This window comes from Capra hircus, chromosome 11 (assembly GCF_001704415.2).
Source record: "Capra hircus breed San Clemente chromosome 11, ASM170441v1, whole genome shotgun sequence".
Classification (NCBI taxonomy): domain Eukaryota; kingdom Metazoa; phylum Chordata; class Mammalia; order Artiodactyla; family Bovidae; genus Capra; species Capra hircus.
In genome coordinates this window covers 15,024,965-15,305,724 of record NC_030818.1, presented here as the reverse complement: position 1 = coordinate 15,305,724, position 280,760 = coordinate 15,024,965, and the positions used below count along the sequence as shown (strand labels likewise).

At 41.0% G+C, this 280,760-nt stretch overlaps 1 protein-coding gene, 1 long non-coding RNA gene and 1 pseudogene across 6 annotated transcripts; 1 reads left to right on the top strand and 2 right to left on the bottom strand.

Annotated features, from left to right (window-relative positions):
* On the top strand, positions 69,423-70,369 carry LOC102190326 (annotated as a pseudogene).
* TTC27 (tetratricopeptide repeat domain 27) lies at positions 86,186-264,301 on the bottom strand. Of its 5 annotated transcripts, none has more exons than XM_005686400.3 (20): positions 264,013-264,300; positions 262,214-262,394; positions 259,411-259,540; positions 252,657-252,797; positions 247,205-247,307; positions 232,544-232,708; positions 230,261-230,394; positions 223,162-223,274; positions 218,200-218,266; positions 193,308-193,421; positions 178,679-178,774; positions 175,555-175,677; positions 147,394-147,621; positions 127,174-127,272; positions 123,423-123,475; positions 113,587-113,752; positions 95,649-95,846; positions 94,283-94,394; positions 90,191-90,291; positions 86,186-86,425 (listed from the first exon to the last, which is right to left on the bottom strand). In XM_005686400.3, the coding sequence occupies exons 1-20, from the start codon at positions 264,110-264,112 to the stop codon at positions 86,303-86,305; spliced, it is 2,547 nt and encodes an 848-aa protein (XP_005686457.1). In that variant the 5' UTR covers positions 264,113-264,300; the 3' UTR covers positions 86,186-86,302. The 5 variants fall into 5 exon arrangements, with proteins under 5 accessions (XP_005686457.1, XP_017910586.1, XP_017910588.1 ...); XM_018055097.1 differs by having other exon boundaries at positions 86,188-86,425; positions 259,387-259,540; XM_018055099.1 differs by lacking the exon at positions 90,191-90,291 and having other exon boundaries at positions 86,188-86,425; positions 259,387-259,540; positions 264,013-264,301.
* On the bottom strand, positions 273,269-274,208 carry LOC108637104. Its single transcript, XR_001918747.1, has 2 exons — positions 273,880-274,208; positions 273,269-273,640 (listed from the first exon to the last, which is right to left on the bottom strand). It is a non-coding gene; the product is annotated as an uncharacterized LOC108637104 (long non-coding RNA).

Here is a 280,760-nt window from a genome sequence, read left to right as displayed (position 1 = left end):
TTTTTTTAAGGAATCTCCACACTGTTCTCCATAGTGGCTGTACTAGTTTACATTCGCATCAACAGTGTAAAAGTGTTCCCTTTTCTCCACACCTTCTCCAGCATTTATTGCTTGTAGACTTTTGGATAGCAGCCATTCTGACTGGCATATAATGGTACCTCATTGCGGTTTTGATTTGCATTTCTCTGATAATGAGTGATGTTGAGCATCTTTTCATGTGTTTGTTAGCCATCTGTATGTCTCCTTTGAAATGTCTGTTTAGTTCTTTGGCTCATTTTTTGATTGGGTCGTTTACTTTTCTGGAATTGAGCTGCAGGAGTTGCTTGTATATTTTTGAGATTAATTCTTTGTCAGTTGCTTCATTTGTTATTATTTTCTCCCATTCTGAAGGCTGTCTTTTCACCTTGCTTATAGTTTCCTTTGTTGTGCAGAAGCTTTTAATTTTAATTAGATCCCATTTGTTTATTTTTGCTTTTATTTCCAGTATTCTGGGAGGTGAGTCATAGAGGATCCTGCTGTAATTTATGTCAGAGCATGTTTTGCCTATGTTCTCCTCTAGGAGTTTTATAGTTTCTGGTCTTACATTTAGATCTTTAATCTATTTTGAGTTTATTTTTGTGTATGGTGTTAGAAAGTGTTATAGTCATGTATACTATCATGTAAGAATTGAATCGCCAGTCTATGTCTGACGCAGGATACAGCATGCTTGGGGCTGGTGCATGGGGATGACCCACAGAGATGTTATGGGGAGGGAGGTGGGAGGGGGGTTCATGTTTGGGAACACATGTAAGAATTAAAGATTTTAAAATTTAAAAAATAAAAAAATAAATGAAAGTGTTATAGTTTCATTCTTTTACAAGCGGTTGGCCAGTTTTCCCAGCACCACTTGTTATAGAGATTGTCTTTTCTCCATTGTATATTCTTGCCTCCTTTGTCAAAGATAAGGTGTCCATATGTGTGTGGATTTATCTCTGGGCTTTCTATTTTGTTCCATTGATCTATATTTCTGTCTTTGTGCCAGTACCATACTGTCTTGATGACTGTGGCTTTGTAGTAGAGCCTGAAGTCAGGCAGGCTGATTCCTCCAGTTCCATTCTTCTTTCTCAAGATTGCTTTGGCCATTCGAGGTTTTTTGTATTTCCATACAAATTGTAAAATTATTTGTTCTAGCTCTGTGAAAAGTACCATTGGTAGCTTGATAGGGATTGCATTGAATCTATAGATTGCTTTGTGTAGTATACTCATTTTCACTATATTGATTCTTCTAATCCATGAACACGGTATATTTCTCCATTTATTAGTGTCCTCTTTGATTACTTTCACCAGTGTTTTATAGTTTTCTATATATAGGTCTTTTGTTTCTTTAGGTAGCTATATTCCTAAGTATTTTGTTATTTTATACTGGTGAATGGAATTGTTTCCTTAATTTCTCTATTTTCTCATTATTAGTGTATAGGAATGCAAGGGATTTCTGTGTGTTGATTTTATATCCTGCAACTTTACTATATTCATTGATTAGTTCTAGTAATTTTCTGGTGGAGTCTTTATGGTTTTCTACGTAGAGGATCATGTCATCTGCAAACAGTGAGAGTTTTACTTCTTTTCCGATTTGGATTCCTTTTATTTCTCTTACTGCTCTGATTGCTGTGGTCAGAACTTCCAAAACTATGTTGAATAGTAGTGGTGAAAGTGGGCAGCTTTGTCTTGTTCATGACTTTAGGGAAAATGCTTTCAATTTTTCACCATTGAGGATAATGTTTGCTGTGGGTTTGTCTAAATAGCTTTTATTATGTTGTCTATTCCTGCTTTCTGGAGAGTTTTTATCATAAATGGATGTTGAATTTTGTCAAAGGCTTTCTCTGCATCTATTCAGATAATCATATGGCTTTTATTTTTCAATTTGTTATTATGGCATATTACATTGATTTGTGGATATTGAAGAATCCTTGCATCCCTGGGATAAAGCCCACTTGGTCATGATGCATGATCTTTTTAATGCGTTGTTGGATTCTGATTGCTAGAATTTTGTTAAGGATATTTGCATCCATGTTCATCAGTGATATTGGCCTGTAGTTTTCTTTTTTTGTGGCATCTTTGTCTGGTTTTGGTATTAGGGTGATGGTGGCCTCATAGAATGAATTTGGAAGTTTACCTTCCTCTGCAATTTTCTGGAAGAGTTTGAGTAGGATAGGTGTTAGCTCTTCTCTAAAGTTTTGGTAGAACTCAGCTGTGAAGCCATCTGGACCTGGGCTTTTGTTTGCTGGAAGATTTCTGATTACAGTTTCAATTTCCATGCTTGTGATAGGTCTGTTAAGATTTTCTATTTCTTCCTGGTTCAGTTTTGGAAAGTTGTACTTTTCTAAGAATTTGTCCATTTCTTCCAAGTTGTCCATTTTATTGGCATACAACTGCTGATAGTAGTCTCTTATGATCCTTTTTAGTTCTGTGTTGTCTGCTGTGATCTCTCCATTTTCATTTCTAATTTTATTGATTTGATTTTTCTCCCTTTTTTTCTTGATGAGTCTGGCTAATGGTTTGTCAATTTTATTTATCCTCTCAAAGAACCAGCTATTAGCTTTGTTGATTTTTGCTATGGTCTCTTTTGTTTCTTTTACATTTATTTCTGCCCTAATTTTTAAGATTTCTTTCCTCCTACTAACCATGGGCTTCTTCATTTCTTCCTTTTCTAGTTGCTTTAGGTATAGAGTTAGGTTATTTATTTGACTTTTTTCTTGTTTCTTGAGGTATGCCCGTATTACTATGAACCTTCCCCTTAGCACTGCTTTTACAGTGTCCTGCATGTTTTGGGTTGTTGTGTTTTCATTTTCATTTGTTTCTATGCATTTTTTAATTTCTTTTTTTATTTCTTCTGTGATTTGTTGGTTATTCAGCAGCGTGTTGTTGAGCCTCCATATGCTGGAATTTTTAATAGTTTTTCTCCTGTAATTGAGATCCAATCTTACTGTATTGTGGTCAGAAAAGATGCTTAGAATGATTTCTCTTTTTTTGAATTTACCAAGGCTAGATTTATGGCCCAAGATGTGATCTATCCTGGAGAAGGTTGTGTGTGTGCTTGAGAAAAAGGTGAAATTCATTGTTTGGGGGTGAAATGTCCTATAGATATCAATTAGGCCTAACTGGTCTATTGCATCATTTAAAGTTTGTGTTTCCTTGTTAATTTTCTGTTTAGTTGATCTATCCATAGGTGTGAGTGCAGTATTAAAGTCTCCCACTATTATTGTGTTATTAATTTCCGCTTTTATACTTGTTAGCATTTGTCTTATATATTGTGGTGCTCCTATGTTGGGTGCATATATATTTAAAATTGTTATATCTTCTTCTTGGATTGATCCTTTGATCATTATGTAGTGGCCTTCTTTGTCTCTTTTCACAGCCTTTGTTTTAAAGTCTATTTTATCTGATATGAGTATTGCTACTCCTGCTTTCTTTTGGTCTCTATTTGCGTGGTATATCTTTTTTCAGCCCTTCACTTTCAGTCTGTATGTGCCCCTTGTTTTGAGGTGGGTCTCTTGTAGACAGCATATATAGGGGTCTTGTTTTTGTATCCATTCAGCTAGTCTTTGCCTTTTAGTTGGGGCATTCAACCCATTTACGTTTAATGTAATTATTGATATGTATGATCCCGTTGCCATTTACTTTATTGTTTTGGGTTCGAGTTTATACACCCTTTTTGTGTTTCTTGTCTAGAGAAGATCCTTTAGCATTTGTTGGAGAACTGGCTTGGTGGTGCTGAATTCTCTCAGCTTTTGCTTGTCTGTAAAGCTTTTGATTTCTCCTTCATATTTGAATGAGATCCTTGCTGGGTACAGTAATCTGGGCTGTAGATTATTTTCTCTCATCACTTTAAGTATGTCCTCCTATTCCCTGCTGGCCTGAAGAGTTTCTATTGAAAGATCAGCTGTTATCCTTATGGGAATCCCCTTGTGTGTTATTTGTTGTTTTTCACTTGCTGCTTTTAATATTTTTTCTTTGGGTTTGATCTTTGTTAATTTGATTAACATGTGTCTTAGGGTATTTCACCTTGGGTTTATCCTGTTTGGAACTCTCTGGGTTTCTTGGACTTGGGTGATTATTTCCTTCCCCATTTTAGGGAATTTTTCAACTATTATCTCCTCAAGTATTTTCTCATGGTCTTTCTTTTTGTCTTCTTCTTTTGGGACTCCTATGATTAGAATGTTGGGGCATTTAACATTATCCCAGAGGTCTCTGAGATTGTTCTCATTTCTTTTAATTCATTTTTCTTTTTTCCCCTCTGATTCATTTATTTCTACCACTCTATCTTCTACCTCACTAATCCTATCTTCTGCCTCCCTTATGCTACTATTTGTTCCCTCCAGAGTGTTTTTTATATCACTTATTGTATTATTCATTATATAATGACTCTTTTTTATTTCTTCTAGGTCTTTGTTAAACCTTTCTTGCATCTTCTCAACCCTTGTCTCCAGGCTATTTATCTGTGATTCCATTTTGTTTTCAAGATTTTGGATAATTTTCACTATCATTATTCAGAAGTCTTTATCAGGTAGATTCCCTATCTCTTCCTCTTTTTTTTGGTTTGGTGGGCATTTATCCTGTTCCTTTACCTGCGGGTATTCCTCTGTCTCTTCATCTTGTTTATATTGCTGTGTTTGGGGTGGCCTTTCTGTATTCTGGCAGCTTGTGGCTCCTCTTTATTGTGGAGTTTCCTCGCTGTGGGTGAGGATGGACCGATGACTTGTCAAGATTTCCTGGTTAGGGAAGCTTGTGTCACTGTTCTGGTGGGTGGAACTGGATTTCTTCTCTCTGGAGTGCAATGAAGTGTCCAGTAATGAGTTATGAGATGTTGATGGGTTCGGAGTGACTTTGGGCAGCCTGTATATTGAAGCTCAGGGCAATGTTCCTGAGTTGCTGGAGAATTTGCATGGTATGTCTTGCTCTGGAATTTGTTGGCCCTTGGGTGGTGCTTGGTTTCAGGTATGGAGGCGTTTGATGAGCTCCTGTCAATTAATGATCCCTGGAGTCAGGAGTCCTCTGGTGTTCTCAGGATTTGGACTTAAGCCTCTGGCTTCTGGTTTTCAGTCTTATTTTTACAGTAGCCTCAAGACTTCTCCATCCATACAACACCATTGATAAAACATCTTTAATCATCACCTCGCACCCTGTATTCACCGAGAGACACACGGAGGACCGAGGAGACCATGGACTCTGCCACCTGGGCCCACCTCGGCAGTCACCCACATTCAGTGGATGTACGAATGGATGACAAGCCCCTCAGGACAGGGCTGAGAATAGCCTCCGCAATGTCCAGCTCCTCAACGCGCAGTCAGGCAGCCCAGAGGCGGCCTCCAGTTCAGGCCAGTGACGTCCTGCAAAGCATTTTTAATAGAAATAAAATATTGAATAACAATAATCCACAAGCTTAAAGAGTTAAAGCCCTCTAAGTTTTAGTAAGAGAAGAGCTTCCCAGGTGGTGCAGTGGTAAACAATCTGCCTGCCACAGTAGGAGACTCCAGAGACATGGATTTGATCCTTGGCTTTGGAAGATCCCCTGGAGTAGGAAATGGCAACCCACTCCAGTATTCTTGCCTGGAGAATCCCCATGGACAGAAGAGCCTGGCTGGCTGCAGTCCATGGGGTCACAAACAGTTGGACAAAACTGAACTACTAAGCACAGCATAGTTTGGGTCAAATTTCTTAAAAATGGAGTTTACAAAACAATCAGTTACCACTTCAAAACAGCCTGAATTTTGAGACAAAAGATGGTGAAATCACTTTTCATTATATTAATGAGACATTGTTCATTTAAATATAAGGAATCTAGGGGGAAATATACAATAAATCATTTTGAAGTACAAGTGGATTTGAATAGATGGGGAAAAAATTATGTATAAATGTGGATATATATATGAAGGATAAAAAATTATGTATTTTAATTGCTGCATTAAAATGGAGAAATATTAGAAAGAACCTAAATGAACAACACAAGAATGGGTAAAGTATGACACTCATGTAGAATGAAATGTTTTTATAGCTACTTAGTGACATGGGGAAATATCTATGATATAATTAGTAAACAATGTACAAAACTGTAAATACAAAATGATCACAAAAAATTACTAATGTAGTAAAATGTGTCTAGAAACAGGATTAGGAAGAAAAAAGAATATTAAGTGATAGGAAAATGAATAATTTGTATTTTATACTTTATATTCTATTTCCAAGTTTTTATAATGAGCACTTTTGTAATCAGATAATAGACTAATTTTATTTTAAAGCTTCAATATTTTGTCAGCATATATATATATATATATATATATATACACATTATGTCCCAGAATCTCTGAATGAAATAGCACAGGAAAAATGACTTCTGGAAAAAGACAACATGGCAAGCCTTTAAGAGAATGTTTTAAAGAAACAGGAGTGTTGCTGTATTTCTAATTAGCGTGTAACTTGATATAAAGTAACTTCCTCACTTAAAAGTATTATGAATGTGCAACAAAGCCTCACCCAGAGGTTGCTGCGGCTACCAAGGTAAACCTGATTAGGCTGGCGTTCATTCTGTTTCCAGGTGAGGCAGGAGAAAAGAATGGGGGGTTCTTAGAGGCACTGGGAAGGAGACATATCTCCCCTCTGGGCCTCTGTCTTGTCTCCTCTCCCACCTGTCTCTCTTTCCTCCCCCACCTCTCTCCACTATCATCTTCCCTCTTTGTTTCCCAGCCTTAGTGCAGTCAACACCATCAGACCCCCTCTGCTGCTCTTCCTAACCCCGTGCCTTACTGGGCCTCCAAGGGATGCTGCACTTTTCTAAGCACTTCCCTCACCATAAGCTCTGGGAGGCAGCATTTGTTTCCCACTGGAACCTTGATGCCTAAGACCTGTCCATGGTGGATGCCCAATAAATATTTGTTGATTGCATGAATAAATGGAGGCTCATTCTCAGTGTTTATTGTGGGTTCCTCTTCATCTGCTCATCCTTAAATATGGTCATTCTTCATGATTCCATGCTCAGTTGCTTTTTCTTTCCTTTCTTAAGGTTTCTGTGAGATGATCTCTCCCCTTCTTTGTTTTAGCTAACATTCATATGAAAATGAGCCCAACTTTTCAATTCAACTTCATCTTTTTTCCTCATCTGTATTTCCAACTGCTTTCAGTTAGATCTATAGATCCTCCTTATTCTCATCCATAACTCATCATCTTCCTCCCAGTCATCTTTCCTCCTTGAACTCCAACTCACTTAACATCACCATCCCTTCAACATTCCCAGATGGAAGCTCAGAGAAGCCTTTTATTTTCCTCCAACCCTCCCTGATGAGAGTGGAATTGTGTCCCTCTTTTCTCCTCCATTCCCACTGCCCTTGTTCCATATCTCACCAAGATCATCACCAAACACTGTGGGTTTCCTTACTTCTCCATCTCCCATGGCTGCTGTTGGATTTATTTTCCAAACTATGGAACTCATCATGTTTCCATCTTGCTCAAAAACCCTAGTGTTTCCCATTGCCTTCAGAGTAAAACCCAAGCGTGCAAGACTCCTCCCCATCTTCATGGGAGATGAAGTCACATCACTTCCACGACTGCTCACATTTCTCCATCTGCCTGGATAGTATTTTCCCACAACTCTGCCTGTCAACTGGCTCAGCCCCCTGCAAAGCCCACATCAAGCACCATCTCCTGAGAAGCCTTTTCCCAAAGCTTCAGTCATGATTAAGTGTGCTCTCCTTGGTGGTTGGATAACCTCTTGATAATAACTCTGTTACAGCAGAGGTCAAGGCTCTGGGCTGCAGGTGGGCGGACAGAGGAAAACGTAAAGAGCCATTGAGAATGCGAGCATGAGGGATGAAGATTTCTCCCCTAGAGTGACCTCAGGTACACTCCTTCCACTTTACCACAATTAAATAATTCATGCCCTATCTCATCTCCTCACTAAGCAAGATGTGGTCCATTTTCAACCTTTAAAAAGAGCAGAGTTAAATCCTGGTCCATTCATCCTTCTTCCCTTCTCCTCCCATGTGTGGTTATTTGGCAGAACCATGAAACAAAAGGGAGGTTCACACACTTTTAAGAAAAAGTCACTGCCATAGGCAGCTAAAGCAACAGAATATTTTCTTTATAAAAATAACTTTGGCAGAAGCTGGTTGTTTTCTGCAGACATTGTGAGCAACCAAAATAAGTTTGAGACTGTACTTCCAAACAAGTGAAAGCTGCCTCTGTTAGCGCATGTTTCCCCCTACTCTCTAGGAAGTGGAAAATTTACAACAGAAGTCATTCCCTTCATCTTTCCATCCTCTTCACAATGCAACCCCTGACCTTTGGAGCCTCCACCTCCAGCCAGAGGTAGATGACTAAATGGGGGGCGGGGGGAATGCAAACCTTAGGAAATAAAGAATGTGTCATACAAAGCATTACGTTCAAGTCATTGTCTTGAATGTTTTGGATAACTCTCATCTTTAGTTTAGGGACGAAAATCTGAAACAGAGCAATTACATCACAAATGGAACATTCATGTAGTCACCGGGATAACAAAACATTCGGTGAAGGAAAAGGCTATATAATTTCAATGAGATCCAGGTGGAATATCCCTCTCAGCAAATGTCTACACATCAGCCCATAAAAATGATAGAAAAGGCACAAGACAAGAATAAAAGCAAGAGTGCCAGGGGCTCATCCACCTAAACCCACATCCTCTCTGAGCTTGTCCTCTCCAACTACTCCTGCCATCCATTCTTCCTTCCTCCCAAGGGCCTGGATCTCTCTCATGCCTCCTGGGGTCTTCTGCTCATTGGCTTCCTTCCTTCTCTCACTGGGCAACCAAACTCTCTCCTGACCCACAGTTGGGGATGGCAAGAGGGAGAACAAAATGACCAGTGCAACTAGTAAGAATGACAACAGCTTCAGAAGCCCTTGCTAAGCGTCAAGTACTGGGTTGGTTGCTTTACATGGATTATCTCATTTAATCATGACAACCCTAAGTTCTATAATTGTTTACATTTTATAGTTGGGGAAAATGAGGTTTAGAAAGGTTAAGTATCTTGTCCAACATCACACAGCTGTTAGTATGGCAGAACCAGCTCTCAAATTAAATCTGACTCCAAAGTTAATCACTCTAACCAAAAGAGTTCTTAGAGGAACACATTTCCATATACAAGATAATTAGCAAAGGAAAAAAGATAAGTATATTAGGAAGGATGAAGCACTAGGAAGTCAGAGGGAAAGCCTTATAAAGAGATGGAGGAGAATGGGAGTCAAGGGTGAGGAGAATGGGACAGTCTGGAGAAATGGCTGGACCACTACAGGTAGTTGCTGTTTAAATCACTCAGTTGTGTATGACTCTTTGCGACCCCATAGACTGTAGCTTGCCACTCTCTTCTGTCCATGGCATTTCCCAGGCAAGAATACTGAAGTGGGCTACCATTTCCTTCTCCAGGGGATCTTCCTGACCCAGGGATCAAACCTGCATCTCCTGTACTGGCAGGTGGATTCTTTACCACCTAAGCCACCACAGAAGCCCACTACAGGTGATACGTGCATGTGTGCTAAGTCACTAAAGTCGTATCCGACTCTTTGCGACCCCATGGACTGTAGCCCTCCAGGTTCCTCTGTCCATGGGATTCTCCAGGCAAGAATACGGGAGTGGGTTGCCATGCCCTCCTCCAGGGGATCTTCTGGACTCAGGGATTGAACCTGCATCTCCTGCAACTCCTGCATTGCAAGCCGATTCTTTACCGCTGAATCACTGGGGAAGCCCCACTACAGGTGGTAACTCATACCTAATCCTTAGTTGAAAACGAGAGAAACATCAGGAGAAACCCTTATGTACTAAAAGATTTCTGACTTTGATTCACAAAGGATGGGATTCAAAGAAAGAGAACTTGGGATGTTAACATAAGCATGGCCATTCTCACACAGGTGAGATGAGGCATCTGCCTGAAATGCAGGAGGAGAAGGAAACAGTAGGTTCAAAAGAAGCAGGAAGACACAGACTTGTGCATGAAAAAGAGATGCCAAAGATGCCATTGTCCTATACAGAGAAACACTCAGGAAGAGTGGAAGCAGGATGGAATTACAGGGGAAATACAGATGGGTGCTTCTGAGACGAGCCTTTACCACGAATGGTCCGGACAAGGATGAGGCTTTCTGAAGGCAGACTGCATAACTACAAGTGAGCGATCACAGGAAGGGGGACTTAAACTATCCCTATGTCTGTTGGAATTCACAGTTTGCTAAAATAGAGTTGCGTATAAAAATTTTCAACATTCCTAGCTAACAAGTTCAGCTCAGATTAGAAGGAGAAACTGTCATTCTGGATATAATTTTAACCAATGAGAAAGAACTAGTTTCTGTACAGGAATTACAGGGACCTTGGGAGAACATGTCTTTTGGGAGTCTATAATAGCAAGGAAAGGGAGCATTACATACATTCTAAGGCAATGTAATAATGAAGAATTCCAGTGAAAAGGAAAAAGATAAGTAAACTATTAAGCTAGCGTGATCACACAGAAAACTTTCTCATGAACTCATAGTTTTCAAAGAACCAATTCAAGAGAGATTATGAGGGACATACAGTCAAAAACCAACACACAAAAATGATGATTTTCAGGAAGACTAAAGACTTAGTCGATTCCCTGGTGGCTCAGACAGTAAAGTGTCTGCCTGCAATGCAGGAGACCTGGGTTCGATCCCTGGGTTGGGAAAACGACCTGGAGAAGGAAATGGCAACCCACTCCAGTACTCTTGCCTAGAAGATTCCATGGACAGAGAAGCCTGGTGGGCTACAGTCCATGGTGTCACAAAGAGCCGAACACGACTGAGTGACTTCACGACACAACAAAAGACTTAACTAGTAGGAAATCCAAGAGACATGAGTGATTTAAAAGGTCTTCTGTGACAAATTCAGAGAGAGAGAATGAGGTGGGAGAGATGGAAGAAAGGAAGGGAAGGAAGGAGGGATAGAGGGAAAGGTGGAAAGGAGAAAAGGAGAGAGGTAAGAACAGAAGATAAAAGAACACAAAGGTAAAAGAAAGGAAGAAGAAGGACGGAGATGAAGAAGAGGATGAGGAAGAGGAGAAGAACAAGGAAGTGACAGGTTCAGAAAGAGAGTGTCATGTTATCAAGCAACTAAATGCCCAAAATGCTAAATACTCAAATTCCATCTTCTAGAGCAAGGAGAACAGATTTTGAATTCAAATTATGCAGCAAAGGAGACTATGAAAAGAATAAATTGGGGCCAAAATATGTTACAGAATAAGAAAAATCTAGGCATATAGATTATTTCAAACCTCCAGATTCAGGCAAATTACATTACAAAGTGCAAAAAGAATTTGCACATATAATCTCAGAGCCACTGGCAGTGAGTTTGAGAAATCATAAAGAATGGTAAAGATGCCAGAAACCTTGGGAAATGTTCTATTTTGCAATATCCTGAAAACTAAAGATCCATAAGCTGGACACAATTCTCAAAGAGGGTGAGCCCTGCTGGACCCTGTGGGGATCAGAACACACCTGCTTTGCCAATGAGGTTTGTTGTGAAACTAGAATCTTCCAACAAAGAATGAACACTGTGATGAGAAAGTTGAAAGGCATGCTGAACAAGGGAAGGCTCAGTGGTATGTACAGCACAGAAATCAGATGACTAAGAAGGGTATCAGTGATTTGAAATGTTTGTATAAGAAGCCATAGGATCATTTTATGTTGCCTTCAAAACCAGAACTAGAACCAACAGTAGAAACTTTAAATAGGCAGATTTTTCCTTAACATTTGAAAGTATTTTCTGTTCATTCAACAGGTATTTACTGAGCACCTACTTTGCACCAAATACTATGCTAAGCACTGAGGAATACATGATAAATACAGTTCTCACCTTCATTCAACTTAGTCCTGTGAAGGAAAACAATAACTAAGTAAGCAAGGAACATAACACAGATTACAGCAAAGCCATGAGGGAAAGAATGGGGAAAGATGGAGAATAACAGTGAGGATCCATATAAAGATGATTTTAGGGAAAACTCTGAGGAGGCGCCATTTATGCTGAGACCTATACAAGGGTACAGCTGGATGAACACTGGGAGGCAGAGAGAGTTAGCAGGTGCAACAGCCCTGAGACTGGAGGGAACTTCACTTGTTCCCAGAACCGGAAGGAGCCAGGAAAGTAACCTCAGTGAGCAAGGCAGAGGAAAACAGGAGATTGTGAGATACGGTTGGAGAGAGAGGCAGGAATCAGGGAATAAGATGTTGCCATCCTAAGGAATGTAGGATGTGTTCCAAGAGATACGGGGAGCTGTTGAACGTTTTGAGCAGGAGTCACACGACCTGACTGATGTGTGTGTTTTAATGGTTATTCCAGATGCTCTGTGGTAAACGGATCTGTGTGGACTGGGGGCAGGGGCGGGGAGGGGGATGCAGGGAGAGCATTTAGGAGACTACCGTAGCGTTTAGATGAGGCAAAGTGTGAACTGAGGGTGTGCAGTCAGGTTGGAGAGAAGTTCATTTGGATTTTTTTTAAGTAACATACACAGAGTTAACTGATGAACTGAATATGGGGTTTGAGGGAAAGGAAGAAAAATGACTGGAATGATACAAAACTGGACTTAGGTGGCAGGATCTGAGGGACTGCCTGAGCAGATACTGCAAAATGGGACCAGGAACTGGGCTGGCAGGATGGAGTGGAAAGATTGAGGTGGCACTTGATTCAGTGATGACAACAGAACTCAAGTTCCTACTTCATGCTGTGGGTCTACTAAAAGCTCCAGAAAACAGGCTTTTGGTTTGGCACAATTCTTAAACTGCAACTGGTTATAAACTTTATCACAAGCACGTTTCTAGGGAAACTCACAGTGCTCCCGGTGAAAACATGAAGAAAATTAGCAAAGTTGCATGTATACTTTCCTATATTATGTAAACATTTTATATTATTATATGTGCTATATATTGTATACACATATGGCTTATAAAAGTGTAGTCCTTTGCTCAAAGTTTAAAATACAGAAGGCATTCATGCTTGCAATGCCCATAATAAACATTAATAACCAACAGACACAAATGCTGCAAATTTTGCTAAAGACAGCATAACATTCTCATCTTGTTACGTCATCAGGAGAATCTCTCTTGAAAAGAGGAGTTTTTGAAATTTAAGACTTGAGCCTTTCTCATATCAGAAGAGATCCCCCAAATGAGTCTTCTCATTCCTACTTCACTCCCAATAATCTCATTGTCCATTACAAAAAAAATTCCTACCTTCAAGTATCATAAATATTGGGTGCTAACAGCCGTGCACATAAGAATGTAACTGCGGCAAGAATTCTTTGCTGGAATATATCAGTCTTTAAAAGATAACCAGGCCTAAACCACAGATAACCGTTGAGACTAGATCTGTTGTCCTGTCAACCATCTATGTCACAGCCTTCTGGCATCAATCAAACATTACGGTTTAAATTCCAGATCACGAATAGCGTGACCTCAGCCACACCACTCAAGCTATCCATAGTTAGGCCACCTAAAATATCACTGATGGAAAGAAGTTTATGTGGGAACCTAACCCGGGGTCCTTTTCTCAACATTAAATTCATCTGACATTTCATGTTCTTTGTTGTAAGGGAAAAAGAGAGAGAGGAGGGAAACGAGGCACAGTGTTGGCCAGCAGGTGTGATTCTGCACGTTTCTCATGCAGGGGTCTAGGCTGCGGTTTCAGCTCCAATGGGGTGTTTTGTCTAACTGTCTGGGCGTAACGTGTGTTGTCCCACAAACAATTTGTCACACCACGAGAGTCACACATCTGGGGACAGAGACAGCTCATGCCATATGGCAAAAAGCACAACTCTTGTCAATTATCATCTTTGGTGGCAGGTAATTTCTTCAACTGCACGTCATGATTTTGTCAGAACTTTGTGTCTTTTGAGTGCTGGGGGATAACCTCAACCAGGCAAAGTCAGTCAGGAAGACACGGCTGTTATAATTTTAAAAAACCACAACCTACAAACGGCTAAAGGACTTTCTCACAGTAGCAACCTTTGGAGGGTTCTTTGGAGAAAAACAATGTTTGAAAGAGACAGATTTTACTACCAGATGCCAGTTTTGGCATAGACAACCTTAATGAGGTTAAGGACAGGTCTTACAAATATCTACTTCTGAATTTTTTTTTTCCATTTGACATTTGTTTTATCCAGCTGTACTGGTGAAACATCTTTATAGAAAAATACACAGTTTAAGAGGTAACAGAGTCAGCCAGTTGAATAAAACTTCACAAGATGATGCAGAGTCAATTAAGCACACTCCCCTAAGAAGGATTCAATGTAGTCAGGAATGGACATTTGGGGGAGCTTCTCTTTTTGAAAACCATCCTTCTGGCTTTCTGCTTGTTTTTATCCACAACAGGAAAAAAATACTTTTGAGCTTTTGCGCAAATGGGAAAGAGGAGCCCAGGCAGAAATCTGGACCAACAACACAGAGAAGCAGCAGAAGGCAGCAAAGAGAAAGGCAGAGGATGGAGCGGCAAGTTGAGAAAACTCTGAAAAATAATCAAAAAGAGATTTAGAGAACAGCAATAGGGAAGGATTGAAGAAAAACATCTTGGGCTCCTCTGGGAACTCTCTCTTCCCAAGTCTTAAAACCCTCTGGTTTCCCCTTGGTCTGAAATCACTGTCCACAATGCTAGAAACAGTATGTTCTTAAGTTTTCTGTTTTGAAAAGACAAATAACCATAGAAACAGTTTTAGATTTTAGTATAGAGGAGAGAAAATTCTCTTTGCACCAAGTTAATTAGGGGAAAAGGGACAAACGTTCCCAGGAATTCCACCCCACGACTGGCTTTCAGTCACGGCCGCCAATGCACCAGCCTTAGGGAAGAGTCCTAAAGAATGGGGCTGCTTTAGAGCTGATTCCGTTGAGCAGATCTGTATCGAATATTTATGACAGTCTTCCTGCAGATTCAGAGAACTACGTGGCCTAGGCAGATTTTCTAAGGCAGTGCCGACACTTTGATCTTCTAGGGGCTCTGACATCTGTTCTTGTCATCTGCACATTTGTATGTTCCTAGTGAAGTTCAGAGCAAGACCATAGAACAGAAATCTGAGGCCCCAAAACTAGTCCAAAACCAACAGAGTGGAGATTTACACTTATTGAGATAATAGCATTGCACTAATGCAAGCCAAGAGGCCATCAGCCCATTTGGAGTATAAAATATTCTATGTGCTACAGAACAGAGAATATTGTTTTAGAAATGAATCCTAAGTTTCCCCAGGCGTGCTGGCCCTTGAGCACAGTATTATGGCCCAAGTTATGATGGCTCTTAGCCACCTTATGGAACTTGAGCCATCACCTCCTTAAAGATGAATAAAGCGGTGTGGGGTAGCAGGGCACATGACTCAGGAGAAGCCCACCCTCGCTCACTGGTTCCAGTTTCAAACCAGTGTGAGGAGCTGGTGCTCCTGAAGATAGCCCACCCTGCAAGGTCTGGCGCTCTATGATGACATCTCTGAGCCCTCAGGATGTCAGAGCTAGCCCCTGGACCATGGGGGCTAGCATGGCCCACGTGCCAAAACTTTTAGGCTGAGTCAAGAAGCCACCTGTTGCTTGACTCTAAACTCCCAGACTCTTTCATGAACACAACTCCTGCAGCTCCTGCCCTGAGCACCTTCATGAGGGCTGTACGTCCCAGCTTGCCAGCTCACCTACTTTGCTCTCTCCCAGGGCCCTCGACCTTTCATAGGGTTTCCCACTTGTGAGCCCTTCATTAAACCAAGGGATGGGCTTGGGACTACAGGTACCACAGCAAGTTACTGAGAAGGGGATGGTTTGGAGGAGGTAGGGGAAGCCTATTCCCCTCTCAGATCCCACTCTGGGAGGAATCTTCTTCTCCATGGGAGTACTTCCCTCCCAGATTCTTGCAAGACTGATGTCTCACTCTGGTAAGACGCATTGGCTTCATGTGGATAAGCATCATTTGTTGAAAAACCTATTTTCCCCCACTGAATCGTCTTGACACTCAGGTTGGAAAAAACTAGCCATAAATGTATGAGCTTTTTTCCCCAGGACTCCTTGGATTCCATTGGTCCACATGTTTATCCTACACCTGTACTACATTGTCTTTATTAATTACTGCAGCTTTGTAGTAAGTTTTGAAACGGCAGGGACTTCCCTGTGGTCCAACGTCTAAGACTCTCTGCTCCCAGGGCAGGGGGCCCAAGTTCAATCCTTGCTCGGGGAGCTGGATTCCACATGCTGCATCTAAAGATCCCACAGACTGCAACTAAAGACCTGGCACAGCCAAATAAATAAATATATTTTTAAATAAATTAAAAATAAATTGCGATTGTTTATTTTTAAAATTGAAAGGGAAAATATGAGTCTCTAACTTTGTTCTTTTTCAAGGTTGTTTCCACTATTCTAGATTAAAAGCTTTACTACACCTTCCGTCCAAGTTGTGAAGCTGTGTTCTCTCTCTGAGATGCCTCATATAGGAGGTAAAGAGCAAACAATGTCAAAATAGCTTTACCTTTGTACTCCCTTTTCTCTGATTTGGTTATACTACTTCATTTTAAAAATACAATAAAATATTTCTCCTTCTCTCTCTACATTTTACTTCATTATCCCTGTGGACTTGTACAGTATTTCTTTATTTGTAAAACTCAAAATCCATGTTCATATAAACATGAGCAAAGGTACCTATATTCCCTTTCTGCCAATATCATACTTCCTGGACAAATTCTGTGATGATCCTAAAAGACTAGAATCCCTTAGAGTTTTGTATTTCCCATAAAGAACAAGTTTAGTTTAGGGGCCAATTATTTCTATCTGAGGTTAATGTCATTAAAACATTTAATTCTTTCTAGCGAATGATAACAAATTGCATACAGTGTTACAAAGTGAGAAAACAAGAAGAAAATCTGTTGTTTTTTTTTTTTTTAAATAGAAAATCTGTTTTAAGAGTCAGAGGCAATGTACGTTTCTGAGAAAAAAAAAATGTGGTCTCTCATACTTAAAATTGAGCAGAAATTAAGGTCTTAACCTAGCTACACGTCACAGATAAAATATGGTGTGGTCATAGGTCCTGGAAACAATTGTGTATTTGAATTGGGTGCTTGGCAGAATATGAAAATAAAGAAATATGTGTTTCTCTCTGAAAACTGATTTTGCCGTCAATACTCAAGTGTTTTTTGTCTCTGATACATTTCACTAAACCCTGATAGCTCAGCCTGCGCACTGCAATGAAGAGTTGGCGCTCTGCTTGCTGCAGCTAGAGAAACGCCCTCACAGCAACAAAGACCCATAGCTCCTGCAATGCGGGAGACCTGGGTTCGATCCCTGGGTTGGGAAGATCCCCTGGAGAAGGGAAAGGCTACCCACTCCAGTATTCTGGGCTAGAGAATTCCATGGACTGTATAGTCTACAGGGTTGCAGAGAGTCGGACACGACTGAGCGACTTTCACTCACTCACTCAAGTGTTTTTTGTCTCTGATACATTTCACTAAACCAAGTCTAACAAGGGTTTTCAAGAAGTCTACAGAAACTCATCAGGCAGAATCGACGGGCTGCTAGAGGGGCACAAGAAGCACTGGCAAGGCTTCCCTGGTGGCTCAGTGGTAAAGAGTCTTCCTGCCAATGCAGGAGTCACAGGTTTGATCCCTGGTCCAGGAAGACCACGCGTGCTGGGGAACAACTAAGCCTGTGCACCGCAACTACTGAGCCTGTGCTCGAGAGCCTGGGAGTCGCAACTACTGAGCCCAGGTGCCAGGATACTGAAGCCTGAACGCCCCAGAGCCCAGGCGCTGCTGCAAGAGAGGCCGCTGCAGTGAGAAGCCTGCGCCCTGCAGCGAAGAGTTGGCTCTCTGCTTGCTGCAGCTAGAGAAACGCCCTCACAGCAACAAAGACCCAGCACGGTCAAAAATAAAATTACATATATATATATATATACACATATACACACACAGAGAGAAGCAGCACTGGCAGCTCGCTGAAACGTTCTAAGTTTAGCAGCTATACTGGGAGCAACAGAGTTGGTTCTAAGGGCCTTTTCTGCTTTAATGGGCCTTCTTAGAATGTGCCAGAAGCCTCTCAGCAGCCACTCCTGAGCAAAGCACAAGCCCAGGGAAACCTGCCACTTCAACTGCTCCTGAATCCTTCAATCCTTGACAGGAGGACTTCTCCATAAAAGGAAGAAATCAACTCTGGAGGCAAGACCTGTATTTAAAGAGGTGTGGACTCTGGGCAGCTGTGAATCCTTTATCCCTTTTATCCTTCACCACAGAAACAGCTCTGGAGAGATTCTCAGATGAAAATAACTTCAGCTGAGGAACTTCAGCTGGGAGTGACTGGATGTGTCCAGCTTGACAGAAAACATTATGAGATACAGCGAGGCTAGAAGCCCAGGACTGCATGGGATATCTGCATGAGCTAAAAAGTAGCACAGTTTTAATTTAGAAATATATTCTTCAAATACCAAGCCAAGTACAAATAGCAGAGACTAGCATGAGATGGGGAGTTTAGTATTATACCCTAATCCTTGAAAGTGAAAGAATAAAGTAAGCAACAATATTATAGTAGCCACCTCAGTTGTAAAGTTAGGGTTGATTTAGAGGGCGAAAAAGTACATTTTTGGATTCTGTTTAATAGGATATTTAATAATACGGCAAATGTTGGGATCAAATTTGATGACAATGCTGGCCGTGAGAAGCAGCAGGTGGTGTGATGCTAAACATGTCTGGGGTGTGGCTGATTACTAAAATATTATGGGATAGCCAAGAGAGGTGAGTAGAGGTACTGACCATGTGCTGTTTCATAGTAACTGTGTAGAGCTTGGATTTGCTGATCTGTGTCCACGTAAACTTTTCTGCCTGACTTTTTTTTTTTCAACCCTCTTTCTTCCTCTGAACTTTGACCACACCACAGGGCTTCCTTCTAGTGTGGGGGTGGATTTCCCTCAGAGATGGGAGTTTCTCCATCTTAATGTCTGCTCCCCTCCGAAGCTTCCCCTTTGGACCTTGGCCCATGAATATTTTCCTCTGCATCCTGCCTTTCCTCATTCTTTAGAAAATTACACTCCTGAAGACAAGGCTAAAGGAGCACAACTCTCCGAAAACCATTCTGTTTGGGAATGGCTTTCAGCTGTGGATGGTGATCTCTACAGGACTCGAAATAGCAGAGTATTCTCCGTTTCTCCAGGAGACCATCAGCCTGGGATGGATGAACACTACAGGAAGATTTTAAGTTCGGCATAAACAAAGAGCATCCTAATAGCAACTATCAGTTCAGTTCAGTTCAGTTCAGTCGCTCAGTCGTGTCCAACTCTTCGTGACCCCATGAATTGCAGCACGCCAGGCCTCCCTGTCCATCACCAGCTCCCGGAGTTCACTATAGATCTGCTCTAATGATACACAGAAAAGATTCTGGAACTTCTCCCCAAACCAATTATGTATGATAAAGGGGCCTATGAGGATTAGATAGAGGTCTGTTAAAACACACAAAAGGTCTAGAGCTGTGCCATCCAATACAGTAGCCACACTGCCTGTAGCTGGTGAACACTGGAAATGTGACTGAGTTTTAAATCCTTTTCAATTTCAATTAATTTAAATTTTAAAATAGAATGTAGTATAAAATATTTTTATGTTAGACAAAACTTTGTATTGATTGGACTACACTTGATTTTAACTGTTGGATCATGGACGGTATTACTATCATAGTGCATGTCAGTATGTGTATTACTTCTAGAATTTACTAATAACTTTTAAGATATCAATTACATGTTGAAGTAAGATTTTTTAATATACTGGGCTAAATAAAATATATTGTTAAAATTAATTCCAACTCTTTCTTTTTCTTTCTCAGTTTGGCTACTAGAAAGTTTTACCATGTAAATATGGCTTACCTTATATGTTAATTGAATGGGGCTGGTCTATAGGACAACTGAGGTCTTTGAATACAGAGGAACAAAGTTGTGGCAGACCCAGGGAGGACAGGGGGTTGGGAGGAGGTTTACAATACCATTATCAATACCTGGATTAAAAACCAAGGATTTCTTTTAAACAACCAGGGAAATGAAAAATGTTTAAAGTTTACATTTTTTATTTGTGTAACAATAATGTTTAAAACTTTTCATACATTGCCAACTGGCCCCTCTGCCCCTCAAATAAATTCTTAAGCTGGGGAATAGAAGTGCTTTACGCATGAAGGGCCGGGGCAGGACTGTCTGACCTGCAGTCCCAAACTCTTAGGAGAACTTGGAGCTATTGTAAAGGGTCCATAAATTGCTGTGGACAAAGCAGTGTCTGCAGATTGAGTAAATAATCTCCGGCCTCTATTGGCACTACAGTCTTTCAAAACTGTAGACTGATTAATAAAATGTAAATTCACTTTAACAAGCTACCAAATTCAGAGTAGTGAAGGGGTCATCACATATTTTCTCAATCAAAAGACTCTTAAGTCAGCTATGCACATCTGAAGCATTGGACTTTTGCTAGCTCATTTGGTGCCTTTGTGCAAATCATATCAAGACAAGTCAGAGAGTTCCGTCCCAACTCATCCCCAAGCATGTGACCTGCACGAAAAGGCATTGCTGTCATGGTATATTTTGATAGTCAAAAAGTTCTTCAAACTGGAAAAGGATAAATTTGTAATCTGGAGAATGCTGTGGACAAAAAGGAAACAATAACACATTGCCTGCCATTTCAGTGAACAATGAATATTGCCCAGCATCAAGCCATCAGCCCCTCCAGCCGCCCCTGTGGTGTGCTCTGCAGGGAATTCAGGATGGAGAAAAACAGGATACTGGCCTAGACAGTTAAGATGCTTATCAAAAAAAAAAAAAAAAAAATTCCAATAAGCCCAGACTTGTGCATCTTCCCATGCATAGAAAAGCATTAAAATCATGATTTTGAGATGTCTGGACTTTGTGATTAGCAGCAATCTTTTGATGTTTGACTACATGTTTTTTGTTTTTGTAGCAAAAACTCCTAAATATCCTGGCTCCTCTCTTACCTCTTTGGAACAGTCCCTCAGAGCTATCTATCTAATAGGCTATCTCCTGGGCTGTAGTCCTCAGCAAGTTCCCTCAATAACACAACTCTCAGGACTTTCCTGGTGGTCCAGTGGCTAAGACGCCATGCTCCCAGTACAGGGGGCACGAGTTTGATCCCTGGTCAGGGAACAAGATTCTACATGCTGCAGCTAAAGATCCTACACTCTGCAAGAAAGATGAAAGATCCCGTGCGCTACAACTAAGACCTGGTACAGCCAAATAAATAAATATTTTTTAAAACCTCTCAACTTTCAAGTCAGTGTGTTTTCATTGTTGTTGTTCTTGTTTTTCAGTCGACAATACCCAAAATACCAAATAAGAAATCGATGCTTTGCCTCCCAGGATCCCTGCCCTTGCCACTGTCCTGGGCCAGTGTTCCTGCTTTAGACCTGGTGGCTGGGGAGGTAGCTCCTATGGTCTCAGCTGGGCCTCGGGGCCATGGTGGGACCACCAATGGCTCTGACATCATCCAATCCATGAGGACTGCAAACAAAGCCTATGCTCCCATGACCCATCAGTTTCTAGAATGAGCAAAGGAGAATTGGAAGGAAGTCATAATCAGTATCCTCTGACCTTCAATCTGGGAATTCATGGTGGAGAGGAAAATACGCTGTTTCTTCAAAACAATTTATTTACAATTTAGAACAAGGGTTCTCAACCTCCTCATTCCAGACATGTTGATAGTTCTTTGTCATGGGTTTGTCCTTAGATGCCAACAGCATGCCCCTCCCAGTTGCAACAATCAAATGTCTCCAGACATTGCCAAATTCCTAAAAGGTGAAACTGCCCCAGTTGAGAATCACTGATTTAGAACATTAAAACATTTGTGGCATTAGCTCATTTTCATAACATCTCTGCTCCACAACTTTCTCATCAGTAAAATGGAGTGATAACTGGGCTGTTCTCATAGAGATGTTGTGAGGATTAACAAGACAAACCTCTCAATGTTGTTGTTTAGTTGCTAAGTCGTGTCTGACTCTTAGAGACCCCATGGACTGTATGTAGCCCGCCAGGCTCCTCTGTCCATGGGATTTCCCAGGCAAGAATACAGCAGTGGGTTCCCATTTCCTCCTCCAGGGGCTCTTCCCAACCTAGGAACTGAACCCACGTCTCCTGCTTGGCAGGCAGATTCTTTCCCACTGAGCCACCAGGGAAGCCCTCAATAGGTGACGATAAATATCAGCTAGTACACTCCCAAGCTCCTCTTGTACTGGTCTAATACCTGATATTTGTGGATTTACTCTAAGGTCAAGGCTGCCTCTGTGTTACTGTGGCAGCTAAGACCCCCTGAAGTCCGAGTGCCAAGGTTCAAACTCCAGGTGTGATCAGGAGTATGTTGCTAAACCTCTGAAACCACAGTTTTTCATCTATTTTTAAAGACAGACAAATAATGAAAGACTCTCCCTTGCAGGGCTGTTGTGGGAGTGAAATGACATATTCAGAGGTTGAGCTTATTAACCATTATTAAGTGCTGCAAGGCTACATGTGTATGCAGGGAACAGCAAAGAGAGATGTTTTATAAAATTCCAACAAATTAATAGTTTTTCTCAATCTTCCTCCCCCACTGCTGTCCCACCCCACCCTAAGGACTTTGCCAGAACCCCAAAGTCCTCACACCTCATCATGTGAACCCCTAAGGGGTCACACCAGTTCCTCCCAGCTACCTCTTGAGGGTCCTGTTTCTAGAAGTTCTCCTCAGACTTGTGAGCTGCATTTGCCCAGGTCCACCGCGACGACACTCAGGCTCTTACTGGTGGTAAAGCCAGACTTCTCTTCATGCCACAGTCAACTGAAGCGGAGACAAAGCTCTTCCCCTGCTGGCACTGCAGCCTGTGATTGGCCACAGATTCTCTGCTGAGTCTCAATTTTCTCACCTGCAAAATGGGGCAACTCAAACAACCTTTTCTCCAGGATCCTCACCTCCCTCCAGGACTATAGGTGCTTCTCATTCCTGCAACGCTGGACAATTGTCTATCCCTGTAATGCCCCCCTCTTTAAAAGAAACCCTTTTCGTTTCATAAACCATGATCTCCCTTAAGTAAAGGACTGTGTCCTATTCGCATTTACGTCCCATAATGTATTTCCTACCACTAGGCAAATCCTCAATAAACAATTGTTGAATGAACGAGTGGGAGAGAGTTGAACGTATGATCATGTTCAAAGCCTTAAGTGGGACAGGCTGGGGTTTTCTTCCCTTCTCACCCTTCTCTTGCCTTCACTTCCCAGATACTTGCTGGGAAGATATCTTTTGTAAAATGAAGCAGAGACTGATGCTCGGTTAGCATGGTAACTCATGGATGCTATGCTGTGAAAAGTGGTTAACATCTGCAAGATAAATGTGGTTTGAGTTGGGGGATTTGGTTTCACTGGTGTGCGTGTATGCTAAATTACTTCAGTTGTGTCCAACTGTTTGCAACCCTATGGACGATAGCCCTCCAGGCTCCTCTGTCCATGGGGATTCTCCAGGCAAGAATATTGGAGTGGGTTGTCATGCCCTTCTCTCCAGGGGATCTTCCCAACCCAGGGAAGAACCTGATGCATTGAACCTGGGTCTCCTGCGGCTCCTAGCGTTGCAGGTGGATTCTTTACTGGTGAGCCACTGAGGAAGCCCCATTTTCTCTGGGGGGTGGGGGGTGGGGAACCAGAATAATCTGCTGCTGCTCCTTCAGCCTGAAAGCACTCAGCTGAGACAGAGGGCCCTGGGAGGGGGGGTCCGAGAGCAGAGGGGATGGGAAGTGAGAAGGGAGATCCCAGTTAGCCTCCAGGGTGGAGGCACAAGCAGTGCCCTGATGGGGAAGGAAACAATCTGTGTCATCCTCTGTGCTCCATGGGTCTCCAAAAGCACCTATAAGTAAGGCTTTCTTTCTGGAATTCACCATGCCTGGAGCCTCCCACCATCACTCCCAACAAAATAACTTGACCTAATTAAGATGCTACATTAAGAAAATAGACAGGGTTGGTATTGTGGTTTACCTGGTGTGGTTCAGAACTGCAAGTCTGTTCCTTTGGGTCATCCATAGAGTGAAGATTTGATTGACATTCTCCAATCCAGGGACTTCTCTGGTGGCTCAGTGGTAAAGAAAATGCCTGATGAGGCAGGAGACACGGGTTTGATCCCTGGATGGGGAAGATCCCCTGGAATAGGAAATGACAACCCATTCCAGTGTTCTTGCCTGGGAAATCCCATGGACAGAGGAGACTGGCAGGCTACAGTCCATGGAGTCACAAAGAGTCAGACATGTCTGAAGTGAGCAAACAGCAACAGGTTCAATCAAGGAGACCACCGTTCCAGTCCTATTGGCACGATTTAGAGCCAGGTCAAAACTCAAATGACTGGGCCTCCATCTCCTCCCCGCTTGCAGAAATGGGAAGAAATAATAACTTCACTGTGGGTCAAGTGGATGAACTAAACATCAACATCACAGTGTTGGCGTCAAGATAAGGACAGCAGAATAAGAAATGGATCCTAACATGAACGCAACTAATAATTCACAGCATGACCTTTTGTAAGCAACAACTTTCCCAGATTTCAATTTTCTGATCTGTTACTCCTAGTTAGGGAGTCCCCAATGGCTCAAGTGGTAAAGAATCTGCCTGCTACGGAGGAGGCACAAGAGATGCAGGTTTGATCCCTGGGTTGAGCAGATCCCCGGGAGAAGGGAATGGCAACCCACTTCACTATTCTTGCCTGGAGAATTCCATGGACAGAGGAGTCCAGTGGGCTACAGTCCACGAGGTTGCAAAGAGTTGGACATGACTGAGCTACTAACACACCCACTCTACTAATACTGAGTCCAAAGGGAAGTGGTAGAGAAAAAAATGAGATGTTAGGTTTAAAAACACGTCAAAATGGTTAGGTGCTCTGCACATAAATGATAATTTCATTACCAATTTGTTAAATAACTAATGTGTGAAGGTTTCTATTCATTCAGTGGACTGCATATTACTTGGAATTGCAGCAATTGCTAAAGTGTTAGTAGAGAGCCAAGGGCGATAGGCAAGAGGAAGGAACAGGAAAATGAGAAAGATGGCCTTGAGGCTCTCCCTGCATCCCAGGAGAGCTAAGAGCACACACAAGTGGAATATGTTAAGGGGCTTCCCTGGCGGCTCAAATGGTAAAGAATCTGCCTGTGATTCAGGAGATCCGGGTTCAATCCCTGGGTCAGGAAGATCCCCTGGAGAAAGGAATGCCAACCCATTCCAATATTCTTGCCTGGAGGATTCCATGGACAGAAGAGTCTGGCAGGCTACAGTCCATGGAATATTTTAAACAATCAAAGAAAATAAAATATTTCTGGGGAATATCTGAGGAAGTGAGCTGATGCAGATCACTGTCAATTCATAACAAATCAAATCTAGATTGATTGGCTTTGATGAGATTGAATTGATGGGACTGATTTAGTTTGACTTGACTGCAAACCTCCATGGATGGAGGAGCCTGGTAGGCTACAGTCCACGGGATTGCAAAGAGTCAGACATGATTGAGCAACTTCACTGACTGACTGGATAAAAGGGCTGTTATAAATGGGCCTTTAGTGATGTGGCTGAGCTGTGGGGGAGGGGAAGCGTTCAGTGGTCCTATGATTAGGTCTCAGTCTTTAGTGAGCTTATGCCTATGGACTGTGAACTTCACAAATATTTCTGAATTGTTTTTCTACCCCCTCAGATGAGACTTGGGCTTCCCTGATAGCTCAGTTGGTAAAGAATCCGCCTGCAATGCAGGAGACCCCGGTTCGATTCCTAGGTCGGGAAGATCCCCTGGAGAATGGATAGGCTACCCACGCCAATTTTCTTGTGTTCCGTTGTGGCTCAGCTGGTAAAGAATCCGCCTGCAATGTGGAGACCTGGGTTTGATCCCTGGATTGGGAAGATCACCTGGAGAAGGGAAAGGCTACCTATTCCAGTATTCTGGCCTGAAGAATTCAGTCCATAGGGTTGCAAGGAGTTGGACACAACTGAGTGACTTTTACTTTCAGATGAGACAGGATGGCACTGTAGTTTGTAAACACAGTAATATGATCTCTTAATCCCTAATTTCCCATCTCCCTTTCCTCTCCCTTTTGGTAACCACTATATTCTGTGAGTTGTTTGTTTTGCATATACATTCATTTGTATCACTTTTTAGATTCCACATGTAAGTAATATCACATTGTATTTGTCTTTCTCGGCCTGACTTATTTCACTAAGCATAATATTCTCTAAGTCTGTCATGTCATTGTAAATGCAGAATTTCATTCTTTTTATGGCTGAATAATATCCCACACCTTCTTTATCAGTTCTTCTGTTGATGGGCATTTGGGTTGCTTTCATATCTTGGCTATTGTAAATACTGCTGCTATGAACACTGAGGTACAGGTAACTTTTTGAATTAGTGTTTTGTTTTTTCTGATAGATATCCAGAGTGGCATTGCTGGATCATACGGTAGGTCTATTTTTAGGTTTTTGAGGGACCCCCATACTGTTTTCCACAGTGGCTGCACCAATTTATATTCCCACCAACAATGTACAAGGCTTCCCTTTGCTCTACACCCTCTCCAGCATTTATTTGTAGACTTTCTGATGTTAGCTATGCTGACAGGTGTAAGGTGATATCACATGTTTTGGTTTGCATTTCTCTAATAACTAATGATACTGAGCATCTTTTCATGTGTCTGTTAGCCATCCAAATGTCTTCTTTGTTTTTTTGTTTTGTTTTGGGCTGTTTGTTTTATTTTTGGCTGTGCTTGCTGGATCTTAATTCTGCAACCAGGCCCCCTGCACTGGAAGTGCAGAGTCCTAACCACTGGCCTGCCAAGGAATTCTCTGTATGTCCTCTTTGGATAACAGAATGTCTATTCGGGCCTTATGTTCATTTTTGATTGGGTCGTTTATCTTTCTGATTGACAATCGATGACTTTTAATCAATCAGATATTATATCAGTAAACAGCATCTAGAACACTTACAGTTAACATAATTATCTATATGTTGTGCTGTGCTTAGTTGCCCCAGTTGCATCTCTTTGTGACCCGACGGACTATAGCCTGTCAGGCTCCTCTGTCCATGGGGCTTCTCCAGGCAAGAACACTGAAGTGGGTTGCCACGCCCTCCTCCAGGGGATCTTCCCAACCCAGGGATGGAACCCAGGTCTCCTGCACTGCAGGCAGATTCTTTACCAGCTGAGCTACCAGGGAAGCCCAATTATTGATGTGGTTTGGTATATATTCATCTTTGCTGTCTGTTTTCTTTTTGTCCCATATTTTCTGTTTTCCTTTATTTTCTTGCACCTTTTTTGTTATTGTTGCTGTCTTACCAGCCTTATTATGTTTATTAAACTTTGAATTTTATAATAGTTTTGGATTTCGAGAATAGTTGTAAAATAATACAGAAAGTTCTTGTATATCTGATTCCCAGTTTTCTTTATTGTTAAGATCTTACATTTGTATGATACATTTGTCACCACTCATGAATGAATACTGATACATCACTATTTGTTATGGCCCACAGTTTATTCAGACTTCCTTAGTTTTACCTAATATCCCTTTTTTTGTTCCAGGATGTTTCGTTGTTATGTCTCCCTGGACTCCTCTTGGCTGTGACAGTTTCTCAGATTTTCCTTGTTTTTGATGACCTTAGCAGTTTTGAGGAGTACTTTTTGAGTCAGGTATTTTATAGAATATCCTTTAACTTGGGTTTATTCTTGTTTTTCTCAAGACTAGACTGGGTTTTTGGAAGGAATATCATAGAGGTAAAGCAGCATTCTCATGGCATCCTATCAGGGACGTGGACCATAGAATGTGACTTATTCCTGTTGATGTTGACCTTGATCCCCTCTCTGAGTGCTTGTCAGGTTTTGCACCATAAAACTACTCTTTTCTTCCCACTTTTCATCTGACTTTTTCGAAAGAAGCCTTATATACATCCCACACTTAAAGGTAAGGGGTTATGTTCTATCTAGTTGAGAGAGATATAATTTATTTAGAATTCTTACGCAGGAGAGATTTGGCTCTTCTCTCTCATTTATATTAGTAGAAACTCAAAGATATTTATTTACAGTTTAAGTGACAATTTAGTACTATGTTATTTATTTTATTGTTCAAACTGTTCCAGCTTTGATCCTTGGAGCCTTTCCAGTTGGATCCTGTGTCACTTGAACATACTCCTCTAGACGGATAGATACATTTTAGCACTTTCTTACTTCCTGGTACTACAAGCTTTTCTTCTATGTTGTCTGCCCAGCTCTAGAATCTTCCCCAGAAATCTTTGTTGCTTTTGTTGGAAAAAGCTTTTAGAAACCAAGATCTGCATGCTAATTGTGCTTGCTTATTGCTACTGGATATTGTTACTTCTAGGCCCTCTCGGCTGACAGAGCAAGTAAATATATTTACGTATATTTATATATATACACATAGCTGCAAAAATTCTCTATGCAACCATCTGTACCTTTAATAAGCTAAACATGAGTTCATACTTACGTCTTCAACTCTAACCCAGTATCACATGGCTCATTCGAACTTCCCCTGCTTAAGAGCAGTTCTTTTAAAAATGTTATTTCCTGTCCTGGTCACTTCTTCCCTCTTTTCCCTCAATTATCCCATTCAGAAATGTTTCACCTTAGTCTGTATAAGACCTTCGTCCTGAGCCAATAGTATACATTTGCTCAATGTCAGCATGGAGCCCTGAAAATTCTCTGCTTAAATATTTAAAAGGTTGAAGATCAGGAATTCCCTGGTGGGCCAGTGCTTGGGACTCTATGAGCTCTCTGCCAAGGACCTGGGTTTGATCCCTGGTGAGGGAACTGAGATAAAATAATTTAAAAAATAAAAGGTGGAAGATCTATACTGTAAAGCATCAGATGATAGATGTGTTGACTTATGGATGTTCTCCTTGCCTACTGATTGAGTCTTATTTAGTGTGTTAGTAGCTCATTTGTGTCCAACTCTTTGTGACCCCATGGACTATGGGTTGCCATTCCTTTCTCCAAAGGATCTTCCCAACCCAGAGATTGAACCCAAGTCTCAACTGAGTCTTAAGAGGCACATTTAATTGTTCAGCACCTCAATTTCCACTTTGGGCTTCCCAGGTGGTTCAGTGGTAAAGAATTTGCCTGCCAATGCAGGAGAAATGGGTTCAATCCCTGAGTCAGGAAGATCCCCTGGAGGAGGAAATGGCAACCCATTCCAGGATTCTTGCCTGGAAAATTCCATGGACAGAGAAGCCTGGAAGGCTACAGTCCATGGGGTGGCAGAGTCAGATGCAACTGACCACACACACTCAGTTTCCAAAAGGGACAAATGTTTAACTGATTCTCTCACCAGTTTGTTGTGGGGATGAAACACAGTATGAGGATAAAAATAACTTGGTAACATAAAAAGCTCTGATCATTGACAGCCTCTTCAGTTGGCTTAGGTGTCCCTTCAACATACCCTCACCTATTTAAAAAAACACTTCCTTACTTTCTGGCATTATAGGTTCCTCTACTATGTTACCTGCCCAGCTCGTTGTTCATTTCTCCATCATCATTCATTTCTCCATCTTCAAATGGAGGATCATTCATTTCTCGAAGGAGAAATGAGGATTAGATATGGAATCACAGTGACTTTTGACTGACCTCCTAACACCATGCCTGAAGTCATAAGGAAGGAACAAACACTGTCCCATTTAATCCTCAAAAGGGGGTAGCTTTTATTATCCTCATCTTACAAATGAGAAAATTGAGGTGTATAGATGTTAAGAATTTTTTTTTTTACTTTGTTTGATTGGATTATACCATTGCTTTACAATGCTGTGCTGGTTTCTGCCGTACAACAGCATGAATCAGCTATCAGTAAACATATATATCCCCTCGCTCTTGAGCCTCCTTCCTATCCACCCCAGTCTTTGGGCCGCCACAGAGCACTGAGCTGAGCTCCCTGGGCCGCAGGGCAGCCTCCCACCAGCTGTCTGTTTCCCCGGGCAGTGTGCGCATGTCGGCACTATGTCGGGGCCACTGTCTCGGCTCATCCCACCCTCTCCTTCCCCCACCGTGTCCGCAAGCCCATTCTCCACAGGAGCATCTCAGTTCCTGCCCTGCAAAGAGGTTCATCAGAAATCAAGAAACGAATCGTGGTGGTCATGATATTAAACAGCACGTCCTGAGGGCTCCCTATGGGCTTAGCACTAAGCGCTGTACACTTACTAACTCGTTGCTTTTCACAACAACCTGATGAAGAAATTTCCTATTATCCCCACTTTACAGAAGAGGAAACCAAAGCGCAGAAAGGATTCCATAGCTGGTAAGTGACAGGGCTGGCATTCTTTTGAATGAGTGTTTATATTTACTGAGAACCTACTTCTTAGTTAAGCTATTCTTCCAACTAAGTACTGCAGGTGAACAAGTTGACTAGACAAAACTTGTGTTCTCAAGCTGCCCATATTACACAAACAGAAGGCAATATTATTGTGTTAATATGGAAAATATCCTCTCTACCTAAACAGGCTTCTTTCATTTAAGACTAGTTTTGAGAAGAGATTTTGTCCCTAAAACATTATGCTGGCAGTGATCTATGGAGTGCAGCACCGTTTTCAACTTGGTTTCACTTGATTTCCTGGTTGTTTTATCCCAGAAGTTAGAAACTAGTAACTCAAGGTGGGTGTGTCCTCCTCAACAATTGGGTTGATCTCCTTACAATTATGCATATCTTACTTTTTTATAACACCTCAGCTTTTTCAACCTCAGCTGTCCTCAGTGGCAGCTGATTCCAGCACCTCCTCACTGAGAAGAGTCAGCACATTTAATATTTTATAGTAATATCTTATGGAGAAGGCAATGGCACCCCACTCCAGTACTCTTGCCTGGAAAATCCCATGGACGGAGCAGCCTGTTGGGCTGCAGTCCATGGGGTCGCTGAGAGTCGGACACGACTGAGCGACTTCACTTTCACGCCTTGGAAAAGGAAATGGCACCCCACTTCAGTGTTCTTGCCTGGAGAATCCCAGGGACGGGGGAGCCTGGTGGGCTGCCGTCTCTGGGGTCGCACAGAGTCGGACATGACTGAAGCGACTTAGCAGCAGTAGCAGCAGCAGTAATATCTTATGTAACATATATATATATATCACTTTTTTTGTATGCCTGAAACACAATATTGTAAGTCAACTAATACTTTGAAAAGGAAAAAGAAGAGTCAATCCCTGAGATTCCCTAGTGAATATGAACTTGCCCAGCAAGACTGGGGCTAAACAGACCACAAAACACTATTGTGTTCAGAGCTGCTGCAGAATGAAGCCAACATGGAGGAGAGGACAAATCCAAAAAGCCACAGAGAAGTGGAGCAGTGGCCTGGCATGACCTGGGTGGGGTATGCCTACTTTAGGACTTGTTACGCAAGATAATGAATCTCCTCATGGCTCAAGACATCCTGAATCAAGTCTGAGTTTTCTTGAAGCTAAAAGCACCCTCACCCACACAGCATCCCAAAGCCTCTTTGTTACTGAGAACATGTATGCCTGGGAATCTTGCTATAACCATCCTATTTCCCAGAGGTACTAGCCAAGGAATTTTTCCACAAACCAATGAAATTCTCAGTCTTTGTGGTCAAATGCCCTCTGTCTACCCTTTTCTTCTCCTTAGCTTTATTCCCTTAGACATCTACTCAAAGACACTTGGAACACTGAAATCATTCTAGCAATACCAAAAGCTACGTGATGCTGATTGAAGACAGTTGAAGAGAAACAGTGCTTTGAATTAAAGCATGTTTCCTAGTGTTAGTGAGCAACACAAAAAGAGGACCCACTTAGCCATCTACCCCCACTGGGTAATTCATCGTCTGTCTGCTTTGGAAGTGACAAAGTGCTTTGGGGGGCCTTCTAAGCACTTCTTTCCATCCCATTCCTTTTCCCTGATTGCTTTCAAAAGAACCAAAAACAAACAAGGCATGTTAATTACTATGGGGTATTCATTATTTGGTTCAAAGCCTCAAAGCTCAAAAGAATCAGAATAATTTATTTTCTGAATTCACTTACCCCAGTTTCCGAACCAGCCAACATATGGACAGTCTTTACTATTTGTTGATAATGTTCTTTCACTGTAAGCATTACTGCCCCTGAAGCAATGTTATAAGACCATCCTTGGGCTGAATGCAACAATTAAGTCTTTTTTCAAAAGATGTGCAGATAAGATTGCTTGGCAGTTTGAAAGCAACTTTAGTCTAGGAAGCCCAGTCAATTCCATAATGGAATGTTGAAATTTTCCTTGCCTACCCCTGAAGGATAAGGCTGCCTGCTTTGTCAATTCTATAAACTGTAAATATTCATTTTTTGTACTAGTAGATCCAGAAAAATATAGAGAATAGTAAAACCAACATCCATATAGTAGCCATAATAATTTAACAAATGCTAACATTTTGCCATATTTCTGTCAAAACCAATTATAATGATGGATATCCCTACTTGACTCATGAAATAAGTTAAACCAAGAGTCTCATTTCCATTTTTCTCCTTAAGGGACATCTTACAATGAAACCTTTCAATTCTGAGCCTTTTGCAACCATGATTTCAAAACAGAAGAGACATGGGTTCAGGAACAGACCATAAATATTCTAAACGGGACTTCAACAGGGCTTCACTACTACCTAGAGATGGGCTATGGGCAGTGAGGGAGTCTGCAGGGGACATTAAATAGGGCATTTAGGAGAGACAAATGTTCCATAAACACCTAAGTGGTGAGATCTGATGAGCTGGCGCTTTGGGGGAACAAGGTCTAAAGTTACTCAGGTCAATGCTTTGTTGATTTCCTTTAATGCATATATACTTCGAGGTTTCATTTTACAAGCATCTTCATTTGACATAACATCCATACACAATTTGAACTGCAGAAGTTTAGAAACTAAACTCCTGGGCTTCTCTGGTGGCTCAGTGGTAAAGAATCTGCCTGCCAACACAGGAGACTCGAGTTTGATCCCCGTTTTAGGAAGATCCCACATGCCTCGGAGCAACTAAGCCTGCACACCAAAACTATTGAGCCTGTGGTCTACAGCCCGGGAGACACAACTTCTGAAGCCTGTGAGCCCTAGAGCCCATGCTTGGCAACAAGAGAAGCTGCCACAATGAGAAGCTCGTGAACTGCAGGTCGAGAGGAGCCCCCTGCTCACTGCAGCTACAGAAAAGCCTGCGTGCAGCCATGAAGACCCAGCCCAACGAAAAATAAATAGACAGAAATGAAAGTCCTATCTATCCCCCTATTTAGTTAACACACAGTCACATCTAACCATGTGGGTCTTGAACAACTTTCCTTTCTTCCATATATGACCATAATAAACCCCTCAGCTCCTACACCAGCCAGTTAGTTCTGTTGAAATTTCTTTTCAGAGCATATATAGGTTTTTGTAGCTTTTCCCTGGTTTACAACCATCCCAGATTAAATGCTGAGTTCAAAAAAGGGTTAAGCACAGCGCATTGACAATTACAGACATACCTACTAAGAGCTGTCTCGGTGAACCCACATCCCCAGGCAGGAAGAAAGCAACAGCTGCTTACTGATCCCACTTTAAAGCAAAATCATGTAGTTCCTCCTCTATACCAAACTGTCATACCTTGAAGAAGTTTAAAAACTTAGAAATCAAGTTCTGGAAATAGATAGTGGTGGGACTTCCCTGGTGGTCGAGTGATTAGGAATCTGCCTTGCAATGCAGGTGTATGGGTTCAATCCCTGGTCGGGGAACCAAAATTCCAAGATTGGGGCAACTAAGCCCAAGAGCCACAACCAGAGAGAAGCCCACACACCACAACAAAGATCCTGTGGCCACAACTAAGACCTGATGCAGCCAAAATAAATTTAAAAAATGATAGTAGTGATGGTTTGTGATGTACTTAATGCCACTGAATCACACACTTAAAAATTATTAAAATAGTAAATATTATGTTTTACTACAACAAATGTTTAAATTAGAAATTATAAAATACATAAATAATAGATCAATTTGAAAATAGATCAAATGAAATTGTGAAAAAAAAAAATAAATAACCTCTTGGGCAAACAGAAAGACTTTTAGAGTTGGTAATAGTGGAGGTGATGGAATTCCAGTTGAGCTTTTTCAAATCCTGAAAGATGATGCTGTGAAAGTCCTGCACTCAATATGCCAGCAAGTTTGGAAAACTCAGCAGTGGCCACAGGACTGGAAAAGGTCAGTTTTCATTCCAATCCCAAAGAAAGGCAATGGCAAAGAATGCTCAAACTACCACACAATTGCACTCATCTCACATGCTAGTAAAGTAATGCTCAAAATTCTCCAAGCCAGGCTTCAGCAATACATGAACTGTGAACTCCCTGATGTTCAAGCTGGTTTTTGTAAAGGCAGAGGAACCAGACATCAAATTGCCAACATCTGCTGGATCATGGAAAAAGCAAGAGAGTTCCAGAAAAACATCTATTTCTGTTTTATTGACTATGCCAAAGCCTTTGACTGTGTAGATCACAATAAACTGTGGAAAACTCTGAAAAAGATGGAAATACCAGACCACCTGACCTGCCTCTTGAGAAACCTATATGCAGGTCAGGAAGCAACAGTTAGAAGTGGACATGGAACAACAGACTGGTTCCAAATAGGAAAAGGAGTATGTCAAGGCTGTATACTGTCACCCTGCTTATTTAACTTCTATGCAGAGTACATCATGAGAAATGCTGGACTGGAAGAAACACAAGCTGGAATCAAGATTGCCGGGAGAAATATCAATAACCTTAGATATGCAGATAACAGCACCCTTATGGCAGAAAGTGAAGAGGAAGTGAAAAGCCTCTTGATGAAAGTGAAAGAGGAGAGTGCAAAAGCTGGCTTAAAGCTCAACATTCAGAAAACGAAGATCATGGCATCTGGTCCCATCACTTCATGGCAAATAGATGTGGAAACAGTGTCAGACTTTATTTTGGGGGTCTCCAAAATCACTGCAGATGGTGACTGCAACCATTAAATTAAAAGATGCTTACTCCTTGGAAGAAAAGTTAGGACCAACCTAGACAGCATATTCAAAAGCAGAGACATTACTTTGCCAACAAAGGTCCATCTAGTCAAGGCTATGGTTTCTCCAGTGGTCATGTATGGATGTGAGAGTTGGACTATGAAGAAAGCTGAGCGCTGAAGAATTGATGCTTTTGAACTGTGAAGTTGGAGAAGACTCTTGAGAGTCCCTTGGACTGCAAGGAGATCCAACCAGTCCATTCTGAAGGAGATCAGCCCTGGGATTTCTTTGGAGGGAATGATGCTGAAGCTGAAACTCCAGTACTTTGGCCCCCTCATGCGAAGAGTTGACTCATTGAAAAAGACTCTGATGCTGGGAGGGATTGGGGGCAGGAGGAGAAGGGGACGACAGAGGATGAGATGGCTGGATGGCATCACTGACTCAATGGACGTGAGTCTGAATGAACTCTGGGAGTTGGTGATGGACAGGGAGGCCGGGCAGGCTGCAGTTCATGGGGTCGCAAAGAGTCAGACATGACTGAGCGACTGAACTGAACTGAATTGAAGATATAAAGCTATTGACAAAAACCACAGAATAGGATTTGAGTAATTCTATTTCTCAAACACTCAGTGTATTGAGGTCCACTCATGCTTTTTGCTTCCTAAACCAGAAAAAGAACAGGATATCTGATGGTTAAAACTAGAAGAGAGTCCAAACTTGAAATATGGCTTTACTCTGCTTCTGGACAGGACCCTCTCTTCTGTTTTTTTCCTATCTGTACTCTCCAGTTACAGGAATCTGGTCACCCATGATGTATGTATGATATTAACAAAAATGCAATTTTAATCTGTGTTAGGTCACACTTGTTTACTTTGATACACTCTGTCTAAACTGTGTAGATCAGGTTGCTGTAAAAAAAAAAAAGCCCTAAGAAAGTTTTTAGGGCTTTTTAAAGTTTAACAAATTTTAACAAATTGTTAGTTCAACAAATTTTGTTAAACATTCAGCATCTGTTTCCCAAAATCCATGAATAAAGGACTCCAAAAAGGTAAGAAAGCAATCTGGTTCATTATTACAATGTCCTATCACCTGGAAAATGTGTGCTTTATACCAAATATCTGACTACAACCAAATAGAAAAACAAGTCATTAGAACTTCTCCCTGACCGGCCTTCGTTTATAACCAGCCAATATATGATGAAAGTTTATGCTCCTTTTCCACATAAGTCATTTTTCCAATTGAAAATTGTTCCCAGCTGTTCTGACCCAGATGTGTTGGCAGCCCCATGCTGTGAAGACCATTTTACAGGTGATGAAGCCCTCAGACAATGAAGTTTATACAACTTTTATACAGCTGGTCTCGAAGACAACTTTGGACTTCTAACGCCACCTCCTCAAAAAAAGAATAGGATAAAAGCAGTGACTTCTTGACACTCCACTTGGGGCCCAGTTAAAAGGGGATTTCAGTGCTGTAGGCCTACATTTATGCAGACCCTAGGCTTACAAAGCAAGAGTAAGATAACTGACCCAGTCTACCCCTTCCCCTCGAGAACCCGGCCTGCTTTAACTGGAAATCACTCCAGAGCAGTAAGAAAATGATCAGAAATTGTCCCTGGGGCTGAGCTTCCAGGAGACGGAAGTCACGATGTCAGAACGAGCCCGAGGTGCCTTTCATCTTTTAGGTGTACATGATCCCATTCTAGACTGCACCAACCTCACTCTCCTTCCCATTTAAGCAAAAGGCCATTTTTATCACAAACAAGTTGTGTGTAAAGTTAGTGCAAGGTTCCCTTTCACTGGCAAGTCACAGGAAAACCAGAACAATGGTTGACAACCTGGGTGACTATACGGGCCAGTTTTCCTAGGTCAGTCCCAGGCAATTTAACAGATGCTTCATTTTTTGAACAAAACTTATATATAATAGTGGAATTAAATTATTTGGGACAGGTTTAGTAGACCTCCAAAAACCTTCTCTCTTTTTCTCTTTTCCCTGATGAGGTGCGCCTGACACCCTCTTGGACCGAAAACATGACAAAACACTGGAGCCGCCAGTTCCTAGGAGCTCACGGTGGAGACAGAACCTGTTGCCTGCCACCTCCCCCTTGTCCCTGCTGTAGCTGGGGAAGTCCATGAAACTGCTTGGCCACACCCCAGCAGAGTCAGGGGAAAGGGGAGAACGGGTAGGCTTTGTGCAAGTGAAATGACCCTGAGGAAGGGGAGGCTGAGGACTTCCATCAGAGTGTAGGAACTATAGTTTGAATATTCTTTTTTACAGTGGTTTCGTCCTTTACCACAAATTGCTATCTGCAATGAGCATTTTTTGCATTGCTGGGTAACATTTTTTCTTTTACAATAATCTCTTTGGGGAGCAGTCAGCTTCAAAGGATCAAAGTATATTTTTACGGAAAATGAAAAGTATTAAAATTGTAGATTAATGTATAACTTGTATAAAATATTTGGTGGTACCTTGCTCTTACTTTGGGGATATCATAATGCCATTGTTGGCCACAGGAAAGCCAGAGAACACAAATTTGCTGAAGAAACACCAGCATTTGCTTCAAAAGTTTATTATTTTAAGTAGCTCATGCTCAGAGATGATCATTTAACACTAGAAGCTGCACAAGTTGTGTTTTCATCACTCTGCGAAGCTTAATTTTTCATTTAGATGCAATGACTGTTCTTCTAAACTCTTTTCACTTCTTGTGCATGCATGAAAAATGAAGTATTAGCTGCTAATGGCTCCCTTTCAGCAGAAGTAGAACCATGTAAACATTGAAATGATAGAAGGTTTATATCAAGGTCATCAGATGCTTCAAATGAGAAATCTGTTACTTCTAATGAGGGTTCACTTTTTTCAAAACCCAATTCATGAAATATAGCTAAACCTTTGGAAAATTCATTCCATCAAAGGTGAAAAGTCTAACATTATTCTGGTTGATGTTATAAATCCAGTTTAATAGTTCATCATTGAAGAGAAACTGTGTTTTGTGGGTGATAGATCTTGATTCCTGGAGTCCTGGTAGAAACAATATTCTTACTAAATGAAAAACCTGTGGAACAGAAACTTATTTGGATGAGGTAGTGAAATATATGTATATAATTAGTACTTTTGTCCAAACAAGCTGTGGTGGTCTCCCAATGGAAACAGAAGCCAAGATGTCAAATTTTACACACACAGTAACTGTATCACAAAATTCTCCTTTATGCCTATCAATTGATTTAGAATATCTGAGTCTTCATGATAAACTACCTTGTTAAAATCAACCTAAGTGTCATACAATGCTCTGAATTTTGGTTTCATTTGGTTCAAAATCATTTGTAAGTCTTCACAGTATAGAGTGAATGGAGGCTTTTTTTTTTTTCAATGCAGCTTTTGAACTTGAATATTTTAAAAAGATACAATGACTGAAAACCAAGCTGACAAACAGGCAGGACCAATTACAGGGGTTTTGGGGCCCGGTACAAAATGAAAATGCAGAATCCTTTGTCAAAAAATTAAAAATTTCAAGATGGCAACAGCAGGGCCATAAACCTGCTGTTTATGGAACACTTCTCAGCACTGGCTTCTGTGCAGCTGCACAAATCACAAAGCCAGCTCTGCAAACAGGAAGAAAGTGAAACGCATCCTTCAGAGTAAGGGGGGTGGTGGATACCATGGGTCCTCTGATAAAGTACAAGATTTAATTTTGAAATTCTATAATTGTGCCCTGGTTGATCTCCACCTATGAGAAGATTTTGATGGAGCCCCTATTTTTATTTGGATAAATTTAGATTCTATCCCAGAATAGGCTGTAACTGAGAACTACCATCTTGAATCCTCTAAATTTGGGGAACCATTCAAAAGAATCATAAATAGAAACAACGTACTCAGCAAGCTGTATTATAAAAATAGTTGTCACAGAAGGTACTCTGAAAAGAGGACAAAATTACCTGAGGAAATATTTGGACTGAATTATTTATACGTTTCAATATTTTTAAGTTAGAATTGAGAATAGCCTTCATTTAGCAGAATTTCTCTTGGCTTATCAGGTACTTCATTACCAGTAGAGAGCATTTTCTTTATTGAATATATCATGGTCTGTAGAGAAGTCGACCAAACAGTATGGGGGTTTCAAATTTATTAAAATCTCAATGCAGACAACTTTATGAAAAAAGTTAAAAATAATAAAACTATTGGGCTTTCCTGGTGGCTCAGTGGAAAAAAACCTGCCTGCCAGTGCAGAAGACAGGGGTTTGATCCCTGGCCCAGGAAGGTCCAACATGCTGTGGAGCGGCTAAGCCTGTCCACCTCAGCTATGGAGCCTGCGCGCTAGAGCCCGGGAGCGGCAACTGCTGAGCCCACATACACAGCTCCTGAAGCCCGAACACCCTGGAGCGCGTGCGCTGCAGCAAGGAGGAGTTCTCGCTCAGTTCAGCTCGGGAAAAGCCCTGGCAGCACGGAAGACCCAGCACAGCCACAAACAAATAAACAAAAATTATAAAATAAAAGTACTGAACACTGTATTCTGCAGAAGAATGAGATGACAGGTAGGCTAAGAAACTGATTAAACCATGTAAGTCCCTATCAAGAAGAATTATTCTGCTTAAATGTTTTGTAAGGTTCACATTGTTAACATAAACATTTTCAAATTTGCTTTAAGGTACAGACCTGGGTTCGATCCCTGGGTTGGGAAGATCCCCTGGAGGAGGGCACGGCTACCTATCCCAGTATTTTGGCATGGAGTCGCAAAGAGTCAGACACGACTGAGCGACTTTCACTTCACTTCACAGAGATAGATGTTCTTTATTTCTTCTAAGGAATTTTACATTTGAAAAATTATTCCTGAATAGAAGCATTTTAACAGGTCTACCAAAATAAGATATCAATTTGTTGGTCAGGAAGCAAACCTTTTAGAAAAAAATATCATCCTAATTGCTTTTATGCCCCCTTTGGTGGTCAAGCTGGAATCAAGATTGCTGGGAGAAGTATCAATAACCTCAGATATGCAGATGACACCACCCTTATGGCAGAAAGTGAAGAGGAGCTAAAAAGCCTCTTGATGAAAGTGAAAGAAGAGAGCGAAAAAGTTGGCTTAAAGCTCAACATTCAGAAAACGAAGATCATGGCATCTGGTCCCATCACTTCATGGCAAATAGATGGGGAAACAGTGGAAACAGTGGCTGACTTTATTTTTGGGGTCTCCAAAATCACTGCAGATGGTGATTGCAGCCGTGAAATTAAAAGACGCTTACTCCTTAGAAGAAAAGTTATGACCAACCTAGATAGTATATTCAAAAGCAGAGACATTACTTTGCCGACTAAGGTCCGTCTAGTCAAGGCTATGGTTTTTCCAGTGGTCATGTATGGATGTGAGAGTTGGACTGTGAAGAAGGCTGAGTGCCAAAGAATTGATGCTTTTGAACTGTGGTGTTGGAGAAGACTCTTGAGAGTCCCTTGGACTGCAAGGAGATCCAACCAGTCCATTCTGAGGGAGATCAACCCTGGGATTTCTTTGAAGGGAATGATGCTGAAGCTGAAACTCCAGTACTTTGGCCACCTCATGTGAAGAGTTGACTCATTGGAAAAGACTCTGATGCTGGGAGGGATTGAGGGCAGGAGGAGAAAGGGATGACAGAGGATGAGATGGCTGGATGGCATCACTGACTCGATGGACGTGAGTCTGAGTGAACTCTGGGAGTTGGTGATGGACAGGGAGGCCGGGTGTGCTGCAGTTCATGAGGCTGCAAAGAGTTGGACACGGCTGAGCAACTGAACTGGACTGAACTTGGCGGTCAAAGTATCCTGATTTGGATGATGTATTATATGGCTATCCTAGTAATGACAACACTGGCCCCCATTTATTAAGCACTTGGGGTGAGCCTGATGCTTTGCAGACGTGAGCTCATCAGACTCGTAAAACAGGTCTGTGAGAGGCAGCATTGGATCCACCAATTAAACCACTGAGGAAACTGTGCCTTAAGGTGGTTTGGCCACTTCTCGAAGGTCACATAGCTGGGGAAGGACCTGAGGCCAGGCCTCCTCTGACTCACAGACAAGTGAGCATCATCCACTAGATGAGTTCACCATAGATTCTGATTTGCAAAGGACACTTGCCCGGGGAAGTTTCCAGGAACAAACCCAAGATCTCCGATAGAACAGTCAAAATCCTGCTGCCTCTAAGGATGACTAATTTGTGGCGCTGATCAGTGCTGCTTAACTCATATTGTCACTTTCTGGCAGTTAAAAAGGGTAACAGGAAAGTCCATTCAGTCCCCAACTCTATCTGTGCAAGGCCCTGTGGAGACACAAAGGGAATTCGATCTGGCTCCTGCCCCGACACCCTTCCCTAGAGTGAGAAGGCAAGGGTGACCTGTGCTGTTTAAGACTCCTGGGGTGATGGGCCTTCACCTCCCTTCATTCTTTCTGCAAGGGCTCTTTCCCTGGCAGAGCTTCATCCTAGGGCCTTTCAGGGCCCTGAGCTGGCTTCTTCCCTGTTTCCCCCTCCCATGCTGAGAAAGCCACGGCTGTCTGTATGTCTGGAGAGAAAGAGACAGACAAACATAGAGAGTGCTGGAGGACAGTGGCCAGCAGGGTTGAGCTGAACCCTTCCCAGTTCTGAAGAGGATGAGGGGCTTGTACCCTTGTTACGGATGTAGAAGTTTCCAGGTCAGTCTCTCTCTGTGTTAGTGTAAACACACAGCCTCCCCCAAAAAACATCCAGCATGGCAAAAAGTGTGTATCAAGCTTTCTGGCAGGAAAAATCTCCTTAATTTATGAAATTTTCTCAAGTTATCATTTCATTGTCACTGTGTACAATGGAGCTGTATCTTTATTTACAAACAAATTAAAGCAAATAGTTGCTTGGATAACTGGCCAAAGAACTTTACTCCAGAGAATTCACACACCAAGGAAATTTATTTCAATTGACTCTGAAACTCATGATGTTTCAGAAAACAGATATGCTTTACTTTAAATATATATGATCTTTGCCTTATAAAAGGGGACACGGTCTCATAACGTTTACAGACCAAACGAACTAGCTTTACCATATGAACCATCAGGATCTTAACCCACATCCACTGAGTAATCAGAATAAGACTGTACTTCAAAATCCCAGTATCTGTTCTATCTCCGAGCAGCTGTGCATGGGGGAAAAGGCACGAAATGGGATCTTTCCAGTTAGAGATCCGGTATCTCTTCATTGGTGTCTCCAAGGGCCTTAGCTCAGTGTCAAGACTTCCAATAGGTTTCCAGCTATTACTGCTGCTGCTGCTGCTGCTAAGTCACTTCAGTCGTGTCCGACTCTGTGCGACCCCATAGACGGCAGCCCACCAGGCTCCCCTGTCCCTGGGATTCTCCAGGCAAGAACACTGGAGTGGGTTGCCACTTTCACTTTCCAGCTAACTAAACACACACGTTACTGGTAACACCACTGATACCAACTTGTTCTCGGCAAGCTGAGAAGGGATTTCTCGAAAAGTCATTAAAAGTCTGCCTCCAAATCCCACTTCAAGGCAATCCTTACATGGGGCAGGATAGTACAAGATGGGTTTCTTTCATGCGGCTGGCAAAGAGAGTTTTAGGAAATTCCCTTTAGCAGCTAGAAGGAAGAGTAGGATCTGCTGCTTTTTTTCCCCTCTTTCTCCCAAAATAGCAATTCCTGAAGATGTAAACAGACTCCCTTCAATGGTCTAACAGAAAAGGAAACAGCTTTTTCTAGGGTTATCAAGCCATTCACATATGCCTGTGTTTGATGTGGTTGACGCATGGGGAGGATGAGGGACATATGACAGTTTCCCCTTTTGATGCCCCCCCTTCCTCAGAGCCGTAATAATAACAGTGAGCATAGAAGATGCAGTGAGACCCTGTCCAGATCCTCGGGCAGTGCAGAGGCTCCCTGGGTCTGTCCTTAGGCCTCGCCCGCGGCTGAAGGGCGCCACCCTGCCCAGAGTTACCCTCTTCCCTCAGAGCAGCCCCCACCCAGTGGCTAGTTGATGCAGGGGCCTGAAGGCCTGTCATCGTGCACGCTCAGTCGTGTCTGACTCTTTGCAACCTCATGGACTGTGGCCCACAAAGCTCCTCTGTCCATGCAATTTTCCCAGCAAGAATACCGATGGGTTGCCATTTCCTCCTCCAGGCAATCTTCCCGACCCAGGGATCAAACTTGCGTCTCTTGCATCTCCACACTGTCAGGCCGATTCTTTACCACTGAGCCACCAGGGAAACACAAAGGCCTAGACATCTTTAAAGGCCTCCTTGCAGGGTCATCCAATAATTCTTGTTGCAACGGCGTCATAGTTCCACCTTCTCCCTTCCCGTCCTGTGTCCCAACTAGTTCATAAGTGTGGGTTCCTCGAGCACGCCCCATAAACAGCCTGTAGGCGGATCTCTATCTCAGACTCTGTTTTCTGGATAATGTGACCTAAGACACTGACTGTGGGGAGAGGACCCGTGATGTGTCAGGCACGTCATGCGCTTCATCTTGCCTGTGTAGCGTCTCTGTACCCAAGTGGGTAGAGATTATAGTTTCATTCTGTAGCTAATAAAAGCCAAGGCTTGGGACTTCTTCCCTGGCAGTCCAGGGGTTAAGAATCTGCCTTCCAATGCAAGGGACGAGGGTTTGATTCCTGGTTGGGGGAACTAAGTTCCTACGTCCTGTGGGGCAACTAAGCCCAAGTGACACAACTACAAAGCCTACACACCACAACTAGAGAAAAGTCCACATACCACAACGAAGATCCCACATGCCACAACTGAGACCCAACACAGCCAAAAATAAAAGTAAAAAAATAAGTAATTAAAAAAGAAACAAACCCAAGGCTCAGAGAGGTTGCATTCTGTCCCTAAAATCACACAGCAAGTGAGCCCCAAGTCAATGTTTATAGTGAGTCTTTCAAGCTTAAATCCCATTCACTGCCCTATGCTCAGCACTAGTGTTTCCAATCATGGATATTTTTATGAGGTGTAATTTTCATTGAATTAAAACCTATTTTATTCTTAAAAGATGAATGGAGTACAACTATAAAGGGGTAGCACAAAGGAGCTTCTTTATGTGTCAATACATTAAGTGCACTGTGTAGTGCTAATAACACTGCACTAATGTCAGTTTCCCAGTCTTCTTAATGGGCTACGTTAGGTAAGGGGCTTCCCTGATAGCTCAGACAGTAAAGAATCTGCCTGCAATGCAGGAGACCTGGATTCGATCCCTGGGTCAGGAAGATCACTGGAGAGGGGAATGGCTACCCACTCTAATATTCTTGCCAGGAGAATCCCATAGACAGAGGAGCCTGGAGGTCTACAGTCTGTGGGGTCGCAGAGTCAGATGCTACTGAGCGACTAACACTACTACTTTGTTAGGTAAAGGGGCTTCTCAGGTGGTGCTAGTGGTAAAGATCCCGCCTGCCAATGCAGGAGACATAAGAGATGCTGATTTGATCCTTGGATTGGGAAGAACCCTGGAGAAGGAAATGGCACCCCACTCCAGTATTCTTGCCTGGAGAATCCCATGGACAGGGGGCCTGGTGAGCTACAGTCCATAGGGACACAAAGAGTTAGACACGACTGAAGCAACTTAGCACATACACAGACATGTTAGGGAAAACATTATTATTGAGGGAAGCTGTTTGATGGGTATTGAGGAACCGACTCACTGTCTTATTTTTGCACCTTCTTTTTAGTATAGCATTATTTCCAAATAATGTTAAAAAGTTTCTAAAGCAAAAAAGAAAGAAAGAAAGAAATGAGACATAAGAGATTCTGATGTCCTAGAACATTCCTCAAAAGGAACTTGAAAAGGTATTTCACAATAATTGCTAAGGAGTGATATTACTCAATTATCAATAAGAATGTAATATACATTTTCTGCGATTCACTGGGGCTTCCCAAGTGGCCCAGTGATAAAGAATCTGCCTGCCAATGCAGGAGATGCAAGAGACAGGGGTTCAATCCCTGGGTCAGGAAGATCCCATGGAGAAGGAAATGGCAACCCACTCCAGTATTCTTGCCTGGAATCCCATGGACAGAGGAGCCTGGTGAGTTATAGTCCACGGTCACAAAGGGTTGGACACAACTTAGTGACTAAACAACAATTCATTGAGTGTTGAGTCAGCCCACTAGGGAGCCAGCCTACTGCACTCAACTGGCTTTAGCCTCCCACCATGAGAATCCAAATTCCTTCTGGGTCCCTGAACAAAGGGCTCACCCAAACAGCAGTGCTATCTCCCCCAAGGGTATGTTTCACAGGCAGCTGTCCTGGGGTCACCCCAGCCCCTCCGTGGGTGGACAGTTCTGTGAAATCTGTGGTGGCACTCAGATGTGTAGGGCACGACAGTAGCTGGAGGAAGATGATAAATGGGATGGAATCAGTATGGAGAGGAGGACTCCCATAGCCAGAGCGGGGAGACACTGGTGCAAAGACAGACATGAGATTCTGGCCCAGCCCCGTTTGTTAATCTCCCCCCATCTCACTAGAAAAGTCTCTTAGTAGTGGGAAGCTGTTATGCTCATGGTGGCATTTACATGTTCTCAAAAATTTCAATTTTCACTTGAAGTTCGGATTTTATCTTTGGCAACACAAACTGACTGATACTCTCCTTGACATGCCATGATCTCTTCATTCAGGTTCAAGAAGATGCCTGCCAGACACATAATTCTGAAGAACCACCATCTGCCTGTCATTTGTTCCTTCAAGTAAAAATGAAATTCCATGGAAAAAACAGCCAATTCTGCTCACAACTCATTCATTCAAGTGCTTGCCTGGAGACAGACATCCTACTTCCATGTACTTAAGAAAGGGTTTATGCATACTTCCGATTTGGTCTCTCAGAAATTTAAAAGAACAGGCATTTAAGGGTCAAAATGAACAATTTTTCCTGCCTCATCAAACTAAGTGAAACTGTTTTCTTTTTATTAGTACATGGTGAGGAGGGACCCAGTGTCCAGTAGTACGATTTGGTATCACTGCCTTGATTCATGTTAAGCAGCTAGCTTTACTCACTGCTGCTTTTGTATTATCAGTGCAAATGTCCCCAAAGTGGGAAAGGAAACAGTGTCTTAGGAGGACGCCCCAGGGGTTTGCTGACCATGCTTTGGGAGCTATTGAGGTATGATGATGGGGTCAGAGATGGGGATGATGTTTTATTAGAAACAAAGTAGGTACTCTGGTCCTTTGGGGTTGAGACATGTAAGAAGGATGGAAGTTTTATCAAAGGAGGATGACAAGGTAAGCAGAGGGAACCGCATGTACAGGGGCTCAGAGGCATGGGCATGAGGCAAGAACTCAGTGTTCACACTGCAGACAACTCAGTGGCTACTGCAGCCCTTGCACCTTTAGAGTTCACAGCCCAAGAACAAACACCCACCTATTAGCATTTAACATACGCCTGGTGTGGTTCTAGGCATTCACTTAATCTTTGAAATGACTCTATGGTATTGACGCTATTATTATTATATCCTCTGCAGAAGAGGAAACTAAGATGGGAAATGAAGATGTTAAATACCTCAGAGCAGATTCCAGAGCTAGTAAGTGACACAGCCAGAGTCAGGCTCAGATGACCTGACCCCAGAGTCGGCTAGGACATGCTGCTTCTCACAAGGAACAGAGATATGACCGGTTTCTGGTCTGGGAAATCCCAGTTGGCTGACACAGGCCACATGTCCATCCCTGAGACCAATACTGTCAGGGACACATGCCCACCTCTTCCGGGGATGTCTCCAATCGTGCGGGACAACACAGTGGATACTAGACAGAGCTGAGGAGGAATGATCTATCTACATCACACCTTCTTAACAAAACACTGGACAAAGGCAGACCCCAAGAGCATGTCCTGTGTGATTCCATTTAACTAAAGTCCAGAAACAAGCCAAATAATTTTGTCCTATTGAAGCCAGGATTGGGGTCACCTTTCTGGGGGTGATTACTGACTAGATTGAGTTCAGGTGGGGCATGGCATGTGGAGAGAGGATGGTAACACTTGGGGCGTCCTCCTAAGACAGTCTCCTTTCCCACTTTGGGGACATTTGCACGGATTGGTTCCATCCATGTCATAATGATTTGTTAAGCCACACACTTGTGCACATTTCAGCAAGTATATTTGTCACTATTATGAACTGTTAAGTTTTTAAGTCTTAAATGTAAAGAAAATTAGAACTTGGGTGGGTGGGGGGGATCCATGAAGAAGTTTTATTTAGCCAGGGTGGTAAATGGACCTCTCAGGATGAATAAAGGATTGATGCCCCACATCCTACAGGATCGCTGGAATAACAGTGAAAACCCAAGGATGAAGGGGTATCATGTTTCAAATGGTTGTAAGGAATGTTTGTTCAAGTTTCACTCATTAGCATTACAAAGCCAAAGGAAGGGTCCAGAACACAGAAGTACCCTGGGCAGCTGCCAGCTTTTTCCCAATAGTCTGACTGCAAGGGCTCCTGGGCTCCACCCGCCCACTGCCAGCCTGGGGATGGGTGGGCCTCTGCAGTGAGCTGGGCAGAGGCGCACAGTGCCACACCTCCCGGTACCTGCCTGCTTCCTCTGCAGTTGGCTGGGTTTTCCAGGTTGTAGACGAGCTTTCAACCTTTTAAATCCATGCTCCCTTCTTGAATAGATGTAAGTATCTCACACTTTCCTTTATGTTATTTGAATTTCAAAATTAACAAGTATTATGACAGGAAACAAAGTCATAGGGCAAAGCGCTGCTTTGTTTCTGAGCTGCCTGTGCAGCCCCCGCGAAGCCCGAGTGTGTGCTCCCCTCTCCCCCTACCCCTGGGAGAAGCCTTGCTTTATAAATTACAAGCCTTTTCATTTCCTTCAAGGTTTTTGACGAGAGGTTTGGGGATGTAGCCACCAGGTGGACGCTGTGCATTTACGAGCTCGTGGCTTGCCAGAGGGATGAGGGACGAGGCAGCAGACGTATCTACTTTGTTTCTAATAAAACCACAACTCCTTACTTGTTGAATAAGCAGCATTTCACAGTAATAGCTAATATTTATTGGGTGCTTCTCATGGACCACACACAGTGTGAAAGATCCCCCTGTGCGTCCCCATTCTTTCCGCAACCCCAGGAGGCAGGGGAGCATCATCATCTCTGTTTTATGGCCGGGAAAACCCAGGCTCACGACGATTACATGAATACCAAGGTCTAACAGCAAGGAAGACAAGGATCTGGAATGTAGGTCCCAGTCAGGCTGGCTCCAGAGCTCGTGCCCTAATGAGCAGGCCATGCCACTACACGGTAAACCAGGACTTGAACCCCCTGTTCAGTTCCGGAAGTTCCATATGCGTACCTCTAATTATCAGAGTCGTTGATGGTTACTGGGCCCAAGTGCTGATCAGTGGGTGAAAATGACATGTGGGGACCCCTTTGAGAGAAGGAGAGACCAGCCAGGTGACCCCTGACCTCAGCCCCATCCCAGGACCTTGACCGTCTGGGGTGAACTGTGACGAGGACCCTTATGGTGCGGCCTCTGGGCAGTACCGATGTGAGTGGAAACCCACAAGGCTGCAGCGGCATTGGGCCCAGGCTTGGAGGTGGAACCATCTACTGCCCCCACCACCCCAAGAAGCTGCTCTCACTCAGCAAAGCTCACAGGCACACTATGCACAGTCACAGGCTTTTGCAAAAATCCCGAGTGATGGCAAGGCTGACTCACCAGCTCCCAGCCTCCTGGACGATGCTGTGGCTGGTCAGCACTGGGCCTGGGCTGTGCACAGGGCCCACAAGCCCCACAGTCCAGAGCAGCACCCAGCCTCCTGGATCCAGGTGGAGCTCTGGCGTCAGAGTTGAGACTAGAAGGCTATCTCAGGAGAGGAAAGGAGGATGTATTTACACAGCCCAAGTTAGTGGATGGTGGTTCTGAATACTACTGATCGTTAAGAGAAATATGGCCTTCTTTATGGTCTAAGATAAGGAAGGGGGATAAACAGTTACCCCATATTTATAAGTGGATCACTCAAAATGTGGACATATACACACCCTTGTCCGGCTCCAGGAGAAGAAGCTTGAAGCCTGTTCTTCTGATTTACACAGAGGCCAGGGGTCTCTGCCGCTGGTGGGCTGGCATGAAGCTGCAGCCAGTCTCCCCCAAAATGAAGAGCCTCATACAGTAACAGGGACTGAGGGGGCAGCATCTTCAGAGCTGTGGGAAGCAGCTCCACAGACAGAAGGCAGTCAGCCTGAGTACCCACTGCAAACACGGCCGTGGCTGCTCTCCTCTGAGGACTGACCCCCCACGAGACCTCCAGGCCAACCCCAGCCCCTCCCAGGCTGCAACCTGATGTCACAACACTGAGGCACCGTGCATTCGAGGATCTCCCACTTCTGAACACTTCTCTCACTTCCTTCTAGGCCATCAGATCTCAAACACAGAAGAGAATCTTCTGGAGCAAAGGAGGGATCCACTCCCTGAACCCAAGGCAGCCGTGTGCTTTATCTCAAAGGGTTGCTCACAACCAAGTGGAGTCTCCTTTTAGACCTCGGCACCCACAACACCTGTTCACACACTCTCTCTGGAAAGAGGGCCGGTTTGCACGGGTCAAGCTAGAACCAAAAAAACAGTTTACCCATATGTCAGCTTCTTGCCACATTGAGAATGAGATTTAAAGAAATGACCACACTAAGAAAGAACTGAGTCACTTTTCTCAGATTTTCAGCTGTTATAAATCATTGCCTAAAACCAGCAACTGTGTCTTTTTGGCTCCTTGCTATTCAGAGTGGTCCCTGGACCAACAGCATGGGCCTCAACACAGGTAACCTGTTAGAAATGCAAGGTCTCAGGCCTCACACAGACCTGCCCGTTCAGAACCCGCATTTTTACAAGATCCCCACATGGTGTGTTTACACAGGAAATTTTGAGAAGTGCTGCTGTAACTCACCCAGAGGTCTTTTCTCCTGATCAGAGTGTTTTGCCAGACTGAGGCCAGATACACTGTCAGATGTTAGGATGAACCCCACCACCACCATGTGTCCACAGATTTCCACAGACAGCCCTCTGCCTCCAGCTTGTGGGGAGGACCATCTCCTGAGCACTACGGAAGGTGCTGCCCACCTGCCAAGTTTCCTGTGTTTCTTTGTCCCCTCTCTACCTCCCCAGCCCACCCCCATCCTACTCATGATGCCATATCAGCCTTCAGATCAGTGACAACCTCTGCGCCACCTTAACAATCAGCTTCACTCCACCCGCAATGCATACGAAATGATGTCCAGTCTCCCTGACCTGAGATCTCCGGGTGGATTTATCTTGCCCTCTCCATCTCACTGTACACCCCTCCCATGCGCTGAACTCCTCTACCCTTCCTTGCAGACTCCTGCTCACACACTTTGCCTGCCTTCAACCCCCTACGCCACACTGCTGCTAACTCAAAGCCTTGGTGTCCTTCACACCAGCTGAAACACTTCCTCCGGTTGGCCTTTCTAGGCAAGCATAATCTTCTCTGGGCAGCCCAGTCAGTTCCTTCTCACACCTATCCCTCTCCACCTTCTATTACAGTTGCTGACATACACGCCTCCCATCCTCGGCTACGTGTGAACGGTTTAAAGCAAGATCTTGCCTTATTCATCTCTGCTTCTAACAAAGACATTAATACAGCTGAGGTGTTCAGACAGTCAAACTTCGAACATGGAACACATAATTTGACACCTTTTTGTCTTCCTAATCTGTATGTTTATAAGAACCTGGTGGCTCAGATGGTAAAGAATCTACGTGCCATGCAGATCTGGGCTATGACCCTCTGGTGAAGGGAATGGCTACCCACTCCAGTATTCTTGCTTGGAGAATGAATGCGATGGACCGAGGAGCCTGGCAGGCTACAGTTCACGGGGTTGCAAAGAGTTGAACATGACTGAGCAATTAACACCTTCCCTTTCATATATTACACCATATTTAAGATATAGTTAAAAAATTGCTTTTATGGAAAGTATCAAAATTTCTTTACATGAGGCTATCTTGGAAAACTAGACTGTCTGATCCCAGATGAGACATTCAGTAAATAACTATTTACTCCACATGACATCACGGTGAAGTAACGAGGCTCTTCTCCATGTGGCTGCTAGAATCTCCTCGTCACCGTGTGGTCACACACATTCCCATTGGACCTCAGAAGTGAATGTGCTGACTGCAGGCTCCTGACCCCAGACTAATTAAAGAGCGGCCAACATCTAAGCGTTTCTCATGATATATTCTGCATAGAAGTTAAATAATCAGGGTGACAATATACAGCCTTGACGTACTCCTTTTTCTATTTGGAACCAGTCTGTTGTTCCATGTCCAGTTCTAACTGTTGCTTCCTGACCTGCATACAGATTTCTCAAGAGGCAGGTCAGGTGGTCTGGTATTCCCATCTCTTGAAGAATGAATGAAGCACAATCTGGAATCAAGATTGCCAGGAGAAATATCAATAACCTCAGATATGCAGATGACACCACCCTGATGGCAGAAAGTGGAGAAGAACTAAAGAGCTTCTTGATGAAAGTGAAACAGGAGAATGAAAAAGTTGGCTTAAAGCTCAACATTCAGAAAACGAATATCGTGGCATCTGGTCCCATCACTTCATGGGAAATAGATGGGGAAACAGTGGAAACAGTGACAGACTGGGGGGCTCCAAAATCACTGAGGATGGTGATTGTAGCCATGAAATTAAAAGATGCTTGCTCCTTGGAAGGAAAGTTATGACCAACCTAGATAGCATATTAAAAAGCAGAGACATTACTTCGTGAACAAAGGTCCGTCTAGTCAAGGCTATGGTTTTTCCAATGGTCATGTATGGATATGAGAGTTGGACTATCAAGAAAGCTGAGTGCTGAAGAATTGATGCTTTTGAACTGTGGTGTTGGAGAAGACTCTTGAGAGTCCCTTGGACTGCAAGGAGATCCAACCAGTCCATTCTAAAGGAGATCAGCCCTGGGTGTTCATTGGAGGGCCTGATGTTGAAGCTGAAACTCCAGTACTTTGGCCACCTGATGCAAAGAGCTGACTCATGTGAAAAGACCCTGATGCTGGGAAAGATTGAGGGCAGGAGGAGAAGGGGACAACAGAGGATGAGATGGCTGGATGGCATCACCGACACAATGGACATGGGTCTGGGTGGACTCTGGGAGTTGGTGGTGGACAGGGAGGCCTGGCGTGCTGCGGTTCATGGGGTCGCAAAGAGTAGGACACGACTGAGTGACTGAACTGCACTGGAACATCTAAGCTGCCACTGAAAACTAAGGCAAGTTACAAGCAGTGAAGTGTGTTCTTAAGGACGAAGGAGGAACACCTCCCAGGTTCAGCTGCCAGGGAAGTGGGGATGGAGAAGATGCCGAGAACACAGCCTCGGAGTTCTCTCATTCTGGTGACACTTGCTTTTGCAACTTTAATAACATTATAGCCCTGGTGGTCCAGTGGCTAAGACTGCGCTTCCAATGAAGGGGCCCTGGTTTTCTCCCTGGTCAGTGAACCCGCAGGCTGCAACTAAGACACGGCACAGACAAATAAACAATATTTTAAAAATCTTTTTGAAAATCTTTTAATAATTAATATTTTACCATGACCCTGTAGAAGAAAGTTTGGTTTTAGAGTTCCATGGCACAGAATCAACTATATAAGGGGGAAAGAAGCATCTAGATTTGCCCAAAGCAGAAACAGCTGGGGTTCAGGTCTCTTCCTCAGAACTGGGCTGAGGTTGGTTCCTGACCTGGAGAAATGGCTGAGATGGATCGCTGTTCCTGTATTGTAAAGGTTTCAGAGCAGAGGGCTGCCTGATCGGCTTGAACCCTCCTGTGGAAAACTTAGAAAGCCACAATCAGTCCACAAGAGTGGGCAGACAATATCAGATTTTCAAATTAATTGAAGTCTTATTAAAATAATGAAGTGGAAAGTATTGACTCTTTTTTTTTTAAAGGCAATTCTTAAGATGCTAACTTCTCTTTTTAAACAAAGTTATAAAGCTTTAACCTTATCTGAGCAGCAGATCTCCTGGGAAGAGCCAATAAACAAAACGCCTTCAATATTCTATCATTGGAAATTCAGCTAGAAAAACAAAACCCAGCAGCTTTAGTGTTTGGTCACTGAACAGACTCTGATTTTGATTACAAACACCAGAGTTTTGAGATGCCAAATGTATTTGGAGCTGGGGCTGAGTGTCTTTGCAGAGCTTGCTTTAAGAAGCATGGAAGAGTGAACTCTGTGCATACCCTACCTGTAACCAGCTACCAGCAGATGGAAGTTCTGCTTAATTAGCCAGGAATTGTTTCCATTAAAACCTTAATGGCATTCAAATCAGCTAAATTAACAGCTAGAGAAACAACCACAACTAAACTACATTCCACTGTTTCCAATTAAGTTGGAAGCCTTGGGTGCGGTAACCACCAACATTACAAATGAGGAGTCTTTGCCAAAAATGAACTCCTTCGGTTTTTCTTAGACCATCAACAGCCTGGGCTAATAGAATTAGCTCACTGAATGTGTGCAGAAAAGCAGAGTTAAGCAAGCCACTTAAAAGCATTCATTTATTCATGGAAGCACTTCACGCCAAAGGCTGTGCTAGGTATAGGTAGGACTTGAAATGTGAGGCTCAGATGGAAGACCACCACATGAGAGGAAAGCAACATCTCTTGTTTACAATCTCCATTCCCAACACACTTAAAGAATCACTGGTCTTTTGAAATCAAAGAGAAAAACTCTCAGACTGGCCAGTCACATTGAACCCTCAGGCTCCTCTGCCATTGCTGGTAGGGTTACTGAGGTCAAAATAACTATGATGTCAATATTTATACAGCAATTTTCAAAGATTCATATATCCTCCAATCTCTAAGAGAAGCATGACCTCCAGAGAAGAGTGTAGAATCTCTGCAGTAAGTATAACTTGGACATCCATTAGGAGGCTGTCAGCAGATTCTACTATAGACCTAATTTGTGATTTTAGGGGCTCTAGGAAGTCTCTGATGCTCCCAAACCTATTCCCTTCCTGCTGGTATGCATCAAAAATTGTGCTATTGTAGACTCATGGCTTTGCACTAAGATTCCAATTTAAGATCCCCTGGAGGAGAGACCCTTGGCCATTTATTATCTGCGAAGGACCTAAGCAAGCCTGGTAATGTGGAGACTTAAACGGTGAGTGAGGTAAGTTTTGGGCTCTGATCCTGCCACCCAGCCTGTTTACCCACCCTTCAGTAAAGTTCCTTTCCTCCCACTTTGAGTCCCAAGGCTTTGAAATACGTCTTTTTGTCAAATTATTAAAGATCACCTAACGCAAGTCTCTGATTAGTACTAAGGTGTAAATGACTGATATAAATTGAGTGTGACTTCTTTAAGGGACTATTGCATTTAGTGAGATTCAAAGCCTGCACATGGAAATGCTTCAGCTAAAGGACCTGCCAGAAGAGTCATTATGCCCAAGTCGCGAAATCTCCCAAGGACCACCAGGGAGTCGATATCCGATGCAAAAGCAAGAAACTTTATTACCAAGCTCGAGCTGGGGCTCCCACCATTACCAACGCAGCGGCTATAGGGAGGAGCCCTGGGTTTTGGATTACATTGCTTATATAGGGAGTGTACATGGAAAAAAAGGATTTCTAGGTAGGGGGACGTCTGATTGGTCAGTTTCTTTCAAAGGGTTGTATGTTGGTTCTTGATTGGTCCCTATTGTCTAGATAGACCACAAGTTCCTGAGCGTTAAGTCAGGAGATTTTGGTCTGGGGTCTGATTGCCTCGTGGGTGGTGGGGTGAGGTCAGGGGATTTCCAAAGGCTCTTTTCCTGGAACCTTACAAAGTGGAGTTTTTTCTTTTAACAAAATGGAGTAGCCTAGGTTCTTCACAGTCAGCTACATGCCAAAAACTCTCTGCTCTTATGATCTACAGGGCTTCCCTGGTAGCTCACACAGTAAAGAATCTGCCTGCAATGCAGCAGGAGTCCTGGGTTCGATTCCTGGGTAGGGAAGATCCCTTGGAGAAGGGAATGGCAACCCACTCCAGTATTGCCTAGAAAATTCCATGAACAGAGGAGCCTGGTGGGCTATAGCTCATGGGGTCGCAAAGAGTTGGGCACAAATGAGTGACTAACACGTTCACTCATGGTCTACATGCAGATTTTGTAAAAGGTGGATTTTAGTAGCTATGTTGTGTTTTCCTTTTCATTCATCTCAAAGTATTCTCTCATTTCTCATGTGATTGCTTTTTGACCCACTGGTTATTTAGGAGTGTGTTGTTTTAATTTCCATACCTTTGTGAATTTCCCAAATTCCTTTCTGTTATGGACTTCTAGATCCACTCCATTGTTGTTGTATGATTTCAGTCCTTTTGAACTCATTGTTTTATGGTTTAGCATGTGCTCTATTCAATCTAATAAGTTTATAGTATAGTTCAAATTTTCTTTAACCACACTGGGCTTCTATTTGTTCTGGCCCATGGTTTGATTTAGTCAATAGAAGCTGTGATGGTTAGGTTTATAAAACAACTGGACTAGGCCACCGAGTGCCCAGATACTTGGTCAAACATTATTCTGGGTGTGTCTTTGAGGGTGTTTTTGAATGAGATTAATATTTGAATTGATAGATAAAGTAAATTTCCTCCCAGATGAGCCTCATACACTCAGCAGAAGACCTGAATGGAACAAAACGGCTGAAGAAAAAGAAGGAATTCCTTCTGCCTGACTGTTGGAGCTGCAGCATTGGTCTTTTTCTGTCTTTGGACTCAAATAGAAATATTGGCTCTTTCCAGGTCTCAATCCTGCCAACTTTTGGACTGGAACATACATGACTAGCTCCTTCTGGTTCTCAGACTAGAACTATTAATATATCATCAGCTCTCCTGGGTTGCCAGCTTGTTGATTACAGATCTTGGAACTTCTCAGGTCCATAATCACATAACCCAATACGTTTCTTTAAATATATATACACCATGTTTCTCTGGAGAACCTTGACTAACACGGAAATAACTTTTTCAACCAAATATTAAGATGGCCTGGAAGTTTTCCCTCTTGCACTTTTAGGAGTCCTGAGATCCCATATAAGAAATCTGGCAGACTTCCCTATGGTACAGTGGTTGAGAATCCTCCTGCCAATGCAGGGGTCGTAAGTTAGACAGCTAGTCTGGGAAGACGCCACATGCCTTTGGGTAACTAAGCCCGTGCACCACAACTACTGGTGTCCATGTGCCCAGAACCCATGCTCTGCAAAAAGAGAAGCTACTGCAATAAGAAGCCTGTGCCCTGCAACTCGAGTAGGGAAACAACAAAGAGTGGTGGCAACAAAGACCCACCGTGCCCAAAAGTGACAATAAATGGACTTACCTCTGAAAAAGAAATCTGGCTAACTTGCTGGAGAGAACAGAAGGGAAGAAGAGGCCCTGACACTAAGTAGAGGATGAGAGAGGCCCAGATAGGATGGTGTGCCCATTGAGCCTCTGGATGACTGGCCATAGGTAACATCTAATGTTGTGAGACATTCCAAGTGAAACTAGCAGAAACTGCCAAGTCCAGCCAACACAGGGAATCATGAGAGAGAATGAACAATGGACAACCAAAACACCCACCACAAACGACCATTACAGTTGTTATTACAGTCACCTTTACCAAGCTTTTCGCTGTTTACTGCTTATATCTAAGACTTTCCATTTAGAATAATTTTCCTTTCCTGTTGGCAGCAAATTACTCTTCTTGTTTGCTAAAAATGTCTTTGTTTAACCAACAGTCTTAAAGGATATTTTCACTGGGTACAGAATTCTAGGATGGCAGTTGCTTCTTTCAATACATTATAGATATCATTTTACTGTTTCCTCTTCCATTGTGTCCACTGAAGTCAAATGTCACTCATTAATAAGTAACTTGTCTTTTTTCTCTAGCTTTTTTTAAGACTTCCCATTTATTTTTTAATTTTCTTTAGTTGATGTGTTTGATATGAACTGATTGTTACTGTATTCTCTTGCTTCTTTGTGTACTCATTACTTATATTATTATTAATATTTATCTGTTCCTCTTATTTTGGATTTATTTGGCTTTTTGAATCTCCTTTCTTTTTAGAACTTTCTTCTGTTAAACCTTCTCACTTTTCCCTGTATAGTAATGCAAACAGTGTGGTATTGGCACAGAAATAAATAGACCAGTGGAACATAATAGAAAGCCAGAAATAAACTTGCAGTTATATGAACAGGTGAAATGTAACTGAAGTGACAGAGTTGGACAGTGGGGAAAGGATGAACTTTCCAATAAATGGTTCCAGGGAAAGTGCATATCCATATAGAAAAAGAAATGAATTTGGAGTTTCATGTCACACACAATTCCAGATAGTCCCAAGGAAACTTTTCAAAGATAATAAAGGAGAATATCTTCTCATTGTGTTAAAGTAGGAAGCATAAGATTTGTTTCATTTGAGGTGATGCTAATTTTTTTCACTTGGATGTACCTGGTGTCATGCAGGTCATTTCATTTTAAAGGTATCAATTTTTAAAAAGATTTTTAAAGCTATTGCTAAACTATGGTGTGTCTTGTGTATAAGTTTTTCAAAAATGTGAATCAAGAGGACATTTGTCATTTTCCTGCCCAGCACCTATTCTCCTTCACCTGGTAACAGATGTCTGAATGGTTTTGGAGAACCTCCTACCTCAGACAGTATATTTTGGTGGCACTAACTCTACCTTCACTTCCAGGGTGGACAAGCTGGACATCATTTCAATCTGGTCCTCATTCATAAATTTAGCAGTGGGAATGTGGTCCATGTCAACTTAGCTGTGTATTTTTTTTAATTTTAACAAACTCTTATGTAGTGTTTATAATATGTTTAGCACTTTTCTAAACACGGTACAAATATTAACCCATTTTGCATGTGTAATCCCATGGAAAAGGACAGGCCATTGTCAATCACTGTGCAGAAAAAAGATCTATGGCACAAAGGGATGAGTAATTCAGCCTTGGTCATACAGCTGGTAAGGGACAGAGCTGGGATGTGAGCCTGGATGCTCTGGGGGGAGAGTCCATGTACTTAACCACTATACAACACAGCTGTTTTATTTGAGCATCTAGAAAGGAGCTGTTCTTTCTTCTACTGGACATGAGCTGCAGGGCTGAAATCTTGGTGTAGACACTGCAGGTAATGGCCGCCATCTTACCACCAGGTGGCTAAAGACTCTGAGAATGGGGTCAACACAGAGAGAGGAGGAGGGGAGAGAGGAGGTCCTGGTGAACACACCAAGTTCCTGGTTCCAATGTGCTTAAATGTCTACCTCCGGACTTCCATTTCACGAACTCTCCCATCAACAATGTGATCACACAGATATACTTTTCCTCTCCTTAAACAATCTTAGTGGGCTTTCTATAGCTTGCAACCAACACCTTTCTCCAAATGGTATCAGTAAAGGACTTGAGTTATTTTGACATTATTCTGATTGTATAAACTGTATTCTATCTAACTCTGGCACTGAACCACAGTGCTTAGTTACTCAGTTATGTTTAACTCTTTGCAACCCCATAGGCTGTAGCCCACCAGGCTCCTCTATCCACAGGGATTCTCCAGGCAAGAATACTAGAGTGGGCTGATATGGATCTTTCTAACCCAGGGATCAAACTCAGATCTCCCACATTGCAAGCAGATTCTTTACTGTCTGAGCCACTAGTGATGCCCAAGAATACTGGAGTGGGTAGCCTATCCCTTCTCCAGAGGATCTCCCCAACCCAGGAATCAAAGCGGGGTCTCCTGCAATGCAGGCAGATTCTTTACCAGCTGAGCTACACCTGCTCTAGACACACATTGGCTTTAACTCCAGTGGAAAATGTCATGCAAGGTAAATATCTGTCTTAGATGTTGAGATGTACATTTGCGTGTAGGAAATAATTGGGGAGTACTCTCTGAAGTAACGGTAGTTAGGGAGTGAGGAAACAGGAGAAGCCAGAAGGAGAGGCTGAACGCTGAAGCAGTCACAAAAAGGGCCACAGCAGATCCCGTGGGAATTACAGAGCTGGGATACATTAAGAACTGCCTTTGACTGAGGCAAGAGCACTGGGCCTCTAGAGAGATGTAACTTCGGTCCCTTAGGCATGGCAACATCCAGGAAGAAGGGACTCAGCAATGAGGGATCAGCCCCCAATACTCCCAGCAGCTGGGGAAGGAGCTTTAGCCGGAAAGGGTGCTCTGGATGCTGGGCTACCTTCTCCATTACAGCTCTGATTCGGTCAGTCCTTAGTCACTATTGTCCTTACGTTACAACCTGGAGTCAAGTCCTAGTCTTTGCGGCTCTAATGCCAGGTCATCTCCACTGCACATCCCTGTTACACCAGGCTGGAGTTCCATTCTGGGATCATTAAGATCCTGCTGCCACATCCAGTTTCGGGGGTAAACATGCTTCCATTGTACAGCCAGAGCTCATCACTGGAAGATATATTCTACCAAGTAAAAAGATGTAGCTACTGATGAATATTGTTACCTCTCACCTATTCTGGGAAAAGTTGAGGGCAGGAAGAGAAGGAGGTAACAGAGGATGAGATGGTTGGATGGCATCACCAACTCAATGACATGAGTTTGAGCCAACTCCAGGAGATAGCAAAGGACAGGGAAACCTGGCATGCTGCAGTCCGTTGGGTCTCAAAGAGTCAGACACGACTTAGTGACTGAATACCAATGCATTTCCCATGTAGCCTATTAAGAAAGGTTCATGTTGGGTAGAAATTTATAAACAAAATGATGAGGGCAAAAAGCTTCATAGAAATCTAACTATACCAAACACAAACAGAAAATGCTTTTACACTATGCCAACTAGCGCAGACAGAGTTTAAAGACAAAAAGTTATTAGTTAACGTTGAAAGGAAATTGGCAAGAAATGTATATGGCCTGAGGCGTCTTTGTTCAGGAGTAGAACTGAATGTCCTTCCAATTACCAGCTTATGCTACAGAAGGACCCTTTCCCCCACTCTTCCCAGCTCTCCCAGACATTTTTTCTTATGTCTCTCTCTTTCCTCCTCACCAATCATACATTTTTAGAATCTGGCATCTTGCTTGTACCATGCTGGTTGGCTATGGTGTGTCTGCTCAGCCCTTCTTCCTGGGATCTGCTTCTGCCTTCACTCCAACCAGTGAGGGGTGGGCTGCCTGCCTTCAGAGGTGCATACTTGAACTTGCCTTTCTCTAGAATGTTTTGTTCTGGAATCAGAGAAAGAGAGGCAGCTCCTTTTTAACAGTGAAGAGTCAGACACAAATCCAGGCTTCTCGGTGACTATGATGTTTGCTGTGAGAAAGGATGTGGTGTGAAATAGAGTGTTGGTGGCATACCACTCCCTGGTTCCAGGGGTCCCCAGGCCATTTGCAAACTTGCCCCATTGGAGACTGGTTATGAGCCCTATGTCTGTCCCTTTGTCCACACTAGCCAGACTGGGGTTTCCATTCTCACAGTCCTAATACATCACAGACTCTTAAAAACAGGTGGACTCTGGAGAGGATAACTGACACAACCCTCTGTCTCCAGGCAACAGCATCCTTAAAATAACAAGTGCAGCTCCCACACTAAAGACTCTCCATGGAAAGAAATTCCACTTTTTATTTCATAGCGTTTAAATTATATGTTTCCTTATTTGTCTCTTATCCACTATGTCTTTCAAACTTCCTGTCTAGAATGGAGCCCGGATTCTATATCACCTGTGGTCACCAGGTAGGCCCAGGAAGCGCCACTGAAACCAGACAGGCCCATGTTTGCATGGATCATGGAGGGTGAATCTGTTTCTTGGTTCCAATCCACAGAACTCTCAGGGTCTTCCCTTAGAAAATGCTCTTATTCAGTGCCTACACTGCCCAAGATAGAACCCTATGGGAGTCAGGAAATAAAATCATTTAATTGGCTGACAATAGAAAACAAGCACTGTTTGTATCAACCTTCTTTTTCTTAAAGACACCGATTTCATTGTCCTGTGGCTTTCCTCCCAATATATTTAAATATTCTGCTTTAAGACCTAACTCATTCTTTCTTTTCATGTTGGTTTTCTTCCATCTTCTTGGAATCTCTTTGGATACTTTAATCTTTGTCAAAATGTAGCGTCCAAACCCCATAATGATGTGTGGTGAGGGTTTGAGCAGTGGCAAGGGCAGTGGGAAGGGCAATGGGAAGGTATTTTTCAACTTCTGTATGTCAGGCCATTAATACATCCAAGGATCAAGTTTGAGTTTAAAATAACATGGTGACCTTTCCCTCTATTCCCCTAGGACTTTCTGAGTCAAAACATGTGCCCTGCAACCCCTGATAATCTCCCAGGAGAATAAGTCCCAACCTGTTCTCAGCCATGACTTCTTATCCAGCTAACACTCAGGTCTCTTGCTATGACAAGGGACTGGGCTAGGACATTCCACTGGGGTCCTGCTGAAAGCCCAGGGCTCCTCTGGGGCTTTTGATTTTTGAGGAGATGTTCTGGGAACTTCTGACAGGTTCCTCATTCTTCAGGGACTAGCTAGAGTTTGAATAGAGCTGTTCATGCAGCTATGATCTCAGGAACATTAATTCATAATTTCCATTCTGTTGAGCACTTTTGATCCATCTCTGAGTATCCTTTCTGTGCCAAGATCAGGCCCTTTCCTGCTTCAGGGAAGGAAGGTATAGGCACATGAAAGAGAGGCAGGTGTCCACAGTCTTCCCAGCAGCTGCACCCCTCCTGGTTTCTTCCACCCATGGGAGTGAGGAGGTGCTCAGCTGTCCAGAAGCTAAAGATGGTTCAGCCAGGAAGGCTGGAAGTAGCCTTTGGTTTAGGCAGCAACCTGATAATTATAGGACCTAATTTTGGTAAATTCGGTCAGCTAAGAATCAGGGGTAGTTTGTTTGCTTGGTCCAATAAGCTACTAGCAGGTTAAAAATGCCTGGGGCATGCGTGTATTTGACAGCCTTTAACAACCCTACAACAACAAACCCTTTTAGGGACAGGAAAGAAAAGAATCATGTGACCAGTGACATTCTCAAACTCCCCAAACATTTCTAGTCTAGAAAGGCTGGGAGAAATGCAGTTTATTTTAAGGACTTTCTCAATGACTGTTTTAAAAAAGTAATACATTGATTTCCCACTTGGATTATTTATCTAAGGAGCCCTTGGGTGGGACGGGTGTGAGACCATAGGCAGCACAGTAGCCGGGAAGACGGTGTGGGATGCCGAGCCCTGGGAATTGAGAATTCCTTCTCCTTCCTCACTCTGACCTCTGCTACTGCTCCTGCCAAGGTCTAGGAAACTTCATCATTTATTATGTGAGTTTTCTGTAGGTGGAAACACTTTGGAGGAAAATTTTCCACACTTAGAAAGTCATTAACCTTGAGTTTCTAACATGGTACATTCTTCTGCCCTTACTTTAGGCATTGAAAGCCTTATTGTCAAGGGTGTTCATGTTGGATGCAGTGGAACCAAGGAGGCACAGGGAGGTCCCCCCCACCCTCTCCACAGTGCTGGTCCCTGGGGTGGGGAAGATGCTAAAATGCAAACTGAAGAGTTTCTTAAGTCCGGCTGCAAGTGGCAGGCTCTGCGCCTCTTGAGGGTGGGAAGATGAGGGGTGGGCTCCCTTTGCAGTGTCCTCTGTGCTTCCACAGGCAGGAGTTTGGCTCAGGCTCTGAAAGGTTTCTACCCTTCTTTCCCTCATGCTGACAATGAGTCACATAAGCAAATCAAGAGGGTTTTTTAAAAATGAAAATTTCTTAGTTCTCATGACAAAAGCTAGAGCATGTTTATATCGGGAAAATTCAAATAAAAAGCAAAGACACCCAGAATTCCCTTATCTTAGAGAAATCACTATTCACACCTATTGAGGCATATCCTTCCCACGCTTCACCTATGGAAGGATAATGATACAAGTAATAACTCACCAAGGGTGCTGGTATTGTGCTGGTATTAGGCTATGTGGTTTACACCCATCAGGCCACGTAATCTGCACAAGTCTACCGGGCATTCCACTGTGTCCCAGCATGAGGCACACGCAGGTGGGCACTCCGGAGCCAGACTGCCCAGATGCCGAAGCCGCTCTACCACCCACAAGCTGTGTGACCTCTAGCAAGTTGGTCAGCACTCTGCCTCCAGGCCCTCCCTGCAGAACGCGGGCAATAATGGTGGCCATTGGAGGGGCTGTCCAGAGGATTCGGTGAGTCAACACGTGAAGCACGCCAACACGTTATTGCTTGCTACCTGCGAGGGCCCAGCAGCCCCTTTTTAGAGATATGGGAACATGTTCAGAGCAGTCAGGGACTTGGTGAAGGTTCCACAAAGATCAGGTGACAAAGTCAAGCACGCAACTGAAATCTCTTCTGAGTCTGGGTTTTTAATGATACAATATACTTGCCTGTGTGTGTGAGAGAGAAGAGATCTCCCTCACTGAACTCTACCGTGAATGTCTTTAGAGTATAATAAATACTGGCGCCTGCATGTGCCCTGAACCTCATCTTGGTCAGCAGATAGAGTCATGGGGGGCTGGCAAAGGCCCGGCTTCATGCAGAGCTGAGCTGCTCAAGCTGGAACTGCATGGGAATGCCCTGGGCTCTTGTTAACACACAGGCTCTGAGTCAGGCAGGTGGGGTGGGGTCTGCGACTGCATTCCTAACATTCCAAGTAAGACCAGTGCAGCTAGGAACCACAATGCGCATTGACCAGTGACTCTGCTTTCTCTTGCCCCTTCCTGCAGCTGCCTCTTTTGTTTACACAAGCTGCCTCCAGTCTCCCCTCACATCCCGAGTCTGAAATTCTGGTTCCATCTACATCGCTCTGCCCAGCACCAGAGCTCCCGAGACCGGTTCCTTGGCTGGGCCCACCGGAGAGGGCTGAGTCCCAGAACCCCTATCAACAGCCTCAGCCTGAGGGGGTACTCTACAGACACTGCTGGGACTGCTGCTGACCCCGGAGGTCTGGAACACGTCCCGGGCACCCTCACGTTTATGGATTCCAAAGAAAACACATTTTCACCGTGGAGCCAAGCCCTGGGGGTGGCAGGGGGCACGGGGGCTGTGGGAGGCACCTGGTGAAGGGGTCAGCTACCCGCAGGCCATGCTGGGCCTGTCCATTTGAGAACTCTGCAGCCTGGAAGCCCTCTCATGCCCATAGCAATATGAATCATGACCCTTCCAAGTTTAACATCCAGGGCCACCCAGAAGTCCATCCCTCAGACAGGACTATCAGGACATAAAAGGGAAGTGGCATCTGACACCCTCTGTGGAACTTCCAGTCACAGTCAGCAAGTGAGAGCCAAGCTGAGAAGCGTGTGGCGACCCAGAGTGTCTGCTCACGCGAGTGGAACAACCCCAGGTGCCCAAACACCGGACAGAAAGAATTCTGTCTTGAAAAGGTCTCGCACTGTGATTTTTCCATGACGTAACCAGCTTTTCACTCAGTTGTTTTTCACAGTAGGGACCAGGTAGGCATCCACAAAACCAGAAGTGTGCAGAGTGAAGCCCTAGGAATTAGGACTTTTTCTTCCTCAGGACACATTCTGTTTCCACAGCAGGCAGTACCTGAGGAGCCGGTTGAATCTGCCACTGTTTTCACCAGTTCAGAACTAGCTCCCTCTCTACTGGGGATTTTTCCATGGTGACATAAATCTCTAGGCTTCCCACTAGCACAGTATACTCACAGCTACCTCAGTTAGAAAAAGTGAACTCTGGAAATTCCCATGGCCTCGGCCAAGACCTGAACGGAGCAGGTTTTTTAAACTTCCAGATTCTCTTCTTTCCATGCCAGCCATGGGCAGGCTTCCCTGGCACAACACGACATTCCCTTCAAAATATAACACCCCCGGACTGGAGGCCCCTGTCCGCCTGCCTGCTTAGGCCCTGAACCTAGCAGAAGGCGGCACCATGTACAAAAATAAAGGAAGGCCACTGGTCACCCTGCAGGGTTGGCAGTGCCTACCAGCGCTGGGATGCTTCCTGTTATCAGATATCTGAGAACAGCGTCAGGTCTGGTACCCCCGGCCCCTGTGGTCAGGACACTGACTCAGAACCAGACTCTGAATGCTCTAAACGCTGGGCAGTGCCAGCCAGAGCAGGGAGAGCAGTCAGGAATCTAACGTGGACTCCATGTCAGGTTTGGCCCTCCTGGCTGTGTGGCCTCTCAGAGCCACCGTCTCTTTAAAATGGAGATAATGCTCCTGCCCTACCTACTCTCCTGGGATTATATGGAGAGTAACATATTTAAAATGACTTGAAAGCTATAAAGTATTATTCCATGCATGAAATCTGAGTTTATTGTGAAGATTAAATTAAATGGGAACATTACACACACACAGGTAACAACTGGCTTTCTAGAAAGGGAAACACCAGTTACTTTTACATTTACCGATTTCCATGGTGTAAATAATGCCTTCACGGCTGACTTCAAAGTATCATTGTGATGTCACCGCACGTCAAGGGTCAAGAAATGCGCGCAACTGATTCCTGTAAGCTGGGCTGCGCCAGCACATCACTGTTTACTTATTTTGCCTCTTCTTACATGCGGCCCTTAGCGCTGGGGCCTGCAGGAAAGGGGCCCTGACCTCCTGCTCATTCTCCATTCACTAGGTGGCAGCCCTGCCCTGTCTGCTGAGTCAGAAACGCTCCGAAGTTCCGGGGTGACTGATTTGACTGGGGAGCCGGCTGCCGCACTTCAGGAGCTGGGATCACGTCCCAGTTTTGTTCATATCCCCAGTTCCAGAGAATGAGATGGTGGGATGGCATCACCAACTCAATGGACGTGAGTTTGGGCAAACTCCGGGAGATGGTGAAGGACAGGGAAGCCTGGCGTGCTGCAGTCCACGGGGTCGCTAAGAGTCAGACACGACTGAGTGACGGAACAGCAACAACCGGCTCCAGGACAGGGCCTGACCCACTGGACGCTTCCCCAAGATAGAAGCTCGTAACAAATTGTAACTAAAACGATCCAGAAGGGGGTCAGACCCACAGAGCTGTGAGAGGAGCAGACCCTTGCCGGCCGCATCTTCACCCCCGGGTTTCCTCTGTGTGGGTCCCTGCTGATCTGTGCTTCTTTAGGTGCCACCCACAAGCCCCCAAACCCACCCCTCATTTCAGTTCTGCTGCTTCCCCTGCAGGCCTCCCCTGAATCCATTCTCTCTTCTCCTGGAGTCCCCCTCTCCCTGTACTGAAAGCCATAAGGCCAGATGCTTCCCACTCAGACAAGGAATGGGGGCAGGCCTGCCCGTCTTGACTGCCTCCTGCCCAGCCACTCAGTCCCTCAGCCCCTGAAGGGAATAAGGGGGCCCCCTCCTTTTTGTACTGGAGAAGGCAATGGCACCCCACTCCAGTACTCTTGCCTGGAAAATCCCATGGATGGAGGAGCCTGGTAGGCTGCAGTCCATGGGGTCGCTGAGAGTCGGACACGGCTGAGTGACTTCACTTTCACTTTTCACTTTCCTGCATTGGAGAAGGAAATGACAACCCACTCCCGTGTTCTTGCCTGGAAACTCCCATGGATGGAGGAGCCTGGTAGGCTGTAGCCCACAGGGTCGCTGAGTTGGACATGACTGAGCGACTTCACTTTCTCTTTTCCCTTTCACGCACTGGAGAAGGCAATGGCAACCCACTCCAGTGTTCTTGCCTAGAGAATCCCAGGGACGGGGGAGCCTGGTGGGCTGCCTTCTATGGGGTCGCACAGAGTCGGACACGACTGAAGTGACTTAGCAGCTCCTTTTTGTACATGTACCGCTTCCTTCTCTTGTATACATAAACCCCAAAACTTCCTTCTCGCTCTCAAAAAAAGTAAGTATTATCTGAATACAGAGAAATAAGTCATGGGGACAGGATGAAAGGAAGGGAGGGGATGAAGGCATTCCAGGTGAATTAATTACTCCAGGAAAGACCTAAAGTAACTGGTGCTTCCTTGGCCTGAGAACAATAGCAAAAGAAAACTGATGCGTAAGCCAAAACTATTCACATCTCCATCCGTCACTAAGATGTGTCCCACCCAATTTTATGTTCTCTCTCAATCCTGTGTGCCAACATAAACTACCATCTCCTCTGGCTGTCTCAAGGTAACCTGGAGAAAAATGAGATGGTGGAATTCTCCAAGAACAGAACAAAAGTTTCCACATCACCTGTTTTAGATACAGATAAAATGGCCAAATTGTCTCAATTCCAACAGAAGCGGGATAACTCTTGTGCTTACCAGGAAAAGGGAACAGCCTGCCTGTAACCACGGTCACTGTAGAAAAATCCACCCTTCAAAGCTACAATCAATGGTCCTGATGTCTGAGTTCCTGAGCTGAAAGTTAACCGTTCTTCTTAATACACTCTGAATACATGTGATTCCCTGCTTTAAGGCAAATGAGGGAGAGAATTAGCATTAATTAAGCACCCAACAGAGCCTTCATGAAGACTCTGTGCTCAGCACAGAATACCATCCGTGCACGCCCCATGAAGTGTACTTTTTACCCCATTTTAGAGATGACATAAACACGCAATGGAACTTAGGAAATGGGCCCAGGGACACACAATAACTAAGCAACAGACTCAAAAGTACCCCCAACTGCAGCCCTGGACACGTGTTCCAGATTTAGTTACCACTGTTGCTTTACTGTAGGTTGTCTAGAATGAATCCCAGGTGCGGTGTCATCAAGACCACGAAGGGAGGCAAGCCCCCCTCCTTTTCCTTCCCTGCAACTGCCCTTCATGAAAGCCAAGCATGAGGAGAGAGAGGATGAGGAGGAGATTTAAGGTGGGGGGTATCAGAGACCAGATGGAAATTCTGAAGCTCACAGCTATTAGGTCTTCAGGTTTAAGGGCTCAAGACACTGAGAGGAATGATGTTAACTCTTTTTAAAAGAGAAAAGAGGCAAGAAATGATTGCCTAAATGAAAATGGAAGGTTCCTCTACCGGCAATTCGTCACACGGTCCTTGGATTGCATGTGCCCATTAATCAGCCCCTCACCTGACCCCCATTATGAGCGTCACCTGACCTCTGCCCCCACCACCCCCAGTTAAGGTCCTGGACGGAAGGGAGTGTGTCTCATTCATCTTAGAACCCTTAGGACCTGGCAGACAGAGTTGTTGGCAGAGGGTGAGTGTTAAAAAAACAAGTCTGTTGAATCAGACTTGTTTTCTCCACCTTTATTCCCAGAGTAACCTTTTGGCATCTTTTAACTACCTTCTCTAGACTGTGTCTCCTCCTCCACTCTTGCTTGTGACCCTGTGCATATCAGGATTTCAGCACTCACAGAATTGGAGGAGGAGAATCTGTCGTGTTCTGAGTCACGCTATATATCCTTCAGGGTAAGAACTATTTATTACTGAGTTTTGTACCCTCAGCGCCTAGCATGATGCCTGACACACAGGAAATGCTTATTAAACATCCATTAAGTCGGGTTGACTCTGGCAAAGGTGGGTGAAAAGGTGAGTCTCTAACATCTGAAATCTTTAAATACAGTCTCTGGAACTTTGAACAGATAATCCAAGGAGGACCGGGTCAGGTCAAACTACTTATCAAACACAGTTTGAACACAGTGTGACTAGCTTCGTTCCTAACAGTAGCATTTGTGTATTTTCAGGAGTTGAGAATCCCTTCAGAGCATCATGAATTTAAACCATTCTGGAATCGCCTGTGAATAAACCAGGGGAATGAATGACTAGTTAGCTAGATAAACACAGCCTGACCATGAGAAAAGCCAACACATTGCACCCACTGTGAGCTGAGATTCAAATGGGCAGCGGTGTTGTAGACACATGACTAGGCTGCTTCCAGTTCTCCTGCCCAAATCCCAGCATGACACACAACCAGAGCTCGACGTTGGGGTGCCCATTTCTGCACTGCAGCACTTCTTAGAAACTTGAATCATCTAATATCCATGGGGATACTTCCTGAGGGGCAGGACACACCTTGCTTTCCAAACTCCTCTGGCCATAGGGTACTTCTTTAGTAGAAACTTTCTCACCACCCTCTGGACGTCTGCACCCCCATAGGGATCTGCCCTTCATTACATTCAGTTCCGCAAACACCAGTAAGCCCTCCTCCCTGAGCCTGAGGTGGTGTTGCACGTGTGCGAAGGGCTACACGGAGAGTGATGGGCAGTCTCTCCCCTTGGGGAGCATCTGGTCTCATGTGGGAGAGAGAAGGCAGAATCAGAGAAGAGGCAGAGCTCAAGCCAGAAGAAGGTCAGCACAGGACAGGTTTCCAAGCAAGGCCAGAAGCTGTGTGGGGGCAGAAAGTGGGAGACAGAGCTTGGGGTGGGGTGGGGTGTTTGTGGGATCAGGGAGACACCCCATGGAAGAGGTGGGCTTTCCCCTGGCAGACAGGAGATGGTGAGGGGAGGGCAGCGTGCCACCGGGGGCAGGAGAGAAGACATACATGGGGAGGCAGGGCAGGGAGTGGTGTAATGGGGAAAAAGCCTGGAAAGGTGGTTTGGGTCACATTACAAATGCCACACCAGGAGTCTGTATTTCACGGAGAACTATGGAAGGTCTTTACGTGGGGGGATGACATAACTAGAGCCACATTTTAGACCGTAGAGGCTGGGTGATGTTTACCTTACACTATGTTAGTCCACATACAACTCTCTAAGGAGATGATTCCAGCATAGTATGAGACAGCGAGAACACACTGAGCTTCATGTGTGTGTCAGTCTACGATCTTAGAAGTAGCAGTGGAAAGGTTTTCCAAAGAAGATCTACTTTGTAATTATTAGTGAATATTAAAGATTCATGTATGGCTCTTTCCCATCTTGCAAGATGGCAGGTGAAAAGGCTGAGAAGCCAGATATTAAGGAGAAAAAACCTGAAGCCAAGAAGGCTGATGCTGGCGACAAGGATAAAAAGGTGAAGAAGGTTAAGAAGGGGACGCCCCACTGCAGCTGAAACCCTGTCCTGGTCAGAGGAATTGGCAGATACTCCCAATCAGCTATGTACTCCAGAAAGGCCTTGTACACGAGGAAGTATTCAACAGCTAAAGCCAAGGTCGAAAAGAAAAACGTTAGGATTCTTGCTACTGTCACAAAACCAGTAGGTGGCAACAAGAACAGTGGTACCTGCGTGGTCAAACTTTGCAAAATGCCTAGGTATTACCCTACTGAAGACGTGCCTTGGAAGCTGTTGAGTCACAGGAAAAAAAAACCCCTTTAGTAAGCATGTGAGGAAGCTGCTGCCCCCAGCACGCACGGGACCATTTTGATCATCCTCACTGGGCGCCAGAGGCAAGAAGATCATTTTCCTGAAGCAGCTGGGCCGTGGCTTGCTACTTGTGACTGGGCCTTTGTCCCTCAATCGAGTTCCTCTGCGTAGAACACACCAGAAATTTGTCATTGCTACCTCCACCAAAATTGGTATCAGTGGCGTGAAAATCCCAGAACATCTCACTGATGCTTACTTCAAGAAGAAGCTGTGTAAACCCAGACACCAGGAGGCTGAGATCTTTGACACAGAGAGAGAGAGAGAGCACAGAGCAGCACAAAGTTGATCAGAAAGCTGGGGACTCACAAATTCTGCAAAGAATCAAAGCTGTCCCTCAGCTCCAGGGCGACCTCCGCTCTGTGTTTGCTCTCACAAATGGAATTTATCCTCACAAAGTAGTGTTCTGAACTTCTTGCAGAGAACCTAATTAAGTAACTTGTCCATTTAAAAAAAAATTCATGTATGGAAAGGAGGTTGACAGGTGGAGTCTACTGCAGCCATCATCTATTGCTATTTAACAGACGCCTAGGATAAACCTAGCAACTTAAAGCCCACATTTATCATCTCAGTTTTTGTGAGACAGGCGTCCAGGGCTAGCTGAGCCAGGTCCTGTACTTCAGGGTCTCTCACCAAACTGATATCAAGGCATCAGCCGACACCTGGGTTTCATCTGAAGGCTCAGCTGAGGAAGGACCTGCTTCCAAGAGCAAGTGTTGTTGGCAGTATTCAGTTTCTTGAAGGCTGTTGGACTGAAGGGCCACCTCACGTCCTTGCTTCCTTCAGGGCCTGGCTTTTTACAAGACCAGAGGCCACCCTCGGTCCTTGACCACCTGGATCTCTCCCACATGCAGGCCTATTGTATCAAAGCCAGCAAGGGAGAAAGTCTGCTTGTAAGACTTATATTACCTAATCAGTGAAGTGACATGGAGCTGTCTATACCTCACCAACTTCCGAGCACACGCTAAAGTTATGGGAAACTCAGAATTTTCTTTTTAGGGTTCATTTAAAAAAAATTCTTCTCTAGCTTCTTTTTAAAGAATATTTATTTATTTATTGTATCAAGTCTTTTATTTTTAATTGAAGGATAATTGCTTTATGATATTGTGTAGATTTCTGCCATACAATCACGTTTTAATAATTTTATTCCAAATGAACCTACAGCACTTGGGATCAGTGTGGGAAGCAATGTCTTTTGGAGGAATGGCACAGTCAAGGGTAAATAACTCTGTGTCAATCACTTTTCTGCCATTTTTGCAAGCTGGAACCCTACTGTAAGAAGAGTCTTAGAGCAGGGCAAGTGGTCCCCCTCACCTCAGTGAGCCTCTCTCCACTGCTAGCTGTGACTCTGTCCTTATGACGAAGCCCAGCCAGTCTGCTTTCAGTCAAGCCAGACTCACACAGGTGCTGGGAAAGGACTCTTCTGTTCTGTGCAGATGAAATAAGATACTCTTCCTTCTGTCTGGTCTGGTTCATACCCCTTCCTAGGATGGCTTCCTTCACTTAAAGGTACCAGCCACATTCCTGAAGATGAGAAACCAAATGTTGTTAGGGCTGATTTATGATTCTTAGAGAAAGAAAGGAAAGACAGGGAGGGTTTTTCTGCATGTAACGGAGGACCGTAGGATTGGCTGGGTCAGGAGATGGCAAGTAAAATCGTGTCTTTGATCTGTAGGTCACCAGTTTATTTAGGGTTGACCCTGAGAAATTCCTTCAAAATAAGTACTTTTGGAATTCTTCCAGAAAAGCTTCAAATCTTAGGGTTATCTTTTTCTTTCTGTTTTGGTAGCATGTTAGGTTTTATTATTCCCTATGAACTTATGGGTGAGATTTCACCTTAATTTGTGAAACCATCTAGCCACACATAAATGCTCTCCCTGCAAGTGGTAGCATGGGGATCCTGCCAAATATGACCATCGGGATTCCTATTACAACTTCAAGGGAAATGGCTACCCCTCCCAGAGCTGTAGAGTGGAGGGTCTCAAGGTCTTGCTATACAACTTGGCCATTATAGACATCAACAGGGGCTTTTTCCATCAGACTATAGAACCCAGAGGAAATGCCACAGGATATTAAACATGTCAACACCATGTTTTTCAAGAAGAAATGTGAGAAGCTGGCTTTGCTCACCAAGATGGTCACACTCCATCAGTGAGTCAAAGTTGGTCAGGGTCCCTCAGGTTAGTTCCCCGCTGTTGATCCAGACAGCACTGTGGAAAGCACAGCATGTAAACTGTGTTAAACAAAAGAAAAACAGAGAATTTAGAGTGTACTGTCAAATTATCCACATTTTAGTGTTAGGGAAAAACCACCTGAGAGCTGTAAAATGTTTTAAGGTGTTTGATAGGCTGGAGTGAGTGGATGGAGAGTTAAAGTTATATGGGGTTAAGTTTGGGCTTGTGATGCTAAATTTCACCTCAAAAAGAAGCATGCTTTCTCAGAAGTCAATTTTATGATTTGCAAGGAAAAGGAAATCAAGTCTCCTTAACAGGAAGGAAAAGGCAAAGAAGTAGAAAAGTGCAAAGTTCCGGAGGGGAAAGTGGACACTCAGATTCACATTCAGCATAGAAACTATAGTTTCTAATATTTCAAAGCTTTTTACTATGAACTAACACACATTCAGAAAAAGGATAGAACAAAAGTGGGTAATTCAATGATTTGGCAAAAGAACCATGTTAACCATGACCTAAGTTAATAATATTGCCAACTCCCCAGCTCTTCATAACCCTCCCAGCCATCACCCTGTGCACCCACAAGAATTACCACTGTCCACTCTTTTGTGCTAATTACTTCCTCGAGTTCCTTTAAAGTTTTGACACTCATGCGTGCATGAAGTATCATAATCTCAGCTACCTTTTGAACTTCATATATATGGAAACGGGCAGCATGCATTTTTTTTCATGTCTGGCTTCCTTTGCTCAATACGTTTGAAAGAGTAGCTCATGGTGTTGGAATTTTTTTTTGGGGGGGGATGTTGTATTTTGGATATTAACCCCTTATTAGATATATCATTTGCAAATCTGCATTTATGAGTTTTTATTGTGAATTCATATTCCTTAGAACCTTATTGGAGTAATGCATTGAGGTCTGTGTTCAAAATGAAACTCGCTCAGTCATGTTCGACTCTTTGCAGTCCATGGAATTCTCCAGGCCTCTAGAATATTGGAGTGGGTGGCCTTTCCCTTCTCCAGGGGATCTTCCCAACCCAGGGGTCAAACCCAGGTCTCCCACACTGCAGGTGGATTCTGTACCAGCTGAGCCCTCCAAAGAGGTTTATTCTATCTAGTATCTGGTGGCACATCAACCTGGGTGGACCAGATATAATTTCTATCTTTAGGCCACACAGAGGGTATAAATATCAATATAAAAGCAGCCTTACTGTTGGGAATTTTTAGAGAAGGGATATTTCATTTCCCCCGTAACCCAGAGTCAAGTCTGAGATAGTTAAGTATCCCATCAATGTTCCTTTATATAGTGGGTTTTATTGTAGCAGTTGTTACACTTTTCATGGAGGATGGTCCTGGATACAGAGGATCCCTGAACCAACCTTACTCTGATGGATCCTAGGTTTTACCTCCTGTCTCCACGCATGCTCCACCCATTAATACCCAAGTTTACCCCATAGGAATTAGTACTTTCCAGGCACACAGCACCTTTAGCATTTATTGACCTGATTCATGCTGTATGACCAGCAAGAATTTCCCTATTTTCCCACCAATTCAGCTGTCCCTTCAAAAGGAAATTTTCTTTCTTTTTTTGGCCATGCTGCATAGCATGTGGGATCTTAGTTCCCCAACTCAGGGATCAAACCCACACCCCTTGCAATAGAAATGCAGAGTCTCAACCACTGGACCACCAGGGAGGTCCCTAAAAAGAAAATTTTAAATAAATGTCTTATCCAGTATATTTAGTTCTTTTAAATATGGGTTTCTCTGGAAAGCCTTCCTCAATGATCAGTGGGAAAAAAAAAAAAAAAAGAGGAAAACAACAGAATGGGAAAGACCAGTGATCTCTTCAAGAAAATTAGAGATACCAAGGGAACATTTCATGCAAAGACGGGCTCAATAAAGGACAGAAATGGGAGGGACCTAACAGAAGCAGAAGATATTAAGAAGAGGTGGCAAGAACACACAGAAGAACTGTACAAAAATAGATCTTCATGACACAGATGATCACAATGGTGTGATCACTCACCTAGAGCCAGACATCCTGGAATGTGAAGTCAAGTGGGCCTTAGAAAGCATCACTACAAACAAAGCTAGTGGAGGTGAAAGAATTCCAGCTGAGCTATTCCAAATCCTAAAAGATGATGCTGTGAAAGTGCTGTACTCAATATGCCAGCACATTTGGAAAACTCAGCAGTGGCCACAGAACTGGAAAAGGTCCGTTTTCATTCCAATCCCTAAAAAAGGCAATGCCAAAGAATTCTCAAACTACTGCACAATTGCACTCATCTCACATGCTAGTAAAGTAGTGCTCAAAATTCTCCAAGCCAGGCTTCAACAATACATGAACTGTGAACTTCCAGATGTTCAAGCTGGTTTTAGAAAAGGTAGAGAAACCAGAGATCAAATTGCCAACATCCGCTGGATCATGGAAAAAGCAAGAGAGTTCCAGAAAAACATCTATTTCTGCTACACTGACTATGCCAAAACCTTCAACTGTGTAGATCACAGCAAACTGGAAACTTCTTCAAGAGATGGGAATACCAGACCACCTGACCTGCCTCTTGAGAAATCTGTATGCAGGTCAGGAAGCAACAATTAGAACTGGACATGGAACAACAGACTGGTTCCAAATAAGAAAAGGAGTATGTCAACGTTGTATATCGTCACCCTGATTATTCAACTTATATGCAGAGTTCAGTTCCGTTCAGTCGCTCAGTCATGTTTGACTCTTTGCGACCCCATGAATTGCAGCACGCCTCATGAGAAATGCTGGGCTGGATGAAGCACAAGTTGGAATCAAGACTGTTGGGAGAAATATCAATAACCTCAGATATGCAGATGATACCACTTTTATGGCAGAAAGCCATAAAGAACTAAAGAGCCTTTTAATGAAAGTGAAAAAGGAGAGTGAAAAAGTTGGCTTAAAACTTAACATTCAGAAAACTAAGATAATGGCATCCGGTCCCATTACTTCATGGCAAATAGATGGGGAAACAGTGACAGACTTTCTTTTTTTGGGCTCCAAAATCACTGCAGATGGTGACTGCAGCCATGAAATTAAAAGACACTTACTCCTTGGAAGGAAAGTTATGACCAACCTAGATAGCATATTAAAAAGCAGAGACAATACTTTGCCAACAAAGGTCCATCTAGTTAAGGCTATGGTTTTTCCAGTAGTCATGTATGGATGAGAGTTGGACTATAAAGAAAACTGAGAGCCAAAGAGTTGATGCTTTTGAACTGTGGTGTTGGAGAAGACTCTTGAGAGTCCCTTGGACTGCAAGGAGATCCAACCAGTCCATTCTAAAGGAGATCAGTCCTCAGTGTTCATTGGAAGGACTGATATTGAAGCTGAAACTCCAATACTTTGGCCACCTGATGCAAAGAACTGACTCATTTGAAAAGACCCTGATGCTGGGAAAGATTGAAGGCAGGAGGAGAAGGGGAAGACACAGGATGAGATGGTTGGATGGCATCACCGACTCAATGGACATGAGTTTGGGTAAACAATGGGGGTTGGTGATGGACAGGGAAGCCTGGTGTGCTGCAGTCCATGGGGTTGCAAAGAGTTGGGCACGACTGAACTGAACTAGATGTCTAATCAATGAGACTGTTAGCAATTGACATTGATATTTATTTTACTGTACTTGTTCCAAATGTATTTTACTGTTATAGAAATGAATAATGCTGCTGCTGCTGCTGCTAAGTCACTTCAGTCGTGTTCGACTCTGTGGGACTCCAGAGATGGCTGCCCACCAGGCTGCCCTGTCTCTGGGACTCTCCAGGCAAGAACACTGGAGTGGGTTGCAATTTTCTTCTCCAGTGCATGAAAGTGAAAAGTGAAAGTGAAGTCGCTCAGTCGTGTCTGACTCTTAGCAACCCCATGGACTGCAGCCTACCAGGCTCCTCCCTCTGTCCATGGGATTTTCCAGGCAAGAACAGTAGATAATTACTAATACTAGTAATACTTCAGCAATTTCCAAATACAGGTATCAGAATCACCTTTGGAGCTTTAAAAAAACAACAACAACAACAAAAAACAACATTTGCTCAGGCCTAGGGGATCTAAATCTCCAAGATTTGAATCTAGGATTTTTGTTTTCTGTAAAATTCTTTAGTTGGTTCTGATTCACAGCCCTGGTTAAAAATTCATCATGGTTTTAAAAAAACCCACTAGACAACTCACTGAACACAGCTAGGGCTTGAATCCAAGAATTCTGACTCTAATATTTCTCCCTTCTCCTCTCTGAACTGATTTTGAAACTAATTGAGAGACTGATGCTAGACTCAGACAGATGGAAATCAAAATCTCAACTTTATTATTTCTATGTGTCATCACATTTGGGCCTCCTGATATTTCTCCTGAATTTTAGCTCTTGGACAAGAAGATTAGAACTATAGACCAGATCCATTCTCACCATACCTTTAGGGAGAGGCGTGCTATCTCTCAGACAAGCCTGGGCCTTGACTTTTTGTGTCTCCATTGAGAGTAGGGGTGGGAAGAGAATACACCCTCTCTTTTGGCAGAAAAGTAAGAAGAGGGAAGGGGGGAAAGGCAGAAGGAGGGCTGAACTTGTCTAGTTCCTTAAGTCATTACTGCACTGAAATAAATGTGGAGTGCAGAGATACCAAATTATTCCTCCTATTCTTTTCCTTCCGAGCAAGTGGAACAGAAATTCTCTTTCTTCTAAGGAAAACTAAGGATGGGTGAATAAGTGTTCCTTCCAACAGCTCCTACATCTGATGCCATTTTCCCTGTCAATATCTCCCTTAAAACCAACCAAGAGGGGCCTTTGCCCTGGCCTTTCACTTTGATGGGCCCTTCTCCATCGCTCCTACATATACCCCTCACTCATGGGACCAAGGAGACATGCCCACCCAGAGCCTATACTACCCCCACCTTCTAGGCCAGGCTCAGATAACTGAGATCCCAAAGTCTCCTGCCCAAACGCACAAAGCCTGCATCACGGGGCTGTGTAGACCTCTTGTCCAGGACCATATTCCTAAAGGTAGAGCGGCCTCTAGTCTGTGCACCCCTAGGTCTGTGTAGATCGCAACAAACTGTGCAAAATTCTTAAAGAGATGGGAATAAGACCACTTAACCTGCCTCCTGAGAAACCTGTATGGAAGTTAAGAAGCAACAGTTCGAACTTGACATGGAACAGCAGACTGGTTCAAAATTGGGACAGGAGTACGTCAAGGCTGTATATTGTCACCCTGCTTATTTAACTTATACACAGAGTACATCATGCGAAATGCTGGGCTGGACGAATCACAAGCTGGAATCAAGACTGAAGAAGAAATATCAACAACCTCAGATATGCAGATGATACCACTCTAACGGCAGAAAGTGAAGAACTAAAGAGCCTCTTCATGAAGGTGAAAGAGGAGGGTGAAAAAGCTGGTTGAAAACTTAACATTCAAAAAACTAAGATAATGGCATCCAGCCCCATCACTTCATGGCAAATAGATGGGGGAAAATGTGTCAGATTTTATATTCTTGGGCTCCAAAATTATCGCAGTGACTAGAGCCACAAAATTAAAAGACGCTTGCTCTTTGGAAGAAAAGCTATGACAAAACTAGACAGCGTTTTAAAAAGCAGAGACATCACTTTGCTGACAAAGGTCTGTATAGTCAAAGCTATGGTTTTTCCAGTAGTCATGTACAGATGTGAGAGGTGGACCATGAGGAAGGCTGAGTGCTAAAGAATTGATACTTTCAAATTGTGGTGCTAGATAAGATTCTTGAGAGTCCCTTGGATGGCAAGGCAATCAAACCAGTCAATCCTAAAGAAAATCAACCCTCATTGGAAGAACTGATGCTGAAGCTCCAATACTTTGGCCACCTGATGCACAGAGCCAACTCACTGGAAAAGATCCTTGCTGGGAAAGACTGAAGGCAGAGAAGGGGACGACAGAGAATGAGATGGTTGGATGGCATCACCGACTCAATGGACATGAGTTTGAGCAAGCTCCAGGAGATGGTGAAGGGAAGCCTGGCATGCTGCAGTTCAGACATTTGCAAAGAGTCAGACACAGCTTAGCGACTGAACAACAGCAACTTCTAAAGAGTAGCGCTGTAAGTGTGTGTGATAGACCTGAGAGTTGTGCTGGGGTGAGCACACCTGTGCACATGAGGGCCTTGCAGAGCAGGGAGCACTGAGGGAGGGCCAGCTCTCCCATGTGCCACCCGCTTCTGGCCTGGAATTCTGAGGTCTGAATATTCTAAGTTAAAATATACCCTGACATTGTAAGTCAACTAGTCTTCAATTTTTAAAAATGCTCTTACAGAATTAATATTGTTAAAATGACTATGCTACCTAATACAGATTCAATACTACCCCAATCAAATTACCAGTGGCATTTTTCACAGAACTAGAACAAGTAATTTTAATAATTCCATGGAAGCATAAAATGCCCCATATAGCCAAAACAATCGAGAAAGAAGAACAGAGCTGGAGGAATCACACTCCCTGACTTCAGACTATATTACAAAGCTATAGTCATCAAAACAGTATAATACTGGCACCAAAAAATGGACACAGATCAATGGAAGAGAACAGAAAGCCCAGAAATAAACCCACATACTTATGGTCAATTAATCTGACAGAGGAGGCAAGAATATACAATGAAGAAAAGACCGTCTCTTCAGTAAGTGGTGCTGGGAAAACTGGGCAGGTACATGTAAAAGAATGAAATCAGAACATTCTCTGTAACACTATATACAAAAATAAACTTACAATGCATTTAAGACCTAAATGGAAGACCGAATATTATAAAAGTACTAGAGGATTACATATGCAAAACACTCTTTGACATAAACTGCATAAGTTTTAAAATCCATCTCCTAAACCAAAGGAAACAAAAGCAAAAACAAACAAACAGGACCTAATTAACCTTAAAAGTGGCTGCAAAGGAAAAAAAAAATCTACTGAATGGGAGAAGATATTTGCAAATGATATAACCAATAAAGGGTTAATATCCAACATATATAAACAGTTTATACATTAAAAATTTTTTTTAAATAGGCAGATCTGTATAGACATTTTTCCAAAGAGGACACATGAAGATGGCCAGTAGCTCATCAGATGTTGAACACATGAAAAATGCTCAGCATTGCTAATCATCAGGGAAATGCAAATCAAAACAACATATCAACTTACACCTGTCAGAATGGCTATCATCAGAAAGACCACAAATTACAAATGTTGGCAAGAATGTGAAGAGGGGACCCTTGCACACTGTTGGAAGAAATGTAAATTGGTGTAGCCTTTGTAGAAAATAGTATGGAGGTTCCTCAGAAAACTGAAAATAGAGCTACCATATGACCCAGGAATTCCACTCCTGGGTACACCTTGAAAAAATACAAAAAACATAAACCACTAATTCAAAAAGATACATTTCCCCCCCCCACCATCATGTTCATCAGTTCAGTTCAGTCGCTCAGTTGTGTCCGACTCTTTGCGACCCCATGAATTGCAGCACGCCAGGTCTCCCTGTCCATCACCAACTCCCAGAGTCCACCTAGACCCATGTCCATCAAGTTGGTGATGCCATCCAGCCATCTCATCCTCTGTCGTCCCCTTCTCCTCCTGCCCCCAATAGCAGCATTATTTACAATAGCCAAGGAATGAAACAACCTATGTGTCCATCAGCAGATAAATGGATAAAGAAGAATGGTATATATATATATATACACACACACACACAATGGGATACTGCTGCTGCTGCTAACTCGTTTCAGTCGTGTCCGACTCTGTGTGACCCCATAGATGGCAGCCCACCAGGCTCCCCCGTCCCTGGGATTCTCCAGGCAAGAATACTACTCAGCCATAAAAAGGAATGAAATCTTGCCATATGTAGCAACATGAATGGATTTGGAGGGGATTATACTAAGTGAAATAAGTTAGACAGAGAAAGACAAATATTGTATAATATCCACTCATATGTGGAATCTAAAAAATAAAATAAATTAGTGAATAAAACAAAGAAGCAGCAGTCTCACAGATACAGAAAACAAACTAGTGGTTACCAGTAGGGAGAGTGAGTGGAGAGAGGCAATATACAGGTAGGGGGAACAAAGGGTTATTATGGGATTATAGGAAATCATGTGTTTGAAACATCTGAAAACTGTAAAGCACTATAGAATTTAAATAATGTCATTCAACAAAAAATTTTAATAATAAAAACATTTTAAGTGTTCTCCCAAATCAGTATGAAGGAATATCTGTTAAGATCAAAAGACAAAACAAATTTTATTTAACTGTTTCTTAGCTTGATTTATAACTTTTAAATAATTTAGATACATGGTATGTGGGCCTCCATTTATACTTTGGCTTGAAGCTTCACCATGTCAAAGGCAGGCCTACTTCCATGTACTTAATTATAAAGCTTAATTATATTTTTTAAAAAGCCTATTTCTTCCTCTCTCTCAGATGTATATGTGCATGGTCGTATAGGAAATAGTCTAGAAGAATATGCAGGAAAATGTTAATATGGTTATCTCCTACAGGGGCGGGATTTGGGGTGATTTAATATTTTTCTTCTAGTTTATTTGTCTTTGTTAATTTCTGGACAGAGAACATGGAAGGAACACGTGTTTAACTTATTAAAGGGGGGAGGTGAACATCAGGCGTGCCTACACCCCCCGCCGTCCCCAGCCAAATAGATAACCTTGTTTCTACTGGTTAGGAAGCCAGTTGGGGGAACCACTGAGCCTGTGAAGCACGCTCTAGTTCTGCTGCTGATACATAATTTTTTGTGAAAAAGAACCGTGGGGGCATAAACAGGTTTTCTGGCCAGATGGTTGTAAAAATACCAAGACAGTTTTGATCAACCCTGGCACCAGACATCATATAGACCCAACTGATTTCAGTAAGTAGTGATGAAGGGCACACAGAAGATGGGAAAAAATTCTGCAGCATTATTTCTCAAGCTCTAGGTCATGACCCCAAGGGATTATGGAAACTGGAGCCAAGTTGCTGGACGCCCACCCAGGGACTCCACCAGTCCCTGGGACTCGAAAGACCATCCACAATGCCCCTTTCTCTTGACTCTAACAAGAACTAATTGTGCTCAGTTGCTCACAAAACACTGTGCGCACATCAACTGATATGACCCCTACAGCAATTCTGTCTGGTCTGTAGACTGTTCACATTTTATAGCTGAGAATGTAATAGAGGCCAAAAGAGGTTCAGACGCTCAGGTGTGGTCACAACTGGGAAGCGGGTAAAGTTGGGACTTAAGTCTAGGTCTTTTCACCCCAAGTTCATCCTAGGGAGTCAATTCCCCATTTCTCCATTGTTTTACCTCTTTTCTGCCTTGTCTGCCTACTTACTCTCCCTTGTCACGATTTCTCTCTCCGTTTCCTAGCACCAACCCAAGAAATCCCAATGATAAGAAATTAATTTTGTTTCTTTCATTTCATAAAAGCCTACCAGTCTTTCCTTCTTCCCTTCCTATTTGCACTTGCAGCCCAGAAATGTGGAAAGTTTGCAATGAAAATTGCTGAGAATCAACACTTTTGCATCATGGTCCCGCAGCACTAAACGTCATTAAGCTCCAAACTGGAGACCAGAAAAGGTTATATCAATGCTTATTACCAAGTGCTTTCTAAGACACTCTTATTTGTATTTCTATTATTATTATTTTTTTTTTACTTTCAAAGCACTTCTATATGCATCTTCTCAACTTATCTTGCAATAACATCTCTGTCATATGGATCCCTGACAGGCTACAGAGAGGCCAAGCTCTTCCTCAGGTCCCACAGTAATCGTCTTTAAGATTCTCTCTGAGCAGCATTGTGTAATAATGTCTGTATGCCTATAGATGCTCACATTCATTTGCACCCTCAGTCTGGAAAAAGCTCGCAATGCATGGCATTACCTCCTCTCACCCCTTTCTGGCAACACCACCACAAAAAGATTCAAAAAAAGCTGATACTTACTGTTCAGAGGACCACTTTCATAATCTCAGCTTTCCGCTTCACAGTCCTTGGCAGGGGTCCCTCTTCATAGATACAATGTTGGCATAGGGCCAAGAGACGGTGTGGTTGACTCACAGGTCACTGCAGTTTATAAGAAGTCAGAATAATAGACAGGAAAGCAGATCTGACATCACTGGCAAGGGAAAAATCTGAATGTTGTGCAAAGTGAACTAATTACATCTAGCTCTGAATAGTGTGGGAGGAGTGAAGACCTTGTTGGACAAGGCCAAACGCGAAAAGGCCCGCATATAAAGTCTAACCACTCTAAAAGTTTACAAATCTCCTCAAAATTGACATAAACTTGTAATTTATCCTAAAGTCAAAGGGGAAAATAAGATCTGCTCAAACGAACTCTATTAACCACTTTATTGAACAGGGTGGAAGAGAAGGAGCTTTATAATAAAGTAACGAGAACACGCACACACAATTGGTTTATAAATTGGCTTTGCTGTGAGCTGCATATCCTGAGTAAAAAGCACCTCTTTGTCCACTGAGCTACTGCAATATAAAAAAGGAAAAGAAAAAATTTCAAGATAAGCTCAGCTTTTATAGTCCACTTGTTGAAAACCTAGTGCAGCTACAATTATTAGGCCTTGGTCTGTGAAAGACTCGCTAAGAGTTAAAAGCAAGCCAGCACTACCTTTACCCCGCAAGGGATTACTCTTTTATTGGCATAGTCTTGGGATTAGTGGAAATGTCTGTCTAATGAATGCAGCTACTATATTTGAGCACATGCCTGAATAAGCTGCCTGTTGACTGAAACCTATCTATTTATAAGCACTTCTGCATGTTGTGAAAAATCCATCTGTACCACCACAGCATGGCGCCCACCGTCTGAATAAAGGCTCTTTGCCTTTTCACTACAGAGCCCGTTGAATGAACAGGCAGAAATGAAGTGTGCTGCATCCACTTAGCAGGTTTTATTCCTCACTCTTGGCCAGTAAAGCACGGTTACCTTATCTAAACAGCAATTTAGATGAATGGGGATGTTAGACAAACAGAAGTGGGGAAAAAAAGAATACTTTTCATGGGACTCACCTAGGGTTTTAACCTAGGAGACTTATCATAATTTGGATAAATGGTCACAAATAGCCCAAACTAGCCAAACTTCTTATGTCACAACGTTTGCATGTAGTCTGGAAAGTAGGTAGATTTACTACACATACTCGATACCATTTCTTCTTTACATTTCTACTATAGATGTTAACAGAAACAAGTAAAGCATGAAGAGAAGAGCCTTGACACACAAATAAGTCAAAGCAAGCTTTTGATGTTTGGGGTCTTCATTACTGTACTGAGGCTCCACCTGATGTAAGGCAAAGCTCTCCACCTCCACATGGGAACCTCAAAGTCCACTCTGGGATACTGTAGTTCCGAATCTACTACTCTAGGTCCCATCCCTCATCACACACCCTGTGGTTCTACACCTCAGATGTACCAACTCTCCCAGCTTCCTGAGTTTTGGGTGTGAGTGTAAAGAAGAGATTTCTTATTCCATTGGGGTTTAGTTAACTCTTCTGCAATCAGGGTCCCCATTTACCATGCTTCTCTCGTGGCTCAGAATCTGGTAAAGAATCTGCCTGCAATACAGGAGACCCAGGATCAATCCCGGGTTGGGAAGCTCCTCTGGAGAAGGAAATAGCAACCACTCCGATAGTCTTGCCTAGAGAATCCCATGGATAGAGGAACCCGTTGGGCTACAGTCCATGAGGTTGCAAAGAATGGGACACAACTGAGTCACTAACACACTTTTCACTTTACTATGCTGTCTTTTTGGAAAAAGGATAACAAAAGATTTATTAAAATAAAGACCAAATAACCCTAAATAATCTTAATAGACCACAGGTAATCATTAACTAAGACTCCACAGAATTTCTCTCCTTGAAAAACTTTATAAACAATGACAAGCAAACCTTCCATGAGTTGCACTATTGGGAAGAGAAAACTGAAATCAGCTGACTACTGGAGCCTTTTTCTGGCCTCAACATAGCAAGAGAATGCAGGATTTAGCAGTCTTTGAATTCCAGCTATTTCTCTTTCTAGAGTTTGTGACTTTTAGTTTCCCGGTGATATCACAAACCTTCAGAGTACTTAAGCGGGAACTCAATAAGTATTATTCATACTGTGGGAACTCAATAAAGATCAGAGGATAATATCTATTATATATTTTAATTGACAAAACAAAAAAGTAATTCTGAAGACAAATGTATTAAGACTAAAAAACCAAAGCTGAAATTTATAATTTCATTTGGAAACAGCAAATATTTAAATCATAACATAGCAATACAGAGCACCAAAGACCCTATAGGAAATGAAATATAGCTGTTTAAACAGATAACTGTGTTACTGACTCTGCAGCTAGGTTAAAGTGCTATAAGTGATATTAAGAACTTGATAGGAGGTACTATTATCACAACAGTTATTCTACAGATGGAAAAATCAAGTACCAGAGTGTTAAGTATCAAGTGTTAGGAGGTGGTAGAGACAAGGCTTTGTTAAAACTCAAGCTTTTCCTACTTTACCATAGTCACCCACCCAACACCACCACATTTCCTTTAACTATGCTAAACATTCACTTAACATTCACTCACCTAGTAAGATTACTAAACAACTAATAGGTCTGTATCTTTAAAAGAAGGTACCTAATAGCTCTTTTGTGAAACCAATCCAAGAAAAAAAGAGGTGTAGGGCAGCTTCTGGAGATTTTGGTTCACTATAGCATCTGAGAACAGACTGCAAGGCAACAATCCTTTAGTGACTTGGTTAGTGACAATTCACATTTACCAGCGCCATTCTACCTTCAACCCAAAGAAAGCAAACTGAGAACTAAAAACCTGGAAATTCCTTATCAATCTTCTACTTAATTCCTAAAATCTTTACCCTTTTCAGTACTAGTCTTCTATTGGGATTCATAGCTAGACACTAATAAAAAGGTTTTAATCTTAAAATCTCATTCCTTCTATCCAACCATCCATCTATCCACTCACTCCTCAATGGCTCCCATAAAAGGCACAAGTGGACATTTAACCCATGCTACCGCACCATCTTATTGTTCTTTTTCATAGTTACTGTGTCTCCTCTAAGAGAAACTGCTTTGAGACATGTATCAACAGTTTTGTTTTGTTTCTTAAGGCCAATATGATACTAGAAAAGTGAAGCATATGGTTAAGGAAAAGAAGCACTGCTAAGCATTTACAACCAAAATTCACTGATGAAAGTTTCTTAAAGTTTTTTTTTTAATGTTCAGAATACTTACATTCTGTATTTTTAAATTTCCAAAGGCAGCAGAAAGTCACACAGCAGTAAGGAATAGAAATTATTCACATTTTATAAATAAGAACATGGAAAATAGCAAGGGTCAATGACTTATGCATAGGACCAAACATTCAGCAACCAAAGCCAGGACTACAAATTCCTTACTATGACTTTTGAAGTAAGATTATTAAATTCAGCTGCTGCCTTCAATATTTGTTTCCATAGACATTACTATGAAAACATTTTACTTTGGCATTTTTGTAATATGGCACCATTTATAGCTGTCTTCACTCATCATAACCTTATTAAATAACCATCTTTAAGGCTGGCAGTATGCACAATGAGGAGGGTCAGTCCGGTTACTAGTGGCTAATGGTTGAGTCAAGATTTGAGTTATGTCATTTTTTTTCTCTCATTTTCCTGATTTAGAAGTTAAACCATACCCATATTCCTAATTTAGCCAAGTCTGTATCTTTCTGACCCAAATACAAAATCTCAAGAAGTGTAAAGGTTTCCATCATCGAACGTACTCTTTTATCACTTTTGGATAATATACCAGCCAATCTAATGATTCCACAAACTTGCAGTGTGTGATTTTTTTCCCCTGTTTAGGCTTTTTCCAGAGAATGATCTAATTCATTTTAGGCTGAGAGAGAATAAACTCCATGCTAAAAAGAAAACTACATTTTCCCCTCTCTTTGTGCTGAAATACTTCAAGAATAATAAAAATAGTGAATTCAACTGTAATTAAGCCTAAAGAAAGAGGAAAGGAACATTTTATTTAATGTATTTCACAAAGTTCAAGCATTTGGAAAAAATCACAAAAGAATGTTAGCCATACAAGAAAAATTTATTTAAAAAATCACTATCTTGAGTTTCAGATACACAGATATAAAAGAAATTCTAGAAAGTGAAACACCTTTTCCAGAAACTGTTCCCAGGATGGTCAATACTGATTTCGAAATTGGTTGCTTAGGTCTTGAAGCTCTGTCACCAAGGTGTCCATAGCTGCTATTTCATCAGCTAATTCCCTGGCAACTTCTCCACTTGCCGCGTCTGTAAAAAGTTGCTGCAGCATAAAGAACAAAGCAGAACTATCAAAACAATGACCACCTCTTTAAAGAAACACAGACACAGAGTACAGAATTGAAATTCCCTTTGTATAATAAAAACACAACATCATAGCAGCAACAGTCGTGTTTGTTCCATTCACCATCCTGGAAATGAACAAGCGGCAGTAATGGATGAATCCAACAACATGCTTCAACCTGTAAATTCAAATGGGTTCTCCTCTTGGAAATGGTTATCCTGAGTATTGATTGTATTATTCATTTCAATGTCATAAGACGGTCTTTGGATAAATAGACATTATTCATCGAAACAAAACAAATCTATTCGTTGTGTATACAAGCAAAACAAATACATTTTATATTCAAGTTCATATAAATCATACTCTTTATGCTATTTGAAAATTAATTATGGCTTAGGACTCAGGGGCCACAACAATCATCAAGACTGGGTAAAAACAAAAAAGTCCAGCACATTAAAACGAAAGTGAGCTCCTTCTGTAAAAGGAATTGCTTTGGGGTGGGGGAATACCGCAGCATCCTTCAGTAACACCACCACGGCTGGCACATTCTGGAATGCCTTTCTAGGAACTGCCTGCTGAGTCAGTACAGGCACCCAGGAAAACTAGCTTCAGGATTTTATGACCAGATTGTGTGTGTATGTGTGTTTTAATCAGAAATGTAATTTACTCAGCTTACCATCTATCTTTTTCATCACACTTGAGATTATTTGTTTACAAAAATCAAACTTATCATTAAAATATGACTATTTGCCACCACCACCACCACAGATGACAGCAATCATTCTGATAGCTATTCTAAAAAGGGAATCCTGAAGATGTTCTGAGTGAAGGCGTCATCACCATGATAAGCTTAGAGTTTCCTACAGTGATTTATGGAGCACAGAGCTGTTTTGTAAAGCTTTGCCACATAACTGTGTAGTCACGTCTTACACAGCATTTCACAACAGACTGACATACCAACTGCTGTGATGTGATCAGTAGAAAAAACACCTCTGAGCAAAGTAACTTGGACTTACATGGCATATTTATTTTTACTAACAATTACAGCGCTTGTAAATCATCACAAATCTGCCTCACTTCCCTATAAAGTAAGGAGGAAGCAGAGAGAAACTGAGGCTTAGGCAGAAAAGAGAAATTTGCTGAGGGTCCCATGGAGCGTAAGTGCTATATCTGCTCTGTCTCCAGGCTCTCTGGCATTCTCACCAACTGCCCTCATGCCACCTACCCCCAACCCTCACCGCCCTGGCAGCAAATCTGTACAAGGATGGGGTGCTGAGGGTTGAGGAATTACCCTGTCCTGGCTGAACAAGAACTGGATGACTATAGGTGAGTTTCTAGGTTCTACCTAGGAGTTTATTTCCATGACGTGCCAGGCCTGGCAGGAAAGGACCAGAGATTCGTGCGAACTGAGCCTATTATTTAACATAGTTATCCTGAGTCATTTTCACTTTTTAAAGTGTTCTGGAAAGGTGTTCTTTTGGAAGGCAATTCTTTTTAGCAAATCCAATTTGTTATAAAGCAGAAAAGTAAAAATGATTTACTACAAAATCAGGGGCTCCCAAATATTATATGCAAAAAGGTGCTTTCAAAGGAGGTATTGGGAAGCAATTTTTCCCATTTTTGGATAATCCAGTTGAGATCTAATGAGAACAAAATCTATACACAGATGTTCTGAGGCCTCATTTTCAATGTCTGGAATTCCACAATACGAATGGATTGGATAGTACAGACAAGACTGTTTAAGTCAGGCTTCCCTGGTGGCGCAGGGGTAAAGAATCTGCCTGCCGACGCAGGAGACACGGGTTCCATCCCTTGTCCAGGAGGACCCCACATGCCACAGAGCAATCAAGCCGGTGCACTACAGCTACTGAGCCTGTGCTCTAGAGCCTGGCAACCACAAGTACTGAAGCCCACGTGCCCTGAAGCCCCTGCTTCGCAACAAGGAAAGCCACTGCAGTAAGACGCTCGAGCAGCGCAACTAGAGAGTGGCCCCCTACTCACTGCAACCAGAGGAAAGCGTGTGCATCAGTGAAGACCCAGTACAGCCAAAAATAAATAAGTAAAATTACATTACAAAAAGACTACTGAAGTCATATATAAGCGTAGGTTTATGTATAATTAATATATTATAAGCTTTGCACAGAGAAGAGAAATTTGTGGAGTACATCCTGAATAAATAAACAATCATGGGTAAGCTGATGACCTCACCGAAACTAGGAAACTGAGCTGCTAATTTGGGAATAAGAGTCACGAAAAAAGTTTGCTACCTTGACCTTATTTAAGAGAGCTCCTGCAGCTTTCTGAGAGACACATAATCTGAAGCTGTGCTGTCAAACTGGGAGAAAATATAGTTCTCTCAGATATAGAAACCTGGTTCCAGCAGGCACACTCATTAAGATAGCAAATGAGTTAATAATCTACACAGAGGCAAAAATGCTGCTCTGATCTGAAAAGATTAAGCAATTAATAAAAATGCACTCTCTGGAAAGGTCTTTACCTGTGTCCAAAAGTGACCTTCACATGCCATGAATTTGGCTCTCAGAAGTGAGTTAAAATTAGCTGCAACCCAAGATTAAAAAGGGAAGGCAAATAAAGATTAGAAAAGAAAGTGCTAATTTGTACTAGAAGTTGTATTACTTCAAATTTTGTTCCCAGGGGTATACTCCAAACCTAGTTTACATGTTAGAACTACCTGAGAAACTGAATACAGACTTCCCAGGCTCTGTCCCAAACCTGATCTATCACAGGTAGAGATGTGGAGTCCAATCTCCTCAAGAGCTCCCTCACGACTCTCAGCTGTCCCCCTCCTAGCACCGGTTCACAGGGTGGTATTTGTAAACTGACAGCATATGTTTTAGTTGTCAAACCTGAGTTTGACATCTACCTTAACATTTTTGTCAAATCCATACATCACCTACTTAATATCTGTCTCTAAATAAATTTTTTATTTAAATAAAAGTATTTTTTAAGGAAAACATTAGAACACTACTGTAAATAGAAAATAAGCAATAATATCATGAAATTATAGATTTGACTGCTACTTACACTTTTTCTAATATGCACTGAAATAAATATATATTAAAATAACAACATCTACCCAAGTGCTACTAGTGGTATATATGCCACATTTGGGGAAAAAGTGATGTAAGTAGAAGAGCACTGTTTAATTTAAAGAAAGCATCAAGAGCGGGATTATAAATATTAATTTCAAAGATGCCTATGTTACCCGTGAGTAGGGTGGTTTAGTCAGTAGGTCAATGATCTCCTCACCAGCACAACCACCTGGGGGCTAATATCTAAAATATAATGGGAGGGACTCCCCCGGAGGTACAGTGGATACGAATCCTCCTGCTATTACAGAGGACACAGGTTCAATCCCTGCTCTGGGAAAATTCCACGTGCCTCAGGACCACAAAGCCTGTGTACCACTGCAGAGCTTGTGCTCTAGAGCCTAACACCAATGAGGCCTGCGCACCTAGAATCCACGCTCCACAAAGGGAAGACACTGTAACGAGAAGCCGCACACCACAACAAAGAACAGCCCGCACTCGCTGCAAGCAGAGAAAGCCCGTGCAAAGAAACGAAGACCCAGCACAGCCAAAAATAAATAAACAAAATTTAAAAATAAAATAAAACGTGGGCCTAAAGTTATCCCTCATGTAAAGAAAACTTAAGAGCAGCTGGCTGACACCAAAAACTTTTTTTTCCTATGATAATTCTAAATACTTCACATTTCACTCTCACCTTTGCTTTAGATAATAAGCCCCGTAAATTGAGTCGAACTGAAGACAGCACTTGTATAGCCTCCTGGGGACTGGATTTGTTTTTACTGCATTTAATAGCCACTGGAAGATAAATACATGGAAAACATCCATTGAAAATTGATAATGATGATAATTTAAAGGCACAAAATCCAATTATTTCATTAGCATTTTATAGTAACAGACTTTAGAAATGCTTCTACATGGAAAGTCTTTATTTTAGTAAAAGGAAAATAAGTTATGTGCATAATTTTCCCTTTTATCCCTTAAAAAGGATAATTTATTGCTCAAAGGAGACTTTTGAGGAAAATGAGTGTTTTCTGGTGAGTTATAGACTGTTGGGAATAGACTCTAAAAAAGCACAGAAGCCCAGATTATTGAAATTAGGCAGAGACAAGATGCCCACACAAAAACAGATGTAGTTCATCTTAACATGGCTTCCCAAAGTACCGTGTCCCTGGTGAGGACTCACAATTGCCAATGACACCAGCCCAGGGAAGTGACATGCCAGATACTCATAGCTCAATTCTCACTGTATTTCCCTACTTGGGGCTTGTATCACCACTCTGGAAGGAGAGATGTCAACAACCCAGGTGCCTGCATTTAGGGAAGGTGAGCATGACCAGGCTCTCCGGTCGCTGAGCCATGCCTGGTAACCATTAGCACCGAGCAGGGGAGAAGACGGTCACTCATTCCAACAACTCTGCCTCCCGCATTCTGAGGAGCCCATTTTCCCTAAACTTGAATTATCAACAGAGGCTATAACCCTTTCTAGCAGAAGGCCTGGCTATTAAGGTTTTTAAAGAACAAGTGAAGAGCTTTGTACAAATATAATGATTCAGATTTTTCCACTGACTCCTCCTTGTTTCTGTTCCTACAAACAGATCAATAACCAGAACCTATTTTAAAACTCCACTAAACAGTGTAGCAAAGGCACCCCACTCCAGTACTCTTGCCTGGAAAATCCCATGGACGGAGGAGCCTGGTAGGCTGCAGTCCATGGGGTCGCTGAGAGTCGGACACGACTGAGCGACTTCACTTTCCCTTTTCACTTTCATGCATTGGAGAAGGAAATGGCAACCCACTCCAGTGTTCTTGCCTGGGGAATCCCAGGGACGGGGGAGCCTGGTGGGCTGCCGTCTATGGGGTCGCACAGAGTCGGACACGACTGAAGCGACTTAACAGCAGACAGTGCAGCAACTGAAGTCTACTCAGTACCCTGTATCTCAGAACAGGGACATCTTAGAACAACAGATTTCTTCCTGTATGTAAACTAGCAGAGGTTGTGTGTGCCTGGTAAAATAGGTTTGTCATTCATTAATACCTTCTATGGCATGAGAGTTATGTCTGGCATTCCTATTCCAAAATAATAACTAGATTTTGAAAGGATGCATGGGAGTCAACAATGTCACACTCATTTTTAAAGGGCATAGGTTAACCTGGAGATATTAAGGATTATGATGTCTGTGTCCCATAATAGAGGAAGGTTGTAACTACCATAAGTGAGATACTTGGGTTGTTTAGTACCTAGTGACATATCAAAAACATCTGTGATTCTGTTTTCAATCCTTGTCATTTTGAGAAAAACAAAACAGAGAGCAAAGAGACAAACACTCTATTAGTCCCCCTCAATCCTATTTTCAAGAGGCATTAGAGACGGAGAGACAGAGAGAGAAATAACCTGCTGTTTCAAATCATCAGGAAATCCAAGACAGCTATGCTTCCTCCAGGCAGACTGTAGTTAAAATGCATAACTATGATTTTAAAAGTTCCTGGATGGCAAAGAAGGAATGAACTTTTGCCCACCCTTTCCCAGAAAACAGAACAACACAGACTGTAAATGAACAGCCTCCAGACAGAACAGCGGGTACACAATGACAACATTGTTATAGAAGGGTCTCCAACCCTATGTGGAAACCCTTACCGAGCTTTCTGGAGCACATGTCTATGCTTCAAAATAGCAACCCGAAAAGGAATAAATCATATAGAGATCTTTTTTTTTTTAATGTCGTATTTCCTTTTCCAGAATTGGGTGAGATGGAGCACAGTGATTGGGAGAAAGATAAAACAAGAGAACAGAAATAACAGAGAAACTCAGCTTATTCTTCCATGGAGCATGGCTACACAAAAGCAACAAAGACAAGGTTAAGATTTATCTTTATAAATCTAAAATATCACTAGAAACAAACACTAAGCATCCACTCAGGTATGCTTAAAACGCCATAAGGAGCACGAACACATAATTCATTCAAGTCCAAAGGGAAACATAAAGGGACACTTGTTTTTCTCTAAGTATTTCTCAGAAGGAGAAAAAAGCGTGCCCAAAATAGTTTGAAATCAATTTTAAGGTGCAAAATGAAGATTTTTTTTCCTGGAGTACTTCTTTAACCTGCCTATTTATATTTGACAGGTTTAACACTACCACTTAGTGATTACAGAAAATATCTTGGTGTTGACTGATACAGAACCTGCTATTCACAGAAATGTTTAGGGTTGGCAAGTTGAAATAGCTCAGATAAGTTCTTCAAAGCAAACTGCACCCTGCTATAACTGTGTAGATAATATACCTTAGCAAGGGTTCCTTCAGAAGTAGTCCCGTATCCACAAAGGCCAAAGGCCTTTGAACTTTTAAAGAATGAACTCCACCTGAGCCCACCTACCCTGAGGCCAGCACAAGCTTTGTAAATTCCAGCCACCCTGGACCCTCCTTCCACTGGCCTGTCAGAAAGTATCTGAACCTCTTCTATACTGAGTTTCAGCTACACAGAGTCTAACTTCTACCTTATCTGTCAAGGGGTGGGCGGCCCAGGAAATTGGATATTTATATATTTTTGTCAATGACAAGTAGAATTATTAACTACTAAGCCCATTTCTCAACTGTTTGAACATTCTTTGACTTTTTTCAAGGCCAAGTTAAGCTTTATTCTTACTCATTTTTCCCTTTTTAGTTTTGGGTCCCTTATCACCCAACTCAGATCCTCTACTACAGAAAGAACAGGGCGGGGGTGAGGAGGTACAGGATTAACATTTACACCATGCATAAGATCCTGTTGTTTCAATACGCTTTTAATTATTTTTCGTAACAACCATTGGTATTATCCTCATTTTCATGACAAGGGAACTAAGGGTCAGAGAAGGTAAGTAACGGTGACCCCAAGTCACTGAGTTAGCATGTGGTAGAGCTGGTCCTGGAGCTTAGGGCCACCTGAGTCCACAGGTCTGCCCTTCATAACCGCCCCTTGTTGGCACCCTATTTGCGGCAACTGTTAGTTGCAGAAGTTACACGAGGACTTTAGGATAGATTCACAGTCCTTGTGATTCAGTCCTTGACAGTGTGGCTTCATTATTTTATTTGAATTGCATTCCCAGGGCATCACATGCCTGTGTTCAAACATAAATATAAAAGTGCATTATTGCCTGTAACTAGTATACTTTTCGTTAATGCAAATAATTAAAAGCAGCCTTTATCTGGAATATCTTTCCCCAAAAGGCATACAATTTTCTAGGTAAGGTTATTTCTCCCCTCAAATACCACACATTAAAATATACTGCTATGCACTCCAGAAATCTATGTACTCTTAATATTTTCATTTACAAAAGAAGAATACGAGTTCAGATTTTCTTACTACTAGATCATCAATGCAGGAGATTACTTCTGTGTGAAGATTAAACAGTTGTAAAGGTATTTCCTATCCATCTGTCACTTATTCAAATGCTATTTAAGCCTCTAGCCTATTTTTTCTCATTGTTCTAGGGTGCCTACTGCTGCTGCTGCTGCTAAGTCACTTCAATCGTGTCTGACTCTGTGCGACCCCATAGATGGCAGCCCACCAGGCTCCCCCGCCCCTGGGATTCTCCAGGCAAGAGCACTGGAGTGGGGTGCCACTGCCTTCTCCAAGGGTGCCTACTACATAATAGTTAATCTATAAATGTTTGCTGAATTAACTACAAAAATTCTAATACAATGAAATAATCTGAAATATTTGAAATGGAATTTCGCTTTTGACTAATATGTTTTCCTATCAGTAGAAATACATTAAAATATACCATGGATGTCAAACATTACATCAAGTACCATGTGCGAGTCCTAAGGCTCTTTGAACCACTTCCTTAAATGATGTAATATTTTTCTCCCAACAACTGGACTGTGTGTCACACTTGTATGCCTTAGAGAGATACTGGAACGCCTGAGGAAAGAAAAAGAACAGCATTCAGAACGAGCAGAATTCACATTTCAAACTCTGCTTCCTGGAAGTCATATGGAACTAATTCCAGCTGAAAAGCCAGCCTCTGCGTTATGCAGCACAGTCTCCGCATTATTCTCATCAAAGAAGGGATACAGATGCACATCCATCAGCAACGAGCAGTTAAATCAAATGGGCGTGTCTGAATGGAGACACTTCCCTCCCAAAATTAAAAGGCAGGGTTTGCAAATCTGTAAGTATACACATTTCCCTGGCATTTGTAAACATCAGCTTAAGAGACCAGTTTAGAGAACGAGGTGTGAACTTGGTGAAAACTGTGGGATTACTGGCAGGTGAGTAATGACACAGATGCTTAAAACAACTTTCTTTTACAACCTCCCCACCCTTGAGGGAGAAATCACATATCAGAGAATTCAGAGCATCCTTAATGCCGCAAGAGAGGACAGGATTCAGGAAGAATGGAAGGACAGAAAGCAGGAGTGTGTGCACACACGCGTGTGAGTATGTATTCTCCAGGCTGACAAGGCTCTGCCGGGAGCCAGCTGGGTGGACTGAAGCGGGGGAGAGAACGGCTAAGAATCCCACAGATTAGCTGTACTGTGGCAAATTCCAAACTTATACGAGTACATTTGATTTGTTGTGGATGTTTTGAAAAGAACACAAAACATTTAGTATTCCAACCCTGGAAACGCTGGAGGCCCCTTTTACATTCTAAGATAAGAAGCTGACTGTGTTCCCCTGCACTTGCAAGAAAGGGGCAGGGCAACCTTTGCATAACATTTATGTTTAGACCTTAAAAGCTCCTCTCCCATAGTCTTATCAAGCTCCTTTTCTATCTCCTTTTCATAGTCTCCACCTCAGATTTAAACACTCCTTTGTCCTTGTACCATCTACCTTAGTCTTCAGCGAGGAGCCTGCAGAAAGGGGTGTGGAGTAAATAACGAGAACCAGCTGTTCACGGCTTGCAAGGAAAGCAGGTTAAAGAGACCCTTTTTTGAGAAACAGAACAATTATTTAAGAAAAACTCATGGAAAGAAAAAAGATGAATGTTTATACATCCTAACCTGTCCAAAATTCAGGGTGCTTATGTTAAAAGACTGCATCATAAGTGAAAATATGAGCATATTAATCTTATCTTTCAAATTATTAGTCTCCCTCCAACCATCAAAAAAGCAGCTTCACCCTGTCTGTGTTCAAATAGAAGGTAAGAGCCCCAGAGGACTGGGAAGGACTCACCTTCTCATTTTCGTCAGGCTTGTCACTCTGCCCGTTTCCATACACTTGGGCATACAGCCTCCAGATTTCTCCATCATTCGTCACTCTTGAAGTCACTCTGCCAAATAACTGCTGCAGCTTTCCTCTGAGGCCAGTTGCAACATCGCCACTACGATCGGCCATCCCATCCATCACTGCCCTGACCAGGATTGTAAGGACCTTAAAAAATGCACAGAAGAAACTGGTAAGCTAGAAACAACCAAACAGTAACAAAGAAACAAAGGGCCACCCTCACCATCAACGATGACGACAATGACAAACCATGTCAGGCCTGTAAGAATATCACTCCACCACTTTTAAAGAGTAAAAAACAAGATGAGCCCATCCGGAACCACTGTCTGGGATCGCAGACAGTGATCTGACCTCTCCTGGTGTCCCCTTTTCAGGCTCCTCAGAGGGCTCTGCTTCACAGGGCCCTAGGCTCCGTGCACCTCTCTTCTCACTCTGAGGGTCCTCTCCGAATGATCTGATCCACACCTGGAGCTGCAAACCCACCATGACCAAGTATCTACCCAATACTGTGGGTGCAGCGCCAGCCCGACCACCTTCCAGACAGAGCCCCCAGACTGTGTGGCTCAATACCTACCAGACATGTCCCATCAACCTCTTACCCTCCACCTATCCTAGAGGGAAACCTCGATCCCAGATCCCTCTTCCTCCTGTACTCTCAGAGCCTTCCCCCTGAGCACCAACCTAGATTCTCTTCTCTCCTGGTTGGGCCACATATAACCGATTTGACTCAACACTCCTCAGTTCAGTTCAGTCGTGTCCGACTCTTTTCGACCTCATGGACTGCAGCATGCCAGGCTTCCCTGTCCATCACCAACTCCCAGAGCTTGCTCAAACTCATGGCCATTGAGTTGGTGATGCCATCCCTGAGTCCTAAATCTAGCTTCTCCTTCTTTATGTTGGCCTCACTATTTTCTACCCGGATCACAGCAATAATGCTCAGAATTAGAATTCTGCTTAAAGTGGTCCTGGCCCTTCCTCACTGTTGAATGATAAACTACCAATGCATTTGCCTCAGGCACGCAGGCTTCCCAGAAAGTATCTCTTTTCCTTCCAACCACCCCAGTTCCACTCACCATTTGGCAACTTCTTGGCCATCTCGTTTTCATTAGTCTTTACACATTCTACCCCAGACACTCTGAATGCTGATAGATGAACTAAGGTGAGCCTCACTGCAGGTTACACTGCTATGACAAGGCACAGCTAGACTGGGCCGTGCATCTCAAGGGCTCCTGGAGGTACACAAAGGGCAGCCTCAGTGACCCACCCTTGTGATAGGAGGCCAGCAAAGACACATGGGTCTACCTAAAGAACCAGCTCAAGGAGAGTACCCTCAGACCTCGCTACTCAGCGTGGCCCCTGGGCTGACAGCAGCGGCCTCGCCCAGGAGCCTGCTGTAAGTGCAGAATCCTGGATGAGATGCCGCTCCATCTCGGATTGAGAGTCTGCATTTCTAGCGTGCTCCCGGGGGGTGCTTATGCTGACGGTCCACAGATCACACACTCTTCTGAGTGGCAAGGTTCCAAGAGACAGGGTGCCACATCTTTATTCTTACTCTGAACTTCAAGGAGAGGACCACATTCATCAGCTCATGTCCCTGATGTCTAACATCGTGCCTGGCACACAGTACTGACGCAACAAACGACTCATGCCTGAAAGAAAGACTGCACGAACACACCTCTTTCAGAAAGAGTTGCTAAGAGAAATGCAACCGACACCTTACTCTGTCTCCCCGCAGGGCGTTCTGATCCAGACGTGAGATGCAGCCAAGGAATCAAGGCCCTTCTGGCCCGTGAACACTGTTAGGAATGTGAGCTCAGACTCATGGTCCTAATTACATCCAGGGATACAAGTGGACAGGAGAAAACTCAATTGTGCTTTTTTTTCTTTTGTGACAGACAAGGTAAATTATCTCTGCCCATAAATTCACATTATAATTCAACATGTACAGTTTTAAATCTGAAAGTAATGAAATTGCTGTTACAGCCCCACTCATGGTTTTAAGCCTGAAAGTCACATTGCAGGAGAAATGGCATGAACGTGCACTACCTGTTTCAAGTAATTGTTCTGTAAACATTTCAAGGATTAACATACTTCAAAAGAGATGGTCTAGTGAAGCAGTTACTAAGGTGGACAAGTAAAGCATAATGAAGTAGTAAAATTCTTTGCTTTTTCTGGGCTCTCACAGTTGGCCCAACATCCTATCTACTCATTTTAGCCATGATGAGTAGCCAAGGGGGAAGAGAAATCTATTATTCTTCTTGCCAATTAAGATGGAGAGCTGTAGTGCCGGTGTTTGAGAGAGGAAAAGTTGGTAAAGTGTGTGTGTGTGTATTTGTGGGTGCAAAAAGGGAAGTGTAAAATGACAAGGAGGTACAATGCCTCTGTTGGGGTCAGGGTGCAGACACCAAACACATCTCTACCCAATTCACATGCAGATACCATCAGGAGAGAGGTCCTGAAGAGAAGACAAGACAATACCAAATTTGTTTTTATACTCTCTGATGTTCAGTGCTTAAATAGCTGGATCTGGGCCTGAGGAGAGAGTTCCATATGGAGGAATAGATAGTAGTCACATGTGGCCCTGGCAGATCCGCTTAAAGAGACTGTGTGGGGTAAGAATCACACAGAGGATGGAGTCTTTAAGGAAAACACCGTCTAAGAGGAGGAGAGATGAATGGAGGTCTGTGCACTAAGGAAGGATGGCAGCAAGTGATGTCATGGAAACCAGGGAAGGAAAGTAACAAGGAGAGTACATCCACAAAAGATCAGGACTGGAAGACTGCTGGATTGGCAAGTTCAAGGGTTAGTGACTGCATCCAGAGTTAAAGCCAGAAAAGGCAGGGCAGGAGAGATGAGGATTTTAGACAAGAGGCTCACAGAGAATCATATGAAAACCAACACAAGCATTAATGCCATTAAAAAACAAAAAGCAAACAATACTCCTCCATCATAGTATTATGTAATATCCATTTTGAATATAATTTGCACAGACACATAATGTTAATAGAAAATATTCACGTAACCAAAATTTTTAGTATAAATATATTGGGAAGAAATGTAAGTAATAGAAATGCCAGTATTAGATAATTAAGTCCTTATTTACTATGAGAAGAGGTCAACTGATAATACCTGCTGCTAAGTCACTTTAGCCGTGTCCGACTCTGTGCGACCCCAGAGACGGCAGCCCACCAGGCTCCCCCATCCCTGGGATTCTCCAGGCAAGAACACTGGAGTGGGTTGCCATTTCCTTCTCCAATGCAGGAAAGTGAAAAGTCAAAGTGAAGTCGCTCAGTCGTATCCGACCCTCAGCAACCCCATGGACTGCAGCCTACCAGGCTTCTCCATCCATGGGATTTTCCAGCCAAGAGTACTGGAGTGGGGTGCCATTGCCTTCTCCGGATAATACCTAACGCTGGGTTAATAAAAATAGCCATCTATAGTTATTATTATTAGGAAATATGGAAACGTGCAAATGGCAAAAGAATTCTAAAGGGTTTCTCCCCTTTGGCAGAAGTATCTTGAGGAGGGGGTGCAGCGGGGCAGGAAATCGCTGTACTCTGTCCTAAGTCTTACACTATGACTTAACTTGTAAAAACTGTGTTATTGTAAAAATACAAACATTTTATTTAAAAAGAGAGAAAAAGAATAAATATATTCAAAAACTGGCAAACAGGAAACAAAGAATGACAGCACACAAAAATATTCCTTTTCCAAAGGGGCCTGCGTGGGCGTTGGGAGGCTGCCGACGCCTAACTCTCACTCTGCGGGTGGCGCACAGGTGTGTTCCCTTTGTGAAAACGCGCGTCTACTTACAATCTGTATACTTTTCTATATTTTCACTGTATTTGAATAAAAGTTAATTAAAAAGGTATTTCCTCCAATTAAGGAAGTCCCATAAACTGAAGGAAAAAAGTGAGTTATTAAAATACATTAACAAATGGAGCTAATACATAATCTTAAAACGTTCGATAAATTTTTAAAAACACAATTAATGTTATAATTTACTGGTTAATATCACCATTTTCCTCTCTTTAACTGTTAAGTGAGAGAACTCACCCTCTAGTTATCCAGACTGACTACAAAAATAGTAACATATATTTAACCCTTCTTTAGAAAATACGTATTTTTAACTCAAAAAAGCAAAAGATCTTGCCTCAGATTTCTCTGATAAAATGCATCACCAAATATTATGATTTTCTCCTGGGCAGTCCATAAAGTTTACCTGCATTACAGTCCTTTGCATTAAAGTGAAAAGAAAATCTTTTAAACAGATAAATGTTTTTATCTACTGTAAACTGGGTAAACATTTGATTACTGAACCCGCCAGTTACAGTTAAAATTATCAATTACTAAGTATGTAGTAACAGGCTGAAGGGTAGAGTGGTGTAAGAATTTAGAGGCAGTTCTCAGGGAAACAGGATCCGAGACACGGGCACTCGGATGGGTTGCACATGTGCAGTAAGATGAGGACAGAGAAGGGCAAGTGCAAAGCAATCGTGCCATCTGCCTCCAGCCAGGTGTTCAAGAACAGCTAGAGCTAGAGTGGAGAGGAAGACAGTCAGTCGCTGAAGTCCAGCACAAACATGGGGGAATGGCTAGGAAGTCTGTAAACAGCAGTAATGAGTGCAGGTCTTCTGTTAACCAGGGCAGGTGAACTGTTTTATCAGGGAGTCAACATACATGTGGAGAGCTCTGAAAACTGTAAAGCAGTATAAACCTATAAACTATCACGATTATCACTGACCCTCACTGTCAAAAGGGGACAGCAAAGCGCTCATCGTTGCCCACTCAGTATGTGCCCCCATACTTCCTGAGGGTTTAAAACAGACCTAAAGGGAAACAAACTCTACCACCTCGGTATCAGCCCTCCATACCTCCCAATACCTCTGCTCTGAGCACTCACTGTGGGCTGAGCCCCATGCTAAGTACGCAACCAACTTGATTTCATTTGGTTCTCACTGTTACCCTAGGAAGCAGGGACTTTATTATCCCCACTTTACACAGAAACTGAAAGACAAAGTGAGCTTCTCAAGGGCCCAGAGCAAGTGAATCATGCACCTGGGTTTTAAACACCAGAGATTTTTGGAATCATGAGCTTTGATGAGGATAAAGAGAAGACAAGAATGATAGTAGATAATGTTCATATATACATAGTTCTTTTACATTGGAAAGATTTGTTCTTTTATGAAATATATATATGAATATTACCTACTATCAGTGTTGTCTTGTCTTTATATGTATATATTCATATATATATATATATATGACCCTTCCTGTGAGCCAGGAGCTCTGTAAACACAGTCCTCCTAACAACTCTAGGGGGAAGGTGCTCTTGTTATTTGTATTCTGCAGGTAAAGACACTGGAGCACAGAGAACTTTAACTTGTCCAAGGTCACACAGCTAAGGGAAGGCAGAGTTGGATCTGAACTTGCAGCTCGCGTCCCAGCTCTTGCTCTCAAGCACGTGCTGTATTAAGTTATAAAGGAGAGTTCCTTACTCCTCTGCTGTTTCTTCCTTTCTAATGAGTCCTTTTACATCAGAAAGATTTGCTCTTTTATGAAATATGCACGGCAATAACTTTGATCATTTCATTATCCTTTTTTTGCCAAATTTTGAATCAACCAAAACCAGACAGGCTTTTGTAGCTTTTTAACTTAAAAATTTCTCCAAGTCGATGGCTCTAATAAAAAATAAAGAGAAAATAAAATTCCCAAACACAAGCACTACTAATGTTGCCATTAATTTCTCTCGTTTCTTTGCTATGCATAAAATTTTTAATACTGATGCTCTGTAAACTGTTTTATCTTTGTTTTTCACTTAACATCATGTCATAGACTTTTTTCACGTTTTCATATATTCTTTAGATAGATTATTTTAATAGATTCAAAGCCTCCCATTGGGAGGCACGAATGGTAAAGAATCCATCTGCCAATGCGGGAGATACAAGAGACATGGATTCAATCTCTGGGCTGGGAAGATCTCCTGAAGTATGAAATGGCAACCCACTCCAGTATGCTTGGCTGGAAAATTCCATGGACAGAGGAGCCTGGTGGGCTATAGTCCATGGAGTCGCAAATTGTCAAACGTGACTGAACACACACGAAAACAAAAACAACTGCAGTTAGGCTGTTTCCATGTGTCGCCATTGTCATTATTACTATAAATAACATTTCACTGCATATCTTAGTGCCTGAAGAGTTTTCTCATACTGAAGCTTCTCTAGGTTAGAATTCCAGGAACAGAACTATAGAATAAAGGGAATAAACAATTTAAGACTCCAGAGATAAGCTGGATACTTTCAAAAAGGACTAAATCAAATGTAGATGTCCATTAGTAGTGTACGGAAATGTGTCATTTCATTGCATATCACCAGTACTGGGTGTGTATGATATTTTGTTCCACTAAAGATATATGCAGCTACTATTCTAGTTTTGCTTTTATTATGTGAATTTAAATCTCTTTCCAAATGTTTGTTGAGTAAATATATTTCCTTTTTAAGATATTTAAATTACTTCTTAATTTGTATGGAACTCATTTTCCAATTTGGAAACAATTTTACTGTTCATCTTCATATGGAGATTACACAGACTACAAGCTGATGGCACTAACACGTTGCTAGCCTCTTTTTCTAAACCCCAATTCTGTACACTGCTGGGAAAAAAGAGAAAGTTGATGAATCTGAAAAAGTAACAGCAAACACATGGGAAATCCTGGAGAAAAGGAGATTGGCTGGGTCCTGGTCTGGTGGAGAAGAGCAGTCCAGGGCGGAAAAGTACAAGATGCCAAGGCTCACAGATGGCCTGGGAGCCTGGGAAAAGCTTTTTGGTTGTGCTTTCTTTTCCTTACACACACTATTCTATGTGCCACTTGCCACCAATCTGGAGAGACCAAAATACAACAGTGCCAGCCCAGTGCAAGCCAGGGACCAGGCAGGTATAGAAGGTCAGCCCCCAATCTGTTGAGACTGGATGGCAACTCAGGAAGATGGGCACTGGAAGAAAGCAGTGCCTGGCAGAGATCAGAAAGGTTTCCTGAGGTGCCAGGTCACTTGGGTGGTGGCGGTGGTGGTGATGGGAGAGGGCAGTGGCAAAGTACTTCTAGGAGATAAGTTCCCCTCACCAGGAGAGGCACAATTTGGTCCTGGGCTTGCTTTAGGCCCTCCCACCAAGTACACATTACCAGTCCAAGAGCCAATATCTCCAGGGGAGGATGAGCCAATAGGGACAAAATTAGACATCTGAAAAGTGTAGCCAAAATGAAATAAACACATTGAACAGCCTATGTGAAGAAGAATTAAAGGGGCATAGGGAGGAAAACTTGTTTTCATAATACATACCCTCAGGAAGATGAGAGGGAAAAACCAAGGAAGATCCCCTGGGCAGCAGTATAAATGGGGAAGGAAGAGTATGAGGACTGAGCCTGGGGTTGTTCACAGGGAAGGAAAGGCAAGAACAATTCTGCAAAGGGGATGAGCAAGCTGCAGCTGGTGGCGTAAGAGCGGTGACATTCTGGAAGCCAGCTAAAGAAAGTGTCGGAAGGAAGAGGGATCAACTGTGCTAAGAGCCACAGACAGGCTGAGACACCGGGGCTGAGGGAAGGGACGTGGAGACTGCGGCAAGATGCTTCTCCCAAGGGGTCAGTCCTGAAGAACAGCAGAGACGTGGGGTGGGGATTAAGGGTGGGGGAGGGTGCATAAATTATTTGTGCACAGCTTGGAAACACTGAGAACTTTTAAAAACAAGTGCAATGATAAATGCATTTGTAATATAACATAGCTATACAGGTACAATTTAACCCATGGTGATCATAAGAGAAGGTCCACTGGACTTTTTATCTGAAAACTAATCCTAATACGCTACCCCAAGATCATTCTTTACTTAGTCTGTGGCTTTTTTGGGGGGTTCTGGACACCCTTGTGGATCTGATTGAGAGTTTTGAATCCTCTACCCAGAAGAGGTAGTTACATAGCCACATACGCAAGTTTTTTTTCCATGACATTTTGGGTAATCTCACAATCTTCTGAAGCCTAGTAATAGATCCTTCTTAGAAATTCTAATTTGCCCAAGATGGCCTGGGATTTCAGTCTGATCTCTCAGTACAGCATATGACTCAGTAAGTGCATTTCTCTGAAGAGCTTTCTTAAGTTTTCTATCAATTCCCTCCTTCTTCTTTTTATCCCTTCTGTCACTTTCCGATGTTCGCATCTCTGGTACTGTGTTAGGCGAGGCCTTCGTGAGATTAGCTGAGGCATCTCCAGCCTTCTCTAGAGGGTGCTTCTGTGCATGCTGCCTCTACTTCCACCAAAGCTCCCAGTGAGGTGTGTGCTGGACACATCCCCTTACCTTTACCAGCCCCACTATTCTCAAAGCCACTGCTTTCCCTCTGAAAAGGAATGAGAAAGTTGTGGGGGGGTCGAATACTCACCCCAAATTCATGTCCTAACAGAACCTCAGAATGTGAGTTCATTTGGAAATAGTTAGTAACAATTAGTTACGATAAAGTCATACTAGATTAGCGTGGGCCCTAAATCCAATGACTAATGTTCTTACAAGAAAAGGAGGTGACACATAGAGGCACAGGGAAGGAGATGAAGTAGGTGAAGAGGGAAACAGGTTAGAATCCTGCTGCCACAAGCCAAGGAAAGCCAGGAACCCCCAGAAGCTGGAAGAGGCAAGGAAGGTTCTTCCCTGGAGCCTTTAGAGGGAGCATGGCTCAGCCAACACCTTGATTTCAATCCTCTAGCTCTAGAACTGAAGAGAATAGATTTCTATTGTTTGAAGAAACTAAGTTTGTAGTAATTTGACATAGCAGTCCCAGGTAACGAATCCAGCAGTCTTACCTAGAAAGACCAAGGCAACGTTGAGAACACTCAGACAAACGCCTCCTGGACACTTACCTGGCTTCTACTAATCCTCTTTGCATTTCAGTTCAGAAAGCACTAAATGAACAGCTGTCATGTCTCAGCCTGTCTCCACTCAGTATGGTGACGTCCAGCCCTCTCACTGTTTCTGTCCAGTCAGTAAGTCATGTCCAATTCTTTGCGATCTATGGACTGCAGCACACCAGGCTTCCCTGCCTTCATTATCCCCCGGAGTTTGCTCAAACTCGTGTCCATTGATTCGGTGATGCCATCCAACCATCTCATTCTCTGTTGCCCCCTTCTCCTTGCCTCATATGTAGAAGTTTTCAATTCAAATCTCTCCATATTTGCCTTTATGGGGTATGGCTTGTGTGTCATGATAAAATACATTTTCTCTATCCCCAAGCTTATAGAAATATTTTCTATCAAGTGCTTTTACAGTTTTACATCTTCCATAACAATAATGATGATAAGGATGATGATGGCAGCTATACTTAAACAGCACTTGTATGTGGCAGGTGATATTCTCTGCCCTTTTCATACAGCTATTTACTTAATCCTCACAGCAGTCCTGTGAGGTACTAATATTATCCTTGTTTCATGAAAGTGAAAAACCAAGAGGTTTGTAACTTGCTCAGGTCATACAGCTGGGGGAGGTAGCCTGGAAGCCCAGGCTGTCTAACCCCAGAATCTATGCTCTTAGGTACATCATCCTGCTTCTCAAGGCATTTCAATTTAAATATTTTAACCAACTACTTGAATTTATTTTGGTTAAAGGAGTGAAGCAGAGCTTTCATTCTGAGTCCCAAATGCTTGGCCAACTATTTCAATGCATAGTGAATATTTTATTTTATCCCACAGATTTAAAATGCCATCCTTATCATGAATTACATTCTCACACTTACTTGAGTGTTTCTGAACCCTCTCCTGTTTCATTTCATTCCTGTAGCAGATGTTAACTCTTTATATAATAAGGATATCATTACCTTTTTATCTTTCCTACTTGTTACAAATATTTTGTCACATATTTTTTTCATGAAGTCATAAAAATTCCTTCACGTTTTCTTTTCTTGCTTCAAAGTTCAGGAAATTTGGTAGGTACTCACTTGTATTCCTAGTTTTTCCAGGAGATGAAAAAATATTTAGCATATATTTAGCCCATTTGGAATTCATTTGGTGTATCATAAAATAATCTAAGTATATTTTTTGAGCCTGGATGCTTAGAGGGATTTCACTTTAATCAGTATAAATAGCCCTGCAGTCCCTCACTTCCTAACTAAACCAATGCCACGGCACCAACTCTACGTCATGGCTTCTAAATCCCTGACCCCCATCTCCAGTCATTTCAGTGATGCGGTGCTTCTGCTGCATTCTCTTTCTCACATCCGGTACCACGGAATGCAGCAAGCAGTGTGTGACTGTGGAGAACCCCACCAGCTCCTGAAGAGAGGTGAAGTTTTCTCACCTGGAGGAGCAGCCATCCTCATCTCCACAAAGAGGAAAGCTTAACTATTCTCTTCTCCAACACTAACCTTGAGGTCCTTGGCCAAATCTCCCTAAAAAGTTGGCCAAAAGCACAAGGCGTTGGCCCTTTGAATCCTGGAGGTCTTCACAGCAGGAAGTAACAGGATCGCCTCGGGTCCAGTTACAAACACTTCCAGGAGGGCTGGAGGCCAGGAATGAAGCCATTTCCGCCTCCTGGCTTGGCCATGTCCCCGCTCCACTTGGAGCTCTCTAAAGAACCTGCTCTGCTTCCTGGCCTGATAACCCTGACCCTTGGCTTCCCCACACCCCAGTTATCACAGAGAGGTAGGCAGCTTAACATTGTCTTTTTCACTCTTTCAGCAAAAGAAAAAAAAATTCTGTGCATGAGGAAATGGCATGCTCAAGCTTTGGGTCAAAAAGGCCAAACTTCAGACTTTACATCTTGGCTTGACTAGTTATAAGCTGTGAAAGATCAGCTTTATTAGTTTCTCCAGCGAGCCGCAGATACTTCAGCAGTAAAACAGAGATAATATCCACCTCACAGAGACAGAATCCATATAGAATACATCCATTCCCTCCACTCTTCTCCCTCAGGTAAGCCCTGCCACCACTTGCTCTAGGACTTCAATCGAGTTGGCAATCTTTCCCACCGCCCATCAACACCACCTCCCTCCTTCCCCAAGGAGAAATCCACACAAAGAACAACATCCATAAGAAAGAATACATATTGTATGATTCTGTTTATACGACAATCAAGAGAAAGAAAATTGAACTGTGGGGACGGAAATCAGAAAGCAGTTGCCTGGTTGAAGGGAAAGGGTGGTGGTTCAGTTGACTGGAAAGGGGAATAATAGAACTTTCTGTGGTGATGAAAATGTTCCATACCTGTTTTGGGAAGTGGTTCTATAATACACAATGTCAAAACATATCAAAATTACACTTAAGATCTGTGCATTTTCTTATGTGTAAATACCCCAATTTGAAAAAAAAAAACCACACCTCTGTCAGATATAATTCAAATGCATAGTAATATGATGGGGGAAATATGCTGTTTAATATAAATCTTCTGACAAACTTCAAGGCATGATTCACTCCAATAGACATGCCTAAATGTGATTCCTACCTTTGGTTCCAACCACGGACAGGGGAGCCTGGTGGGCTTCTGTCTATGGGGTCGCACAAAGTCGGACATGACTGAAGTGACTTAGCAGCTTAGCAGCAGCTATGTAACTGGCCAAGTTACATAATCTCTCTGGGTCTCATATTCATACATTGTAAAATGAGGACTTTTCAGTACCCACTTCAAATACTGTATGCCCTGTAAAAGATCTTGAGTCTTTCCCATTCTGTTGTTTTCCTCTATTTCTTTGCATTGATCGCTGAGGAAGGCTTTCTTACCTCTCCTTGCTATTCTTTGGAACTCTGCATTCAGATGCTTATATCTTTCCCTTTCTCCTTTGCTTTTCACTTCTCTTCTTTTCACAGCTATTTGTAAGGCCTCCTCAGACAACCATTTTGCTTTTTTGCATTTCTTTTTCTTGGGGATGGTCTTGATCCCTGTCTCTTGTACAATGTCACGAACCTCCATCCATAGTTCATCAGGCACGCTGTCTATCAGATCTAGGCCCTTAAATCTATTTCTCCCTTCCACTGTATAGTCATAAGGGATTTGATTTAGGTCATACCTGAATGGTCTAGTGGTTTTCCCTACTTTCTTCAATTTGAGTCTGAATTTCGCAATAAGGAGTTCATGATCTGAGCCACAGTCAGCTCCCGGTCTTGTTTTTGCTGACTGTATAGAGCTTCTCCATCTTTGGCTGCAAAGAATATAATCAATCTGATTTCAGTATTGACCGTCTGGTGATGTCCATGTGTAGAGTCTTCTCTTGTGTTGTTGGAAGAGGGTGTTTGCTATGAATAGTGCGTTCTCTTGGCAAAACTGTTAGCCTTTACCCTGCTTCATTCTGTACTCAAAGGCCAAACTTGCCTGTTACTTCAGGTGTTTCCTGACTTCCTACTTTTGCATTCCAGTCCCCTATAATCAAAAGGACAACTTTTTTGGGTGTTAGTTCTAGAAGGTCTTGTAGGTCTTCATAAAACCGTTCAACTTCAGCTTCTTCAGTGTTACTGGTTGGGGCATAGACTTGGATTACCGCGATACTAAATGGTTTGCCTTGGAAATGAACAGAGATCATTCTGTCGTTTTTGAGATTGCATCCAAGTACTGCATTTCAGACTCTTTTGTTGATTATGATGGCTACTCCATTTCTTCTAACAGATTCGTGCCCACAACAGTAGATACAATGGTCATCTGAGTTAAATTCACCCATTCCAGTCCATCTTAGTTCACTGATTCCTAGAATGCCGATGTTCACTCTTGCCATCTCCTGTTTGACCACTTCCAATTTCCTAGATTCATGGACGTAACATTCCAGGTTCTGTAATATTGCTCTTTACAGCATTGAATCTTGCTTCTATCACCAGTCCCATCCACAACGGAGTGTTGTTTTGCTTTGGCTCCATCCCTTCATTCTTTCTGGAGTTATTTCTCCACTGATCTCCAGTAGCATATTGGGCACCTACTGACCTGGGGAGTTCATCTTTCAATGTCCTATCATTTTGCCTTTTCATACTCTTCACTGGGTTCTCAAGGCAAGAATATTGAAGTGGTTTGTCATTCCCTTCTCCAGTGGACCACATTCTGTCAGACCTCTCAATAGAATGGGAAAACAACAGAATGGGAAAGACTAGAGATCTCTTCAAGAAAATTAGAGCTACCAAGGGAACATTTCACGCAAAGATGGGCTCAATAAAGGACAGAAATGGTAGGGACCTGACAGAAGCAGAAGATATTAAGAAGAGGTGGCAAGAATACACAGACGAACTATACAAAAAAGATCTTCACGACCCAGATAATCATGAAGGTGTGATCACTCACGCTCACTTAGAGCCAGACATCCTGGAATGTGAAGTCAAGTGGGCCTTAGGGAAGCATCACTATGAACAAAGCTAGTGAAGATGATGGAATTCCAATTGAGCTATTTCAAATCTTAAAAGATGATGCTGTGAAAGTGCTGCACTCAATATGCCAGCAAATTTGGAAAACTCAGCAGTGGCCACAGGACTGGAAAAGGTCCGTTTTCATCCAATCCCAAAGAAAGGTAATACCAAAGAGTGCTCAAACTACTGCACAATTGCACTCATCTCACATGCTAGTAAAGTAATGCTCAAAATTCTCCAAGCCAGGCTTCAGCAATAGGTGAACTGTGAACTTCCAGATATTCAAGCTGGTTTTAGAAAAGGCACAGGAACCAGAGATTAAATTGCCAACATCCGCTGGATCGTGGAAAAAGCGAGAGAGTTCCAGAAAAACATCTATTTCTGCTTTATTGACTATGCCAAAGCCTTTGACTGTGTGGATCACAAGAAACTGTGGAAAATTCTGAAAGAGATGGGAATACCAGACCACCTGACCTGCCTCTTGAGAAACCTATATACAGGTCAGGAAGCAACAATTAGAACTGGACATGGAACAACAGACTGGTTCCAAATAGGAAAAGGAGTACGTCAAGGCTGTATATTGTCACCCTGCTTATTTAACTTCTATGCAGAGTACATCATGAGAAATGCTGGGCTGGAAGAAGCACAAGGTGGAATCAAGATTGCCAGGAGAAATATCAATAACCTCAGATATGCAGATGACACCACCCTTATGGCAGAAAGTGAAGAGGAAGTGAAAAGCCTCTTGATGAAAGTGAAAGAGGAGAGTGAAAAAGTTGGCTTAAAGCTCAACATTCAGAAAATGAAGATCATGGCATCCAGTCCCATCACTTCATGGGAAATAGATGGGGAAACAGTGTCAGACTTTATTTTTTTGGGGCTCCAAAATCACTGCAGATGGTGACTGCAGCCATGAAATTAAAAGATGCTTGCTCCTTGGAAGGAAAGTTATGACCAAGCTAGACAGCATATTAAAAAGCAGAGATATTATCTTGTCAACAAAGGTCCATCTAGTCAAGGCTATGGTTTTTCCAGTAGTCATGTATGGATATGAGAGTTGGACTATAAAGAAAGCTGAGTGCCAAAGAACTGATGCTTTTGAACTGTGGTATTGGAGAAGACTCTTGAGAGTCCCTTGGATTGCAAGGAGGTCCAACCAGTCCATCTTAAAGGAGATCAGTCCTGGGTGTTCACTGGAGGGACTGATTTTGAAGCTGAAACTCCAATACTTTGGCCACCTGATACGAAGAGCTGACTCACTGGAAAAGACCCTGATGCTGGGAAAGATTGAGGGCAGAATGAAAAGAGGACAACAGAGGATGAGATGGTTGGATGGCATCACCGACACAATGGACATGGGTCTGGGTGGGCTCTGGGAGTTGGTGATGGACAGGGAGGCCTGGCGTGCTGCAGTTCATGGGGTCACAAAGAGTCGGACACGACTGAGTGACTGAACTGAACTGTAAAAGGTAATCCGTGATAGTGCCAAGAACATAGTGAGCACTTGATATATGTTGATCGTTTTCCCTTCCTCTTCCATTTATAAACAGTAAATGAGATGCAAAAGCACAATACTTATATTCTTTTCCCAAAGTGACTGTGAGTTCTCGAAGGGGAGAAAGGGGAGGGGATGTGAGGGGAACAGGGAAGAGCAGAAAAATTAAAAAATGAACAAATAACATTAGAATTCATCCTGAGGAAAGAAGCATAAACATAAGGATTTATCTATAAGGATATTCATGGCACTATTAACAGTAGTAAATTAATGGTAGAAAACTGGAAAATGGAACAGGGACTAATTACACAAAAACACAAAACTAAGTTTTATGATAGATTAATAAAAGTATGTATAACCAGACATGAATATAAATATCTACTATTACAGAAAAGCATTCTTGAGCTATACTAATCTATGCATTAGTGAAAATTAGGACAGACAGAAAAGGCAGGAAATGATAAAGGTAGGATAACTACCCACACATTCTCTTATTACAAATAGTGAGTAAAACAATTTATAGCTGATTTATCCTGTGTCTATATTAAAATGAGTATGAATTTACACACACACAATAGAAAAAAATTTAAATGAAAATAATCATATCTATAAAGTAGAAAAAGCATAGACAAAAAGAATTTTAAAGCAAATTAAAATAGAATGAGGTCAGGTAGTGTCAAACATAAGAATATCAGAGTTTTTTTTAAAGACACCTGTTGCCAAACTTGCAGAGTCAAATTAAGTAAAATTATTTTAGCCAAGATAAAAATATTCCAGACAATCTATCAATTGTCTCTGTCCGTGCTGACGAGTGGTGAGAAAGCATGATGACAGACACAAGCATGTCACAAAGCTAAATATGACTAAGCCCGCACTAGCCTTGAGGACCTTCCTTCGATGATGACTTAACCACAATGGAGCGAGTTTACCCACACCTGCCAGAGACCAAACATTGCCATCAGCATTCTGTGACACTTCTGGAGAGGGCTATTCACAGGGCCTCATATAAACTAGCAAATTATCTCACTATGGCTATTTCTCCATCTAAATACCCAAAAGTTCTCTCTTATAAATCGCTAGAGATGATCCTTTGGCTTGAATATGTCACTGGTTATCTAGCCCTTATGTTCTCAGTATTATTTCCCCAAATCCAAATATAAAAATTAAGCAAAGAGCCATAACATCTGGCATCGTTACGGCACCATATGATTCTCTAAGTGCTTTGTTTACAAGCAGTATTTTTTCTAACAGGAACGATTCTCAATGCTCCTGCGTGTGGAAGCAGCGCTTTGAGAAGGAAGTCTAACGAATCTGCATGCCATCCTTAACTGATTCTAAAGCTACTGAACTTTTATAAAAACCAATTTCAAACTCATCAAAAGGAGGTTTGGTTCATATTATGAATTTGAAGAACAGAAGAATTATAGGAAAAAAAAGAAATTAAAATATTAGCTGGCCATGAATTTAAACTAAATCATAATAATTTTCTTTAGGTAGGAAACTACTAACTTTTCACTTAAATTAGAAATCATATAAGTTAAATAATCTGCTAAAACAAGTACAGGATTAGAAAATTTTCAATGGGAATCAGAATTTAATTTTACTATGGGTGAAAATTCTTATAATTAGATTTGCTGGAAGGAGTAAAAAAACTGAACATGATCACTAAAATACATTTGGAAAATCTATTTAAAATAAAAATTAAATGAAAGCATCTCCATTTATGCTGGGAGAAGGTTTCGTTCTTTTACTTTTTTTTCTTTTTCTGAAAGCTGCGGAAAATGTATCTTTGTGCATTCCGAACAAGCTTTGTGAAAGGAGAAAATAAAAAGAATTTACTTAAAGTATAAAATGGAATATACCAGCAATGCAGCTTATTTACCTTTTCTCTGAGGCTTCCCTGGTAGCTCAGATGGTAAGTGTCTGCCTGAAATGCAGGAGACCTGGGTTCAATCCCTGGATTGGGAAGATCCCCTGGAGAAGGGAAAGGCTACCTACTCCAGTATTCTGGCCTGGACAATTCCATGGACTGTATAGTACATGGCGTTGCAATGAGTTGGACACAACTGAGTGACTTTCACAAAGTCGTAGATCTTTAAGTGAACTGCCCAAAACCTGAGCTTTAAAACAATTTAGCTCATTATATAGCTAAATTTGCAAAAGCATTCATACAGATCAAGGGCTGCAGCTAAAAAATACAAGACCAGACAAGGTAAATTTTGGAATAGTTGGAGTGTATATATATATATATATATATATATATATATATAGTAATATATATATAGTATATATATATATAGTAAGTCATGAGAGTAGTGCGATATTATCATATATCTTATTTCTATTTTTACTAATTCCAAATTCACTAACAGCATATGCTGATAATTGCAAATATAATGTTACATTTTCGAGCCCCCTGATTTTGTAACCTGTAAGCTCCTGTACACTCTATCTTTATACAGTCTCTTCACAAATTAACCCCACAAAAGGTCTTTTACATTTAATCCTATTGGATGTAAAACCCACGGCCTTCAAGATTCCCACAGTTTCTGAAAGGATATAATAATTTTTGTACTGTTAGAGTTAACCAGTTCTGACTTCATCCTAAGATGAAGACTATCTTATTAAACAGTACAAGGAAAATGTTAGTCTTCATTTCTACATTGTTCAAACAATCTGAAAGTATACAGATGCCTGTTTAAGGAGTGAATAAATGACTATGGGATTTATTCCAGCTATTACACTGAGATAACCAAAGTAATAAATTAACATAAGCATAAGTTTCTGCAAGCTGACTATATACATGTAAACCACATATTACTGAGTCACAGTGATATTTAGTCTATGATTACATAAACATAGTTGACATTGGAATGTCAGAATTAATATGTAACTAAGCATATTCAACTACACAGAAAAGTATTCTTTTATATATTACTTGAGTTTAACAAAATTTTCCTGTGTAGAGTCTAGGGAATAATTTATATTCTATAATCAAGTATTAATATTAAACACAAACTGAAATAACAAAATATGACTACCCTACCTGAGTATCCTTGTATTTGTCTCGTAAGTCCAAGAGCCGATGATAAGCTTTAATGGCTTCAGAAAATTCTCCAACATCAGTGCTAGTGAGAATGTAGTTTTCCCAGATCTGCCAATGTTCATAGTTGCACTTGAGGGCTTCTTGTAATGTTCTAAAAGCTTTTACTCTATTGAAAGTCAAATAAACAAACAAATAAACAAAAACAATAATGAATAACCATAGCTAAATAATGTGAACGTGAAGTCGCTCAGTCGTGTTCAACTCTTTGAGACCCCATGGACTGTAGCCCACCAGGCTCCTCTGTTCATGGGATTTTCCTGGCAATCATATTGGAGTGGATTGCCATTTCCTTCTCCAAGGGATCTTTCCAACCCAGGGATCGAACCCAGGTCTCCCACATCATAGACAGATGCTTTACCAGCTGAGCCATCAGGGAAGCCACCATAGCTAAATAAGCCATACCTAACTGTATAAAATGCTAATGTGAACTTTCTATCAGTCCTGAAACATTCATGTTAATAAACAGAATTAGAGGTCCAAACAGCCCGAAACCACCCCGAATTTCCCTAACAGGGAATGGCAAACAAAACAGGTAGAAACTGGGACTTCGCTGGTGGCCCAGCAGTTTAGAATCCACCTTGCAATGCAAGGGACAGGAGTTAGATCCCGGTTGGGGAGCTAAGATCCCATGTGCTGCAACTACTGAGCCCACATGCCACTACTAGAGAGCCCGTGTGCTACAATGAAAGATTCTGCATGATGCAACTGAGACCCAACACAGCCACATAAATAAGTGAATGAATAAACAAAAGTTAGAAATGAAATAAGAATAGGGATACACGAATAAAAACCAAGTAGAAAATTTGAAACTGCAAAAGACATTAAAAACAACAAACCAAAAAAACTCAACATGTGACAAAAACTAGTTTCACACAAAGAGAGAATGGATGAACTGGGAGATAATAGTGAGAAATTCAAATGAGTTCAGATTGAAAAATAAAAAGAATAATAAAGACACTGAGGGAAGAATGAGAGGTAGGATTCAAGTACACATTCCATAGACATTTCAGAGTAAACAAAAGCAGAATGTCGTAGGACACTGTATTTGAAGAGATAATAACTGAGCATTTTCCAAAACTAAACAAAGATCTAAACTCTATGATCAAAGTATTTTGTGTACTGTTATTCTAAATAATGGTAAACTAACACCTAGACATATTATGTGAAACTGCAGTACATAAAGGTAATCCTAAAACATAAAAGAATGACAGAGAACAGCAGATATTTCACAAGCAGCAAAAGATGATAGAAGACAATAAAACACTACCTATAAAGTGTTAAGCGAAAATAACTGTCAGCCTAAAATTTTATAATCAACTAAACACTTAGGACCACAGCCTTGTCTAATTCAATGAAACCAAGCCATGCCTGTCGGGCAACCCAAGACAGGCGGGTCATGGTGGAGAGGTTTGACAGAATGTGGTCCACTGGAGAAGGGAATGGCAAGCCACTTCAGTACTGCCTTGAGAACTCCATGAACAGTATGAAAAGGCAAAATGATAGGACACCAAAAGAGGAACTCCCCAGGTCATTAAGTGCCCAATATGCTACTGGAGATCAGTGGAGAAATAACTCCAGAAAGAATGAAGGGATGGAGCCAAAGCAAAAACAGCACCCAGCTGTGGATGGGACTGGTGATAAAAGCAAGATCCGATGCTGTAAAGAGCAATATGCATAGGAACCTGGAATGTCAGGTCCATGAATCAAGGCAAACTGGAAGTGGTCAAACAAGAGATGGCAAGGGTGAACATCAACATTCTAGGAATCAGCAAACTAAAATGGACTGGAATGGGTGAATTTAACTCACATGACCATTATATCTACTACTGCGGGCGGGAATCCCTCAGAAGAAATGGAGTAGCCATCATGGTCAACAAAAGAGTCCAAATGCAGTACTTGGATGCAATCTCAAAAACGACATAATGATCTCTGTTCGTCTCCAAGGCAAATCATTCAATATCACAGTTATCCAAGTCTATGCCCCAATCAGTAACGCTGAAGAAACTGAAGTTGAACGGTTTTATGAAGACCTACAAGACCTTTTAGAACTAACACCCAAAAAAGATGTCCTTTTCATTATAGGGGACTGGAATGCAAAAGTAGGAAGTCAAGAAACACCTCGAGTAACAGGCAAATTTGGCCTTGGAATGCGGAATGAAGCAGGGCAAAGACTAATAGAGTTCTGCGAAGAAAATGCACTGGTCATAGCAAACACCCTCTTCCAACAACACAAGAGAAGACTCTACACATGGACATCACCAGATGGTCAACACCGAAATCAGACTGATTATATTCTCTGCAGCCAAAGATGGAGAAGCTCTATACAGTCAACAAAAACAAGACCAGGAGCTGACTGTGGCTCAGATCAGGAACTCCTTATTGCCAAATTCAGACTCAAATTGAAGAAAGTAGGGAAAACCACTAGACCATTCAGGTATGACCTAAATCAAATCCCTTATGATTATACAGTGGAAGGGAGAAATAGATTTAAGGGCCTAGATCTGATAGACAGCGTGCCTGATGAACTATGGATGGAGGTTCGTGATGTTGTACAGGAGACAGGGATCAAGACCATCCCCATGGAAAAGATGCAAAAAAGCAAAATGGCTGTCTGGGGAGGCCTTACAAATAGCTGTGAAAAGAAGAGAGGCGAAAAGCAAAGGAGAAAGGGAAAGATATAAGCATCTGAATGCAGAGTTCCAAAGAATAGCAAGAAGAGATAAGAAAGCCTTCCTCAGCGATCAATGTAAAGAAATAAGAGGAAAACAACAGAATAGGAAAGACTAGCGATCTCTTCAAGAAAATTAGAGATACCAAGGGAATATTTCATGCAAAGATGGGCTCGATAAAGGACAGAAATAGTATGGACCTAACAGAAGCAGAAGATATTAAGAAGAGGTGGCAACAATACACGAAGAACTGTACAAAAAAGATCTTCACGACCCAGGTAATCATGATGATGTGATCACTAATCTAGAGCCAGACATCTTGGAACGTGAAGTCAAGCGGGCCTTAGAAAGCATCACTAGAAACAAAGCTAGTGGAGGTGATGGAATTCCAGCTGAGCTGTTTCAAATCCTCAAAGATGATGCTGTCAAAGTGCTGCACGCAACATGCCAGCAAATTTGGAAAGGTCAGCAGTGGCCACAGGACTGGAAAAGGTCAGTTTTCATTCCAATCCCAAAGAAAGGCAATGCCAAAGAATGCTCAAACTACTGCACAATTGCACTCATCTCACATGCTAGTAAAGTAATGCTCAAATTCTCCAAGCCAGGCTTCAGCAATACATGAACCGTGAACTCCCTGATGTTCAAGCTGGTTTTAGAAAACGCAGAGGAACCAGAGATCAAATTGCCAACATCCACTGGATCGTGGAAAAAGAAGAGAGTTCCAGAAAAACATCTATTTCTGCTCTATTGACTATGCCAAAGCCTTTGACTGTGTAGGTCACAATAAACTGTGGAAAATTCTTCAAGAGATGGGAATACCAGACCACCTGACCTGCCTCTTGAGAAATCTGTATGCAGGTCAGGAAGCAACCGCTAGAACTGGACATGGAACAACAGACTGGTTCCAAATAGGAAAAGGAGTATGTCAAGGCTGTATATTGTCACCCTGCTTATTTAACTTCTATGCAGAGTACATCATGAGAAACGCTGGACTGGGAGAAACACAAGCTGGAATCAAGATTGCTGGGAGAAATATCAATAACCTCAGATATGCAGATGACACCACCCTTATGGCAGAAAGTGAAGAGGAACTCAAAAGCCTCTTGATGAAAGTGAAAGAGGAGAGTGAAAAAGTTGGCTTAAAGCTCAACATTCAGAAAATGAAGATCATGGCATCTGGTCCCATCACTTCATGGGAAATAGGTGGGGAAACAGTAGAAACAGTGTCAGACTATTTTTTTGAGCTCCAAGATCACTGCAGATGGTGATTGCAGCCATGAAATGAAAAGACGCTTACTCCTTGGAAGAAAAGTTATGACCAATCTAGATAGTATATTCAAAAGCAGAGACATTACTTTGCCAACTAAGGTCCATCTAGTCAAGGCTATGGTTTTTCCAGTGGTCATGTATGGATGTGAGAGTTGGACTGTGAAGAAGGCTGAGTGCCGAAGAATTGATGCTTTTGAACTATGGTGGTGGAGAAGACTCTTGAAAGTCCCTTGGACTGCAAGGAGATCCAACCAGTCCATTCTGAAGGAGATCAACCCTGGGATTTCTTTGGAAGGAATGATGCTAAAGCTGAAGCTCCAGTACTGTGGCCAACTCATGCGAAGAGTTGAATCATTGGAAAAGACTCTGATGCTAGGAGGGACTGGGGGCAGGAGGAGAAGGGGACGACCGAGGATGAGATGGCTGGATGGCATCACGGACTCGATGGACGTGAGTCTGAGTGAACTCCGGGAGATGGTGATTGAACAGGGAGGCCTGGTGTGCTTTGATTCATGGGGTCGCAAAGAGTTGGACACGACTGAGCGACTGAACTGAACTGAACTGAAACATTTAGGAATAAATGCAATATTAAAAATTTTAACATGTACAAAAAAACAGGAAACTTTACCACTGGCCCTGACTTGAAAGAACTATTAAAGGGTCCCCTCTTGCAAAAATAATAGGACTTTCACAGAGAAGAAAAGGGATATAAGAAATATTCAATGATGACAAGAGAAACAGAGGAAGCATGTCAGTAACTTAATTACTGAGCACAAAAATAATTATGAGTTGTGTTTTTAGTAAGTAAATCTAAAAGTCTGTGACTATATTCTTTGCAACTAAATAAAAAATCAATAGTAAATACAGAGTTAAAAAAACATATGCCTACAAACTTGAAATGCACTCCTAAAGTAAAGTAACCAATGAGGGGGCAGAAATTCATATTAGAAAGTACAAAATATTTAGAATTTAAAGAAAGTAGTATATATCACTATCTGCAAGATATCATATTTAGAGACAAAAAGCAGTAGAGAAAATTTTATAATTTTTACATGGATTGGTTATAATTATGAAAGATGGGAAATGAGTTAAAATATTCAATTTAATCTGATTGAAGAACACCAAATAATTCTAAGAAGAAAAGAAATGTTAAGAAAGAAACAAATGATCAACAAAATCAAAGTTGACTCTTTGAAAAAAAAAAAAAATGAAGCAAATGTTTAGCTAAATTCTATTCAGTTCAGTTGCTCAGTCCTGTCTGACTCTTTGTGACCCCATGGACTGCAGCACACCAGGCCTCCTGGTCCATTACCAACTCCCGGAGTTGACTCAGACTCATGTCCATTGAGTCGGTGATGCCATCCAGTCATCTCATCATCTGTCGTCCCCTTCTCCTCCCACCTTCAATCTTTCCCAGCATCAGGGTCTTTTCAAATGAGTCCGTTCTTCACATCAGGTGGCCAAAGTACTGGAGGTTCAATTTCAGCTTCAGCATCAATCCTTCCAATGAATATTCAGGACTGATTTCCTTTAGGATGGAATGGGTGGATCTCCTTGCTGTCCAAGTGACTCTCAAGAGTCTTCACCAATACCACAGTTCAAAAGCATCTATTCTTCAGCACTCAGCTTTCTTTATAGTCCAACTCTCACATCCATTCATGACTACTGGAAAACCCATAGCTTTGACTTGACAGACCTTTGTTGACAAACTAATGTCTCTGCTTTTTAATAAGCTGTCTATGTTGGTCATAACTTTTCTTCCAAGGAGCAAGCGTCTTTTAATTTCATGGCTGCAGTCACCATCTGTAGTGATTTTGGAGCCCAAAATAAAGTCTGCCACTGTTTGTATTGTTTCCCCATCTATTTGCCATGAAGTGATAGGTCCAGATACCATGATCTCAGTTTTCTGAATGTTAAGTTTTAAGCCAACTTTTTCACTCTCCTCTTTCACTTTCATCAAGAGGCTCTTTAGTTCTTCACTTTCTGACATAAGTGTGGTGTCACCTGCATATCTAAGGTTATTAATATTTCTCCTGGCAATCTTGATTCCAGCTTGTGCTGCACTCAATAGGCCAGCAAATTTGGAAAACTCAGCAGTGGCCACAGGACTGAAAAGGTCAGTTTTCATTCCAATCCCAAAGAAAGGCAATGCCAAAGAATGTTCAAACTACTGCACAACTGCACTCATCTAACACACTAGCAAAGTAATGCTCAAAATTCTCCAAGCCAGGCTTCAACAGTATGTGAATTGTGAACTTCCAGATGTTTAAGCTAGATTTAGAAAAGGCAGAGGAACCAGAGATCAAGGTGCCAATATCCGTTGGATCACTGAAAAAGCAATAGAGTTCCAGAAAAACTTCTACTTCTGCTTTATTGACTATGCCAAAGCCTTTGACTGGGTGGATCACAACAAACTCTGTAAAATTCTTAAAGAGATGGGAATACCAGACCGCCTGACCTACCTCCTGAGAAATCTGTATGCAGATTAAGAAGCAACAGTTAGAACTGGACATGGAACAACAGACTGGTTCCAAATTGGGAAAGGAGTTCGTCAAGGTTATGTATTGTCACCCTGCTTATTTAACTTATATGCAGAGTACAACATGAGAAATTCCATTAGAATTTAGAAAAATGGTATAAATAAAATTAGTATTATTTTAAAAAATCATGAGAACATCACAAACAAATTATGCAAAATTATTTAACAAGTACAAAGCCAAATAAACCAATAAAAATGAAAACCAGGTTAGGTGGTGTTTACAGAAAAAGTTTATCAAGCCATCGCAGAATCCTTGCCTTATCCAAGCTACTTCAGAAAATAGAAGAAGACTTAAGAACTTGATATTGACAAGGAAATCAACAAAACTTCATGTCACCTATTTTAAAAGTTAAACATCTTAACTATCAGAAAGATGCTTAATGCTTTACTCTACTGGCTGAACAAACACTATAGCTCCCTTAAAGATCAAAAATGTTTTACTGGACAACTATAGTAACCTCTTTCAAGGGTAAGCTATCTGTCCCTTTCCAACATCCTTTTTGCATTTGATTTGCTAACTTAAGATCACGAGGTCCACGTCTCTTTTCCTGCTGAGCCTCAAAGTGTTTCATCAAGACTTTCCTTTTGCTGACTTCAAGGCAAATTTTAGAGGTGATGATGGAGGTTCTTCTGGCTGATCCAGGCCATTGGTCTGGGAGTCGTCCCCTTAAGAACTTGAAAAGAAGTGTGCCCATACCATCAGTAACTTTCTCAGCTAGTCACAGAACACACAAATCATTTAATCAACGGTACTGATTGAAATGACTTCTTTACAATTAGTCTTTTAGTCTTTTCATAACAACCAATTCACTGCAGTTTAGTTTTGTATTCTCTACATTAAACAATTTACCTAAAGTTGTCATGGAATGTACTAATTCATTTACCCCTGACCCACCCTCCTTTATAGTTAAAAATGGAAGTACCCTTGCTCTAACACTTCTTCATATTCAGCCACAAATTGTTTCCATATAATTTTCCCCCCTTTCTCCACTCCCTCTGCACACATCACATGGGATATCAACTGCGGACTGAAATTCCTGAGGTGGACTGAGATTCCCAAGGTCCCATCCACATACGGGTAGGGATGAAGTTATCCTATTGGAAAAGATGTCAACCAGCAGCATCCCACACCAGGAGGATTATCTTTTTTCCTGTGTGTCCTCCTATCCTCTAATCATAGTTGCTTGGCCCACACAATTTTTGCAATAAAATTCTGTTTTTTTGGAAACTATGACTTCTTTCTAGGGAGCTTCAATTCTGGATTCATTTATCAAACCATGATGGTATGATAATGCACTATGACAATTATATAGGAAGATGGAAAACTTTCCCATGGGACTGGTAGGGCCATGGTGCCTTGGGGAATCAGATGAAACAGGGAAAACAGCACTTTAGTGAAGAACCCAGCAACAGCAGAGGGCGAGATGAGGGAGTGTAAAGGGTCACCTTAAGGCAGGGATAGGATTCTTTTGAGAGGAGTAGTAATGATTTGCCCCTGCGATAACAATCTCATGAGTGAAGAATGAGCTATGTCTGGAGCAATGGCAGCAAAGAAAGCAAAGTAAAATGGCAAAAATAAAGGAGTGATTTACCTCTGACCTTACAACACCACTTCTACACAAAACCCTACTCAGGGAGCTACAGGGACAAAACAGTGTCAAAGAGAAGCTGAGGAACAATGTGCAAGAACCACCAAGAGAGAAAGCAATTAGAATTCTTAGGGTTAATGGGCTGGAGGACAAGAGGTCGTTACATACACAATGATCAAGATTACTATAAAAACCCACTGAGGGCATTCCACGGTTCCGGCAGGGATTTTCCTTCCCCTTGTTTTACAGCAAAAGAGTCTCTAGTGAGTTTTAACACAATCAGTTGCAATCAAGAACACAATATTATTTTTCACAGAGCGTGGTGGAAAAAACAGTACTTTATTTATATAGTTATCATCCGAGAGCAGCAGAAGCATTTCATGATCTCGACGTAATGTGGATTTATGATATCTCCAGAAATACTCATGAATCCACAAAGAAAAGTAAGTTTGAAATAAGGGCAAACAAAAATGGAAATATATCTATCCTTTCATTTATTTAAAACTAGGATAACAGCCATCCTTGCCTCTTCCCCTTCCTTGGCTTTCTGCAGCCAGTCAGTAAGTCCAGTTGCTTGTCCCCTTTATAAACTGGCATCTGCCCCTTCTTTTTCCAGTCTAGCTATCTCCTGCCTGGACTATTACAACAGCTGTCTCCTAACTGGTTTCCCAGCCCCCAGTTTCCTCTCTAGTCCGTCTCACACACTGTCATCAGATAAAGTTCCCTCTTCATGAAATCTCAGGAAATTTCTCTCTTCATGAAATGACCCCCACTGAAGTCTCTGGCTTCCTATTACCAACAACCTCATCTCTCACCATGGCTCTCACTAGTCTTGAACTGGACAACTTTACTTCCTGTCCCCTAAAGCATGGCATTCATGCCTGTCACTCGAATTCAAAAGGCTAAGCACAGATATTAATGACCATTTATTTCCAAAGCCTGTCCCCTCTACCAATTCTTCAAATTATAGCCTGAGTCCAACAATCTCTCAGAAGTGTTTCTAAACCCGCATCACACATGTTCTCTTCTCTGAGATCCTCAGAGGATTATACAAGTGGTAGAGAATGTAAGTGTTCTACAAATATTACCTACTATCCTAGACCTCTTTTGTACTTCTCATTGACATTTATCACATTATGACCTAGATTATTAATCAATTTTTAAAATAATATGGCATAATATTTTCTAAATCCACACTCCCTGAAGTCACTGGTTCATACTTCTATTTCTCAATAATGTTCAGTCCACAGCAAGCAATCATGCTCTGCAACACGCTGGAGGGTGGGAGATGTGAGGGAGGTTCCAGAGCGAGGGGACATATGTATACCTGTGGCTGATTCATGTTGATGTATGGCAGAAACCAGCACAATATTGTAAAGCATTTATCCTCCAGTAAACAATTAAAAAAAAAAATCTATCTGTTGAGCTGACTAAAGGCATGCTTGCTTTTATCATGTAATGAAATTTAGGACACAAAATTTCAGTTTCAAATAAAGAGTTCAAAAAAATATTTATTACATACTAAGTGATTTAAAGAAATAAACTATACTTAGAATGCAAATGGCTAAATTAAGTCATTGTAACTCAAAGATATGGGTAAGAAAGGGGAAAAGATAACGAGGAAAGGCACAATGTTTCACTGTTCAATTGAAGAAAATCTCATTCATTTATTTTGGAAGCAAAGTTCTTCATCTTTTTTGGTGTACTTACTTTTGTTTTAATCGGATATAAGAAGTTGATAAATTGTTCCAAGCTTCAGCATTCTGAAATGATAGAGAATTCAGTTACAGATTATTCTCTCCTTTAGGTATAACTGCTGCCAACAAAAATATAACATATTTTCTTAGCTCAAGATGTGCTTTTACAATCATAATTTTCATAAGGTATGTTTATAAGTGTAAATTAAATTAAATTTAACATTTATAATTAAACTTAATATTTATAATTTTAAAAAAGTCACAAAAACAATCAATAGAATGATATAACTGTTATCACCCTAATTTGGAATTGAGAAAAGATTCTATTTCCAAATTTAGATTTACAAAATAGTTGGGCAATTTATAACAGTATTTACACAATATATAGATCAATTACAAATCTAAAGCAGTGCAGAATATTGTTTTTCCTATCATAAAAGGGTTTGCTATTTTGCCATCATCCTTTATCAGACAGGAGAATAAAGGAGTATGTGTTCTCTAATGTTAATGCCACATATTTCATCAAACGCATTTCTCTACCTATTTTTCTATGCAATGACAATAAAGTCTATATAAATGTTGATTCTAACAAGAATGATATAAATTATGCTTGCTCTTCTTCGTTCCACATTTTATAAAACACAGAGTGTGTAGTTCTGAAGTTCCAAAGACACAATTTAAAAATTAATGGCAATGGACCTCTGCTTATGGACAGAATACAGTTAGGACCAGACTAGTCTTATTACCATAAAAAAATATCTAACTGGACAAAATTTTAGGAGACAATGTTTTTGAGAAGTTGGACAGTGGGCAGCACAGGACTGTGATCCCTGAGAGAAGAGCTGTTGAGGTGTCTCAAAAATCAACCTGCACTTCTAGCTAGAGGCACTTAGAGGGCTACAGCACAGAAAGATAGAAACCAAACAAAACACAGCAAGTCTTACTGAAAGGAAGAAAAAAGTTCAGAGTTCAGAGCTGCAGAAGTGGTTGAATTTGTAAGACAAACTACCAGAGAAGAGAGATCTGTTCAGAGAATAAGCTCCAGAAATCTCACAACTCCTTGAATCCTTGGCTAAATACTAAGCTATACTGTGCAGGGAAAAACTTCTAAAGGCCAGGTAGAAAACAACTACCAGAGAGCTGTGAGCTGAATGGAGATTCTAGAGGTCACACAAGTGCTGGGAGCTAGTCAAGTTTCAACCAGTCTTAGTGGAGAATTCTTACTGATCAGCCGTGGGATTAAATTCAGCCCCCAAAATGTTATACCTCAAGAGAAGGGTGACTGCAAGTCTAAAATAAAGACAACAACAGACCTACTCTAAGCTGAAAATTAAGCTGATCTGGAATGAATTAACCAAATGCCAAAAAATCCTCTGCCTTCAAGGGAAGACAACAAAACTTAGAAACTCAACAACATAGCATCCACAAGTGTAGGATATGATAAAAAAAAAAAAATTGGTAGACAGGCAAACAAGCAGGAAAATTCATCCATAACCAAATTAAAAATCAGTTAATAGAAACAGAAATTAAGGAGATATTAGAATACACATATAAAAACTTCAAAGCAGGTGTTATAAATATAATCAAATATTTGAAGAAAACATGAACATTATAAGGGAACAATCAGGGAATCTCAGTAGAAACACAAACATTGTAAAAAGAACCAAATAAAAATTCTTGAACTAAAAAAAAGAAAGCACATTATCTGAAACAATGTTATTTTTTGAGATGTAATTGATACACAGCACTGTACAAAGCTGATATACAGCAGTGTAATTGATATGCAGCATATACAGTTTTAGAAGTACTACATGATGACTTGGCACATGTATATATTTGTGAAGTGATTACCACAATAAGTTTAGTGAATATCCACCACCACACACAGTACGGTAAGCTTAATGACTAGGTTTAACACTAGATTTGACATAAATATAAGAACTAAACCAATAAACCTCTTAGAAAAAAAGATAAGTTAATCTTCATGACCTTAGATCGGGCAATGGATTCTTAAATATGACACCAAAAGCACAAGCAACAGGTTAGACCTCATCAAAATTAAAAACATTTGTACTTCAAAGACACTATAAGAAAGTGAAAAACAACTTACAAAATGGGGGAAAAAAACTGCAAATCATGTATCTGATATGGGGCTTATATCTAGGACACAGAAAGAATTCTTACAACTCAACAATAAAAAGACCAATAACCTAAATGGGCAAAGGATGTGAGTAAACATTTCTCTAATGATACACGAATGGCCAATAAGTACATGAAAAGATGCTCAAGAGAATCAGCCGTCAAAGAAATGCAAACCAAAACCACAAGATACTGCCTACTAGGACAGCTACCACCAAACAGACAGTAACAAGTGTCGGCAAAGATGCTGAGAAACGGAAACATGCCCACACAAAAACTTGTAAGTGAATATTCACAGCAGCATAATTCACAGCAACTGAAAAGTGGAACAGTCTAAATGCCCATCAATTGATAGATGAATAAATACGTGATATGCGCATACAATGGAATAGTATTTGACCATAAAAGGGAATGAAGTGCTGATATATGAGACAACGTGGATGAACTGTGGAAACATTAATCTAAGTGAAGAAAGCCACCAAAAGACTGCTCATTGTTATGATTCCATTTGTATGAAACATTTAGAACAGGCAAATGTATGGAGACAGAATATCCATTAGTGGTTGCCTAGGGGTAGGGGTGGGAGGTATGAGTGGAAAGGCTCTGGGGGAAATGGGGAATGATTGCTAACTGGTACAGGGGTTTCTTTTTACAATAATAAAAATGTTCTAAAATGGTGGTGATGGTTGCACAATTCTGAATACACTAAAAAAGAAAAAAAAAATCACTGAATTGTATACACTTTAAATGGATGAACTATATGGTATGTGAGCTATTTACCACCTCGGTAAAGCTGTTAATAAAAACCATAAACTACCAAAAAAAGAACTGTCTAATAACACAATTAACAGGCAGCCCATATTGGGGAGTGACAAAATATATGTGACATTTTGCTGCTTATTTCAGCAAAGTATATTTTTTAACTAAAAAACTATTTTATTACAATTATTTCCTAAACAAACTATGAATACCTTAGATATTATAAGAAAACACTTACTTCTAGATTTATAAATCATATACCTTAAGGGCATGAACTTCTACCAATGGTACACTTTCCTCCAACACAAAAGGAATGATGTTCTTTTTCTTGGACATAAAAATAATAGAAAGTTTGAATCTTTCTGCCTTATTTTCTCTCTCCCTCCCTTTTTATTGTGATAAGCTAGAGAGAAACTGCTGTAAAGGACAGGGAGTTTAGCTCAGTGCTCTGTGAAGACCTAGAGGGGTAGGATGGGTGGGTGGGGGTGGAGAGAAAATAGAGGAAGGGGATATATGTGTACATACAGCTGATTCATGACGTCATACTGCAAAAACCAACACAGCATTGTAAAGCAATTATATTCCAATTAAAAAAATGTTTTTTAAGCTAATAGAAACAACAACAACAACAACAACAAAAAAACCCCCCACTTAACATGAGATCACCCTCTTCACAAATTTTTAGGTGCACAACAGTACAATTAACCGTGGGCACAATGCTGTACAACAAATCTCTAGAACTTAATCATCTTGCATAACTGAAACTACATACTTGCAGGAATTGCTGTTCTGAACTACAGTTCAGTTCAAATAATTTAGAGAGGACCAAAGAGCTGGGATAAGGAAAGAAGACCAAACAAACTTACGTCGGGTTCCAGAGTCACACACCGCTGAAACGCCCTCGCTGAACCTCCGTAGTCTTCCAAGGCCAGATAGGCACAGCCCAGAGAAAACCACACCCCGAGCTGCAAGACCAAAAGGCGAAGCCATTCAAACACATAGAGACATTTATAGGATTAATCTGAAAATCCCTTAGGATGCTACCAACACACACACGACACTAGTAGTGTATAGAGCTGTATCATAAATATTGCCTTACACTGTATCTTAAACTAGAAAACTTAGCTATGGAGGTGATATTTTTCCATGTAATTTTCAAAACTGTAATTCAAAAATGAAAGCACGTGCAACACTGCACATCTTTAATTGAGAAACACCCATTTGTTTTAACCGACTCCATGAACACAATGCAGAGCTCTGTTGATAAACCCGGACATGATAAATTAACTTTACATTTTTACTGAGCATCAAAGTAACTATGTAAAAAATATACACCATCAGCAGATTCATAACTGATGAACGTATTACAAACTTGAGAGGAAAAAGTTTTGCTTCCATCTTCAAGATGGACCACAAGTATACTTTTGCTGTTTAACCAAGAGCCAAACTGCCCTGGCACGTACTGGCCTAGGCATGCACCGGCCTAGGCATGCCTGAAAAAATTTAGAAAAAGTAGGCTCAGAATCTGGATTACCAAAGAGTCATTCACAGTGGAAAGCCTGATTTAAGTCAGAAAGATTTGTAAATTTAGAGATGTAGAAAACAGGTAACCATGAGGGATGGGATGGGGAGGGAGGTAAGAGGGGGGTTCAGGCTGGGGGACACATGTACACCTATGGCTGATTCATGGCAATGTATGGCAAAAAACACTACAATATTGTAATTAACCTCCAATTTAAAAAATATATTAATTAAAAAAAAAGAAAACAGGTAAGTAGGAAGTGGCTATTGAGAATTACAAAAGAATTCTTTATTTCACAGGGTTTCCTTAAAATTCAATAGCCTCTATCAAAAGGAAGATAAAACTGATAAAAATTCAATGAAATTAGTCAGAAATGCAGCTATTACAACTCTGCTTTCCTCTCAGATATAGTCAGTAAGGCCAACGGTAGAATGAATTCTGCGTTCTTACTTTCTCTGACTTCTAGAATGAGGGCAGTGAGCCAGCAGACAGACTTGGTTGAACACTGCAGGGTGGGAAAGGAAATGAGCTGCTCTGTTATCCGTCCATGGCCTCTGGTCCATGGCCTTCCACAGAGGTGGACAGGAGGCTGCCCCTACCCTCCCCCAATTCATACAAAACTTGTTTCATATGGCTAGTTGAGGCCTGAAAGTTCTTTAAGCAGATAAAGATTTTTAGCCGATAATTAGAGATAAGGCTTAGAAAGCAAACATCCCTGGGCAATTTAACACTTTGTCTTGAATTCACAAGAGGCTATAAATAACTGCTATCAGCAGCCTTTAAGAGAACAAATTTTGTTAGAAGCATAGGTAATGGCTGAAAACAGGGTGGGTGTGTGTCTGGGGGTCAGTGAGGGATACAGAGGTTGAAATTAAGTTAGAAGTTCCCTTTTCTGAATCAAGGGACTCCAGCAACTTAAAAAGTAGCTCATTACTCTTTTCTTTTGTCTGGTTATTTAAAGAATCAAATGAAAAGAGTTCCAATGCACTAAACCACATTCACTGAAAGTGACTCACTCTGAGAGGGCCTAAAGTCTGATGCTAATGTATAAAACAAGCTTACTTCTAATCTAGTCGAAAGTTTCAAAATCTGTGTTTTATAATTCATCATTTATAAGGTGTACTTTTTTTCCATTTAACATCTCTGAATGCTAATAACCAATAGCTGATCAGACTTTTACTGTGCGTGTGTGTGTTCTCAGTCGCTCAGTTGCGTCCAACTCTTTGTGGCCCCATGGATTGTAGCCTGCCAGGCTCCTCTGTTCACGGAATTTTCCAGGCAAGAATACTGGAGTGGGTTGCCATTTCCTCCTGCAGGGAGTCTTCCCTACCCAGGGATCAAACCCCCTTCTCTTGGATCTCCTGTATTGGCAGGTAGATTTTTCTTTTACCACTGCCCCACCTAGGAGGTCAGCATTTAATTTTCTATACAAGGCGGCACTTAAAATACATTGCCTATTACAAGTGACAGCATGTTATACCCTCAAAGAATCATGGCAGCAAGTTTACTTGGAATGAGGAATACCTCAAATCAAGAAAAATGAGAAGTGCCCACAAAGTTCTCAAAATGCATATTCCCTGCTTGCTTCCTGCATCAGCAAAGAACAAACTGACAACAGAACTATTTCATATGTGTCATAAAAAACAGTGAGTAAAAATTCAAATGAAAAGAAAAATTGAAAATTTATTTTTCAATCCACCTCGAAAGACAAAGATCATATAAATGTCTGAAATTAGCAACTATCTTACAGCTCCAGCATAAGCTGGTGATGAGATTACTATGTACGTTTTTAAAACAAGTCAATGCTTTATAACTAATGTCTTAACACCAAAATAAGTTTAATAAAAATCAAGCAGATAACAATTTAATATATAGTATTGTGATTCCCTTTTCTTTTTACTCTTGATCATTTGCATAACTGCTTCAATAATTTGCATCTAAAAAAAACTAGGATCATTAAATGCTAGTAGGTTTTCATCTACTAATGACAAATAATTAAGGTGGGAGATGACTTCTGTATATACCCTATTTTTTGAATCATGAAATGGCTTTAAAAAACCTCTAAAAAATTAAAACTCACATGAATCCCCAAGTTAACATTGTATATGGCTGCATACAAAAGGTCTCCATCTCCTAGTTTCCAACTCCTATGCTATCAGATAGAAATATAATGCTAGCCTCATTATATTTCCTAGCAGTCACATTTTAAAAGTAAAAAGAAATGAGTGAAATTAATTTTAACAGCATTTTACTTAGCTCTACATATCTAAAATATTATCACTTACACATGTTATTAATATACAATATCAGTGAGATATTTTATATTCACTTTATTCATTTGAAGTCTTTGAAACCTGGTGTGTGTCCTACACTAACAGCAGATTTCAGTTTGGACCAGCCACACTTCAAATGCTCAACTGCCACATGAGGCTGGTGGCTACCATACTGAGCAGGACAACTCTACACTATTTCTCTACAACAGTGACAGAGACCCTAACGTACCTGCATCCTTTCCTTTGGTTTCCATTAAAAAAAAAACTGGCTCCTCTGGCTAAGACCCACTCTTGGGCTCCTCTTTTGGGCTCCTCACACACCATAGTCATTCCTGTTCCTCTTCACGCAACAGCAACCAGAATAACTAGCATTTAATGAGCACCTACAGCCAGCTTAAGACTACATATTTAAAAAACTAAGATCATGGCATCCAGCCCCGTTACTGCATGGCAAATAGAAAGAGAAAAGATGGAAGTAGTGACAGATTTCCTCTTCTTGGGCTCCAAAATCACTACAGACTGTGACTGAAGCCATGAAATCATAAAACGATTGTTTCTTGGCAGGAAAGCGATGACAAGCCTAGACAGTGTGTTAAAAACCAGACATTACTCTGCTGACAAAGGTCTGTATAGTCAAGACTGTGGTCTTCCCAGGAGTCATGTACAGTGGTGAGAGATCAACCATAAAGAAGGCAGAACGCCAAAGAATTGATGCCTTCGAACTGTGGTGCTGGAGAAGATCCCTGGACAGCAAGAAGATCTAACCAGTCAATCTTAAGAGAGATCAACCCTGAATATTCACTGGAAGGACTAATGTTGAAGCTCCAGTATTTTGGTCATCTGATGTGAACCACTCATTGGAAAAGTCCTTGATGGTGGGAAATATCGAGCGTAGAAGGAGAAGGCAGCATCAGAGGATGAGACTGTTGGATGGCATCACCGACTCAATGGACTTGAGTTTGAGCAAACTCTAGGAGATGGTAAGCAACAGGGAGGCCTGGCATGCTGTAGTCCACGGGGTCACAAAGAGCTGGATGTGACTAGGCAACTGAATGACAACGATGAACACCTACTACGTAGCCGAGCACTGATACTATGCGCTTTCCACACCTCACTTGTCTATTCCTCACAAACGGTCTTGCAAGGCAGTAGACAGCACCCTCACTGGAGAGATGGACACAGACCAGAGTCAGTCAGCGGTGAAGGAGAGATCTGAGGTCCAGTCAGCGTGATTCCAGAGGCCGTGTCATCTCTACATGACCACGCTGCCGCCCTCTACACCGTTCTGCCCACACGCAGCCACGGTTCACGGCAATGCCATTCCTGTCAGCAGCAAAGAGGGTGGAGGAGAGGAAACAGTCCACTTAACACAGGCTGGGAAGACCCAGGAGATCAATTTTTTAAGAACTGGGGCATTATCTACGTCTCCCTCAGAAAGTTCTCCTGACAGGCAAATGGATAAAGACGAAGCAAAAGAATGGATGTTTAGCTGGAGGAAAGAACTGAAAGGCAAACCTCTCACCAAGGGACTGGGCAAGAATGGAGAAAGATAGTAACCATCACGGAGGCTCTGGTGGAGACTGCTGTGACGCTTACTTCCAGGGGGGACTGTGAAGGCAAGCAAGCTCTAGGCAGGCCTTTTAGAAGCTGCCGGTCCAGTTTTCTACTCGGAAGACGCCAATACAGAGCCACAAAAGCAGACTAGTTTGAATATGACATACATACTTGAAAAATGGCTTTAAATTATTTTTTAAATAATTAACCAAAAGCAGGAATGGTTGAAAACATCATCTCTCTTTGAACTTCCTTCAAAAGTCCCCGAGAGAAACAGGAATAGAGGGAAAGATAGACTGACTGGGGTTCAAGAGGTTCTAAAGAACTGAGTGACCTTGGCCATGTCACTTAACCTCTGAGTCTCACTTCCCCAGTTGTTAAATGGGTGGGTGGGGGGATTAAGCAGAAATTCCGAGGCTCCTTCAGATCCCAGATTCTGAAAACGCAGAGGCCACAGGGTTCAAAGGTACATTACTGCCATCTAGTGGCAAAACAAATACACTGATGATGCAAACAGAATCAGCAGGTTTGATGAACTAAGAAATGAACTGAGACTTAGAAATCAATTAAAAAAGGCCACAAGAAAAATGAGGTCTGAAAAGGAAGTGATTTGCCTGAAGTCACACAATGGTTCCTGGTTCCTGCTGTGCAATACTTGTGGTGAAGAGAGTGACTGTATGCTAAGTCGCTTCAGTCGAGTTTGACTCTATGCGGACCATAGCGCGCCAGGTTCCTCTGTCCATGGGATTCTCCAAGGCAAGAATACTGGGGTGGGTTGCCATGCCCTCCTCCAGGGGATCTTCCTGGTCCAGGGATCAAACCCCTGCTTCTCTAATGTCTCCTGCATTGGCGGACAAGTCCTTTACCACCAGTGCCACCTGGAAAGCCCAGCAACACTTATTAAACATCAATAACTGAAACAGAATTGAACAGTTTGTTCCCCTGAGAACTAACAGAGACCAAGCACCACTGGACAACAGGCATGGATTACTCTTAGAATTAGGAAGTTCATTTTTACAAGGTTATCTAAAGCACATATACAATAGAAGCCATATGCTTACATGATATTACAAATTACTTTCTTAACTTATGAGCCTACTTACTCAAATATCCTTCCTCCTCAAGGTTTCTGCAGAACAAATGAATAATCAGTAGCTTCACCTATTTTACTAATTTTCCTTATGCGTTGACTGGATTTTTCTGGCATTCTGTATAATAAAGTGCAACATGTTATAACTGAATCCTGATGCCAAACAACACTCTCCATTCTCTCTGTTCTCCATCGCTGACTCATTCCCATGACCCCAAATGCAGATAAGTGGTTGAATATGACTTCATTAAACAGGAAATGACCCAAGCCAAACTCAAGAGAGATATCAGTGTTGTCTGGTAGTAGCTTTTCCTAAAATAATGTTTGGTGCTCATATTTTTAAAAACCGTGCACCACCAACCATTCTTTCATAACCAAATTTCTCATTTACTATTAAATACTAAGTTCTCCTCCCTGCTGCTGCTACTGTTGCTAAGTTGCTTCAGTTGTGTCCGACTCTGTGTGACCCCACAGATGGCAGCCCACCAGGCTCCCCCGTCCCTGGGATTCTCCAGGCAAGAACACTGGAGTGGGTTGCCATTTCCTTCTCCAATGCATGAAAGTGAAAAGTGAAAGTGAAGTCGCTCAGTCGTCTCCGACCCTCAGCGACCCCATGGACTGCAGCCTACCAGGCTCCTCTGCCCATGGATTTTCCAGGCAAGAGTACTGGAGTGGGGTACCATTGCCTTCTCCCTCTCCTCCCTAAGGAAACACAAATCTTAACCTGCCAGCTTTGTCAGTTTCTCTCTCTCTCTCTCTCAAAGGTTTCCTCTATGTCAGTGTCTTCTTTTAAACTACAGAAGCAGCACTTTTTTCTTTCACTAGAAAGGGTTTTGGATTTCCCTGGTGGCTCAGATGGTAAAGAGTCTGCCTACAATGCAGGAAACCCGGGTTCAATCCCTGGGTCGGGAAGATCTGGAGAAGGAAATGACAACCCACTCCAGTATTCTTGCCTGGAGAATCCCATGGATGGAGAAGCCTGGTAGGCTACAGTCCATGGCGTCGCAAAGAGTCAGACAAGACTGAGCTACTTCACTTTCAGAAAGGGTATTAATTCTTAGTGTCTCCCTCTTATTCCCATCCTAGACTGGGTTACCACTGAGTCTTCTATTCACCTACTCTTTCCAGTTCACAGTGTGAGTAACATGGGTGTTTACATATCACCTGTATGGACTCTCCTGTGAGACACAGTTCTCTATTTTTAGGCTACAGAAAATGGGGTTACGATGATTTTCTACCACACTAGCAGCACGCTGCAATGGTTAGGATGTAAAACGTCACTGAGAACTTAGTATAGACCAGTATGCTAGACACTTTATATATATTGGCTCTAATTTTCCAATTAGATCAAACTGACATAGGGATTACATCTCCACTTTACAAACAAGAAAACTGAAGCTCAGAAAGATAAAGTGATTCACCTAGAGATTACTAGGATCTAGAGTCAGGTCTATGGCAACGGAACCCTTCCCTCTACCCCTTGGTTCCAGCTACGGCCCAGATGTTATCTCAGTGTTCATATTTCTTGGCAGTTAGGCAAGTTAGACCTTAAGAGTTTCCTTTTTTATTGCTTACCAATATGAGAAAGGAAGGACAAAAAGGAAATAATCTCTTTTCTCTACATATTATTTGCATATGTTCATTCTGTCTTCTCCACTAGAATGTAAGCTCCAGTCTCCTTGGACCTCCCCACCACAATAACACAAGTACACAACAGAAACTCTGTACTCCACTGCAAATACATTTTCTTCTTTCAAAAACTGACATGAAAGAGAAAGTTAACCCCCGCGAATCCTGGAAGAACACAAGCTCTCAGGATAATTAACAATTCTATCAGTGCATCATAAAAGTCTGGTCTTACACACAGCACGGGCTGGGAAGGGCTGCCGAGGTCCCTTGAAAACTCCCTGGTCTCACAGAGACTCACCAGCTCTCATGTGCTGGACTGTCCCATACACCAAAGTTACAACTTCACTGTGCTCTTGATGAAAGCCCCGATAGTTATGAATTAAAGGAAGAAAAATATTTAAACTGCACAGTCTTGTATTCAAAGCTTTCCATAACTTCTAACTTGACCTCAGCCAAACCCACCATTCCTTCCTAACATAAGACAACATCCTTTAGAGGCAAAACAGCAAAGAAGTTAAGAGTAAGTGCTGTAACACCAGAAAGCCCAGGTTCAAATCCCAGCTCCACTCCTCACATAAACTATGGGATTTGGTGTAAACTAACTAGGCCTCTATTTCCTAACTTGTTAAATGAGGGTAAAAACAGTTAAGTACCTCAGGGACTGGGCTGAGGACTAACAATATATGCAAAATGCTTAGAACAATACCTGGCACCCAGTAAATACTCAATGTTAGCTGCTAGTATTACTATTATAACTGAATCTAAACATAAATAGTCAAAACCTACAGTTACCAAGAAACCTTTGCTACATGTTTGGTTTTTGCATCTGCTAGTCTCCTTTCCTGAAACAAATGTTCCTAATGTTTGCCCCCTATCTAAATCCCAACTATTTCTCCTAGTTCTTATCTTACAATGCTTTAGAAAGAGTTCATTTCCACTTACATTCTAGCTTACACTACAGAAGATGCTTAATGAATAGAAACTGCTATTATAATGTTAACGCTCTCATCTTCTTTCTCATCTCACTTGAAACATTATTATTTCCAGAACTAACACCTTCATCTCTTCTCATTCCACTCTTCTCCAGAATGACATTTCCTAGTTGTCATCCCCTCTTTCTTGATAACATTCAATCTCTCCTTCATTCACTGGATTCAACTCCATAAGTGAAAAGTGTTAGCTGCTCAGTCGTGTCCAACTCTTTGTGACCCAATGACTGTAGCCCACCAGGCTCCTCTGTTCATGAAATTCTCCAGGCAAGAACACAGGAGTGGGAAGCCATTCCTTCTCCAGGGGATCTTCCTGACCCAAGGACTGAACCCAGGTCGGCTGCATTGCAGGGAGATTCTTTACTGTCTGAACCACCAGGGAAGCCCTTCAACCCCAAAAAAGTCTTCAGTATCCTGAAAAGTTTTACTTGATTCTGCTGCCCCTTGGTACAACACTCTACATTTTGACTCTCACTTCCCTGACATGCTCCTAGAAGAACAGTCTATAGATGCTATGTCAATTTCCTCATCCTCACTCTTGAACCTCCTGAAGCTGGTATTGATAATCAATAGTTAGTTCCAAATCCAATGAACTCTTCTTAGCCCTCTTCAGACTTATCACTCCAGGTGACAATTCTCATTGACATTTGTTTTTCCTTTAGTTTCCATGAATCCCTTCTTTGAGGTTCCTTCTCTCCCTCTGATCAAGACTCTGGTGTACTTTGCGTGAATCATAGTTCACTGATGCTATTTTCTCTCCCTTCCTCCAACCCCTGGAAATGTCCAAAGTTCAAGATTCTGCCTGAAGTTCTCTTCCAACACAGTTTCATAAAGAATTCATTCACTTGCATGGATCTGCCTCACTGCCACAGAAAACCCAACCGCAAGCCCAGCTCGGCCTCACTCCTAGGCTTCAGGCTTTTATGCCCAGTGGACTGTGGGCCATCTCTACTCAAGACACAGCAACATCTCTTCATGTTTGACACTCAAAATCACACCGCTATTCCCTGTTTTCCCTTTCTTTTATATCCTCTGTGTCTATAAATAAGAACATTTCCTTCTTAATCAAACAATTGAGAAAACTGCCATGTTCTCAGATTCCAAACTCTCCTTCAGTCCTGCCAACCCAAGGAATAAATCCCAGAAAATTTTCCTTTATAAACAGCTTCAAACTGTTCTGTCTTTCCGTGTGTGTGTGTGTGTGTGTGTGTGTGTGTGTGGTCAGTCAGGTCCAACTCTTTGTAACCCCATGGACTGTAAATTCCTCTGTCCATGGAAATTTCCAGGCCAGTATACTGGAGTGAGTTGCCACTTTCCACTCCAGGAGATCTTCCTGACCCAGGGGTTGAACCCATGTCTCTTGAGTCTCTTGCATTGGCAGGTGGATTCTTGACCACTGTACTACCGGGAAGCCCTATCCTTCCATCCTTATCGCTAAAGCCACTGATTGCTTATCCACGACATTCATCCTTTATTTAAACTTCCTAGAGTATCACCTTTGTCATATCACCCTTTTATTCAAAACCACAACAGACCTCTACATCTATATGCTTAGCTAATTCTGAAGACGGATCCTTAACGTCCTCCATAAACTACTTCTGTCCATATCATTTCCCAGAGGAAACCCTGCTCTCTGCTGATAGACTGACACAGTCTAATTCATTCCCACATCCATTTCTCGTTCACAGCAGGATCTCAATAATGCTAGTTAGGGAACCACATTCAAACCGCAACATTTCTGAAAGTGAAACATGGCACTAAAAAATCATTAAAATTATATGACCTCAAAAAGACCACATTTACTGACCAACAAATTGGTTTTACTGTATCAGAGGATATAAAGTCAAAACTGAAATTATTTATTGAAAAATGTATTAAAGTGGAACATTTAAAATGTTGATTATCTGAACATTTAGAAATAACAAAAGGATTCTTCCCTGTTGGTCCAATGGCTTGGACGCTGCACTCCCCATGCAGGGGGCCTGGGTTCAATCCTTGATGAGGAAATGAGATCCCATATGCTGCAGGTAAGAATTTGCATGCTACAGCTAAAGATCCTGCATGCTGCAAGGAAGATCTAAGATCCCATGTGCCACAATTAAGACCCAGCACAGCAAGCTAAATAAATTTAAAAAGTGCAGTAACTAAAAACTGGTCACAATTTATTAAGTGTCTGACTAAAGCTGAGAAGGTGACAGACACCTCCCTGTGCAGACATCATGGATATGTTCAAATACTGTGTGTGTGTGTGTGTGTGTGTGTGTGTGTGTATGTAAATGACAACAGTTTTTATTATTGGTAGAAGCTTGTTTGACCATATTATGCCCATCACTACAACCTTCTCCCCGCATATTTCTGCTCCACTGGTTTTCTTAATTCAGAAAGAGCATTACTTTTACCATCCTGCCACGATCCACCAAAATTTGCATCCTTATTATTACCCTGTAAGTACTTCAATCTTTGATGTTTTAACTGAGTTTATGATAGCATTCAGAATAACATTAGATGTTTCACCTTTGATATGGTACATTACCAAAAATTTTATGTTGAATCCACTAATCAGGTGAAAAAAATGAATAGTGAGAACCAAATTAATGAGTTTTCTATTTGAAGCATCTGATGTCACTGATATAAAACTGGCAAAGTCAACTGTTAATGAATTACTTCTGCTAAAAGAGCTACCACATTAATAGCTATGATCTCACTTTTCATACACACATGAGAATATTTGGTATCAACTAATTTTCTAAACTAATGTTGCTCATTTTCATTTGCACTAGATAAAAAGTCCAGTCTCACAGAATAACATGAAAATGCACCTCCTACAGCTGTGTATTAAATTATCATCTTTGGACATGCTTCCTATTAAAACAACAATAACAAAAACTACTTTTTTTTCCCCCACTGCCTGCACCATGGGGCTTGCCGGGTCTTAGTTCCCTGACCAAGGACTGAGCCTCGGCAGTGGAACTGTGGAGTCCTGGAATTCCTGAAAAAAGTAACGTTTGACATAAATGCTAATGTTTCTTCAGAAGACGTGAGTTTTGGTTTTCATGTGATTAGTGAAATGATTACAGCCCCTGAGGTGGAATGTAATTATATCAACTACATTTTGTGCAAGTTACACATTCATTTTCTCTCTTGACAAGTAAAAACTAAGTTCTTAATTATTCTCTAAAAACACATGTTTAAAATTTGTTTGCTTTTTGGAGATGACTGCTGCCAAAAGGGTTTATTATAAACTATAGAAAAAGTTACCAAGCTATGTAATATGGAAATAGTGGTACATTTAGACCATACAGTAAGTGACCAAACCCTTGTGTCTAGAGAATTCAGACTATTCTTCATGCGCCTTTATTTCTGGCAGGACTACTCTGCCTCCACTCCCTATACATCTATCTGGCCTACAATTCCCCACATTTCCCACTAATCCTGCCAACTGGTAGCCAGGCAACCTCATGCAGCTCACAGGCCGCAACTTGGCACAAATGTCTGAAGTACAACAAGGAGCTTACAGAGACACTGCCTCCAACATTTCTCCTATCACCACCCAAGACCCAAGCAGTCGGCTATCCTCAGCCTCTCACAGCAAGCATAGTCGGTGTTATCAGCAAGCCTCCTGCACAATGTCCTTGAAAGGGTGAGAGTCGTTAAGCTGCCTCTGGAAAGGGTTGGGGAAAAAAGAGACAGGCACCTACTGGCCATCTTTCAGATTTTTGCACGTCGTAAAGAGGGAGCTCCATCTACCACATATCTCAAACACCATACTGGAGGAGGCTATGGGAGAAGATGGAAGCGCAAAGTGAATGTCTATGAAAGCCATTCCAGTTTCCTTTAATGAACTGTTAAGAACAGCACTCCATTGACTTTTTCTGTAAATCTTTATGGGGAGGGGCAGCACTGTGCAACATGTGGGAGCTTGGTTCCCCTATAAGGGTAGAACCCACTCTCCCCTGGAGTGAAAATGCAGTCTTAACCACAAGACCACAAGGGAAGCCGCCCCCACCTCAAACACTTCATTTAAACATTTAAAAAAATTAGGTCAAACTGGACGGGCTATCAGGAAAACAGGCAGAATGGGATAGCCATGGACGCTGAGTAAATTCTCAAATCCTCACCTTTCTTCACGCTTTTCTCCTATTGTCAAGCCACTTCCCTCCTGGCACGTCTACTGACTTTGCATTAATTGGTGAAAATCTAAGCTAACTTCTGTCCCATCAGAGACCCCTCACCTCCTCTCTATGGCTACAGTCCTGTCTACACAAGTGTCTTTGTGTATATATATGTCTGTGTGTGTGTGTGTGTGTGTGTGTGTGTGTGTAATATCATATAACCTTACAAAGAGGACTAGTTAATTGAGGAAGAAAGTTTAAAAATTTTAAAAGGGGAGTGGGGAAAACTGACAAGATGAAAGGAATGAAGTATGAGTGCTGAAGGAGGGAGTGCGGAAGAAGTGACAGGAAGTCACATTCTCCTTTTTCAGGGCTACACAGACTAGCTTGATATCTGAGCAATTTCTTTATGTTTCTTTTTGGCTTCAAAGTAAGGAGCAATGAGAATAGTAACTACCTAAGAGGAGACCTAAGGATATATGCTTTAATTCTGATCCTGAGTCTATAAAATCCTGCTTGGGGGGTTTGGTGACCACTGGACCACTTCCTCCCACTTTCTTCAGCTTCTAACAGCCCACAATTCCCAGAAGTCTAAGGCTGAATTTTAGAGGTTTCAGAAGTTATTTGGGAAAATGAAATAGATAGGTGTTAAGTGAATGACAGTGAGCAATCTTAAAAGCACAAGTGCAAATGGAACACACACCTTCTGGTTCTCAAACAAATGCACCACAGACAAATTCATTGAGTTTCGCAGACCATCCCTGATATAAAATCAAACACTCCTATTTTTATACCAATTTGACCTCAGGAAGCCATTAAAATACACACAAGCCATTCAATTATCACTCTCATTTTGCCTGAGTTTTGTTATTAAACCTATTTCCTGGGTATGTCTGAAAAGGTGAGATAGAATTTTTTAATTCTATTTTTCTATTTTCTCTCATTCTAGAACTTTGAGGAGACAACAGTATGTAAGAGCTCTCCTTCTGCAAAGACAGTTTAAACGTGCATCACAAGTTATGTCTATGGCCCTCAAGCTTGCATCCTGTAGTAATGTACAACTGCAGCATCAAACGCCTGCATGTTTTGGCATGGCTTACAGACTGCCTGAATTGCATCCATGTGACAAACTGTAGGATACCCTCACATAATATCTGTTTGCACTGTGATGCTGCTTGGAGCTTGCCTTGCTAAGTAATTAATTTAAAATTATACAATGAAACCATCAAGCCCTGTCAAGTCCTCCTTTGCAAATTCCCTTACTTCATCCCTTCTTTCTGACTGCTCCTCCCAAACTGATAACTGTCTTTCTAGACCATCACTACAGTCTCCTAAGCCTGCCCTCATCCAGGAACCCCTGTGGCCAGTGTGGCCAAAACAATATTCCAAAATCACCTCCATACACCCACATTCCTTCATTCGAAACAAAGCCAAACACAAATCAAACCTTCAATGGCTCCCTATTTGCCAAATAAAATCCAGAGTTTAGCCTCACATTCGACCTTCTGTGATCTGGCTCCAGTCTAGCTTTCCTACTGGAACTGTCCTATAACCTTTCACTCAAAAAAACTAGCCTATTCACTAATATTCTGTTCCCCCGACACACATACACACACACACACCCCCGCCCACACACACACACAGGCACACACGCACATCTTCTCTGTTTCTGGGGCTGGGCTCATACTGTTCATTGCCTGGAAGACCCTTATCACTGCCCTTTCCTTTGGCCTATTCAAATATTGTGTGTCCTTCAAAGTCAAAGTAACCATCCTCCATTGTCTACCAAAGGCTGAAATGGTCTCCTTAGACTCTATAAAACTTGCATCTCACAAATGACTCTGGGCTTTTCTGTGATTCCTTGTATTGTTGGCTAGCTCTGTCCATGTCCATTTCACTAGACTGTAGCTGTCTTGGTACAAATCAGACCACCTGGTGATCTGCAGCTACTGCCTCCTCCTCCGGTTCAGCGCCATGCGTACAGCGGACAGTGAATGTATACTTGATTGAATAACTGGTTGGAGACATTATTTACTCACTCATTCAGTAATTATTTATTAAAGACCCAGTATGTGCTAGGCATTGTTAGAAGCACTAGGAACATATAAATGAAACAAACAGATAAAAATTTCTACCTTCATGGAATTTATATTGCAATGGAGGAAGAACAGAATTTTTTTTAAAGTAAACTGTATATAATATTAGAAGGTGCTAAGTGCTGCGGGGAAAAATAAAGCAGGGAAGGAGAAGGAACGTAAGGAAGGGTGGAAGGTGGCAGTGAGATTTTAAGCAGAATAAACATGGAAGGCCTCTGTGGGAAAGGGACACTGGACCCCAGCTATGAATGAGGTAATGGAGCAAGGTATGCAGATGTCTATCTCTAAGGAGAACATTCCAGGCAGAGGAACAAGTACTGAACCACAGAGGCAGAAATGTGCCTGGAATGTTCAGGGAAGAACAAAGAGGCCAATGTTGGGTGAGTGAAGTGGGGAATGGGAGGGGACAGTAGAGATGCAACAGGAGCTCGGGGTGGAAAAGCCTCGAGAGCCAGTCAGGGACTTTGGCTGTTACCAAGGCAATGGAGCACAGGAATGACGTGTCGAACTCAAATTCAAAAGGATCAACTCCGATGTTCACTGAATACAGGCAGATGGTAATAAGACAGAGGGCTTCCCTGGTGGCTCAGACAGTAAAGAATCTGCCTGCAATGCGGGAGAGCCAGGTTCAATCCCTGGGTGGGGAAGAGCCCCTAGAGAAGGAAATGGCTACGCATTCCAGTAATTCTGCCTGGAGAATTCCATGGACAGAGGAGCCTGGCAAGCTGTGCAGTCCATGCGGTCACAAAGAGTTGGACATGACTGAGCAACTAAGACAGAGGCAAGAAGGCCAGTAAGGAGGTAGCATATTAACTAGGTGAGTGACAATGGGGATTTGACCAGAATGGTGGCAGGAAGCAAGTCATTGTCTGATCCTGGATATACTTGAGAATTTACTGATGGATCTGATGAGAGTATGAGGGAAAGAGAAATCAAGGATGACTCCAAAACCAAATCAGTTCAGTTCAGTTGCTCAGTTGTGTCCGACTCTTTGTGACCCCATTAACTGCAAAACTCCAGCCTTCCCTGTCCATTACCAACTCCCGGAGTTTGCCCAAATTCATGTCCATTGAGTCACTGATGCCATCTAACCAAATCATGCTCTGTTGTCCCCTTCTCCTCCTGCCTTCAATCTTTCCAAACATCAGGGTCTTTTCAAATGACTCAGCTCTTTGCCTCAGGTGGCCAAAATACTGGAGTTTCAGCTTCAACATCAGTCCTTCCAATGACCACCCAGGACTGATTTCCTTTAGAATGGACTGGTTGGATCTCCTTGCAGTCCAAGGGACTCTCAAGAGTCTCCTCCAACACCACAGTTCAAAAGCATCAATTCTTCTGTGCTCAGCTTTCTTTATCCAACTCTCACATCCATACATGACCACTGGAAAAACCATAGCCTTGACTAGACGGACCTTTGTTGACAAAGTAATGTCTCTGCTTTTCAGTATGCTGTCTAGGTTGGTCATAACTTTCCTTCCAAGGAGTAAGCGTCTTTTAATTTCATGGCTGCAGTCACCATCTGCAGTGATTTTGGAGCCAAAAAAAATAAAGTCAGCCACTGTTTTTCCATCTATTTGCCATGATGGGACCAGATGCCATGATCTTAGTTTTCTGAACGTTGAGTTCTAAGCCAACTTTTTTGCTCTCTTTCACTTTCATCAAGAGGCTCTTTAGTTCTTCTTCACTGTCTGCCATAAGGGTGGTGTCATCTGCATATCTGAGGTTATTGATATTTCTCCTGTCAAATTTATTCCAGCATGTACTTCTTCCAGCCCAGCGTTTCTCATGATGTACTCTGCATATAAATTAAATAAGCAGGGTGACAGTATGCAGCCTTGACGTACTCCTTTTCCTATTTGGAACCAGTCTGTTGTTCCATGTCCAGTTCTAATTGTTGCTTCCTGACCTGCATACAGATTTCTCAAGAGGCAGGTCAGGTGGTCTGGTATTCCCATCTCTTGAAGAATTTTCCACAATTTATTGTGATCCACACAGTCAAAGGCTCCAGCATAGTCAAGAAAACAGAAATAGATGTTTTTCTGGAACTCTCTTGCTTTTTCCATGATCCAGCAGATGTTGGCAATTTGATCTCTGGTTCCTCTGCCTTTTCTAAAACCAGCTTGAACATCAGGGAGTTCACAGTTCACATATTGCTGAAGCCTGGCTTGAAGAATTTTGAGCATTACTTTACTAGCGTGACATGAATGCAATTGTGCAGTAGTTCGAGAATTCTTTGGCATTGCCTTTCTTTGGGATTGGAATGAAAACTGACCTTTTCCAGTCCTGTGGCCACTGCTGAGTTTTCCAAATTTGCTGACATATTGAGTGCAGCACTTTCACAACATCATCCTTCAGGATTTGAAATAGCTCAACTGGAATGCCATCACCTCCACTAGCTTTGTGCATAGTGATGCTTTCTAAGGCCCGCTTGACTTCACATTCCAGGACGTCTGGCTCTAGGTGAGTGATCATACCATCATGATTATCTTGGTCATGAAGATCTTTTTTGTACAGTTCTTCTGTGTATTCTTGCCGCCTCTTCTTACTATCTTCTGCTTCTGTTAGGTCCCTACCATTTCTGTCCTTTATTGAGCCCATCTTTGCATGAAATGTTCCCTTGGTAGCTCTAGTTTCCTTGAAGAGATCTCTAGTCTTTCCTATTCTATTGTTTTCCTCTATTTCTTTGCATTGATCGCTGAGTAAGGTTTTCTTATCTCTCCTTGCTATTCTTTGGAACTCTGCATTCAAATGAGTATATCTTTCCTTTTCTCCTTTGCTTTTCACTTCTCTTCTTTTCACAGCTATTTGTAATGGGATGTCATTTATAGGGATGGCAGTGGTCTTGGCAGCAAAAGCTTCTAGAATGATATTTTATATTAAAATGTTAAGTCAGAGGAACAAAACGGGACACTGAGGAAGCTGTGAGATACAGCAATCTATAATTCCAGGGAGAGAACAGGACTGAAAATCAACTTCTGGGAGTTGTCTGCATAGACAGTGTATTTAAAGCTATGGGACTAGATGAGATCAAGGGAGGGAGTGTAGACAGAAATAAGGCTCAAGGACTAAGACCTAGGAACCTGCAAACAAACAAACAAAAGAAGGTGAAGCCGGTGAGGCAGGAGGACAATGTTATGGGTGGATGTTAAGCAGAGACTATGTGCTCAGAAAATAATTCATGTGTGTGAGGTAGGCAGCGCTGATTTAACTCAGATGATGGAGACTAACTGAGGGAATTTATTCTCCCCACCTCTTATGGCAGCTGTGGCTGAGTAAACTTTAAGCAGATAAGCAAAGATATGACACAGTTTTCCATAAAAGTAAAATTTTAATAACACAGTGATGAGTTCTAGTTTCTACCAAAAAAAAACAGAGCCCAGTGATAATCAAGTTAGTGTAGGGTTTTTCAACCTTGGCCCTACTGGCATTTTAGCCTGAATAATTCTTTATTGCAGGGGGGGTGTGCTAAGCATTATGGGATGTTTAACAGCATCCCTGGTCCCTACCCACTAGATGTCAGCAGTGCACCCTTCACCTCCCACTGCCAAAGGACCCGGGGTCAAAATCGTCCCCAGTTGAGAACCTCTGAGTTAGAGCAAGCTGGCAACAAAAACCAACTCCATGTTAAGCATCCTTGCCGAGAAATGCAACTGCCACTCTCTGCTGGTGCTCTAAACCTGTCTTCCTCTCTTCTCCAGGCCTCTCACCAGCCCACAAACTAGGAAAAGTCGCACTGTATTCACTATCTAGACTGAAGGAAGTAAGCAATTAGTGCAACCTGTCTGAAAAAAATGTTTCCCGATTTTTTTCAATGAAAAAGATATGCCCTTAGGGAATTCTCTGGTGGTCCAGGGATCAGGACTCAGCACTTTCACTGCCACGGCTTGGGGTTCAATACCTGGTCAGAGGACTAAGATCCTGCAAGCTTCCCAGTACAGCAAAAAACAAACAAACAAACAAACCTGTGCACATTTATTGGATGGTTGCTGCCAAAAGACATGCCTCAAATCTACCCACTTCAAAAGCGACCGTTTCCGCACAATCTCTTTCATCACAGCACTATTCGCAATGGTCAGGAAGGAGGAACACCCCAGTGGCCGTCAACAAACAAATGGATAAAAACTGGTGTGGACATACAAGGGAGCGTTATTCAGCCTTCAAAGAAAGAAAAGTCTGGCACATGACACAACACCGATGCACCATGAGGGTACGACACAGTGAAACCCGCTAGTCACAACAGGACAAATACTGTATGACTCCACTCATAAGAGGTTCTTAGAAGAGCCAAATTCAGAGACAGAAAGCAGAGCAGTTCTCAGGGGTTGAAAAAAGTTGTAGAGATGCGTAGAGTTGCAATAGCCACACAAGTGAATGTACTTCACACTACTGAACTGTACACTTAGAAATTGTTAAGACGGTAAATTTTATGCTACAGGCTTTTTACCACTTAAAAAAAAAGAGTGTACATTCATTCTGGAGTCAGACTGGGTCCAAATACTGGCAAAATGCCCAGTGAGGCACTGGCTCATTGTAATTGCTTAGTAAACATTAGTAGCTGACTATTGCTGTCCAGTCATTCAGTCACGTCTACACTTTTCAATCCCATGGACTGCAGCATGCCAGGCTTCCGTGTCCTTCACTATCTCTCAGACTTTGCACAACTCATGTCTACTCTGAGTCAGTGATGCCATCCAACCATCTCATCTTCTGTAATCCCCTTTGCCTCCCGTCTTCAATCCTTCCCAGCATCAGGGTCTTTTCCAATGAGTCAGCCCTTTGCATCAGGTGGCCAAAGTACTGGAGCTTCAGCTTTAGCATCTGTCTTTCCAATGAATATTCAGGGTTGATTTCCTTTAGGATTGGCTGGTTTGATCTCTTTGCAGTCCAAGGGTCTCTCAAGAGTCTTCTTCAGAACAATTCAAAAGCATCAATTCTTCAGCGCTCAGCCTTCTTTATAGTCCAGCTCTCACATCCACACATAACTATTGGAAAAACCATAGCTTTGACTATACAGACCTTCATCAGCAAAGGTAGCTGACTCTAAGTTACTATTATAACTAAAATTAAATCAAGTCAGTGTGCATGTTTATGAGAAGCATGGTTTACAGTTATATGTGACTTTGGTGATTGGGAAGGCAGTCATAAAGAAAGTCTGGTTAAAAGAAAAAACACTGTTTCTGGGACTAAAATAATCTTACTAATTGAGTATCATTAAATAAAAAGTAAGTTGATCTCTTTCCCCTCAAAATCAGGTCCTCTCCTATGGATTTATCTTGTCACTTATTTTAAATATCCAGGTTCCTTTTGTATTACTTTTTCAAACCTTGAAAAATGTTAAACAATTTAAAATATTTCTGTATTTGTAATACAAACATAGACACTTTTTCCTAAAATGATCAACTATCCATTCTATATGTTACTTTATTTATATGAAAGTTTGTTTCTCACTACTGACATCAGCAATTACTTGACGAGTCCTACACTGTCTGTAACTCTGACAATCATTCACTGCCTTCCCAGAATATCTACTCAGAATGGACCCCAACTTTAATAGTTGTATTTGTGTGAAGGACACTTAACAGAGAAAAATAACAAAATGAAACAGAAACGTGAATAACAGAAACACAAAAGAAAGTGAGTAAGAGAAAACCAACCTGTCCACTTTTGGTGACAAGCAAAAAGTGTATTAGAGTCTAGGTTCTTAGCCCAGAGATGAGCTCACCAGTCTTTACGACAGAAAATGGGTATTCATTCAGCAAGAATTAGAATTAAAGAAAAGTAGAAATGATGAGAGCAGACGAGGATTTATGAACTGTCCAACCTGCATGGGATTAATCTTCACTGAGCGTTCGAAGCACTCCACGCATTCTTTGAACTCCCTGCTTCGCAGGTGGAGGAGGCCTTTGGAGCGCTGGGCTCGAGCACTGCGGTGTCGAGACAACTCCCAGGCCTGGTCATAGTAAGAGTGGTCTCGAAGGACATCTCCGAGCAAGCAGTATAGACTTGGCGTTTCCTTTTTCTCCAGCTCTTGCCTCAGGATTTCTTCCGCCTAGAGATAACGACAAAAATAAATAAATGGCTGAACAGCGACCAATGCCTATTTTTCAGCACATTATGCAGTCTTTTGTGTCACATGACCCAAAATTTTATTTTAAAAGTTTGAGATGATCTGCTTATTTCATGCATCTAGGACACAGGCTGAAAAAAAAGAAACAACAGAAGATAAATACGGTACAAACTAACTGAGGAACAAGAAGTATAAGGTGGGGCTTCCCTGACATGGGTTCGATCCCTGGTCTGGGAAGATCCCACATTTCCCGGAGCAACGAAGCCTGTGTGCCACAACTACTGAAGCCTCAAAACCTGTGCTCTGCAACAGAGAAGCCACCACAATGAGAAGCCTGAGCGCCGTCACTAGAGAAAGCACTCACACAGCAACAAAGACCCAGCACACCATAAATAAAAATAAATAAATTAATTAAAAAAAAAAAAGAGGTGAAGATGCTTTGCTGGCATGTGAACCCTCCAGGAAAGGCATCAAACAGAGATTACTTCATGATACTGGGGGCATCATTCAGCTCCCCGTTTTCCCACTCCCTTGTTCTAGCTGTCACCACTGTGACCATTTGTTAAAGCAGAACCTTTAAATCTCCTCCACTCAACAGGAGTGAATAGAATGTTTTCCCTTTTTTTGACATGCTTTGCTCAGGGAGCCTGGGATTGCTGAAAAATTTACAAAAGAAGGAAGACTGTACAATTTAATAGCCATTGTTAAACACCTGCCTCTTAAGCAAACTACACTTTGCCTCACAGATAAAATCTGCCAACACAAGATCTATCTGCTTCCAGACAGTCCATTCACTTTGGAAACTACAGACCATCCTCAATACACAGGTTGGGCATTAGTCCCATGTGTCCACAATTCGGATTCACCTTGTCACAAGCTAACTCAGGACTTGTTACAACATCTTACCCAAATCCCCCACCCCTGTCCAATTCTGATTAATTTCAACAGACAGCAAGAAGCAGGGTGTTAGCTCTACTTTCCATCCTCATACAAATAGCTTCACATAAACAGCAGTGGGGTCACCACACACGCCAAGACAGCCATGGAGCAGCTAGAGGGTAAAGCTACCCAGGAAGCCAGCCTCCAGTAGCTAAAAGGGTAGACCAGACCCTGCCTACCCTGAGGGGCTGGCAATCTCAGTCTGTGTATTTTATTTTCTACATATCTGTAATTCTTGGGCAGTCTACTTTTGGTGAGATTTTTTTAAAAGACAGCTGTGTTTCTCAAGGTGTCTTTGGATGCCGTCTCTTTTGTGGTTTTGATACAGCACAGGTTATGTAGGTCTTTTAGGCCTAGTCTGAAAATGAAACTAGAATTCATAAAACAGATTAGATGGGAAAACAGTTCTAAGTTCTAAACAGTCAAAATAAAAATGAAGTTTTCAAATATAATTCATGTAATTCCTTTATTCATAATAATACAATAGCTATTAATGTGTCTAACTGTAATTCTATATTCAATAAATTGATTTTTCAATACATTTCAATATATTTTATATTCTCTCTCTCTATATATATGTATTCAGCCACATTGTGCACCACAGACTGTACCAACAGCAGGATTTTTACTACCTTACAGTGTAGTTGAAAGCATTTCTTTTGGCAGCATGGCACTGAAATTTTATACCCACACTCTCTCACTTCTGCTTTAAACTGTTAGAGTGGATTCTGCAGTCTGCAATTAAATAATAACCATTACAGTAACTGGGTACAGAAGTGATTACAGTCAATGCACTCCTGAAAGAAGTGAAACTCTGTGCCTGGTGATCTGATCTGGTTAGATTTGAAAACAACGGGGATCCAGTGATTATGACAGGGTTTAACATCAGTAGTCCATGACATCCGGTGATGAAGAGGCTGCTTAAATTACATCCGCAATGATTTGGAGTGAAGAACCTATCTAATCAAGGCTTTCGCGGTTTCGGTGACAGGACACTGTGAGGGAGCACAGGACTGTTCCTAAGTGCGCTGGAAGCACAAAAAAGAAAACGACACTCAGGGTTTTAAATCCGCTAGGTCAGAGAGCCAGGCGATTTCCTGAAAGAATTCCTTTTCCCAATAGCTGCCAAACTGGTATAGCCAAAAATCAGATGCAAGGGCTGCTCTTGTAGGATTGTTGAATTATGATACAGAGTGAATTCAGTTTCACGAGTTCTATATAAAAGTCAGGGCATTTGATGGAGTTAACCAAATATGCTTTGCTGTTGTTTGGTCGCTCAGTTGTGTCCGACTCTCTGCAATCCCATGGACTGCAGCACACCAGGTTTCCCTGTCCTTTGCTATCTCCCAGAGTGTGCTCAAACTCATGTCCATTGAGTCGATAATGCCATCCGCCATCTCATCTTCTGTCACCCCCTTCTCCTGCCTTCCATCTTTAGCCATTCATTTTGTTTCCTCTATTCCCTCTTGGCTTTTGAGCATTTAATTTTCATGATTGCTCTAGGGCTAGTCATGTGCATCTTTAATTTATCTAAGTTCATTTAGACTTAATATTGTATCATCTCACCTTTCTCATGTCACAAGCTGTCTTCCTAAATTTCTATTCCATAGAAACAATGAGAGATAAAAGACTGCTATTGTTTTAAGTCACTGTATTTTGATGTGGTTTGTTACATACCAATGATAATTTTAAGTTGTTTAAAGCAAGAGGGTTACTCTAATATCAGTTACTTCATCATGGCCAGGAGAAGGGGCCACTGATTACAAAAGAGCCAGACTCAAGAATTTAAGTGGGGACGTTTGGAATGACCCAGATAAGAGAAAACCTCCAAACTATGGAGTTTCCTACACCAGCAGATGCAATCCTCCTCTGCGTGATAAGACAGGTGCCACCTGTCTTACTTACCTACTTAAGGACAATGTGACAACTATACCTCAGGGAGTTACCTTGCAAGAGCACGCCAATTCTCCTAATATCTAGCAACGCCCCCCACCCCACACTGTTGCCAAACTTACAGACATATACACAAAAAGAACTGCAAGATTTTGTTACTTTCTAGAGAGAAAACCTGGAGACCATGGGAAAAAGATTGTAAGGGGGCTAGACCATAGACAAAGAGGATCGTAATTTTAAATCAGCTGAATTTAGATACTCATCAGAAGATTCTGGTTGACAGTGCTTGAGTAGCTGGGGATGGTTCCAAACTATTTGCTCAACTGTTTGACTAAAATGTAGACACAAACACAGCCAAAAATAAAGCTGAGATGACAAAAACGCCTTGGTGTAATATGAAGAAAGAATCCAACAACTCAGAAGAAAAGGCTGTTGTTAATTTATCATTTGTTACTTGTTCACTCACCCTACCTGTGTCCTCATGAGGGTCAAGGGGTTATTTCTTTCACTCTGACTTGGAGAAATACACTGTACATGAGAGTACCAGCATTTTGAAAAGTGCTATAGCAGATGTCCAGTGTAAGCTGAGAGGTGAAGCTGAGAGGTCCTTCTGTTGAAATGAGCTTCCTGATTTCAATGGGAATGATTAAAAGCCAAGGTAGTAGAGACTTACTCATAGCACTGAACCTCTAGCTGAAAGATGACCATTTTTCTTTGTAATAGGCACAGCTAGAATGGTAGGTAGAATGGTTAGACTTGCATGGATCAAAGGTGATGACCAACTGATCATGACGGTTTTGAACCAAACTAGATAAACAGCCATCTAAGGACAAACTTGATCTTTATAAGACTTATAAAAAACAAAAAAAATCTAGGTTTGGAAACCAGATGTCTGACCTGAATAACCTCTAAAACACTGACCTTCACCCAATTCCTATCCCTGAGTCATTTCACAGACTCAGAGTCTTTTATAAACATACAAATAAATAATAAGTAAGCAACCCAATACTAGTGAGAAAGGACCCTGTGATAATGTAAGAAGTATATATCATAATTCTTCATCCCTAATCTTTCCCAAAAGGTAATTATAATCATTGACCAGGTAATTGTATCTTGAGGAAAAAGAAATACCTCCTCTTTTCAGGGTTGATTGGATCTTAGTTACATTAATTCCTGAGGACTCAGATTATCACCATGTTGATTTAGGAGGTTTATGGGAGTTAGTCCATCCCACTGTAGGCCTAGTAAGTTCTGAACCCACCCAGTAGTTACTAGTTGAATACAGAGGTGAAATTACATACATCCAGTAAGAAGCAGAGCCCACAGTGAGGGCTACTTTGGAATAAAGGGCCAAGTGAAAGCCTTTGAAACTTTCTTCTCATTAAAAGAGAAATTTCAAACATATATATATATATATCTATGTAAACTACAGAAACGTGTGCCACTACCAAAAACTTGAGAAACACTGCAAAGAGTGTGCATTTGCACGTGTGTGCAATTTAATCTGCCCATTTAAATTGAGAACACAGACGGGTCCTGGGAAATGTCATAGATTATTATAAACAAAATGTAATGGTGCCCTAATTATAGCTACTGTTTCATTTTACTGGCGTAAATCATCACAGTCCCTGACATACGCCAAGCAGGGACTGATATCAGCAAATACGCTTTTCTCTACCCAAAAACCAGACATCAAATGCGGTGGGCTTGACGTAGCACAGAAAGAAGTGGACTTTCCCTATCTCTCCTCAGAATTACATGGACCTATAGTGTAATTCAGTCTGCATGGACCCTGACTGTCTCACCATCCCATTAGACCTTAACAGTCTTGATGACATGCTACTAAAACACAAGAAACTAAAAAATTATGTGCCGATGTCAACCAAAATCCAATTGGAAATTACACACTCTTAACACTGTAACTTGTTACTAAGAAAATTTTCAGTAAGGAACTCATCTATTAAAACAACGTATGTAAAATAAATGTTTGTATTTTATGTTTATTATTTCTAGTTATTTTTGTTCTTACATCCTCTCAGAATGCTTCACTATCTGAACCTCTTTTGAAGAAGCTATAGTTTTCCCTCAAATCAGAAATTATTCATTACCTATGTAACATAATCTCTAAAATACTCTGGGCCTGGGAATTCTCTGGCAGTCCAGTAAATTTGATCCCTTGTTGGGGAACTAAGATCTCACATGCCAAGCAGTGTAGTCAAAAAAAGATAAATAAATACAATACAATGCAATACTCTGGACCTATTAGAATTTGGCACTTTACAAATATGTAAACTTTCAAGTAAAAGGGTTAAACCATTGCACAATCATATGTACTGGATTATGCTATGTACTTGCTTAATCTGGGAACTATGTTTCCTAAAATCTCTTTTCCTTCTGATTTCATGTTAAGAGTTGGTAAGAAGGGAAACTTGCTAAGGATCTGAATGGCAGAAGTAAAGCAACAAACATCCTTTACTCTTGGAAGGTTGTCATGGATAAGTGCGTGTGAGTCACTCAGTCATGTCTGACTCTTTGTGACCCCACGGACTGTAGCCTGCCGGGCTCCTGCTGTCCATGGAATTCTCCAGGCAAGAATACCGGAGTGAGTTGCCATTTCCTTCTCCAGGGGATCTTCCCAAGCCAGGGATCGAAGCCAGGTCTCCGGCACTGCAGAGAGGTTCTTAACCATCTGAGCCACCAGGGAAGGCCAGATCTAACAGCTTTCCACAGATCTCTCCACAAGTTCCTGATGCATCCTCCCATTTCAGTGGCTGGACATTCCTGGCTTCTCAGATTTCCCTGTAAGTTCTGACTTACTTGTGCAAATGCTTCAAGTAGATGGTAAATGATTCTTTCCCTGATCCTCTTACTCCCTCTTTTACACCTTCACTTCCCTTCCCACAATCATGTGAGAAGAACCTAATTCTTTTAGCAAAACTCTTATTCCCCAAAATACTCAAAGTGGCTCTGCTTTCATAATAAAAACCTCAATATTATATGATCTTTTTATTCATTTTTGTCTTTTAAGTGCCTTAAGTGTCCTTCCATGGGATAGTGATTCACAGATTAGTTTTATTCAGCACATTATTAAATGTATTATCTCACTTAATCTCTATAATAATTCTGAAAGGTAAATAATTACATCCACATTTTTAAGACAAAGAAATACAAGTTTAGACTCCTTGATCAACTGGTAAGCCCCAAACCAAAAGATAATAGTTGAAAAACAGGACCTTGATTTCAGGTTCAATACTTTTCCCATTTCACATCAGTAAAAATGCTGGTGAAAGGATCTCTAAAAATTCCTTGCACCCGAAAAGCAGTAAGAAGACTGGCAAAATGTTAGAATCAACTTTTTCAGAACTCTGGAAATTAATCAAAGATTTGAAATAATCAAGAGAGTGTTTATGCAAGAAAATGATCAAGTCTTATTGAGGAAAGCAAGCTTTGTGTCCTTTTTATATGGTACCATTCCTATTCCCTCTTCTCCAGCTCTGCCCTGGCCTTGAAAACCAACAGCATGTTATCATGATGAAAATTAACAGCCAAGCAGCCACCAGAAGCAACAAAATGGATTTGGAGCTCCTATGAAGTCTCATTCTCAGAAAACAGTCTGGTGGTTACCTGAAGAGCCCACTTGCAAAGCTGTCTTTATTTAACCTAACTTTGAACTTGTCCAGTGACAAAACTTTCTCAAAGACAATTAGAGGCAATTGATTAATCTTGCAGCTGCCTGAGGTGGTAAATAACACCTGGGGCAAACAATAGGCTAATCAAAACACTTAAAAGGAAAATAAGGGAATGAGATATAAATAAAGGCTTTGAAAAACTCCAACATATTGGTGGGAATCTAGAAGTCCATGCATATGTGGTGCTCTGCATATGCTCAGAAAACATATGAGGCCTATGCTCTTACCTCAGGCTGACCTTGAGGCTTTGCACAAGCAGTTAATGAATGTTAAGGCAGAGGTGTCAATTGCCTATGTGTTCAAAGCATGCCCCAACACACAGACACCCCCCAAATAAAAAGGAAGACAACACATGTTAACCAAAGAGAGCTGGAGTGACTACACTAAGACAAAATACACCTAGGACAAAATTTGTTACTAGAAGGAAGAAAGGCATGTTTTCATGATACTATTCCTTCAAGAAGATACAATAGTTACAAGTCTATATTTACCTAACAACAGAGCCCCAAATTATATGAAGCAAAAATGGACAGACCTGAAGGGGAAAAAATATCTGGAGACTTCAATATTCAACTTTCAATAATGAATAGAACCATACAGAAGATAGAAATAGAAGGCTTGAACAATGCTATAAACCAACTAGACTCACCAGACATGTACTCTGTCCAGTAACAGTAGAATACACAAAACATTCTCCAGGAGATATACTACAATGGTAAGTCACAAAACAAGTCTCAGTAAATTTGAAAGTGTTGTTGTTGTTCAGTCACTCAGCTGTATCAAACTCTTTGCAACCCCATGGACTGCAGTGCACCAGGCTTCCCTGTCCTTCACCATCTCCCGGAGTTCACTCAAACTTGTGTTCTTTGAGTCGATCATCTCATCCTCTGTCATCCCCTTCTCCTGCCGTCAGTCTTTCCCAGCATCAGGGTCTTTTCTAATGAGTCTGCTCTTTGAATCAAGGGTGAAGTACTGGAGCTTCAGCTTCAGCATCAGTCCTTCCAATGAATATTCAGGGTTGATTTTCTTTAGGACTGACTGGTTTGATCTCCTTGCAGTCCAAGGGACTCTCAAGAGTCTTCTCCAACACCACAGTTCAACAGCATCAATTCTTTGGCACTCAGCCTTCTTTATGGTCCAACTGTCACATCCGTGCATGACTACTGGAAAAACCATAGCTTTGACAAGACGGACATTTGTTGGCATAGTAATGTCTCTGCTTTTTAATACACTGTCTAGGTTTGTCATAGATTTTCTTCTGAGGAGTAAGCATCTTTTAATTTCATGACTGCAGTCACCATCTGCAGTGATTTCGGAGCCCAAGAAAATAAAGTCTATCACTGTTTCCACTGTTTCCCCATCTATTTGCCATGAAGTGATGGGACCAGATGTCATGATCTTAGTTTTGTGAATGTTCAGTTTTAAGCCTACCTTTTCACTCTGTTCTTTCACCTTCATCAAGAGCTCTTTAATTTCTCTTCACTTTCTGCCATAAGAGTGGTGTCATCTGCATATCTAAGGTTATTGATATTTCTCCCAGCTACTGCTTCATCCAGCCTGGCATTTCATACAATGTACTCTGGATATAGGTCTGTATAGTCAAAGCTATGGTTTTTCCAGTAGTCACGTATGGACATGAGAGTTGGACCATAAAGAAGGCTGAGTGCCAAAGAACTGATGCTTTTGAACTATGGTGAGAAGAGTCCCTTGGACTGCAAGGAGATCAAACCAATCAGTCCTAAAGGAAATCAATCCTGAAGACTCACTGGAAGGACTGATGCTAAAGTTGAAGGTCCAATCTTTTGGCCACCTGATATGAACAGCCAACTCACTGGAAAAGACCCTGATGCTGGGAAAGAGAAAGCAGGAGAAGGGGACGACAGAGGATGAGGTGGTTGGATGGCATCACAGACTCAACTGACATGAGTCTGAGTAACCTCTGGGATATGGTGAAGGATAGGGAAGCCTGGTATGCTACAGTCCCCGGGGTCACAAAGAGTTGGACCTGACTGAACAAGTGAACAACAACTCTGCATATATGTTAAATAAGCAGGGTGACAATATACAGCCTTGACATACACCTTGTGTGCAACCAGGACCCAGGGAAAGGTGCAGTGACCTCCACAAAAGACTGAGCCAGATGCGCCTTTGAGTGTTTGAGTGTCTCGTGCAAAGGCATGGTCACCAGTGGCCTGCCGCTGGGACAGGGGCTCTAGCAGCAGCAGACCTGGGTGGCGCAGCATGTGGCCTAAGTTCTCTTGGAGGAAGTCATAATAGAGCCGCCAGCCAGGCGACTCACAAACTGGAGAACAATTACACCAAAGAAGTTCTCACACTGTTGCTGAAGTTCTCGGCCCCACAACAGATTTCCCAACCTGGGGATCCGGCAAAGGGACTGAGAACCCCCCAGGGAATTTGACTTTGAAGGTCAGTGGGGTTTGAACACAGAACTTCCACAGGACTAGGAAACAGACTTGGAGGGCACAAACAAAACCTTGTGTGCACCAGGACCCAGGAGAAAGGAGCAGTGACCCCACAAGAGACTTGAGCCAGGCTTGCCAGTGAGTGTTCAGGAGTCTCTGGCAGAGGCTTGGGTCAACAGTGGCCTGCCATAGGGTCAGGGGCACTGACTGCAGCAGTCCTGGGAGGTGTGGCATGCTGGCATAAGTCCTTTTGGAGGAGGTCACCCGTACCCCCTACCATCGTTTGGCCTCAGGCCAAATTACAGGCAGGGAACACAGCCCTACCCATCAGCAGAAAATTGGAATTAAGATTTCCTGAGAATGGCCTTGCCCACTAGACCAAGACCCAGTTTTCCCCATAGCCAGTTCCTCCCATCAGGAAGATTCCACAAACCTCTTATCCTCATCCATCACAGGTAAGACAGAATGAAAACCACAATCTGAAAGTGTAGAAGTCATACAAAGTATATTCTCCAACTACAGTGGGATGAAATTAGAAATCATAACAAACAAATCTGAGAAATTCATAAATATGTGGAAATCAAACAATATACTGTCAGTTCAGTTCAGTCGCTCAGTCGTGTCTGCCTCTTTGCGGCCCTATGAATAGCAGCACACCAGGGCTCCCTGTCCATCACCATCTCCTGGAGTTCACTCAGACTCACGTCCATCGAGTCCGTGATGCCATCCAGCCAACTCATCCTCGGTCGTTCCCTTCTCTTCCTGCCCCCAATCCCTCCCAGTATCAGAATCTTTTCCAATGAGTCAACTCTTCGCATGAGGTGTCTGAAGTACTGGAGCTTCAGCTTTAGCATCATTCCTTCCAAAGAAATCCCAGGGTTGATCTCCTTCAGAATGGACTGGTTGGATTTCCTTGCAGTCCAAGGGACCCTCAAGAGTCTTCCCCAACACCACAGTTCAAACGCATCAATTCTTTGGCGCTCAGCCTTCTTCACAGTCTAACTCTCACATCCATACATGACTATTAGAAAAACCGACTAGACGGAGCTTAGTTGGCAAAGTAATGTCTCTGCTTTTGAATATACTATATAGGTTGGTCATAACTTTTCTTCCAAGGAGTAAGCGTCTTTTAATTTCATGGCTGCAGTCACCATCTGCAATGATTTTGGAGCCCCAAAAAATAAAGTCTGACACTGTTTCTACTGTTTCCCCATCTATTTCCCATGAAGTGATGGGACCAGATGCCATGATCTTCGTTTTCTGAATGTTGAGCTTTAAGCCAACTTTTTCACTCTCCTCTTTCACTTTCATCAAGAGGTTTTTTAGCTCTTCTTCACTTTCTGCCATAAGGGTGGTGTCATCCGCATATCTGAGGTTACTGATTTTTCTCCCAGCAATCTTGATTCCAGCTTGTGTTTCTTCCAGTCCAGCGTTTCTCATGATGTACTCTGCATAGAAGTTTAATAAGCAGGGTGACAATATACAGCCTTGATGTACTCCTTTTCCTACTTGGAAGCAGTCTGTTGTTCCATGTCCAGTTCTAACTGTTGCTTCCTGACCTACATACAGATTTCTCAAGAGGCAGGTCAGGTGGTCTGGTATTCCCATCTCTTTCAGAATTTTCCACAGTTTCTTGTGATCCACACAGTCAAAGGCTTTGGCATAGTCAATAAAGCAGAAATAGATGTTTTTCTGGAACTCTCTTGTTTTTTCCATGATCCAGTGGATGTTGGCAATTTGATCTCTGGTTCCTCTGCCTTTTCTAAAATCAGCTTGAACATCAGGGAGTTCACGGTTCATGTATTGCTGAAGCCTGGCTTGGAGAATTTTGAGCATTACTTTACTAGCATGTGAGATGAGTGCAATTATGCGGTAGTTTGAGCATTCTTTGGCATTGCCTTTCTTTGGAATTGGAATGAAAAGTAAACAATAAGGCAAAAAAGAAATCACAGGGAAACTGAAAACACTTTGAGATAAATGTAAACAAAACTAGAATGCCAAAACTTATGGAATGCAGTAAAAATGGCTCTTAGAGGAAAGCTTATAATTATAAATGTCTATATATTAATAACAAGTAATATTAATTCTGGGTATTTTATCTACTAGAAGATGGCTCTGGAGGGCCAGAGTGGGACAGTTTCCTACAGAAGCTAAGAAACACTAAAGCAGTGACATAGCTTTGTCTAAATTTGTTTGTTTTTTCCTCACAGTCCTATCCCATAGTTTGTGCATGCTAAATAGCTTCATTCATGTCTGACTCTTTGTGACCCTATGGACCAAAGTCCACCAGGCTCCTCTGTCCATTGGATTCTCCAGGCAAGAATACTGGAGTAGGTTGCTATGCCCTCCTCTAAAGGATCTTCCCGATTCAGAGACTGAACCCACGTCTCTTGTGTCTCCTGCACTGGCAGATGGGTTCTTTACCACAAGAGCCACCTGGGAAGCCCTCCCAATCCAGGGATTGAACCCAGGTCTCCAGTGTTGAGGGTGGATTCTTTACCATCTAAGCCACCAAGGAAGCCCAAGTTAGTTGTTCAGTCATGTCTGATTCTTTGTGACTCCGTGGACTGTAGTCCCCCAGGGTCTTCTGTCCATGGGATTTCCCAAGCAAAAATACTGGAGCGGGTTGCCATTTCCTACTCCAGGGGATCTTCCTGACCCAGGGATTGAACCCAGATCTCCTGCATTACAGGCAGATTCTTTACTGTCTGAGCCATCAGGGAAGACACAGTTTCTTCAGATATGTCAACTATTTCTCCTTAACAGTTTATACCTCTTGGTCCTGCCAACAAACCTAGCTTCCTCAAGGGCAATGCTTGCAGGCATGTATTTCCTTTCTTCAGCTAGTCACACTGCATTCCCCAGTCTTCCTCACTTTCTCCAAAATGTTCTATTTTCTCTTCCCTCCTCATTTACCCAATCAATTTATATAATTTATTACCAAATAAAGAATGACAAAGATGTGCCCAGTGAACATAAATCACAAGGGCTTCTGATATCACTTCTCCAATATCAAAATGCGGGTAGGAAGAAATTTTCACAGAATGTGTAAACTTTGGTATTTCTGGCTATGGGTTGCTACTTCCCTACTGGAAAACACAGATGTATATTCTTACATGACATAAGAAATTTGTCATTTTAACATCTATTAAGTAGGATAAAAATACATTCCCAAACATTCAAAGGCATACTTCAAATGGCAAATGGCTACAAAGAACCTGGGGTGCCTATAGGAACCTGCAAATCTGAAGATCATTCCCTTACCCACACAAACATATGTATCTTACATATATATCTATTTTATTTTGTAATTCCACACAACTATTAATAATTATTAATCTTCATATAACTTTATAGCAATGACTACACACAGTGAATCTCAGCATAAAATAAAGTTAGCCAAGATTATTAATTATGCCTAGAATAATACGTTCCTTACTTTATCAGGAAAATCTGTGGTGTTTAGAGCAAGGGTTACACACAAAGATGCCGAGAAATTCTTGCCAATTATTGAGATGAATAAAGTAGGCTGGCAATTGAACATACAAAGGAACAAGCCACTCCTCGACTCTACCCTGTTAGCACAATAATGTGGGAATTTGGCCCAATGTTTCCACATCATTTGATTTTTTTAAGAGAAGCCAAGAAATCTAGATTTTTAGATGATATCACCTGAATGTGCTTACTCTGAATTTTTTTTCAAAGCACTATGTCAAACAAAATACCTCTTGCAACTTCTGATTTAGAAAATTAAACTCCCACCCTACAGTGGACATCATTTGCTCTTTTTCCTGCTCGGCATCCATTCTCTGATCTGACGATTACAGAATTACTCTTCCCTGAACAGAAACAGAGGAGAGTGAAAAAGTTGGCTTACAGCTCAACATTCAGAAAATGAAGATCATGGCATCTGGTCCCATCACTTCATGGCAAATATATGGGCAAACAGTGGAAACAGTGTTAGACTTTATTTTGGGGGGCTCCAAAATCTCTGCAGATGGTGACTGCAGCCATGAAATTAAAAGACGCTCACTCCTTGGAAGGAAAGTTATGACCAAGCTAGACAGCATATTCAAAAGCAGAGATGTTACTTTGCCAACAAAGGTCCATCTAGTCAAGGCTATGGTTTTTCCAGTGGTCATGTATGGATGTGAGAATTGGACTGTGAAGAAAGCTGAGCATTGAAGAATTGATGCTTTTGAACTGTGGTGTTGGAGAAGACTCTGGAGAGTCCCTTGGACTGCAAGGAGATCCAACCAGTCCATTCTGAAGGAGATCAGCCCTGGGATTTCTTTGGAAGGAATGATGCTGAAGCTGAAACTCTAGTACTTTGGCCACCTCATGTGAAAACTTGACTCATTGGAAAAGACTCTGATGCTGGGAGGGACTGGGGGCAAGAGGAAGAGGGGACAAAGAGGATGAGATGGCTGGATGGCATCACTGACTTGATGGACGTGAGTCTGAGTGAACTCCAGGAGTTGGTGATGGACAGGGAGGCCTGGCGTGCTACGATTCATGGGGTCACAAAGAGCTGGACACGACTGAGCGACTGAACTGAATTGAACTGAACAGAAACCATTCCATGTAGTACAGAGGCAGGGCCTATCAGAGGCCAGGTCACATGCCTCAGGCTGTTCAGAACTTTTCTGTGAGAACCATGGAATTGACTTGAGTCCACCAGGGTTACTAAACTCGAGCTTTCAGGGGCCTTCTTGGCTGGCTCTTGGAGAAATAAAACCATCTCAGTCCCTGGATACAACTATCATTATTAGTCAACTAGAAGTTTCGGATGCATGAACTTATAAATTCCTTTTTTTGCCTAAGCTAGTATATGTTGGATCTCTTACAACCAAAACCGTCCTGACACGTCCCTTGAAAATTCTGTTGCATAATTCATTCTATAGACTTCCAACTACAAGATCGGTAAGAACGTAGGTGCCTTTTGTCAGAAAGACAGTTCAAATGCCAGTTCTCCTACTTACTAAAGGCATGACCATGAGTAAGCTCACTAATATGTTGAGAGTCTGTTTTTCATTTGTACATGACCTTCAAGAATTGCATGTGAAATGTACCTAGGATTTTGTTAGGCACACAGTAAGCCCTAAACTAATGTTTGTGTTCCTTCTCAATCCCTCTACTGGAAAACCAGATTGAAAAGCAAGAAGCTTGAGGTTTCACTCCTAGGAAGAAAGAAACTTGAAACAGCTTCTAGAAGCATTAAAATTTTCTATAAACAATCATACTAGTTAACTCTGTACAGTTACTCCACAGATAGCAGAATTGCTGTTGTTAAACTGTTAAATAGGTGTTTATGTAACCGAGGCCAATCGGAATGGAGGAAGTGAGGTCAAAGGGAAAAAGTACTGATGCTACCAGGTTAAAAAGCTGAATTCTTCCACATAAGGCTGATTTCAACCAAACATCATGTTTGTTTTTTTTTTTTAATAAAAATGTGTAGCCATAGAAGGAGGCCTAGAGATCTCAGAGACAGAATCTGTACAAGATACAAACCTAGAGGAACATTGCTTTCTACAAGGATAGCAGAGGGAGAAATATTTTGCTGGTCAAACAGAATTTGGAATCTACATGTCTGCTGTATCAGACTATAAGCTCCTTGAAGGTAATTTTTTTTCTCCCATCTTGGAATACCACTGCCCAGCACATAGTAGGTGCTCTATAAAGTACTGAATGAATTCAACTGAAACTAACAGTGAAATCCCAAAGGCTTCAGATTCTACAAAGAAACATAAAAGATTCTTCCTACTGAGAACAAAGTGAGAACACCTTAAGGATGGCTGGCTGACATCAACACTGAGTGTGACTAAATTAGGACTGATCTAACAAGTCACTCCAAGCAGAGAGGTCATACAGCAGAATCTGAACTTCATAAGCCCTTCTCACCCAAGTGATCACAACTAAGAAGTTACTCTAAGGAATTCCCTGGTGGTCCAGTGGCTGAGAATCTGCCATGTAATGTAGGGGACATGGGTTCAATCCTTGTTCCAGAAACTAAGATCCCACATGCTATGGAGCAACTAAGCCCGTGAGCTTCAACTACTGAGCCCTCAAGCCACAACTAGAGAGTTTGTGCCACATAATGCAACGAAGATGACTGATGACACAACTAAGATCTGGTGCACCCAAATACACACATAAATATTCAAAATAAGAGAGAAGAGACTTTGAGGACTAAAAACATGAAAGAGCAAAACTGACAGCCTGAGTTCCCTACCCTGGTAATGTAACTTTTGACCAAACAGTCCAGTGTTGTGAAGTAGCTGAGAACTTCAGATAAATACAAGCAAAAAAGTTAATATATAAAAGTGAAATATACGCCACATTGGGACTTATTTACATTTATGATGGTGTATTTTTCTATAAGCTGTTACATGGGATATTCAAGGTTTGAAGGAGGGTCCCTACCCTAAGCACACTAGGATTCTGGGAAGCACCCTGTTAGAAACAAGGCCCTAGATTAGGCATAAAGAATACGGGTGACAGCAAAGATCTCATTCAAATATGAAAGAGCAATCAAAAGCTTTGCAGACAAGCAAAAGCTGAGAGAATTCAGCACCACCAAGCCAGCTCTCCAACAGATGCTAAAGGATCTTCTCTAGACAGGAAACACAGAAAAGGTATATAAACTCAAATCCAAAACAACAAAGTAAATGGCAATGGGATCATACTTATGGGTTGAATGCCCCAACCAAAAGACAAAGACTGGCTGAAAGGATATAAAACCTAGACCCCTATATATGCTGTCTACAAGAAACCCACCTCAAAACAAGGGATATATACAGACTGAAAGTGAAGGGCTGGGAAAAGATATTTCACGCAAATGGAGACCAAAGGAAAGCAGGAGTAGCAATACTCATATCAGATAAAATAGACTTTGAAATAAAGGCTGTGAAAAGAGACAAAGAAGGACACTACATAATGATCAAAGGATCAACCCAAGAAGAAGATAAAACAATTATAAACATGTATGTGGTGTTGGAGAAGACTCTTGAGAGTCCCTTGGACTGCAAGGATAGCCAACCAGTCCATTTTGAAGGAAATCAGCCCTGAGATTTCTTTGGAAGGAATGATGCTAAAGCTGAAACTCCAGTACTTTGGCCACCTCATGCAAAGAGCTGACTCATTGGAAAAGACTCCGATGATGGGAGGGATTGGGGGCAGGAGGAGAAGGGGACAACAGAGGATGAGATGGCTGGATGGCATCACTGACTTGATGGATGTGAGTCTGAGTGAACTCCAGGAGTTTGTGATGGACAGGGAGGCCAGGCGTGCTGTGATTCATGGGGTCGTAAAGAGTCAGACACGACTAAACGACTGAACTGAACTGAATTGATGCACCCGAGATAGGATCACCACAATATGTAAGGCAAATGCTAACAAGTATGAAAGGGGAAATTAACAGTAACACAATAATAGTGGGAGACATTAATACCCCAGTCACACCTATGGATAGATCAACTAAACAGAAAATTAGCTAGGAAATACAAACTTTAAATGATACAATGGAACACCTAGACCTAATTGATATCTATAGGACATTTCACCCCAATACAATGAATTTCACCTTTTTCTCAAGTGCACACGGAACCTTCTCCAGGATAGATCACATCCTGGGCCATAAATCTAGCCTTGGTAAATTCAAAAAACTTGAAATCATTCCAAGTATCTTTTCTGATCACAATGCAGTAAGATTAGATGTCAACTATGAAAAACGTTGGGCTGGAAGAAGCACAAGCTGGAATCAAGATTGCCAGGAGAAATATCAATGACCTCAGATATGCAGATGACACCATCCTTATGGCAGAAAGTGAAGAGGAACTAAAAAGCCTCTTGATGAAAGTGAAAGAGGAGATTGAAAAAGTTAGCTTAAAGCTCAGCATTCAGAAAATGAAGATCATGGCATCTGGTCCCATCACTTCATGGCAAATAGACGGGCAAACAGTGGAAACAGTGTCAGACTTTATTTCTGGGGGCTCCAAAATCACTGCAGATGGTGACTACAACCATGAAATTAAAAGACGCTTACTCCTTGGAAGGAAAGTTATGACCAACCTAGACAGCATATTGAAAAGCAGAGACATTACTTTGCCAACAAAGGTCCATCTAGTCAAGGCTATGGTTTTTCTAGTAGTCATGTATGGATGTGAGAGTTGGACTGTGAAGAAACCTGAGTGCCGAAGAACTGATGCTTTTGAACTGTGGTGTTGGAGGAGACTCTTGAGAGCCCGCTGGACTACAAGGAGAACCAACCAGTCCATTCTAAAGGAGATAGGTCCTGGGTGTTCTTTGGAAGGAATGATGCTAAAGCTCAAACTCCAATACTTTGGCCACCTCATGCGAAGAGTTGATTCATTGGAAAAGACTCTGATACTGGGAGGGATTGGGGGCAGGAGGAGAAGGGGATGACAGAGGATGAAATGGCTGGATGGCATCACCGACTCGATGGACGTGAGTTTGAGTGAATTCCGGGAGTTGGTGATGGACAGGGAGGCGTGGTGTGCTGCAGTTCATGGGGTCACAAAGAGTCGGACACGACTGAGCGACTGAACTGAACAGGGAAAAAAACTATTAAAAATACAAACATATGGAGGCTAAACAACATGCTTCTGAATAAATAAGAAATCACAGAAGAAATAAAAAAAGGAAGTTAAAATATGCATAGAAACGAATGAAAATTAAAACACAACAACTCAAAAGCTATGGGATTCAGTAAAAGCAGTGCTAAGCGGAAAGTTCATAGCAATGCAAGCTTACCTCAAGAAACAAGAGAAAAATCAAATAAATAACCTAACTACACTTAAAGCACCTAGAAAAAGAAGAAATGAAGAACCCCAGGGTTATTAGAAGGAAAGAAATAATAAAAATTAGGGTAGAAATTAATGAAAAAGAAACAAAGGAGACCATAGCAAAATCAGCAAAGCTAAAAGCTGGTTCTTTGAGAAGATAAATTAAATAGACAAACCATTAGCCAGACTCATTAAGAAAAAAAGGGAGAAGAATCAAATCAACAGAATTAGAAATGAAAATGGAGAAATCACAACAGATAACACAGAAATACAAAGGATCATAAGAGACTATTGTCAGCAACTATATGCCAATAAAGTGGACAACTTGGAAGAAATGGAAAAATTCTTAGAAAAGTATAACTTTCCAAAAACTGAACCAGGAAGAAATAGAAAATCTTAACAGATCCATCACAAGCATGGAAATCAAAACTGTAATCAGAAATCTTCCTGCAAACAAAAGCCCAGGACCAGAAAGCTTCACACCTGAATTCTAGCTAACATTAAGAGAAGAGCTAACACCTATCCTACTCAAACTCTTCCAGAAAATTGCAGAGGAAGGTAAACTTCAAACTCATTCTACGAGGCCACCATCACCCTAATACCAAAACCAGACAAAGATGCCACAAAAAAAGAAAACTACAGGCCAATATCACTGATGAACATAGATGTAAAAATCCTTAACAAAATTCTAGAAAACAGAATCCAACAACATATTAAAAAGATAATACATCATGACCAAGTGGGCTTTATCCCAGGGATGCAAGGATTCTTCAATATTTGCAAATCAATCAATGCGATACACCACATTAACAAATTGAAAGATAAAAAACCATATGATTATCTCAATAGATGCAGAGAAAGCCTTTGACAAAATTCAACATCCCTTTATGATAAAAATCCTCCAGAAAGCAGGCACAGAAGGAACATACCTCAACATAATAAAAGCCAAATATGATAAACCCACAGCAAACATTATCCTCAATGGTGAAAAATTGAAAGCATTTCCCCTTAAATCAGGAACAAGACAAGAGTGCCCACTCTCACTCCTACTATTCAACATAGTTTTAGAAGTTTTACCCACAGCAATCAGAGCAGAAAAAGAAATAAAAGGAATCCAAATTGGAAAAGAAGAAGTAGAACTCTCACTGTTTGCAGATGACATGATTCTCTACAAAGAAAACCCTAAAGACTCCACCAGAAAATTACTAGAGCTAATCAATGAATATAGTAAAGTAGCAGGATATAAAATTAACACACAGAAATCCCTTGCATTCCTATATACTAACAATGAGAAAATAGAAATTAAGGAAACAATTCCATTCACCACTGCAACGAAAAGAATAAAATACTTTGGAATATATCTACCTGAAGAAACTAAAGACCTATATATAGAAAACTATAAAACACTGATGAAAGAAATCAAAGAGGACACAAATAGATGGGAGACATATACCATGTTCATGGATGTGAAGAATCAAAATAGTGAAAATGAGTATACTACCCAAAGCAATCTATAGATTCAGTGCAATCCCTATCAAGCTACCAATGGTATTTTTCACAGAACTAGAACAAATAATTTTACAACTTGTATGGAAATACAAAAAGCCTCAAATAGCCAAAGCAATCTTGAGAAAGAAGAATGGAACTGGAGGAATCAACCTGCCTGACTTCAGGCTCTACTACAAAGCCACAGTCATCAAGACAGTATGGTACTGGCACAAAGACAGAAACTTAGATCAATGGAACAAAATAGAAAGCCCAGAGATAAATCCACACACATATGGACACCTTACCTTTGACAAAGGAGGCAAGAATATACAATGGATTAAAGACAATCTCTTTAACAAGTGGTGCTGGGAAAACTGGTCAACCACTTGTAAAAGAATGAAACTAGAACACTTCTAACACCATACACAAAAATAAACTCAAAATGTATTAAAGATCTAAATGTAAGACCAGAAACTATACAACTCCTAAAGGAAAACATAGGCAAAACATGCTCCGACATAAATCACAGCAGGATCCTCTATGGCCCGCCTTCCAGAGTAATGGAAATAAAAGCAAAAATAAATAAACAGGACCTAATCAAACTTAAAAGCTTTTGCATAACGAAGGAAACTATAAGCAAGGTGAAAAGCCTTCACAATGGGAGAAAACAATAGCAAACAAAGCAACTGACAAAGAATTAATCTCAAAAATATACAAGCAACTCCTGCAGCTCAATTCCAGAAAAATAAGTGACCCAATCAAAAAATGGGCCAAATAACTAAACAGACATTTCTCCAAAGAAGACATACAGATGGCTAACAAACACATGAAAAGATGCTTAATATCACTCATTATCAGAGAAATTCAAATCAAAACCACAATGAGGTACCATCTCACACTGGGCAGAATGGCTGCTATCAAAAAGTCTACAAGCAATAAATGCTGGAGAGGGTGCAGAGAAAAGGGAAACCTCTTAACACTGTTGGTGGGAATGCAAACTAGTACAGCCACTATGGAGAATAGTGTGGAGATTCCTTAAAAAACTGGAAATAGAACTGCCATGACCCAGCAATCCCATTGCTGGGCATATACACCAAGGAAACCAGAATTGAAACAGACACAGGTACCCCAATGTTCATAGCAGCACCATTTACAATAGCCAGGACATGGAAGCAACCTAGATGTCCATCAGCAGATGAATGGATAAGAAAGCTGTGGTACATATACACAGTGGAGTATTACTCAGCCATTAAAAAGAATGCATTTGAATTAGTTCTAATCAGGTGGAAGAAACTGAAGTCTATAATATAGAGTGAAGTAAGCCAGAAAGAAAAACACCAACACAGTATACTAATGCATATATACGGAATTTAGAAAGATGGTAACAATGACCCTATACGAGAAACATCAAAAGAGACACGGATGTAAAGAACAGTCTTTTGGACTCTGTGGGAGAAGGCGAGGGTGGGATAATTTGAGAGGATGGCATTGAAATATGTATATTATCATATGTGAAACAGATCGCCAGCCTAGGTTTGATGCATGAGACACGGTGCTCAGGGCTGGTGCACTGGGATGACCTTGTGGGATGGGATGGGTTCAGGATGGGGAACACATGTACACCCATGGCTGATTCATGTCAATGTATGGCAAAAACCACTACAATGTTGTAAAGTAATTAGCCTCCAATTAAAATAAATTAATTAATTTAAAAAAAGAATATGGTTGAAAGTTCAGTTCAGTCTCTGACAAAAAGAGAAAAACTTTCAGGAAAATTATTCATACTTGAGTCAGAAGGAATTAGCCAAACAAACTACCCTTCTTGGCTGTGTGATTTGTGCCTTGATTTTGTGAATTAAAATCGAGGAAGGAATTAAAAACTCTAATGTGTGATAAGAGTGGCCCTCATCTGACACTGTATCTGGTCAGTGTACTGGCAGGGTTACTGGGAAACCAGCAACTCCAGGAAGCTTTTCTGGCAAAACAGCCAAGATGGGGAAATGAGCTCTAGACCCAGAGACGGTACTAATCATAACAAGCGCCTCTGAGGACGACAGAAATGACACAATTAGGCTTAACGACTAGAAGACTGCTCCAAAGGGACAAAAAAAAAAAAAAAAAAAAAAAGGGCAGGCTAAGAATCTAAGGACATACTATTAGTCAGATCTGGCCACCTGATAATAGCTTCAGGTTTTTAAAAATGTATTTGTGTTGTGTATGTTGTGCTCAAACAATTCTGGGCATAGTCTAACTCAGTCTCTTCTCTGAAGCACAAAGGAAAATGGTTTCTGATTGTCACTATAGTAGATGCTGGTTCTTAAGGAAAGGGAGCTAGACCGCTGGAAAGGTGCTCCACTGCCCGTGACACAGTGAATAAGGATGACAAGGCAGAACTAAAAGAGCACCACAGAACCTTGGACTCTTACGGCTTCCCACACAATCCTTCTAGCAAAAAGGCACTTTCTCCCTAGCCTGAATTCTTGTTCTGTGAGCGGCAACTGAGAGGTGAAAATTACAAGACACTTCAACTCACTGTGGTTGCTTGCTCCCCTCTTCCGTGGGGTGATGCCCAGTCCTACTCACTCTCTGACAGCCAACTGTTCACTAATTGCTCTGGACGTCTATGTGTGTGACTGCACCACAGTCTGGCTTGATTTTTCAAAGAAGACCTACCAACATAAATATCCCAAGTCCAAGATAAAACAGAATAATTAAAAACAGGCCTTGTTATCCGATTAGCTGATCATCTCCTATTCATATCACCAAGTGATATTTTCAGTGAATGTTCTGCCTGTTTTCCTCATTCAAGTGAACATAACAGGTTTTACCTTACAAATTGACCATCAAATTTTAAAGGATTAACAACAAGGATGGGGGTGGGCAGCTGTTGGGGAAGGAGTATGGGCTTTAGAGGAAAGGCAAGTCTGAACTAGGATTCCAAAATCTGCCACTTATTGAGGCTAATCGGTAAAATGGCAAAAAACAATTCATACTTTGTAGGTTGTTAAATGACAAGGACAAAATAATTCTATAAGGAATGTAGTACATAAGAGGCTCTAAAACTGCATTACATAATAACAGCATGCTCACAGGACCTTAGCATCTATGGAGCAAAAATAAAAGTTGTTCTATTTCTGTTCCTTAAAATTAAGAGGTTAAAATAAGACCAGAGAGATCTCACAATAAGTTTTTGGAGAGAGACTATACAGCGGGGCTTGGAGAAGTTTCTTTCACCACATGTAGGGTCCATAAAGAATGACCACGTGAAGATCTGCTTCAATGCAATAACTATTCTATGAACACCTACGAGTCTTTCATTCAGCAAATAAAAGTGAGTTCCCCCAACTTGCCAGGCCTGCGCTATAAATAAAATAGACACAAGTCTGGTTCTTAAACTGCTTACAGTTGAGCAGGTGAGCTAAGTCAGTACAAGGGACGATGAGAGTAGTGCTGGGTATTAGAGGTGCACACAGGAGAACATCACCAGATCTCTGGAGGAGATTTCAGGGAAAGCTCCTTGGAGGAAGCAATCACCAAGGGGAAGCCTGAGGAATAAGGAGTTAGCTGACAGAGGACGAGTTCTAGACAGACAACAGCATGTGTGAAGGTTCTGAGGTCAAACAACCCTGCAAAATCAACAATTCCAAGTAGTTCAGTCCTGCCAGAACTTTGGACACAACCTGGGTGAATGAGAACAAAGAGGGGACAAGGCAGAGGTAATAGAGGAGGGAGACAAGCATCAGCTATGTCAGCAGGAGTCAGATCATGAAGCGAAGATCATTCCACTAAGAGCTCTGAGTTAATCCTAAGAACACAGCGAAGCTCCTACAGTCAGAATGACATGATTATATCTGCCCTTTAGGAAGCTTGCTCTGACTGCAGTGTGAGAAAAGAACATGTGGGAACTCTCTTAAATCACATAAAGAAACTACCTTAGAAGAAAAAAAAAAAAACAAAAAAAACTAAATGTTAAAAAGTATCTCAGCTGTTTTAGAAATAAAAGATTTGTTTGGCAAGTTAAAGGGGAAATTTTTAAAAGTCTAATGGCCACAATCATCTGCTAATATAGCATAATAAAAGATAAGGCTGTGCAGCTCAGGTAAGCCTTCTTTTCTAAGAAACAAGAGAAAATACTAGAGGTCCCAACCTAAATCTCTCCACCTCCTTCCACCCTGCCTTCTCCAGGCAACTTAACACCTGCTCAGTCTTTCTCTTTTCATTTATAGACTCAATTTGCTCAACAAAATAAAAATTCTATTATAGAAAGGCTTGGAGAAACTGGATTAAGAGTGCCAGATAGCTTTAAAAAATTAAATGCTAACAGATGAGAACCAGTTCTGACCCCAAGGTCAAGCAAAATTAATCTTCGCTATTTTGCCAATGGTCATTAAAAAAACAAAAATTTCTGTAGGTAGTTTCTAAATTAGAGAGTCTGAGATCTTACTAGTGGGGTGCAAACATGAGCACCAGAGCACAATAATTAGACTTAGATACTTTTCTGAGTTTGTCTTTTAAAAATAAATTATGCCATTAAGCACTAAAGGCAAAGATTAAAATTTCACAAACTTCTAGTTAATTCTAAATGTGATGACAACTACTGGTATGCAATCAAATATCAAAAGAATCTCAGCTGTTTTAGAAATAAAACATTTGGTTCCAGCTTGAAGCAAAACTTTTTAGGGTCCATGATTAAACTGAGTTGCAAATACAGCATGAAAAATAGGTAAGGGGTCTTTTATATGGCAAATAAAAAACTAAAATCAATCTTTAAAATCAAGATTTTTGAAGAATGTTTGGCTGTAACTCACAAAAGACTTGTGACAAAGTTAATAGCTGTACATTTCTAAAAATTAAAATACACACAGTTTATAGTTATAGTTCAGTCGCTCAGTCGTGTCCGACTCTTTGCGATCCCATGAATCGCAGCACGCCACGCCTCCCTATACATCACCATCTCCCGGAGTTCACTCAGACTCACGTCCATTGAGTCCGTGATGCCATCCAGCCATCTCATCCTTGGTCGTCCCCTTCTCCTCCTGCCCCCAATCCCTCCCAGCATCAGAATCTTTTCCAACGAGTCAACTCTTCACATGAGGTGGCCAAAGCACTGGAGCTTCAGCTTTAGCATCATTCCTTTCAAAGAAATCCCAGGGTTGATCTCCTTCAGAATGGATTGAGTGATTTAAAACACAGGAATTTATCATCACTATAAGACATTTCTTACAAGGTTTACATGCATATTTAAGAAATAATAATACCACTACTAATTTGGGGGACTCAGTCAAATACATTCTCTGAAAGGAATGGACTCACATTTTTTATTATCCAGTAAAAGCATCTCTACTTTCCATACTTACTAAAAGTAACTAAATAAATTTAATAAAGCAAGGTGTGCTTTGTGTATTTGGGATTCACCAACTTGCTTAATTACTTCAAAAATTTCCATATTTTTATATACAGTTATCACTTATTTGTTCACTGAACAATGGGAAGAATGATGCAATGGTAACTACATCAATGGTATCCTGGGAGTCAGGAAATAATTCACCTCCTTGTTAAACAAATATCCAAATACTACTTGTATGCCAAAGGGCACTAAATAAACACTTAAGTCCGTGAAGAAACATGATACTGTATTTCATCAAATTTGAGATGCCATCAATTTTAAGACTAACTCTTAACTAATAAAGAAAAAATGTTTTCAATTACATTATGACATAATGCCTTGGATGAATCACATCAACTTCTCATTGCTTGATATTTTTTAAATCTACTCAGAAAAATCTGGCAGTTTTTCCTGCCTCCAATACACTGCTTGATATTATAAACAGCAATTTTTTTTTCTTTTATGAATCTTAGTATGAAACATGGCTTCATCCACATTGGGGTGTCTTCCTTTCTTGGCTCCCATAAAGCATTTAGTTGTTGTTTTTAAAAAGTAAGTGGAATTGTGATTATTTTACCAATGGTACATGTTTACTTCACTAATGTTAAATTCACATCTCTCCACCCTGTTTTGGTCCTTTACCATTTCTGTTTCAATGCCAAATCATAATGGAATCTTTTAAAAAGTATTTTAAATGGCAATTAAATCCAACATATGTAGAGCTGACACTGTACATAACTCAATTGAAATGATGATACTAAATACAGCTACAACTGAAACTTGTACAAGTACAAGCAGTTTCAACCTGGCCAAATGGCCACCTGACAGCAACTGACAGAGGCCATCAAGCAGCAGATACAAGCCAAATTCAAAGATATGAAAATGCGGGAAAAAAAATATGAGTCTCAGAATCAGTAATAGCAGCAAATACTCACAGAGCACAAGGAAAGAGCACCATTCTATGTACTTTTCATATGTTATGCCACGAAAATCTGTTGCGTAGGTAGATTATGTGCCTCCAGATGAGGAAGCTGAGGCTTGGGGTGGGGGCACTGAGTAACTTGCCCCAATATCACAAAGTTAGCATGTGCCGAGGCTAGTTTTTGAATTCACTGTCTAGGCTATGCGTTTAACCACTATGTCCTGTGGTCACTTAAGTTATTAATCAATAACTAGCTCTGTGACTTAAACTGAATCATTAGAAACTCCTTTCCTTATCTGGAAAAGGAAGGAACTGGAATGGATGATTATGGAGTCCCTTCCCAGGATGAAAATACTATAATTCTATAATCTTTTGTAATAAAATGTTATCCGTATGGTAGTCTCTCCTTCACCCTATAAAATTCAAAGACTTTCACCACCATTACTGACTAGTGAAAAGAACCTAACTTTTACTATTATTCTAAAATTCACACACTTCAGTTCAGTTCAGTTCAGTTGCTCAGTCGTGTCTGACTCTTTGCAACCCCATGAATCGCAGCACGCCAGGCCTCCCTGCCCATCACCATCTCCCGGAATTCACTCAGACTCATGTGCATCAAGTCCGTGATGCCATCCAGCCATCTCATCCTCTGTCGTCCCCTTCTCCTCCTGCCCTCAATCCCTCCCAGCATCAGAATCTTTTCCAATGAGTCAACTCTTCGCATGAGGTGGCCAAAGTACTGGCGTTTCAACTTTAGCATCATTCCTTCCAAAGAAATCCCAGAGTTGATCTCCTTCAGAATGGACTGGTTGGATCTCCTTGCAGTCCAAGGGACTCTCAAGAGTCTTCTCCAACACCACAGTTCAAAAGCATCAATTCTTCGGCGTTCAGCCTTCTTCACAGTCCAACTCTCACATCCATACATGACCACTGGAAAAACCATAGCCTTGACTAGACGGACCTTAGTCGGCAAAGTAATGTCTCTGCTTTTGAATATACTATCTAGGTTGGTCATAACTTTTCTTCCAAGGAGTAAGCGTCTTTTAATTTCATGGCTGCAGTCACCATCTGCAGTGATTTTGAAGCCCCCAAAAATAAAGTCTGACACTGTTTCTACTGTTTCCCCATCTATTTCCCATGAAGTGATGGGACCAGATGCCATGATCTTCATTTTCTGAATGTGGAGCTTTAAGCCAACTTTTTCGCTCTCCTCTTTCACTTTCATCAAGAGGCTTTTGAGTTCCTCTTCACTTTCTGCCAGAAGGGTGGTGTCATCTGCATATCTGAGGTTATCGAAATTTCTCCCGGCAATCTTGATTCCAGCTTGTGTTTCTTCCAGTCCAGCATTTCTCATGATGTACTCTGCATATAAGTTAAATAAGCAGGGTGACAATATACAGCCTTGACGTACTCCTTTTCCTATTTGGAACCAGTCTGTTGTTCCATGTCCATTTCTAACTGTTGGTTCCTGACCTGCATACAGATTTCTCAAGAGGCAGGTCAGGTGGTTTGGTATTCCCATCTCTTTCAGAATTTTCCACAGTGGAAAGGTATTAAGAAACAGACATACATGTACCACTATTTCTCTTTTTCAGGATGATGGCAAAGGCTGACTATAGATACAAATAATCCAATTTGCGGGTTTCACTCTGCCTGTGTACCATACTTATGATAGAAATTTACCATTTAAAATTTTAGTCCAAAATTAACAAATGACTTCAATGTGTCCATTTTAACAGATATACACAGTGCACAGTCCTTTAAATAGTCTGTTCATTTATGAGGGAAAAAACAACAGATTAATAACAAATGCAAATATTGCAACATTTTCTCTCTTGATCCAATTTAAAGGATGGAATTAAATGTGCATTACACACTTGACAACTCTTTTGCCCCAAGGTGGGAGTGGAGGAGGGGGCTGTCATAACCTTTCGATATTCTACAGGTCGAGCTGCCCTCCCTCCTAGGTAACCTTGCTTCTGACCCACAGCCTCTGATCATCAGGCAACCTAGTGATGCTTAAAATATTTCCCAATAGTTCACTTTGAAGTTGTCTACAGAAGGAGAGTTAATAAAGGAAAGAGATGAAAATGTGCAATGTCTTTAAATGTCTTTCATTATTTATTCATAAACATCAAACACTGTATCAGTTTGGGGCCTTACTTTTTTCCTTTATAGTACACATGCAGACATAAAATAATCTGCCCCAATGGAAATCAGAGAAAACATTAAGAAGATTTCTGATGAAAAAAGTGAAAAAAGGAATATAAGCGAACTATTGGCAAAAGTAGGCTTAAAAAACAAAACAGGTAAGATGATGGCTCAAAGATGAAAGGGTCTGGCCAGAGCATAAAATTTCACTATTACATACCTTCCCATGCTGCCCAGCTCTTTCATAGCAAATGACAACATCTTCCCACATTTCTAGCTTCTCAAATATCTGAAGGGCTGAACTGGTACATCCCAACTCAAAGAGTAAACTTGCAAGTTGGCGCTAGAAAAATCAAATTAAAATAATGAACAATCCTTCGCACAGATTCACACATAGATTTCTGTTCCATTTGTTTCTGTTCCATCTGTTTCTTTTCCATATCTAATCTGCCATTTTAAGCACCTGCTTATTGCAAAAAATGCCTAATATCTATAATTCACCCTCTGCTGAAAAAACATATATGTTTCCTACATGTTGAAAAACATACAGAACTGTTCAAAATACACAATATATCAATTTTTCCCACGAATTCAGAACTTAAAACGCAAAATCTGCACTTCTTTATTATCTAGAAAGTCTATACATGACAATCTCTGTTGTAAAGCTGAGATCAAATAAGTCAATTTTTAAAACTCTGTTAAAGCGGCCCTTATCAGAAAGACAAATATAAATATTGCTGAGGATGTGAAGAAAAGAGAACTCTTGGGCACTGTTGGCAGGACTGTCAATTTGTGCAGCCAATATAGAAAACAATATGAAGATTCCTCAAGAAGCTGAAAACAGAGCTACCATATGATATAGCAATTCCACTTCCGGATATATAACTGAGGAAAACAAAAACACTAATTTATTGTAGTAAGTACATTCTAAAAAATTTAGCTACCTAGTTTCCCAGTACTTGGGATAAAATGGGACAGTACTTCCCAGATAAAATGGGACAAACTGTGATAAAGTGAGTAAAGGTTAAGTATATTCAAAAATAAAAATAGTATATAAGTGGTCCATCCTGCATGAATAGAAAAACAATATTAAAAAGGTTTAAAAACTAGGTAAAACTCATGGGTAAGGTATGGTTGTAAAATTCAAGACATATTTAAGAGCTAAGAAGCTAACAGACATGGAACATGCAGAACTAACAAACTCAGAAAGTAAAATGAAACCATAAAATTTCATTTTATAATGAAAATCACAGTTTTATATATATTATTAAAATATATTTTATATATTATATAAAATATATATTATAAAAATGAATATATCTGTTATATATATTATAAACATATATTATAAACATAAAAATAAATAAAAGTAATGGCTCAATTCTTCTGTATCCCATGAAATATAGGAGAATTTGGCTATTTTAGAATATGTGATTGAACATTTTCAAACACTGAACATCACATGTGGGAGCTGGAATAAATCTTAATGCTCATATAGTAAGGAGTTCAATCTTTCTAATAGTGACTAAGTTATGGCATCTAAGCTGATATGGCTAACTAGGAGTAAAGACAAATATGTTTTGTAATAAACTGTGCTGTTACTTCCTGATCTTTAAAAATAATTAATTAAAGATATGCTTACTCCCAAGAAATAAAACTGATTTAATTTCTTAATGAAAGAGGATGTTTATCTAACTGCTCAAAGATCCCCAAATCCACAGCTTCCTAAGCAGATAAAATAAACACTGAGCCTATTTGAACAGTATTTAATTTTCCTAATGTTTCTGTTCAGAAAGTAACAGCTACACCCTCAACAGACATGTTTTGTCATAATAATAGCTCAGAGTTTGATTTGTTTATACACCACAAACTACATAGTACAAAGTCAAAGCACTTAACAAATTTCACAGATCAGGGTTAAAAACATGCCAAAAAGTTTCAATTGCTAACACCTTTCTGATGAAGAATTTATCCTTTTGAGATGATATGAAAAAAAATTTTGTGCCTGTTTTATTGAGATGTCTTCAACAGATGAAAGTGAAAGAAAGTGAAAGTGAAGTCGCTCAGCCGTGTCCAACTCTGCGATCCCATGGACTGCAGCCCATCAGGCTCCTCCGTCCATGGGATTTTCCAGGCAAGAGTGCTGGAGTGGACTGCCATTTCCTTCTCCAGGGGATCTTCCCAACCCAGGAACTGAACTGGGGTCTCCTGCATTGCAGGCAGACGCCTTACCGTCTGAGCCACAGAGAAGTCAATAGATGAAGTGAATCCCAATGTATAATAGACCCTCTCATTTACCCTGAGCTTACGAATATACTAATAATCTACTCTAAGAAATCTTATGAAGATTCTGAGTCACTGAATTGTGGGCTGGCATTTATAATTCTAAGTCACTACCTATGTGCATAATCCACAAGAGATGACATGAAGCTGGTTAAAATGACAATGGTTACTAAATCACTGAGAAATTTCTGGCTGGCATTATTTGACTCCACTTAGCTTCTCTGTGCCATAGCTTTCACATTTGTAATTCGGGATTATTTCACAAAATTGTTGCAAAAAAATAAGATAATGTGTGTGAAAGGCAGAAAAAAATGCGTGCTTCACAATAAATGTGCAGTAAAAGCTGGCTGTTATTCTCTGGAATAATTACAACCCAATGAAGATAAAGGAAAGGAGGCAAACTAGACTAAAAGTTGGGAGAGTAGAGATGCTCATGAACTGCTGTGTGATCAGCACTGGAAAAGTGCAGTTATTGATAACTGCCCTGGGCCGCCTTTTTTTTCCCGAGGATTAAGAAACCAGAATTATAAATTAAGAGACCAGACCAGGTGTCTAAGTTGTCTTCAGTGAATAAAATATTACAAAACAGAGGAATGACACCTGTAGCACAGGGGAACCCACAGGGCAAGAGCTAAACTAGGTGTTCTCATGTCGTTAGAAAGAAGAAAGTAGTTAAGGGCATTTCACATTATCAACTATCAAATAAATGCTTTATTTACCATTTGTAAACAATTTGCTTAAAAGGTTCATTCTTTAGCAGAAAATCCTTACAGGGCTTTTAAAAATAAAAAGTTATTTTGAAAATGAAGACTTCTGTGGCTCTATTATATAATTTCAGGAGTTCTATTTAACCTAGTTTACATTCTTTTCAATGTTTTAAAAGTCTAGTATCATTTCATTCAAATAGCAGTGTGAAATAACTGGCAATCCCCAGCTAGATACTTTCCCTTTTCCTTGAAATATTTGAAAACGCCAACATAAATTTACAGTCATTTTTTTCTAATGCATTTATCTTTCAAAAGGGAAGTGTTTTCCATACCCAATGACAACAACGAAAATACCTGAATGGCCCAATGAGGTGGCACTTGACAGCAGTAGAAAATCTTCAGACGTTCCAGTATAGACGTAGTCCTATCTTCAAATTGGTCTGCAAGAGCCTTAAGAGCAGGCATCATAATTAGAATCTATATGAGTAATGACTTTTTAATATGAACAAGATTTTTGTTGCAAAAGTTTTACAAATAGACATATAAACAATAAAGAATACAAGTTACTTTGATAAGGTGTTGGGATGTGTGAATATTTTCTTCAATTTCCTTAAATGTTAAAAAAAATACTTTAAATTAATCAACATTTATGTAATTCGTACATTAAAAACATAATAAGAAAACAATTTTTTAAAATGAGGTTTCCTATAGTAGTTCTTTCAAACAACTAGCCTTATTAATCCATCTTTTTATTTTTTCTGTTTTCTAAGAACTGTTTTTAGTGTATCTATTTCACAACCATACTGTCACTGGGACAATGGCACTTCCGAATGTAAATCAGAGATAAATTACATGAAGACTCTCATTTGGGACCATTTTCTCAGGAATAAAATGAAATCAGAGGGTGTCTATTTGATCACAGAGGACAAAGTCTCTTACTCTTCAGCAACAGAGCTCATTCATTCAAGACCAGTGAACAACTTCAACCTGCATGCACTGAGGAAACCCTGTGCTGGGCTCAAATACCTGCACTTTGTACTAGGAACTGAACCTGCAGTTCTTGCCTGGAGAATCCCAGGGACGGGGGAGCCTGGTGGGCTGCCGTCTGTGGGGTCACACAGAGTCGGACACGACTGAAGCGACTTAGCAGCAGCAGCAGCAGAACCAACAGAGGGCAGACCAGCAAGACAAAGATGGCTGACTCTAAGAAGGGGACCAAGGCCACATGCAAAGCTAAAGCCTGCCACTAACTGGTGGTCACAAGATGAGCATCACAAGACCTCACATATTCAGCATCAAAATGAATGCAGACACTCTGGAGTCCTAGAAAACACACGGACAGCGGTCTCATCACCACAATCATCTTTACCTGACTCTTCATTTGTCATCTAGTACAGATACACGTTTTTTCTGTTTTGCACTGAGCACTTTCAGCTGTGCATTATTATGACCTTTTCTGCATAATGCAGCACTCAAATTTTCTCCTTTTGGCAACTGACTAGGTTTCACAGGCCTGTCTTACAAAGATTACATGGCAATAATACGGCAATTTTAATGCACATATTATGATTAGGTAGGAATATTCAAACAACTAGGGTCATGGCATCCAGTCCTTTCACTTCATGGCAAATAGATGGGAAAACAACGGAAAACAGTGAGATACTTTATTTTCTAGGGCTCCAAAATCACTTTGGACCATAACTGCAGCCATGAAATTAAAAGACGCTTGTTCCTTGGAAGAAAAGCTATAACAAACCTAGATAGTGTATTTATATGCAGAGACATCACTTTGCCAACAAAGGTCTGTCTAGTCAAAGCTTTTATTTTTCCAGTAGTCATGTACGGATGTTAGAGTTGGACCATAAGAAGCCTGAACGCCAAAGATTTGATGCTTTTGAACTGTGGTGTTGGAGAAGACTCTTGAGAGTCCCTTGGAGTGCAAGGAGATCAAACTAATCAATCCTAAGGGAAATCAGTCCTGCATATTCATTGGAGGGGCTGATGCTGAAGTTGAAACTACAATACTTTGGCCACCTGATATGAAGAGTTGACTCACTGGTAAAGACCCTGATGCTGGGAAAGATTGAGGGCATGAAGAAAGGGACAACAGAGGATAAGATGGTTGGATGGCATCATCAACTTAATGGACCTAAGTTTGAGTAAACCCTGGGAGATAGTGAAGGACAGAGGAGCCTGGTGTGCAGCAGTCTACAGGGAAGGGTTGGACACGACTGAGCAACTGAACAAGGAGAGCATCCATGTATTTGAGAATGGTAAAGTACTGCGTTGGCAACTTACTTTCTAAAACTTCAGGATACAAAAGACAGTTGGTCCTGTACTTAGAACTTTTCTGTAAGCTTGAAATTGTTTTATGAAATTAGCTTTTAAAATTGAAAAAAAAAAAGTAAGATAGTAAATCCAAACTTCCTCCTAAAAGGACAAGAATCTAACAAATCCCACTGTCAGTAAAAGGAGACCCGTTTCAGAGTAGGGGAACTGCTCCTCAGCTGGGGAAAATAGGAAGTTCTCTATATTATATGAGGTGGAAGATATATTTGCTAGCCTAAGAAGATCCTGCCGAATGAGAAAACACTCATTGCATCACTTCTTTGACAACCCAAGATGCTATTCAATCAAATCAGTCAGAACAAATTGAGTCATAACCAGACTCCTAAAACCATCTTGGTCAAAATATTTTTAAAGTTTTCTGGCCTTACTTCAGAGAAACTTAATAACAAAAAGGTTGCATACTTCTGCCCAAAGCTATTTAGTTGGAGGAAAGAGAGAAGAAAAACTTCTGGCTGAGTACATATGGTTACAATACATAAATAAAAGACTCACTGAATTACTTCATTAAGGGGGAAAATTTTTCTTTTTATCAAATTCTTTTTTTTCCTTCAGAAAGAAAACATAAATAATGCTTATTTAATAAGCACAGAGGACAAGACGGTTGGATGGCATCACCGATCCAATGGACATGAGTTTTGAGCAAGCTCCGGGAGATGGGGAAGGACAGGGAAGCCTGGTGTGCTGCAGGCCATGGGGTCACAAAGAGCCAGACACAACCAAGCAACTGAACAACAACAATTTAATAATTAAATGCCAAAAGCAACATCTCAACACTTACTTTTATGAAGTCTTAGTTACATCTAAAACATTAGATTTTCAAACGAAACGCGTTTGTGGCAATCCAGCTAAAACATTAAGCAGTGCTCAGTAAATATTTCCCAACTTATTAATAAACAGATTTACTGGCAACCTACTCCAGTATTCTTGCCTGGGAAATCCCATGAACTGAGAAGACTGGCAGGCTACAGACCATGGGGTCACAAAAGAGTCGGACACAACTGTAGTGACTTAGCAGGCACATTATGTATTTCAAATACTCTCAGACACTTTTAATTGACCTCACAGTGCTCCTGATACTCTCAGATACTCTCCAAAATAGCAAAGACCACTGTAGAGAGTAGAGGACCAACATTTATTTGAATTTGATGTCACAAATAAGCTCCTGAACAAGTACAACCACATTCTGTAAGAATTCAAATAGACCATGTGTGTGATAAAGATTAAAAACAGAAGTCTAACCTATTTTCACTCCTGCATAGAATATACTTCTTCCTACCTTAAATGACAACCACCAACAAAGCCAAGAACATTAAGTTGTCTAGTTCCTCTACTGAATTCAAAGCACTCTCTTATTTACTGCTGCTGCTAAATCGCTTCAGTCGTGTTCAACTCTGTGCGACCCCAGAGATGGCAGCCCACCAGGCTCCCCCGTCCCTGGGATTCTCCAGGCAAGAACACTGGAGTGAGTTGCCATTTCCTTCTCCAATGCATGAAAGTGAAAAGTGAAAGTGAAGTCGCTCAGTCGTGTCCGACTCCTTGCGACCTCATGGACTGCAGCCTTCCAGGTTCCTCTGTCCATGGAATTTTCCAGGCAAGAGTACTGGAGTGGGGTGCCACTGCCTCCTCCGGTCTTATTTACTAACTCACTACAAATACAGGGACTTAGTCACAGTTCATCTCTAGGTTTTTCAGAGCAGGATTATTTATAGTGACTCATTCTGAAATAATTCAATTATAGTCAAGTGGACTGGAGTCCTTTACAGGAAAAAGTGTAGATAAGTGAGGTGACTTGAATTCTGTTCTAGGTCTACCCACAACAAGTCAAATCATTTAAGCACAAAGGCACTCATCTACTACATGATTTTCTAAATGACCTTTTGCACTTCAGACACTCTAAGCATATGCCTTTATCAAGAGTATTTGGGGCCTTCCTTGGTGGCTCAGTGGTGAAGAATTCACCTGCCAATGCAGGAGACACAGGTTCCATCCTTCATCCAGGATGAGCCCACAAGCCACGGAGCAACAAAGCCCAAGTGTCACAACTATTGAGCCTGTGCTCCAGAGCCCGGGAACCACAACTGCTGAGCCCACGCGCCACAATTACTGAAGCCCGTGTGCTCTAGAGCCTGTGCTCCACAAGAGAAGCCAATGCAATAACAAGGCCACGCACCACGACCAGAGAGCAGCCCGTTTGCTGCAACCAGAGAGAAGCTTGCACAGCAACAAAGAGCCAGCACAGTCAAAAATTTAAAACATTTTAAGAAAGAGTATTTTGTTGAATTTCCAGCATTTGAAAAGGCTGTCAGTCTCAGGCACCATTAGCTGAACACAAGTATCAGGTTTATTCCCCAGGGACAAACCATACCCAAGTAGTTCAAAAGACAAAGGCAAGACGCTAAGTCCTAGGAGACTGGGACTGCTGAATGGGAAGCCTGAGTTTCTACTGTTAATGTATGTGTGTGAATGTGGACAGAAACAGGGAGCTCAGAGACAAATGGGTACCTTGCAAGCTTTCACAAATTCCCAGAAATTGAGGTAAATGACCTCTAAAGCAGTGTCCTACTCTTTCACTTGCCATTTTCTCTCTCCAGTTTCTAAATTTCACGTATTTCAGACCTGAAAGTCATGGACACTTGGTCATAAGTTAACACGGGCATGAGAGGTTGGTTTTTAAGAAAAGATAGTAACATCAAAAATGGAGAGCGAAAGAGAGACACAAATACACCCTAAACCAATCATTAAGAGTTGAAAGCAAGCAGACTGTACACAAGGAGGGTGACAGATGTGGATAAACAAGAAATATGATGAGAAAAGAGTGAGGAAGAGTCTAGCTTTGACTAGACTGAGAGGTTGGGAGGCGGGGGCGCGGTATGGTGCGATAAGAGAATCAGGCGACAGAAAATCCAGGTTCAACTGCTGGGACACACCAAAGACAACTTCATTCATGATGCATAAACTGTTATATGAAACTGTTTTCAAGTGTTAAGACTCTCTTTTAATGTCTTTTTCTCTCCAAACTCCACCTCAAAGCATTTATACTTTCAGTGTTGAGACAATGTGCCTGTGTATACAGTTTCTCTGACCCCAGACAGTAACAACTCGAGTCTTCCAGAAACCAGTACCAGAGATCAGAGGACACCGCTAAGGAATGGGGAATAAAAGAATAAATCCCCACAAAACAATGATGGGCCCTCTCTGTCTTCAGCAGAGAAAGAACTTCTCTCCAAAAAAAAACTAGAGAAAATTAAGACTACATTTTAAAATTAGCACATGGAGAATGATTTAGGACAATTTTGAAGGACAATTCAGAACAAGGTCTGGTACGATTTAGACTTTATTTATGTGCTCATATCTAAAAGTATGGCACACATATCTTTGAAAAAACACAGCTAATCCCTAAGGACCTACATTTTCACTGAAGGCTATTCTTTCTTGCTTGCGTGATATCTAAGTGCTTATCAGCTTTCTGAAGAGCCAAGTCAAAATTAGCTGATAATCTAAAAGGTATGACTGATCACATGCCAAATCACCTTGCCTTTTTGTGCAATCTGTGTATGCATGCATATGTCTAGGAGGGTGAGATTTATTATAAAAATCTGTACTTAATCAAATATATCCAACAGCTGGGTTGAACAGTTCTCTCTGACAGGAGTCTGCAGTCATTCAATTGTGACTCACAAACAGTTGTGGTCGAGTTAACTGCTACCTCAAAAAACTTCCAAGCCTAAGAAAACTTCCAATAGGAACAAGGAGAATGAGAATCAAAACCTATTAACACACCTACTAAGTATCAACATCATCATTAAAACTATTGTTAACCCAGTTTTATCTCATGCATAGGGAACCGCAGCTCAGAGAGATTAAAAAAATCGCTTGCCCGAAGTTTAATTTTTTCTTTTCGGCTGTTGTTTTGTTTTAGCTTTTTGGCTGTGCAGCACAGCGTACAGGACCTTAGTTTCCCTGACCAGAGACTGAACCCGGGCTCCCTGCATTGGAAGCGTTGAGTTTTAGCCTATGGATCACCAGGGAAGCCCTGTGCTCAAAGTTTAAAGCTATGAGTCAGAGCCTGTCTGATTTCAAACACTATACTGACAGCTTCATCAAAACCATAACCTCCTAATTTAAGTGGAAATGGTCAGATCTGTGAAAATAAAAAGCTGCTTCTCACTAGAAAATATTGAAAACTAACGGTTTTCCCCCACCTAATCCCATACTAAGCGAGTCAGGGTCAGGAGATCTGGAGATCTGACCAAGATTTCTGCTTCCTGTTTCAAGGACTTTCTTGTGTTGGCTGGTAGGAACTGGGTCTATTAAGGGGAGCTAGGAGAGCCTAGATGTCTTTTTTTTGATTCCAGACTAAAGAGATGAACACAAAGAGGAAGTCTTAAAGGAAATGCAGACAAAGCTCTTGGAGCATTCCCCTTAGTCACACCTCAGCAGTTAATCTTTCCAGTGTCAGGACCTCTTTGAACTCTTATAAATTACTGAGGGACTATAAAGAGCTTTTGTTTATGAGGGCTATAATGTATCAATATTTATCATATTAGAAATTAAAACTGAGTTAAATTTAAATATTAAGTTCATTCTAAAATAATGACTCCATTACATTAACTTACATTATATGTTTTATGAAAAATAACTATTTTTTCTCAAAAAACAAAATCGTAAAAAGTTTAGCAAAATCTGGGGACTCTCATGGTAGTCCAGTGGTTAGGACTACTTCCACTGCCGAGGGCCTGGGTTCGATCCCTTGTTAGGGAACTTAGATCCTGCAACCCAACTGGTGTAGTCAAAAAGAAAAGAAAAAACAATTGGCAATGACTTACACTTTTGCAACTCTATTCAATGTATGGCCTAATAGATGACAGCTGGATTCTCATACCTGCTTCTGTAGTCAACCTGTTGCAATATGATGTTTTGGTTGAAATTTATGAAGAAAATTTGACCTTACACAGATTGGTAGTTGGAAGAGGGAGAAGTATTTTAATAGCTTTTTAAGTTAATTTTGCATGTTATTCTTTGATACTACATCAAAATTCAACAGGTGGTTAGCTTCTTCGAGTCATCTGCAATGTGGAATTTGAAATCCTATCAACGAAAGTTATCCTGTTACAGTAAATACTCTGTTATAGTAAATCCACTGGTCTAAATAAAAAAAAATCATAAAATAAACCCATTCACTGATGTGTCTTGAACTTTGACTGAGTCTTTTACCCATGCTTGATTTTTCACATCATGCATTGGTCATTTTGGAAAAATGTGCAGATTTGCAAATGTCTACATATTTAATGCACTAATATTATCATTAAGCTCGTATAAAAACTCTCATCCCAGTAACTGAAGCAACGGGAAGATGTCAGGTTTATAACTAAAGATACAAGACTTTCAAAAGTTTCATTTTTTTTCTTCAAGCTCAAAATTCTACCACTGGTAACAACCAGAAGTGATAAGCTCACTTCATTCATTTTTGAGACAATTTCAGCCATAATACCCAAGTCTGAATACCCATAGTCTGTCAGTGGTTCTTCCAAGTAAAAACAATGTTCCATGGGAAAAGCTCCATATTGTTACCCTGCTTATTTAACCCATATGCAGAGTACATCGTGCAAAATGCCAAGCTGGATGAAACACAAGCTAGAATTAATATTGCCTGGAGAAATATCAATAACCTCAGATATGCAGATGACACCTCCCTTATGGCAGAAAGCTAAAAGGAACTAAAGAGCCTCTTGATGAAGTGAAAGAGGAGAGTGAAAAAGCTGGCTTAAAACTCAACATTCAGAAAACGAAGATCATGGCATCCGGTTCCATCACTTCATGGCAAATAGATAAGGAAACAATGGAAACAGTGACAGATTTCCAGTTTCTTGGACTCCAAAATCACTTTGGACAGTGACTGCAGCCATAAAATTAAAAGATGTTTGCTCCTTGGAAGAAAAGCTATGACAAACCTAGAGAGCATATTCAAAAGCAGAGACATTACTTTGCTGACTAAGGTCCGTCTAATCAAGGCTATGGTTTTTCCTGTGGTCATGTATGGATGTGAGAGTTGGACTGTGAAGAAGGCTGAGTGCTGAAGAATTGATGCTTTTGAACTGTGGTGTTGGAGAAGACTCTTGAGAGTCCCTTGGACTGCAAGGAGATCCAACCATTCCATTCTGAAGGAGATCAGCCCTGGGATTTCTTTGGAAGGAATGATGCTAAAGCTGAAACTCCAGTACTTTGGCCACCTCATGCGAAGAGTTGACTCATTGGAAAAGACTTTGATGCTGGGAGGGATTGGGGGCAGGAGGAGAAGGGGACGACAGAGGATGAGATGGCTGGATGGCATCACGGACTCGATGGACCTGAGTCTGAGTGAACTCCGGGAGGTGGTGATTGACAGGGAGGCCTGGCGTGCTGCAATTCACAGGGTCGCAAAGAGTCGGACATGACTGACCGACTGAACTGATGAACTGATGTACAGATGTGTGAGTTGGACCACAAGGCTAAGCACTGAAGAATTGATGCTTTCGGACTGTGGTGCTGGAGAAGACTCTTGAAGAGTCCCTTGGATAGCAAGGAGATCAAACCAGTCAATCCTAAAGGAAATCAACCCTGACTCTTCACTGAAAGGACTGATGCTGAAGCTCCAATACTCTGGCCACCTGATGCAAAGAGCAAACTCACTGGAAAAGACCCTGATGCTGGGAAAGATTGAAGGCGGGAGGAGAAGGGGAAGACAGAGGATGAGATGACTGGATGGCATCACCAACTCAATGGACATGAGTTTGAGCAAGCTCTGGGAGACAGTGAAGGACAGGGAAGGCCTGGTGTTCTGCAGTTCATGGGGCTGCAGTCAGACAGGACTTAGTGACTAAACAACAACAACAATGGGAAAAGCAGTTCGCTCAGGTTTTCTTGGAATAACCACTGCACTCACACAGCACAAATGTTTTATAAGTACCTCCCAGTTCACCACATAAAATATTTAAAAGCAAACTGTCAAGGATAAAGATTTAATAAAATAATATTGACTGCTTTATCAAAGACAATCATAAACAAAACTTTTTTTTTTTAAAGCTACAAATGCATGGCTATGAAGCACAGGCTGACTGAGAGCACAGTGTGGAGTCCCGACTATGATTCTGGTGAAGGGCCCAACAGTTTGACCCTCCATTGCTTCTGTTGATTCAGTATCAACACAGTGACAAAGTAAAACAGTACTTTAGTATTGTTGCGAAGGGACTTCCCAGGTGGTCCAGTGGTAAAGAATCAGTTTGCCAAGCAGGAGACATGGGTTCGATCCCTGTGTCAGCGAAATCCCCTGGAGAAGAAAATGACAACCTACTCCAGTATTCTTGCCTGGAGAATTCCCATGGACAGAGGAACTTGGTGGGCTACAGGCCATGGGGTCACAAAAGAGTCAGACACACAACAACTACTTAGCGACTACACAACAACGTTGCTGTGAAGATAGTTGTGACCTGTGGATTCTCTGAAAGGTCTTAAGGAGCCTCAGGGCTCCACAATCACCCTCTGAGAACTGGGAGATGCACTATCTCGCGTGGCGTTCCCAGGCCCTGCCCACTTCCAATTTTCTCCCAAAACTTCTCCAGGAGACCTTCTTGGTAGTTCTCCTTCACTATCTTGTCTTAAAAGTTCAATGAGAAAAGTCAGTCTATTTATAATCTGAAAGTAGGGTAAGAGTACAAAGAATATGTATTATTAAAACCTAAGTGAATGTTTTAAATTCTTAGTATCATCCATTCTAAGTTAAAGCAGTCAAATCTAACAACAGTTACACCTACTTTCCTGAGCAGTCTCTGTCAGATGCAGAGCACACCTGTTCCTCAGTGAGCTCAATCTGGCTCCAGTCTGTGGCCCTTGGTAACACACACCTCTAAGGTTCCTTCCAGGTCTCAGTCCCCTGTTAAATCACAACGCTGGCCTCCAGGCTTTGACAAATGCCCCTTTAGTCTCTGTTCTGTATGGACTTGGGTATGAGACTGGAAAACATCTGGAGCTACTAAAGACGAACAGCCGGTCTCAGCCAGGAGCAGGCTCTTCCAAAGGGGACCATAATCACCACCCTCACAGGACCCTCAATTTCTGTGGGCTGGGCTAAAGAGCTATATTTTAATAAGCACCTTGCAAGTGGTTCATATGTTCAGGCAAGTTTGGGGAAAGCTGCACAAGGCTCTTAAGATGTACACAGGGTGCTATCCCGGGGGAAACCAATGCGTCAGTTCAACCAACACAATCTGATTCTGTCAAAGAATGTTGAGTGCCCCAGCTGGAATCTGACTGAAGTGAGCATTTAGTGCCTTTAGACATGTGTTGGACATTATTCACCCCACTAGCAAGTTCCTCTGCTATTCTTGAGTTTTCACTGTTCTACAACTTTCTAGGTTAAAAAAATTTTTTTTTACTATCAACAATATTTTATCGCTTCTCCCTTCTTTTACCTCACTTATCTATGAACCAACTGTCGCCTATTTTTTATTAATCTACTATTATGAAACTCACACTCTGGTTTGGCCCACCAGCCTCCCTCTGAGCAGCATCCTCTCTTGGCCTTAGCCTTGGCCTGTTTCACTCAGCCATGTGCACATTCTGTTCCTATACAGGACCACATCCCGATCACAGGACCACATCCCGATATTATGGGCACTCCACGTTCCCCTCCTCTCACCTAAATTGTACGCCCTGAGACGCTGAGTTCTGCCACCAAGCCTTGCTCAAAAAAGCCTCTGTTCACTTCTTTCTGTCTAAGCTGGTTCAACCCCCTTCTTCCAGATGATGCCAAGTCTTTCACAGATGGGTACAACATGGTCAATCAAAGCATGGACTTTGAAACCCAAGACAGACCAGGTTTGAATTCCAGTCCAGCTATTAGATCTTGGGTAAGTCATTTAAATTTTCTGTGCTTTACTATCTTCATCAATAAAAATATAAGTAGCACCTACTTCCTAGGATTATCTAGCACCTGGCATCTGAGTGATCAGTAAATGGCAGTAACTATACACAGTTCTGAACAATGAATAGTAACTACAATGATTCCAATAAAATTAAAGCACAGCCACAGTCACAGGAGCAAGTTCTGGTATGCTTTTGAATAACTTTCAAATGCTACGTGTGGCTATTCACGCAGGTGAAGTACAGAGCTAGAATGGAAGACATTTATCTCAGATATCTGAAAAGCTCCATGGCAGGACACAGCACACTAAACATGAAACACTGTCATTACCCCAATGTTTTTAGATCTTCCAGGCAGTAATGACTGCTTTCAGTGAGCTGTGAAGGACTGGACAGCTTTATTTTCTTGTACCCAGACTTTCCCTCTTTAAAGTGAAGATAATAGTAACAGTTAACATTCACCGAGGGTTTTCTATGTGCCAGGTTCTATTTCAAGCATTAAATGAAGTCATTTAACCCTTTGTTATCTGAATGACAGCTCTCTCCATCCTCCAGGTGAGGAAGTGAAGCACAGGTTAGAGGGCTCAGCCTTGGCCACAGTACGTGATCTCTCTTCCTCTTAGACTGTGAGGGCTACAGACAACAAAATTTGGTGCTTTTCTGACAAGAGACATTCTGATACTGAAGCAGGCAGAGAAAAGCAGAGAAACAGGAAAAGAGAGAAATACCTGATGATCTGTTTGAGCTGTGAATCCAACTATCTCTGGGACTGGAATACCTCTAGACTTCCCAGCTAGAAAAGCCAATAAATATCCCTTTTCATAGCAAGTTTGAATTGGGTTTTTGTGCCTTAATTTCCTTACCAAGACCTGTTCTTAAATTGTACTGAGTAGAAGTATAAAGAGTCTTGAAAAGCTCTGAGCTTCATTCTGTCCTCTATAAGCACCATGCATTTAGGAAGAGGATATTCAAAATAAGTATAAAGATTGAACACAATTTCTCAAATTTTGAAGCCACACCCCCTTGGTGGGCAACCCAAGCATGACCAAGGTCAGCCTGAACTACTAGATCACATCCCCACCCCACCTCCCTTCCTCAGTCAGTGGCTCCATAATGGCAGCCATATATTTTCCATCCACACAAACAGTCACATATCAAGGTCAATACTGAGCCTGCCAAGCATAACACATGTGGATGTACTTTCATGAAGAAGATATGTGAAAACATAATACAGCACAGCACATCCTGACACTACAACATGGGAGCGAAGACTGGAATGCAGAACAAACGACCAGCCTGTAAGACAGAGGATACACATTCTACTCGAGTTCCCATAGACTAGTGAACATATTTCCAGGTAATCGAGTAGTTAATACATGGACTCCAGTCTCTTATCACTTCTAATCACTTCAGAGGGTAGTTGCAGTTTATCATTTTTTAGGAAACCCTATAAGAAAAACTCACATTCCTTTACCTCTTTTCCCTTAAAAAATACAACCAAACAAACCGTGAATTACTACCCGCCAAGACCACGACCTTACCCTCAGTGTGCTCACAACAACTGCTCTGTTCTTGTTAGCTTTGGCACTAGGCTGAAGATCTGGACTGCAATGATACTAGAAAGGCCGGGCTCTACAACTCAGACTGCTAAAGTGCCAGATGAGAATATAACTTTCAATTCAGCTAACTCTTAATTATTCCTGCTGATGACTAAATAATTCAAAATGGATTTTTTTTTTTTTGGGCTCATACATGGTTTAGTGGCATAGTGGGATGAGGAAAAACCTGAATGATGACAGAGAAATAAGTACTTTATATACTCTATTGGTAAAAAGCAGGGTATAAATAAATACAACATTCGGCATTCAACAAACATCCACCAAGTGCTTATTCTGAGTATACAAAATAAGTAAGACACAGAATAGGACCCCTCAAGAAGCTCACATTCTAGCAGTGATGATGGAAAGATTTTCAACTAAAATATAATTTAGTAAATGCTAAAATACAGTATCAAGAACAGATGTTCTAAAAATACTCATTCAAAAGTTGTGAAATCTCAACTATCTTCTACCATTAAGAAAGTCAAATTGCAGCATGAATAGTCTCCAGTGACAGAAAACTGCTACAGTCTCAAACTCCCAGAAATTCAAGGGTGAAGGAAAAGATTCCTGCCATGAAATCATCTTCAGAGGCACAACCACCTGGAGAGGGGCAGATTTAAATTTAAATTAACTGGTTTAAGAGATAACTGGGTAATTAAAATTCATCAGCAAAACTATTTTAGTAGTGAACATAAAGTAACATTAATCCTCAGCAACTGAGCTGAGTTTATCTAACATTAATATGAATATTATCAGACAAGGATGACATCTGGTTTACACAAGTTTTTTTTGGTTTGAACAAAAGTTAGATGAATGTATGTAGGGCTTCCCTGGTGGTTCAGATGGTAAAGAATCTACCTGCAATGCAGGAGACCTGGGTTTGATGCCTGGGTCAGGAAGACTCCCCTGGAGAAGGGAATGGCTACCTGCTTTAGTATTCTTACCTGGAGAATCCCATTGACAGAGGAGCCTGGTGGGGTTCCATGGAGTTGCAAACAATCGGACATGACTGAGCAACTAACACTTTATCTTTCACTTTGAATGTATGAGGTTTCAATTAATCTGCCTCATATTTGGATTATATGTATAATATATTGCTTTTACCATACTAAAGCAAAGAAGGAAAAGATGTGCTCTCATGATTGATAAGGAAAAGAGAAGGAAATGGTAACCCACTCCAGTATTCTTGCCTGGAGAATCCCATGGACAGAGGAGCCTGGCAGGCTACAGTCCATGGAGTCACAAGAGCCGGACATGACTTAAGCAACTAAACCACCACCACCTACAGTGGGCTTCCATGGTGGCTCAGACTGCAAAGAATCTTCCTGCTAAATGCAGGAGACCCAGCTTCGATCTTTGGGTCAGAAAGATCCCCTGGAAAAGGGAACAGCAACCCACTTTTAGTTGGAGCTTCAATATCAGACTCTCAAAATTAATAGAATGAATACACAGAGCTTCCAGGGTAGTAAACACACCCAAGTTCTAGGAGGGCAGGGCACCCTAAGCTCTACAAAGACAGAAACTCCTCTGCTCAGGACCCTTCCAGACCTTGCCCCAAAACCTCTTCATTCAGCTGCTCATTTATATCCTTTATAATAAATCAGTAATAGTAATTAAGTGTCTCCCTGAGTTTTGTGAGCCATTCTAGCAAATGATCAAACCTGAGCTGAGAAGGAGGTCATGAAAACTCCTAGTTTATAGCCATTTAGTCAGAAGTATTAGACTTGAAATCAGAATCAGAAAAGGGAGGCAGTCTTATGGGACTAAGCCCTTCATGTATGGGGTTTGTACTAACTCCACATAGTGTCAGAATTGAATTAAACTGTAGACACCCAATTGATGTCCACAGGGAAGTGAAGACATACTTGGTATGGAAACACCTACACACTTGGTGTCAGAAGTGTTGAACAGAGAAACAGCTTTCCTTTAGAGAGGTTAAACACCAGAGCCACAGAGCTCAGTACACAGCTGGGCTTTGGAGTCAAGCAAATTCTAGAACAACACTCTCAAACAATAAAATGTGTTTGAGTAAAATGAAAGCCATCTCATTATTTTATACTCATAATAAACATGCATGGTTATTGATAACAATAAAGAGTTGGAAAACTAACAAGAATTGCAACTTTAATTCTTACCTGTGTCTGCCTCATTGCTCGTTCCACTCGGCGTGTGCTTCCTCTCTCAAGTTTTGTCCGGAGGATCAAAGCTGATGTCTGAATGGCCCAGAACTTGGGTTGTGAAAGTAAACACTGATGGGGAGGGGGGAAAAAAAGACCACAAAAGAAACAGATAAACTGGATAATCCACTCTGAATATAACAAAATTAATATATCAGGATACAGTTGAGTGACGATTTGAAAATCATCTCAGCGAAAAATAAAAGACAACACGTGCTTTCAAATGTTTTTGGAAAAGAATGTGCTCATTTGAGCAGAATCATTACTTAACTGAGCTGACCTGTTCAACTGATTAAATTCCTTAAGGAATGAATCAGAATTATTTCCAGATAATCAAAACAGTAAATGGAATAAATCTTACCATTAATTAATACATCTTTTTTATCTCATAAGTTATACAAATATTAAAGACCATACTTCTCAAATTTGAAATAAATTTTTAAAAATTATCCAAACTCACAAATGAAAACAAATAATTAGAAATCTAGTACATTTTTACTTAAAAAATACCTTAATCTCCTGATGCAAAGGCACATCAAAGTTTAAGGAAACCATCCTAACATTTATGAGAACGCTTTCTAGTCCTGGTTAGGGTAGAGAGTCTCTAATTTTAATTAAATGTTATCCTAGAGGGACATCTTAAGAAAGACTGGCTTATAAGAAAATCATGAATATGCACACACTGAAACCTAGACCCAGAGAAAGCTGTGACCACCATCAGTTGAGAGAGTGCAGTAGAAACCACTGAATCTGTCCACAAATGCACGGGGTAAGGGTGAGTGGGTTCTGGGTGCACAAGAACAGAGGAAAAATGTATCCTGATACAGCAGGGACTTATAATGAACACAATTTAAGCTCTTTGCTGATGACATGGAAACCAACAGTGACCCTGAGTGATCATTCCCCAACAGGAACTTACAGTGAGGGTTGCTTCAAAGAAAGGCAAAAGGCATAATTGTCTGACAGTTGACTACATGCTTATTTACTCATTTATATTTAAAAAAAAAATCCTAGTTAACTAGAGTCCAATGAATCATTCAAAACCTAGCTGTGCATTCAGTTCAGTTCAGTCGCTCAGTTGTGTCCGACTCTTTGCGACCCCATGAATCGCAGCACGCCAGGCCTCCCTGTCCATCACCATCTTCCAGAGTTCACTCAGACTCACGTCCATCGAGTCCGTGATGCCATCTAGCCATCTCATCCTCGGTCGTCCCCTTCTCCTCCTGCCCCCAATCCCTCCCAGTATCAGAGTCTTTTCCAATGAGTCAACTCTTCGCATGAGGTGGCCAAAGTACTGGAGTTTCAGCTTTAGCATCATTCCTTCCAAAGAAATCCCAGGGTTGATCTCCTTCAGAATGGAATGGTTGGATCTCCTTGCAGTCCAAGGGACTCTCAAGAGTCTTCTCCAACACCACAGTTCAAACGCATCAATTCTTTGGTGCTCAGCCTTCTTCAGAGTCCAACTCTCACATCCATACATGACCACTGGAAAAACCATAGCCTTGACTAGATGGACCTTAGTCGGCAAAGTAATGTCTCTGCTTTTGAATATACTATCTAGGTTGGTCATAACTTTTCTTCCAAGGAGTAAGCGTCTTTTAGTTTCATGGCTGCAGTCACCATCTGCAGCGTTTTGGAGCCCCCCAAAATAAAGTCTGACACTGCTTTCACTGTTTCCCCATCTGTTTCCCATGAAGTGATGTGACCGTATGCCATGATCTTCATTTTCTGAATGTTGAGCTTTAAGGCAACTTTTTCACTCTTCTCTTTCACTTTCATCAAGAGGCTTTTTAGCTCCTCTTCACTTTCTGCCATAAGGGTGGTGTCATCTGCATATCTGAGGTTATTGATACTTCTCCCAGCAATCTTGATTTCAGCTTGTGTTTCCAGTCCAGCGTTTCTCATGATGTGCTCTGCATAGAAGTTAAATAAGCAGGGTGACAATATACAGCCTTGACGGACTCCTTTTCCTATTTGGAAACAGTCTGTTGTCCCATGTCCAGTTTTAACTGTTGCTTCCTGACCTGCATACAGATTTCTCAAGAGGCAGGTCAGGTGGTCTGGTATTCCCATCTCTTGAAGAATTTTCCACAGTTCATTGTGATCCACACAGTCAAAGGCTTTGGCATAGTCAAGAAAGCAGAAATAGATGTTTTTCTGGAACTCTCTTGCTTTTTCCATGATCCAGCGGATGTTGGCAATTTGATCTCTGGTTCCTCTGCCTTTTCTAAAACCAGCTTGAACATCAGGGATTTCACGGTTCACATATTGCTGAAGCCTGGCTTGGAGAATTTTGAGCATTACTTTACTAGCATGTGCTGCTGCTGCTAAGTCGCTTCAGTCATGTCCGACTCTGTGCGACCCCATAGACGGCAGCCCACCATGCTCCCTCGTCCCTGGGATTCTCCAGGCAAGAACACTGGAGTGGGTTGCCATTTCCTTCTCCAATGCATGAAAGTGAAAAGTGAAAGTGGAGTTGCTCAGTCGTGTCTGACTTAGTGACCCCATGGACTGCAGCCTAACAGGCTCCTCCATTCATGGGGTTTTCCAGGCAAGAGTACTGGAGTGGGTTGCCATTGCCTTCTCCGTTACTAGCATGTAAGATGAGTGCAATTGTGCAGTAGTTTGAGCATTCTTTGGCATTGCCTTTCTTTGGAATTGGAATGAAAACTGACCTTTTCCAGTCCCGTGGCCACTGCTGAGTTTTCCAAATTTGCTGGCATATTGAGAAGCTTTTAGTATTTTAAAAGGTAAATCAGACCTCTGAGAGCAGGATCTGAGCATCAGTATTTTTTCAAACACTCTCCAAATAATTCTAAGACATAGCCAAATTGAAGAATCATGAAGCTAAGCTAATACAAGTGTTATTTAGTTGCCAAGAAGTGTCCAACTCTTTTGCGACCCCATGGAGTGTAGCCTGCCAGGCTCCTCTATCCATGGGACACTCCAGGCAAGAATACTGGAGTAGGCTGCCATTTCCTTCTCCAGGGGATCTTCCTGACGTAGGAAATGAACTCTTGTCTCCTGCACTGGCAGCAGATTCCTTACCGAGCCACTAGGGGAGCAACACAATCATTTGTTTTTTGGTTAAAAGCACTAATAACTCCAAATTCTCATTAAAAGTTAGCAGTAAGTCCTTCAATGGAGTATAAACTCTATCACAGTCTCTCCAACTCTTTACTGTACCATGAATGGCCAGCTCACTTTCATCATTTCTATTATTTGCCTGGCCACTATGGGTACTGGAATTTTCAACTCCAAATCTAGGCCTACTTTCTTATAATTGTTAGGTAGGTAGAATAGGGAAAAGGAGTCCAAAATGACGGTGGCTACAAGACAGGGAAGGGAAAAGCCCGCTAAAATAGAACAAAAGAAGGTCCGAGGACCAGAGTGAAGACTTCAGGTAGAACAAACAGCACTCCTGGCTAAGCCGAATTTGCAAAGGGCAGGCCCAGGGGGAGGAAAAAAACATATAAGAGGAGGAGCCAAAGCGCTTTCTCTGCTCCTTCTCTCCTGCATGCCTGCACGCGCTCTCTCTCTCCCTCTCTCTCCCCCTCCCCCACGCGCTCCTCCACTCTCTTCCCTTCAAGTCTTTGGGTTGGCATGCCCTCACACTTTGAGGATGGATTCTCCTGCTATCTTCTAAATAAAATAGAGCTGTAACACTGATTTGCCTAAGAGCTATAACACGGTTTGTACAAGACCTCAGAGCTGTGACGCGCCGAGGGCTTTAATGTCCGTCGCTCCATACCTTTGTTGTGACAAGACAAAGAACCGAGGAACATACACTCGCGTGACATAATAAAAAAGAAAACAATAGATTAGGTCACGTGGTCAATGTCACACCTTCATTAGTAGCAAAAGCTGATTCTAATACTTTTGGAGTCACTTGATTCCCAAAAACAACACTTTTTTTTTGGCATAAGCTGCAACCATTTTCACTTTGTAACAGAAATACAGTTGATACAATATTTTTTCAGTTTCAGGAGTACTACATGATGATTTGACATTTACATACATTATAAAGGGATCACCCCAAGAAGTCCAGTAAGCATCTTTCCCCATACAAAGACATTATATCCCCATGACTTATTCATTATATAGCTGGAGGTTTGTAACTGTTCATCTCCTTCACCTATTTTGCCCACCCCACCTCACTTCCTGGCAGTCACCTGTTTCTTCTCTGAATCTATGAGTCTGTTTCGTTTTGTTTGTGCTTTGTTTTTTAGGGTCACTATATGAGTGAGGTCAAGTAGTCCTTCTTGTCTGACTTATAACACCCTCCAGATCCATCCATGTTGTCGCAAATAGTAAGATGTCACCTTTTTTGGCCGCAGAACATCTGTATTGTTTTCTCAACACTTTCTCCAAGGAAGTGGATGACAGTACCCAGGAAACACTGGTAGAACAATGTAAGTAGAGCATTCAGTGAGAAAAAGAAAAAAAAAACTTTAGGAAACTGCTATATTAAAGGGAAGCAGAAGGAGTAAACAAAAAATATACAAATAAGGAAGAAAGAGAATCAGAAGAACTCATTCTTACTGAAGTGTGTTCATTCATTAATTCACTTGAGCACTTACTCTGCACAAGGCAATGTGCTCAAGGACCCAGGGACAAAGCAGTAAGCAAGGCAAACAAGGTCCCTGCTCTCAGAGAATGTACATTCTAATGCAATGACTATTAGGTAATCTTATTCTTCTATTAATATAACCAAGTTCAAAACAAAGAATGAAACTTTTTTCAGTAAGTCAATCTGCATAGTGATTCTCCTACCCACAGTGGGTGGCCTCTTTTCTCTTTATTTTATTAAAGGGACTGTCTCTGTAACCTCATGACATCATGGAAGAGCACCTAGGAAAAGACTCTGTAAAACAGGGCAGATCATCTCACGTCAGCCAGAGCTTGATCAGAATCCCAGGGAGGTGACTAGCTGGGAAGTCACCTCACCTCTTGGGATCTCAATTTTCATCTCTCTACATAGGAACAGTAATTCCCATCTCTCACAAACTTGTGAGGATTATGAACAATAAGCATGAATAGGTGATGCTTAACAAGCCTCTGAGAGTACCTACTGAAACACACATCCCCTACCACCGGGATTTCTCCTCCTACAAAGCTTTCTCTCAACCCTCAGAAGAAAGGCACCATCCAGAGTGGGCACAGGTGATGGCCCTAACCATTGGCAACACCCAAAATAGGGCACCCAGGCATACTTAGTATTTTCAGCTGAAGGACCCTGAGGAATCAGCAGAAGTAGGAAGATCACTCTGACCTTCACCTCTGAAATAGGTCATAAAACTCTGTGAGAGGTGCCCACCCCCTCACATCCAGAGGAAAGGAGCATTCTTATCTCTGAAGACAAAGGGATGCTGAGAATCCCAACAAGCCTTCCTAAGTCTCCCCCAGTTTACAGTCCTTACCTTTGCCCTGTCATATTCCTCCATGACTGCCCACACTTCGTCAAACCCAGCAGGTGCTTAGCCGCTCAGTCATGTCCAACTCTCTGCGACCCCATGGACTGTAGCTCTCCAGGCTCCTCTGTCCATGGAGATTCTCCAGGCCAGAATACTAGAGTGGGTTGCTATGCCCTCCTCCAGGGGATCTTCCCAACCCAGGGATCAAACCCAGGTCTCTTGCATTGCAGGCAGATTCTTTACCATCTGAGCCACCAGGCATAAAATACTCAAACCGAACTGTTTCTTCAGGTCTTATAACCTTATGAAGGCTCCCATGTCACACAAAACCCATATTAAGTAAATGTGTGTGCTTTTTTCCTGTTAATCTTTGTCAGTTTAATTTTCAGACCCAGCCTGGGACCCTAAGAAGATTGAGGAAAACTCTCAGCTCCCAGCCACACAGTCACTTTACTAATAACATCAAGGGGCAGACCAGTGCAGGCGGTAGGTTTGTCAGTTAAATTCCAGCTTTAAAAGATTTGTACACCAAAGCGGAGGTGGGGGGATATTTGCCTCAGGAAAACGACCAACTCAGACTGTTTTCTATGCTGGCATGAGAACAAGAGTTTGCCTGAGACTTTAATGTGAGGGTCAAGCAAAACATTCTCACTAAATGCTGAGAGTAAAATGCAATCTGAAAAACAGACATTTGAAAAGCTTCAAAGAAAGAACTGGCTGGATAATGATATCACTGAAGAATGCATTTATCTTACATTTGGCTGGGAGATGTCTAACTTGGGAAAGTCTTTCTAAAGGAAGTAATTGCAGATAGGCTTTGTTTAATATATCTTACAAAACACTGCTGCCCACAAGGGAAGACTCAATCAGAATATGGGATACACAAAAAGAAAATTAAACAGGTGATACATGCTTTAATGCTCTGTATAGCTGCAGAATGTTCATTTTATTGCTGAATAATATTTCACTGCAATATGCAATCTATTTAACCATTATACTGCTAATGGGCATTTAGGTATTTACTGAGCGACTTCACTTTCACTTTTCACTTTCATGAATTGGAGAAGGAAATGGCAACCCACTCCAGTGTTCTTGCCTGGAGAATCCCAGGGACGGTGGAGCCTGATGGGCTGCTGTCTATGGGGTCGCATAGAGTGAGACGCGACTGAAGTGACTTAGTAGTAATCTGGGAACTACCATATGTCCAATGCATATTCTAATGTGCTATCAGAATGTGTCATCATGAACATTCTAAAACAGGTTCTTTTGCTCAACACGTATTTCTGTTAGACTTGCATTAATACTTAGAAGTGAAACTGCTAGGTCAGAGTATTGAGCTTTCATGAATACTCCAATCTTCTGACAGATTTTCTACTTTACACTCTTATTAGAAACATTAGAGTTCTTGTTGCTTCACAACCTTGCAACACTCAACACTGCTTTTTTTGTGTATTTTAGCCATTCTGGGGAATATTTAGTAGTATTCCATGTGGTTAACTTGTATGTCTGTAACAAATTCACATTTCTCTAATGATTAATAAAGTTGAGCACCTTTTAACATGTTAATAACCATTTTAGTCCTCTCTTATAAGTTCCTACTGAAGTCCTTTGCCTCCTGTTTTCTACTGGGTTCTCAAAAATTTTCTTGATAATATGTTAAATATTCTTATTTTTTGGACACAAGCCCTCTGTCTTTTTGTTGGAGCAGGGTGATAGATTACTATTCTTATTTGACAAATACTTACACAACACATACTTGTGTTGGCAAGGCACTGGTCTAAGTGCCTTACAGATATTAATGGCATCTTTTAATTTTTAAAAAGTGCTAAATATTAATAATAACCTAGTTTATCATTTTTGTTTTATGGTTAGAGCTTTATTGTTGCTTTTGACTAAAGTCTCAAAGATGTTCTCCTATAGTTTCCTCTTAAAAACTTTACTGTTCTGCTTTTCACTTCAACATATTCAATCTGGAATTGATTTTTGTATATTTAGTATGATATAGGGGTTAAGATAGACTGTCTCCATACAAATACAAATCATCTAGTACCATTTATCGAAAAGCCTACCCCTTCCCCACTGCACTGCAGTGCCAACTTTGACATAAGTCAGATGAACCACATATGTATAGCTCTGTTTTTTGGAATCTCTGTTCCACTGGTTAGTTTTTATTTCCTCGTGTCAAAATGTCTTAATTCGGTGTTTTTCAAACTTTAAAGTGCACAAGAATAATCTAGGGAGATTGTTAAAACACAGACTCATTGGCCCCAACCCCAAAGACTCGGCTTCAATAGGGTGTAAAGTGAAGCAGGAGAAATTCCATTTCTAACAAGCTCCCAGGTGATGCTGATGCTGCCAGTCCAAGAACCACTACATGTTAAGCTGTATTAATTGATACAGTTCTATAATAAGTCTTGGTATCTGCCAACCTAAGTACTCCAATTCAGTTCTTCATGTCTCCCTTAGCTATTCTTAGCCCTTTGCATCTCCATGTGAATTTTAAAGTCAGCTTGAGTTCCACAGAATCAAAAGAACAGCAGCAGCAGCAACAAGGGAAACAATAACAACAAAAATCAAGCCACTGGGATTCTGTTAGGGATTGCATTGATAACGGAGGTTAATTTGAGAAGACCTGAAATTTCAATATTGAGTACTGTATATGAATACTGCATATCCCATGAATATATATATATACACACTGTATATTCCAAGAATATTGTATATCCCTCCATTTATTTAGGTCCTTATCAATTTCTCTTAATAATGTCCTGTTGCTGTTGTTCAGTCACTCAGTTGTGTCCAACTCTTGTGACCCTATGGACAGCAGCACGCTGGGTTTCCCTGTCCTTCACCATCCTGAGTTTGCTCAAACTTATATCCATTGAATCGGTGATGGCATCCAATTATCTCAACCTCTATCGTCCTCTTCTCTTCCCGCCTTTAATGTTTCCAAGCATCAGGGTCTTTTCAAATGAGTTAGCTCTTCACATCAGGTGGCCAAAGTATTGGAGCTTCACTATCAGTCCTTCCAATGAATATTCAGGGTTGATTTCCTTTAGGATTGACTGGTTTAATCTCCTTGCAGTCCAAGGGATTCTCAAGGGTCTTCACCACACCAAAGCTCAAAAGCATCAATTCTTCAGTGCTCAGCCTTCCTTATGGTCCAACTCTCACATCCATATATGACTACTGGAAAAACCATAGCTTTGACTATACAGACCTTTGTAGGCAAATAATGTCTTTGCTTTTTAATATGTTGTCTAGGTTTGTCATTGCTTTTCTTCCAAGGAGCAAGCATCTTAATTTTATGGCAACAGTCACCATCTGCAGTGATTTTGGAGCCCAAGAAAATAAAGTCTGCCACTGTACCCATTGTTTCCCCATCTATTTGCCATGAGGTGATGGGACCAGATGCCATGATCTTAGTTTTTTGAATGTTGAGATTTAAGCCAGCTTTTTACTCTCCTCTTTTCATCTTTATCAAGAAGCTCTTTAATTTTCTTAATGGCGGTAAGATATATATAACATAAAATGTACCTTCTTGAGCATCTTTAAGTGTACAGTTTAATTATATATATCCACATAGTTGTACACCTAATCTCTAGATTTCTTCTCATCTTGCAACTGAAACTCTATTCCCATTAAACATTTCCCCACTGTCCACACCCCACTCAGGGGCAACCGCCATGCTACTCTCTGTTCCCGTGAATTTCACTACTCTAGGTACTTCATACAAATGGAATCATGCAGTTGCAAGTGCTGTCTTTTACAAGCTCATTTATTTTTACCTGGAATTTATTATCTAAAGCAATCTGATTAAATACTGCCTCACTAAATTGAGTACTATCTAAAAATACAGCGCAAATCAGACACTTAAGAAATTTGGTGTGTTCAACCGGAAGCAATTTGAGAATCAGGACAACATTTGCAAATAAACTTGTATGTAAGATGGAATTTCCACCACTTTAACACACCAACACACCAGGGCAGAGGTCAGAAACCCCCTAAAAAGTGTATGGCAACATTTGTGTGTCTCTTAAAAGTTCTCTCACTGCTCACATCTCACTGACCAAAACCTCCAAAAGGTGATTCATTGAGCCAGCAGGCTTTTACAAGTGTATAACTTTTCATACACATTTTAATATTTCTATTGCTGCTGTAAAAGTTGAAATAAACTCCTTTATTTATAATTAGAATGTTTTATAAGTTAAAGAATCAATCCACTTCAGCAACTGTTGATAAGGAGTGTAACAAGATACCTTGAGAACAAAAAGGAGCAGGCTCTGCATGCCTCAGCAGGAGTTTCTCACTGAGATATGCCACCTGAGCTGATGCTTGGGCTCAGATTTTAAAAAGGAGCTTTAATCATCTACCATCTGAGGAAATGCCATTACCTGAAATGGAAGTCAGTGTGTAAAGTGTTATTACACTTTACCTCACACTAAAAAGTAAAATTTAATACTATGACATGTTTTGTATAGTCAGGCATGATTTTATTTAGCTCACAATTTCCCACCATATGCAACTCTGCCCTCACTCCCAGAAAAGTAGCAAAGAAAATTCTATAACACCATCAAAGAGGACCTGGAGTGTTATTTCCATAAAAGACAATTTCCTTTCATTCTTATCACTGAACATTTCAAACATTCTTCTTCCAGAGGTCACTAGGACCCTTTACAGGACAGACAGCCAGTCTGTTCCTTTAAATATGAAGGAGCTTTCCAGATAGTTGCTTTTTCCACATATAAATCAAAGCAACTCAGATTTGTCCTGTGAGTGTGTAACTGCTTGGCTATACTGAAGCCAAATCAAATGATGCCCACCCAGGTCAGGCTGACCTTATAAAAGCAAGGATCAAAGAAACACTATAAAAAGCAGAATTATTCCCCCTTCTTAATGAGCAATTTAAAAGAGCATTCATTTGTTAAAATCAGTACCAAATGACAGTAAGCTTAAATTCCAAATGCAGTCTATAAATTACACCCAGTAGACAAAGAACAGTGGTACAAACACTCTGTCCTTGCTCTGTAGACCATTTCAAAATCAAAGCTATTTTCCCCCCAAGTCCTAATACTGCTCTAAACCAACCTCCCAACAAAGCCGTTTCCTTGCCTTTTCGCACATTATCACTCCATCTAGATCCCTTCTGTCTTTCAAGGCCTCTCTAATCCTCCCTGAGGTAACAAAGCCTTCTTTGACTGCCCTGTTCCAAATATTTTCTTATTTTCTAAACAGTTAGGGATTTATCTGTGCTATCAATGTAATTTAAATTGCCTGGTATTGTTAATTACATTTTCGTAAGTTTATTGGATCTTGGCTAAATTAAAAATTCCATGAAGGCAAGTCTTATGCTTTATTTCTTTATTTCTTCCACAGTATCTAGCAGCATGCTTGGCAAATCCTGAGATTCTGGATTCCTGCTATTACAATGCTCTCAAAGCTCTTTTCTCCACTCTGCAAATTTTTATATACAAAGCAGACACCAGGGAGATCGAGCTGGTAGTCATTCAGTTGCCTCAAAAAAGAAAGATCTCCTGCATTCTGGAGATGCTATTTCATCAGCAATGCCAGATGCACCTTTCAGATGGTCATGAAAAGCAGGTATACTTAAATCTCACAAATTATTTTTGAACTGAATTTTTCATCCTTTAACACAACGTTAATTCATAATGTCAGATGGCCTAACACTTTTAGCTTCAATGATGGCCAAAAGAAGAAGCACAAAATCATGAGTTTGAATAAGACTCCTCCATATCGAATGTGTTACCATCTTAACTATAATCCCCTTATACTTCTCCTATCTGGGGACTGGAAGACCGACTGAAGTAAGGTTTTTTCCTTCACATTACTCATTCTGCCTCTCACCACCCTAATAAAAAACAGCAAAATTCACTTTAAAAGTAAAATGTACACAATGATGTCAGTGCTGTCTATTCTTTAAAACGGTTCATCAAATATTTAAATGATCTTGCTATTGTGCAGAATGGTTTTTAGACTTTATTTTTTATTATTTGATACACAAAGAAGATTAAGCATAACTAAAATGCAAGTTATAAAGTATACTATAAACACATGTGAATCTTGAGACTGTTTTTTAGCTTATCATTATTTGTAAAATTCATATAGTGCAGTTTATCATTCACCTGTTGATAGACATTTCCATTGTTTCCAGTTTTAAGCTCTTACAAATTAAACAGCTATGAACATTTGTGTATATTTTTGTGCAGCCATACGTTTTCATTTCACATAGATAAATACCTGAAGGTGGAATTGATGATTAACTGCATGAGAAAATGCCAAACTCTGTTCCAAAGTGGTGGTGCCATTTTATGTCACATTACATTTACCATGTACGAGGATTTCAACTACCTCACATGGTAACACACCATTTAAGTGGTAGACAGCTGTATATTATTGTGGTTTTAATTTGCATTTTCCCAATGACTAGTGATATTAACCATCTTAGCTTCTCTTTACGGGTCATTCATATATCCCAATGTCATCAGGTAGTATTTTTTTTTTTTGTCCATAGCTTATAATTGTTATCTGCAGACAAATGCTTCCAAAGAACTTACTTGGCCATCACAAAAGCACTCCAAAAAATTTCAGAATCAGCCTGTCAATTTCTAAGAAAAACAAAAGGTTGGTGGGGGGGATAATCTGGATTTTGATTGCTACTGGATTTCAGTTCAGTTCAGTCACTCAGTCGTGTCTGACTCTTTGTGACCCCATGAATCGCAGCATCCAGGCCTCCTGTCCATTACCATCTCCTGGAGTTCACTCAAACTCACGTCCATCGAGTCGGTGATGCCATCCAGCCATCTCATCCTCTGTCGTCCCCTTCTCCTCCTGCCCCCAATCCCTCCCAGCATCAGAGTCTTTTCCAAGGAGTCAACTCTTCCCATGAGGTGGCCAAAACACTGGAGTTTCAGCTTTAGCATCATTCCTTCCAAAGAATGGACTGGCTGGATCTCCTTGCAGTCCAAGGGACTCTCAAGAGTCTTCTCCAACACCACAGTTCAAACGCATCAATTCTTCGACGCTCAGCTTTCTTCACAGTCTAACTCTCGCATCCATAAATGACCCCTGGAAACTTTGTTAGGCCTGAGTTATTGATGCTATCAGTTCAGTTCCGTCACTCAGTCATGTCAGACTCTGTGACCCCATGAGTCGCAGCACGCCAGGCCTCCCTGTCTATCACCAACTCCTGGAGTTCACTCAGACTCATGTCCATCGACTCAGTGATGCCATCCAGCCATCTCATCCTCGGTCGCCCCCTTCTCCTCCTGTCCCCAATCCCTCCCAACATCAGAGTCTTTTCCAAAGAGTCAACTCTTCGCATGAGGTGGCCAAAGTACTGGAGTTTCAACTTTAGCATCATTCCTTCCAAAGAATGGACTGGCTGGATCTCCTTGCAGTCCAAGGGACTCTCAAGAGTCTTCTCCAACACCACAGTTCAAACGCATCAATTCTTTGGCGCTCAGCCTTCTTCACAGTCCAACTCTCACATCCATACATGACCACAGGAAAAACCATAGCCTTGACTAGATGGGCCTTTGTTGGCAAAGTAATGTCTCTGCTTTTCAATATGCTATCTAGGTTGGTCATAACTTTTCTTCCAAGGAGTAAGCGTCTTTTAATTTCATGGCTGCAATCACCATCTGCAGTGATTTTGGAGCCCAAAAAGATAAAGTCAGCCACTGTTTCTGCTGTTTCCCCACCTATTTGCCATGAAGTGATGGGACTGGATGCTATGATCTTCGTTTTCTGAATGTTGAGCTTTAAGCCAACTTTTTCACTCTCCTCTTTCACTTTCATCAAGAGGCTTTTTAGCTCCTCTTCACTTTCTGCCATAAGGGTGGTGTCATCTGCCTATCTGAGGTTATTGATACTTCTCCCGGCAATCTTGATTCCAGCTTGTGTTTCTTCCAGTCCAGCGTTTCTCATGATGTACTCTGCACAGAAGTTAAATAAACAGGATAACAATATACAGCCTTGACGTACTCCTTTCCTTTTCCTATTTGGAACCAGTCTGTTGTTCCATGTTCAGTTCTAACTGCTGCTTCCTGACCTGCATACAGATTTCTCAAGAGGCAGGTCAGGTGGTCTGGTAGTCTCATCTCTTTCAGAATTTTCCAGTTTATTGTGATCCACACAGTCAAAGGCTTTGGCATAGTCAATAAAACAGAAATAGATGTTTTTCTGGAACTCTCTTGCTTTTTCCATGATCCAGCGGATGTTGGCAATTTGATTTCTGGTTCCTGTGCCTTTTCTAAAACCAGCTTGAACATCAGGAAGTTCACGGTTCACGTATTGCTGAAGCCTGGCTTGGAGAATTTTGAGCATTACTTTACTAGCATGTGAGATGAGTGCAATTGTGTAGTTTGAACATTCTTTGGCATTGCCTTTCTTTGGGACTGGAATGAACACTGACCTTTTCCAGTCCTGTGGCCACTGCTGAGTTTTCCAAATTTGCTGGCATATTGAGTGCAGCACTTTCACAGCACCATCTTTCAGGTTTGGATTTATTACTGTGTAATTCTGGAAGACTTGTGAATTCAACAATATTAAGCCTTTCAATCCATGAACATGGTAAGTCTCTCCATTTATTTAAATTTCTCCAATTTCTTAAAGCAACAATTGTCATTTTTAGTGTACAGGTCTTACAGTTTAGTCAAATTCATCATTAAATATTTGGTACTTTATGCTACTGTGTGTGGTTTTAAAATTACTTTCCCAATTATTACTGCTAGTATATATAAACATAACTGCCTTTTTTATATTGAGCTTGTATTCTCAGATGTTGCTTATTAATTCTAGTAGCTTTCATGTCTATTCTTTAGGGTTTCCCATGTAAAGAATTGTGTTGTCTATGCATAATGACTTGGAGAAGGCAATGGCACCCTACTCCAGTACTCTTGCCTGGAAAATCCCATGGATGGAGGAGCCTGGTAGGCTGCAGTCCATGGGGTCACTAAGAGTCAGATACGACTGAGCGATTTCACTTCACTTTGTCTTCCTGTGAGAAACTAACGCTGGAGCCACCTTGAGACATATGCTAATATAGAGGACAGTTCATGGCTGCTTTAGGAAAGTAGGATGTGAGTTTTCAGAAGGTATGAGGAATGCAAATATATTTTGTTGAAAGGGAAAAGGGTAATTTTGTCCTAGAGCTGGCTATTCTGAATGGGGAAAGAATAAGGGACAAAGTATGGCTATAGAATGGAGAAGGCAATGGCACCCCACTCCCGTACTCTTGCCTGGAAAATCCCATGGATGGAGGAGCCTGGTGGGCCGCAGTCCATGGGGTCGCTGAGAGTTGGACACGACTGAGAGACTTCACTTTCACTATGCATAATGATAGTTTTGTGTATTTCTTTCCAACCTGCACTCCCTCTGTATCTCTTGTCTTATTGCACTAGCCGGGATTTTCGGTTCAAAGAAGAAGTGCCACTTTCCTGACCTTAGAGGAAAAAAACTGTTTTTCATGAATGATGATTTTAACTCTAGATTTTTCATAGAAACCTTTTATCAGATTGATGATATTCTCTTCTACTCAGAGTTTACTAAGTTTTTTTAATAATGAAAGAGTACTGAATTTTTCCAAATGCTGAAATAACAAATATAGTGAGATAATCATTCAGTGTTTCTCCTTTACTGTATTAAAAGATGAACTTCAGTGACTACTTAATGTTAAACCAATTTTGCATGCCTGAGATAAGAACTATTTGGTCATGACTAATCATCCTTTTTGTTGTTCTTCAATCACTCAGTCGTGTGTGACCCTTTGCAACCCCATGGACTGCAGTACGCCAGGCTTTCCTGTCCTTCACCATCTCCCGGAGCTTGCGCAAACTCAAGTCCACTGAGTCAGTGATGCCATCCAACCAACTTGTCCTCTGTCATCCCCTTGTCCTTCTGCCTTCAATCTTTCCCAGCATTAGGGTCTTTTCCAATGAGTTGGTGCTTCACATTAGGCGGCCAAAGTATTGGAGATTCAGCCTCAGCATTAGTCCCTCCAGTGAATATTCAGGATTGACTTCCTTTAGGATTGACTCGGAGAAGGTAATGGCACCCCACTCCAGTACTCTTGCCTGGAAAATCCCATGGACAGAGGAGCCTGGTAGGCTGTGATCCATGGGATCGCTAAGAGTCGGACACGACTGAGCAACTTCACTTTCACCTTTCACCTTCATGCATTGGAGAAGGAAATGGCAACCCACTACAGTGTTCTTGCCTGGAGAATCCCAAGGACGGGGGAGCCTGGTGGGCTGATGTCTCTGGGGTCGCACAGAGCTGGACACGACTGAAGTGATTTAGCAGCAGCAGGATTGACTGATTTAATTTCCTTGCAGTCCAAGGGACTCTCAAGAGTCTTCTCCAACACTACAGTTTCAAAGCATCAGTTCTTCTGCACTCAGCCTTCACTAAGGTCCAATTCTCACATCCATACATGACTACTGGAAAAACCATAGCTTTGACTAGACGGACCTTTGTAGGCAAGTAATGTCTTCGCTCTTTAATATGCTTTCTAGGCTTGTCATTGCTTTTCTTCCAAGCAGAAAGCATCTTTTAATTTCATGGCTGAAATCACAATCTGCAGTGATTTTGAAGTCCAAGATAATAAAGTTGTTCATTCTCTTCACTGTTTCCCCATCTACTTGCCATGAAGTGATGGGACCGGATGCCATGATCTTAGTCTTTTGAATGTTGAGTTGTAAGCCAGCTTTTCCACTCTCCTCTTACAGCTTCAACAAGAGACTCTTCAGTTTCTCTTCACTTTCTGCTTAAGGGTGGTGTCATCTGCATATCTGAGGTTATTGATATTTCTCCCTGCAACAAGGTGACAATATACAGCCTTGACGTACTCCTTTCACAATTTTGAACCAGTTCATTTTTCATGTCTGGTACTGTTGCTTCTTGACATGCATACAGATTTTGCAGGAGGAATGTAGGGAACAAGGTATAAGGAAGGTTGAGAAATGCTTGCAAACGAGACTCTCAACCAGGGCTGAACATTCTTGCAAACGAGATGTTCAGCTAAGAATCCTGTTTGTTCCCGTGGGAAAAGAACATTTCTTGCACACAAGGATGTTTCTCTGATTCCTCAAAAGGAACAGACCCAGGGACAAAACGGATTCTAAGTTGATAAGGAAGTTCCCCAAAACAAAGTCTTAGCTGCAGTAAGTAAGTTAAGGTAAAGGTTATCTCGCCCTGCGCCTGCGCACTGTTATAGTTGCTGAATTATGGTGTTTGGCAACTTGCCCTGTAGATTGTTGTGCAAAAGATATAAAGTAAAGCAGCTGTAAGAAGCGAGGAGAAAAAAGTAAAAGGATTCAAACCACTCTGCAGTGTTGGTGTTTCATTCCGTCGCCAGCAAGGAAGGTAAGGTGGTCTGGTATTCCCATCTCTTTAAGAATTTTCCAGAGTTTGTTGGGATCCACACAGTCAAAGGCTTTAGCATAGTCAATGAAGCAGCAGTAGATGTTTTTTCTGGAATTCTCTAGCTTTTTCTATGATCCAATGGGTCATTGGTTATTTGATCTCTGGTTGCTCTGCCTTTGCTAAATCCAGCTTGTACATCTGGAAGTTCTCGATTCACATACTGATACTGTTGAAGCCTAGCTTGAAGGATTTTGAGCATTACCTTGTTAGCATGTGAAATGAGTGCAATTGTGCAGTAGTTTAAACACTGCTTGGCATTGCCCTTCTTTGGGATTGGATTGAAAACTGACCTTTTCCAGTCCTGTGGCCACTGCTGAGTTTTCCAAATTTGCTGGCATATTGAGTGCAGCACTTTCACAGCATCATCTTTCAGGATTTGAAATAGCCTAACTGGAATTCCATCACCTCCACTAGCTTTGTTCATAGTGATGGTTCCTAACGTCCACTTGACTTCACACTCCAGGATGTCTGGCTCTAGCTGAGTGATCACACCATCATGGTTACCTGGGTCATTAACATCTTTTTTGTATAGTTCTTCTGTGTATTCTTGCTACTTCCTCTTAATATCCTCTGCTTTTGTTAGGTCCATACCATTTCTGTCCTTCTTGTGTTCATCTTTGCATGAAATTTTCCCTTGGTATCTCTAATTTTCTTGAAGAGATCTCTAGTCTTACACATTCTATTGTTTTCCTGTTTCTTTGTATTGTTCAGTTCAGAAAGCTTTCTTCTCTCTCCTTGCTATTCTTTGGAACTCTGAATTCAGAGGGGTGTATCTTTCCTTTTCTCCTTTGCCTTTCACGTCTCTTCTTTTCTCAGCTGTCTGTAAGGCCTCCTCAGACAATCATTTTGCTTTTTTGCATTTCTTTTGCTTCAGGGTGGTTTTGATCATTGCCTCCTATACAATGCTATGAACCTCTGTCCACAGTTCTTCAGGCATTCGATCAGATCTAATCCCTTGAATCTACTAGTCACCTCCACTGTATAAACGTAAGGGATTTGATTTGGGTTATACCTGAAAAGCCTAGTGGTTTTCCCTACCTTTCTTCAATTTAAGTCTGAATTTGGCAATAAGGAGTTCATGATTTGAGCCACAGTCAGCTCCCAGTCTTGTTTTTGCTGACTGTATAGAGCTTCTCCATCTTCAGCTGCAAAAAATATAATCAGTCTGATTCTGGTATTGACCACCTGGTGATGTCCATGTGTAGAGTCTTCTCTTGTGTATTGGAAGAGAGTGTTTGCTATGACCAGTGCATTCTCTTGGCAAAACTCTGTTAGCCTTTGCCCTGCTTCTTTCTGTACTCCAAGGCCAAACCTGCCTGTTACTCCAAGTATCTCTTGACTTTCTACTTTTGCATTCCAGTCTCCTATGAAGAAAAGGACATCTTTTTTTGGTGTTAGTTCTAGAAGGTGTTGTAGTCCTTCATAGAACCATTCAGCTTCAGCTTCTTCAACATTAGGTTGAGGCACAGACCTGGATTACTGTGATAGTGAATGGTTTGCCCTGGAAATGAACCAAGATCATTCTGTTGCTTTTGAGACTGCATTTAAGTACTGCATTTAGGATTCTTTTGTTGACAATGAGGGCTACTCCATTTCTTCTAAGGGACTCTTGCCCACAGTAGTAGATATAATGGTCATCTTAATTAAATTTGCCCATTCTGGTCCATTTTAGCTCACTGATTCCTAGTGTTGATGTTCACTCTTGCAATCTCCCATTTGACCACTTTCAATTTACCTTGATTCATGGACCTAACATTCCAGGTTCCTCTGCAATACTGTTCTTTATAGCATCAGACTTTACTTTCACCACCAGACGCATCCAAAACTGGGCTCTACCTGCTTTGGCTCAACCTCTTCATTCCTTCTACAGCTATTTCTCTGCTCTTCTTCAGTAGCATTTTAGGCACCTACCAACTTGGGGAGTTCATCTTTCAGTGTTATATCTTTTTGCCTTTTCATATTCATGGGGTTCTCATGGCAAGAATGCTAAAGTGGTTTGCCATTCTCTTCTTCAGTAGGAGAAGGTGGGTCATCAACAGAAAATTGGATTAAAGTTTATCCTTTTTATACACTGCTATTTCATATATTTTGCCCCAGATCTGTGGTTGTTTACAAGTGTTCACATCCAGTACATTACTCCAACATGGCTAGAAATAAGGCCACCAATAAGCATTAAGCTTAAGCCATGGTTAACTGTGAAGAAAGTTGTCCAGCAGTTACCAGAGTAGATGATGGTAAGAAGAGAGTCATGTAAGCTCCCACAAATCCTATTACTCATTCTTTCTCTGTCTATTCTTGAAATAAGATACGTACAAGTAATCTAGTTCAACTCCAGTCAAAAAATATTTTTTAAGCCTTTGTTTAAAACTAGTTTACCGACAAACTGAAACAAAGCATACCCATCTCCTCCTTCTCTAAAAGCTACCAAGTTATCACCCAGATATAGCTACAAGGCCCATGATCAGAACACCTGTTAAATTAAAATGCATGAGTAACACCTGAGGGGACAAGTATTCAAACCAGAAAGAAAATCAAAATCCTGGGTTACCCCACTTAATACAGACAGACATGTCATCATGTAACATGAGGACAAACTATCAGAAGTATCATGGCTATCTTGCAGTTATATCGCCTATCTTAAAAAATTAAAATTAAGAAGTAAGTATACCCTAAAGCTCCTCTTGATGAAAGTGAAAGAGGAGAGCGAAAAAGTTGGCTTAAAGCTCCACATTCAGAAAACTAAGATCATGGCATCTGGTCCCATCACTTCATGGCAGATAGATGGGGAAACAGTGGAAACAGTGGCTGACTATTTTTTTGGGCTCCAAAATCACTGCAGATGGTGACTGCAGCCATGAAATTAAGAGACGCTTACTCCTTAGAAGGAAAGTTATGACCAACCTAGATAACATATTGAAAAGTAGAGACATTACTTTGCCAACAAAGGTCCGTCTAGTCAAGGCTATGGTTTTTCCTGTGGTCATGTATGGATGTAAGAGTTAGACTGTGAAGAAAGCTGAGTGCTGAAGAATTGATGCTTTTGAACTGTGGTGTTAGAGAAAACTCTTGAGAGGCCCTTGCAGTCCCTGCAAGGATATCCAAACAGTCCATTCTAAAGGAGATCAGTCCTGGGTGTTCACTGGAAGGACTGATGTTGAGGCTGAAACTCTAATACTTTGGCCACCTCATGTGAAGAGTTGACTCACTGGAAAAGACCTTGCTGCTAGGAGGGATTGAGGGCAGGAGGAGAAGGGACGACAGAGGATGAGATGGCTGGATGGCATCACCAACTCAATGGACATGAGTTTGAGTGAACTCCGGGAGTTGGTGATGGACAGGGAGGCCTGGCATGTTGCGATTCATGGGGTAACAAAGAGCCGGACACGACTGAGCGACTGAACTGAACTGAATACCCTAAAAGAAAAAAAAGTATCATTTTTATTTGTAAAAAATGGCTAGCACACTTTTGAGTTCACAGTTAAGTGATTATTAAATAGCTTTAAAATTAATAGCAGAAAGAGAAAATATATACAACATAATGTATAACTTTCAAAGGTCTTTTTCCGTTTTTCATTGACAGAGTCCTTGGGGCTTCAGGCAGACAGTCAGAAGGCAGGCTGCCAGTATCAATTCACACTTCAGCAAAACTTTTGCCAATGAAAACTGAAACACCTGTATGAATTAACTAAATTGTTCCCATTTTCAACAATGAAAGGAAATTAAAAGCATTACTGAATGTCACTGACTTGGCTCATCTGAAAGGAAATAACGTAGATAACACAGCTAATTTTAAATTATCAAGCCAATACAACATAAATGGCTCTTTAGAACAATGTGGGTTATTTTTACTATGACTCATTCAGTTTTCCTGAAATGTGAGGAAAGAATGTCTCGGAATAGCATTACATAATGACAATGTTAATAAAAAAAGGAAAGTGTACCTCTTAGGACAATCTTCTGCCACTGCTGAATTAAAACCTTTTCCCAGTGCATCTCACACATACCTCAACATGCTACACCAACTTGGAAACACTGGCAAAAATTCTTCCAGAAAAGAGATTTCACCACTGTTTTAGTAAACTTTAGGACAGTTGATGAAAACTGAACAAAATTCAGGACCAATAAGCCACTCATTTGGTTCCTAAGTATTTATCAGATGGCCACTAACTGTGGTTCCTGTCCCTCCAAGTGCTCACAATCCTCTGGTAGGGGTAGTGAAATTTCTACTGGACTTGCTCTCCAACAGAGAGAGACACCTCATAGTCTCAAGAGTTCACTACTCCAGACCCCAGATACCATGCTGCAGCCAGAGTAGAGAGATGGATGCTCAGGAAAAGGACGTGGCTTCTCTCCTCTCTATTCCCTTCTCTTCCACATCTACAGCCAGTTCCAAACAGCCCTTATCCACTTAGGAATTCCTATTCCTTGAAAACAGTAGTATGCTCCTAAAAACCACCGACCAGATAACCTGACTCACCACTGACTGCTATGGGGGCATGAGGTTCTATCTACCACTCTGAAGAATTTTCGGACACATTCTGTAATTTGACCCTAAGAACAAGTTTTCAGTGCCGAGGGAGGGACACATGCTGTCCCTCATTTTACAGAAGAGAAAGATGAGAAGGACACACCAGGTATCAATTATATACTAGGTTGTCATACTACCTACACCAGAGAACTAAGTGGAGTAGCGCAGCTCCAGTTCCTGGTTCAGTATACTTCATTCATTCCCGTATTCTGCATACTTCTCTTGAGCAAGAACTATGAGCAAAGCTTTGTAGCGGACCTTGTAGAAGACCCAGAGAAGGACAGAGACCGTCCCTAAATCTGGAAGTTTAGAGTCTTAAGGGAAGATAAGACATACACATAAATAATTACAGTGAGCCCAAATATGATCTTTGTTAAAAGAGAATTCAGAAGCAAGGTAGCAGCTAAAAGTGGTCCCTTTTGCCTCAGACACTCCTCAGCAGTTATACAGGACATAAATAAAGGATATTTATGTACAGGATATACAGTTACTTAGGATTTAAATTTTAGTAAAATTATTGAAACCAGGGGCCATTTACAATTCACCTTATTATCTGCTTCAGAATCACGCACAGGAAGGGTGGAAAGACTGAATGACTAAAGGAGAGCTGACTTGGGTTTTTCTGGAGTATTCTGTAGCTTCACTTGGGACAAGGAATGGAATGGGTATTACACAGCCCAAAGTATGCATGGGACTCCTCAGAGCTCTCCTCACTCTTAAGTTCCTTGCCTTCCTTCTCATCAATTAAAAATTTATTTGGCATTAACCAACTCATCTCTTCGAAAGTGTTAGGACTGGCACTATGGAGCACTTTCACTGAACAGTTTTTCCTGAAAAAGACATCAGTTCTCAGGTCAGCGCTGACTTGGAGGAGATCGAGAGGAGAAGAGCAAAACAATCATGTATCATAAAGCCCTGGGGGAAAACATAAAACCAGAGAATACAACCTTCACTGCAAGCTAGGAGGGCTGAGCTACCTACCAGCAAAGGCTTCTAGAGGTAATTACTTCCGCAGGATTGTACCTCACTTTACAGAGGAACAAGCACAGGGAAAGAGAAAGAAAAGGACGGGAGGACTTCTCTGGTGGCACCAGGGTCCCTAAGACTCTGCGCTCCCAATGCAGGGGACCTGGGTTCGATCCCTAGTCAGGGAACTAGATCCCATATGCCACAACTCAAGATCCAGCACAGCTTCATAAATAAATGTCTTTAATGAAAAAAAAGGGGGTGGGGACAGAAAAACGATAAGAAAAGAAGAAATATATCACATCCACAAAAAGCACTAAAAACTCAGTTAACTGCTTGAATGTGATGAGAGTACTTTCATGTCATTTCAGGTTAACTGTGGACAATCTATATTCCACAATAATGTGCTTATGAAGCCAATCCCAAGAAGATGTTTCTGTGACCACCTTCCCATGAGAGGCCAACAGGAACACTTCCTGTCATAGGCTGCATCCTGTCTACCTCTGTCATCTGAATAAGCCCAGGCGCCCAGGCCATCACTTACCAGCTACACACCAGTGACTGTCCCCATCCAGCTCTGTACTTCCCGACACTGACTCAAGACTCCCACCACACCAGACCCCGTGTGTCCTTCCTGGTGCCTCACATCAGGAAGACTTGTGTTCAACATCACCTTCCCATGAAGATGCTCCCCCACCGTCTCGCCTAAAACAGCCACCCCTCACCCATTCTTACTCCGCTACACTGTTTTCTGTTTACAATAAGTACTTCTGTCAGATATCTGTCTTTGTCTACCATGTATTTCCCTCACAAGAATGTAAACTGATGAAAATTCCAAGAGGGAAAAGGCTGCTATATCCTCAATAACCAGCACAATGTCTTAGTTTTAAGTATTAAGGCGTGTGTTAAGTATTCAACCTATGTTGAACAAGTAAATAAGAGGTGCATAATATTTTTTAAAATATATCTTTTAAAAAAGGTTTAACACTTTACTTGTCAAATTCCTTACCATTTATGTAACAACTAATTAGGGGCATTCCACATAGTTACCTAAACACACATATGCTATAATGAAAATCAGCCGATTTCTAACAATACTGAAGTGGGAAACTACAACAGGCACTCAGAGGACTCAGAAGATTAACATCAACCAGTTCTCAAACTGTATGTAGGACACAGTAACTTGCAAAATTTCTTTTACAGCACAAAGTAAGCTAGCCTTTCTTTCTACCAGATAAAAGTACTTTAGTTCTGCCTTATCTGAAAAATAACAAAGGAAGAAAACACCAGAATTCTAACTTGATCCCTAACTATGATAATAAAAATGCCTTTGAAAAAATGATGTATCTTGAGCAACTTGGGTTCATTAAAGATGTGTGTATCTTTCTATCTATAAAGCTAAAGATACCAACTGCCCTCTTGTTCTGTGGCTTTCCTCTTCTGAAAAGCCTTCTTTGATATCAAACCCTCAAACATCTATTCTCCTATCTTTCCTTTTCACGGCCATTTTTTCCAATTGTGGTCTTTATCTATCAACTTTATTTTCTCACATACCATTCTCTCCTTATTTCTCTGCAGTGAGGTGACTACCCAGCTATTTCACCAAACTTGTCATAGAGATAAGCAATGCACTCCAGCCATCAAATTCCTCCTGACTGCTCTCCACCGCTGAACACTGACAAGTGCCCCTTGCTCTCGACACTGTCTCCTGCCTGAGCCTCCATAAACCAGGCTATCCGGTTTCTGCCCCTCGCTCTCTGAACCCCTCGGTCCCACCCTATCCATGAAGCATCACCCTCAAATTTTAACCAAAAGAGTTGCACATTACACTGGCTTTGAAGTAAAGATTCAGCTCTTGCTCTGTCACTTCATTTACTCAGTCAACAAGTATTAATCAAGCACATATTATGTGCAAGATACTGGACTCGGCCCTGCAAAGATCAAACAAAGAACAAGAAATATTTATTCGCTGCCCTTAAATTCAAGCAAGTACAAACAAAAATGCTTACGTCTGTAGAGAACAGACCGGCAGACACAGTGTGGAAAGGAAAGGGTGGGACAAATTGAGAGAGAAGCATTGAAATATATACATTATTATATGTAAAACAGCCAGCCAGTGGGGATTTGATGCAATGCAGGGAGCTCAAACCCAGGGCTCTCTGACACCTAGAGGGGTGGGATGGAGGAGGTGGCAGGAGGGAGGCAGCATGTGTAAGCCTATGGCTGAGTCATGTTGATGTATGGCAGAAACCAACACAACAGTGTAAAGCAATTATCTTCCAATTAAAAATAAAGAAAAATTTTAAAATGCTTATGTCTAAATCAGCATCAAGATATATGCAGCTTGGAAACTAAAATGATAAGCTTTTTTTTCTGCCTTAATTTCCTTAGGTGACAGTATTTCAATGAGCAATCTGAGGCAAGAACATACCAGAGGCAAAATAATTTACAAGGGAAAAAAAAAAAAAAAAACAGAAAGGAAAAAGACATTACTTACTGATGTAAATGCCAGCAGTTCCTCTTCAGTTAACTTATGCACTGGGTTATTCTTCTGGAAATCTGTGCTTTAAATTTAAAAAATTAATAAAAGCAAATCAATTCCAGAATGCATATCATAATGAATGAAATACAATTTTTAAAGAGGCAAGTAAACTATATTCATATATTTGAAAGCACATTCAGTTCAGTTCAGTCGCTCAGTTGTGGCCAACTCTTTGTGACCCCATGAACCACAGCACACCAGACCTGTCCATCACCAACTCCCAGAGTCCACCCAAACCCATGTCCATCGAGTTGATGATGCCATCCAACCATCTCATCCTCTGTTGTCCCCTTCTCCTCTTGCCCTCAATCTTTCCCAGCAAATGAGTCATCTCGTCGCCTCAGGTGGCCAAAGTATTGGAGTTCCAGCCTCAACATCAGTCCTTCCAATGAACACCCAGGACTGATCTCCTTTAGAATGGACTGGTTGGATATCCTTGCAGTCCAAGGGACTCTCAAGAGTCTTCTCCAACACCACAGTTCAAAAGCATCAATTCTTCGGTGCTCAGCTTTCTTTATAGTCCAACTCTCACATCCATACATGACCACTGGAAAAACCATAGCCTTGACCAGACGGACCTTTGTTGGCAAAGTAATGTCTCTGCTTTTGAATACGCTGTCTAGGTTGGTCATAACTTTCCTTCCAAGGAGTAAGCATCTTTTAATTTCATGGCTGCAATCGCAATCTGCAGTGATTTTGCAGCCCAGAAAAATAAAGTCACCCACTGTTTCCACTGTTTCCCCATCTATCTGCCATGATTCATGGGACCAGATGCCATGATCTTAGTTTTCTGAATGTTGAGCTTTAAGTCAACTTTTTTACTCTCCTCATATAATATTATTGTATTATTTACAAATGTAGAGATGACTGTGCCAAAGATAAGCACAAAAGTAATAAAATGCTAACAAGCAAATGTGGTGGTGTACTAAATGTTAACACAATTTATTTTATAAGAAAAAAAAATCTAATCTGTGCCATTCCACAAAGAAAATGAAAATAATATGGCACCAATTCCTATTTATTAAACTCATACCAAAAAAATTACTATCACCATGAGACAGGCAAAAATTAAGAAGTTCTCAAAGAGGCAGAACAATGGGAATGCTTAGATCTTGCTGATCCAAGTATGAATAATTTTGGAAAACAATTCAGCACTGTCTTATAAAGTGAACATTCACATATCCTAACCTCAGTAATTCCAGCCTAGATATAGAGCCCACAGAAATTCAATGGCTATACTGGGAAGCATACATACAAATATCCATAGTAATATTGTGTGTAACAGGAAAAATCTGTTAACAATCCAATGTCCAAAAAGGAAATCAATACACTGTAAAATACCCAACAGAACACTACACTGCAACGTAAACTGCAGCTATATGTAACAACATGGATGAGTCATTTTAAGACATTGGTGACAGAAAAAAACAAATCACAGAAGACTACATGTAGTAACATACCACTTTCATAAAGCTGCAAGACAAATAAAATAATTGACTGAGAAGTATAAAAGACATGTGAGTAAATATATTTTTTGAAAAGGAAAGAAAATGACAAAGACAAAATTTAGGCCATTGATTACCTTTTAAGACAGAAGGAAGATGAAATGGGAAAGAAGCACACAGACTGAGCTAATGGTATTTGCAATCTTCAAGTTTGTTTTTTTTTTTTTTAATTTTTTTACTTTATTTTACTTTACAATACTGTATTGGTTTTGCCATACATTGACTTGAATCCACCACGGGTATACATGCGTTCCCAAACATGAACCCCCCTCCCACCTCCCTCCCCATAACATCTCTCTGGGTCATCACCGTGCACCAGCCCCAAGCATGCTGTATCCTGCATCGGACATAGACTGGCGATTCGTTTCTCACATGATAGTATACATGTTTCAATGCCATTCTCCCAAATCATCCCACCCTCTCCCTCTCCCTCTGAGTCCAAAAGTCCATTATACACATCTGTGTCTTTTTTATTGTCTTGCATACAGGGTCATCATTGCCATCTTTCTAAATTCCATATATATGTGTTAGTATACAGTACTGGTCTTTTTCTTTCTGGCTTACTTCACTCTGTATGGATCTGTGTTATTATTACATTATATAACTTATGTTTATATATTATATAAGTTATTTTGTTCAGTTCAGTTCAGTCGCTCAGTCGTGTCCAACTCTTTGCGATCCCATGAATCGCAGCACGCCAGGCCTCCCTGTCCATCACCATTTCCCGGAGTTCACTCAGACTCACGTCCATCGAGTCCGTGATGCCATCCAGCCATCTCATCCTCAGTCGTCCCCTTTTCCTCCTGCCCCAATCTTGTAGTCCAAGGGACTCTCAAGAGTCTTCTCCAATACCACAGTTCAAAAGCATCAATTCTTTGGCGTTCATATTATTTGTATTAAGAATGAAAATAAAATTCAAAATTCTGTTCTACCTGCTGGGATGCTATAAGAACCATAAAACTTCCCTTCTCTGATACCCTTGCTAATGGTGCAGAATGTGAATTCATTTATTTTTGGCTGTGCTAGGTCATCACTGGTATGCAGGCTTCTCTCTAGTTGTAGGGAACAGCTGCCAGTCTCTAGCTGTGGTGCATGGGGCTCTCACTGCGCTGGCTTCTCTTGCTAGGGAGCACAGGCTCTAGGGAGTATCAGGGAGCTTCAGTACTTGCAGCATGTTGGCTCAGTAGTTGCGGTTCCCAGAATCTAGCTCTAGTGCACAGACTCAGGAGTCGTGGCCCATGGACTTAGTTGCTCCATGGCATGTGGGATCTTCCCGATCCAGGGATTGAACCTGTGTCTCCTGCACTGGCAGTTGGATGCTTTACCACTGAGCCACCAAGGAAGTCCCAGAATGTGAATTTAATCATATATATATTTTTTTAATCAGACAATGCAGAGTACATCATTCGAAACACTGGGCTGGAGAAAGCACAGGCTGGAATCAAGATTGCCGGGAGAAATATCAATAACATCAGATATGTAGATAACACCACCCTTATGGCAGAAAGTGAAGAATTAAAGAGCCTCTTGATGAAAGTGAAAGAGGAGAGCGAAAAAGTTGACTTATACCTCAACATTCAGAAAATGAAGATCATGGCATCTGGTCCCATCACTTCATGAGAAATAGATAGGGAAACAGTGGAAATAGATACTGACTTTATTTTTCTGGGTGCCAAAAACACTGCAGGTGGCAACTGCAGCGATGAAATTAAAAGATACTTACTCCTTGGAAGGAAAGTTATGACCAACCTAGACAGCATACTGAAAAGCAGAGACATTACTTTGTCAACAAAGGTCTGTCTAGTCAAGGCTATGGTTTTTCCTGTGGTCATGTATGGATGTGAGAGTTGGACTGTGAAGAAGGCTGAGCACCAAAGAACTGATGCTTTTGAACTGTGGTGTTGGAGAAGACTCTTGAGAGTCCCTTGGACTGCAAGGAGATCCAACCAGTCCATCCTAAAGGAAATCAGCCCTGAATATTCATTGGAAGGACTGATGCTGAAGCTGAAACTCCAATACTTTGGCCACCTCATGCGAAGAGCTGATTCATTTGAAAAGACCCTGATGCTGGGAAAGATTGAGGGCAGGAGGAGAAGGGGACGACAGAGGATGAGATGGTTGGATGGCATCATCGACTCAATGGACATGGGTTTGGGTGAACTCCAGGAGTTGGTGATGGACAGGGAGGCCTGGCGTGCTGCGGTTCATGGGGTCACAGAGTCGGACATGACTGAGCGACTGAACTGAACTGAACTGAATCAGACAAAATTCAAATTGAGGGTAATCCTACAGAATAACTGGCTTATAAATTTCCAAAGTGTCAAGATCATAAAAGCCAAGCAAAAATGAAGAACTATTCCAAACTGACAGAAAGAATACAAACATAAATATAACACATGTTCTAGACTGGATCCTGTGCTATAAAGGAGATTATTGGGACAACCGGCAAAACTTGAATGGGGTCTGAGTACAAAGTGATAGTAAAGCATGAGTGCTAATTTCCTGATTTTTATAAATGTATTATGGCTATGCACAGAAGCTCCCTTGTTTGTTGAAGACACACACTAAAGTATTTAGTGGTGACAGAATATCACGTCAAAAAATCATTCTCAAAAAAGTCTTTTTAATGCCTTGCCCTTGCAACCTTTGCCCAAATGTGAAATTACTTTAAAACATAAAATGATGATTTGGGAGAAGGGCATTGAAACATGTATAATATCATATATGAAACAAATAACCAGTCCAGGTTTGATGCATGATACTGGATGCTTGGGGCTGGTGCACTGAGATGACCCAGAGGGATGGTACGGAGACGGAGGAGGGAGGGGGGTTCAGGATGGGGAACACGTGTATACCTGTGGCAGATTCATGTAGATGTATGGCAAAACCAATACGTTATTATAAAGTAATTAACCTCCAATTAAAATAAATAAATTTATACTAAAAAAATAAAACATAAAATGAAAAACTATTTCTACCACACATAAGGTTCTACCATACTAAAAATTCTATCCTCTGAATGTACATATACTCAAATATCAAAATATTTCATTAAGATTCTATTCAGGTAGCCTTTCCTTTCTACAGGGGATCTTCCCAACCCAGGGATTGAATCCAGGTCTCCTGCTTTGCAGGCAGATTCTTTACCAGCTGAGCCACAAGGGAAGACCAGCCAAGGCTAACAGAAAGAATTTTCTTTATGAAGAAAAGAGACGGATAAGTATACCAACTTACAGGAGATTCCTAATCTCTAACCCTTTCATTGGTTGCCCAACTCTTCTCTATCTTCATAACCGTTACAAGACTCCTTATTCATCCCGAACTCTGGGGACCTTCTTGAACAAAGATTTCCCCAACACAAGATAATCAATACCCAAGAAATTCAAGGTGGTCAAGTAAATCATTAACTTACCAGATTCCAAGGATAACAGCAAGCTCTTCAGCACATAAATCAGGCATCTGAAACTGTTCACAATCTGCTAACTTTATCTCATTTAGAACGGTATCATCATTGAGCTCAAGATTCTGGTGGAATACCAAAGAAAATATTTAAAACAAAAACTAAGTCTGATTTATTCAATAGACTATATGCAACAGACTGCTGGGTAGGATAACATTTTTTGTTTAAGATTTTACAGTGTCTATACATGGTCAATAGGCTGTTCTCCTTGTGAAACACATATATGGGGACAATTTACTGTGTAGAAATGGAAGACATGCCATCTATATATGCCAGGAATGCACTGACATCGTCAATAATAGGCAATAACTGCTGTTCCCTGTTTGATTGAGCCTAGTAGGCAAAAGCTTCTCTACTGATATTCAGATCTTTCTAATCGGTTTCTAAATCATAATCTGAAACATCGATTCCCAACTCTGTTTCTCAAGAAGATCTAGAATAGGAAAAAAATAAAACCAATTGAAAAAGAAATAAAGCCCGAAGAATTAGAGAAGTTGGTAGAGTACTTAATTTCAAGAACAACTACAAAGCCAACACAGTGTTGTAGTAACAAGACAGAAATGTAAATGAAGAGAACAGAGTCCAAAATTTCAGACCCATATTATATGGTCAACTGATTTTCAACAAGGTACCTAGATGACTCAACAAAGGAAAGTTGTTTCAATAAATGATGTTAGAAGAACTGCATATCCACTCGGGAAAAAATAATGCTCTGCCCAGATCTCATACCATACACAAGAATTAAATCAAAATGAATCACAGACCTTACTGTAAAAGCTGATAATAAAAAACTTCTAAGAAAGAAATCATAGGAGAAAAGACTCCAACTTTGGGGTAGGCAGACAGTCTTTAATTAGGATACAAAACAACTTGAACCATCAAATAAAAACTTCTGCTCTTTGAAAACACTGTTAAGAAAGTGAAAAGTCAAGCTACAGACTGAGAAAACATACTCACCAAACAAATATCTGGGAAAAGGCTTGTAATCAAAGTATGGAATTACAGCTTAATAAAAAGATAAAAAACTCAACATAAATATGAAACTTACAAAAGACCTTTTACAAAAGGTTGGCTGATCAGCAAACAAAGAGATCCTCAATAACAGTAGTCCACATGAAAATACTAATTAAAATCAGAATGAACTACTAGTACACATACATAAAACAGATAAAATTATAAGACTGACAATCCCAATTGTTGCCTAGGATCTGGGACAATTCAAGCTTTCATACATTGCTGGTAGCAATGTAAAATGGTACAACCACAAAAAATAGTTTGCTAGTTTCCTATAATAAACATATTTACCATATGAGCTCTTAGTTCCACCCCTTTGTAGTTATCGATTAGAAACTAAAACACATGTCCACGCAAAGATATGTGTGTGTGTGTGTGTGTGTGTGTGTGTGTTCATAGCAGTTTTATCTGTAATAACCCCAAACTGGAAACAACCCAAATGTCTGTCAACAGGTAAATAAATTAAAAGGAAAAATTATGCTATGCGCATTTGATGAAATTCTAATCAGCAATAAAAAGAAAGTACTGACACATACAACCACACAGACATATCTCAACTCAAAAACATCATGCTGAGCAAAAGAGGCCAGACAGAAAAGAGGACATACTTACTGTAGGATTCTAGTCACATAAAATCCTAGAAAAGGCAAACTATCTATAGTCACAAAAAGCAAGTCAATGATTATTTAGGGCCAGAGAAGGTGTGGAATTAACTGCAAAGGGACAGGATGGAATTTTCTAGGGTAATGAAATGTATCTTGACTGCAATGGTTGGGTACATGGATTTTTCAAATCCCATCCAATTATATAAGTAAAAGTTTTCTATGTGTAAGTTATAACTCAATAAAATAGATTTTTAAAAATTAATCATCAAAAGATAGTAAAGTCACAACAAGAAATCACTACACACAACTCACAAAAATGGCAAAAATTTTAAACTGATAATACCAAGCACCAGCAAGGATGCAGAGCAACTAATGCTCTCATATGCTGAGGGTGGGGATGTGAAATAGTACAGCGACTCCAGAAACCAGTTTGACCATTTCTCTAGTTAAAAATATACCTAATACAAGCCATTCTAATCCTTGGCATTTACCTGTGAAAATTAAAAACATACATTCACATGAAGACTTACACATGAATGTTCCGAACAGCTTCATTTGTAATAGCCAAAAACTAGAAACCACTCAGCTGTCTACCAACAATATGGATAAACACACTGCGGCTTATCTATACAATGAAATAATAAATACTCAGCAATAAACAGGAGCTAATTGTTGGTATTAAAACAAGGATGAATCTCAAAACACTATGCTAAGTGAAAGAAACCAGACACAGAATAGTCATACTATCTGATTCCATTTATTTGAAAGTCTATGGAAAAAAGACCAGCTCTAATCTGTGACAGAAAGCAGGGAGGGAAAGTGACTGACTGCAAAGAAGTATGGGTGACTTTTCTGCCTAATGGAAATGGTTCTGTATTTTGATTACAGTGTGGTTATGTGGGTCTATTTGTTAAAACTCACCAAACTGGATACTTAAAATAGGTGCATTTTATTTTATGTAAATTATTCCTCAATAAAATCGATTTAATTTTTTCTTCCAATTCAATAAAAGTAGCTTAAACTAGGAAGACTAAACTGTAGGCCTAGCTCTATTTATAAAGTTTTGGGAAAAGAATACAGCCTTCAACAACTCCTGACAGGAGGAACACAGAACTCCAGGCGGCTAGGCATTGAGAAAGTGCCTCTGCTTCCCTGGCCTGTACAACTTCAAAAGGCTGGGCTATTAGGCACACAGTGCACCCTGGTGGCCAACCATTTTCAACATATGCTTTTCAGAGTTTTTTTTTTAATCTACATATATAATTTTAAATTTTCTAACAGCTATACTTTAAAAAATAAATAAAAGCGATTTAACCTGGTATGTCAAAAATATTATCCCTGTAACCTTCATTAATAGAAAATTATTAATTAGATACTATACACTCTTTCATACAGTTTATGAAATCTAGTACATCTTTTACACTTTAGCACATCTAAGTTTGGACCAAGCAACTTTAGAGTGATTCATAATCATATGTGGCTACAGCACTGGATAGTGAAGCTCTACAGTACTCAAAATTCCCACCTTTTCACATCCTGATAGGGATGTATCAACCTACTTAATGATAGCCAATGTTTGTGGAGTGTCTTTATAGATATAATCGGATCCCTTTAAAAAGTGTGATGTGGGAGAAAACAAACGAGGAGGCTAAAAATATAGTAACCTTCCCAGGTTCTCAATCCAGCTAGACAATAAAGACGTGATAAGGGTCCAAGCTTCCACCTCCCAGCAAGGACTCCCCCAACTCCCCCACAGAAGGCCTGAGACAGGTCAGCCTTAGCAACAGAGCATCATTTATATGTCAGCTACAGATGGGTGATCAAAACAACTTCGATCTTCATTCAAGATTCTCTGTGTTCCTATTTAGCACTTTTTGAAATTAAAACCGGTCGGCTGCAGCACCCACTTGCCTATATGTTCTACACATTGCAAATTTAAAAGATGGCTCTACTTTAGATTCATGCCAACCTCGTAATATTCTACTGAGCCATAAAATTAGCTACAGGGATTTCCCTGGAGGTCCAGTGGTTAAAACTCTGAACTCCCAACGCAGTGGACAGGGGTTCAATCTCTGGGCAGGGAACTAAGATCCCACATGCCTCTTGACATGGCCAAAAAAAAAAAAAAAAAAAAAAACCAGCTACAGTTTTTCAGACCTACTCAAATGATGCTTATGATATTGCTACTGTATACACATCACAGGTTTGTTTCTTCTTTTGGTGTTGCCATTGCTGTGTAATAAGTGTTATATCTAGATTATTAAGCTAAAACATGAAACTGCACAGGTGTGGACTTCTGGACAGACTTAGTTTTTGCCCATCTGCTACCGCTACTGCTAAGTCACTTCAGTCGTGTCCGACTCTGTGCGACCCCATAGACGGCAGCCCACCAGGCTCCCCCGTCCCTGGGATTCTCCAGGCAAGAACACTGGAGTGGGTTGCCATTTCCTTCTCCAATGCATGAAAGTGAAAAGTGAAAGTGAAGTTGCTCAGTTGTATCCGGCTCAGTCGTATCCGACTCTTAGCAACCCCATGGACTGCAGCCCACCAGGCTCCTCCATCCATGGGATTTTCCAGGCAAGAGTACTGGAGTGGGGTGCCACTGCCTTCTCCGAGTTTTTGCCCATAACCATGTACAGTTTTGCAACAGAGGCTAGTCACATGAGACACACATCTGGATTGTCCTGTATTACTGCATTTTTCTTGTTCTGAAAATCCTTGACATTACAGCTGACAAAAATGAAAATTGTGATATTTCAGATCAGTTTTCTAAAATCTTTTATGCTAAAATCACATGCAAGGACTGACTATGAGACTACTAATTTTGACACCTTTAAGACCTGTACAAAAGGGTGTTGTCTTGAAGCAACAGATCAGTGAGTCCCATTTGGGATATCTAGTTTTACCTATAAACACCATCCTCATGTATTCATCTACACCGTCTTATACATGACACACAGCTGTAGAATGTATAATTTTGTGGTCTTTATTTCCCTTTGTAGTCATTCTAAGCATCTTAATAAACTGCTGTATTGCGCTTAATAGAAAAGAAAAAAACTAGCACATAGTACATCTCCAATCTGTTCAGCATTTAACGCATACTTTTTACCAGTGATGCCGATCATGTGTTTGTGTTTCCTGTTCAATGTACCATTTTAATTTATCCTCCCTCCTCAGACCGCACACTGATGATTTAACAATAAAGAAGAGAGTCTGTTCCTGTGCTTTGCACACTGGGGTTCCTCATAACTGTTGGCTTATTAAAGCCTAAAGTCCAGTAGCTATAGGTTATGTAAATTCCCCATTAATAACTGATTAAAAATCTAGGAAGGCCCAAAGGGAAACAGGAAACACTATGCTCCTCACTGACAGTAAAATTATCGTATTTCCTCAATTATTAAGATATACATCTTCACACTGTAACATTTCTAATCATGATATATTTTATAATCATTATAATTGATATCATAGTGTTCCTTTTTTCCTGAGAAGTTTCATTATCAAGCAGAATTGTGGTGTATTTCATAATCTAACAGTATCTTTGACAAAAGGAATTAAGATCTATAACTAATCAAACAAAACAAGTCTATCCTCCATCCATGAGTATAAAGCTATTTCTATCTAATCCTTACCTACATAATTTATAGTTTCCATCTTTAAGTGGTAATTAATGAAGATCACAAGATTATGTGAATGTATTTTGTTCAAATATGAAAGATTAAATAAATTTCATATTAAATTACACATTATTTTAATGCATTTCTCGTAACAGTCATGATATTCTATTTATAATCACAGGAGATAATTTTCCATACAACTCCACGTAAATACATACATACAAGTATACATGCACACATAAATAAACAATGATGGATTACTGAATTAAATTCTTGGATTGCAGAACCAACTCTTTTTCACTGATGCTGTGCTTTGGCCTAAACACCAGGTCTATGGTAGTTAAATTAAGACACAGGGAGGGACTTGGGTTACATCAAAAAGTTGAGGAGGGGCTTCCCTGGTGGGCCAGCAGTTAGGAATCTGCCTGCCGATGCAAAGAACACAGGTTTGTTCCCGGGTCCAGAAAGATCCCACATGTTGAGGTGCAATTAAGCCCATGGGCCACAACTACTGAGTCCACGTGCCTAAGGCCCATGCTCTGCAATAAGAGAAGCTACGATGATGAGAAGCCTGTGCACTGCAACGAAGAGCAGTCCCCACTTGAACAACTAGAGAAAGCCCATACACAACTAAGACCAGAGCAGCCAAAAAGAAATCTTTAAAAATGAATGAATAAAAGCCAATGTGCTTAAAAAAAAAAAAACTGCAGGAGGAGGGTCTGGTATATACAAGGAATAAAGACAGGATGGGAGCAGATACCACAGCTCCCTGACCAGCAGCCACACAGTGGTACAAACACCCCTTCAGCCATGGTTCTCCTACTGCAGGAGAGACAGGCTGTCCCTCTGTGTGGTCTCATCCCTGAGTTTCTCCATCTTTCCCTTCTTCCCTTCCTTCTTCCCTTAAGAATCCATAGCTGTCCCTGCTCACTAGCCCCCAAAATATCACAAAAACAAACAGAAAACTTGGAGCAAGCCCAGGAAGTATGTAAGATCTCATCAAAGACATTCCTCAGGATGCCTACTGCTGCCACTCTTCTTTCCCATCTCCCTAGCCCCTACTCTTGGCATTATCTTCAGTACAGTTAGAATTTTAGTGCTCAATCCACCAAGCAAATTTGTTTACAGGCTCTGGAATGAAAAGTGGGAAAACACAGGCTTCAAGGACAGTAACATCAACCAAATTACAAGCAGATATGTTGGTCTGGGGTCTCTGGGATAAGAAAATATAAATGCTAATAGCCTTCACAGAAGCAGATGGAAAGCCTATTGAGTGGATAAACTAACCAAAAACTATAAATTTAAGCTACAAGAGAATGTATCACCCAAGTCAGAAACACATACTATGGCAGAAACCAGCCCAATAATAACAGAGTAGCTGAAGACAGATCAGAAAACTTGTAAAAAGGAATTCTGATCATCTGTTTACATATTTAGAAGAAGCATAAGAAATGTTAAGGCTCTTAATACTTGAGAATATCAACAGAAGGCAAAAAATAGGGCAGCCACTAGAAAAATTAGTTTCTACTCAGTCTGCCTTTTTCATTTTTTTCAGGGCAGTAACATATAAGTAATTACATTATTAATTCATACTTAAACCGAAATCTAGAAAAGAAACAATAGTTTATCTCTGAGGATAAAAATGGCTTTAAAATGGGTTCTGTTTTAGATTCTTTTTAACATCCAGCCACCTTGTAAAAGCTCAAGAAGGGTCCAAAAAAGCCTCTTCCCACTCCATCCAGTGTTTCTACAAAACTTCCCTATGGAAACTATTAGACTTGGATGCTAATTTAAACAGCTTATGATCCTACTCACCTTGGTTAAATATTCCTGAGGAGTGGGTGCTGGAGTGAATTCACAATTTGAAAAGACAGTTCCTTCCCTTCTTACATCTAGAATAAGTTGTGCGACATAATTTTCCTGGAACCGTGTCCTTTTTCCTAAAGCACCTGAAAATACATATATTAAATTACATTTAGTAACTTGCCAACCAGAATACCATACAATCATAAACAGTAGTACTTTCAGAGTGCTTTAGAGCTTATGAGGTATTTCCCCCATTTCAAATAAGAGAAACCTGAAGCCCCATGATGACTTTAAAGTGACTTATAAAATTATAAAGCCAGGAAGCTATTGGCCCAGAACTCAAATTTCTGCCACTAGAAATTCCCCATACTTACCTTTGCATTAATCTCCCTCCCTTCTCAAAAAAGAATGCATTCAACGTAACAAGGAGAAGAAATACTCTCCTCTCCATACAACAGAGGAAAAAGTGTTAAGTTCTGAAGTGTAGCCTTGGTTGCTCAAGATTACACAGTTTTTAGTATCAGAGCCAGAGCTTAAAGCCAGGGTCTGCAGATTCTAAATCCCAATCTTTCTATTACATTATCTGGCTCCATATAAGGCCAAATATTGTTTTTACTTTGTATCTGAAATAGCTAGCTGCAGAACAGCTTTAAGAGAAGCACAAGCTCTAACATCTATTCTCTGGTGAGAGTAAGATTACAAAGACTCTTGATTACAAAGACCAGTCTGAGAAGTCTGGATTTCATCCTGTGATGAGTCTGGCTCTATATTATACAACAACCATTGAAACATGTTATACTAAAAATAGTTATTGAGATGGTCTAGCACAGCTTACTTTTTTATAGTAAGGCGAGAACTGAATGGAAAAAAAATTATAATCTGATTCTCATTTTATATTTGTGAGCACATTTGTATTTTTAAGCTTTTTAATCTTAACTTGGAAAAAAAATATGAAGAACTAACTAGTAACTACATCAACTGTTAAAGCTGACTATGCTGAGTACCATGATACTAGTTTTATAAATGATTCCCCCAAAAAGTCTATTAGGATCAAAACATAATTTCTAAAACTAACTTCACAACTTATATTGAAAGTGTTAGTTGCTCAGCTGTGTCTGACTCTTTACAACCCCAGAGACTGTAGCCCGCCAGGCTCCTCTGTCCGTGGAATTCTCCAGGCAAGAATAGTGCAGTGGATAACCATTCTTCAGATCCATTCCAGGGATCTTTCCAACCCAGGAATCAAACCGGGGTCTCCTGCACTGCAGGCAGATTCTCTATCGTCTGAGTCACCAGGAATCCATATTACATATAACTATATCTCAAATATAAGACTCCAAGTTACACATGGCCATTATTCCCAAAGTTATGTTAGATATTTAATAATTTTCCCCATACAAACAATGTAATAAAAGGTGGCTAATATTCCAGACTAGGCCACTAAGTTATATTTATCTCATATCTTAAGGATTTTACTGACAGGACTACCTCAATGAGCATAGAGTTTAGGGACTAAAAATGGGCCTCAAAGATCATCTAGACCCAACCTAGAGAGGAAAAACAGGTTCAATCATTTCAGCATTCACAGATTGTTGTTTCAACACTCACACAGCCCAGGTTCAACAGGTGTAAATGGTGTGACCAACTGCTGATGTTTAACTTTCATGAATGTTTTCAACAGAGAATGTCAATATTTTTAGGCTAGGGACAAGGAGATACACTAAAAGAAAACAGTGTTTCTTGTTTGGTACTCAGAAGAAACACAGATTTTAGGAAAAATTCTGTAATTTACTCGTTCATCCAACAAATGTTTATTGAGTGCTTACCATATGCCAGGCAGTATTCTAAGACAGTGAAGAAGCATCTAAACCAAAGTCAAAAAACCTCTGTTCTTAAGGAATACAAGAAAGGCAAGATAGAAGCTACAGGTAGGTATCTGCAGAAAAGGGCAATGTGAAGCCAAACTACACTTGAGAATCTGGAGGGGTCTTGGGAAGCCCACAGTCACAACTCAGTGGGCGAGGTTCATTTGTGTACTGCCTAGCTATCATACATTACCCAAATGTCTAACCAGATTAGAAAATAAGTGAGCATTTGCAAGAATAAAGAACATATAGCTTCAATTTTCTTCTAAACCTGTTAACTCTTTAAATAAAATCTTAAAAACATATTTTTGTAAAGCAACCAAGAGGACACAGATAATCAAATGCCACCATAAAATACAGCCAAACCATCAATGTATATACTAGTTTTATCATACATCAATTATCCACAAAAGGTTAAAAATCTTACCTGTCAAATCAATTTGTAATCTGCAGATGTCTTTAGCAATACTGAACTGATCTTTTGCTTTTTTATATTCATAATAATATAAATATATATATGCACATTCCAGATGGAATTGAACAGCCAAACATCGACCTGAATCATCCACAAACAGATCCTTTAGCTTCATCACTGTAAGACAAAAGATGAGACATTGAAAAGTAGTCAATATCTTGTAATAACCTATGACAGAAAATAATTTCAAAAATGATTTATGTATATTTGAATAATAAAATCACCTTGCTGTGTACTTGAAACATTTTAAGTCAATTATATTTCAATAAAAAAAATATATATTTTTAAAAGTATGAGAATAAAACTACATTAGTAAGTAAAACATTTAGGGCATAATATGTAAAATACATATATTACATAGATCCTACTCTTAAAGAATTTCAAGTCTGGAAAATGAGGAACATGTACTGTAATAGTCCATAGCAAGCACTGTCTGAGCACTTATATGTTCCAACCTAGAAGCTAAGGACATTACATACGTTATCTCCTTTACTCCACACAGTCCTAAGAGATATCATTCATGACCCTGCTCTTTCTTATTTAGAGTGTCTGTCTTAATCATGCCGCCCAAAATATGGCAATACAGGTGATGATACAACATACCAAGTCAATCTGCAAAGAGTTAAACAACACGAAAATCTAATGAAGAGGAGATCAATATACAGTTTTCCACATAAAGAATGTAGAATTTCTCCCTTAAAAGGAGAAACAGATGTGTATCTGGATGTATCTGAGACAATATGAGTATCAAGTAGAAAATGAGTCAGTATTGGCTTGAAAGTGAAGTGAAGTCGCTCAGTCGTGCCCGACTCTTTGCAACCCTATGGACTGTAGCCTACCAGGCTCCTCTGTCCATGGGATTTTTCAGGCAATAGTACTGGAGTGGATTGCCATTTCCTTCTCCAGGGGATCTTCCTGACCCAGGGATCAAACCCGGGTCTCCCTCATTGTAGACAGACACTTAACTGTCTGAGCTACCAGGGAAGTAAGTATTGGCTTAGCAGTCATACTGTATTTTTCCGAACACCTCAGATGAAAAGATGGGAGTACAACAGCCTAATAACATAGTATCTCTAAGAAGATGACTTTCAAAATAAAATATATATATAATAAAGGGGCTACTGGCATACACCAAGGGGGTGTCCAACAGGTCACCTCGTCCATCCCTCTACAATGTCCCTGACAAACCGTCCCTCACAACGTCTCCAGCAACAGGATCAGCATTTCACAAAGCAATTCATATGAACAGAAGGACGGTGGATGACAGAAGATACACTTACAAAGTCCAAAGACTGAGAATCCGCTTTCTACTATTCAAGCTGAAAGGAAAGTGCTATCGACTGACCCCTACTCTGCTCGGCACTAGGTATTTTACATGTTGTGCTAATTCACACAATGATGTCTTTAGGGCTGACATCAACCTCATTTAACTCATGAGAAAACTGAGCTTAGTCAGCTTACTGACTAGTCAGCTCAGCTGAGAAGTGGCAAAGCCAAAATCTGAATCCACACTTGTTGGGAAAAGGGGAAGAGGGAGTTGGCAGAGGAACAACCAAGGTGTAGAGGTGATGTTGCAAAACATAATCTATATATCTTCTCACCAAGTAATCTGACAGAAACCTATAGCTAAGAAACAGACACCCTTTATCTTATCATGAAGTGAAAATAAAATGAGCCTGAAAAAAAGTTTTCTATATACTGCCACTCCTTTAAAGAGATTCTTAACTCAGAGAAGCTAAATCAAGATGCACAGGTCTTACTTTAAAAGGCAGACAGGCATCTAAACACAAACTTCTCACTGTGAAAACCCTTCAGTAGACTTCCTCCATGCAAACCAAACTCAAGAAAACCTGGATCTGGGCTTTCCTGGTGGCTCAACGGTAAAGAATTCAACTGTCAATGCAGGAGATGCAGGTTCAATCCCTGACCCAGGACGATCCCACATGCTGCAGAGCAGCTAAGCCTGTGCTCCGCAACTACTGAGCCTGTGCTTTGATGCCCAGGAGCTGCAACTACTGAGCCTGCATGCCCACAACTACTGGAGCCCACGTGCCCTAAGCCTGTGCTCCACAGCAAGAGAAGCCACCACAATGAGAAGTCTGCACACCCAAACTAGAGTGTAGTCTCCACTTGCCAGCAATGAACAAGAAAAAGCCAGCCCAGCAACAAAGACCCAGTACAGCCAAATAAATAAATAAATAAACTCTTTTTTTTTAAAGAGGCAGGTGGAGGTGCAGGGAGAATAGGGTAGAAGGAAAACAGAGACAGACGGGAAACTTCTCTGAACAGATCTAGTTACAGAGTTTTGACTCTGGAATCATGTAATTATTTTATATATCAAAAAATAAATCAGAAAGAAAAAAGCAATCCCTAAAAACTGAAAACAAATGGAAAACTAAAACTCTATATAACAAGTTGGTGACAAAGAGTAATTGCAAATGACTTAGAGCACAGTATATATCCTTAATGTAATATATTGAAAGGATAAAGACAGTTGCAAAGACATCTTGAGCCTTATTTAGTGGTCTTACTGTTAGTTGGCATGCTGGCGCTGCTCTCAAAATTTTTACACATGCGACAAAGCAAGTCATTACATTTATATTGTTTGGCACAAGATTTCCAGTTTAAAAAATGGACACACATATGAAATCAAAGATACTGACACAATGCAAGGTTAAATTTTTTTAATCATATTATTTCTTTGCTAGTATCATACTGTTGAAATTACCCTAGTTTTTAACTAACTTTTATACCTGAAAGTCTCCATGATTATCTTTCTCTTTAAAAATTGTCTTGACTATTCTTACACACTTTTTCTTCCAGAATCAATTGGCAAGTTCTCTCTTCAAAATGTTTGTAACTGCACTAATTGTAATTTCACAATTGGCATCTTGACTATAGTGATCATCCTATTCAAGATAACAGTATGCCTTTAACATTTTCTTAGTAAAGTTGTACACTTCATTTTGGTTTTGAACATTTTAAGAAATTCCTGGGTTAAATCTTTTCTACCTTTCCTTTGAAATATAATTGACATATAACATGCCATTAGGTTCAGGTGTACAACAAGATTCAATATATGAATATACTGCAAAATGATCACCACAGTAAGCCTAGTTAACATCCATCACCACATATAGTTACAACTTTTTCTCTGGTGATGGGAACTTTTAAGATCCACTCTCTCAGCAATTCTCAAATATACAATACAGAATTATTCATTATAGTCACTATGCTGTGTATGTAAGGTGAAATTTTTCAACAGCTTTACTGAGAAGATTCATGCACATACAGTCTACCAATCTGAAGTGTGCGATTCACTGGCGTTTCGTATATTCCAAGAAATGTGCGACCATCACCATAGTCAACTCTAAAACATTTTTATCACCTCAAAAATAAATCCTGAACCCTTTAGCTATCACTCTCTTCCCCTCATCCCTCCCATAGCCCTGAACACCACTAATCTACTTTCCAATCCTAACTTTACCTATCCTGGACATTTCATATAAAGGAAATTATTTATCATGTGGTCTTTCATATCTGGTTTCTATAATTTCGTATGATGTTTTCAAGGTTCACTTGTGCTGAAGTATGTTTCACACTTCATTTCTGTTTATGGCTAAAAAATAGTATAATACAAACCACTGTATGAATATACAGTATTTTGTTTACCCATATATCAGTTGATGGACACGTCCATCTTTTAGCTATTATGAATAATGCTGTTATAAACATTCATATACAAAATTCTGGGTGGACCTATGTTTTCATTTTTCTTGGGTATATACACCTAGGAACTGCTGATCGATGATAAATATATGATGATTCTATACTTAAGAAACTGCCAAACTGTCGGAGAAGGCAATGGCATCCCACTCCAGTACTTTTGCCTGGAAGATCCCATGGACGGAGGAGCCTGATAGGCTGCAGTCCATGGGGTCGCTAGGAGTCAGACACAACTGAGCGACTTCACTTTCACTTTTCACTTTCATGCATTGGAGAAGAAAATGGCAGCCTACTCCAGTGTTCTTTCCCGGAGAATCCCAGGGACGGGGGAGCCTGGTGGGCTGCCGTCTATGGGGTCACACAGAGTCGGACACGACTGAAGCGACTTAGCAGCAGCAAGGGTCCCATTTCATTCTTTTGCATATGGTTACCCAGCTGTCCCAGCACATTTGCTAAAAAGACTATTCTTTTCTCATTAAAATATTTTATATGTAAACCAAATAATTACGTTAACATTGTTATTAACAAGATTTTCAGTTTAGGAAAAACATACAAATATCAATATAAACACTTTGAACAGTTAAATTTTAAATGGAGCGCTTTGGTCAGGGTTAGGGACTTGACTGGGATTCAAACAATGTGTTTGCTAAGAACGGTCTCAAAAAAGGGCTTCAGCTGGCTGCTTGCCTAAGTCTGAAACTTGTGTTATGCGTTCCCCAAACCAGGCCTGGTGACTTGACCAAAGGCTCAGCCAGCATGTTTGCAAGGTCCACAGCTCACCCAGAGAGTCTGCTCGAGATCAGTCAGAGACTAGAGTAGTGTTTGTGGGGACTGGGGTCTCAAGTGGTGTGCTCAAAAGGGCCAGGGACTCAACCAACATTCAAAAGAGCCAGGTCAAGGACTAAGCTGTGGGTTCCCCAAGGTCAGGGCCAAGGGGGCATGTAGAGACTGACTGTGTACAGGAAGACTGTACACACACTTATACTGAGGTTAATGGGAGCCTGGTCTTTCACTGTCAAAGAAAGGAGTTAGAAATCTGGAAGAGAGAAGACTAAAATAAATTCTGTGATACTGGATTGGAATTGGAGATGATGCAATTCATGGTTTTTAACACATAGATAAATACAGAAACAGACACAGATGTACATGTGTACTTACATATACACATACACATACTTTCCAGCTATGGCTACTGAAAGACTTTAAAAGGCACCAGAGCTCCTTGGAGAAATTACTGATTCCAGGGCCAGAGCAAAGTAATACAAAATAAGGAAGGCTAAAGCATCTTCTCATGTCAGAAAATAAAGAAGCACTCAAAGATACGTTGAAAGGGCACAGAAGCCAACTTAAGCCTCAACTGGCCAAATGTGGGACATAATGAACGCCAAATTGTAATCCATTGAATGAATTTGGAATCTGAGTGCACACTAATGTCAATATATAAATGCATAAATTCAAAGTTTACTGATGAATAGGAGACTTATATGGTATTTAAGTACATCACCATACAACAATTAATTATAAAGAGTGATAACCAAAAACTGGAAGCAATCAAATTTCCATCAACAGATAAAAGAACAAACAAATTATGGTATTTCCATATAATGGTCCACTACTTAGCAATTAAAAAGAATGAACTATTGCTATAGGTGACAATATAGATGAATCAAAATAATTTTGCTGAGTCAAAGAAACCCAGCTAAACACACACACACACACAAAGTGTGAGACTATATGAAATCTCTTTTATAAAATTCAAGGAAATGCAGACTAATATGCAGTAACAGAAAGCAGATCAGTGGTGGCCTGAGAGGCTGAAGGAGAGATCAGGAAGGGTGTAAGAGGATGGGATTCCCAACAAGCACGAGGACGTTTTGGGGAACAAAGTATATGTTCATTATCTCAATTTTGATGATGGTTTCACAGGTGTAAATACATGTCCAAACTTTACAGATTGACATTTTAAGTATGTCAGGTGTATTGTAAGTCAATTATATCCAAATAAAGCTGTTTCAGAAACAAAAAATGTACAGAGAAAATGGGTCACTCTAAGAAACAAGACTGACAGATACCATCTTAATCAAGTAACCAAAGTTAATATCCCCAGTAATGAGACCAACTGAAGTCGTGTGCCACCTGGTAGGACGCAGTGAGACTAACACAGCACAATTCCTGTGATAGATCTATGCTGAAAGACACTGAGGAGCTACGGCAACTACAGTCCATGATCTGGATTGGATCGTGTTGCTATAAAGGATGCCTTGGGCACCACTGGCTAATGTTAACAGCAGTAATTAGATATTAGTATTTAATCAATTTTAATTTCCTAATATTGGTGGTTGTATTGTGATTGTACAGGAAAATGCCTTCGTAGGAAAAACACCCTAAAATGTGCAGAAGTGATGGGGCATCAATTCAACGACTTATTTTACACAGTTTCAGAGAAAAAAAAAAAGTTCTTTGTACTAGCAACTTTTCTAGAGATTTATGTTTCCAAAAAAAATTTAAGTCCAAAATATTAGCAATTAAAGAAAAAATTAAGAACATATCTTGCCTTTCCTAAACAGACTAAATTTTAGGGTTCTCACATAACCCTGGTTGATGAGTTCTTCTTTACAAAAGAATTCTAGGGGAAAAAAAAGGAATGACTGTATTATAAAACCACTAGGTAAGCACTTACAATGTATAGACAGATGGCACCTTCAGAGCCAAATGCAGTCACCTAAGTAAAAATGCCAACCGAATGGAAACTTCGTAGGATCCTCGACAGCTGGATGGAGGGTGTCCATCCTAAGCCAGGGAGGAACACAACCATAGGGAAGTGCCAGCCTACTCCAGCTCATTTCCTCAAAAACTTTTAAAAATCCTCTTCTCCCTGACCTCCATACTTCCCAAGCTTGTCTCCAACCGTCAGCCCTCTGGTTTTTCCATCCTCCTCCTGCCTCTCACCCCTTTCCAACCTTCCCTTCTCCATCCTACAATTCTAATCAATATCTACTGAATTATTTTACAAGCTTAGAATTGGGCTAGATGCTACAGCAATCTAGCTCCCCTAAAAAGACGACGGAAGAAGCACTAGGACGAAAAGACACACAATCATTATTCAACATACAGTAAATTTGATTTGAAACTGAGATGTACTGGCCATAAACACCATAGGGGAAAAATCCATAAGGCTGGGATAGTTGAACAAACCTTGTCAGAAGGGCTAGGCCTTGAAAGACGGGTAGAATTTGGTTATAACTCCACCTCCAGACTGTAAGGGTCACAAAAGAAGGGTCCACATGTATCTTGTTCACTGCTGTTTAAGCCTAGCACTTGTCACAGCTGGTGCTCAATAAATATCCTAACAGTGGGCAAATATTTAGAAACTCTGATGGCTGTCACCAACAACACAGAGCTCCAATTTCCTATCCACCTAGCTCCTATCAGCCTGCTGCAACATCACCTGACACACAACTCCCAACCCTGTCCAGCCATTCCAAACTGTTTATTGGAATTCCCAAATACACAAAGATGTCTCGAGTCTCTGTGCCTCTCTCTGTACATGTTACATGCCCTTTCCAACTACCTAATGAATTGTTTTTCATTCTTCAAGAATCAGTTCAAGTATTAGCCACTTTGCAAAGCCTTCTCTGGTCTCAAGTTTAGACTAATCATATCCTTTCATTCATTCCTTCCTCTCTTTTGCCAACTGAAATACAGTTGATGTACAATATTATGTCAGCTTCAAGTGTACTACATAGTGATTTGACATTTGTATACATTATGAATGATCACCACACTAGCCTAATAACCATCTGTCCCCATACAAAATTATTACAATATTATTGACCACACTCCTTATGCTGCATTAAGTTTCCATGGCTTATTTATTTTATAACTGGAGGTTTGCCCCCTCTTAATCTCCTTTACCTATACTGCCCCTCCCATCTTCCTTTCCTCTGGAAACCACCTATTTGTTTTCTGTATCTAAGAGTTGGTTTTCGTTATTCTGTTTGTTTTTTAGATTCCCTATGTAAGTGAGATCACACAATTTTTGCCTTTCTCTGATTTATTTTACTTAGCATGATGCCCTAAAATATAAATATAAAATATATAAATATATACATATAAAATATCACCAATTCTACACTTTAAATATGAGTCTTCAGTTCAGTTCAGTTGCACAGTTGTGTCCGACTCTTTGCGACCCCATGAATCGCAGCACGCTAGGCTTCCCTGTCCATCACCAACTCCCGGAGTTCATTCAGACTCATGTCCATCGAGTCAGTGATGCCATCCAGCCATCTCTTCCTTTGTCGTCCCCTTCTCCTCCTGCCCCCAATCCCTCCCAGCATCAGAGTCTTTTCCAATGAGTCAACTCTTTGCATGAGGTGGCCAAAGTACTGGAGTTTCAGCTTTAGCATCATTCCTTCCAAAGAAATCCCAGGGCTGATCTCCTTCAGAATGGACTGGTTGGATCTCCTTGCAGTCCAAGGGACTCTCAAGAGTCTTCTCCAACACCACAGTTCAAAAGCATCAATTCTCCGGCGCTCAGCCTTCTTCACAGTCCAACTCTCACATCCATACATGACTCCTGGAAAAACCATAGCCTTGACTAGACGGAGCTTAGTTGGCAAAGTAATGTCTCTGCTTTTGAATATGCTATCGAGGTTGCTCATAACTTTTCTTCCAAGGAGTAAGTGTCTTTTCATTTCATGGCTGCAATCACCATCTGCAGTGATTTTGGAGCCCCAAAAAATAAAGTCTGACACATTTCCACTGTTTCCCCACCTATTTCCCATGAAGTGATGGGACCGGATGCCATGATCTTCCTTTTCTGAATGTTGAGCTTGAAGCCAACTTTTTCACTCTCCTCTTTCACTTTCATTGAGGTTTTTCAGTTCCTCTTCACTTTCTGCCATAAGGGTGGTGTCATCTGCATATCTGAGGTTACTGATATTTCTCCCGGCAATCTTGATTCCAGCTTGTGTTTCTTCCAGTCCAGCGATTCTCATGATGTACCCTGCATATAAGTTAAATAAGCAGGGTGACAATATACAGCCTTGACATACTCCTTTTCCTATTTGGAACCAGTCTGTTGTTCCATGTCCAGTTCTAACTGTTGCTTCCTGACCTGCATACAGATTTCTCAAGAGGCAGGTCAGGTGGTCTGGTATTCCCATCTCTTTCAGAATTTTCCACAGTTTATTGTGATCCACACAGTCAAAAGCTTTGGCATAGTCAATAAAGCAGAAATAGATGTTTTTCTGGAACTCTCTTGCTTTTTCCATGATCCAGTGGATGTTGGCAATTTGATCTCTGGTTCCTCTGCCTTTTCTAAAACCAGCTTAAACATCTGGAAGTTCACAGTTCACGTATTGCTGAAGCCTGGCTTGGAGAATTTTGAGCATTACTTTACTAGCATGTGAGATGAGTGCAATTGTGCGGTAGTTTGAGCATTCTTTGGCATTGCCTTTCTTTGGGATTGGAATGAAAACTGACCTATTCCAGTCCTGTGGCCACTAGTGAGTTTTCCAAATTTGCTGGCATATTGAGTGCAGCACTTTCACAGCATTATCTTTCAGGATTTGAAATAGCTCAACTGGAATTCCATCACCTCCACTAGCTTTGTTCGTAGTGATGCTTTCTAAGGCCCACTTGACTTCACATTCCAGGATGTCTGGCTCTAGATGAGTGATCACACCTTCGTGATTGTCTTACTGTAGGTTAACTACACTCCAGAAACACTGTTAAAAAAGGGTGGCACACAAACCCACCACTACACCTTCCTATGTCAAGTCTTCAGTTCTATCTCAGACCTGTTGCAAGGAATAAGCCAGTTAATATATCTAAAGACCTAGAACAGTGCTTGGTATGGAGTATGGACTACTGAAATGGGAACAGCATTATAACTATTAGAATTCTGCCCTACTGACCAGTTTAGAGAAAAGTAATGAAGAGAAGATTTGGAGGATCTGGAGAAGATAAGCAGGATCTGGAGTCAGAAACTCCAGGTCATCGTTCTGGTTCATGTACAATCTCTTTGAGTTTCAATTCTTTGGAAAATGAGTTAGCTGGACAAGATAATCTCTAATGGGTCTTTCCAGACTACAGATTTCAGACACTGACTAGGATAAGAGTTGTAGGAATGGAAAAGAAGGATGGATATGGAACCCTTAGGCAAGAACTGATAAGATTTAAGAACTGGCGAGATACACAGAATGATGAAATACGTGAGTCAACCATAAACACAAAGTTTTGAGATTTGGATAACTGAAGTTTAAAAAAAAGATGAAATAAATAAACAAATAAAGCCTGTTGACCCAACAGACATATAGTTATCATTTTAATAAATCTCTAGGTGCTCCATGGTAAAGAATAATCATAAGCTTCTGGGTCAAAATGTCAAACCACTATATTTAAAATGCATGCTAAAACCAAAATCTCTTCTCATCAGATTATTTTAATGCTATTTTAAAAATGAAATCCCTATGGATTCATACGGATAATCAGATACTTGTGATTAGATTATAAGTATATTTAATGACATTCATTCCAAAGTATCAAAAAAAATTTTTTTAATTTATGCATACGTCAGTCACCAAGAAACTAATCTCTTGAACTCTTTGGATGTGGAGACAATATAAGCCTAGAGTCACAGAGCTGTCCGGAGATGTTACAGTGGAATCTCAGACAAAGTATTTTAGCCTGTTTTCTTTGAACAGTGACTTCCTTATAAGCTCATCTTCAAACACCTAAACCTCAATATTACATCTCATGCGCTATATGGAACACGTTTTCAGTACCAGATGCTTCAATAAATGATTGTGCGCCCTTAAGCAGTTCTTCAGAGAATCACAGTTTCATTAGTATGAGATCCAAAAGAGGACCTCAGCGTGTGCTGAGGAGCAGACTTTTCAAGATTCTCATTCACTCCTTTCATAGACGTGATCAGCCCAGCAAAGTTATGCTGACACTCTGACGGGCTCTATTCCACTACACTATACTGATGTAACGTTCCTGGACAAAAATATAAAGATCACACTTGCTTATATGTCACAGATTGAAAAAAAAAATCTTGCCAACTTTTTGATGATTGTTCAAGGGCAACATTTCAAATATAATATTCTTCTCTGGATACTGAACAATATTTCAATATAACTGAATGCTCGGTCAATATTTGGGTTAAATCCCAGAACATTTTTTTAAATAAAATTTTTTATGAAAATGTTGCAGTTTAAGCTATGTGCAGACTTACTTAGACACAGCCAAAATGGACCAATTTACAACTAGATAAAATGAAAAATGTCATTGATTAGCCTAGAACAGCAACATAAAAAATTCTTAGTTGTAAGGCAAAGCAAATGATATGCTGAAATATACTGCAAAAAAGAACAGACCACTTGAAGAATGAGTCACTTAGAGTCATATTTTCCAGGTATCTTAGTTAACCCTTTCTGTTTAGAGAACTATATTTTACGTCTTAGAATTCTCTCTACAACACATCATATGGTTCTTACCTTTTAATATGGTACATTAAGAAGGTTTTTTTTTCTTTTAATAATTAAAGGTCATCATTAAGAACATTAGTCACTGAGATGTGGTTAAGGTAGAGACATAAATGTAGATTTACCTAATATGGGATAAAAGGAAAAGGTGTGGCTTTCCCTCTGGCAACTGCATCAAACTTGATTTCCTTTACATTAAGAGAAAGAAATAAAACTCCCAGTGACATCTTGTGTTTTGCTCATTTACCAACACTCCATAAAAGTATAATGAAGCATATGAAATTGTTTAATATGCTACACAGTACAACATAATTACTTTTTTACAAAATTAAATAGTGGCTGAATACTGATGCCATCTTCTTTCAAATGCTTTCACTATCCTCTGGAAAAATCAACTTTTTCCCCCATTAGAATCAGTAATGTTCAACCCATCCCTGGCTTTCAAAACTTTATCCGATTTCACGAACTATAAGTTTATCCCCACTTCTCTTTCTCCCTTGCACTTTGTTTATGGAATGTATCTCACTTCATTTTAAAAATATGAAATGACACGAATGGGGGGAAGACTTAGTCTACACAATTTTCATTTTACTAAAAATAGAAAGAGGACAATGATGCCAGTAAATTGAGCATCAGGTCTTAATTTTCTCCAAGTCCAACTTCATATTTCATTTGAAAGAGAACTCCGCGCCTAGGCAAGACTATTATGAGAAGATTCAAGATCCCATATGGTATCTGGGTAGGATTAATTTTCTCATAACTTCTATAATATTTCACTTTTTGAAAAACTCTTGTACAGAAGTTAACTCAGATAAAAACTGCTATCGAGATGGAGGACAAATGGAGTTCTACAATGTCTCCTCTGAAAAGTGAATGTAGAAAAGGCTCAACAGGACTTCCCTAGTGGTCCAATGCAGGGGATACAGGTCCAGTCCCTGGTTCTGGGGGATCCCACGTGCCTCGGGACAACTAAGCCCACGCACCACAACAGAAGCCACTGCACTGAGAAGCCTGCACAACACAGCTAGAGAGTAACCCCCGCTTTCAAGGCAACAAAGACTCAGTGCAGCCCAAAATAAATAAATAAAATTTTAAAAGTAAAGGCTCAATAAATGCTAGCTATCACTATTCAACAAATATGCACTAAATATTTATTATTTTCCAGGCATTCTGCTAAGCAGAAACAAGAAAAAATCAGCCTGCAAGGAACTCACAATCTAGACAGTTGCTTACAGTCTTGAAAATACAGATGATTCTGTAGCCTATCAGTTCAGTTCAGTTCAGTCGCTCAGTCGTGTCTGACTCTTTGTTACCCCATGAATCACAGCATGGCAGGCCTCCCTGTCCATCACCAACTCCCGGAGTTCACTCAAACTCATGTCCATCGAGTCAGTGATGCCATCCACCTATCTCATCCTCTGTTGTCCCCTTTTCCTCCTGCCCTCAATCGCTCCCAGCATCAGAGTCTTTTCCAATGAGTCAACTCTTCACATGAGGTGGCCAAAGTACTGGAGTTTCAGCTTTAGCATCATTCCTTCCAAAGAACACCTAGGACCCAGAGGGATGTTGTGGGGAGGGAGGTGGGAGGGGGGTTCATGTTTGGGAACGCATGTAAGAATTAAAGATTTTAAAATTTTAAAAATAAATAAATAAATAAAAATTAAAAAAAAAAAACAAAGAACACCTAGGGCTGATCTCCTTTAGAATGGACTGGTTGGATCTCCTTGTAGTCCAAGGGACTCTCAAGAGTCTTCTCCAACACCACAGTTCAAAGCATCAATTCTTCGGCACTCAACTTTCTTTATAGTCCAACTCTCATATCCATACATTACCACTGGAAAAACCATAGCCTTGACTAGACGGAGCTTAGTTGGCAAAGTAATGTCTCTGCTTTTCAATATGCTATCTAGGTTGGTCATAACTTTCTTTCCAAGGAGTAAGCGTCTTTTAATTTCATGGCTGCAATCACCATCTGCAGTGATTTTGGAGCCCACCAAAATAAAGTCTGACACTGTTTCCACTGTTTTCCCATCTGTAGCCTATATTTGCTCATAAAAATCTCTTGTCATCCAAATGCATTAAATCAAAGACTTCTACAGGAAAAAGAAATACTGTTTCACAGTTCTGTTACTTCATTGCATCACTGTACACTTAGTGAAATATCACTGTATAGAAAAGTAAACTCCTTACATTTAATAAGTCAATCTGCTACCACGTTAGGTTTAAATCTCATAGCAGAACAAATATTGTTTCCTATATACCAAGTTCAAGCTCAGAATATATTTTTTTACATATACAAGTCAGATCTAATTGCCCTTGGTTGTTCCACAGTCTTACATAACCTAACATCCTGAACAAATATAGACTAAGTCCAAGATTTCCTCCTATTTTCAAAATGCTTCCCGAGGACTCTCCTGGTGGCTCAGCAAAGAATCCACCTACCAGTGCAGGAGACGCAGATTCGATCCCTGATTTGGGAAGATTCTACATGCTGAGGAACAACTAAGCCCTGTGCCACAATTACTGAGACTGTGCTCTAGAGTCCGCAAACCACAACAACTGAAGCCTACGGGCCCTAGAGCCCGTGCTCCAGAACAAGAGAAGTCGCCGCAATGAGAAGCCTGTGCGCAACCAGAGTAGCCCCAACTCGCCGCAATTAAAAATCCAAGCAGCAAGGAAGACCCAGCATAGCCATAAACAAGCAATGCCTCCCTAAAAAGCCGAAGGGTGACTTGCAACAAAGGTATTTAACGGGGCATGTGGTTTACAAGTATTTGGTAAATTTTACATTTCTATTCTAGGTATATTTCCATATGTACATTATATATTACAATGAAAATAATGAAAAAACTACAAAAATGTCTCCCTACCTACTGTCATCCTCACTACACTTATTTTCTACCAAATATTATTAATTAAAAAAATGAATTATTTCTTCATGTACTCAGGATATAGGATAAATAATTTCCTGTTCTGCATGTAGTTCAGCACAATTTACTCCAGTTCCAATTAGTTAGGGATTATTTTCTTAATAAAGGGAGTTTACATTTGTTTCTAACAAGGTTTCTTACATTAAGAAACCAAGAAAATATTTAAATACCTTTAGGCAATTTGTAATAAAATCAAGGTGAACGACACAGAATAAATCACTTGTTTAAATCTGTATTAATAATACAAATAACACTGACTGACTTCTTAAAAATTCAAAGATAAAAAAGAAATCCTATAATCTGACATTCTAATAATTTGTGATAGTCCAAATTCAGAAAGAGTGGAGAAGCAACCTCAGACAAAAAGTTACCATATGCTGTCAAGCAATAAATGAAAAAGGAAAGTCTCAGCCAAGAAACAGAACAGAGCTACATGCTCAAAGCAGACAAAATTTGCAGCATACCTTGATCGATGCAGTCTTCAGCAAGAGCAAAAAGCTGAGGTGAGCGCTCCTCAAGCAACTGCTGGTGAATATTCACACATCTCAACGTCCACCATGGCAAGCTCTAGAAAAAGGAAATAGCAACGTAAGCTGAAATAAAAGGACCCTTTGGGAAAAAATTTTACATTAACTCAAATCAACTTTTAGAATTTTTTTACATTTGTGAGATTAAATTCACTCTTCAGGAAGCTTACCCACCCACGGCTACGTCTTCGGTAATAACACCAAATCCACTGCCCTGTCTTCCAGGGGAACATCTCTTCTCTGTTTACTCAAAGCCAGCTGGGCTTCCCGACATCATTTTCAACTTCCCATTTCCCCCTTTAAAATGCCTACTGTCATCGCCCGGCTCTGCTACAGCACTCTACCAGCACCATGATCCAACACCCACCATCCCAGGAGGCCCCCCACTAGAACCTCCTGTGGGGTGATTCTTCCCCTTGTCTCAACTTCCAGCACGTGTTTCCACCTCCCTTTGCAAACGCAGCCCCCCACACTCGTGTATGCCATCCTAGTTTTCAGTGTTGTCAGCCAGCTAGCCAACAAGATGAGGAGCCATGCTTCACTCATCCCTGTATCCTCCTTGAAGCAATGCATGCTGAGCACGCTACAAGGTAAGAAATAGCCTGGGTTCAGATTATTCCTCACACTGAGAAGACCTCTGCCACACCTTCTTCCACGGAACCCTTCTCCCAGAGAAGAGATTAGGGCACACACTGGTCTCTCACTCCCCTGAACTTCCACACTGTGCCTAGAAGTTAGCACCACACGGGAGAGCTCGCGTTCTTCGAGTGTGTGAGTACCTGGTCCTTACAGTGTGGAGGGTGGAGACTGCGTTCTGTACACTGTCTTGACTGATGCACAGGCTGACAGCACAGCAGCCTTTTCTCAGTCTCTGGTACTGTCTTACTTTTCAACACGTCCTGATTAAACAAGCCGATACAGAAGCATACACAGTGAAGATCAAAGTCTCTCTTCTGCTGCCTTAGCATCATCCTCCGTCCCCAGAAAAATCCATGACAGAGGTTTATATTCCTCTAGGCTCTTCCTCTATACATATGTTTGTGTGTGCAAATAAGAAGTATTAACTATTTTTGATAGGTTCATTAAATTACCACGTATGATCATGCATTGAATCATCTAAATTAGTTATAACTATGTTACTTTGAATTATACTGTCCAAAGGTGTGAAAAATTTTCTTTCTTTTATAGCAATACCTACTAATTGGAGATCATGCTTAACTACCAAAAGCATTTTCTGTTACTTGAATTTAATTTCTTAATTTGATCAAGGTGTAAAACTGCCTGTTTCCCTTCTAAACGGCTACACACAATTGCTCCAACAATGATAAAATCACAAATGAATTTTGACTCTGTGACAAAAACTTTTCTAATTACTAATGCTATTTCCTCAGGCCATGTAAGGAAAAGAAAGGTAGAATTATCTAATAGAAAGAAGTTTCACATCATTTTTAATTTAATTCCCTGAGTTGTTGCCTCGTTTTCATTCTTTTCCTATCACGAAGCTAATGAAGTCAGTCTATATTCCAATTATCCGTCCTTATCTGCTGTCAGCAGTAAGTGAGTCAGGTCTGGCAACATATTCTTTCCTTTTCTAGACATAGGAATTAAGACAGATCCAGTCAAACAGACTGCCCTGTTAAAAAAACATACGACTTAAGATGCTCAGCTCTTAAAAATCAGATCTATTAACTAACTCTTTAATCCAAAATCTTCACATGAGAGAAGGGGGAGCGTGAAACAAAGAAAGAAAGCATGATCTATCTTTTTTTTTACTAGAAAATAAAAGTGCCTTTTTCTATCTGTCAAGAATCACTTAATAGAAAATCTGAGACGTTAATGAAAAAGGAAACTTGAAGTCTAGCTTTAGACAGTTCCCAGATCCTGTCTCCTGACTAGAGCACTTATTACTTGTTCTGATTGACAAGTCATACTAGTGAGTAACCTTCTAGAAGGCAGGGCGCATGAGTGTACTCAAAAGAAACCCAGTAACTGCTTGCCAACTCAAGTCCCCTTTATAAATAAGGAAACTGATATTCAGAGTAATTCACTGGCCTAAGGTCACAGAGATGGTGAGAGGCTAAGCCAGACAAACTCTGGTCTGATTCCGAAGACAAAATTCCTTTTACTCAACATTAACATATTACTAATAATGGTCTATATGCTTCACAGACTAGGGAGTGGGGAAAAATCATCTTCTTTTATTGTTTCACAAAAATAAAATCATTGTTATTTTTAATAAAAAATCAACCTGATACATTCCTGCTTAATATGCCTACTGATGAAAGTTTTCCATCAAGAAAACTGTATCACTAACTAATTAATGACCATTAGTCTCACTAGAGAGAAAATGATACCATTTAGCAACCTCATGTCCTGATGATACTTTCTTTAGGGTCAAGTACTACTCAGTCTATAAGATCATTTAACTCAAATCAACTTGGAAAAACATTTTTTTATTCAAACTAACATCACTAAAAAGATCAAAGATAAGGCCTTATATCTGCTAGTATACACTGAAACCCATCAAGTAAAAACCCTTCCGGTACAACTGATTCCAAACCTTCTAGCTCTCATGAGAGTTGCTGAAAGAGGCATGATTCCCTTTTTACCTCTTCTTTGCCTCAACTTAAATGCTCAGGAAAATAAGCCCTTATACAGTACAGACCAAGTCCCCATTTTATCCATAGAAATATTATTTCTTAAACTTTCTCAGCCAACATTTGGAAACTGGGATATTTCACATAAAATTTAGATTTACTATTTCTGGCAGTACAGGGTCTACATGCCTAAGTTGCAATGATCAGGATAGGAATCAGGAAGCTTCAAGCCTGTGGGTCAGAAACAGTCTTCTACCTGTTTTCCTTTAGCCCCAAACCGAGACTGGTTCTTACATTTTTGAAAGAAAGAAAAGAAAATTTTGTGACATGTGAAAGTATATTAAATGTAAATTTCACAGTCCATAAATAAAGCTTTATTGGTATACAGTCACACTCATTCACATATTATCTGCAGCTGCTTTCACACTGCAAGGCAGATTGAAGAGTTAGCTGCACACAGCTGAGAAGCTGCAACAGAACCAACACACCTCAAAGACTTTCTTCAATTCTCTCTTGGGGTTTTTATCACCTCCTATTGCATGTTAGCTTTTCTCACTAATTTATATGTAACCTAGAGAAACCACACAATGGATACTGAACAAATGCTCTACTAAACCCAACCCAAATATCAATCAGTGCAGGACATGAGCCAAGAAACAGTAATAGTAATTAAGATCTACTGTAAGTGCTATGCATACTTCTGGCTACTGCTCATTATCCTTACATGAAATTCATAAAAGACTGTGATGGATGTTTCTAAACCCACTTTTAAGATTCAGAGAATAAACACTTACACACATGTATACATACATTCAACACATATATATATTATGTTAAAGAGAAAATGTTTCATTTTATACTAGTCTAATCTCGTTCAGTTCAGTTCAGTTGCTCAGTCATGTCCAACTCTTTGTGATCCCATGAACTGCAGCACACCAGGCCTCCCTGTCCATCACCAACTCCCGGAGTTCACTCAAACTCATGTCCATCGAGTCAGTGATGCCATCCAGCCATCTCATCCTCTGTCGTCCCCTTCTCCTCCTGCCCCCAATCCCTCCCAGCATCAAAGTCTTTTCCAATGAGTCAACTCTTCGCATGAGGTGGCCAAAGTACTGGAGTTTCAGCTTTAGCATCATTCCTTACAAAGAAATCCCAGGGCTGATCTCCTTCAGAATGGACTGGTTGGATCTCCTTGCAGTCCAAGGGACTCTCAAGAGTCTTCTCCAACACCACAGTTCAAAAGCATCAATTCTCCGGCGCTCAGCCTTCTTCACAGTCCAACTCTCACATCCATACATGACCACTGGAAAAACCATAGCCTTGACTAGACGGACCTTAGTCGGCAAAGTAATGTCTCAGCTTTTGAATATACTATCTAGGTTGGTCATAACTTTTCTTCCAAGGAGTAAGCGTCTTTTTAATTTCATGGCTGCAGTCACCATCTGCAGTGATTTTGGGGCCCAAAAAATAAAGTCTGACACTGTTTCCACTGTTTCCCCATCTATTTCCCATGGAGTGATGGGACCGGGTGCTATGATCTTCATTTTCTAAATGCTGAACTTTAAGCCAAGTTTTTCACTCTCCTCTTTTACTTTCATCAAGAGGCTTTTCAGCTCTTCTTCACTTTCTGCCATAAGGGGGTGGTGTCATCTGCATATCTGAGGTTACTGATATTTCTCCCAGCAATCTTGATTCCAGCTTGTGTTTCTTCCAGTCCAGCGTTTCTCATGATGTACTCTGCATATAAGTTAAATAAGCAGGGTGCAATATACAGCCTTGACATACTCCTTTTCCTATTTGGAACCAGTCTGTTGTTCCATGTCCAGTTCTAATTGTTGCTGCCTGACCTGCATACAGATTTCTCAAGAGGCAGGTCAGGTGGTCTGGTATTTCCATCTCTCTCAGAATTTTCCAGTTTATTGTGATCCACACAGTCAAAGGCTTTGGCATAGTCAAGAAAGCAGAAATAGATGTTTTTCTGGAACTCTCTTGCTTTTTCCATGATCCAGCAGATGTTGGCAATTTGATCTCTGGTTCCTCTGCCTTTTCTAAAACCGGCTTCAACATCAGGAAGTTCACGGTTCACGTATTGCTGAAGCCTGGCTTGGAGAATTTTGAGCATTACTTTACTAGCATGTGAGATGAGTGCAATTGTGCGGTAGTTTGAGCATTCTTTGGCATTGCCTTTCTTTGGGATTGGAATGAAAACTGACCTTTTCCAGTCCTGTGGCCACTGCTGAGTTTTCCAAATTTGCTGGCATATTGAGTGCAGCACTTTGACAGCATCATCTTTCAGGATTTGAAATAGCTCAACTGGAATTCCATCACCTCCACTAGCTTTGTTCGTAGTGATGCTTTCTAAGGCCCACTTGACTTCACATTTCAGGATGTCTGGCTCTAGATGAGTGATCACACCATTGTGATTATCCGGGTCGTGAAGATTTTTTTTGTACAGTTCTTCTGTGTATTCTTGCCACCTCTTCTTAATATCTTCTGCTTCTGTTAGGTCCATACCATTTCTGTCCTTTATTGAGCCCATCTTTGCATGAAATGTTCCCTTGGTATCTCTAATATTCTTGAAGAGATCTCTAGTCTTTCCCATTCTGTTCTTTTCCTCTATTTCTTTGCATTGATCTCATTAATCTCATTAGGGGAGATTAAATTAAATACCTAAGGAAGACTTAGAAAATAAATATACCAAGACATTGTCAGCATCGCATCTAAAGTCTGATGCTAATCAGCACAAAAGTCACACCTGGGTCTGAATCTCCTGGCTCCTTTTTTTTCCTTACCTGAATAGCTGTCAGTTTATGTCTTATATTCACTAAGATAATTCTTGCTAATAACAGCAGGATAGGCTTTGCGGTCAGGCTGTAGATTGATTCACCATCTAGAACAAGCAGACTCAGAACAAATGCATCCAGTCCTTTGATCTGGAAAAAAAAAATATATATATATATATATGATCAAATAATTTAGAAAAAAATTAACCTTTGTCTTATAAGGATACATATTTTCCAGTTAATCAGCTCTGAAACACAATCATTAATCTATTACACAGCTACTGGCACTGGACCAAGTCCTAATATTATAAATGCCTCTAGAGATCTACAACTCCAGCCTGCCCTGACCAATGACCACCCATCTGCTTATGCTTTAGAGGAACAGAACAATCAAGAAAATGCTACGATTGAAGAGTCACCATTATCTTACAGATTTCAAAGTGTTTTCTCAGTAAAGCCATCTCTATGTGAAAGTATTCATATTAAACACCTACTTTTCATATACACTTCACCAGTCAGTTAATGTCATTACAAACCACAGCTGCCCCTTAATTACTATCAGGTCAAAGAATAACAAAGTCTTACATATCAGATGCTGAGTAGGCATACAATCACGGACCGACGTGAACAGAGCCTGCCCAACAGGAAGGTCTGTGAAAAATCCATTTCTCAACTGAACGGATTTTCTACACTGGACCAGACACTCATGTTTTTAAAATGTGGGCTGAATAATTTTGACAGTTGCCACAAAATCAACAGCAGGAATGCTCAACATCAGGAACACAGGCTCTAAGTCACCAACACAGGATGGAGTCCTTTTACTAGTTTATTCGTTTATTACCCATTTATTAGTTTTACTTTTACCCATTTATTAGTTTGTGGGCATAGGCAGATTTCTTTTAACTGAGCCTCAGTTTCCTGAATTATAAAATCAAATAACAGTACCTACACCTCACACGTTTCTTATAAGGATTAAACAATCCAAGTGATGCCAGTGCCAGGCTCAATGCTTTATAAAAACATTCCATAAAGGTACAAAAGGAACAGCCCCTTCATCATCACTGAAAAGTGTACTTGAGGAATAAAGACAATGTGAATGACCACCAGCAAACCACCAATAAAGCTTTACTGTTAACCTACACTGAGGGTAGAATGAATTTTTTTTTTTCAAGTTCAGTAATCAAGGAACTATTCTGAAGTGTTACAACTGCCTCAATCTTAGAAGAAAACAGGGCAAAAAAAGTTAAGTTCAGTCCAAAATCACACCCAAGTTAGCGTCTGAACAGAAATTACAGCCCAGGTTTTCCAACTCCCAAGCCAGTATTCTTCCTACCATCTCATGCTACCTTCCCCTGAGACCTCGGCTAAGCACAAGAAGTCCCAGGACAGGGCCAGGATCACTGCCAGCCTTCTGACTGGGACAACTCATGACGAGGGGTAAGCAACTGAGACACAGACACAGCAGAGGACCTGGTTTGGAGAAGAAACTCACCGTGAATCCAGTGTGGACACGATGAGTCTGAGGTTCCCTGTGAGACCTCCAAGAGGACGTACCAATTACATCAGCAAATCTACTGCTTAAGGACTTGAGAGAAGACCCTGCCTAACATGCCCAAGCTGGACCTGAAGCCTCACCGAATCATCTTGCCTTTTAGGTGGACTTAACAATCTTTATTTCCTAACATCCCAACCAAACTGGTGAGTATAAGACATGACTTTAAGAAAAAGAACCCTTTTCTAATCACACTGAGACAAAAAAGACATCCATCTGTTGTAGCACAAATTTAGATCACTATCTTCTAATGAAATCCTTAAAGATAACAAACAGGTGACTTAACAGGGCAACAAACAGAAAATTACACAAAGAGATACTCCGTGATATAGTACTTGGACCTCATTTCCTCTGATACTCAAAGTCAGAGGTTGGTTACTAAACTTCCTTCTCTTTAAGTTCTCAGACAACGTCACTAACAGGGCAAATAATAAATAAGTGGAGGAGTGAATGCATGAATAAACAAACAAATTTCTTTTCCCAAAGTAATTTTGCATCATTATTATCAAAAAATGGAATGCTTTTCTATCTTCTGCTTAAGTGAAGCAGTCTCTATCTACTCCTGTGATCTAACACTGATATTCCAACCAAGCTCTAACCATGCTTACAGAGGTTTGGAAAGATGGCTGAATTTTAAAGAGGGCTGTTTACATTTTCAACTAAAACAGATAAAATGAAAATTACAAGTCCCTTAGCAACAATTCCTCAGTCACGAGAGCATAAGACATATAAAAATACTTATTAATCAGAACAGTGGAAAAAAAGTCAACATCTGGAAGCCTGAGATACATCTGATTTAAAACCAGTTTACTAGAAGATCAACTTTTATGTGTGAGAGGGACCTACTCAGACATTAACCTCTAGTGCTATTCCCAAGGCTGGTTAGACCAGTGGTCACACAGCAGTGCTAAAAATGCCAAGGCCCTAAGTTGGAGGCAGGGGAAATTAATTTGGCTTTGATGACTATACTCCAAGACCATGAAGTATATTCACAAATATCTGTCCTCACAAGAACTATAAAACATCAATAAGCACAGGAAAATGACAACTGGAAAATACTGATATGCCACTCCCCAATTTAAAAACTTCAACTCCCTCGATCTTCCAAATTGTCAGATTGCTGGTAAAGAGAATAAACTGAATAATTCTCTCCAGGACAACCTGACCCAAGTAAGAACAGCTGACCGTGCGTACACCCTAGAGCACAGCAACTCCACCCGTGGATCCCTGCCCTCAGCAGAGCTTCCCAGCTCAGCCCTGGGAAGCATTTACAAGTGTGGAAAAACATCAGTCCTCTCAGCCCTCAGGGAGCCTAACTATAGCCCTAGGAAGGGGGCAGGCAGTAAAAACAGCCTCCTTCATTTAGCTCATTGCACCAAACATTATCCTTTTTTAAGTTTTGCTGTGCTTGGAAACTCTTACAAATGAATCCTAGAAGATATGTTCCCAACAGCACAGTACACAATATACTGCCCAAAACGGAAACATCCCATGTGGCCATCAAGAGTAGAACAGATATATAAACTGTGGTCCATTCATACAATTGGAATACTATGCAACAGTAAAAATGAATAGTTTATAATAACCAAAAATATATGTCTAAGCAAAGCAAGTCACAGAACACAATTTATTTCACTTTTATATAGTTCAGTTCAGTCACTTAGTCATGTCCATCTCTTTGCAACCCCATGGACTGCAGCATGCCAGGCCTCCCTGTCCATTACCAACTCCCAGAGTTTACTCAAACTGATGGCCACTGAGTTGGTGATGTCATCCAACCATCTCATCCTCTGTTGTCCCCTTCTCCTCCTGCTTTCAATCTTTCCCAGCATCAGGGTCTTTTTAAATGAGTTCTTCATATCAGATGGCCAAAGTACTGGAGTTTCAGCTTCAACATCAGTCCTTCTAATGAATATTCAAGACTGATTTCCTTTAGGATGGACTGGCTGGATCTCCTTGCTGTCCAAGGGACTCTCAAGAGTCTTCTCCAACACCACAGTTCAAAAGCATCAATTTTTTGGTGCTCAGCTTTCTTTATAGTCCAACTCTTACATTCATACCTGACCACCAGAAAAATCATAGCTTTGACAAGACAGACCTTTGTTGGCAAAGTAATGTCTCTGCTTTTTAATAAGCTGTCTAGGTTGGTCATAACTTCCCTTCCAAGGAGCAAGCGTCTTTTAATTTCATAGCTACAGTCACCATCGGCAAAATAAAGTCTGTCACTGTTTCCACTGTTTCCCCATTTATTTGCCATGAAGTAATGGAACCAGATACCATGACCTTAGTTTTCTGAATGATGAGTTTTAAGCCAACTTTTTCACTCTCCTCTTTCATTTTCATCAAAAGGCTCTTTAGTTCTTCACTCTCTGCCATAAGCGTGGTGTCATCTGCATATCTGAGGTTATTGGTATTTCTCTCGGCAATCGAGATTCCAGTTTGTGCCTCATCCAGTCCAGCATTTCTCCTGATATACTCTGCATATAAGTTAAATAAGCTTTATTTGCTTATTTATTGACTATGCCAAAGCCTTTGACCGTGTGGATCACAAAAAACTGTGGAAAATTCCTCAAGAGATGGGAATACCAGACCACCTGACCTCCTCCTGAGAAATCTGTATGCAGGTCAAGAAGCAACAGTTAGAACTGGACATGAAACAACAGACTGGTTCCAAATCAGGAAAGGAGCACATCAAGGCTATATATTGCCACCCTTATTTAACTTATATAAAGTTCAGAAACTGGCAAAACTAAACAGTATGTTCTCTGAGGATACATACATAGTAAGTGCTAAAACTATGAAGCAAGGAATGGAACATTAACATCAAATTCATGAGATGTTTCATGAGAAAGGGGGCTGGGGATGTCACCGAGAAGCACATGCAGGAGACCTTCTAATGCTTTTCCAAGTCAGAGCACATGCAGGAGATGCTATGATTTGTGGTGTACACCAGGTAGCTAGAGAAGGCCGCTAAGCCAGACGAGACCAGTTCCAAGGCTCTCCCAGCCCTGGGCCCACAGAGCCACCGCAATGGCAAAGGGCTCAACACCTAAGCAAGAGCAGCCAGAAAGTTCCATTCTCCAGGCTGGTGATGTTCCCTCTCTCAAGCCAGGTGGTGGAAACAAAGATGTCTTATTATTTAAACTGCACACATTTTGTATGCTTTTTTGAGAGTAAGATGTGCTTACAATAAAAAGGTTAAAATCAAGGTCTTAGTGAAAATTTCCTACAATGTGGCCGGAGCCCCATCTTTTACTACTGCCCCAACAGGCTCAAAGCAGCCCTCTCATACAGCCCTCGCAAACACCACAGTCCTCTGTCCTCTAAATCTGTGCTCACGTGACTACTTCTAGAGCGTACTTCCTCCTCTTCTCGACCGATCCATTTCCCTCATCACCCTTCAGGTTCTACCCCAAGGTCCACTCTTGACTAAAAGGTCTTCTCAGGCAAAATTCACTTTCCTCACATCTCTTTATTCATTTCAATGCTTCTTACAGTTGGATACTCTCATATAACCCATTTCGGTACTGTCTGAATTGCTATCTGACTCCACATGAGCTTCCACACTAGCACAGCAGAAAGAGTACTGGATTTGGACCCAGAAAATGTGGGTTCCAATCCCCCAACTATAAAGCCTCTGCAAGTTTCTCTTACCACTGTGAGCTTCAGTCTTCTCATCAATAGAAAATGTCAAATTGATACAACACACGGCAATGAAGCACCACTCCAACCACACATCAGTGCTCAGTACATAACTGCAAGCTTGTTTGGTAGGTTTCTAACCTGCACTGGGCAGCAACAGAGGCCAGAAACTGTTTCATACACAAAAAGGAAGTGAGATGTTCCATATACGTAAACTTCTAGAAAATCAAAGCATCTCTTTAAGTGCCAAAAGCTTGGGGATTTTACTTGTAATCATTTTGGATGAAAACTTTTATAAGGTATAGATTAAATTCCCTTCTTAGACATAAAATATGGAAGGCTTTTAACCTTTCAATAATGACTTAGAGCCAGCACTATGAATCTTAGTTATTCTATCACAATATAACACTATGACTCAGTAAACTGACTGTACAGCAGTAACTGCTATGGCTTTAGATTATGACTGCTTTTGTAATTCTCATCAAATTAGTAACACTGATCTCTAACAACTCCATTCCCCTTTCATCAGCTATTTCTAATTCTGAGAAACCAGGAAACAGTAAAGAGGTCTCTCTGACTGCCTAAGTTCTGGATGTTAAGGTGCCCTTTTTCCAGGCTGAGTGATCAATAGTTATGCTCCAGTTCTCTGAGGTGGCTGGATAACTCAGTTACCATTCTTCTTCTTAGGGCATGTCACATTCTCCCAAGCCCTGGGTACATATGCTCAAACACAACTGAGGTGTTCAAACTGCAAGCCCTACTGATGACCTATGGATGCAGGTGAATAACATTATCTCCATACACGGATATTAAGACTCATTATCACCATAGGGCATCTCCGAGCCAGACACTGTAAGTACATACAAATAAGTATATCTGTGACACAAAGGAAACCTCCCCAGGAACTGTTTTAAACACAGCTGCAAAACTTTTCTGCAACAAAATTAAACAGATCTCCAGACTTTCTACTTCTTCAAAAAGTATCTCTGTGTGCTGCTGCTGCTGCTAAGTCGCTTCAGTCGTGTCCAACTCTGTGCGACCCCACAGACAGCAGCCCACCAGGCTCCACCGTCCCTGGGATTCTCCAAGCAAGAACACTGGAGTGGGTTGCCATTTCCTTCTCCAATGCATGAAAGTGAAAAGTGAAAGGGAAGTCACTGAGTCATGTCCAACTCTCAGTGACCCCATGGACTGCAGCCTACCAGGCTCCTCCGTCCATGGGATTTTCCAGGCAAGAGTACTGGAGTTGGGTGCCATTGCCTTCCCCATCTTTGTGTAGCTGTGGTAAAATATTCAGCTGGAGGACTGGTGCAGCTGTCCATTCTTTAATAAACAGTGCAGCTAGCAGAGCTCCATAAAATGAGGAGCGTTTGAAGAGGAGTTTGAGACTGACGATGGAACTTCTGAATTACTTGAAACTCTGATCAATGAACAAGCATTCTTAGTAGGTTCTGTACAAGCCACGAAGTCATGTTTCTCTCTGACCTACTATTAACTCTGGCTTACAAAGATCCATTTCTAAAGAATAAACACAATAATACCTACATATGACATTTCCAAGAAGCGTACCTCACTGAACTGCTGAAACAAAACAGATGGCAAAAAATCCTGAGGGTGTAAATCAACAAGAGGGCCCGTCCAGTTACTCTGAACAAAAAGTTGCAAACTGCTCACACCAAGTAGGAATATCTTCTGTTGTCTGCATATAAGAATAAAGAAATAAACATAAACCATTATGTATAACCACAAATGCACTACTATTTCATTTCAGTGTTAATAAGAAAAATGTAAGATATCAACATTGAGATTATCTGAGAGTATTACAAAAAAAATTTCTGAAATATACACAGTTTAGGTCCACAAAGTCCAACACAATCACCTTGAGTCACATATGGCTCTTTAAATTAATTCCCAGGTGGCACTAGTGGTAAAGAATCCACCTGCCAAGGCAGGAGACACCAGAGATGTGGGTTCTATCCCTGGGTCAGGAAGATCCCCTGGAGAAGGAAATGGCAACCCAATATTCTCGCCTGGAAAATTCCAGGGATAGAGGAGGGCTACAGTCCATGGGGCTGCAAAGAGTTGGACACAACTATGTATGCACCCACACACAGATAAAATTTTAAAATTCAGTCCCTCGGTCACACCATCTACATTTCCAGTGCTCAATGGCCAAACGTGGCTACTGGCTCCTGCACTGGATGGAGCAGACACAGAGTATGTCCATCGTCACGAACATTCTCTCGAACAGCACGGGCTTAGCACCTGATCAGATCCTGAGAACATTGTCTTGCGTTCTATTTAACAGCTCTGACACTGACTGGGTGAAAAACTGATTTTATACATAAGAAAGCTGACAATAAAAAGTTGTTTCCAAACATTTTCTTCATCTGCACTACAAACTATTAGAACAAGAACAAAAAAAACCATAGATACTTTACTTGAACCTATTTCTTTTCAATCCTGCTTTGACTGAAGACAGGAGTAAGTAGGTAAACTTATTCTGTAAAGGAGAAAAAATTTTAGGCTTTACAGGTCACACGTGTTTCTTTTTTCCCTAACCCTTTTAAAAATGTAAGCAACACTCTGAGACACTTTGGCCTTGACCCACTGGAGGTAATTTGCCAACCTTTAGCTTAAGACACAAGTGAAAGTGAAAGTCACTCAGCTGTGTCCAACTCTTTGTGACTCCATGGACTATACAGTTCATGGAATTCTTCAAGAATCTTCCTTTTTGTGGTAGGGCCTAGGGAATATTGGAGGAAGAGGATGACTGCTTTCAGTTTTTCTTCAGCATGAACCTACAGGAATCCTCTTATATTCCCTAGGCCCTACCTCAAAAAGGAAGATTCTTTAAGAAAAAAAAAAAATCAAATCGACAAGCCATGGTATCCAGAATGCTCTGGACACAGAGCAACCGAGAGCAGAGCAAAGAAAGAATAGAGGCTATTTGTAGTCAGTAGTTTAGGAAACTTGAGGAAACAGGTGTGCAGCAAGATCTTAATGTAAGCCTTAATAAACATCAGAACTAAAAATCAAAATCCTCAAGGAGAGCTAAGAATACAGTTTAATTTTCAAATACCTCAAAATAAAGTAACTAAAATGTCTCTTCTCAGCTCTATGTGACAAGCAAGAGTTCTGGTCAACCAGTGTATAATGCATTTGTGCATACACGTGTGTTCTCACATGCACCACACAAAGCTATGGTAACACACAAACACCTGATAGCAAAATGACAGGAACGACACGAGAGGAATGAAACGATACCAGAGGCCAGAAAAATAACAATGAACGACATTGGTTAAGTAAAATACAGTGTCTATAGTGGTATTCTTTTATGAACTCCTAATCGATGCAGATTACATTTTATTCATCTTTACAACCTCAACACCAAGCACAGTAGTTGATTTGTTGAAGAACTAAAATGAAGTCATTTCTTACAAATTATGATAAAACAAAACTGCATATGTTTTAAAGAAAACTAAAACAACGTGGTTGCCAGAGCCAGTGGAGAAAAGAAAGGTATATTAACAAACTTACAAGAGTAAAATATAAGCCACTGAAAAAATTAGGTTAACTGCCGTGCAACTATCCCTTATACTGCTGCTGCTGCTAAGTCACTTCAGTTGTGTCCAACTCTGTGCGACCCCATAAACAGCAGCCCACCAGGCTCCACCGTCCCTGGGATTCTCCAGGCAAGAACACTGGAGTGGGTTGCCATTTCCTTCTCCAATGCATGAAAGTGAAAAGTGAAAAGTGAAGTCGCCCAGTCGTGTCCGACTCTTTGCGACCCCATGGACTGCAGCCCACCAGGCTCCTCCGTCCATGGGAGTTTCCAGGCAAGGGTACTGCAGTAGGTTGCCATTGCCTTCTCCATCCCTTATACTAAATACTATTAAATTACATAAACATCAATGGAAGAAGATAAACCAAGGGTTCCATAATAAAAACATTAAAGATAACAATCTAAAAATAATAAAAGTAGTTACAATTCTCACTCGGCAATCTACAAATAGCCAGATGGATAGTGTACACTTTCATGTTAAAAGGAAAGAAGGTCCGAAGTCTTAAGTATGGCTAAAACCTATGAGACCTAAGCAACTGGAAGCTCAGTGGTTGGCAGCTACCACCCAGTCATAAGTTAGTGTTATATACGATCCTCTGACATCCAACACCACTTTACCTTTTCATTCTCGATGGTCCTCTGGACAGAAGCTTTTACATAGATTATTACGTACATCAAGAGTCTTGACTAAATGTAAAGCCAGGTTTTCCAAAAACCGCAAAAGTCAATGTGCCTTACACATTGTCAAGACACTACCAAATGTATTCAAAATTCATTTCTCTATGAAAATTTCAAATAAAATTCTACCTTCTGGTTTTGTCCAAATCTGCTGAGTCATCATCCAGGAATGTTACTATCTGCTTCTCTAGGTAGCTGTCAATCTTTTCTTCAGTTATTGTTGCTGAATTTAAAATACTTTGAGTCAATGAATTTAACAATATGGCTTTGTAGTTCCCTTCCAGCAACAATTGTAGGTAAGATTCACTCTCTGTAACAGAAAGAAAATTTGTACAATAATCCAAAAAACTACTATTTTCATAGTAGTAAAGGGTAACACTATTACCATTTCAGTATGCAAAAAAAAAAAGTATATATCTAGAACACTTCCTATAAATTAATCACGAAGCACTGTGCAAATTCCCATCACTTCTCCTAGAATTAGGAGCTCATCCATATCATGAGCAGTAAGGCAGAAGTTAGACCTAGAAAAAATATTTCCCATTAGCAAGAAACATCATCCTTCTCCTGAGAATTCAAAAGGAATCCTACTGAAAACAGAAAAGTTTCCTTAGAACATTTCCTTTTACCATCTGGCTCCCACTACCCCCACCATGAAAGTGATAAGTCACTCAGTCCTGTCTGACTTTTTGCAACCCCATGGACAGCAGCCCATCAGGCTCCTTTATCCATGGATTTCTCCAGGCAAGAATACTGGACTGGGTAGCCATTACCTTCTCCAGGGAATTTTCCAGACACAGGGATCCAACCCAGGATCCCTAGGTTGATGTTCTCCTGCATTGCAGGCAGATTCTTTACTGTTTATGAGCCACCAAGGAAGCCCAACCATACTCCCTGGTGAAAAGCTGGTGCACTTATGGTTCCCCTAATATCCAAATGCACATTCCTGCCTGCACACTTTTACACTGGTGATTTCCTCCTGGGGAACTTTTCCACTTACTAGTCTTACTCTTGGATCAAAAATCAGGTCAAGTTTGATTTCTTCCATAAGACTTCCAGACTCAGACTTCAGAAACTACCTCTCACCTGAAGCACCTATTGTATATAACACCCAAACACAGGTGTGTCCATACACACACACACATCCCACTTATACATATATACTGTGTTAAACTCTCTCTCTCTCTCTCTCTCACACACACACACACACACACACACACACAGACACACACTGTCCTAAGCACCTATTGTATATAACACCCAAACACAGGTGTGTCCATACACACACACACATCCCACTTATACATATATACTGTGTTAAACTCTCTCTCTCTCTCACACACACACACACACACACACACACACACTGTCCTAAATTGATATTTCTCTTTTGGGTCCAGCTTAAACCCCACAACAACGTGTACCTATAACCCTGTAGTAAACGTGCCTTTTAACTCTTTGTTTCTCGGGTAACTGTGCTTTGCTTACAAGATTACATCTTTGCTGCCTCATTTCAGTTGTTGTACTTAGCAGCTGTGAGACTTTGAATAAATTACTTAACCAGCTTACTTAAATGTCTTCATCTGCAAAAAGGGAACAAAAGTACTGTCTACTTTATGTGTCTATTATAAGGATTAAATGACTGAATAAGAGTTGAGAGATTATAAAAATAATTGACATTATTACTGAGGGCTTCCCTGGTAGCTCAGACGGTAAAGAACCTCTGGACTGGGAAAAATTTAGAGTGAAGACAAGTACGGAACCTGAAGACCACGCCCACCAGATGCAACACCTGAAGCCTTAAGAAATCAGGCAGATTTAGGAAGGAAGAAAATACAGGAGGGATGAAAACCCAGCCGCCGCCACCTGTTCTCCCCACAGTCCTCACGGCGGTCTAAGTCCCTCCCTGGCAAGTTCACCCCTCTCACCCAAACTGGCGACTCCCTCCTGCTTCCACTGCTGCCGCTCAGCCTGAGTAGGGAAGCCCCTCAGAACTGCCAGCTCCGGGGTCCACATCACCCCGGACATAGCTGCAGCCAAAAGATTCCTACGAGGGTCACACAGGAGTCAAAAAGACGAAAGTAAAAGTTAGAGCGACCAAGACGCCGACGACTAGTGGCGACAGTTCCTGTAAACACAAAGCCTAGAACAGCATGTGGGGATAACGGAACAAGGAGGCCGCCATGACAGCAGCGCGGAGAACCCTGGGAAATACACGCATACTCGCTGAACCTGCTTCCGCCTAGGCGACCAACACGAGCCCTTAGTACCGAGCATGCCCACTGAGGATGCCCCAAGCTGGGGAAAGGGGCGGGGCTTGGGGAGGGGCCTTGGTCCCCTCAGCCCCACCCCCAGAGGCGTAACGTTGCGCTGTGGAAGGAGTGGAGGGCGTCGAGTCATTCTGCACCGCCCACCCAGGAGGCCGGTGGAAGAGGTGGAAGTTTTGGTCTTGCCCCAGCTGCCGTATAACTGCAAAGACTGCAGCTTTGATTCCTAAACCTCTTTAAGTCCGAACCCTCCAGACGACCTGATGAAAGCTCAGTCGGTCCTGACAAAGCACATGGGCCCTTACTACCAACACTGAGGTACCATTTCAGGGAATTAGAGACCCAACGAAGAGGAGTCCAGTGAATTCCATATAAGAACTCTGTCTGGACTTAAACTGGTGATCAAGTGGTTAAAAAACTGACTGCCGATGTAGGAGGACACGGGTATGATCCCTGGTCTGGGAGGATTCCACATGGCATGAAGCAACTAAGCCCATGCTACTGGACCCCCATTCCCTAGAGGCCCTGCTTGACAACAAGAGAAGCCCCGAGAATGAGAAGCCCAGGCACTACAGCTAGAGAGAAGCCCATGCTCCCCACAACCAGAGGAAGGTCCAGTCTGTTCACCTTCCCTCTGACATGAGGCTCTGCACCCCAGAAAGCTCATTCCTGTCATAGAGGAACAAAACCCCACAGAAACTAGAAACCCTGACTGTCGATTAGGGAGACTTTCAGAGAAAGATCTTGATCAACAGAAGGAAATGTAAAAAAGTAACAAACATATTTCGATTAAATAGAGATTAGAGATCAGAAAGGGGAACTTACCCATGACTTACCATGGTTGTGGGTACCAAAATGCAATTCTCTGATGATCCTGAATAAACCTATCTTTGCTGGAAACACTATCTGGCAGTCTATTTGTTTCTGGCCAACAATGCATTTAAACATTATATACTTCTAATAAAAATACATTTTTATAATCCTTTAGTCAATTAGTGTTAATAGAAGCAGGAAATGTTTGATTACTATAGTGGGTTGACTAGTTGCCCCAAAGATATAAAATCTTAATCCCTGTTACCTGATTTGGAAAAATCATTTTAAAATGAACCCGATGGGTTCAAAGTGCTGTTCTAAGAGATGGCACTTATAAGTGTCCTTATAAGAGAAAGGCAGAGGGAGATTTTACACACACACAAACACACACGCACACACAGGAACGATATGTGAACATGGAGGCAGAGGTTGGAGTAATGCACACACAAGCCAACAAGTGCTGGCAGTCATCAGAAACTGGAAAAGATAAAGAATGGACTCTCACCTAGACCCTTTAAGGAGACAAGTCCTGCTGACACCTTGATTTTGAACTTACGGTCTTAAGAACTGTGGGTGAATATATTTGTTGCTATTTTTTAAAAATATGCATATATTTATTTTGTCTGCATCAGGTCTTCCGCTGTGGGATCTTTCTCCAGAGCACGTGGGACCTTAGTTCCCCAACCAGGCATCAAAACGGTGTCCCCTGCATTACAAGGTGGATTCTTAACCGCTGGACCACCAGAAAAGTCCCCAGTCACCTGTTGCTTTAAGCTACCAACTTTGTGGTAATTTTCTAGAGCATCTTCAAGAACTAATATAAATATTAAAACATAATTGATGATATTATAGAAGTAAAGGCAAGATAAATATATTTTATGGAATAAACATGTAATGTTAATTAGGTATATCTTTATTTCATTACTTATCCAAACACTGCATGCCTGCTAAGTCGCTTCATTTGTGTCCAACTCTTTGCAACACTATGGACTGTAGCCTACCAGGCCCCTCTGTCCATAGTGTTTGCCAGGCAAGAATACTGGAGTGGGTTCCCATGCCCTCCTTCAGGGGATCTTCCTGACCCAAGGATCAAACTTTCATCTCTATGTCTCTTGCGTTGGCAGGTGGGTTCTTTACCAGTAGCGCTGCCTTGGAAGCCCTCTCCAAACATTACTAGCCTTTCCAATGCCCACTAAGTTATTTTAATTAATTATTCTGATGGCTTCTGCTGCTGCTACACTTATATAAACATGTAGGTTAACATATATTTTTGCTACGAAGATATATTTCTCAAAGAAGTATTATAGAATGTATTTTACAACCCTGTAAATGTTGTAGGCAGACTTTGGTGTGATTGTCCTTTTACAGTTTGGAACAAGTTACCTTCCAGTCTCCCTGTCTTCTGAATTCGAGTTTTGGATCTCAAGACACTTCTCTTATCCACGTGATCAATGTAACATGTACTTTCATGTATTAAAATGGTAGTCACTTCACATACAAAAAAAAAGCCACTTTACGTAAAAAACAGACACACAGATTAATGGAACAGAACTGAGAACCAAGAAATAAACCCATGTATACAGACAGTTAATTTACAACAGAGGAGCCAAGAAGATACAATAGAGAGGACAGTCTCTTTGATAAATGGTGTTGGGGAAAATGGACAGCCACATACAAAACAATGAAACTAGACCACTATCTTACACCACACACAAAAATTGACTCAAAATGGCTTAAAGGATTGAATTTAAGACCTGAAACCATAAAATTCCTGGAAGAAAGTAAAAGCGGTAACCAACTACCATAGTTTCCCTCCTAGCTCAGTCAGTAAAGAATCTGCTTGCAATGCAGGAGACCTGGGTTTGAGTCCTGCGTTGGGAAGATGCCCTGGAGAAGGAAATGGCAACCCACTCCCGTATTCTTGCCTGGAGAAACCCATGGAAAGAGGAGTCTGGCAGGCTACAGTCCATGGGGTCACAAGAGTCAGACACGACTTAGTGACTAAACCACCACTACCAACACTGACATTGGTCTTAACAATGTTTTGTGGCTCTGACTGCAAAAGCAAAAGAAACAAATGCAACAAAAATAAATGGGATTACACCAAACTAGAGAGCTTATACACAGTGAAGGAAACCATCATCAAAATGAAAAGGCAACCTACTGCATGGGAAAACATATTTACAAACCATATACTTGACAAACGATTAATATTAAAAATATATAAAGACTCATGCAACTCAACAACAAAAGGAAACCAATTTGAAAAAATGCGCAGAGGTTCTGAACATAGCTTTTTGCAAAGAAGACATACACATGGCCAACTGGCACATAAAAACATGTTCAGCATCACTAATCATCAGTTCAGTTCAGTTCAGTCACTCAGTCGTGTCCGACTCTTTGCAACCCCATGAATTGCAGCACGCCAGGCCTCCCTGTCCATCACCAACTCCTGGAGTTCACTCAAACTCACGTCCATCAAGTCAGTGATGCCATCCAGCCATCTCATTCTCTGTTGTCCCCTCCTCCTCCTGCCTCCAACCCCTCCCAGCATCAGAGTCTTTCCAACGAGTCAACTCTTCGCATGAGGTGGCCAAAGTACTGGAGTTTCAGCTTCAGCATCATTCCTTCCAAAGAAATCCCAGGGTTGATCTCCTTCAGAATGGACTGGTTGGATCTCCTTGCAGTCCAAGGGACTCTCAAGAGTCTTCTCCAACACCACAGTTCAAACGCATCAATTCTTCGGCACTCAGCTTTCTTCACAGTCCAACTCTCATATCCATACATGACCACAGGAAAAACCATAGCCTTGACTAGACAGACCTTAGTCGGCAAAGTAATGTCTCTGCTTTTGAATATGCTATCTAGGTTGGTCATAACTTTTCTTCCAAGGAGTAAGCGTCTTTTAATTTCATGGCTGCAATCACCATCTGCAGTGATTTTGAAGCCCCCAAAAATAAAGTCTGACACTGTTTCCACTGTTTCCCCATCTATTTCCCATGGAGTGATGGGATCGGATGCCATGACCTTCGTTTTCCGAATGTTGAGCTTTAAGCCAACTTTTTCACTCTCCTCTTTTACTTTCATCAAGAGGCTTTTTAGCTCCTCTTCACTTTCTGCCATCAGGGTGGTGTCATCTGCATATCTGAGGTTATTGATATTTCTCCCGGCAATCTTGATTCCAGCTTGTGTTTCTTCCAGTCCAGCATTTCTCATGATGTACTCTGCATAGAAGTTAAATAAGAAGGGTGCAATATACAGTGTTGACATACTCCTTTTCCTATTTGGAACCAGTCTGTTGTTCCATGTCCAGTTCTAACTGTTGCTTCCTGACCTGCATACAGATTTCTCAAGAGGCAGGTTAGGTGGTCTGGTATTCCCATCTCTTTCAGAATTTTCCACAGTTTATTGTGATCCACACAGTCAAAGGGTTTGGCATAGTCAATAAAACAGAAATAGATATTTTTCTGGAACTCTCTTGATTTTCCCATGATCCAGTGGATGTTGGCAATTTGATCTCTGGTTCCTCTGCCTTTTCTAAAACCAGCTTGAACATCATGGAGTGTTCACGGTTCACATATTGCTGAAGCCTGGCTTGGAGAATTTTGAGCATTACTTTACTAGCATGTGAGATGAGTGCAATTGTGCGGTAGTTTGAGCATTCTTTGGCATTGCCTCTCTTTGGAATTGGAATGAAAACTGACCTTTTGCAGTCCTGTGGCCACTGCTGAGTTTTCCAAATTTGCTAGCATATTGAGTGCAGCACTTTGACAGCATCATCTTTCAGGATTTGAAACAGCTCAACTGGAATTCCATCACCTCCACTAGCTTTGTTCGTAGTGATGCTTTCTAAGGCCCACTTGACTTCACATTCCAAGATGTCTGGCTCTAGATGAGTGATCACACCCATTGTGATTATCTGGGTTGTGAAGATCCTTTTTGTACAGTTCTTCTGTGTATTCTTGCCATCTCTTCTTAATATCTTCTGCTTCTGTTAGGTCCATACCATTTCTGTCCTTTATTGAGCCCATCTTTGCATGAAATGTTCCCTTGGTATCTCTAATTTTCTTGAAGAGATCTCTAGTCTTTCTCATTCTGTTCTTTTACTCTGTTTCTTTGCATTGATCGCCGAAGAAGGCTTTCTTATCTCTTCTTGCTATTCTTTGGAACTCTGCATTCAGATGCTTCTAACTTTCCTTTTCTCCTTGGCTTTTCGCCTCTCTTCTTTTCACAGCTATTTGTAAGTCCTCCCCAGACAGCCATTTTGCTTTTTTGCATTTCTTTTCCATGGGGATGGTCTTGATCCCTGTCTCCTGTACAATGTCACGAACCTTATCCATAGTTCGTCAGGGACTCTATCTATCAGATCTAGTCCCTTAAATCTATTTCTCACTTCCACTGTATAATAATAAAGGACTTGATTTAGGTCATACCTGAACGGTCTAGCGGTTTTCCCTACTTTCTTCAATTTAAGTCTGAATTTGGTAATAAGGAGTTCCTGATCTGAGCCACAGTCAGCTCCTGGTCTTGTTTTTGTTGACTGTATAGAGCTTCTCCATCTTTGGCTGCAAAGAATATAATCAATCTGATTTTGGTGTTGACCATCTGGTGATGTCCATGTGTAGAGTCTTCTCTTGTGTTGTTGGAAAAGGGTGTTTGCTATGACCAGTGCATTTTCTTGGCAAAACTCTACTAGTCTTTGCCCTGCTTCATTCCGCATTCCAAGGCCAAATGTGCCTGTTACTCCAGGTGTTTCTTGACTTCCTACTTTTGCATTCCAGTCCCCTATAATGAAAAGGACATCTTTTTTGGGTGTTAGTTCTAAAAGGTCTTGTAGGTCTTCATAGAACCGTTCAACTTCAGCTTCTTCAGCATTACTGGTTGGAGCGTAGACTTGGATTACTCTGATATTGAATGGTTTTCCTTGGAGACGAACAGAGATCATTCTGTCGTTTTTGAGATTGCATCCAAGTACTGCATTTCAGACTCTTCTGTTGACCATGACGGCTACTCCATTTCTTCCGAGGGATTCCTGCCCGCAGAAGTAGAAATAATGGTCATGTGAGTTAAATTCACCCATTCCAGTCCATTTTAGTTCGCTGATTCCTAGAATGTCGATGTTCACTCTTGCCATGTCCTGTTTGACCACTTCCAATTTGCCTTGATTCATAGACCTGACATTCTAGGTTCCTATCCATTTGAATATTTTAAAAAAGGGAAATCTTTCCATTTGTGACAACATGGATGGAACTTAAAGATATTATACTAACTGAACTCAGACAGAGAAAAACAAATATAAGATTTCACTCATATGCAAAATCTAAACAAACAAAGACACACAAGAAAAACAAACTCATAGACACAGAGAACCGACTGGTGTTTACCAGGGGGGAAAGAGGTTAAGGGGTGGAGGGGAAGATTGCGTGGTGACAGATGGTAATGACTTTGGGGAGTGATCACTTGGCAGAGTATACAGATGTTGAATTAAACATTGTACACCTGAGACATGTTATATACCAGCTTTCCCTTAACTGAAAAAATAAGATAGCCACTTTAGAGATATATCAGAGCCATAGACATCCTATCAAAAGTTGTACACATACGGCATAGGGAGGGCTTTTTCTTCTCAGGCTTATGGGAGAAAAATTGGGAAGGGCATCCAAGTACAGGGGGAAACTAATGGAGACAGAAGAGTGGGTTGAGAGAGCATCACCACTCTTGGGAGTGGTCAGTGCTGCTGCTGCTGCTGCTAAGGTGCTTCAGTCGTGTCTGACTCTGTGCGACCCCATAGACGGCAGCCCACCAGGCTCTGCCATCCCTGGGATTCTCCAGGCAAGAACACTGGAGTGGGTTGCCATTTCCTTCTCCAATGCATGAAAGTGAAAAGTGAAAGTGAAGTCTCTCAGTCGTGTCCAACTCTTAGCGACTCCATGGACTATAGCCTACCAGGCTCCTCCATCCATGGGATTTTCCAGGCAAGAGTGCTGGAGTGAGTTGCCATTGTCTTCTCTGGGGAGTGGTCACTAACGCTTCTCAAATCAGGCTGGCCATCAGAACTACCTTGGGATTTTTGTAATCACCTGTTTGGAATTGACCCTAATTAAATCAGAAGCTCTGGCAAGTGGGGGGAGACTCCTATTCTCAGGAGGTTTCAAAGGTCTCCAGGTGAGTCTAATAAGCCAGGGACAAGAACCATGAACTGGTGTGTACCACGCACACTGTGCTAGGCAGTTCCCTTCAGTTACGCTATTGATACTTCTAACAACACAGGGAGGCAGTTAGTGTTTCCTTACAGACGAAGAAACTGAGTCTCAGAGAAGTTATATGGCTTGTCTGAGGCCACACAACTAGTGATCTTAGGACCCAAGATGACTCCAACCTCTGTTGCTCAACAAAATATCACTGACTTGGATGCAGAGTATAAAATCTGTCAATCAGCCAGAAAGTGACACAAATTCCCTTATTTAGAATTGAGAGATATTTGGCCACTTTAGGAGAAAATTGGGACATACGAGAGTCACTTTTGCGAATAACATCCCCAAAAACTTAGGGAAAGAATGGCTGTTCTGCCAGTCACTAAACCTATTTACTCAATTAATGAAAATTTGTTTCACAGAACAGACCTTTGTAGCCATCCAATCACTGTTAGCCTCTTGCTTCTCAAAGCCATCCTGTCAGGGATGGATTCACTCAAATAAACACACCTCTGAGTGCCAACTAGGTAGTCATACCTCAGATGACGTCAATTCCTGATTCCTGATTCCTCAGAAAGTCTCCCGGACCCTGAATGCCACACTGCCACAAACCCATGTAAGATCAACACTCCACTCTTCTGGGAGAGACTGTGCCTGGCCAGCACAACTTTCCTTCTAGACATAGTTAAGATCACTTGAAAATCAAACTCAACCCTGAATATTCATTGGAAGGACTGATGCTGAAGCTGAAGTTCTAATACTTTGGCCACCACATGTGAAGCATCCACCTGTTGGAGAAGACACTGATGCTGGGAAAGATTGAAGGCAAATGAGATGGGGCTGGCAGACAATGAAATGGTTAGATAGCATCACCAACTCAATAGCCATGAACTTGGACAAACTTTAGGAGATAAGAACAGGGAAGCCTGCCTGGTGTGCTGCAGTCCACAGGGTCTCAAAGAGGCCGACACGACTTAGCAGCTGAGCAATAAAAATAAAAGTGGAGTTAACTGTGGTTCAGGCATTCAAAGTAAAGTCAGGTGGCCATTGTGGATGTGGTTTCAGACATGTTCCTACATCAACTGAGAATCTGAATTTTCTGAACTGCTTCAAACATAAGGACACCACCAGCCACTTTCAAAAAATTATCAGAAGCAGCTACCAGATGGTCTTAAGTTTCTCCTTGTAAATATGCAATCATTTTGGACTCCAATCAGTCCTTGCACTGTTCTTGCCAGCTCCAATCCTAATATTTAACAACTTAGGCAACATTTCGATTTTTGCCTGTGTAAGTCTTCCCAATTTTGTAGTCTAGTCAACACAATTCAAGTGCTTCTTGATTCTGTGTATCCCAAGCAATAGTCCTCAGTTTGGCTCAAATAAAACTCTTTCCTATTCCTATTGTAAACTGCTCATTATTTACATCAACACCTCACTATATGTTATGGGCTGAATTGTGGTAGGCCTTCCAAATTCCTATGTTGAAGTCTTACCCCCAGTTAGAACCCCCTCAAAATGTGATTGTATTTGGCGACAAGGTCTCTAAAGAATTAAAGTAAAATAAGGTCATTAGGGTGGGCCCTCATTCAAAGAGACTGATGTCATTCTGACAAAGGAAAATGTGAGATACTGTCAACCAACCAACTGCGCTGCTTTCTTCTCAGTGTGTCATAGGTTTGTCTATGTCAAAGTCTAAACTTCTTCCTGGAAGAATTTCTGCCTCTTATTTAGTGCTATACCATAATCCTAACTCTTGAATTTTCTTTGATAAATGGAAGAATTTTTTTAAATTTAATCTTTTAAAACTTAGAATAACAATGGCATCATGGGGAGCTTTTGACATGTCATGAAGAATAAATTAATATGCTTAAGAGGCATTCTGGAAAAAAATTAGGGGACAAAATACCACATAGACAACACTGGTTTCTTTTATTGAAAAAGTGAGGCCTCCCAAAAGACAAAACAAAACAATTCAAACTCCAAGACAGTCTAAAAGACATTCCCAACTCCCTGGGTTACTCTTTTGCTTTACTCAGCTTTACCTAATTTTCCAAATGAGCTCTTCCTTATCCCCAGAGTTTTCACAAAAAATTCACATACTCTAGTAGATCAAATCAACTCTGTGAACAAGAAGGAACCACATATACAGATTTTGGCAGAATAAAGGTACAGAGGCAGATAAACCACAAAGCTAATGCAGCTTGTTTATGACCCCTCTCAAGGCTCCGGGTAGGGTCCTAACAATGTAGTCCTGACAACCCGATCTTCAGACTGCAGAACATCTGCAAAAGTAATAAAAAAGCAGTTTAATGATTACTTAGGGCTGGTGAGGAAACAGGGCGAGAGAGGACAGTGATGGGTAAAAGATACGGAGTTTCTTCTTGAGATGATGAAAATGTTCTAAAATTAACTGTGGTGATGGTTGCCCATGTGAATATACTAAAAACCACTGTATACCTCAAATGGGTAAACTATATGGTGTGTGAAACATATCCTAATACAACTTTTTAAAAAATGTTACCTTAAGTAATTCCTTGGTGGTTCAGAGATTAGGACTCATCACTTCCATTTTAGGCAGCAAGGGTTCAATCCTTGTTTAGGGAACTAAGATCCCACAAGCTGTACAGTCAAAAAAGGAAGATACTGTCATGTCAGTTAGCTTCTATCTGTCTTCCACTCAGATACACTTCCTCTCTAAGCACGTAGCTCTAGAGTGGCTGTGGGAATCTGGGGAATCCAGGAAGCTGAGTTGGGACGTGTTTAACTTTGGTTTCAGTTCAGTCGCTCAGTCGTGTCTGACTCTTTGCGACCCCATGAATCACAGCATGCCAGGCCTCCCTGTCCATCACCAACCCCCAGAGTTCACTCAAACTCACGTCCATTGAGTTGGTGATGCAATCAAGCCATCTCATCCTCTGTCGTCCCCTTCTCCTCCTGCCCTCAATCCCTCCCAGCATCAGAGTCTTTTCCAATGAGTCAACTCTTCGCATGAGGTGGCCAAAGTTTAGTGAGATAGATTTATATAGTATGCAGTCATTTCTGTGGCTATTGCTAACCACTTCAGTGTAGGAATGGCTTCCAAGAATATTCCTACAGCCTTGGTACTGACCTACCGTGAAACAAAAACAAAGGCTGGCGATCTTAGAATGAAATGAATGAATGAGTTCTGTGCGGCTCAACACCAGAAGTAGGTGGATAATGGAAGAAAAACAAGATTTGAAGTGCACACAACCAGAAGCTATGTAAAATTCTTCCAGTAATCAGACTAATGTAAAATTGTGAGAAGTTTCAATCCTCATCAATTCCTGGCCAAAATGGAAATCCACTATCAGGAATATACTTGATTTTCACACTGAGAATGGTTATCACTATAAATCCATCATAATTTTTTTGTGTGTGTGTGTGACTCGATAGACTGGAGCCCACCAGGCTCCTCCATCCATGGAATTTTCTAGGCAAGAGTACTGGAGTGGGTTGCCATTTCCTTCTCCAAATATCCATCATAATTTTTTAAAAGAATTTATTTTTAATTGGAAGATAATTTCTGTACAATGTTGTGTTGGTTTCTGCCATACATCAACATGAATCAGCCGTAGGTATACATATCTTCCCCCACTCTTGAACCCCCTTCCCACCTCTCACCCCTCTTTTATTTTTTGATGGGAATCACAGAATACAAAATTTATGTGCTGGTGGGTCACAAACCTGTTGGAATACTATGAATAGTGAATATGTCCATGGGAGAAGTTTATGCATTCCTACCATCAATAATAAAAAAGACTTTGTTCAACCATGAGGGAATAACGAATTCTCTCCCTATTCAGTCTTAGGAAATATTACAAAAATTATGGTTCTATGAAGAGGTAATCAAAAGATTACAGCCAAGAAAAAAAATTTAATTTCAGTCAAAACATGTAAGGAAAAATTATTATAAAGATATTTGTCGATTAATTAAAGTATTTTATTTTTCTGCATTTTGTTATTCATTGATTAGGGTCTCTTTTCTCAAAGTAAATAATTTACTTTTGTGTAATACCCAAAAAAAGATAAAAGCAAACAAAAACCAAACAAAAAAGCAATTACGTCGGAAAATGGCTAGGACATGGTCACATTTGTATAATAGTTAAAACTACCCTCAAGAATCAAGTAGAGGGCTATAATTAAGGATTTTCACCAACTTCAAGAAATCAGATAAAGGAATAAGATATTTAAAGCAGGTTATAACACTGGACCTGTACCGATTGATTCAATTAACTGTTAGACTCCTCTAAGATGGAAAAAAAAATGTTTATGAATAATGGGATTTAAAAAAGATTTAAATAAAGCTTCTATGTAAAATTTAAAAATAAAAAATACACTATACAAAGTAAGTTCAGAAGCCTTTCTGTTAAGGTTGGATTAACCTAAAGATTCAAAATCATGAAATAAGTAAAGATTTTAAAAAGACTTTAAGAAAGTTTCGGCCAATATGCCAGAGTAGACCCAAGATAAAGGGAGCCTAATATCCTTTTTTACAAATGGGCTCAAGCATGAATTATTGAATTCAATCAGAAATCATACATGAAAAAAAATAATACATGAAATTGCCAGTTAAAAAAATTCAATGTATAGTTATTAACTTTCAGACAGAAAGTAAACAAGGGAGAAATCCACATAATTTCTCTCTATAAAAGAACAAAATGAGGCTTTCTTCTTTAAGACTTGTAAGTCTACATATAAGGATAATGGAATGGATTACAAGCAGAAGGCCCTTTCAAAGAAACACTCATCCACACTGCCTTAAAAAAAAAAAGACAAGTGTCCAAAAGCGGCCCAATGATGCAACTTCAAGAGATATCAGCACCAAACAATATTGTGTCCTTCCTCTAACTCCCAGGGAGAACTGTCTATAATAATGGGACAATAATTCTTGTTGATATAATGCCACCTTATCTACCTCATTCCCAACTGTAGAACATAAAATCTTATAGTGAAAAATTTTAAAGTTAGCTGAAAAGCAAAAAGGAAAGCAAGTTCACTATTCTTAAGAAAAAAAGAGGAATTGCCAGTGTGTGGGGGGAAAAGATAATAAAAGTGTTTCTGAGGGTATACAGAGCTTGAAGGGAAATGAACTTTCACGTTGGTTTAAGAGAAGCATTCAAGTAGTAAGAATCTCTAATAAGCCTATGTCCTAAGCTATGACTGATTTTTTTGGAATCATTATTAGAATTATTTCTTTACTCTATGGGACATAACACCTACAATTACAGGATTTGCTCCCAGACAGAATGTACTGTAGCTCTTATGGAGGATCAGATTATAGCTGATTTAGATATTAGAATACCAAGACTATAGCTAAATCTCTACAGATAATATAGGACAAACAAAGGAAGATAATCAGCATATTAGAGTCCAATTTGATTATTCCTAGATAATTATAAATCTTCATTTTTGTACAAATATTGAAAATGTTAAATCTGTGCTTTAGGGGCATTATCTCAATAATACGGCACATATTGAAGAACCACTGCCAGAAAAGGCATATCCTTTAATTCAGGAGCCAATGCTTAGGCTCTTTGCTTCAGAGAAATTACAGGAGCCAACTGGTCAAAAAACCTTTTAAGGTTTTTTTTACCTTTTTCTAACTGTATACGGTTAGAGCTAAGATAACAAGAATAATCACTTGTAGAAAAGGGGCACCAACATGATAAAGGAGCTCTAGCTTGTCCCTATAAATAATGAAAATGACTCCAGGGAAATGGGAGGTGCTCTGGGGCTGCTTGCCAACTCTGCAGACCACGAGATAAAAAGAGAAAGAGATACACAAAAGAACAAAACCCATGGAAAGGTTAGAGAAAAGCAGTAACAAGGAACAGAAGGGGAGTGGGGGTGGCAAGTTTGAGGGAGACTGGTACCTATCCTTGTGATCTACCCCTTGGAAAAGAGAAGAGGCCAGGGAAGTGAAGAGGATCAAATCACTCTCCTAGGAACCCCAGCAGGCAGAGGTGTTATCCCAGGACCTGGGCCTTCTAGTGGCCCAGGGCAGCCTGCAGCTGACACCCCTGGATTAGGCATTTCCTCCCTGGAGAAGCATCAGGTGAGTAAAACTCACTCACCATCAAAATGGTGGCCTGACACAATCTCTTCCTGCACTGGAAAACAGCTGGTGTAACCTGAGGATGGACATGTATAGGTGAAAGCAAAGAAAACCCGTTTTTTGGTGAAGCCCATGGGATCACATCCAGGGGCTAGGGGAAGAAGGCCAGAGGGTGCCTCTTCTGTCCAAGAGATGCATAAGTTTAGAGAGCTCCTTTAGTTTGAAGAAGCAGAAGATAGGAAGCTGAGAGCAAGGAAAAGAGGAAAGAGCTTCCTTTCAAACTGTTGTACACCTTAAAACTCAAGCGTGGTCCCTACACTCTTACCACCCTGCTGGACTCCTATGGTGGGGAAGCAGGGAGCTTTTAAATCCGTTCTAATTTAGGTCCAGCCAGGCTTATACCAACACCAGAATCAATCCCAGTTAGGAAATATACGGTTCTTTTGTCTTTGCTGAGGGGAGCTCTTAAAAAGAAGTAAAAAGCAATTAAAATCACAAAGGAAAAGATCAATAGATGATTTCATGATAATTTAAAACTTCTATGAGAAAAATTAAGTTAAAGGGCCATCTGGAAAAAATATAGACAAATATGATAAAAATTAACATTCTATCACTTAAGCAGCTCATTTATATTAAAATATCCAAAGACAATATATAACAAACTGGGGAAAAGGTATAAACTGATCATTGGCAAAGCAGAAATTCAAATGGCTAATAAACAATGCTGAAAAAAAGGCAGACTAAAGCATGTTTAATGAAGATAGGTAAATATTCTGATTAAAAAATTATAATCATCTATGCTGGCCAGCAAATGGGAACATTAACTGAAGCTAGAAGTGTGAATCAATACAACCTCTCAGGAAAGCAGTTAAGTAATTATATATCAAACCTTTTGACCTGGTAATTCTAGGCTTTATCATAAGGAAATAAAAGATATAGACCATGTTCATTAGAGCACTGTTTATAATCAGCAAAACAGAAATAACGTGAATGTCCAACAGTAAGAAGCTAAGTACATCCATATTATGAAGCCATTAATTTTATGATAAAAAGTATGTAATCTTAAAAAGGTGATAAAATTGAGCATACAATATACCAATTATATAGAAAAGTACAGAAAATAAGAATATAAGGGAAGATACCAGAAAATTAAGTGTTTATTCTCATTTTTTGTATTTTTCAGTATTTTCCACTCATTGGAATTATGACTATCACTATAACTGAAACCAAACCAAATGAACCTGAGGCCTTGCCATGTTCTAACCATCTTTGGTGTAGTAGCTCCATAATTCAGTCCTCTTGTACCCTGGCTGCCACTTCAGCCCTGAGTATATAGCTCTACCAAGGTGTGCAGCTTGGTCTATTCCCATCTCTAGGCTGATTCAGCAGGCCTGTTTCTATCTTGGAATCTTTCGGTCGAACCAGTCTCATGGACATACCAGAGTATTAACTCTGTACTAAATTGTGGAAAACTATAATATGGTGAAAAAAAACCAACTGTAGAAATCTGTCTACCAAATAACTAGCTTTGGTTTAAGGAATAAATAAGCAGTTAGCAATGCCTGGCAAGGGGCCACCTGTCATATGAGTTATTCAGCACGGGGTTGCTCAAGTCACAGCCTGCAGACCGTGGCCGTTGGCAGCAGGCTAAGTGCAGAAAGTGAGTAAGCAGTGGTTCGATGCTGCAACATCTTCACTGTGTTTTAGAAAGTCCTGGGCTCCAATGGAAAGGAGGGTAACCAAAACCCTTGACCCTTCACCACAGTTGGACACAATGGCTAAAACGTTTCACCTCATTCATCTTACTCTAAACAAATCCAATTACAGGACATCAAAGAAAAAATGTTTACACTACCTTCTACATTTGATTTCAGATATACTGATCTTAATGCTAGAATGTTGTCTAAGCAGTTTTTTTTTTTACTTCTCAAGATCACAACTTCATGAGTTAATAGCTTTATGACCTGACCAGTTGGCTTTACTGACTTCACATGCTCTTGGAGCAAGGCCACCCTGTGTCTGCTGACATCTGCTCCAGCCTTCTCCAAGGCCTCCCCGTTTACCCTTCTCCTCAGCCTGAAAACATCCTGAAGTTATTCTCATCCCCAAAAATACCTATTTCCCCCAGTTCTGTCACTTGTTGCTTTCTCTCCATCTCTTCATTGTCCTCAATGATGACTACCACCTGGACTCTACTGTGGGCTCCCAACTAACTTCCTTGCCACCCAACAGCTGGCAGAATGATCTTGAAACATGATCCAACCCAGCCACTCCTCTAATTAAGGTTACCAGAGAGCCCTCCATCACCAATGGGATGTCAAAGCTCCTTAACAGGACAAACAAGTTCTTCCGTGACCCAATCCCTCCTAGCTTTCCCACACCACAGCCCAAGACCACCCATTTAACAATCCCAACTTTGCCTCTTAAAGTCCAATAGCATCGAACATGCTGCCAGTAACTCAACATCTCCTTTTGCTCCCTTGTGTCTGGAATAACTTATGCCTGGCTAACTTATTTATCCTTATTCTTTAAGACTTAGGATATCTTTTTAAGGAAGCACTTCACGATCAAATCATGAACGTTTTGTCTGAGGTTAAGTGTCCCTCCTCTGTGCTCCTAACAGTATCCTGTCAATAAGAGTATCAGAGAACTTACCATTCTTCATTGACATTATGATTTCACGTTTGTCATTTAATCCTCGAGTGCAGGAACCTACAAAGTGAATGCTCAAACATTTGTTGGCAGAAACTCTAGATTCCAGTTGGAACCAAAATAGACTAAAGTCTCCAATTCAGATGTTAGGCCTTGGGTTTTACAAAAACATGAATTGGAACTTATAGTACTGACACTGTTTGCTTTTATAAAGCTTTCTGAGGACTAATGGAGTGTAATGGGGAAAATTACCCTACTTGATTGGGCCTTCCTTGTGGCTCACCTGGTAAAGAAGTCACCTGTGATGTGGGAGACGTGGGTTCAATCCCTGGGTTGGGAAGATCCCCTGGAGAAGAGAATGGCTACCCGCTCCAGTATTCTTGCCTGGAGAATTCCATGGAGAGAACTTGGTAGGCTATAATCCATGGGGTGGCAAAGAGTCGGACACAACTGAGCAACTTTCACTTATTTACTTACTTATTTTAATAATCAAAAATAAACTCCAAAATTGGAGGTAAACAGATACTTGGATAGAAGCTTTTATTATCTGTCCCTGACAGGACCATAACAGACCAAAAAAAAAAAAAAAGAGCCTAGAGGATTGATGACTGTCCTTTTATCACTTATCACTGATAATTTTACTCTGAGATATAAGCTAGCATGTCTGCAGGTAA

Coding starts and splice junctions, on each gene's coding strand:
- TTC27 (XM_018055097.1), bottom strand. CDS start 264,112: ATGTCCGGGGTGATGTGGACCCCGGAGCTGGCAGTTCTGAGGGGCTTC. Junction 230,395..232,543: donor ATTACAAATTGATTTGACAG/GTAAGATTTTTA, acceptor ATGTATTTTCAG/GTGCTTTAGGAAAAAGGACA. Junction 86,426..90,190: donor GCTTATTATCTAAAGCAAAG/GTGAGAGTGAAA, acceptor TTTATGCTGCAG/CAACTTTTTACAGACGCGGC.